Source organism: Marmota monax, unplaced genomic scaffold (assembly GCF_021218885.2).
Source record: "Marmota monax isolate L192 unplaced genomic scaffold, Marmota_monax_Labrador192_F-V1.1 WCK01_AAM20220418_F8-fsc00266, whole genome shotgun sequence".
Taxonomy (NCBI): Eukaryota; Metazoa; Chordata; class Mammalia; order Rodentia; family Sciuridae; genus Marmota; species Marmota monax.
In genome coordinates, this window is record NW_026694572.1 from 421,142 (window position 1) to 705,954 (window position 284,813).

The 284,813-nt window shown below is 50.2% G+C and overlaps 3 protein-coding genes and 4 long non-coding RNA genes across 11 annotated transcripts; 3 read left to right on the plus strand and 4 right to left on the minus strand.

Annotated features, from left to right (window-relative positions):
* Positions 1–18,806: 18,806 nt before the first annotated feature.
* On the minus strand, positions 18,807–71,046 carry Dnaaf5 (dynein axonemal assembly factor 5). The gene is made up of 13 exons (XM_046420994.2): positions 70,400–71,046; positions 69,128–69,312; positions 61,636–61,760; positions 61,069–61,187; positions 47,518–47,750; positions 45,454–45,666; positions 41,351–41,494; positions 39,895–40,063; positions 33,024–33,171; positions 29,886–30,036; positions 28,841–28,997; positions 26,127–26,318; positions 18,807–19,696 (listed from the first exon to the last, which is right to left on the minus strand). Exons 1-13 carry the CDS (start codon positions 70,959–70,961, stop codon positions 19,560–19,562), a joined length of 2,535 nt encoding a protein of 844 aa, XP_046276950.1. The 5' UTR covers positions 70,962–71,046; the 3' UTR covers positions 18,807–19,559.
* A 105-nt stretch (positions 71,047–71,151) lies between these two features.
* Prkar1b (protein kinase cAMP-dependent type I regulatory subunit beta) lies at positions 71,152–205,567 on the plus strand. 5 transcript variants are annotated; one of them, XM_046421001.2, is made up of 13 exons: positions 71,152–71,346; positions 84,002–84,141; positions 85,385–85,514; positions 87,719–87,919; positions 110,749–110,919; positions 113,555–113,646; positions 166,407–166,468; positions 167,229–167,275; positions 177,064–177,222; positions 184,225–184,285; positions 188,251–188,372; positions 203,174–203,255; positions 204,093–205,567. In XM_046421001.2, exons 3-13 carry the CDS (start codon positions 85,497–85,499, stop codon positions 204,263–204,265), a joined length of 1,188 nt encoding a protein of 395 aa, XP_046276957.1. In that variant the 5' UTR covers positions 71,152–71,346; positions 84,002–84,141; positions 85,385–85,496; the 3' UTR covers positions 204,266–205,567. The 5 variants fall into 5 exon arrangements, with proteins under 5 accessions (XP_046276957.1, XP_046276961.1, XP_046276955.1 ...); XM_046420999.2 differs by lacking the exon at positions 71,152–71,346 and adding an exon at positions 75,480–75,701; XM_046421005.2 differs by lacking the exons at positions 84,002–84,141; positions 85,385–85,514.
* LOC131423272 (uncharacterized) lies at positions 113,653–115,420 on the plus strand. Its single transcript, XR_009224614.1, has 2 exons — positions 113,653–114,772; positions 114,940–115,420. It is a non-coding gene; the product is annotated as an uncharacterized LOC131423272 (long non-coding RNA).
* Positions 157,704–166,225, minus strand: LOC124076921 (uncharacterized). The gene is made up of 5 exons (XR_006846490.2): positions 165,466–166,225; positions 163,658–163,732; positions 163,010–163,198; positions 160,121–160,219; positions 157,704–159,793 (listed from the first exon to the last, which is right to left on the minus strand). It is a non-coding gene; the product is annotated as an uncharacterized LOC124076921 (long non-coding RNA).
* Positions 205,568–206,895: 1,328 nt separating the features above from the next.
* Positions 206,896–209,987, minus strand: LOC124076932 (uncharacterized). The gene is made up of 2 exons (XR_009224613.1): positions 209,400–209,987; positions 206,896–208,457 (listed from the first exon to the last, which is right to left on the minus strand). It is a non-coding gene; the product is annotated as an uncharacterized LOC124076932 (long non-coding RNA).
* Positions 209,988–215,633: 5,646 nt separating this feature from the next.
* LOC124076931 (uncharacterized) lies at positions 215,634–220,141 on the minus strand. The gene is made up of 2 exons (XR_006846492.2): positions 219,157–220,141; positions 215,634–218,816 (listed from the first exon to the last, which is right to left on the minus strand). It is a non-coding gene; the product is annotated as an uncharacterized LOC124076931 (long non-coding RNA).
* On the plus strand, positions 219,577–239,282 carry Pdgfa (platelet derived growth factor subunit A). The gene is given in 8 exon segments (XM_046421027.1): positions 219,577–219,598; positions 219,601–220,108; positions 221,028–221,157; positions 222,502–222,598; positions 227,451–227,555; positions 229,338–229,525; positions 236,273–236,399; positions 238,511–239,282. Coding segments are annotated over 8 exon segments (1,188 nt in total). The 3' UTR covers positions 238,522–239,282.
* The last annotated feature ends 45,531 nt before the right edge of the window (positions 239,283–284,813 follow it).

Consider the following 284,813-nt stretch of genomic DNA (forward strand, 5'->3'; position numbering starts at 1 on the left):
CCCCCCCACACACACACACAAGGCAATCATAAATTCAGTAAGTAATAAAAAGTTAAAGATGAAAACTTTGGTCCAAATACAAAACAAGCCACACTCTGGCATTATCTTGAACGATTTGTGGAGTATAATCTTTGTCTTTAAGGTTACCAGGCTTAGGGCTGGAGTTGTGGCTTAGTGGTAGAATGCTTGCCTAGCATGTGGAAGGCACTGGGTTCGATTCTCAGCACCACATATAAAATCAATGAATAAAATAAAGATCCATCAACATCTAACAAAAAATATTTAAAAAAAAAGTTTACCAGGCTTAGTGGGAGAGAGATATTGGTCACCGGGTTGTTTAATAAATAAAAGTCACAGGAAGGCATAATCAGAAAACACTGCTGGTCCCTCTTGTGGCTTTTGGAATCAACAGACATGCACACCATGAAATGGTATACTCTCGGTCTGTTCAGTTACAGTGACCCTGAAAATGCAAATCAGGCACCAGCCACCATGAACTGCGAGAGGCTGAGGAAAGGATGCGGGGGTCAGAGGACATGGGTGGGATTTAAGTGCAGTACATTAGTTAATGCTGCACAGGTTCTCAAGGGAAACCTAAAAAATAATAATAATAATAATAAGATGGTAATGAGAGCATCTGGGAGGTGAGTGCGTCTCCTGCAACCTGACCTGATGAGGCCTCATCGTCTTACTCTGCCACCTGCCCAAACCTGCCATCTTCCTCTTGCCCAGGGAGAGGTTCCCTGACTCAGGCCTCCTTACTGACCCTCCGGCTTGCCAAATGTGTTCCTGCTCAGGGCATTTGTTCTTGCACAGTTGGTGGAGTCGGGCTCAGAGCTGGGACTCTACCAAAGGAACTCCATCCTGCCTGGCACCAGCTGACCTTCCTGAGACATGAGGTCAGCCCAGTGCTGGATGTCCTTGCTCACCCTGCCCAGGAGAGTGACAAGTTTTCTGTTTAATCAAACCCACCTGTATGTACATGTATGTACGTATGTATGTGTGTGTCTATCTGTGTGTATATATGTGTGTGTACGCACACATTTATACATATATATTCTATATTGAAACAATTTTTAGACTTTTTTAAACATAAACATTGTAAAAGTGCTGGGCATGGTGACACAAGCCTGTAATCCCAGCAGCTTGGGACCAGAAGCAGGAGGATTACAAATTGAAAGGATCAGCAAATTAGTGAGGCTCTAAGCAATTTAGCAAGACCCTGTTTCAAAATAAAAAATAAGGACTGGGGTTGTGGCTCAGTGGTAGAGCACTTGCCTAGCACACGTGAGGCACTGGGTTTGATCCTCAGCACCACATTTTTTTTTAAGTTATTAAACAAATAAATAAACAATAAAAAGGGTGTGGAGGTGGCTCAGTGACTAAGTATCCCTGGGTTCAATCCCTGGTACAAAAACAAAGCAGAAGTAACAGCATGTTCTCATCCACTCTTTGCTCACCTTCTCCTAATACTAACATCTTATGTAACCAAGGCACAACATCAAGACCAGGAATTCAATTCTGGCACAGTCCTGTCAACTAAACCATAGACTGCCAGTTCTCCTCCCCGTCCTTTTCCTGTTCTGGGCTACTCCGGGGTCCCATGCTGCCTCTACTTGCTGGGTCTCCTAAGCAGCTCCGTGTGGACAATTTCTCACAATTCCCTTGTCTTCTGGGAGTGGGACACGTTAGGGGCACTGCTCAGCCATCTTGCAGTGCTCTGCAACAGGGCACGTCTGATGTTTCCCATGCTTAGAATGAGGTTACACATTCTGGGCAAGAATAGCACAGATGTCACCTGTGTCCTTGGTGTGTGGTCTTTGGGAACACAAAATTGATGTTTTAAACTTGGATCAAATTTGACACTGAAAGTTACTATTTTTCCTTTTTATTCACAAAAAAACCCACAAACAAACAAACAAACAAACAAAAAAAACAAGTATCAGGAGAGATATTTGAAACTGAAAATAATGCATCTCAGGAACGTTTCCCACTATTTTTGGCATCCCTTAGGGGACCTTGCTTGCTGCAATTACTACTGCTGTGTCTGCCTAATGTTGACTTTCTGTTCCCCTCATATCTGTCTCATCTAAAGGAACATTTTTGTAAGGAAGAACCATCTCTCCTAGGCTCTTAGGGCACCGCAGGCCTTCTGTTGTGAAGGTACCCTGGCTTTATTGCTCATGTGGTTCCAGGCTTGGCCACTAGGGGCGCCTCCGGCTGGCTCGACTCTCCCACAGCCTCTCTTGCTGTAACTCTCCTGGCTTCTACCCTGTGCAGTGCCAGGCTCATGTTTGCTCCGTCCTGGTCTCGGAAGCAGACAGGTTTTGTTGTTTGTTTTGTGCTACTGCGGAATGAACCCACGGGACTCATCCTCATCCCTTTTTGAGATAGGGTCTCACAAATTTGCTGACTGGTCTTGAATTTGCGATCCTCCTGCCTCAGCCTCCCAAATTGCTGGGATTTCAGGAGTGGGCCACCATGCCCAGCCTGGAACCAGTTTTTTAAGATGGACTTTCATATGCGGTTAACTCTGAGCACTCTTTATAACTGTCCCAGAAAAAGGAAAGGAGGGAGTCACATGGAGAAGGAACGCCGGGGCTGCTGCCCTTGGCTTCCCCCTGCCCCAGGGAAAGGTTCTCTCCAGGGTTGGATTTCTCCTCTGCAGGAAGGACACAGCTGATAAGGGAGGGAGGCTCTTCATGGACTACACCAACCATGTTGGACCCCTGTCAGGACCCTGGGGTGGCATTTGGGGTGCAGAGCTGTATTCAAAAGTATGGTGGGTAGGTTTCTAGCAGGGAGGGTAGACTGTCAGTAGAACTCCCCACCCTGCTTATGCTTAGTTGTCCCTCCAGGTCTTAGAGAGCTGTAGATGGTGACAAGTGAGCCGCTGTCAGATAAATGAGAGTCCAATTCCTAGTGACCCAGCCACTCACTCATCTAAACATGAACTTAGGATGTGCAAAGTTGATTTTATCCAAGTCATTCTAGTAAATATTTACCTCTGGTTCTGTTTCAATTCTAATGTTTTGTAAGTAATAATACAACTGGCTTAACAAATACAGGTTTTAAGGACACAAGGAAGTAGAAGACATCAGACAAGCACTCTACCACTGAGCACATCCCAAGCCTACTTTTTTTTTGGGGGGGGGGGCGTACTAGGGATTGAACCCAGGGGCAAGCTACCATTGAGTTATATCCCCAACTGTTTTTATTTTACTTTTTTTTTTTGCAGGGGTTGGGGGGTACCAGATATTGAACTCAGGAGCACTCGAACATTGAGCCACATTCTCAGCCCATTTTTAAAATTTGATTTAGAGACAGCCTCTCACCGAATTGGTTAGTTCCTTGCCATTGCTGAGGCTGGCTTTGAACTCACGATCCTCCTGACTCAGCCTCCCGAGCCACTGGGATTACAGGCGTGTGTCACTGCTGTTTTTCTTTTCTTTTTTTTCACTTATTGAGACAGGATCTTGCAACATTGTCCATGCTGGCCTTGAACTTGTTATCCTCCTGCCTCAGCCACTTGAGTAGCTGGGATTATAGGTATGTGACACTGAATTGCAGATAGAATTTGATCAGAAGAGATAAGTTTCTTGGAGAGACAAAATAAAAAGAGAATAACCTTTCTTTTATGCTCTCATCCAAAACCCCAACAACAGGAGCTGTAGTTGTAGCTCAGTGGTAGAGAACTTGCCTAGCATGTGTGAGGCACAGGGGTTAATCCTCAGCACTACCTAAAAATAAATAAATAGAATAAAGGTACTGTGTCCATCTACAACTAAAAAAATTTTTTTAAAGAAAAAAGAAACTAAGCAAAGATTAAAAAAAAAAAAGCCAATAACACATGAACAAATAAACAGTGTTCTCCTCTGACTGGGCCACCCTGGACAACTGGTCTGCAGGGCAGGGCAAGGCTCTGTATAGATTGGCTTAACCCAGGGATCTCACAGTGTGGTTCCTCAGATCACCATCACACAATTTGCCAGAAATTTCCACCCCGTTCCTACTAGATCAGAAGCCCTGGATCAATGCTCTGGGTCTGTGAACCACTGCCCCACACTATCAGGGAGATAAGAGGTTGAATTTAAGAATCCACCGCTGGCCTTGAGTTGGAGGGGAATCCCATCTAAAATACATCATGGAGCCCCTGAACCTCATCCATCAGTCATTAAAATGTCCCATCCTACCCTATTGTCCTCTGCTTGCTGGGGAAAGAAAACCATGACAATGCTCCTCCAGAAACCCTTCAACGCCAAGAGTTGGTTTGAAGGACAGGCCACCAACTCGGCTGCCAGAGTGACTGGCGTCTTCTAAACCCCCTTTGGCTCCACCTCCTTCCTGGTGCCCAATCCCCTGCGGGTCTGGGCTATGCAGAGCTGCTTTCCTGTCCTGGCTCTGGCTTTATCTGTTTCAGAGTCTGTCTTCTGGTTGGAAACATCTTGCTCTCCATGCAATGAAATGAGCTATTAATTATGATTTAATAAATGTCCAGGCTGAGAGCCTGGAGTACTGTCTCCATGAGGGGCAGTTCTCCCTCTGGATAAGCACAAGGTGGACAGTGTGGGTACCTCCCCTAAGGGAAGGGACCAAGATGGTGCACACTCCAGAGGGAGGGAGCCTGGAACTCTTCTGGGCCAGGCCCCTGATGGAGGTCCTGCCCACCATGTGCAGCTCATGTTCACCTGTCTTTAGTTGGGGCTCCTGGGGGAGGGGCAGGGGGGACACTGTAAAAGTCCCAGGTTATTAGTTGCAAACCTCGTTTCTTTTCACTTATGCCTAGAGTAGTTGTTGAAAATACTTCCTTCCTCTATATAACAAATATATTTTACAGATAATCATGGAATAATAAATATTTTATCATTTTCTCAGTTCATTATTTAGTTTTTAAGTCACTCCATCCACTGGGGGGGAACTGAAGTACCCTGCCACTGATCTGTACCCCCCACTCTAATTGTCATTTTTTAAAAAATCATTTTATCATTATTTCACCTCAAACAAAAGACAAAGCTTGAGTGTCCTCAAGTAGAGGTCAGCTGACCACTTCTGTAAAGAGTCAGGTAATAAATATTTTCAGTGGCTGTCACAGCTATTCAACTCTGTCACTGCAGCACAAATATCTCTGTCACCAGCAATATATAAACAAGTAGGCATGACCATATGCCAGTAAAACTTTTTTAAAAAGTATCATTATTTTTATTGTCAGACATTATTCAAATCTAGCAAAATAGCTCATGATGGAACTAAAATTTTCACTTAGCAAACAAAAATATCACAGCCTGTGGCTCTAGTCACTGTTTCAAAGTTTTACTGCAAATGAGCACCGTAAGTGGTCACATTAAGAGTGGAATTAGAATCTCTTCATGCCTGAATGTCAGTAATTTATAAGGGATCTCTGTGTTTAAAATGTATATAAATGACTTCAATATACTTTAGTTTTACTTTTCTGTTCTTCCCAAAGAAGTACCAATGGGTCTCAAGTCTTCTTGTGGATTTTTTGCTTAATATTTATTTTTTAGTTGGACACAATATCTTTATTTATTTATTTTTATGTGGTGTTGAGGATCGAACCCAGAGCCTCGCATGTGCTAGGGGAGCGCTCTACTGCTAAGCCACAACCCCAGTCCCTTCCTGTGGATTTTGGAAGTCCGAAATCTATGAAATAAAACTCAGGGGCTGGAAGAGATGTAAAGGGAATATTGGGTAGTTTGATTAGAGTGTAATAATTAGAATAGATAATTAGATTTTTCTGGTTTTCAAAAATCCGAATTGCAATAAAAGGAATTTTGATGTGCTATTTTAATTTTCAGTAGCAAATAAAAATGTACATAGAGGAACTTAAAAAAAAAGAATGGAATTGAAGCATGTCACTGGGTGTTAACGTGGGTTTTTTTTTGGGGGGGAGGGGGGGTGGAGTACCAGGGATTGAGCTCAGGGACACTCAACCACTGAGCCACATCCCCAGCCCTATTTTGCATTTTAGTTGTTTAGCACCTCGTTTTTGCTGAGCCTGGCTTTGAACTCCCAATCCTCCTGCCTCAGCCTCCAGAGCCTCTGGGGTTACAGGCATGTGCTACCATGACTTATTTCAGATTTAATGTTAAACAGTTAATTTGTGTCCCTGGAGAGGCTGGAGAGGTGGACTGTACCCAAATTGGAAAAAGTGGAAGTTGAAAACCAGGAGGAAGCAGCGCTGGGGCATTTGGGGAGAAGAGTCTGTGAAATCCTGAGTCACTGGGCTCTAGGACACCCTCTGTGCCACCCCAGTTCTGTACTCAGACTCAGCTTCTGATCTTGGTTTTGTCATTACATGTCACCCAAAGTTTTAAGTTGTTTGTGAGTCTTTCATAGTAGTTTCCAGAACAATTTCATTAATTATAGAAAGAGGGCCGGGCTGAAGCACTCGGGGTGTGGGGTGTGCGTGGGGGGTGCGCCCTCCCTCTGTGACTCCCGCTGCCCTGAACTGACAGCTGTCCTCCACTTCTCCGCCCACCCGGATGCTCGGCCTCCCCTCAGGCCCAGAGCCAAAGGAGCCACCCACCACCAACTGAACCTCTGAAACCAAGAGCCAAAATAAACCTTTCTTCCTCTCCATTGTTCTCCTTGGGTATTTTGGTCACAGCAATGACAAAGATAACAGACACGCCTGCCATTGTCATTACCTCTTCCCTGTCCACCTCTGCCAAAACCAACTTGCTTTTTTTTTTTTTTTTTTGGCTGAGGCTGGCTTTGAACTCGTGATCCTCCTGTCGCAGCCTCCCGAGCTGCTGGGATTACAGGCAAACCAACTTGCTTTCTAAAGAAACATAAGTAAACGAACAAGGTTGTAGGGAATAAATGTGCCAGCTGTTAGGCCAGGGAAAGGATGCCTGGACTTCTGAGCAGATGCTGTATACTGTTGCCTTTTGCCGGGTTTATTGGCAGCGGCAAGAGAGCTGCCTCGTCCCTTCAAATTATACTTTCCCCCTCATCAAGGAACTCTGGAGTGGATGCACGAGCACTGGAGAGCTAGGGCTTCTGCCCCAGCAGGCTCCAGGCTTCAGTGTGTGCCCAGAGACACCTGCTCGTAGGGTGAGTCCCAGGCAGAGGTTCTGACGCTGGGGAGAGGCCCAGACCATGCCCAGACCAGGGGAGGGAGGGTGCCAGCACTAAATGCCATCACCGAAGTTGCTTTCCAAGTCAAAAGTGACTCAAAATCCTGGAAGGAAAAAAAAAGGTACGCATGGCCCCCATCCTTGGGGGTTGGTCTGGCTTCACACGGGCAAGGTCTCTGTGTCTGTTTGGCGCTGGCCACTCAGAGAGCCCTGGGAAATAGGAGAAGGACCTGTCTTCAGAGAAAACCAAGTCTCCAGGCTGCTCAGGAGGCAACTGTAGGAAAAGGCCAGCCAGAGCCTGCCCTAAAGGGGGCCATGGTTCCCTGCCTCGAGGAGGCAGCCCTCACCCTTGAGGCCAGCCAGGTGGTTGTTTTCAATGTTCTAAGACTTTCATTGTGAAAAGCCTTACACAATATTCACACACACAGAAGCATGGACCCACGTATACTCACCAATTCAGGGATTTTAAAGGTACTGAGGAATAGCTTCGACAGTTCTAGAATCTCACCTTGAAAGAAAGCTCTTATGCCTGGCTTCAGCCTGGAGCCCGTGACAGCCATGCTTGTCACACGGTGCCAGTCGTTGGCTCCTTCTTGTGGCAGAGTAGCATTCCGTTACTCTGTGTGCTTCAGATTGTTTACAGATTCACTCCTGTCGGTGGGCATTTTGCTTATTTTCAGTTTGCGGCTGTAATAAGGCCACTGTGAACACTTGGGTACAAGTCTCAAGTCCCCCACCCTGGTACTGGGGATTGAACCCAGGGGTGCTCTGTCACTGAGCTACACCCTCAGCCCTTTTTATTTTTTATTTGGAAACAGGGTCTTGATAACTTGCCCAGGCTGGCCTTGAACTTGGGATCCTGCCTCAACTTCCTGAGTTGCTGAGATGATGGGTCTGCCCCACCATGCTTGGCTATCGGATGGATAACTTTCTTTTTTTTTTTTTTTTTTTTGTAGTTGTAGATGGACAGATGCCTTTATTTTATTTGTTTATTTTTATGTGGTGCTGAGGATGGAACCCAGTGCCTCACACATGCTAGGCAAGTGCTCCACCACTGAGCCCCAGCCCCCAGATAACTTTCTGATAAAGCTTTCGCTTTGATGACCTGACATCCTTCTGGAACTGGAAGAAACAGGAGGGCTGGCTGGAGAGGGGCAGAGTCACCACTGTCAGGCTTCTAATCATAAATTACAGTCTCAGTGAAGCTATTTTGACTGAGTGATACAGGCACCAATAATCAAATCAAAGGCACCAAAAGACGTAGACAGCTCCCACTCATTAGCTCTATGACGGCAACTTTTTGAGCTTCTTAAAATTCAGGAACTGAAATCTCTCTGACCCATCAAACAACAAATCCATAAGTTAGACTTCATTCAATATTAAAAACTTTTTCAAAGATACTGTAGAAAGAATGAAAGACAAGTGGCAGGGACAAGCTATTTGCAAGTCATCTATATGACAAAACACTTGTACCAGAATAGACAAAAATTCTCAACGTTCTACAAGAAAACAATCCTTGGGCTGCGGTTGCGGCTCAGTGGTAGAGCGCTTGCCTAGCATGTGTGAGGCACTGGGTTCGATTCTCAGCACCACATAAAAATAAATAAATAAAAACAAAAGGTCTAGCAACAACTAAAAAAATTTAAAAAAAACCCTTGTTTTTAAAATATTGGGCAAAATAGGGCTGGGGATGTGGCTCAAGCGGTAGCGCGCTCACCTGGCATGCGTGTGGCCCGGGTTCGATCCTCAGCACCACATACAGACAAAGATGTTGTGTTTACCAAATACTGAAAAATAAATATTAAAATTCTCAAAAAAAAAAAAATAAAATATTGGGCAAAATGTTTTTAAAAACAACAGAAAAGATATACTGATAGCAAATAAGCACATGAAAAGATTCTCATTGCATTAGACACTAGGGAAATACAAATTAAAGCTATCCTGAGATATGACTTCACATCTATGAGAATGGCTAAAATTCAACACTGACCTATCAAGTATGGCAAAGATGGGGGTGGGGTTGGGGAGGGGACCAATTCTCAGAGGCTGCTGGTGGAAATATAAAATGGTACAATACTTTTGAAAAGCAGTTTGTTAGTTTCTTAAATAAAACATAAGTGTACAGCTACAATGACTGCCATTTTACTCCTAGTTGTGTATACAATAAAAATGAAAGCACCTATCATACAAAAAAATCATACATGGACTGGGGTTATGGCTCAGTGGTAGAGCGTTCACCTGGCATGTGTGAGGCACTGGGTTTGATCCTCAGCAACACATAAAAATAAATAAATGAAAATAAAGCTATTGTGTCCACCTACAACTAAAAATTATTTTTAAAAAAATTAAAAAATTTTTTTTTAAATTTTAAAATTTTAAAAATTTTAAAAATTCATATGTAATATTCTAAGCAGCTTTTTTTGCTAAGAACCAAAAGCTAGAAGCAGTTCAAGCCCAAACCCATTAGCAGGTGATGGGCTGTGGTCCAGCCACAGTGACACTACTCAGGAATACAAAGGGATAGAGCAATGATGCATGCCCCAGCATGGGTGAGTCTCAAAATAATTACATTGTTCCCAGTGTTGTGGCACATGCCTTGTAATTCCAATGACTCAGGAGGCTGAGTCAGGAGGATCACAAGTTCAAAGCCAGCCTCAGCAACTTAGTAAGGCCCTAAGTAATTTGGTGAGATCCTATCTCAAAATAAATACATAAATAAAAAGGGCTAAGGATGTGACCCAGTAATTAAGCATCCCTGGGTTCAATTCCAGGTACGAAAGAAAAAAATAATAATTACATTGTGGGGCTGGGGTTACAGCTCAGCGGTAGAGCACTTGCCTAGCATGTGCGAGGCTCTGGGTTCGATCCTCAGCACCACATAATAAATAAAATAAAGGCATTGTGTCCAACTACAACTAAAAAAAATAAAAAAAGTAATAATTACATTGCATGAAATTAGCAGGACAAATAAAACATTTATAAATTCAGTTACACATAACTCTAAAAATGCAAATAAATGACTGTGTAGTGACTAAAAGCAGGTGGCCTCGAGTAGAGGGAGGGTGGGGCTGTAAAGGCCTACTGTCCAGGAAAGGCCCCCTGTGCCAGCCACCGTGGTGATGTCATGGTGCATACACACGTCTAATTCACCAAATCGCCTGCTTTAAATATGAGCGGTTAATTGCAGATCGATATGGTTAAAAATAGCAATCAATCCACTTGGGGTCCACACTTACCAGATGTGAACCCATGATTCTGTTCCACAGAGACAGACATGAGCTCAGGGCAGTTTCATTCACAAAAGCCACACACACTCAGCCCAAAGTTCATGACAAGAGAATGGTAATGTCACAGGAATATGGGAAACTGAAGCTATAACCCTTGTTTTTAGTGTTATGATGAAAGAAAATTTAAAGTTAGTCACTCAAAGCCCTGCAAAAGAACTTGGTAATTGAAATCAAAGTAAGGCTCAAGCAGAGAGTATGAGAGAGCGAGAGAGAGAGAGAGAAGGTGGGGAGGAAGAATAGGTTGTCTCTGAGCAGAGAACGGCAAAAGTAACAGTGCCTTTCTAAATTTCATTGCGATTTTATAGTTGCTATGAAAACTGGGGTCCACCTTTTGCACTCTGCCAATCAGGTGTCAAACTCCTCCTTTATGTTGGGGGTGGTGGAATTTTTGACCATAACTCGTCCTCTTTGGAACAGTCATGGTGGCCACCCTATTCAGGGGGCTTCATCTACAAGTCAACCCTATGTTAATGTGGGTATGGGGGTCAGTGGGCAGTCAGAAGTTGCCTTACACAGTGATACAGACCTGTAGTCCCAGGGCAGGCAGGAGGCTGAGGCAGGAGGATTGCAAGTTCCAAGCCAGCCTCAGCAGCTTAGTGAGGCCCTAAGCAACTTAGTGAGACCCTGTCTCACAATAAAAAAAAAAAAAAAAAAGTGATGGAGATGTGGCTCAGTGGTTAAGTGCCCCTGGGCTCAATCCTTGGTGAGAGAGAGAGAGAGAAAGAGAGAGAGAGAGAGAGAGAGAGAGAGAGAGAGAGAGAGAGAGAGAGAGAGAGAGAGAGAGTGTTGCCTTAGTATACCTGGGCTACGAAAGAAACCTCCCTTCCAAGATATACGGAGGTACCGATGGCCGTAACTCTTAGCTTCACACTGACCTCAGTGGACCCTGTCTAGAGTTAGTCCCATTAATCCTTCTTGATGTATTTTTCCAACTAATTCCTTTTGCTTTCATCTGTTTCTTCTTAAGATCTGGGCACTTTTCTACAAGTTATCTGTTGCCAGTTGTTTTCTCATCTGCCTTGAAAGTGGTTTAAAGACCCTAAAAGTAATTTATAGAATAACTGTGACCTTGCCCTGCGTTTCACTGCTCATTACTAGCTACTACCTAACATCCCCCCCTGAAGGACTGGAGACCCTAAATCATATAGGGAACAAGGGCGATAAAATAAAATCATTGGCTGATGAGGGGCAAGGCCTTTTGGGTAGGTATGCCTAGTCTTTGCAGTCAGTGAAATGTTCTAGATTACAAATAAGGTCATCCTGGGGACCATGGCAAATCTCTGATTTAGTAGAAACAGATAATAAAGCCATCTGGGAGGCAGATGCCCTATGAGAAAAACAAAAAGACTCACATATGGGAATAAGATGGATACAATAGGTACAGCGACATCCGAATATATCAACGAGCATGATAATGACTACAGACACCAGCAATTTCCTCTATTAGCCAGTGCCAGAAAACCATGAACTAAAAAGTTGTCCCCATGATAAGGCTGGTGAGGGCACAGCATCTATCTGGAAGTGCAAGTCTTTGAGGAATTTAGTCACGTGGTCAGAGTTGTCAGGGATGTATATAAACACAACATCCAGTCTGAATTTGGTTTTGTAAAACAGCTTTTCTCTGAGTTAAGGAGACAAACACCTCTCTCAGGGGCATGGAGAGTTTCTGGGGTATAATTGGTCCAGAGCTTCCACAGGCCAGATTATATCCTTTAGAGCAATTTTTGGAATAAACAGGGAAGCTAAATGGTCATACCAATGAAAAATGGCTTATCCTCATCCATGCTTGACACTGGGGAGGTTTTCAGGTGCCCTGTTTTGTGTCCATCTCTCAATAGTAGATCTTCTCATCTAGCCTGGAGACAGCCGGGGCCATAAGTTGTTCCTAGATATCCACTGGGTCCCATTGGGTGCTGTGCACCCAATTCCAGGTCTTGATGAACCAATTAGTCCCAAATCAGTCATCAGTCTATTAAATCAAAATATGTTGATATTGAGATTCTGGGGTCCATTTTAACTCCTGAATGGAATTAGGCTACCTACCATAAGTGTAATTACATTATTCCCAACAGATCGGGGCCTTCTGATTTAGATGTCCTGTGCTAAGTGTAAGCCATATATATGCATCCCCCCAATTTGTTTTTAAATTGGGAATTGAACCCCAGGGGCACTTGATCACTGAGCCACATCCCCAGCTCTTTTTATTTGCTTAGGGCCTCATTAAGTTGCTGAGGTTGGCTTGAACTTTTGATCCTCCTGCCTTAACCTCCTGAGTTGCTGAGATTATAGGCATGTGCCACCAGGCCTGGCTATATTCATCCCAAATTTGATAGTAACTATCCTTACATATTTGACATTCTGGTATTAATAGTGGAAGATGAGGAGTAGATGGGCTCAAAAGCTGCAAAAGCTTGGAAATTGGCTTGCTCTAAAATGAAGTTTTTTCCCCATGACCTGGGTGTGACAAAGTCTTTTTTATAGGCCACAATTTAACATCTGCACAAGTAGTAGTTCGTGATGGTACATCTCTTCCTTTTGTTGTAGCATTAGAGATTGCAATTTTATATAGTCATCCCTTTTTAGGGAGATACCCAACAAGGTAATGTCAATTAATTGTTCTGATTGTTCAACTATTGACAACATTAAAAAAAGGAAGGAAGGAAGGAAGGAGGAACTTGCTGGGCACAGTGGCACATGCCTATAATTCCAGACACTTGCCAGGCTAAGGTAGGAGGATCATAAGTTCAAGGCCAGCCTCAGCAACTTAGCAAGACTTTGCCTCAAAATAAAACATAAAAAGGGATGAGAATGGAGTCTGGGGTTGTGGCTCAGTGGTAGAGCGCTTGCTTAGCATGTATGTGGCACTGGGTTTGATCCCCGTACCACATTAAAATAAAAACAAATAAAATAAAGATATAAAAAAAGGGATGAGGATGTGACTCAGTGGTTAATTGTCCCTGGGTTCAATTCCCATACCAAAAACAAACAAACAAACAAAACTAAAAGCCCAAACAAACAAAATACCCCTTGGAGTTCCTTGAATGGAAAACTTAAAACTTAGACAAGCTCCTAACTTTATTAAGATATCATGACCCAATAATGGAGTTGGACATTTAGCCATTACCAAAAAAAAAAAGAAGAGTGAACATTACATCTTCCCCACTGCGACACACAGGAGGAGTAAAATGTCTTACCCTGGGTTCTTCATTGGCCTCCACTAACTACTGAGCTGGAATCAGTAGAAAGGTGTCCAGGGAATGAAGTCAAAACACTCTAGGTGGAGCCAGAATCCAAAAGGAATTGAATGGCCTAGTTCTTACCTCCAGAATTACCCTTGGTGTAGCCCCATTGATGGCGACTGGGCTGCCGACCAAGTCTGAAGGCCTCCTCATTCTTGGGCCATCACTTGGAGAGTGTCTGATCTGAGGCCCCTTCGGCCCTGAGGGCAGTCAGCTTGCCAGCGGCCTCTCCTGCCTCATTGAGGGCAAGGAGTCTTTGGAAGCTTTGCCCTTAATTGGGCAATCTTTCTTCCAGTGTCCTGGTTTTCTGCAATGACGACAGATGTCTTCAGGGCTAGAGGTCCTGTGGAGAAAGGAAGAGGTGGACTCAAGAGCTGCAGCCTTTCTCTCATCCCTCTTTTTCTCTTTTCACCCGTCCCTTAAAGTTTCCTCTCAGTCTTCATTACAAAAGACCTGGGAGGCTACCTGGGGGAGGTCATCAAGGGAAGTCCCAGGACCCGCTGCCATTTTTTGTAATTTCTTTCTAATATCTGAAGTGGACTGAGTGATGAATTTATCTTTTAAAATAAGTTGCCCTTTAAGAGATGTAGGAGGGAAGAGTGTATATTTTACTAAAGCTTCCTTCAATCTTTCTAGAAAAGCTGTGAGATTTTTCTCTAACCTCTGATCAATAGTTGCCAATTTCATGTAATTAATAGGTTCTATCCTACTGTTTTAAAGTCCTGCCATGAGACAAGTGATCATGAAATCCCTATGCCACCTGCCAATTGATTCATCATAATTCCATTGAGGGTCCTCAGTTGGGACAGCTGAAGGTCCCACAGGGTATAAAGTGTAAGTAATCATTTCCCAGAGCCCTAGCCACTTCTGTTACCCAATGTCTCTGTGTCTGTTAGAGTTTGACTCAAAATTACTGTTTTTGTCTCCCTAGGTTAGATCAAAAGTTTGGGTTAAATGTTGGAATCCCTCTATATATTTATCAGGGTCATTAGAAAACTTCCCCAAATCCCACTTAATTTGTTTTAGATCTCACATAGAAAAAGGCACCTGTATTCTGACTGTCCCAAATTCTCCACTTGTTTCTTGTAATGGGCGTCATCTGGTCTCGGGCTCAATGGGGACAGGCTTGCGATGAAACAAACAGGAGCAGTAGGTAATGGTGGACAGAGAAGAGTGGGGGAATTAGACTTTGATGGATCTGAGTGTGAAGCACACAGTTGAGAGGGAGGAAGGTGGAGTTTTGGGGGATCCCATAGGCCAGCAGTGTCATGACTCATCATTGCTACAAGAGCATCATCAAAGAAAGCCTGTATGAAGAGGACTTCTGACCATTTCCCTTCTTTTCTGCAAAAAAGAACCTAATTGGGAAAGAGTATTATAGTTTGGACTTTCATTGATGAGCCATTTCTCTTTATCCCCTAATTCATATTAAGGCCATGCAACATTATAAAAGAAAATTAATCTCTTCTTCTTGAAGGTCTGTGGGTCAAAACAGTCCCAGTTTTTCAGGATATACTGCAAGAGGATGGTAGATGATATCGATGATTGATTTCCATCTGTGAAACAAATAAGGCCAGAGTCTGTCATACCCCAGATGTCCCTCAGCAGTACTGACATCCGAGAGAGATTACCATATGAAAGCCTCCCTCCCATACAGTCCACTTTAAACCCAGAAACAGGATGCATCCCTGTGTGGTTCCCAAGAGCTTGGTGTAGCATGCCTGTCCAAGCTCCGCAACTTGTGGCTTTTTTGCTGAACCCTCTGTCACTCAAGCTTGTAATTTAAGAAACATTTTTAGTAAGTTTATGCCAGCCAGTGATATAACTTGGGGATGTGACCCTTAATCCTTTTGCATCAAATTTTAAGAGTAGCATAGACCTGATATTGGAGAGTAGAAGGGAGTGGAGTTTTTGTGTCACTGTGTTGGAAACATCGCAAGTCCCAAAACAACAATAACAACAATAAATAAGTGACATAGAAAAGAGCAAGGATCACAGTGTTGTTCCACTTTCTCTTTGAATATAAATATGAGGGGCATAGTGTCCAGGAAGAGTCACTATACATTCCCACTTCATTATATTTTTTTACATTTTAAAATTTTTATTTTGTGGAGCTGGGAATTGAACCCAGGGCCTCGTGCATGCTAAGCAAATGCTTGATCACTGAGCCATACCCCCAACCCACAGAGTCACTATATGGTAAGGACAAAAACTACCGTTTTGGTAAAGAAAAGAAAACCAGTTGAGAAAAGGTTTAATTGCTTGCAAAGTATCTTAAACTAACTAGTACCCAGTGAGGTGATTTGTAAGTAGGTAAAGATGGTGAGCTCATTACCCTCCAGATTCTGGATATGGCCTCTAATAGAAGGTGATGGTGTCCTTCCTGAAGAGAGTCAGGTATACACCATCAGATGACAGCCTCAACAGTGGAGGAGTCCCAGTGCCGCCGTAGTGGCCCTGCTCAAAAAGGCACAAAAAGCAAGAGAGCGTGCAAGTCTGCATGCCAGCCAGAGAAAACAAGGTGTCACTGAGGTTACTGATTGCAGAAAAGATGAACAAAAACAACCCGATGACATAAGACAAACAGCACAGGCGTGACACATGGAAGGGCTTTTGGCAAAAGGAAGTGTACTCAGTGAAATCCAAGGCAAAAGGCAAGATATCAGAGGCTAGGTTAGACGTCATCTCAACCAAGGCTGGGAGACAAGCAAGGTGAAATTTAAATACCTGTTCCATCGATGGCTGTCGATCCAAGTCGAGGCACCAGGTTAGATGTCACAGGAGAGTGGGGAGCTGAAGCTGCAAACCTCGGTTTTGGTGTTCCGATGAAAGAAAATTGGAAGTCCGTCACCCAATGTCATGCAAGAGATTATAAGAGAAAGTAAAGTAAAAGCAGAGTAAGGTTCAAGCAGAGAGCACTCTCAAGAGAGTGGGTCATCTCTGAGCAGAGAAAGAGTAACAGCGCCTCCCTAAATTTATTGCTATTTTATGGCTGCTCTGAGAAGTGGGGTCCACCTTCTTCACTGTGCCAATCAGGTGTAAAAATCCTCCTTCGTGTGGGTCAGAGGAGTTTTTGACCCTAATTGGTCCTCTCTGGAGCTGTCATGGTGGCCACCCTATTCAGAAGGCTTCATCTACAAGTCAATCCTATGTTAATGTGGGTGTTGGAGTCAGTGGCCGGTCACAAGTTGTCTTAGTGTGCCTGCGCTACTAAAGAAACCTCCCTTCCAAGATATATGGAGGCGCTGATGGCCCTAACTCCTGGCTCCACGCTGACCTCAGTGGACCCTGTCAAGAGTTAGTTCCTTTCCTGACGTATTTCCCCAATGAGCTCTGTTCCCTTCTGTTTGTTTATTCTCAAGGTCTGGGTACTCGGTGTTTTTCTATAGGTTATCCATTACCTGTTGTTTTCTCATCTGCTTTGAAAGTTGTTTAAAGACTCTAAAAGTAACTTAAAGAATACCTGTGATCTCGCTGTGCGTGTCATTACCAGTTACTACCTAAGAGTCGCAGTGGGGCTGAGCATTTGTGACAGAGACTGTGGAGTCCATAAAACCTTCCCAGAAGGAGCTAGCTGACCCGGGTCTAGTCGAGCATAATCAACCTCAAGCCAACTTGACTTTTTTACCACGCCAAGGAAAAAGTCAGATGCAGAAAGCCATATAGTACATGGTTCCATTTATACAGAAATACTTAAAATTTAAGATACAACTCTGAAGATGGAAAGCAGAGTAGTGGTGCTGGGGCGAGGGGACAGAGGGCGGCAGACTGAAGAGTCACAGGGGGCAGGAGACCTCTGAGGCTGGGCTATGGTGATGACCGCACAGCTCTGTAAATTAACTAAAACTCACCAAGCAGCACATTTAGAACGGGCAGACTTTATGATCTGTAAGTGATACCTCAGTAATGCTGTTCCAACTGACTGCGGCGGCTGCATTGCTCGGTCCTTCTCCACCACCTGGTGCCTGGCACAGAGGACTTCATAAACATTTGCTGACTAAATCGAGAAAATTTATGAGAATTTCAAAGAATTAATACTGCTTCCTAGGGGTTCAGACATTGACCCTTTGCAGAGTGACATGGGTCTTTCTCCACACACACCCCTGCTGATGAGGAGCAGGTCCTGTGGATTCCCTTGATGGCCTCCCTCGAAGCACCTCTGTGACCAATAGGCCTGGAAGGCACAGCTGGCTTCGGCTGCTTTCCACCAGGCCACACCTGTACCTCAGTGTCGCTGTCTTCTCAATCAAGACCTCTGTTTATTTTTGGATGGAAGCTGATTGCTGGGGGAGGGGGGGCAGGGCCACCCCAACAGCCTCAGATTTTTTTTTTTTTTTAAGAGAGAGAGAGAGAGAGAGAATTTTTTTAATATTTATTTTTTAGTTTTCGGGGAACACAACATCTTTGTTTGTATGTGGTGCTGAGGATCGAACCCGGGCCGCACGCATGCCAGGCGAGCGCGCTACCACTTGAGCCACATCCCTAGCCCCCAGCCTCAGATTTGAACCCCTGGATCTCATCAGGCTGCCTTGGTTATGCCATGGGGGAGGGGCTCAGGGCCTCTTGAAGGAAATGGCAGAAGACCCAGAGAACAAGGGGCCCTTGGGTGCTGGGAAAGGTCCCACCAGAGGGCACGATAGCTCCCTGCTTTATCAGTGACAGGAGCTGGGCTGCAGGGCAGTTAGGATGCAGACTTGGACAGGGTGAGTGTGGTGTCCACACCTAGAGCAGGGTCCACACACACCTCTCCAGGGCTGCAGTAACCTGACTGTGGTGCAGGGACAGACCCCTTCAAGTCCCCCCTCTCCACTCTCTCCCCAGTCTCTCCAAGGCCATCCCCCTCTCCGAGCAACCTCCAAGGCCACTTCCTTCCCAGCCTCCTCCAAGGCTCCCCTCCCCGACAGCCCCTCCAAGGCCATCCCTCCCCCCTTTCCCTACCTTCCAAGACTCCTGCCTCCCCTGCCCCTCCAAGTTCCCCCCTCCATCCCTCCTCCAGGGATATGCCTTCTCCACCCGGAGGCTCCAGCTGCCTGATACCAGAGGGGACACCACAGCCTGTGGTGGCCAGCACTCTCAGGAGCCCAGGCTGGATCACCATGAGGCTGGAATTAAAGGAACCCCAGCTGTCTGCAAAAAATGTCAATTCATTACCCAAATTCATAAAGACAGGCAGAGAAAACAACTACAATAAATAATTTAATTAAAATTCCAAACACAAAAGCATTAATGTTAATATTTGATTGTTGGAAAATACACACAGCCTTTCCCCGTGTTAACATAAACACTGGCTCATGGTAACAACACCCACTGAAACAAAATCATTTAGGCACTTGGGTGTAGAAAGTGCTGAAGAATAAAATACAATCTTTAATGCTGCTCCCCATGAGGTCTGAGGAGCTGTTCTTAACCCGGCCAGCGTTACTGATGAAAACCGGTGGCCATGCACCTCCCAGGGGCAAGGTCCAGTACATTTAAAATGGGAAAACTTCCACCGATAACAGATAAGATTTCCAATTCCTTTCAGTCCGAGATAGACCCAAAGAATGATGAAATTTCCTTTTAACTACTTTGGCTTATTTTTCTTCATTCTTGAATACTTAAGAACGTGACTGGTGGGCACTTAACAGGACAGGACTCAGGGATGCACGTGAGGTTCAGGAAAGTTAAGCGTCTGACAACTCCCTTTCCTGTGAGGTCACTGGCCTTCAATTTTAACCTTAACTCAGATGGGATTTTTGGGGCCTCTGAATAAAATGAAAATACAGAACCACCAGCATGTCACTCAGAGTGGGCCCAGAGCACCTTCTGGGAGGATGAACAGCAGGGTTGTCCTGGTGCGCTCTTCTTGCTATGGTCCTCTTGGGCTGCAGACAAGGTGTCAAGGCTGTGGATGTGGTTGGAGAGGCCAAGCTGGGTGCTGGCCCCGAAACCGGTGGTCACTGAGCGGTCGCAGCAGCCTGCATGTGCTGTAGGAGCTGCTCACAGTAGGTGGCTGAGCGGTGCTTGTGGATGACGGCCTCGGTCTCCCGTACTAGGAGGTCTGGAAACAGCACGCTGCCTTCTTTGAGGACCTCTGCAAAACAGCGAAGCCCCTTGAAGATGCCAGAAGCCAACGGCAAGCAGCCTTGTGCTCCGCACCCAAGCCCACAGGTCAGAATGTGTGAGCATTTTGCAGGCTGATGAGGTCACAGTGTGGGCAGAAGGAACTTACAACAGTCCCCTTGGAGCTGCTGGGGAACACAGAGCGGGCATCGTTTGTGTGTCTGCAGGGCCTTGGTAGCATCTGAAGAACCATTTTTTTTTTTTTGGCATTGGGCATTGAATCCAGGGGCTCTACCACTGATCTACACCCAGCCCTCCTTTTCTTATTTGAAAAATAATATTTTTATTTAAGAATCAAAATGTAATTAGTCATTTGTGATATGCTTCTTGCTCAACAGCGGGTCTAATTGGTAGAGGTATTTAGACGGTTGCTAGGATGTGAGGACAGGGAGTAGAAGGTAAAGATATCACAACAATGTTTTCAACTTTGATATTTTCTTAAGGCCTTTCCTTACCTTCTGAGTCATGAAATTATTCACTTAGAAGTCTTTCTTCCATTTACTTCCTACCAAAATTTCTCCTTCTTTTATCTTTTCTAGTTCATATTTTTTAAAAATTTTTGTTCTTTTTAGTTATATACGACAATAAAACATATTTTGACATATTACACATACATGGAGTGTAACTTCCCATTTCTGTGGTTGTACATGATGTGGAGTTACACTGGTCGTGCATTCAGATATGAACACAGGAAAATGATGTCCGACTCATTCTACTGTCTTTCCTATTCTGATCCCCCTCCCTTCCCTTCATCCCCCTTTGTCTAATCCAGTGAACTTCTATTTTTCCCTCCCTCCCCTTATTGTGTGTTAGCATCTGCATATCAGAGAGAACCTCTGATCCCAGCTCTTTTTATTTTGAGACAGGGTCAGTAAGTTGGTGAGGTTGGTCTTAAACTCAAGGTCTTTCTGCCTCAGTCTTCCAAGTCACTAGGATTGCTTAACAAATTGTAGGACAATGCCTACGTAAATTTAAATGTCACATGAACAATGAATTCTTGCTAGTTCATATAAATATATCCCATTGGCTGCAGTGGCCATGCCCGTAATCCCAATGATTCAGGAGGCTGAGGTAGGAGGATTGTAAGTTGGAGGCCAGCCTCAGCAATTTAGAAAGGGCGTAAGCAATTTAGTTAGAACCTATAGCAAAGTAAAAAATTTAAAAAGCTGGGGATGTAGCTTCGTGGTAGAGCACTCCTAAGTCAATCCCAAGTACCAATTAACAAACAAAAGCCACATGCTTCCCCAGCAGGTGTTTGAGCCAAATCAGTGAATGAGGTGATAAAATTTGACAGGTGATTCCTGCTCCTGCCACTCCCATTTACTCCCAGTGGTTCTTTCTCTCCAGTGGTGGCCTCTGGGCATCGCCTCACCCTACAGACCCCCTCCAGATAAGCTACCCTCGCCACACTGACCCACCTGGAAGTATTCTTAGAAAGGTGAAGCCTTTCCACAGACAAGAGAACACTTTTAAAAGCAGTGTTACTGAAAACATATTTATTCAAATACCATTGACATTTTCTAAGCCTTGTTCTGTGCTGCAGAGGAACTAGCTTGGAAATGGACACTCTCCATAAACTATCACTGATGCCAACCTTCAACACATTCTTGTTGCAGACCTACTGTGTGCCAGTGCCATGGGCACTGCAGGCAGCTGGAGTCAAGAGGGAAGCCCGTGGGCACTGGCAGTCGTGTCATGGAGAGAGGGGCCTAACTGGGCACGCAGGGCTGTGAGGGTGCGGCAGGGCTGGTGGGACTGGGTCTGTCTTGACAGGGACAGGAGGATGGGAGCCAGTGAACCCTGCTGAGCCCATGCTGCTGAGGGTGTGAGAGGATCCAAAAGGACCCTTGGGCTCTGCTCCATGGCAGCTGGACACTTACCTGGGTTCAAGAGCAGAGGCCTGCCAGAGATGTGGACCTGGGTGTGCTTGAGGTCAGGAGTGAGATCTCCAAGGGGGGGGCGGTGCTCTTGGGACAGAGATGAGAAGGACAGAGAAGGCCCAGCAACAGGGGATGGTGGGTGGACACCAGCTAAGCCTAGTGCTGCCCAAGGTAAGAAAGGTCACAGAGACCACTCCTCTGGGCACCCTGCTGAAAAGGGGGGAAATGGCAGCAGGGATTCACAGAGAGAGGCAGGCAAAGGGTCTGTGCTTTGTTTTCCTACTGAGGGAGAAATAATGGAGTGTGCAGGGCAGACTTGCTCCAGTGGGCCTGGAGAGGTCAGAGGGCCTGGGGCCGTGGGGGATAGTGGCTGTGAAGAGGGCTGAGCAGGTGGCAGGCAGGGTGGGTATAAGGAGAGCAGCTCCCTGGTCAGCATGCAGCCGACTCAAGGGTGGTGGTAGATGCAGAGGCAGGCAAGCTGGGGTGGGACATGGAGAGGCTACGTCAGGATTTAGTGCCTGGGAAGGACACTGTTAAGAAGTAAAAGCCAGAGCTTCTGCCTGGGCATTGGTTACTGCTGTCGGTTAAGCAACTTCCAATTAGCCTCTACTCCCAGCTTCCTTCTGTTATCCAGAGCACTTCCATCCGGTGCCTAGATCTCTTTGGTGCTGGTATGACCCTTGTTCTTAAGACAACTCGATGCCATGACCCAGCAGCAGTTTTTGAAACATGCTCTGAGAGTCCAGGGCCCTTCAGGGATCTGTAAGTCAAAACTACATCCACAACACTCTCAGGGCGAGGGGCAGTGGCTGTGCTGAGCTGGGGGACCTGGCAGCTTCTTCCTGGTTCATTCATTATTTTTGCTAGAAACCACAGATGATGTTGACAACTAACAAATCTGGGTTCTGTGATGTGGGTATGTGGCAGAAGAGGGATGGAGGGAGTCGACCACTCCAAGGGGAACAACTGGCGGTATTTGTGGCCAAGGATAAAATTTAAGCTTTCAAGCAAGGAAACAGGATTAGAGAAACTCTGCCTTTCCCCCAGGAGCCTGGCCTCTCCTGAGATGGACACTGCTCAGCGAGAAGTGTCCACAGGGGAAGATGAGTGTCACATTGCTGGCATCACAAAAGCAATGTTGCTATCGTTAAGTGCCAGATGGACTGATGGACTGTAATGGGGGGGAAGTACGAGGTTCCTGAGGTGTCTTCCATTTGCTGGGTAAGGAATCTCAGGAACCAGTGTCTCTCCATTGGAACCACTGGTACTATATGGTACCAGAGGGGAGGACCCACAATTATCTGAAAAGGCTTTAAAAATGCCTTTTGTGGGCTGGGGTTGTGGCTCAGTGGTAGAGCGGTTGCCTCGCATGTGTGAGGCCCTGGGTTTGATCCTCAGCACCACATATAAATAAATAAATAAAAGAAAAAAAATGCCCTTTGCTACTCCAATTGAATGATAGGTGGAGGTGGGAATACATCTTTTTCCCATTTCAACCAAAGAACTACAGGCCCCACAGGACTGGATGCAGTGGCAGATGTGAGAATCTAGTCACCTCTGGTCAAGCTGGATATTAGAGAGAGTTGCAAAATGTAAGAGCGCTGCCACTCTTCTGCTGTTTTGTTTTAGAAAATATGTTTCCCCAAACACAAGTTATTTGTGTTGTTACATAATGGGTTTATTGTTATGTTAGTTTTTATTTTATTTTTTTTTTTAGTATCAGGGATTGACCCTGGGAGTGTCCTACCAATGAGCTAATCCCCAGCCCTTTTTAAAAAAAAATTTTTTTTTTAAATTTTGAGATAGGGTCTGGCTAAGTTGCCCAGAGGGCCTTGAACTTATGATCCTTCTGCCTTAGCCTTACTGGGATCATAGGCATGCGCCACCACTCCCAGTTACTGTTATTACTGTTATTTTAAACGAATTAACAATTACTAAAAAATTTCTCAACTTTTATTTCCTCATTATTGAAGGCCTTTGATATAATTCAGTACCCATTCATGATTAAAAAAACTGAAGAAACTGGGGTCAGACAGAACCTACCTCAATATCATAAAGCAATCTAGGAAAAACCCAAAGCAAATGTCACAGAAAAACAGGAAGCATTTCTTTTAAAATCTGGTACAAGACAAGAATGTCCACTGTCACCACTCCTGTTTAACACTGTGCCAGAAACTCTAGCCAGAACAATTAGGCAACCGAAGGAAATAAAAGCAATAGGAATAGGAAAGGAAAAAGTCACGTCATCGCTGTTTGAAGATGGTATGATTCTGTACCTAGAAGATCTAAAGAACTTCACCAAAAGACGCCGGAGCTAACAAACAAATTTACAAAGTAACAGGTTACAAAATCAACATACGAAAATCAACCGCTTTCCTATATACCAACAACAAATCTTCTGAGAAAGAAATCAGGAAAACATTTCCATTCACAATAGCCTCAAAAAAATAAAACACCTAGGAATAAATCTAACCAAGGAGGTGAAAGACTTCTCTATTACTACAGACTTCTCTATAACTGAAAACTAAAGAACACCGAAAAGAGAAATTGAAGAAGACCTCAGAAGATGGAAAGGCCTCTTATGTTCACGGACAGGCAGAATTCATATTATTAAAATGACCATACTACTAAAAGCAATACACAGATTCAATGTAGTCCCCATCAAAATATCAATGACATGCTTCACAGAACTAGACGAAACAGTCCTAAAATTCATTTGGAAGAATAAAACCCAGATAGCCAAAGCAATTAAGCCAAAAAAAGCAGTGCTGGAGGCATCACGATGCCCGACTTCAAGTTACACTGCAGAGTTAGAGTGACAAAAATGGCACTGTACCAACAGAGAAACAGACATGTTCTACCCTGTACAGTGGGACAGAATCGAAGACACAGAGACACTCCCACACAACCACAGTCATCCAATCCTTGACAAAGGTGCCAAAAACGTACACTGGAGAAAAGACAGCCTTTTAAAAACAAATGGTGCTGGGACAGCTGGTTATCCAAATGTAGAAGAAAGAAACTAGACCCTTACCTCTCACTCTGCACAAAAATCAATTCAAAACAAATCAGAGATCTTAGAATTAGATTAGAAACTAGAAGAAAACATAGGGTCGACATTCCAGCATATAGGCACAGGCAACAACTTTCTCCATATGACCCACAAAGCTCAGGATATAGTGCCAAGAGTTAATAAATGGGATGACATTAAAGGACAAAGCTTTTGCACAGCAAAGGAAACGATTAGGAATGTAAAAGGAGAACTCACAGAATGGGAGAAAATCTTTGCCAGCTATTCTTCTCACAGAGAATTCGTATCTAAAATATATAAAGAACTCCAAAAAACCCCAACCCTCTCCCCCAAAAAAACCCCTTTACACCAAAAATCAAATAACCAAATTAATAAAATAGGCAAACAAATTAAAGACACTTTTTAAAAGAAGAAATACAAGGGCCATCAAATATATGAAAAAATGTTCAACATCATTAGCAATTAGTGAAATGCAAATCAAAACTACACTGAAATTTCATCTCACACGCCAGAATGGCAGTTATCAAGAATATTAACAATAATAAATGTTGGAAAGAATGTGGAGAAAAAGGAACACTTTTTAAATTTCTTAATTTTTATTTTTTAACTGTAGATGGACACAATAGCTTTATTTATTCATTTTTATGTGGTGCTGAGGATTGAACCTAGTGCTTCACATGTGCTAGGCAACTGAGCCACAACCCCAGCCCAAAAGAACACTTTTATATTGTTGGTGGGATTGTAAATTAGTACAACCACTATGGAAATCAGTATGGAGGCTCCTCAAAAGGACAGACATGGAACCACCATATGACCCAGCTATACTCACTTCTTGGTATTTATCCTAAAGAATTAAAGATCATCACACTACAGTGACACATGCATACTCATGTTTATAGCAGCAATAATTCATAGTAGCCAAACTAAGGAACCAGCCTAGAAGTCCATCAACAGATGAATGGATGAAGAAAATGTGGTATCTATACACAACAGAGTTTTATTCAGGCATAAAGAAAAATGAAATTATATAATTTGCAAGAAAATAAACGTAACTAGAGACCATTATGTTATGTGAAGTAAGTCAAACTCAGGTCAAGGGTCATATGTTTTTTCTCATATGTTAAAAATATACAAGGAAAAGGAAAAGAAAGGTGGGGACAGAGTTCATGAAAATCAAAGGGAGATCAGCAGAGGAGAGGGACCAAGGAGTAAGAGGTGGGGAGGGCAGAAGGAATGCTGGAGACGATGTTGGTCGGATTACGTGGTCATCTTGTGTACTGTGCTAGTGTACAAATTTATAACAACAAATCCCATCCGTATGCACTTATTACAGTGCACCAACAAAAAAAGGGGGAAACAATTTTCTCAACTTTAATTCCTACGATGATATCAGCACTAAAATCACAGAGACAAAGCTGGGAGGGACAGTCACAGTCTCCTGAGTGCAGCTGCTGCCCCTGGTGTGTGCAGACATCGGGCCATTAGCTTACCTAAGACTGCGTCCTGGATGGTGTGCTCGGGGTCATCCAGGTGCACGAGGAGCTCCCGGTATAGGTACTGAATGCTGCTCTGATAGTAGGCTTTCCCCTCGGAGCTCTGTACGCACTGCAGCCAGGTGAGCAAGGTGGAGGCCGCTGTCAGCCTCACTTCAGTGGACACGTCATCCAGGCGCTTCAAGAGCTCTAGGAGGAGCGGCCCAGACAGGAGTGAGAGGGTGCAAGCCGACACTTTGGGTGCAAAGATCCAGTAACAATATTTAACCCACAAACTGGAGGCACTTGCCCTTAGGTCCCACGAACCCATACCTTGAGGGAGACACCAGGCATTCAAGCTCTGAAGCCGAGGCACTCTGTGCTGGCCTGGGCCTAGGTTGTACTGTCTTCTAAGAGCCTGCCTGCAGGCTAGGCAGCTCCACCCTGCCCAGCCGCTGTGCCCAGAGGGTACAAGATGTCGATCACATACAGGCCTCCCAGGCTGGCTGCCCATCTTTCCCAGCCAGCAGCTGGCAGGGGGTTGGGTTGCTGACACTTCCTCTCACCACTGTCGCCTCTGGATAGGGTTGAGGCAGTGACAGTGATGGCTCCGAGTTTGTTTCTACTGGCCATTGTGACCAGGCCACTCTGCCCCCCAAGACAGAACAATCTTTCCTGATGAGTGAAACGTTCAAAGTAAGAGATTAAGATTTTTAACCACATCTATACTTTTCCCCATGATCTTAAGAAAACCTTCGGCATCTGGATGATTGGTATGGGTAGGAGGAGAAGGTGCTGGTGGGAGAGGCACACAGGTTGAATGTGTCCTCTATCCTGCATGGAAGGCATGGAAAATATCCAAAGTTCAGGGTGTCCCATAAAGAGGGGCCTCTGGATTCCTCATGAGAGACACCTATGTGCTCCCACAGGTGCTGGGCATCTGCTGTAAACTGTGCAGAAGACGCACATCTGCACATCTTAAGGACTAGCACAGGGGAGAAAACTGCCCCAGGCACACAGCATGATGTCCACACATTCTGCGAGGCAAGCACATCACCCTGGCTTCTCAGGATGAGGAATCAAGTGAGAGTCAGGATGTGTGCATGGCAGCCAGGGCACAGAGTCAAGTGCAAAGGCACACTCCTCCAGGTCTATGAGTGCCCGGGCCAAGTCCAGATCCCATGGGGCTGGTGCTTCCTCATGTAAACTCTGTAGCTGCGGAGAGAAGAGGCTGCCTGCAAGTTCCCTTCTGTCACAGCTGCAACATAACTGATGGAATTGACACCTCCTGTCAGGGCTGGTCCTGCTATTCCCATTCATCACAGTGGGTCAAGGTGTCCCTCCGTCTCTGGGCAAGTAGGCAACAGTTCTTTCAACATATCACCTTAAGAGCACAGAAGGGCACTGAGAGGTATAGGAACCTTCTGAATTCTTTTGTCATGAAAATAACCACACCTCTGCTGTAAACTGCAGGACAAACCTCAACACGTGCAGTCTCCTCCTGGCTTTTCTTTTTAAAAGCAAACAAGCGACCAGACTGACCCGGGCAGTCAGCAAGTCACACTGGCCAAGCCTGCCCCAAAATAGAATCCTAAAGACTGTTGGTGGGAACAAAACATCTGTTCCAACAAAAATAAAACAAAAACTTAAAAAAAGCAAAGCTGAGAGAAGAGGTGAGAGGGCTCTGGACTTCAATTTTCTTCAGGAGGCACAAGTGTCTGTCCTGCAGCGGGACTGAGAGTCTGCAGAGGGCTGCGCACTCCTGTCTCTCCCAGGTGCCTCCCAACTCCTCTCAGGCCACACCTCACCTTCTCTTCCACGCCTTCAACGTACTAAGCTTTAAATTCCAGGACTTATTTTCATTTACAGACATCTTTGAAGATCATCTCTTGGAAATTAAGTGTGTGGGTGCTCCCATTTTAAGAAATAAGCAACAACAGACATGCATTTTTCCAGAGCTTCCTGGGTTTTTTTTTTTTTTTTTTTTGGTGCTGGGGATGAACTCAGGGCCTTGTGCAGGCTAAGCAGGTGCTCTCCCACTGAGCCCCACCCCAGCCCCTACTGGTTCTTTTCACATCACCTGGCTGCTCTTTATTCCTGCTTGCCTTCTGTTTTCTCTGGTGTTTTTAATGGATGGCACTCTCTTAGCTTTTGATGACAGAATGTGAGGCAGGCCCATAACCTACCTGCCCATCGCTCTGGGGCTGGCCTTCTCTGTTCTTCTGCCACTGTATTTACAAGCTCCCCCAGAGCCACTGAATTTCCTTCTGAGTTCCTGGTTTGGTTCAGCACATCCTTTTCTTGGTGGCTCCTAACTGACCACCTGGCTCCCACCCCTCCTGCATGTCTCAGTCTGGGATGTCTGTTCTGTCCCTGTCTGCTATACAGGTCTGGCTTCAGCATAGGGGCACGCTCTCCAGTGTACTGTGAAGGAAGTTGTCCTGGATTTTATTTTCACAGTGAGGGTGTGGCCACAGCACCCGCCAGAGCAGGGGTCCCTGCTACCCTTGTGGTCATGTGCCCTGGCTGCGGTGGACATGGAGTTTTGTCCTCCCTGCCCTCACTCTGGTCCAGAATGTCCACCTTCCTCCCATGTTCTACTCACTGGGTGTTTTATATCTGTCAATGCTGGATCTGACTTGTAGAACCAACTCAGCCAGAAGTCAAAGAGTGCTTGACAGTATTTTGCTGGCAAATGGGAAAACAACGTGCTTTGATGGACAGTATCCTACCTGGATAAATCTTGATGAGCTTATCTGGATCCATTGTATCACCAGCTGTCTTTAAAAATGTGTTCAGGACACGGCAGGAAATAAGCCGGGTGGTCTGGGCGTCCTCCTCCAGGGTGGCCAGCACCTGTGGCATCAGTGCTTCCTGCACTTCCTGCATCTGCAACCGGCCAGGGTGTGAGGGGATGCCTGGAAGGTGTCCTGCCCATCAGAACACTACTTGGTGCCCCTGCCCATAGAGCAGTTCCCAAATCACAGACATCGTGCAGTCTGAAGAGCTGTTTTGAAAGTTCTACTTGGAAGTAGACTTGATTTTAAAACTTGCATAACTTGAATATTTTTTATTTTACTTTTTAAAATATTTATTTTTTAGTTTTATGTGGACACAATATCTTTATTTTTTTATTTTTATATTTTATGTGGTGCTGAGGTTGAACCCAGTGCCTCATGCATGTTAGGCGAGCACTCTACCACTGAGCCACAACCCATGGGCCAACATTTTTTATTTTAATGTGGCCAGCTGACTCTTAGCAAGGCCCAAATCCTACTACCCAGTGCTGTGCAGGTCCAGCAGCATCTAGAGCATTAGCTTGAGTGGCAGTCCTCCCATGTGCCAGGAGGGGGCGCTCGCATACTATGGGTGCCCAGCACAAAGGCCTTGAGGAGGATAAGACATTCACAAGGCCTGGCAGGAAGCCATGGTTTTCTGGCTTGCTGATCCCTGCACAAGTTGGACATGCTAACAAGCAGAGCAGAAAGCCTGAGGCCTGTCTCCATTCAGGAACCCTGCTGTTTAATTCTTAGTCTTGTAAAGGATATTCAATAAATAAACCAAGAGGAGGAGACCAAATCCTTGCCAGGCCCCCAGGTTACTCGAGGGCACAAAGCCTGTGGCCCCAACCCGCCAGCCCCCAGGTACAGCCCTCTGTGCATTCTCTCACTCCTTGTAAGAAAAGCACTGTGCTGGCCCCATGCATCCCCAAGTGAGGCCCCAGGTTTCCCACTGCAGGTTTCCTTCTCATACCCAGACACGTCAGGCTGTCCCTACCTGTGTGGCTGACAGGATGTCACTGCTGGTGAGCGCCCACAGACAGGACACGGCAGCTGTGCGAATGGCTGCAGCTGTTCTCCCTGCTCTCCACTGCAGATTGGGAGCCAGGATGTCCTTCAGCACCATCTCCAGGTAGCCGTGGAACTGCCTGGAGCCAAAGCACGAAGGTGGGTGAGGGAGGCAGATGGATCCACGCCAAAGAAAGCACTTTAATTTGGGAAATGCATTGGGCTCAAAGAGCCAACAGGAAGCATTGGAAGTGACACCCACAGGAGAACTTCCATTCCTGGGGAGGAGGTGGCCGAGGGCTAGGCTGCTTCTCCAGTGGAAGAGGGAGCTGCTGCCCAGCCACCAGGGAGAATCACAGTGAGCATGGCAGGGCTGCTCTTCCAAGGACTCTGGTGGCCTCTTCTTGGACCAGTGGTAGATCCTGGTTTTCAGGGGAGCTCTACAGCCTAAGGATGTGTTTCAGTCTCTTTAAAACCAGGGGCTGCAGCTCCAGTGGCTTCATGGAAAAGGCCTGAGCTACCTTGACCCCTGCCACAGCAGCTCCCCGGCCCAGCAGACTCACATCCATCTGTGTTCACTTTTTGGAAATTGGCCAATGGGTTCCTTCGACCACGCAACACTCCACCTCAGCAAGGGCAGCAGCTGTGGGGCCGCCAGGCTTCAGGGAGGGAAGAAGCTCCTGCCAAGAGCCAGGGTGGCTTCATTCTACTGGTGGCCAACTAGTTCCCTGAGCTGTCAGGACAAACAGAACCCAGCCTGTGCACTTTCACCTCAGCTCTGTAGCTCTGCATTTGCACGCCTGAGTGCCCTGATAAAATGGCAGAAGCCTCACATATCCTGCTGGTTCCTGCACCTGCAGGCCCCTCCTGACAGGTCCTGTCTCCAGTACCAGCTGTGCCAGTGAGAGACCACCCCACATGCGTGGCCCTCTCTTTTGAAGGCTCCAGGTGCTTGCCCCCAGCAGGGCTTTAAGGCCAGGAGGGAGGTGGACAAGCAAACCTGGAGGGGGATGCAGCTGCATGTCTGCATCCATGTGTTTTAATTTTTAAGCACAGAGCCGTCATGTCCTGCAGTGATTCATAAGAGGACTTCTTGGAATGACCAAGCGCCCTGCACCTGTTTCCGAGATGGTTCAGGTAAAAGTGCCCTCAAAAAGTTGTGGGCTTGGGGCTGAGGATGTGGCTCAACCGGTAGCGCGCTCGCCTGGCATGCGTGTGGCCCAGGTTTGATTCTCAGCACCACATACAAACAAAGATGTTGTGTCTGCCGAAAACTGAAAAATAAATATTAAAAAATTCTCTCTCTCTCTTTAAAAAAAAAAAAAAAAAAAAAAAGAAAAGTTGTGGGCTTAAAGGTGAGGGTGAGTACTGAGTGCTGGCTGGACCCTGGCCCTCAGGATGGCTGTAGTCACATGGTTCCAGGAGACCTGCCATAGGCACCATTAAAACAAAGGGAGTAAGAAAACGACAAATTCCTTTGAAATAGGAGTACTGTAAAGATGCACACCAGGTCCTGCTATCATTAAGACACGTCCGAGGGGGCTGGAGATGTGGCTCAAGCGGTAGCGTGCTCGCCTGGCATGCGTGTAGCCCGGGTTCGATCCTCAGCACCACATACAAACAAAGATGTAACTAAAAAAATAAATTAAAAAAAAAAAAAAAAAAGACACGTCCGAGTGACACATCCAAGAGGTCCCTTCAAAACAGAGGACCCTGCTCTGCCAAGAGGCCTAATGGAATGGGATAAGGCCCAAAAGATCACACACATTACCTTCCCTGGCAGCAATTTTTAAAAAAATATTTATTTTTTAGTTTTCGGTGGACACAACATCTTTATTTTATTTGTATGTGGTGCTGAGGATCGAACCCAGCGCCCCGCGCATGCCAGGCGAGCACACTACTGCTTGAGCCACATCCCCAGCCCCCTGGCAGCAATTTTTAAGTAAATCTTTTTTTACAGAACAACTGTACTTTGAATAATCTGTTCTCCTGATGCCAATCTCCTTCCATGAGGAGCCCTTAGTGCATCTCTGGAATGCTGGGCTCATGGGCTTAGCTGTGCTCATGGAAGAGTGTTTGCTGTTCTTCTAGATAAACGGTGGAGTGCGGAGAGGCCACGGCCTGGCCAGTCCTCATGGCTGTGCTGCCTCCCTGTCAACCACGTGTGTGTCTGCCTGCTTGTGGCTGGCTGCCAAGGAGCTCATTAATGCCATTTTATGGACCCTTCTAGCCCTGAGGTTTTTGCAGACAAGCAGGAAACAAAATTTCCTGACGGCTGGCTAGAGGCCCAATAGCAGAGAGGAGATTAGGGTTGCAATCAAAGAGAAGTGTGAATGACTAAACTATTTCCATAGGAAACTTTACAGTTGTGGCTACACTCTGCATAGACTGGCTTGTTCCCTGGCAGGGGAGAAGTCAGGTGTCAACAGCCAAAACACTCAGGTCTCCATCTGTGAGACCCAGGCGCACAGGCCCCACCGCCTCTCCTACCTGCTCCTGGTCAACTGGGGTGGTGCCCAGTGTGACTGTGGACACTCTCTGACTTACAAAGGAGGACAAGCAGACTGGCAGTGGCTGGCCTTATCCCCAGGTCTCCCCCCCTTCAGAGTGACCTTGGGATCTGAAGCTGCTCCTCCTCCAGATACTGGTTCTCCTTCTCCATGGTCTTTGTCTGCCCTTTTCTTACTTCAAAGCTGTAGAGTGGAGGCCCTTTCTGTTTTAATGCTTACCTAAAAGTTCTTTAGATAACGGGGGACTATGTCTAACTCTAACCATCGACAGTGATTCAATCAGTTCTTTGTTAGGTTTGAAAGGTACCAAAAAGCTTTTAAAATGGAGAACAGCTAATATATAAACCATTAATAGTTAATGTTCCCTAAAACTTTTTCATTCAATGGAATTTTAATGACCACACTAAAACCACTTTGATTTAGTGTCTCAGTGTTTCTCTGCTATGCACTACTGTCCCGATCTTGTTGTTTACCCAGTGAGGAAAAACCCAGGGCCTCAGGTCACCAAGAAGCTCAGGGGTGGCCTCAAGCTCCCACCTTAGACCTCAGGGGGAGCGTGCCTTGTAGTGTGGAGATGGGCCCTAGCTGGGCTCTGCACCGACTTGGAACCAACCTACCCCTGTGAGTCAATGGTGTCCTTGGGTCTTAGCAGCACTGAGGAGAGGACAGAGAAGAGCTTCAGGCGCATGTGTGGGTCTTTGGCAGGTTGCAGACAGGCCCGTAGGGTGGGGACCACGTGTTGCAGCGCTTCTCCAACAGCAGGGCCTGTAAGACAGACAGACGGGGCTATGGCAAGCTGTAGCCATCCCTGTGACGGGGGGCCCAGCTGAGAAGGAAAGAGACCCAGGAGCACGTGAGCTTAGGAAAGGCCTGCTGTGGCTCATATCACAAGAAAAAGAAAGATTGACCAGAATCATTAAATACATGTACACCCATATATGCATACTTCCCATACCATGAGGAGACTTCACATATAGGTTGGCATTTGATCTGAAAGCTCACTGAATTATGGCCCGAAAGAAACAATCTCTGCTGTCACACTGACTGATGTAAACACGGGCCACCTAGAAAATTCTTCACTGTCCCATGCCAACAAACAGGACTTCATAGTTCAGAACGAATACAAGTTTCTCGAGCCTGTATTCTCTTCAACATTTTTTTTGCTAATTCTGTGATAAATTAGAGAACAAGCCAAGTGATTTAAACTTTTGCTCTTTTAAGATTTAGCATCTCAAATCCCAGAGCTGTCTAAGCCTGCGAGATGGAAACAGGGAAACCCGGTGCGGAGGGCTCATTCATCCCCGGAAGCCCCAAGATGTTGGAAAAAGGAACTGATGTACTAAGGAGTGGGATCCCCAAAGTATAGGTAGGCACCAGGGGTTTGCTCAGCACAGCATGGGTGAGGGCCAGAGGTTTGCTCAGACTCTGTCAACTCTGAACAAGTGACAAATGTCTCAAAATGTTCGGATGAGAGAAGGAGAGAGAACATTCAGGATAAATACCAATCTCCCAAGACCGAAGTTCTATTCACAAAAACTAGAGGGACAAGACGCACAAAGGAAAGTGTAAGCCTCAATGGATGCCTTTGGCCTCCCTCTTGCAAACAGTTTTAACTTGAGCATTTTATCAGCTATTCTTTACAAATTGAAACCCAACAAATTCTTATTTATATCTAAAGTCTAGGTCAAACACATACTAACAAAAATAAAGAGGGAAAAAAAAATCCTAAAAAATGCAGGTATCTGTCCTTACTTAGGTATAAAGATGGGTGACTTTAAGCACCTAGTGAAGAGCTCTTGATACTCACACAACACTATGCTAGACTTGACTTTGGGAAGAGAATGTCAACTTTTGCAATGGCAGGTATGGACCTGCAGAGCCAGCATCCACAGGGGCTGGGCATCTACGTAGCAGTGGAGCTTCTGGGGTGCCACTCCAGAACATGGCTGGCATTGTGTGGATCAGAAAGTGTTTGGATAAAGGTTATTAAACGTACAACTTACACAAAAACGCTTCGGTAAGTTAAAAAGTCGCTACATGCAAAACCAGGAGGCAGCACTTTCCTGAGAAGCTTCTGCCATCTGTGGGTCTGCCTTCCGGGTCATTCAGTGGGCAGGGGAGCAGAGGCTAGGCTGTTTCCAGCACAGCCTCACTCTCTCCTTAGGACACGGAAACAGCACGACAGCCACTGATAGACAGTTGCCACACCCAGGGAAGCAGCCCTGGCCATGGCCTTTTAAATCAGGGGAGCCGACACTGCTGTTTGGGAACTGCCTTTTCCAATGGAAGGCCCAGCGACAGGCGTTCAACAGACAGTAAGTCCAGGATTCCTGGCGACCGGGGTGAGGGGTGTGGAGCTGCAGCCTGACCCTGTACCTCTGGCTGTTGATCCTTAGACACATCCCCGGACTCCTGGGTCTGTTCTGCTCTCTGTATGATGTATGAAAACGTTTGTGCAGTGCTATCTGATATCATCACAGCCCCTGATGGTGTGACAGAGAGGACAGGGCCTTAGCATGGACCCTAAGAGTCCCCCTTGATCGTTCATGTCTAAGTCTCAAAAAAATCACAATGGGACAGATCCCAGTGGCTGCACTGTGTCTCAAGCACACACACCTCTTGCCAGCACAGGGCAGTCCAAAAGCTTGAAGCTCAGAGGGTGGTGGGGGTGTGGTGGGAAGGCTCTGGACCTGAGGCCACTCTGAAAGAACAGTCCACCCACTGACCCTCTACGTGCGACTAGACCTGGCAGAGCTGGAGGCCACTAGGGGATCATGAAGTTTACTTGGGTCCTCATCTTCCCACCCTGGGAGGCTGATGCGGGGTTGGGGCAGGTGTCGTCTCCTGTTTGAGCATTTACTCAGGCAGACTCTCTAGGGACCTAGGTGAAGGGCCTTCCTGCCATAGATGACACTATTTCTGCCTTTCTGACTCTTAATTGGAAACAAACTACCTTTGCTGGCCTAAATACAAAGTGAGCATAATGTCCCTGGGTCCTGGCATGGTTGCTGGAGTATGGGGAGAAGGGCCACGTGGCCCCCCAGGATGATACCCCAGGGCTGCGGCTCAGGTGGTACTTGTGAGGCAGTTCCTTGGGTTTTAAGAATGTTAAAAGGGACAAAACCCAAAGGCAGAAAGGGCCTTAGGACCCTTGCCTTGCTGGTGCTTGCTCCCCTTGCCAGGGGCACACTGCTGCCCTTGTCCTTCCCTCTCCTCCTGTCACACTGCCCTGCTCCATGGGGCTCTGATGGTGGCCAGGCTCTTCTCCTGGGGGAATGACCTTATACTCTCAACTTCATGCTAGGTATTTGGATCATTTCCAATTCCTACTAGCACTTCATGCCTTGTTGAATATTTTGGGTACAAAGCTGTTTCCACAGTTCGGATCAATTCTCCCAATGTGCCTGCTGAGCCAGCGTGGATACCCTCATTGCCCCAGCTGCCCTTCATAAGGACTGCCTGCTCCACTGCCTGCCACATCTCAGGCACTGAGCTGATGACACGGGGACAGCCTTGTTATTTTTGGTCAAATTCGATAGATGGATTTGCAACTTGTATTTCTTTATTACCAGGAACGCTGACAACTCTCTGCTCTGGCCACACACCAATGCTCTCCCATGGCCGGAACGTCCTGCCTGCAGTGTGGGTCTGTGCTGTCCTCAGCTCCTGTGAGTCCCACACCACATAGGCCTGATGCTGGAGTTTACTGTGACACCTCCCCTTTTATTTGGCTTCATATAAAGGCACAGTTGTACCTATTTCTTTTCTTTATAGCCTCACTTTCTGGAAGTTTTAAATGTTTTATAACTAAAAAGCTGTCCTCTCATAGGACTTTTTTAAAAAAATGATTCTTTTTCTTTAAAAAAAATTGTAGTTGTGGGCTGGGGATGTGGCTCAAGCGGTAACGCGCTCACCTGGCATACGCGGGGCGCTGGGTTCGATCCTCAGCACCACATAAAGATAAAATAAAGATGTTGTGTCCACAAAAAACTAAAAAATAAATATTAAAAAATTACCTCTCTCTTAAAAAAAAATTGTAGTTGTAGGACAGCATGCCTTTATTTTTATTTATTTTTTTTATGCAGTGGTAAGAATCGAAGCCAGTGCCTCACACGTGTTAGGCAAGTGCTCTACCACCAAGCTACAGCCCCAGCCCCTCTCACAGGACTTTTATAACTAAGAAAAAATTTTACATCTCTCTTATTAATTGATTGATAGATATATACTAGGGATTGAATCTAGTGGTGCTTTACCATTTACCAGCCCCCACCCCTTTTCTTTTTAGAGAGGGTTTCACTAAGTTACTTAGGGCTTCTCTAATTTTCTGAGGCTGGCCTTGAACTTGTAATCCTCCTGCCTCAGCCTACTGAGTAACTGGAATTATACGCATGTACCACCACACCCAGATTACAAAAATCTCTCATATTTAAAAAACTATTCTAATCCTTTTGCTTTCTCCATTCATTACAGTAGTATATGCTCATCATAGAAAACTTGGGAAAAAACAGAGAAGAATGCAAAAATAATCCATACTGCCTAGATATTGTGTTGGAAATATATCCTATTTTGAGATTTTTTTTTGTTCTTTTTGTTATTGATTTTTTTATTTTTAAAAATCAATTAATTTGGGCTGGGGATGTGGCTCAAGCGGTAGCGCGCTCGCCTGGCATGTGTGGGATGCTGGGTTTGATCCTCAACACCACATAAAAATAAAATAAAGATAGTGTGTCCACCTAAAAAAAAAAAAAAAAAAAAAAACCTAAAAAATAAATACTTAAAAAAAATCAAATTAATTTATTTTACAGTAGAATGCATTTTGACATATAGTACACAAATGAAACACAACTTTTCATTCCTCTGGCTGTACATGGTTCAGAGTCACTCTACCAGTATAATAATATACTGGTATATAATATAATAATATATTATACAAATATAATATAATAATGTGCTCTACCAGCACATAACTGACACAGAATAACTCTGGACAAATGCACACACAAATGCACAGCAGAGGCTCAGAAAAATACAGCTGGAATCACCGAATCAGTTTCAATGATGATTTGGGGCTTAACATATTGCTAATTGTCCTGTCTTTTGGTGTTATGATAAGAGATGTACACTCAAATTTATTTTGCAAGTTGTTAATTAGTTATGCCAACACCATAAGAAATATTTTCAAATGGAAATAGAACCAAGGGAAATAGCCTCAGGTCCTGGCTTTCCTGCTAACTGCTGGTAAGGCTGTCTCTGAGGGTGTGCTCACCTAGCATTCCGATCTCTGCATCCTGGAGTAATCTGATATGTGAGATTCTTTTGGGTGATAGTCGGCAAAACGTGAAATTACACAGACAAGGCCTCTGGGGTCCCAGCCTGTGGGGAGGGGCTGGATGCTGCCTAGGCTTACACCTCAGTCTGTCAGCTAGGACTCTGGGTCAGTCACCGGAGTTCCCTGTGCCTCTCCAGAGACAAGAACACAACAGGCTGATGTTTGAAGCAACTGGAGCAGTGTCTGGCATGAGTGTCAATGCTGTCACGACCTTACTCTTTCTACTTTCTTTTCTACTTAGAGATAATTTTGCACATAACTGACAAAGAATAATTCTGGACTTCTTTCTAGGCCTTGGAGCACTGACCACCAAGACCAACCATGGTGACTGACTGCTATGCTGCACAGAAGTCATAGGCTGACTTAGGCACCCTGGACTCAGGGTGTGATTGCAACATGCACACCTCAAAGTGGCACCACTTGGGGGAGCCACAGGATTGGCAAGGAAAGGGACAGTGGGGGCCTATAGACCAGAAAAGGCTGATTTGCTGGACAAGTCTGTCCACTTGGGAAATTGCAGGATATATGCAATGAACCACTGCAGCTTCTGTTAATGGAGGCCTCATGAACACTCAGAGGTGCGTGTTCCACACTTGTAAGGAAGGGTCTGGCAGCATTGCTGTTCCTCTCAGAAAAAGCCCACTTTTGGGGGCCCTGGAAGAATAAAGAAAAGCTGAGGCCTCCAACTGCCAAAGCCACTTTACTACATTCTTAGCACCAACATGGCTGGAGGTGCTGAGCACCACAAAAAACCCATACGTATCTGAAATATACAGGCTATATAAAAGGCCATCAAATATTCCATTTCCAAAGTATATTATGAAAAATGTGTGCCTGAAAAGAACTAAACAGAAACTTCTCAAAAGAAGAAACAAATGGCCAACAAGTGACAAAATGTGCAACATCTCTAACAATCAGGGAAATTCAAACCAGAACTACACGAAGACTTCATCTCACTCCAGTCAGATGGCAGTGATCAAGAATACGAACAATAGTAAGTGCTGGTAAGGTGGCTGGCAGAAAGGAACACTTGTGCATTGTTGGTGGGACTGCAGATTAGTACAACCACTCTGGAAAGCAGTATGGAGGTTCCTCAAAAAACTAGGGATGGAGGCACCATATGACGTAGCCATCGCACTCCTTGGTATTTTCCCAAAGATCTAAAATTGGCATACTACGTGATACAGCCATCTCAGTGTTTATAGCAGCTCAATTCACAATAGCTAAATTATGGACTCAACCCAGATGTCTGTCAATAGATAAATGGATTAAGAAATTGTCATGTATATACATAAAATGGAGTTCTACTGAGTCATAAAAAAATAACAAAAATATGGCAATTTATGGTAAAAGGATGGAAATGGGGGATAATACCATGCTAAGTGAAATAAGCCAAACTCAGAAACTCATAGGTTGATGTTTTCTCTTGTATGTGGAAGCTAGATTAAAATAAAGGAAAGGGGAGCTAAAGATGATATAAAGTACCAATCAAAAAGAGATGATATAAAGTACTGATCAAAAAGACTTGAGACAGGGTCTTTCTAAGTTGCTTAGGGCCTTGCTAAATTGCTGAGGCTGGCTTTGAAATTGTGATCCTCTGTCTAAGCCTCCTGAGCTGCTGGGATTACAGGCATGTGCCCCTGTGCTCCACTCTAATATAAATTATGAGACAAGCAAAAGGAAGTCAAGTAGAGGAAGGGAATGGGAGAGGGGAGCGAGGACAGAAGGGAAAAGGGTTGGGGGGATCCTGAACTGAAATCGATTTCCATGCATGTATGAGTTTGTCTGGGTGAACACAACCACTATGCATAACTATAAATAAAGAGAGAGAGAAAAAAAAAAAAAAAACTATGTGCTGGGACAGACTCTGAAGAGTTACCACACTTCAAAACAGGCCTTTTGGGTTGGGTCTGAGGCTCAGTGAGAGCATTTGTAGCAAGTACAAGGCCTGAGTTCAACCTCCAGCACCACAAATAAAACCCCAAACAGGTCCTTGGCATCTCTGAGAGGTCTTGTCACAAGGCTCCTCTCCACAGGTAAGGTGACTGTCACTCTGATGCCCCAGTCAAATCAGATCAGTGACCTGCATCCTTGTTTGTGGAGAAGAGAGGTGGCTGTGGACTGAGCTGGGAGTTGGGCCAGCACCGTGCGAGGCTCACCTGACTGGGTGACGATCACACTGAACTGCAGCAACTCTACAGAATGCACCGTCCAGTCGCTGTGTGAAGCAGTCAGCCGCTCCAGGAGGGGACCCATGTGTTTGCGATAGAGGTCCTGGCTGCTGGGGACATTCTCCACCGAGGCCAATGCATTCATAGTCTCCTGGGCCTAGAGGATACAAGTCACAGGTTAGTACGATTCTCATTTTTAAGACACATGCATTTATGACAGTTCAATGCCAGTGGCATTCAGGTTACAGAGCTCCAGGACACAACTGCTCAAGAACCTTCTGATGTCGGGTGTGAGCAGGGACTGGCCATGCACGGACTGGCTATGCACGGACATGGGGCCAAATAGTTTTACAGTACTAGGGATTGAACCCAGGGTGCTCCACCACTGAGCTACACTCCCAGTCTATTTCATATTTTTAGTTTGAGACAGGGTCTTGCATGTACCACTATGCCCGGTTCAAGTGGTTTAGAGACTATTTTCACCAGACTGTCCTTCCACCCTCCTTCACTTAGCTCTCCCATGCCCTCAGACCTCAAAGCAAATCAGGTATGCAAATGGCTCTGGAGGGGACAAGGGCAAGAGTGGTTAAATGTCAGGCTGGCCAGCCACCCATTCATTCACCTGAGCCTTCCTCCCCAGGTTCAAACACATGAGGAAGTCCTCCAGATCTTGGTGGCAGCTGCCCAGCAGCCTCTCCTGCCAGCACATGGTGCTCAGCTTCCTTCCTGTGGCTCCCAGGCACTGCCTTGTTAGTGTTTATGGCCTCATTAGTGAGAAGCTGACTGCAAAGACACGTGCCCTTTGCAAAGGCTATTTTCAAAGGTATAAAAAAAGTTTAAAGAGGCCTCAAGAAAGGAGAAAGAGGGCAGCAATCCCCTTCAATGTGAGGCTCCCTCTGGAAGGAGTCCATAGGCCACCTAAGTCTCCCAGAGAGAACCAGCCCCAGGGTTGCTGAGAAATGGTGCTGCAGAGGAACCACGTTCAACTCTAGCCGGGGAGCAACACCCTGGGTCCCAAATGGTCCATGAGCCCAGGGGCATTGGTGGATGAGAGACTTTTAGGTATAAATACAGTGCCAGTGGGACAGAAATAATCTTGCAGAGTGGATTGCCATTAGCGCTGTGCCGTCGCTCTTCTCTCTCGACTTGCAGCCACACAGGCAAGTGTGCACTCCTGAGACCCCACTGATACCTGCAGGCCTGCGGTTGCTTCTTTGCCATAGCTCTGCGATTAAACAGTCTTCCCTTCTAGATGCTAAAATACTTCTGCAGGTACAGGGGACACCCCCATGACCACCTCATGCATGACTCATCCCAACTGTCCCACATTCCTTCATCTTGCTCACAGGGCACACCCCAAACCTGACATCCAGGTGTAGAGGAGGCCTGGAGAAGATGATCACATTTCCTTTACAGAGTATGGAAGGGTCTCTATCAGTCTCACCTTCTCTCCAAGGCCAGTGGCACCTGAGACAGCTATTATGGTCAGCAGCACCTCCATGAGCTGTAGGCTGGCTGCACTGCAGTCCTCCTGACATGTGGACACCAGTGCCTGCACACACAGCAGCAGGTGCTCCAGGTAGAGGCTCTGGAAGAGACCAGAAGACAGCACTCAGTGCCCCGCATGTGCCACCCTTGGAGCACACGGCCCATGTGCACAGCAAAACCAGAGGACTTACCTGCCACATCAGCCACCAAAGGGCACAGTTTAGACAGCACAGACAGAGAACAGAGGCTGCAAGCTAAGGGCACAGCTCACTCTGTGAAATGCTTTAAGTTACATTTTAGAAGTTCATGAACCTCAGTGACGTGTACTCTATGTTTACAAGAGAAATGACATGTATCTTGCATTCACTTTAAAATAACTCAAGAGTTCTCCCTGCTCTCCAGAAGGGCTTTTTTTTTTTCTTTCTTTCTTTCTAAAGAGATGTAGAGGGAGGTTAAAGAACACAAAAGAGCTGCTGACAAAGTGAGGGGTGGCTCACGGAGTGGCATTTCTCTACTTTTCCTGCTTTTATGTATTTATGAATCTTTCCATAAGGCTAAGTTTTAACAGAAACAAAATTCTGTATTTCAAAAAGTGCTTCCTGATGCAGAAGGGCACTAAAGGCTGGGTGGGTCATACCATTTCCTTCTCAGCTTCAGGCACATCCACTACATAGTGTGGGTGGAGTGACAGGAGGGGCCGCAGCATGTGAAGACACCAGGTGCCGCAGGGTCCAAGAATCCTAGGCTTCTGTTCATATGTACTTTCTATGACATCCCTGTAGCATGACTATCTTATGCATGCTTCACAGAGTACAGAATGAACTGGGTTAGTGGTCACATACGTTAATTTATACATATGCTTTAGAAAAAATTGTACGTGTATTTGAGGCAAATGCTTCATTTTTTATTTTATTTTATATATTTTTTTACTAATGGGGTATGAGTTCAAAAAAGTATGAAAATTATTTGGCTAGAAAACAGAAGGGGTTCTAAAATTTCATGACCCACTAACTAGTGCCACAGTGCGCGCAGAAATTCCCCTGCACCCAGCTCTGCTTTGACCCACGGACATCCTGATCTACTGGGTGCCTGTCTGCCTACTCCCAGGAGCAGCTGCAGATTTCTGCTTTTATTCCACTCCTGATTTTCCCCATAGCCCTATTTCTTTTGGCCTGGATTTACTGATTGATTTCTAAGACTGCAATGTGATATGGGCCAATGTCTAGATGACCCGACACATAAATCTAAGGAGCCACCATTTTTCAACTAAATCAAAGGGAATGCGCTTTTAAAAGGTGTGCAATCCTCTTAGCTTTGGTGGAGAGGTCTCACCACAAAAAATGAGAGGTGGGTAGAGGGCTGCGGGCATCATCTGAGGAAACAGCAAGACCTTAGCATCCCTTGCTTTCCCAACTAATCAAAGGATGCTCCATGTCAGTCACCCAGAGGAGAAAAGACACAGCAGGGGACAGTGCTGTCTCTTGCTTCTGGAATGCTATCTGCAAAAAGTAATTCACTAGCTAAAGCACCAGAGGTTTCCCACTGAGGTAAAGTTATATCGCTGTTCATTAAAGAGGATGAATGAGCTGTGCTCACATTATAGCCTCATTTTGGTGACCTGTTGCTGATACATCCCAAGGACAAGAATCCAGTTTCCTTCAGTTGGGCCTAGGTACAGTGTCTGGCTCAGACATCAGAGAAGTACTTTTCACTACAGAGCCAGTCTCCCAGTGACCATGTCCAATCTAACTCACCGTGCACAAAATGGCTGCACAAATTCCTGTTTTAACATGGAATTTAGAAAATCTGGTGGTTTTTTGGGAGGAGTGGGGGGCGAGTAGAGTATACTAGGGACTGAATCCAGGGTGCTTAACCACTGAGCCACATACTCAGCTCTTCTTCTTTTCTTTTTTTTAATAATTTTTTTTTTAAAGAGAGAGAGAGAGAGAGAGAATTTTAATATTTATTTTTCAGTTTTCGGCGGACACAACATCTTTGTATGTGGTGCTGAGGATCGAACCCGGCTGCACACATGCCAGGCGAGCACGCTACCGCTTGAGCCACATCCCCAGCCCAGCCCTTCTTCTTTTTAAAAATATTTTTAGTTATAGATGAGCAGACATAATACCTTTATTTTATTTATTTATTTTTATGTGGTGCTGAGGATCGAACCCAATGCCTCACACATGCTAGGCAAGTGCCACTGAGGCACAACCCCAGTCCTGCTCAGCCCTTATTAGTTTTTGAGACAGGGTCTAAGTTGCTGAGGTTGCCTTTGAACTTGCAATCCTCCTGCTCAGCCTCCCAAATTACTGGGATTACAGAAGTACACCTCTGTGCCCAGCTGTTTGCTCTTGAAAGACATTCTTAACCTGTTCCTATGGTCACTGAATAGTTCCAGGAAACACAAACTACTTCCCAAAGGATAGGACTCAGACACAGTGGGTGAGCTGCCCATGAATAGGAACTTAGCTGTGTCAATTCAGAAGCAACAATGACATTTGACCTGGATGTTTGTCCTTTCTTGCAAAAAACTTAAATCTGTTGGGAAAGGAGTAAAGTGACCTGAGTTCTTATTATGACCAAGTTTTGGCCTCAGGGTTGGAACATTTGGCCTATGCACTATCAACCTGGGTCAGAAAGGGGCCTCTCTGCATGAAAGGTCATTGAGTAAGTTTGTCCTGGATTGAACCAGAGATGAGGAGCCAAAAATACATCATGGCCCATGAGGTTCAAGTTCTCTGCTACTAGCACTGAGAAATGAAAAGATTATTTTCTTTGCTATTAAGTTTGTACATATTTAAACACCTGTATACATTTATTTATGCGCGTGCACACACACACACACACACACACACACACACCCCTATATGTATTTTCTTCTAGAAAAAGAATGCTCCTGGCCTATAAATCTATATAAGGAACCAAAATCTTCTCAGAACTACTCAGAAGTAAAACTGCAGAACTTACATAGATTATGTGTTGTGTGAAGAATGGTTTTGGGGGAGAGCTGAAATGCAGCCAAAACCCCACCAATAGCAGCCGGTCCCCATTCCCTCCCGACCTCTGCTCTGCTTTCCTCTCTTGCTCATCTCAGATATGGCTTACAGGTTTCTTAAAGTGGATTATAAAGTGACTTAACTGTACGCCTCTCACTTGAGAACAGAGAAAGGGCCTGGACAGAGGACCAGGGGCTAACTGATCCCAGCTCCCTCTGGCCCAGCTGCTAAAAAACTTCAAGCCAGAGCATATGCTGCCTCTGGGGCATGCCCAGGCCTGTGGAGGACAGTAGGGCCCAGTCTCTTGATAGGAGTGTCTAGGGTGCATGAAGGATGCATCAATGGACAGGGTCAAGTCTAACATATCCAAATAAAATAGCCATTATTTTGTTTTCAGCAGAAACAATGACAAATTAATGTAAGTGATTGAGCCAACCCACCTAGTTTGTCTCAGCCTCAGATGAGAGGAATCACTGCTCAATTTAAGACAAGCTGTCTGCCTGCATGTCCTTGGCCAGCTACACCAAGGCTTTATCCAAATGCCAAGTGGCATGGGTAAGGAACAAGTGCTTGTCAATCACTAAGGATGCACTGCACGTTCCAAGTACAATGTGACAGATGTGACTCCTTCTCTTGGAGGTAGTCCAGGGTTCTCAGAGCTGTGCCACCAACCTTTGACCCTCTTTGGCCTGTGACCACCCACAGCAGCATGTTCTGGCAGACTGTCATGTCATGTCAATGGACATGTCTATCCTGTGCTGTCCAACAAGGTGGCTACTGGACACTTGACACATGGCCAGAGCAACCAATAAAAGGAAATTTTAGTTTAATTTTAACTAATTTAAATGGCTGTCTGTGGCTGGTGTCAATGGTACTGGACAAAGCAGTGAGGTCCCTAAACCAGAGGACCCTGGACATGTCTGCCAGGCCTGGTACAGACATGCTGCTGCCTGCTAACAAGCACCATCAGTAGTTACACTAGGACAGCCAGGTGGGACACCTCCGGACCCCAGTGCCAGGACGTGCTCTCCTTGCCTGCCCCTCCACTGCACCACCTTACGTTTTCAGATGCCTGGCAAATGTGGGCCTGGGCTAGCTCCATGGCGATGACCTTGAGGTGTGGCTGGAGGGCATCCTGTGGGCAGCCTCGAATGACTGAAGCAAGGACCAAAAGGCTAGAGGAAGAGGGTGCCTTCTTCAGCATCGACAGGATCAGCTTCAGAAACACTTCCGGGCTGACAAATGTCCCAATCAGTTCTGCGGACTTCATGCACTGTGTGGGGACATGGAAGACAACAGGGTTTGGAACACTGGCCACACTGGGATTTAAAACACTGGGCTACACCTGGAGTTTGCAACACCTAGCCACTTCTGGGGTTTGGAACACCTGGCTACACCTACAGTTTGGAACATGGGGCCTCACCTAGAGGTATGGAACACCTGGACACAACTGGGATTTGGAACACCGGGCCAGACTGGGGTTTGGAACACCTGGCCACACCTAGGGGTATGGAATTCCTGCCTACACCTCAAGCCCCTCATGATATCGGTGACCTGAACTTCTTATTGATAATTGGCACAACACACACAGCACCTCCACAGCCCAGATTCTACTTCGTAAGAGAAAGAACAACTGCTGAGATCCATAGCAACTGGGCTGATCTCAAGGCATCACACGTAAAGAAAGTTAATCCCAAAGGCCACATGCTGATTCCATTTGTAAGACACTCCCAGGGTGATATAATACAGAGAGAGGGAGCAGGTGAGGGCTGCCAGGAGGTGGTGGCAGCAGTTGGAAGAGGCCTGTGGTACTGAATGGCCCTGTACCTGCTCCCATAGTGGTGCCCAGAACCTATACAGGGATGAAGGGCGTGCAGCACACGTGGTTTAGCGATGCTCAAGAGGTGCCCATCACCCTCACTTCTCATCCTTCGTAAGATTAGACAGAGATACAAAATAGTCGTGTTCTTTGTGGGGAAAGTAAAAGCTTACAAGCTGTATAGAGACACAAACTGCATACAGCTTGGCTCTGTGAAGTGATAAACCTTTAAGTGACGCAAAAAAAACTGAAGCTATATTTTGTAAAAGAATTCTAAAAACAATTTAAAACTGATGGTAGTTTTTTTAATTTTTGCTTATATTCTTTTTTGAATATTTATTTTTTAGTTATAGGTGGACACAATATCTTTATTTTTATGTGGTGCTGAGGATCGAACCCGGTGCTTCACGTATGGGAGGCAAGCGTTCTACCTCTGAGCCACAACCCCAGCCCCCTGATGGTAGGTTTTGGAAAGTAAAAATACGTGACATGAGCTGGTCACAGTGGCACACACCACACCTGCAATCCCAGTGGCTCAGGAGGCTAAGGCAGGAGGATCACAAGTACAAGTCAGCCTCAGCAACTTAATGAGGCCTTAAAAGGCAACTTAATTAGACCCTGTCTAAAAAAACAAAAAAGGGCTGGGGATATGGTTCAGTGACATATACATATATGTGCATGTGTATAAATATATACAGAGGGAGAGTATGTGAAGGGTATGTATGTGAGAGAGAGAGGGGAAGAGAGAGAGAAAGGGAGAGGGAGAGAGAGACAGACAGATGACATGAAAGTAGGCTTCAAATGGCTCATTTTTTTTTTGGTATTGAGGATTGAACCCAGGGGCACTTAACCACTGAGTCATATCCCTGCTCTTTTATTTATTTATTTATTTATTTATTTTAGTTGTAGATGGACACAATACCTTTATTTTATTTGTTTATTTTTATGTGGTTCAGGGGATCGAACCCAGTGCCTCACACATGCCAGGCAAACGCTCCACCACTGAGCCACAACCCCAGCCCTCCCTGCTCTTTTAAAAAAATAAAAAATTTACTTAGAGACAGGGTCTTGCTAAGTTGCTCAGGTTCTCGCTAAGTTGCTGAGGCTGGCTTTGAACTTGTGATCCTCCTGCCTCAGCTTCCAGAGCCACTGGGATTACAGGTGTGTGCCACCATGCCCAGCAGGAATGTTCTGTATCCTAACTGTGCCAGCCATAACACAATTACCTGCTTGTAACCCAGCCCTGCACACCCCAACAGGCTGAGACTCACCACCCATACACACAAATGGAAACAGGCCACTCACACTGCTGACCACGGCCTTCTCCTCGTCAGCACAGGCCTGCTGCAGGGTTCTGAGGATGATTTCCAAGTGCTGAGTGGTGTGGTCCTCTGCATGCAGCAGCAGTACTGGCAGGAGCTGTGCAGACTTCACCCTGGTCCCTACTACCCAGTCGGTGATGTCCCGACAGATGGCAGGAAGGACCTTGGAGAGGTTCCTGAAGACCAGCTCCCGACAACCTAGCCCAGGGCGGCTCTCTAGGGATCAAAAAGATGAGACCCATGAGTAGAACCCAGCAACTTGTGTGGAGAGCAACTTATGACACCTTATTCTAGGCACCTGAAGTCCTAAGATCTTACAAATTCAGAATGCCTCGAGATAGAATGAGGCCAGAGTCAGAATTCATCTTGAAGTACTGTTTATGGCTCTGCTGGAGCCTAAGTGATGCACGACAAGCTTCACACACTTAAAGTGTGCGTGTGATGAGCTCAGACAAAAGGACACGCCTGCAGAACCACCACCAACCCCTAGTCTCCAGCACTGCTCTGCAGTGGCCGACCCTCCCCAGCAGCACTGACCGGCTCCCTAACACTACAGACCAGACTGCATTTTCTAACATTTTTATATAACTGGAATTGGACAGTGTATATCTTTTTTTGGTCTGGCTTCTTTCACGCTGCATAATCAAGGGACAGTGTGTCTGTTTCCTTTAACTGCTGAGAAGTACTCATGATTCGGATGTGCCAGTTTATCCACCAGCCATCTGCTCAAGAGCACAGTCGTTTCCGGTTTGAATGCTATGAACTTGAGTGTGCAGGTCCTTGTGTGGACACATGCTGTTACTTTTTTTTTTTTTAAAGTTGTAGTTAGACACAATACCTTTATTTTATTTATTTTTATGTGGTGCTGAGGATCAAATCCAGTGCCTCCCACATCCCAGGCAAGCGCTCTGTCACTGACCCACAACCCCAGCCCACATGCTGTTCCTTTTCCCTGGTAAATATCCAGCTGTGAAATGGCTGGCTCATGTGGCAGGTATGGTCAATGTCTTAAGAAACCACCTGACTGTTCTCTTTTTTTTTTTTTTTTTTTTTTGTGGCACCAGGAATTGAACCCATGGTGCTTAACCACTGAGTCATATCCCCAGCCCTTTTTTATTTAGAATTAGAGTCAGGGTCTTTCTAAATTCCTTAGGGCCTTGCTAAGTTGCAGAAGCTGGCTTTGAACTCGTGATCCTCCTGCCACAGCCTCCCAAGCTGCTGAAATCACGGGCGTGTGCCACTGTGCCTGGTTCTACCTGTTTTCTAAGGTGGCTGCTCCACTTTACATTCTGTCATCAGTGGGTGAGAGCTCGGCTGCTCCCCAGCCTCTGACTTTAGTAGGCTCAGAACGCTGGGTGGTCCTTCCTGCAGTCTGACCTGCAGCTCTCTGATGACAAATAGCTGTGAGCAGCACTTTGCAGCTTGTTTCCTGTTATCTTTCTTGGTGATGCGTCTTTTCAAATCTTTTTTGCCCATTTAAACAAGTTAGATCGTTTTCTTTGAGTTTTGAGATTCAAAATTTGGCATACGAGTCCTTATGCATATAATTTGCAACAGTTTTTTTGTTGTTGTTTAGTATTTTTTTTAGTTTTAGGTGGACACAATATATTAATTCACATTTATGTGGTGTGGAGGATCGAACCCAGTGCCTCATGCATGTGAGGCCAGCACTCTACCACTGAGCCACAATCCCAGCCCCTTGCAACTGTTTTCTCAGTCTTTGGCTTGTCTTCATTCTCTTAACAAAGTCTTTAAAAAAAGCAAAGGTTTATATTTTGATGAGGTTCAATTTATTACCCATTCTTTTATGGACTGTGCTTTTGATGATGTGTCTAAGAAAGCTTGCCTGACCCAAAGTCACACTAAGGCTTTATCCTAGAAGTTCTTAGGTTTGAGTTTTACATCTAGGCACATAATGTATGTAATGGCCAATCTGAATTGTCAACTTGATTGGCTTAAGAGATGCCAATGATTAAGAGGCTTACAGTGTGTCAATGAGGGCGTGTTTGAGAATGATTGGCATGTGGGATAGCCAATTGAAATAGAGCCCCTCCCTAAGCGTGGGCAGCACTGTTCAGTAGGATGATGGCTTGGATGGAATAAAAATTGGAAGAACAAGGAAACAGCAGCAGTTGCAAGCTCAATTCTTCTTGAACGGGTTCTTGACTGCTGCTGCAATCATCTTAGGATATCAGACTTCTGCTTCTTCACTCTTCCAAAGCAGACTCTGCCAGTGATTCTCCAGAAGCTTTCAGTCTTGGACTAGGGTAGCACCATTGATTCCTCTTGTTCTGGGGCTTTAGGCTCTTGGACTGTGCTGATTCTTCCCAGCTGTCCAGCCTGCAGGTAGCCATTATGGACCATCCAGCTTGAGCCAACCTAATAAGTCTCCCTTTTATAACTATACTTCCTGTTGATTTTGTTCCTCTAGAGAACCCTAATGCAATGTATCTTGGATTGCTTATTTATTTATTTACTTATTTTAGTGCTGGGAATTGAACCCAGGGTACTTTTCCACTGAGTCACATCCCTCACCCTTTATTTTGAGACAGGGTCTTGCTAAGTTGCTTAGGGCCTAAGTTGCTGAGGCTGGTTTTGAACTTTCAATCCTCCTGCCTCAGCCTCCAGAGCCACTGGGATTACAGGTGAGTGTCACTGCACCTGGCTTGGGTTGCTTTTTGTGTATCACACAATGTGTAGACTCAAGTTTACTCTTTGGCCTGTGGACAATCCAATCACAACAGCATCATTGTTGAGAGACCTTTTTTTTTTTTTTTTTCCCCTCTGCAAAATTGCTTTGACTTTTGTCAAAATCTAGTTGTCTACATATGTCTGTTTCTGGATGCTCTACTCTGTTCCACTGACCTACCTTTTGCCAAAAACCACACTGTCTGGTTTTCCGTAGTTTCATAACAAGTCTTAGAGCCAGGTAGTGTTAATCTTCCAGCTTTGTTATTCACTTACAAAGTTTTCCTGGTTTTGGTCCTTTATATCTCCATGTGAATTTTAGAAAAAAAAAAAAAAATTTTTGTTGATTTCTACCAAAACAGCCTTTGAGGACTATGATTAACAGACTTTGACCTTAAAAATTCAAAACAACACTAAAGATAGCAACGAAACCATGACATGTCAGAATTTAAAGTGTATTTAAAAAAAGAACAGCTTGTACTATAAAAACCCACTTTTAACTTTTATTCTCATTATTTTTCTCTTTTTATACCATATATTAGAGAATTAGTTCCAAATGATTCAAATTCTGTTGGCTATTTAAGTGAGCTTGTCATGTATATATTTTTTAAACAAAGGGCCAAAGCACAAATAACCATTCTCCTACTGACAACGAAGAAGTCTGGAAACAAGGGAAATGCCCAACTGGGGCAGTTGGGAAGGGTCTGTTGGCCACTGAAGTTTGGGCCTGCCGAGTATTTTTAAATTGTTTGTGCTATGTAGGTTCTGAAGCCTCATTTTCTGTATTTATTACAGCAGACATAATATTCTTTTGGACTAGTGTCAGCGGACTGTGGCTCATGAGCCATTCCTGGCTGCTGTCTGTTTATAAAGTTTTATTGGGACACAGTCTTGTCCACTCAATCACTACCATCTGAGCTGCCCCGACATCACAATGGTAGCTGCTCCAGGCCTGGGAAACAGGCTGCCTTTCATAGAAAAGTGCAGACCACTCACTCTGGTCTCTAGCACAGAAACTTCCAACACAGCAGCTGCTGCCACATGTGGCTGTTAAAACTTCAGCTCATAACATGTATATGCATAAACAACTTTGGTCTTCAGTCGCATGTTCCTATCCCAAGTGCTTGTCAGCCACGTGCCCAGTGACTGCTGCATAGGACAGCACAGAAGCAGAACACTCTGGCAATGCAGAGGGCTCTGCTGGTCAGCACCACTCCAGGTGACGGCAGTTTGCAGACTGATTTTAACAGCGACAGAGAGAAGGGTATTAGGAAAAGGCCCCAGTAGTTCCTTTCTTCTCATTAAGACTATGATGAACATCTGTATGTAAATATTTTTATATATCTGATTGCTTAAAATGCTAAAAATGGAATAGTTGGGTCAATGAGGATGTATATTAGGATCCCCAAATAGAGCCTGTACCAATCTATTTTTCCATAAGGAGCACCACTCTTTAAAAATGGGACTTTTGGGCTCTGGTTGTGGCTCAGTGGTAGAGCACTTGCTTAAGCATGTGTGTGGAACTGGGTTTGATCCTCAGCACCACATAAAATATGCATACATATAAAATACAGTTATTTTAAAAATGGAGGGGGCTTTTGCTTTTCTTCTCTAAAGAAGTAATACAAAACCAGATATATTCAAGCAGCTCCAAGATAATGAAGAAGTTATATCTTACCCCTGCCCTGCCCAATTCCTTGTCCCCTCCCTGGAGACTACACCCCACCCCTTCCTGTGCAGCCCTGAGAATGGTCTGAGTGCAGAACCACAAACGAACACCCTGCCCTCTCTACAGAAGTGACAGCACAGGGCTGTTCTCATTACCCAGGGTACTGAAATTTCCGCACCAGCATAAGGTATCTGAAGCTCCATCTACCAGCCCGCAAGCCCTGCTACCATAAGCTGTTTGCACACACTTTTGCACATGTGGGTGGGCACAGTTACAGGACTGATTCCTAATCCCAGCAGAACTTCTGGGTCAAGATATATGTGTGTTTTCTTTATTTATCTAGCATGTTCATCTGCTATCTGCCCAACATGTCCAAGACTGTGCTCAGAATCAAAAAGGGGCAGATGACTCTGGGCTAAATTCAACTGCTCATTTGATATGGTGAATTCAAACAACTGGTACCTAAGTTTCCAAAGTAGTAATTTCCAAAATTATCAGGCTGGCAGAATGAAACTTTCTTTCTCCATATCTCAAAGTGGTTTCCATGGGAATATATAAACAAAATGAACAGGATTTAAGGTATAAACAATCTTAGTTTGTTCTGTGAAATCACCGAGAATCAAACAATAAAAACAAATGTCAAGTGATCAAGCACAGACACATGCAGAGCTGCAGCTGCGGAGACAGGCAGGCAGAGCCAGGCAGTGGCTCTGGTCTCCCTTCAAGAGCTCCATCATGTCCACACTCCATTCAGATTCCTGTCCTCTGGCACCCTGCTGTCAAGCTGGTCACCCCCAGGGGTGGCCTCACCTGCACCTCTACCTGCACCCTCAGGCAGCAGTGGCTCCCGTGAGGTTCGGTGAGCTGGCCACAATGCCAGCCCGAAGGCTCCACCCACACTGCCCACAGCCCTCACAGCCCACGTGGTGCTGCTCTGGTTCAGGATGCAACTGGGAGTTCAACTCTGCCTCCTGCAGAGTGGTGGACAGATGGGACTCAGCTCCCTCCAGTGGGGGGTCCTCAACAAGCACTTGCTGAATGCATAAGCAGATGGTTAAACTGATGCTTTAGGGGAGCTTCCTAAAGCAGCTTCCCTGGACATAACTTTCGTCCTAGAATTCTCCCCTTTAGTGTGACGGCTGAGCCGAGGTAAATATCCACAGCTGTGCAGTCACTACCCCAGTCCTGTTTAGTGCCACCTGCCATCCTAAGAAGTCCCATCTTTAGTTAATACCAGTCCCTGTGCCAGCCCTGGGGCCAGGGATCTGCATCCTGTGTCTGTTGGTTTTGTCTTTTCTACGAAATTTTCATAAATGGCTTCTTTCGCTTAGCATGATGTGGGGGATTCACCCATGCTGCTGTGTGTGTCATGCACCTTTCCTGTTTTGCTGACATCCACTGTCTGGACACAGCTCCTGTTTATCCAGTCACATGCTGGCTGGCACATGGGTACTTCCACTTTGTCAGTCTCCTGAGGAATGCTGCATGAACGCTCACCAACAAGGCTCAGATGGACATAAGTGTTCATTCCTGTTGAGTGTTACCTAGGGTGGAAGAGTGGATTGTGTGTGTGCATGCATGCGTGTGTGTGTGTGTGTGTGGTGTGTATATCTGACAGGCTAAGAAGTGGCAGTTGGGCTCCAAAGTGGCTCCACCCCTTGCCCTCTACCAGTGATGCATGAAGTCTCCAATTTTTCTTTTCTTTTTTGGGGGGAGGTACCAGGATTGAACTCAGGGACCCTTGACCACTGAGTCGCATCCCCAGCCCTATTTTTTGTATTTTACTTAGAGAGAGGATCTACATGAGTTGTTTAGCGCCTCGCTTTTTGCTGAGGCTGGCTATAAACTCATGATTCTCCTGTCTCAGCCTCCCAAGCCGCTGGATTACAGGCGTGTGCCACTGCACCACGCAAGGCTCCAATTTTTCTACATCCAAATTCCTTTCCAGATTTGGCTATTTATTTGTTGATTTACAAAACGTAATTTGAGGTCAGTTTCTGTCTATCATGCAGCCCTGGTAGCAAAGGCAAACACAGAGAAAGTGCCCTGAGGCCTGAACAATCATTAACTTAAGTCCAGAGTCCAGAACAGCCAGGTCAGATGCCCAGAAAGCTCAGCAATTATCTATTAATCTTTTCTTGAAAACATAATTGCGGCACTTTAGTGAGCAAAAAAGTGTGAAAAGACAATGTAAGTGGACAGCACCTACACCAGAGAAGACACAGGCGCCTTGGCTGCGCTCTTGCAGAGCATAACTGACAACTCAATTAACAAGCTTATTCAACCTTTAGCAAATCAGACGTGATGCAAATATTTGCAAAGCTGACTCATTTTCATAATTGAAACAATGGGACCTGATGGCAATGGGCAACTGGCAAACTTTGCCAAAATACAGTGGAAAAGGTGAGAAAGTGCCAAGGAGCCCAGAGTTGCGGAGAGAAGGAAATGCCACCTGGGGGAGGGGGCTCAGGACTCAGTTAGGGTTAGAGTTCATAGTTGGGGGAAGGCAAGAGGTGTCGAGGGTCTGGGAATCAGTTCTTCTGCATGGGTATGGGCTGGCAGGACAGTGTGGCAAGACCAGAGCGTACTTAGTGATAGCATAAGTTTCAAACATCATAACCAGCTCCAAATGAGCATTTCCAGCTGGTTCTGGGGCCATGTGGTGCTGCCCGCTGCTCTGGATCCGATGACAGCAACCTTCCTTTATCCCTACCACTGCTCCTCTTTCCAAGAAGAATGACTAGAATGCTTTAAAAAAAATAATTAAAAATGGCATACCAGGCATGTGGTACCCACCTGTAATCCCAACAGCTTAGGAGGCCAAGGCAGGAGGATTACAAGTTTAAAGTCAGACTCAGAAACTTAGCAAGGCCTTATGCAACTTAGCAAGACCCAGTCTCAAAAGTAAAAAAATCAAAAAGGATGGGATGGAATCAAACTAAAAAGTTTTTTTTTCTCAGCAAAAGAAACAATCTGTGAGGTGAACAGAGAGCCTACATCCTGGGAGTAAATCTTTACCCCTCACACATCAAATAGAGCACTAATCTCTAGGTATATAAAGAACTCAAAAAGCTAAGCACCAAAAAAACAAATAACCCAATCAACCAATGGGCCAAGGACCTGAACAGACACCTCTCAGAAGAGGATATACAATCAATCAACAAATATATGAAAAAATGCTCATCATCTCTAGCAAATCAAAACTACTCTAAGATATCATCTCACTCCAGTCAGAATGGCAGCTATTATGAAGACAAACACCAATAAGTGTTGGAGAGGATGTGGGAAAAAAGATACACTCACATATTGCTGATGGGACTGCAAATAGGTGCACTCATTATGGAAAACAGTATGGATATTCCTTGGAAATCTGGGAATGGAGACACCATTTGACCCGACCCAGCTATCCCTCTCCTCGGACTATACCCAAAGGATTTAAAAACAGCATACTACAGGGACACAGCCACATCAATGTTTATAGCAGCACAATTCACAGTGGCTAAATCTAGGAGCCAACCTAGATGCCTTTCAGTGGATGAATGGGTAAAAAAAATATGGCATATATACACAATGGAATTTTACTCAGCAATGAAAGAGAATAAAATCATGGCATTTGCAGGCAAATGGATGGTGTTGGATAAACTAATGCTAATTAGACAATCCCCCAAAAAACAAATGCCGAATGTTTTCTCTGATATAAGGAGGCTGACTCATAGTGGGGTAAGGGAGGGTGAACATGGGAAGAATAGATGAATTCTAGATAGGGAAGAGGGGAGGGAGGGGAAGGGAGGAGGCAGGGGATTAGCAAGGATGGTAGAATGTGATGGACATCATTATCCAAAGTACACGTATGAAAACATGAATTGGGTGTCAACCTACTTTATATACAGAGATGAAAAATTATGGTATATATGTGTAGTAAGAATTGTAATGCAAAAAAATAAAATACAAAGTACATGTATAAAGACATGAACTGGCGTGAACATGCTTTATATACAAAGATATGAAAATTATGCTCTATTTGTGTAATAAGGATTGTAATGCATTCCGCTGTCATGTATTTAAAAAAATAAAATCAATAAAGAAAGATTTAAAAACAAACAAATAAATAAATAAAAAGGGATGTTGCTCAGTGGTTAAGCACCCCTGGGTTAAATCCCCGGCACCAACCAACCAAACAAACAAAAACACCATTCAGTCACTGAGAAGCAACAGCTGATTCTGATGAATGTTTTTCTGGTGTGTTCTACAGGGCAACGGTAGAACATGTCACTGAACTGTAGAACTGTCCCATAGGTGAAATACCTCACATATATTTACCACAGAGAGCACAATGACCTCAGGGTGACGACAAAGAGGGCTCTGAGGGCAAGGGGTCTTAAGGGTTGTCCAAGGCCTTCTCAGAGCTGGCTTCCTCTGCTGGGGGGAGGTGCAGTAATGCACCCTACACTGACCTGTAACTCTTCTCCCTTATGCCAGTGACATGGCCACCTGTACTTTCACTGCTACCACTAACTAGGTCATTGTTCTGACAAGCTGGGTTGCAGTTTTGCTATGGAGCTGGTGGGTGCCCCATGAGCTGGTACAGAGCACCCCAATACCCTTTGCACAGACCCAGCTGTACCCAGGAGTTGGGAACTTGCCTGGAACTGCATGGGGCAGGGTAAAGGGAGCCTTGGGAAAACCCTGAGCAAACCTGGTCTTGGGACAAGGCTTAGGCCCTTCTAGCTGCTTGTGTTTTAAACACAACCCTGTCCACCTCTCAAATCAGGGGACGGTTTGTGCAAAGTCCTAATGGAGCTGTGTTGGGAATACTGGAACATCAACTCCTTCAACTTATTTTCTACATAACTGAATTAAGTGAATTAAACTACAGGCAGGAAAACAGTTTACCAATTTTATAACTTCTTTATTCATGTCTGATAGTGGGCCACCCCTCCATCATTATGTAAAACTATCACAAACACACAGGAAGTTCATTGGGGCTCTGGGACAAAGTGCTGGATGTTCGTAAAAGCAGAGCTGGGCATAGTAATGCACACCTATAATCCCAGCCGCGTGGAAGGCTGAGGCACACAACACAAACCAGTCTTCCAGCCCCTCTACTGTTCTCCACACAGTGTGATGCTTCGGACAATTTCCGTTCAAGTCCCTCATCTTTCCAAACACTCAGATGAAATACACTTGGAGGCACAGCATGTAAGAGCGCACAGGCAGAACACTAGAGCACGGGAGGGCACTGCACAGAGCACTCTGTGTCACCACTGCATTTATTCAAAGACAGCTTCACTAATTTCTACAACAAGTTCAAAAAAAAGCAACTCCATTCTTCTGTGTTAAAAGGCCTAGCTGCCATCCACCTCTCTGAAGATGCTCCCTTAGCACTCAAGCCTGGGAAGGAAGACAATCCCAACAGGAAGATAATTCCAGAAAACAAAAGCCTCCAGAACCTGCCATCACCAGGCCCCCACTGCAGGTTGAGTGTGATGGGCAGACAAGTTCAAGCATGGGCTACACTTCTGTGGGGGTGCTCACTCAGGTGGACAGTAGACCTGAAGACAGGGAAGATGCCCTTCCTGTGCCCAGGTGTTGGGAAAGCTGGCAGCAAACTCTGGTGGAGGCTATGTTTCTTCCTTCTTAGGAAAGGGGGAAGACAAGCTGATCAAACCCCTCCAGGTCCCAGGCTCCCTGACCTGCCAGTTATCATATCTTTCAGGAGGAACTCATCCGAGCCACTCTACAAGGCTCACCTGTCCCAGGTGCTGGGCTGCAGCAGGGGTCAAGAGCGCTGCTCAGGTGGGAGGTGATGCAAACACATCAGCTAAGCAGCAGTGTGAGGTCAGCTCGAGGTGCAGGGCACAGGGAGGAAGTGAGGTTGTGAAGGAGGGGGACGTGGAGCTGAGATAGGGCCCTGGGTGGGGGCAGGGAGTTCAAAGGTAGTCTACCCAGAAGGCATTGCCACACACAGACCCAGCAAAGAACCTGTATCCAGAATACAAGAATTTTCAAAGCCCGTAGGAAAACAAACCCCAATTCAATACCTGAGCAAAAGATCTGAACAAACAAACAACAGAAGACACATGGAGGAGCTTATAAAATAAGCACAGAAAGATCTGACACCACTTGTCAGGGAAAGGTAAGTCACAGCTGCTATGTACCAACAGGCACGGCAATGACAAAACCACCGTGCTTCAAGCACACGAAGCACTAGCAGGGCCCAGAGCCACTGAAGATTGCGGAGCTGCTGGGAAGGTAAAACTGGCACAGACGATGTGATAAAGTGGTGTGGCCAGTTTCCTATGCAGTTAAACACAGTTATCAGATGGCCACCAACCCACTCCTCAGTGCTTATCCAGGGGGAAGAAAACACCCACATGGAACTCCATTGCAAATGTCTATGTCTTTATTTGTAATCATCCAGCACCAGAAATGACTCAAATGTCCCTCAGCTAGCAACACAGTGGCCCACTCACAGACAGAACACTGCTCCCATGGAGAAGCACCCTGTGGAGTGGAGTGAGCTGGCTATGGGCTACAGACCGGCAACCGATTTCATGCCCACACCACTGGGAAACTTCTGGGACAGAGACTGTTGGCTGTTGCTTGGGCACCAGGGACATGTGAATGATGACATCATTCCCCTTGGTGGCAGATATAGTGTTTGTCAAAGCTCACGGTGTGTTTTAGGGATGCAAACTAAGTTGCAATTGAAAGGCACCTAGAACACGGCACCTGGGGAAGGGATGTCACAGAACCTGGAGTGGCAGGTGGTAGGCTGGGCACGGGGTTCTGACAGACAGCAGGGAAGGAGTGTGGGCACAAGATAAAGGCTGGTGTGTGTGACAGTTCAAGCAAGAGGCTGACATGACCTGACATTTGATATACTAAAAAAAAAATTCTAAAAAATTATATTTAGAATTCAAATCTATATACTGAAGAAAAATAATTGTAGGGGAAAAAAAATGGTAAAATCTAATGAAATCTAGTACTTATGTGGAAGTACCAGAAAGCCCCAGGATGCGGCAGGAGAGAAATTTCCCCAAGGACTTGCACGCAGGATGCAGCGAGGGCAGAGCCTGTGTGCGCACAGGTACGGTGTGTCGTACTCGTGTGTTTGCACACACATCTCCCTGTCTCCTTGTTCATTACATTCCAAGGATGGTATCTTTTAAAAACAGCCGCTGTCTCCTATGCCTTCTTCCCCTCTCTGCAATGTGATCTTTAAGGATGTCCAGATGCCAACTACACAGACAGAAGCCTCCACATCCCATGAGGCCAGACCCATGGCCTGATGACACCTGCTGGGCTTTACGTGAACTGTGTGGGTGGACCCTGGGTGCCAGTAGAGGACGACCTGACACGTCTCAGCCTCTATATGAAATCAATGGGCATGACGAACCCACATCCACAGAGACCCACTGCCCAATCACTAATCAGAGCTCAGCTGAGATCTGTCCAGAACACCCAGAAGTGTTGGGCTTCCAAGCCCAACAGTGCACAAGAAACAGGTAGCTGAAGGCAAACAGTACCAAAAAAAGAGTGAAACAAACCTTTCAGAATCCTACTGCCACCCTGGGGCAGAGGCTCATTTGAAAGTAAACTCATAAGCTTTTTTTTTTTTTTTGTACTTAGGGATTGAACCCAGGGGTGCTTTACCACAGAGCATATCCCCAGCCCATTTTATTTTTTGAAACAGGGTCTAAGTTGCCTAGGACCTTGCTAAGTTGCTGAGGCTGGCTTTGAACTTGTGATTCTCCTGTCTCAGCCTCCTACGCTGCTGGAATTATAGGTATGCCCCACCTTGCCTGGCTTCATAAGCAATCCTTACATCAAGGCTCTATATTTTAAGAAAGATGGTGTGTTCTCAAACTGACTTCACTAATCTCAATAAACCCCTGCCAACTAATACTTGTAATTTAGTCCAAAATATGAGTGCCTCCTCTTCATCAGCTTCACAGTGTGGGTGAAGTGCCAGAGTAGAGAGGTGCTCATCAGAGGGAAAGATACGGCTGGACTCTCAGGCTGGGGGGGAGCAGGACCTCTCTAGTCCCAAACTCAGCAGCACACCCAGCAGGAGTGCACAAAGCTGCCTCACCATTGTGCTCACACCTGTGGTGCTCCTTCTGTACCCTGATCAGGCAAGAGGGTGGCCTGGGAGAGACAGACCTCTTGCTGAGATCTGCTTAGTTTCAGTTGAATTCTTACCTGCTGTTTGTGCTTGTCAGTGTGAATTTTACTCCATTTTAAGACACCCTGCATGAGAGTAAAGGGGATACGAAGCAGGAAAAGCCTGAGGTGGACAGGCCAAGAGGCAGGAAGAGCAGTGGAGCCTGATGACAGTAAATAGCACAGGCACCGACATGTGCTCGGGGGAGAGGGGTCATCATGGGACGAGATGGAGAGGCTCCAGTGGAGGCCGGCACCAGGTGTGGAAGTTGCATGGGAAGATAAAGACCTCATCCGAATGTTTCTGTTTTTGCTCTTGTTTTTAATGGTATTGGCGACTGAACCCAGGGGTACTTTACCACTGAGCTACAACCCTAGCCCTTTAAATTTTGAGACAAGGTCTCACCAAGCTGTCTGGGCTGGTTGTCCAACTTGTGGTCCTCTTGCTCAAGGTCTTAATCCTGAGTAGCTAGAATTGTAGGCATGCACCACAGAGACTGGCTCCTCTTACTGTCTGTGACTGATGTATTCAGTTCTTTTCTTAGTAAAAGGACAAAGCTCCCCCCATCCTACCTAGTTCCAAAACTTCCACTGGGACTAGTAGAGCTGTTGAGAACCCAGCTTAATGCGACCCTCATGTGCACATCCTCTGGGCTCTGTCTGGCCTGGCCCAAGAGGTGTGAAGTGAATACACTAGTGGCACATCTGGACACTTACGGAAGTTAGGAGCCTCTTTAAAATAAACTGATTCAGAAGAGGGAGAAGCCAACATAGAGGCATGTGAGGGACTGCAGGACACAGAGGCCTGCTGCCTACCCAGGATATGTGAGTGACACTGGATTAAGTTTCAGTGGCAGCTGATGCCCAATAAGAGGAAGCACCCCACCGGGAGCCTGGCGTGGGGGACCTGCTGCCTCAGCTGAGCTCCAGGAACTCAGGGCTCCTTCCTCTCGGCTGAAGATTCTCCCACAGCCTTCTCTGCACCCTGCCCATCTCTGCGGCTGTGCTCACCTTGCTGGGGGTAGTGGGGTGGGGGGGCCAAGGCGAAGTCTAGCTTGTCCTTCAGATCCGCCTCATTCTCCTCCTGCCATTGCAGACCAATTTTCTCCCAGAGGCTGGCGGCCAACTGCCTGTGGCACGGGAAAAGAGCACAAGTCAGTGTGCAGTCCTGGGGAGTTGCTTGCTGAATGGGGTCAGATCAGTGTTCACGTGTGGACAAGAGCAGGAAGGTTCCCCCGCTCCGCAAGGTCCTGACGGGCTTCTGACTGTGTATTAATGGTTCCAAGAGGTGACAGATTTCTATCCATGGCCCAATCAAAACATTAAAAAGATGCAATAATGTCTGTGCAAAAACCACAGAGCCTATCTGTACACCTCAGGAGCTCATGACACCAAACAAAGGGACAGAGCAGGTCTCTAGAAACAGGGGATTCTGAAGTGAAGAGAAACAGCCATCGCTGTACATGACAATTCTGGAAAAGCAAGTCCAGATGAACCAGAAAACAAAGGAGACTCCCACTGCCTCAAGAAGATACCCCACCCAAGCGGCAGGTTCTTCTTGTCAGCACACACACTCACCTGATCTCAGGTATCTCGTCATTGAAGCTACTCAGCAACAAAGGGATGAGCTTGTGGAAAAAGGAGTAACGATCCCGCAGACTCAGGAGCCAGCCCCCCACCACAGAGGTCACCGCCTGCCGCACCTACAAACAAAGACAAGAGAGTCTTCACTCTGGGTGAAGAAAATGCCCACAGTGGCTGCTGTGACTGCCAAGTCCTGCCTCCCAGATGTCCCCGCTACCCCTGAAACAAAGGCATCCTCCATGGCTGGGCCCTGCTGCTGTGCGCACCCTCTGGGCTGTCTGGCCTGGTCCTCAGCAGCACCCTCGCCTCAGCCATGGCTGTGGAGCCTCCTGCATGGGGCTCCTGGGGCTGGCTGGGTGCCGTCTTGCCCTGGGCGTTTACACAGGCTGTGGCCAACTATCACACACAGAAACCTCTGGTCCCCAAGTGCTAGGGACTGCTGGAGAAGACACTAGTGTCCTTCAGTGCTGATGCTGGCTCTCTGAGGTCACATGCAGGCCTCCCCTGATTCACCTACCACAGAGGAAGAAGACAGGCCACAGTTACCAGATGCCCCAGCCCAGCTCCCTAAGAGCAGACTCCAGGACATGGCACCATAATTTACTGGGAGAGGGAGGTAGGCTGAGACTGGGAAGGGCCAGGCACAGAGGTGGCTCATCTCAGGCACCTGGGCAGCTCTGGATCTGGATGGTTTCACAGCCATCCCACCCCAAGCAAGAGGCCAACTGTGGTGTTGGTCAATCACTGGCTGGGGCTGTGCGGGCAGCATGAGGGGATGCTCTCCCAGACATTCAGGCTGGTGTGGCTCCACCTGGATATGAGCCATCAGCAGCGGCACTCAGGAGTGCGCAGGGAAAGTGGACGTGGGCCTCAACCGTGTCCACTGGATGCTTGTGCATTTGTACTAGGGGTGCTGCTCAGCCCCTGGCTCCAGCAAGGCACACAGATGGGTCATTCCCAGGCCCTGAGGCTGCTACCTGGGACTGGGGCAGTGCCCTGAGCTCTCTGAACCTCATTTTAACCTGGGGAGAAATGAGAAAGAACAGGTTGTCACTTGGTCCCAGCAAGAACTAAACACATTAGGAGAGGAGAGCACCAGGCACAGTGTGTGACACCCAAGAGGGGCTTAGCAGTCCTCACTCCCTCTCTCACTGTGAGGCACAGAGTAGATGGCCAGGTGGGCACAGCCCTGGGAAATCAGGAAGGGCCCAAGTTGTCCAGAGTTCCCATGGACAACTTCTGCAGCTTTTTTATGAGTCTTAACCATTTAAAAACTAATTTTATTATTAATGTTTCACTGTTAACTAATATGACACCATTATTAACCAAAAACAACACATAAAGACCTGAGAAAAAAATAATCTCCTAACCATGATAGCAACTAGCAAGAAGCAACAGTGCTCCACCATGGAGTCCTCCTCCCTCACCACCTCACACTCCACGCCATGTGGGTTGCTGCTGATGAATAAGGTGCCTCGGGGCTTACCAGAGCTGAAAGGTGCTAATTTATGGTCATAGAGATAAGGGACAAAATCAAGGTTCAGCCAATTCCACATGCTGCCAACATGAAACAAAACCTGCCAGTCACAGAGTTTTCACTGAGAAACCAAGCTGCAGCCCACCCTGTGCCCACACAAAAGAGCAGGAGGTGCCATAGAGGGAAAGGCACTCATGCCCTCAGCCGACACACCAGCCGGGTCTGAGCACTCTCAGGAGCCCCGTAGCAGTCACCTGCCAGGATGCACAGGCAGCAGTGTGAGCCTGGGGCAGGTGAGCTGCCCCTCTCCTAGCCGTGACAGGGTCTGGTGTCTGGGTCACCACAGATTTGGCCTCTTCTGTAGAAATGAGAATTCACACATCATCCCTCATGAACCAGGACTGTGGGAAGAGTGGGATTGGGGCCTCTCTTTCCCATCAGCCTCCAGTTAGCCTAAAAAGTCTACACAGTCCAGCCAGCACAAGACACGCTGCCTCTGTCAGTCCCCAGCACAGCAGGAGTTGCCACCTGACTATGCCAGTTTTCTTATATAAGCAAAATGAACTATTGAGAGTTACTTGGTCACAGGTCAGGTTTGTGGGTCACAGGGTCACTGGGATGGAGAATGTCACACTTGGTACCATCATTATAATCAAAGGGTGCAGAGTACAACCAACCCCCACAGCCTAAGGGCAGGAAGGGCCGGCCACGCCGTCAGTGTGGTTCCCTTGTGGACACTGAACACAACCGCTACCACCCAACCCTGCTTCTTTCTGCTACCCTGTCATCTGTGCTGCCCCTGCTGGCGGCAGGAGGGATAGACATATGGCCATGTTTCCTGGCTACAACCACGAGCGCTTTCACAGCCCCTTACATCGGAAATACCCGACAAAGGCTACACAAGATAACCCAACACTCACTGGTCTTCGAAAAGTGACCACAAGGCCCCAGCCTGTAACAGTCACAGTTCCCTGAAGGCCATCTTGCCAGCTAAGACACCTGAGGCAGGACAAGAGCAATGCCTGATAACCCTTGGTGACAAAAAGAACCTCCCTACAGGGAGCAGCCCTGCACAGTCACCAGTCCAAGGACAACTCAAAACCACAGGTCCCAGGCACCTCATAGGGTTCCGATGCTACCCAGTGACCTAAGCCAAGAGCTACAGTTACGTGAATACCCTATTCTCACTTTTTCACTGTCCTTGGGATCCCCAGGGAACAGAACTCCAGAGGAAAGACAGAGCCAGACACTCACATTCTGGCCCTGCTCTGTCACTCCACAAGCATGTTACCTGAGCTGCTTCCTCAGGGGTGAGACAGAGACTCTTCAGTGAAGCTACAGACTAAAGTGATTTCCAGACCACAATGTGGTCCAGTGACCTCAAGTTCATCGAGCAGGCTGCAGGACAGCAGTTGCTGGAAAGTTTTCTGGAAGGCAGAGGGAGTCAGGACCTTCTGCACAGAGGATATGGGGTCCCAATGCAGCCCTGGTTGTTGGGGTTTTGAGGAGTCAGCAAGTTGCTCAAAGTGGACTCAAGGACAAGAGCCACAGAGCTGACGGAAGAGTGAGAAGGCAGCACTGGAAAGGACTCCGCAGGCATCCCCACCAACAGACCCACACTGGTGTGCAAGCTGTCAAGTGATCAGAAAACGACATTCAGAATCCCACAGCAACCAGCCTGGACTCCTATAAGGAGCAAATCAAATCCTACCAAGTCAAATACTACTCCTGGGTATTATGCAGCCCCTGCTTGCCCTCCACTCTGGGCTTCATTCTAGGCTGCCCCCTCCAGATGCTGCATGGCCACCAGTGGGAGTGGTGCTCAGAGACGGACTCCTCCTCCTCCAGGAACCTTAGCCTGTCCCTTTAGTCTTGTTGGGCCAGCTGAGGCTGGAGAAATAAGAAAATAAAATAGCCTAATATCAGGGAACACATTTTAGGGGATATTAAATCCAAAAAAGAATCATAGACTGAAGTTTTGGAAGAGCCCATCACCAAAGAAAACAGAATGCTGCCTTGAAGACCCCAGCAGGACAGTAATCAACTGGTGACATCTGCATTATCTGGCCCAGATGTCACCCAGAAGCCTGCAGTTATGCAGGGTGGGCCACATTAACTGTGTCACAGGGGGATGCTCTTTCCCACCTGCATTAAAGGCAAGTCCTCTAGGATGCCAAGGTTAGGGAGTGTATTACTCCCATGTTGTAGATGAAAAGACAGCGATGGCAGCCATTTTAAAAACAGTGTTTACAAAGTAGGTTACATACATAGCTACTGATACATGGTTACTGACTTGTAGACAGCTGTCAATGGCCTTTTCTATTTATAGAAAGCTAATGATACAGTTGTACTATTTACAGAGAGCTCCTGACATATCTAAAATTTGCAGATAGCCATGGATACATAGTAACACTGTTTACAAATAGCTATAGAGGCAGAGTGTTAACAGCTGGCTGTTGACACTGATGTCTTATTTACAGAGAGCTCCCAATACATAATTAGTCCACTATTCTGAGGAATGACTTGGCCTGTGATACACAGAAACCAGATTCCCTGCTGGTCATGCTCTACTCCAGTCTTCAGGAGGTGAGGGCCCATCCTGTGTGGCCATGCTGTTTTCTCTGGGATTGGTTCTGTCTTCTGCAGCCAGGTCCTGAATTAGTGGTGGTGCTGACCCAGCACCCTACCCTGTCTTCTTCCTCCAATCTGCCATGTGTAGACCCCACCCAGTTGGTGTGCATCATTAGATTCAGCCTCAGCTGGCCCAACAAGACTAAAGGGACAGGCTGAGGTCCCAGGAGGAGGAGGAGTCTGTCTCTGTGCATGGCTCCCACTGGTGGCCATGCTACACCTGGAGGGGGCAGCCTAGAATGAAGCCCAGAGTGGAGGCCAAGCAGGTGCTGCATAATACCCAGAGTCTGCCCCACATGCAGACCCCAGTGACACCCTCACCTTGCCACCTCCACGCCATTTCCTTCCAGAAAACCTGCATCCTGCTAAAACTTGCCTTCCAGCAGTAGCCCTGAAGTGGAGCCAACACAATCGCTTCCTCTAGTTCTCCTGCTCCTCAAGATGGAAGAGGAAAGGAAATAGCACTCCTGGCTTCCACAGCCTCTTTCCTTTCCATCTTTCCACAAAATTGGACCAGGCCCTTGGCTTGTTCAGTCTACTTATGCACACAGGTTAACAGAGCAAAAACTGCACCTTAAATCATGTGAGGTGAAGGTTATAATGTGCAAATTCTTAGGAATATTTGGGGGGAAAAGGTGAATTCATATACAGTAAGGAACCCGGAGATAAGCACATAAAAAGATGCTTATGTCACTAATCATTAGGGAATGTAAATCACAAACCCCCTAGGATGGCAATAATAATAATAAAATGAAAATAAGCATCCGTGAGAATGTGGAGAAAGCAGAACACCTGTGCACTGTGGAAATGTACAACAGCACAGCTGCTATGGGAAACACTTTGGAGAGCCTGAGGAACCTAACCATGGGGTGATCATGTGACCCAGCAATTCCACTCACAGGTATTATCCAGAAGAAATGAAAAATAGGGACTCAAATACTTGTACACATTTCATAGCAGCATTGCTCAAAATAGCCCGAAGGTGGAAACAACCCAATTGTTATTAACAAACATAAACACAATGTGGTCCATCCTCACAATGCAATGCCACTCAGCCTTGAAAAAGAATGGAGTCCCAACACACGCTCCAAATATCAAAGGAATAGAGACTTGACCCATTCTACCATGTGGATGAACAGAGCAAACAGGAGACACATGGAAGATCACATATTGTAGGATTCCACTTGTAAAAAAATTCATAAAGTAGGCAGATTCATAAAAGTCAGAAAGATTAGATGGTTGGCCAAATTATATTGTTATATTATATGCATATGTATGGATATGTAATAAATCCCATCATTAGGTAAAACTATAATGCATCGTTAAAAAATATGAGGGAAAAAGAAAAGAAAGAATAGAGGTTGACATGGTCTCAGTGGAGGTGGGCATGGGGAGTTACTGCTTAGTTGTTAGAGAGTTTCTGTTTGGGAAGATGAAAAACTTGGATAGTGGTGACTGACCCATACATTGTGAATACAATTTAAAGTAACAAACTTACTACTACATCTTTTATAAAATTATAACGTAACATACCAAAATTCACTGACCACTTCAAGTAGGTAAATTTTTTGGTATGTGAATTATAACTCAATAAAGCTGTTTAAAAATCAAAACTGGACATGGTGGAACACGCCTGTAATCCTAGTAGCTTGGGAGGCTGAGGCAGGAGGATCACAAATTCAAGGCCAGCTTGAGCAACTTAGCGAGACCCTGTCTCAAAAAATAACAAATAAAATAAACAGAATCACTTGGTGCTGTGATGGGGACAAGATGGCACCTGGGGGGGGACCCCCTATTGCATATGACAATATCTGACATGCAGGATTCCTGTGAGGATTAGCTGGGGTGGTGTGTGGACAACACACTGGCAACACTTTTGTCTCAAGAGTAGGGGCTTGCACCTGGATACAGCGTCTCGTTGAGTAGCTCAAGGTGACCAATGTGAATGGACTCAGGTGGCCAAGGATGTTTTCTAGCTGCTCTGGACAACCATGATTACTGCTCCTTCCATCCCACTGACCACAGCATGTGCCCCTTTGCCATTTTTTCTTTGTGGGACAGAGACACCCTTAGCCAGCCTTTGCAGCTTGTGAAATTTTCACAAACCACAGTGGCCTCAGGTTAAAGACACTGTGAGCTAGATTCGCCTGCAGTAAATCCAGTGCTCTGATCACCACCTATCAGGCTCCTGCCTGCCTGTCTCCAAGTGGGTCCCAATCCCCAATAATATGAATTGTCCCTACACTTCTGACTACACCCTCTCCTCCCAAAACAGGTCCTCCAACCACAGTGGATTTTCAGTAAAGTTTGCCTTGGTGAACCAGCACATAAAAGATGTTTCTGCTAACTGAGCACACATGGTTTAGATTTTTTTTTTTTTTCAAAGAGACAATAATTTAAAAAGAATTCTTTCCCATGTCTTCTAGAATGAAGAATAGCACTAACATGTTAAAACAACTTGGCTCCCTCCAGTTCCTCAGGATATGAAACAGCAGCATCCTATGAACAAATGACGAACATATGAAATCTTAAAATGTAAAAATCAAGTGAGTTAGTCAAAACTAGCAAGTCAGAGCCAGGAACAGTGGCACACACCTGTAATCCCAGCAGCTCGGGAGGTTGAGACAGGAGGATTGAAGCCAGATTTACAGATAGGTAGTTAGTGTAGTTAGGTAAATCGGGTCTAATATAGAATAAGATAAAGAAAATGGAGACCATTATTGAGAATGGAGTCTGGGAAACCAGAGCAGCACTTGGGGAAACTGAAATGTTAATGTCCCCAAGGCCCCAATGCATCCTAAGGAACTGTTAATGAAACAGCTCCCAGCAAGCAGGGAAGTGTTAATCAAACCACTCCAGGCCCTTCCTGCCCAGATTACTCCTTCAGTCCACCTATCTCCCACCTTTTGGGCCTTCCCACCTGCATTCTATCACTGCAGGAGAAAGGGAAACAAAGGACAGGAGTGTGGGAAAGCTGAAAGAAACCTTAGCTATAAAAGAGGGAAGACCGAGTCCCCTTCTTCCTCAGGGGAGAAACCTTTTCTGCTGTCCTTTAATAAAACCTTCTACTTTCCACTCTACACTTGCCTTGGCATGTGGGGAAGCAAGGATTCATTACCAGTAAACAGCGGGAACAGGATCATGAGTTCAAAGCCAGCCTTAGCAAAAGTGAGGTGCTAAGCAACTCAGTGAGACCCTGTCTCTAAACAAAATACAAAATAGGGCTGGGGATATGGCTCAGTGGTTGAGTGCCCCTGAGTTCAATCCCTAGTACCATAAAACAAACAAACAACAACCCAAACCAAAAACAAACAAAAATAATAAGCAGGTCAGCATGCTTCTAGAGGACACAGACTGTCCAGCAGAGAAATCCCTTACCTGAGGGACATCATCAAAGAGCCGCTGAGCAAAGTGGGAAAGCACGTCATCCACAGACTTCCCGTTGCCAAACTGGATCACTGTGCCTGTAGCTTCGATGACAGCCACCCGGACCTTCCAGTGCTGATGGGAGATGGTCTGCATCAGGGGGCCAATCAGAGACTCCGACTGCATGTGAAAGTGTTCTGTAGGGTGGGAGGCATCTGTCACCACAGCTTGCCCAGCATGCCCCACTTAGCCACTGTGGGCCACCAAAATATTAGACACCAAACATCTTCCTCTTTCCACTCCTGGCCTCACCCCTCACTTCATCCTTCCAGTTCCTGGAAGCCTTCTCTGTTTCTTAATCTGGCTGATCCCTCCTGTTCACATATTTCCAGCTTAAAAGGTCTTCTTTCTCTTTCCAAACCCAACCTGCTACAAGGGAATGCCCTGATTTGATCAGAGTTGGTGGAAAGGTGGAGAATGGACTAAACGTAATCAGGAGAGAAGCAACCACCTACATTCAGGACTGCAGGCCAAACCAGAGACAAGCGGACTGGCAGTAGAGAAACAGGGGCAAAGTGGGTGGGCTGAGCAGTGTTTCTCCAGGTATGACTGGTAATCTCTGCCATGAAGATAATGTGAGAGAGGCTGCCATCAATACCAACCAACTCAAGCCAGGCTTGGAATATGGGCACCAGTGGCAGATGTGGGGGTCTGAGATGAGAACCATGCTATTAGGCCTGGACAGGAGGCCACAAGGAACACATCAGGTGTTGAAGGGCTTACCCAGAATGAGTATGGGGCTGGTGTGGTGATGAGGTCACCAGTTCATCTGGCTTGAGTTAGGAGTCTGGGTAATAGGGAGGGGGCAGGGATCATGATGGGGGCTCATGTAGTCTGGAGCCAAGAGGGACTGGAGTCACGGCCTGGGTCTGAGTCAAAAGGATTCATCACCCCACGTGGGTCAGTGGGTGTGAGACTTCAGCAGTAAGGGACAGGGCTTATGGAGCGCATTGGGAGGAGGGGGGTCTCTGGGATCTTAAGACGCAGGGGATAAGGGTCATAGAGCGTGGGTCTGGGTCAGAGGTCCGAAGGGCAGAGGTGGCGGGGGGGTGGTGGCGGGGGGGGGGGGGCGGGGGGGCTCATCCGGCATCCGTCCGGGGTCGCGAAGAGGGATCAGGAGTCACGGAAGATCGCCCAATGGGAAGGGCTGCGTCTGCAGAGGTAGGGGGAACAAGTCAATGAACATGGGTTCGGGTCGAAGGGGCGGAGGATGTGGCAACTCACCCGGCGTGGCGCGCGCCAGGGCGGAGGCGCATTCGCAGCTCTCTCGGCGCACCGCGGCGAAAGGGTCCAGCAGTGCGCCCCGCAGCGCGCGCACAGCGTCGTCTAGGTGCGGAGCGAGCGCGGCGCCGCCTAGGCCCACAGCCAAGTTGAGTAGCTGCACAAGAGCCAGGCGCAGTTCCTCGCAGGGCTCTGGAGGTGGCCGCGCGGGCTCGGGCCGGGCCAGTCGCGCGGCCAGCGCAGGCAGCAGGCGTGGCAAGGCGTCGCAGGGCCGCGCGGCGCGGCGCAGGCCCAAGTCCAGCAGGTGCGCGGCCAGCGCGCGGCAGCCCTCGGCGGGGTCGGCCAGGAGGCGCAACAGGCGCGGAAGCAGCAGTCGCGCCCAGGGGCCCTGGAAAGCGGTAGGGTCGGCGCCGGGCGGCACCACCTCCTCCAGAGTGCGCTGCAGGGCTTCCAGCGCACGCCGCCGCCCCATCTTGCTGTCCGCCTCCAGGCCCGGGAGCAGGCGTCCCAACACGCGGCTCAGCTCGGCCGCCTCGGCCGCCTCCGTCTCCGCCGGCGCCGCCATCTTTCGCGCGTTGCCTGTCACCAAGGGAACCGGCCCTCTTACGACGGTCGCGGTGCGGATTACGGCACGACTTCCGGCCGGCACGGACTGAGCGGCGGCAGGGGAGGGGCTGGGCGAAAGCTTCAAGGAGGCCGAGTCGCGGGGCGGGGCTGGAGCCGGGTGGCGGAGCGAGCGGCGCCGGGGCAGATTCTGCACCACCCGCGTGGACCGTGGGGGACCCTGCGCTTCACCGGGCACGGTCCGGGCCCCTGTTCATGCGATGAGCCGCCGAGGGTCCCCAGTTAGTTGCGTACCGGCAGCCAGGCAGATCCTGAGATGAAAGTGCTCTAAGGAGGACTGAACTTTGTTTCCACGTTGACTCTCTGGTTGTTGACGGTGTTAACAGGTAGTCCTTGTGTTTTGTAAATGTCTCTGGGAAGTCTTCCGAAATCTTCTTTCTTTATTTTGTTTATTTTTATGTGGTGCCGAGGATCGAACCCAGTGCCTTACGCGTGCGGGGCAAGCGCTCGCTCTACCGCTGAGCCACAGCCCTGCCCCGAGTCGTCTTTCTCCCCTCCAACAGGCATCTGTTGGCCAGGCACCTTCGGAGGCGCCTGTGAACTCTGACAGTGCTGACATGGAATTCCCGCCGTTCCATCCTAGGGTACAGCAGAAGGAGAGGGACCGAAGTGGAAAAATCGCATGCATAAATGTGACTGTAGAGGTCCTAGGAGACCGAGTCTAAACATGATTGGTCCAGATACGTCAGAGTGCGGGAGGAAGTGGTATCAGAAGTGAAGTATGAAGAATAGTATTGGTAACCGGGGGAAATGGACTTGAGGTGGCCAAAGAGGGAGGGAATTGCGTGGGCAAAGGCCTTGGTAGGTGTCATAGACTGCCTGTGTCCCCCAGATTCATATGTCAAAGTCCTCACCCCAGTGCCTCAGAACATGATCTTGTTTGGAGACAAGGTCTTGGTAGATGTCATCAAGTTAAGATGAGGTCATTAGAGTGAGCCCTGGACCAGTAAGATTGCTCTCCTCATGAGAAAAGGAAATTGGGGATCAACTGGCACATAAGGAACGGCCTTTTTAACATGTGGACAGTAGCTAACAAGCCAAGGAAAGAGGCCAGGAGGAACCAGTCCTGCTACCACCCTGATCTGGGACTTTAGCCTCCAGAACCGTCAGGTATCAGTTGTGACTTGGGAACTGTGCAAAGGAGACTTGACTCCTCCCAGGAGAGGAAGACAAGCTTCCTGTGGGGAGAAGGGAGGGGGTGTCAGCAAGGCCTTGGTCAGGGCTGAGGGAGGGTCCTGGGTAGGGCTTTGGGGATCAGTCATTTTAAGAACAACCGTGGCCCTGCCCAGGAACAAGCTGGGACAGGCCAGAGGGTGGCAGTGAGGCCCTTGGAAGGCTGTGGTCAAGGTAAGCAATAAGGAACATCACCTTCTCCTGGCCTCCCATTTGACTACAACTGTGTGCCCTGTTAGTGACTTGATAGCCAGTAAGGAAAGGACTTCAGTATTGGGAATAGGAAGATACACTGTTCAAGGGCCCAGGACTGGAGAGACAATTGTCCCACGGAGCTCTGGGTTTCCTTTTTCTCCTGTATATGTTCCTTCACTGGGTGCCATGCAGAAGGGCTAGTAGCCATAGACAGGAAATCTTCAAGTAAAAGCCCCTGTATCTGGCCAATAGACTGGGGAAGGAGATGCCAAGCTGAGACCTAGAGGGGAGCAGCAGACTCACTCTACAATCTGCCCCCAGTACAGTTTCAAAGCCCCTTGTTCACACCAGGGTGCAGACCACACAGACAGCATCCATGAGGCTGAGACCTCCAGACCTTCTTGGCAGCACAAAGAGGCACACTACAAGCATGTTTTGCCCCTTCCCACAGCAGAAGGAGGCTCAGCAACACTGGGAGGCCTGATGAACTGCTCTCTCACCCTGTAGACAGCACCAGCAGGGCCAGAGGATAAACATAACAGGAAATCAATGCAAGGGCTCCGAAGGCACATCTACAGTGGACAACAGGACACAAGCAGGCCTGAACCTACATGCTGCACCCAAACTGGCTGCCTGTGAAGGTAGAGTATTTTAAATAGAATCAGCAGTCTCTAGCCCTAATGTCTGCCATACATTTGAAAGTCACTTATACCAAGAACCTGCAAAACCAAGGGGAAAACATAGCCAGTGTGAATGCCCAGATGAGTCAGATGTTGCAATTATCTGCCAAGGACCTTAAAGTTGTCATAAAAAGTGCCTTAACCAGGCACAGTGGTGTACCTGGTACCAAAAAACAAAGAAACCAAACAACAACAACAACAAAAAAACCATACCTTAACAAGCAGTTACAGGGCTGGGAGTGTAGCTCAGTGATAGAGTTCTTTTATTTACAAGTCTTTTGTTGCAAGTGAAAAAACAGGATATTTCAGCAAAGAAAAGTTATGGAAAGATCCAAATGGAATTTGAATAATATTGTCTATCACTGGAAGGATGCAGTGGTAGAGATGATAGAGCAATAGAATTTACTCAATTTGAATGACAGAAAATAGAGGAAAAAAGTGAGCAGAGTCTTAGGTCTGTAGGACAATAATTTGTATCACCAGCATCGTGGGATGAGAGAGAGCTCATGACTGAAACTCCCCAAATTTATTGAGATACAAATTCACAGACTCAAGAAGCTGAGTGAGCTTCAGGATAAGCCCTTCAGAAATCCACACTGAGTTTGGCATGGTGGTGCACACCTGTAATCCCATCAGCTTGGGAGGCTGAGGCAGGAAGATCACAAGTTCAAAGCCAGCCTCAGCATCTTAGTGAAACCCTGTCTCAAAAAGGGCTGAGAATGTTGGTCAGTGGTTAAGCACCCTGGGTTTAATCCCTGGTACCAAAAAACAAGACAAAACAAATAAACCCACACTGAGACACATCATGATGAACTTCTGAAAACTAAAGACAAAAAATAATACCAGCCAGAGAGAGATTATCCATTGCCTGAACAGCAGTTTGATTAGCAGCTAGAAGGAACGGGTATTACGAAAACTGCACTGTGAACTTTATCCAGCAAACATCCTTCAGGAATAAAGATGTTCTCAGAAAAGGGCAAATTAATGGAATGTTGCTAGCAGACCTACCTAGGAAATGCCTAAAGGAAGCACCCTAAATAGAAAATTATACTAAAAGGAGGTTGGGACCTTTAGACTGTCAAGAAGCACAATGGAATGTGTGAAAATAGAAGTCAATGTATTTGATCCTTTGTTTCAATCAGTGATAGGGTTTGAGTGGCCCCAAGCCTTCATGTGTTGAAATTTAAACTCTACCATGTGGTATTAAAAAGGTGGAAATTTGCCAGGCGCAGTGGCCCACACCTGTAACCCAGCTACTCAGGAGGCTGAGGGGGATCACTGGTTTCAGGCCAGTCTGTATAGCTTAGTGAGACTCTGTCTCAAAATAAGACAGGTTGGGGATGCAACTCAGTACTTGCCTCACATGTGAGACCCTGGGTTTGATTCCCTGTCTTGGGGAAGGGAGGGGTGGAAACATTCTATGGTGTTTAGTTGGAAATCTTTGGGAGGCGATTAGGGTTAGATAAGGTCATTAGGTAGAGCCCCATGATTGAATTCTGGTGGCTTTATGGGAAGAGGGAGAGGGATTAGAAGATACACACACATGTATGCAAACCTTTGTGCTTCCTTTCTCACCATATGTTGCCCTGTATCACCTCAGCACTCTGCCCTCAGAAGGTGGTCACTGAAGGCTGCCCCTCTACCTTAAACCTCCAGAACTGGGACCAAAATAAACCTCTTCTTTATAACTCATTCAGTCTGTGGTGTTGGGCTACTGGAAAGAGAAACAGACTTAACCTCATGATTTTTAATCATATTCCGTAGTTCAAGCAAAATTCACACTGATAGAGTGCTTGGTGTACATGGAGGAAATATTTATAATTACATTTAAAAGCAAGGAGGGTACAGTAAGTTTTTCACACTGTCCTTGGAGTAGTAAAACACTGGTACTGGTAGACTGATCCATTACTATGTACACATTAATATCAGAACAATACTGAAAACACTGAGCATGGTGATCTACTCAAAATCATCATAAAATAGAATTCTGAATATGTTCAAACATTCCACAGTAAAGCATGAGAGAGGGAACAAACACAAAGAGTAACAAAATAGCAGACCTCAGCCTTCCTATGCTAGTAATTGAAATGTGAATATCTTAAGCACACCAACTGGGAGACTGGCACAGTGGATAAAATCCATAACCAGAATATTTTGTCTACTCTGCTGAAACTCCCTGCAGACATGAAGACATGGTGGATTGAAGGATGGGAAAGTGGCCATGTAAACACTGAAACAGAAGATGCTGGCTATGCTAATACCAACCAGGGTGACTTCAGAGCAAAGGACATTTGTAAGGGAAGAAGGACACTGTCTTGGTGATTAGGTGATTAGGAAGCCACAACTATCCTAAATGTGTGTATCAAACAACAGGTTTTCCAAATAAAGCAGGTGCAGCAAGGCGCGCCTGGTGACAGGAAAATGAGAGAAGTCTGCTGGAATGGTTGAAGATGTAAACTCTCCAGTCTCAGCAATTGCTAGGACTACTGGACAGACAGCACCAGCAATTGGGGGATCCATTGACCTTGGCAGAGCATTACCTCCGCTGTGAATTGGATCTGGAGTGTCCCCCAGGGGCCCTGTGTTGGGCATAGACCCCAAGGTGGCACTGTTGAAGGTGGTAGAGATAAGAGGTAAGGCCTGCTGGGAGATCTTCCAGTCCTGGGGGCCTGCCCTCCTGGGGGATTGTGGGGCCCAAGTTCCTTCCTCTTCCTCTCTTTTTCACTTCCACATCCTGGACCTCAAAACAAGCCTTAGCAAATTTAAAAGAGTTAAGTCATACAGTACATGCTTTCTGACAATAATGGAACCAAGTTGAGATGATTAACGAGATGCCAGCCCTGCCCCTTTGCAGGCCTCTGGGAGGGAGAGGAGCCTGTGAGTGGCCTCTGAGGGAGTCCCCAGGTCTATAATTGAAAACAAAACAAAACAAAACAAACCAGAAATACAAAAGGAAACCTTCACACTGAGGAAATTAGAGAAGACAGTTCTACTCGTAGATTAAAAAGTGAAGTCGTGAAAATGGAGAAAAATAAATACACAGCAAAGAATAATAAAAATAACAAGAACAATAAAATTAACAAACCTCTGTCCAGATTATCAAGAGAAAAAAAAAAGTGAGCACAAATTAAACCTAAGGAGTTTAAAGGGTGGTCGCTGTAGCCCCTAAATATTTTTAAAAGATGATAAAAAAATAATATAAACCAATCTATGCCCCCAAAAGTATATGAAATAGGGAAATAATAGGAAAACACAATTTACTAAAACACAAAAAGAAATAGAAAATGGAGGTGTTCAGCACTGTTGAAGAGATCAAGTTTAGAGTTGAAAACCTTCTCACAGTGAAGGCCACAGGCCTAGATGATTGCTGACAAATCCTTCAAGCATAATTTTAATAAGGAAATAACTCTTATCTTAACATCTTTCCAAAAATAGAAACAAGAATATTTCCCAACTCATTTCATGAGGCCAGTTTCACAACCTTGATCCCAAAGGGTGACAAGGACATTATATAAAAGGAATATTATAGGGCTGGAGTTGTGGCTCAGTGGCAGAGCATTTGCCTTGCACATGTGAGGCACTGGGTTCAATCCTCAACACCACATAAAAATAAAGATATTGTATAGATAAAAAAAAATTTTAAAAGATGAAACTTTCTATCTTAAAGGAATACTATATAAGTCAAATTTTATTGAACACAGATGCAAAGATTCTAAACAAAACATTAAATATAGAAAGAAGGATTTTTAAAAGATAATAAAGTCAAATTGAATTTATTCTAGGAATGCAAATTAACTTACCTTAAATTAATGTAATTTACTGCCTTTAAAAATGGAAAGAATAGGCCAAGTGAGGCACTGTGGCTGGCACATGCATGTATTTCAAGCTACTGGGGGCTGAGGGTGGAGGATTGCAAGTTTGAGGTCAGCCTCACAGCAACTTAACAAGACTGTCTGAAATAAAAAGGACTAGGGATATAGCTCAGTGGTAGAGCACTCCTGGTTTCAATCTGCAGTACCAAAAAAGAAAAAAGCATTTGGTAAAACGTGACCTTCATTTGGTTAAGTAGTTATAGCATTGTAGTTATATATAACAGGTTCATTTTGACCTAATCACACATGCATGGAATATAATTTGCTTCACTTTGATCCCTGGTGCTTTCTCTTTCCTTCTCCTCTTCCTTCCACCTGCTCCTGCTTCTCTTCCTCTACACTACTGATCTTTCTCCTCTTAATTATTTTTTATTTATTGTTTTTTAAAATAGCTCTTTATAGAGATAGGTGGAATTCCGTATGCTATAGTCATATATGTACATAGTATAATTTGGTCAAGTTCATTTCACATTTCCTCCCTTTTCCTGTCTCTCCTCCCTCCCTGTCAGTCCCCTTCCTCTACTCCACTGATCCCCCCTCTGTTTTCATGGGATCTGCCCCGGATTATTCCTCTTATTTTGCTGTAGCTTCCACAGAGAAAACATTTGCTCCTTGACTTTCTGAATCTGTCTTGTTTCACTTAGCGGGGTGTTCTCCACTTTTATCCATTTACTGGCAAATGCCATAATTTCATTCTTCTTTATGGCTGATTATATATTCTCCATTGTGTGTGTACGACGTTTTCTTTATCCATTCTTCAGTTGATGGGCACCTGGTCTGGTTCCATAACTGAGATATTGTGAATTGCATTCCTATAAACATTGATATGATTGTGGCTGAATCACCATAGCATGCTGGTTTTAGGGTTTTTTTGAATAAATACCAAGAAATGGGCTAGCTGGGTCACATGTTGATTCCATTCCTAGTCTTGAGGAACCTCTGTATTGCTCTTCAAAGCATTTGTATCCATTGACAACCTATGTGTGTACCTTTTCTCACACATCCTCACCAGCATTTATTATTGTTTGTATTCTTTTCTAAAATATATTTTTTAGTTGTAGATGGACAAAATACGTTTATTTATTTTTATGTGGTGCTGAGCAGCAAACCCAGTACCTCACATGTGCAGGTTGTGTGCTCTACCATTGAGCCACAACCCCAGCCCCTTGTTGGTATTCTTGATGGCTGCCATTCTAACTGGAGTGAGATGAAATCTCAAAGTAGTTCTGATTTGCATTTCCCTGATTGCTAGGGATGTCTAACTTTTTTTTTTTCTTGTATTTGTTGACCATTTCTATTTCTTCTTTTGAGAAATGTCTGTTTAATTCTTTTGCTCATTTATCAATTGGGTTACTTGGTTGTTTGTTTGTTTGGTGTTGTTTTTTGAGTATATTCTGGATATCAATACCCTGTAAGAGAAGTATCTGGCAAAGGTTTTCTCCCATTCCATAGGCTCTCTCTTCACGCTCTGTTTCCTTTGCTGTGCAGAAAGAAACTTTTCTTTAATACTTTTTTTTAAAATTGTAGATGGATACAGTATTTATTTTTATGTGGCACTGAGGATCGAACTCAGTGCCTCACATGTGCAAAGCATGCACTCTACCACTGAGCTATAACCCCAGCCCAGAAAGAAACTTTTTACTATTTGATGCTGTTCCTCTTATTGACTCTTGGTTTTATTTCTTGAGTTTTATGGGTCTTCTTATGGACGTCAGCACCTGCACCAATATGTTGGAGTGTTGACCCTGTTTTCTTCTATCAGTTGAGAAGTTTCTGTTTTAATTCCTAGTTTTTGATCCACTTGGATTGGACTTTTGTGCAGGATGGAAGATAGGTATCCAGTTTCATTCTTCTACATATACATATCCAGTTTTGCCTGCACCGTTTGTTAAAAAGGCTATCTTTTCTCCAACATCTGTTTTCGGCATCTTTGTTGAGTATCAGATGACTGTATCTGCGTTGAGTGTGTCTCTGTGTGACCCTTATTTATATAAAACTCTTAGCATATTAGGAATATAAAGGAACTTCTTTCAGTCAATTTTATAAAATCCCACAATAAATATATTAAATCAAAAGATCTTCTTTTCACTGTGTACACCTTCATGGGCTGGGCTGGGCTCATGGTGCCCAGCTGCTTCCAGCCCTCACTTTTAAGAGACTGGCAACCACTTCAGACCCATCAGAATGGCTCATACAAAAAAACAAGGGCAGCTGGCGCAGTGGTGCATATCTCTAATCCCAGTGACCTGGGAGACTGGGGCATGAGCATCAAAAGTTCAAGACCAGCCTTGGCAACTTAGCGAGGCCCTGTCTCAAAAAATAAAGAGGGCTGGTAATGCAACTCGGTGGTAGACACTGCTGGATGCAATCCCCAGTACCAGGAAGGAGAGCACTCATACACAACTAGGGGATAAGGGTGCAGAGAGGTCTCCCATGCTGCTGGTGGGAAGGTTAAATGCTGCAAGCACTGTGGGAGACAGAGTAGTGTGGTGCTCAGATAATGAAACAAAAGACCAGTCACCTCTCACCCAGAACTCCACTCCTGGGACTATGCAACTGGGAGTCAAGCCAAGAGCTGCAGGCCCATGTTCTCCACAGCATCTTCACAGCAGTTAAGATGAAAGTCCCAACATCCATGTGCAGTGAAGGAAATATGGTCAATCCACAGGGATATCATGCAGCCCTAGTGGGGGGGACATGATACAGCCCTAGCAGGAGGATATTCTGATGCAGGCACCATCTGGTTAACTTTGAGGTCAAGTGAAATAAGCCAGGTGGAGGACCACCTCAGTGCACCCACTTACAACAGGTGGCTGGTGACGATGCAGAGTCCTGGGCTCAGATTTCTCCTGGGAATCCTTGTTGTCAAGTCTGTTCCAGCATGGCAGAAGTCAACCCACCAAGGAGGGACATTGAGGGCAAGGAAGGAAAAAAGAAACAGCTTCCTCTCCTTTCCCAGGTGGCTCCTAGCAGTGGCCTTGCTGGAAAAGAGGAAATGTGTTTTAACTCTGAATCAAATTTGGAGTTTTGATTATTTCATGGTAGTGGACACTTAAAATGACTGAGTTGACACAGGGTTTATATCTTTTTTTGGGGGGGGTGGGTACTGGGGATTGAACTCAGGGCACTTGACCATTGAGCCACATCCCCAGCCCTATTTTATTTAGAGACAGGGTCTCAATGACTTGTTTAGTGCCTCAATTTTGCTGAGGCTGGCTTTGAACTTGCGATCCTCCTGCCTCAGCCTCCTGAGCTGCTGGGATTACAGGCATGTGCTACCGTGCCTGGCTGGATTTATATCTTGACATAACTATGGAATTTTAAATCATCTCCATTTGTACCAAAATGTTTAAATTCATATTTGTCTAACTCCCTTCAGAGAGTATATTCTAAAGAGCCACAAAAGGCAAGAAAAATGGGATTCCTAAGTCTCTTCCAAGAGTCTCATCTGCCCAAAGGTTTGGTTACACGTATTTTACAGTGAGTCACTTAAACCATATAATAAACCAAAGTTAGTAAATAACTCTTGGTTCATTCATTCATTATTTCACTCAACAAATATTTATCTGGCACCTGACATCTCCAGGCATTCTGTTAGGCACTGAAGAGAATGATGAGTCAAAGCAGATGTAGTTCCTCATCTTCATGGAGCCAAAGGTCCAGCTGGAAGATGGCCAATGGGCTGATCGGATGATAACGCTCAGAGATGCAGCGGTTAGCCACAGGGCAGGTGCAGGATGCCCAAGGATGGAGTTCTGAGTAGAAACACTGGAAGTGGTACCTTGGAGTGGTAGGTCCTTAGCCAAGCAAAGAAGGCGAGGCCCCTTGTCCTAGTAGAGGTTGTGCCCTGCTGGGGAGCAAAGAAGCCAGCAGGAGGCAGACAAGTCATTTTGAGAAGACTGTGAGGAAAGGCATGAGGAGGCCTAGGACAGAGGAGCAAGGGAGACAAACCCAGAGGCTGGCTCCCCCCTAGGACGGGAGGTGATGCTGGTCCAGACCCCCACATGATGTGGGAGTTGGATGCGTTCAAGAGTTGTTTCATGGATAACACTGGCAGAAGCTGGCTGCAGATTTGGAGTGGAGAGGCAGGGAGAGGTTCCTGGCTCAGATTCCTGGGCAGATGGAGGTATCCTCCACAGAGGCAGAGAACACTGGCAGTCAACCAGGTTTGCAGGGGAGAGCACATGTCTCGTTTGGGGCATAATAATCTTGAAATAGGTTCCAGTTATGCAACACTACTTAACAAATCACCCCAAAACAATGGGCTTCAAACACTGACTCCTGTTAGTTTACAGATTCTGTGGATCAGGATGTTGACAGGGTGCAGCAGAGGAAGCTTGTCTTCTCCTCGTGGTGGAGGGGCCAGAGATGCCTGCACAATGCACAATCAGATGGAGGTTGTGGACTGTCACTGGGAGCCTCAGCCCCTTGACATGTGGCTGCTCTGGGCTTTCTCACAGCATATGCTGGGTCTAAAGGCAAATGTCCCAAGGGGAGAAAAAAGCTGGCAAAAGCAGGGCCACCCTTTGGCTCCAGTGTCATAAGGCACGCAGTGTATCCTCACAGCCTATGTGTAAGGGGGTCTCCAGCTGCCTGTTTGCTTTGGGCACATGGAAGACAGTTCCACCCTCAGTTTAGCTGGGGGGTGGCAATGCAGCTGGGCCATTGTGCAGATGCACCCTTGGGTTAGTGTCTGTCACTCCCCTCTCCAAGGGAGTCTGCCTGACACATACAGTTCCTCGCCCCAGAGGCCACCTCTGTTATTGGTTGCTGCAGTATTTTCCCAGGGATGTTCTACACCTGAATAAACATATACGATGTGTGATTTCACCTCTGTAATAGTAGCAAAGTGTGCACAGTTTTATGCCATGCTTTATTTTCACTTAAGAATACACCTTGGAAGTTTGGGGTGGTGCCTCAGTGGTAGAGTGCTTGCCTAGCACATGCCAGGCCCTAGGTTCAATCCTTGGCACCACATAAAAATAAATAAATAAAATAACAAAATAAAGATATTGTATCCAGGGGGCTGGGGATGTGGCTCAAGTGGTAGCGCGCTCGCATGGTATGCATGCAGCCCGGGTTCGATCCTCAGCACCACGTACAAAGAAAGATGTTGTGTCCGTTGATAACTAAAAATAAAATATTAAAATTAAAAAAAAAAAAAAAAGATATTGTATCCAACTACAACTTTAAAAAAAAAAAAAAAAAAAAAGAATACACTTCAGAAGCTGGGTGCTGTGGTTTACTCAATCCAGGCCTGTAATCCTGTTGGCTCTGGAGGCTGAGGCAGGAGGATCACAAGTTCATGCCCAGCCTCAGCAACTTAGCAAGTCACTGTCTCAAAATAAAAAAGAACTGGGGAGGGGCTGAGGCTGTAGCTCAGTGGCAGAGCACTTGTCCAGCATGTGTGAGGCACTGGGTTCGATTCTCAGCACCACTTTGTGTCCACCTATAACTAAAAAATATTTTAAAAATAAAAATGAAACAAAATAAAGGCATGCTGTCCATCTAAGACTACAAAAAAAAAAAAAAAATTAAGAGGAGGAGCCAGGCCTGGTGGCACATGCCTGTAATCCCAGCAACTCAGGAGGCTGAGGTAGGAGGATCTCAAGTTCAAAGCCAGCCTCAGCAACTGAGCAAGGCCTTAAGTAACTCAGTGAGACCCTGTCTCTAAATAAAAATACAACAAAGGGCTAGGGATGTGGCTCAGTGGTCAAGAGCCCCTGGGTTCAATCCCCAGTACCAAAAACAAAACAACAACAAAAAACAGCAGGCTGGGGATTTGACTCAGTGTTTAAGCACTCATTGGTTCAACCCCTGATACAAATGATAAAAATAATACATCTTGGAGATGATTTAAAATTAATTGATGCAGGGCTGGGTTTGTGGCTCAGTGGTAAAGTGCCTGCCTAGCATGTGTGAGGCCCTGGATTCGATCCTTAGCACCACATATAAATAATAAAATACAGGTATTGTATCCAGCTACAACGAAAAAATAAATATTAAAAAATATTTTAATATTTTTATTAAAATATTAAAATATTTTTAAATATTTATTGGGGGGGGGTGACTATGATTGTCTAGTCTCAGCCTCTCCTCCCCTCAGTCCCTCATATTATCTACTTTGATTTGAGCATTCAGTGGCCTCTTCCCAGTAAAATTCTCAGCCCAATAAGTGTCAGCCATTGTAGTTTGCAGCATCTCTGTCCTTTTGCTCAGTGAGCTTACGTGCATTGAGCTCAGGGGTGGAACAGGGATCTGCACCGTGGACATCTGCCTACAGAGCCTGTCTCAAAGCACCAACTCTGCAATGTCTCCAGAACCCAAAAGAATCCATTTTCTTTTGCACCCAGGAAAATATTTTTTTCTTCTTACCATGCAGAGTGAATAAAAAGACAAACATCTTCCATGTCTACTTTCAGCATAGCGAGGGAGACAGGAATTAGCCCAGCAGCCTTTCATGTAATGTAGTAGCTCCTGTGAGAGAGCTTGGTGTGTCCCTTGGGGTTCCCTGCCTCACCTGGTGGTGCCAGGTGCCTTGGGGGAATTTCCTTGCAGAAGGAACAGCTGAACCTTGGGGAATAAGCAGGAGCTGGCACAGAGTTTGGGGATGGTTGTGAAGCCAGATTTACAGATAGGTAGTTAGTGTAGTTAGGTAAATCGGGTCTAATATGGAGTAAGATAAAGAAAATGGAGACCATTATCAAGAATGGAGTCCAGGAAACCAGAGCAGCACTTGGGGAAATTGAAATGTTAATGTCCCCCAAGGCCCCTGTTAATGTCCCCAAGGCCCCTGTTAATGTCCCCAAGGCCCCAATGCATCCTAAGGAACTGTTAATGAAACAGCTCCCAGTAAGCAGGGAGGTGCTAATCAAACCACCTCAGGTCCTTCCTGCCCAGATTACTCCTCCAGCCCACCTATCTGCCACCTTTTGGCCTTCCCACCTGTATTCTATCACTGAAAGATAGAGGGAAACAAGACACAAATGTGGGAAAACTAACAGAAGACCTTAGCTATAAAAAAGGGAAGATCTCACCCTTCCACGGATTCTGCCTTTCAGGTCCCCTTCTTCCCGGGAGAAGTCTTTTCTGCTGTCCTTTAATAAAGCCTTCCACTTTCCACTCTACACTTGCCTCCGCTTGAAGGACTCCTTAGCGGTAAACATCAGTAACAGTTGGGCTTTGAGAACGTGGCTTTGAGGTAAGACTTTGCAGGGCTTGGTCACTATGAAGACATCTCATCACTTGATGAATCCTGTAGTCAGGTCTAGGATTGAAGTAAGAGCCTACAGAGCTGGGAAATGTGATGATAATACTATGAAGCATACAGTGTAAGTACTCCCCTGTGTGTGTGTGTGTGGGGGGGCGTCCTTGTATAAGCATAATTAAATTACTGGGACTTTTGAAGGGTCATGAAATCACCAGTTGCATGTTTTTAGTAAAAGGATGTAGCTATTTGGAGTCCTTAAAAAAGTCAGAATTTGTCACTGTTCAGCAGGGTGGCAACCTACTGTGAATGATCCACATGGTTTGATGAGCCATGAAGATGTCCCGTGAGGGACATTCTTATTATCCTCAATTAAAGGCACTGGCCACCAGTCACCCAGTTAGCTCCCCTACTTCATCTGGGCTCGCCGAGTCCCCTCCCTTTGTATTGTCATGGGTTGTGTATGTGTGTGGATTGTGCACATCCGGTCTGGGGAAAGATCCACTTGGATGTTTTCACTTGCAACCAACAAAGTAAAAAGCCAACCAAATTTAGCAATAAAGGTTATCAATTCACGGGGAGCCCAGAGAAGACTTTTGGGGATGGTTTTTAGGGTGGTTCTGGTTTAAACTTCTGTCTCTGCTTCTGTGTACTGATTTCCTCCTTGGGGATCCACCAGTGAGTGGGACATTTTGAAACCATCTGGCCTTACTTCAGGCACAGCAGAGGGCAGCAAGAGCCTCAGGTTATGGGTTATGTAGAGGTCTGTAGGCTGGGGCACTGCTACAACAGAAGTCTGGCAAGGGAGTCTAGGTAGGGCTTGGGGGGGGGGGCAGCACTGAAATAGGTAGTTGAGTTGCCTGGAAATGTCCCAAGTGAGAGACTGGAGGGAGCTGCCCTCATGGTGGTATGAGGAGATGGGCTCAGGAGAAGCCACAACCTAATGAGGTCAAGGGGCCAGGTTGTTAAAGGGCCAGGGGCAACATGATCCAAGAGGGCTCTGCTGGGACAAAGCAGCCCCGCAGGACTAAGACTCATGTGGGGGTACCCCAAGATTGGAGGGCTGTCCTTTGAGGTCAGCCAGAGAGAGTCTTCCACACTCCCCTCCCAGGGAACAAAGCATGAGGAGGTGCCTGTAGCGGGCAGTCCTATGAGAGAAAAAACTAGTCCTAGAGCACCAAAGCCAGTCCACCATCATTGCCAGGCGAAACCTACTCTTTCTCATTCTTTTTGCCAGGCTACTCTGGAGGAGCCAGAAGGAACTGGAGCAAGGGGGTGGGGACTCCACTGCTAGTCCGCAGCAATTCCAAGTCCAGCTGAGCTGGACAAGGATTTGAGTTGGTTGTGGGATGCAAGTTTTGATTCAGGTGAGATGGGGACTTAAATTCTGAGAAAGACCCATTCTTACAGCCTTTGTCCATAGCAAGAGTGTCAGCCTGTGATGTGAACAGGGTGTGAGGGACACACTGGAGGGCAAGGGCTGGGGATGTGGAGCTTCCTGTTTGACCCCCTGCCTGTGGCCTGTTCAGTTTAACTTCACACTAGCAGAAAGAGGCTGGGCCAAGGCCAGTCCTGCTGGGGAGTATGAGCAAGGCTGGAGACTCTGCAGAGGGCCTGTGGCCAGGTGAATGGGGCAACAGGTGATATGAGACAACTCAGAGTTGACAAGTGAGTGTGGTGGACAGGTGAGTGAAAAACAGATGGGGTAAGACAGGTGAATGTGGACAGGAGGGTGAAGATGGAGAGTAGCTGTCCTCAAGACCTGAGCGCCACACCCTTCCTCCTGGTGTTTAGACCACTCAGGAAAGACACAAGTTTCTTCCCCAATCTGGTAGATGGGGCAAAACATGATGTTGGGCAATAGAAAATTAAGGTCAATTCTTTTTCCTGCTTGCTGGGATTGTGGATTAGGAAGTCGCTGAGGCTGACCCCTCCCCCGCGGGGTGATAGCTGCTCACACAACAGGTGGGGGTGTCCGGGCCACCACCAGGGTCCCCTGTGCTGCAGCCGATGCCAGGGTCTGAGTACTGGGGAACAGGGGACGAGGGCGGCAGTGGGGGCGGGCCTGGCCGTGCTGCCCGGGGTCCTGTGGGTCTGTGTGTCCAGGCTTGTGGTGCATCCCTTGCCAGCCCAGGGAAGGGGTCCCGGGATGGGGAGGGGGCGGGGCGGGGGCGGGGATGCCCAGCCCGCCAAGGGTAAGGGGGGATCGCGGGTCTGTGGGGAGACAGGCACTCGCTATGTGCCAGGGTGCAGCCGGCCGCGCGCGGCAGGGGCGGGCGGAGGGCGGTGCCGCTGCAGTGCGGGGACCCGCTCGCCGCGTCCCCGCGCCCCGCGTCCCCGCGCAGCCGCCTCCAGCCTCAGGCGTCGCGCATCCAGGTACGCAGGCTGGGGTGGGGTCTGCGTCTGGACCTGGACTGTCCCGACCTGGGCCTTCGCCGGGGCTGGGAGGCCCACCGGGAAACGCGGGCATTTGGGGACCCACCGGCCGCGGTGCCCCCGAGGAGTGAGTGAGGCGCCAGAGGTGGAACTAGGCCCGCGCCCCGGCTCCGGCCTGGATGCCACATCACACTCGGGGGGAGGGGTATCCCTGCTTTCTTCCTCTTTGGGGGTTCAGCGCACCGTATTACGGTCTGGGGATCCCCGCCTTCTCTTGGGCTCCGGGGCACCCCATCATGGTGTGGGGGTGTCTCTCCTTGCGTCCTCTCTTGGGGCCCGAAGCATCCCATCATGGTCTGGGGGTCCTCCACTGCGTCCTGTCTTGGGGTGTGGGGTGCCCCATCACCGTCTGCGGGGGTGTTGCTGCCAGCGCAGGTGGAATCTGGGGGGCCTTCCTGGTGGCTGGAAAACCCTGGGGGTTTGGCTGGTGGCCTCAGTCCGGAGGCTGGTGGGTGGACCTGGCTATTGTGACTTAACCCTGCGCTGGGCGCACACAAGCCTGGGCGCACACAAGCCGTTCTGGCGCCTTTGGCTAGAGGCTGCTATTGTTCTCTAGTCCCCTCAGCCTGGCCCCCAGCGGGGGGCTTCCGCTGCTTCTTTTCCCTTTCTTTTCCAGGCTTCCCCACCTTTTGATTCTCACTGACCTCCCCTCCCCCACCTCCTTTATCTCTCGGAGGACCCCTCCAACTGAGACCCCATGTAGTGACAACATTTACATTTCACACAGGTGTCCTTACAAGCGGGAGGGTGAATGAAAGTGAGACCATATTAACCCCAGGCTTGGACACTGGGAGCACCAGGCACCCCACTTCTCCCACCTCAGATTTCTCAGAGAGGCAAAAGGGGGCTTTGGGTCACCCATAAGTTCTATTTGAATCTTTTCCATCCCCACAAAATCTGTTCAGAGGTAAGGTCTTTGTGGCTGTTAATAAATTAAGCAATTCATCCAACCCCCCAAAATGAAAGATCTTTGACAAATGCAAAATAAATGACATTTTCTGTGTTACACCGTTCATTGGATTTGCCCGCCAACAATAAAATCTTATATACTGTGTGCATGTTTGTGAAGCACAGCAGTGCAGCCCGGGTCTCCTCCAGCTCCTCTGAGGTTCATGTGGTTTTTTATTTTCCTCAGCGGGAAGAACAAGACGCTCTGACCATGGCCTCTCCATCCTCTTTCCACTTGGAGGAGGAGGACAGTCTGAAGGGGTGTGAGCTATATGTTCAGAAACACAGCATCCAGCAGGTGCTCAAAGATTGCATCGTGCACCTCTGCATCTCCAAGCCTGACCGCCCCATGAAGTTCCTCCGGGAGCACTTCGAGAAGCTAGAGAAGGTCAGTGACTTCCAACCTGGGGGTGTCCCTTTGCAGGTGTCCTGAGGTGGAGTAGTCATAAGCCCCTCCTTCCTCCTGAATGCCAGAAGGTCGTCCTGAGGATCTTTCTGCAAGATGGAAAGAGAAGCCCATTTGGTCTGATCCTAGCTTGTTTGGTCTCAGGTTCATCCTTGGGCGTTGTCTTCCTGGCCACAGAATTCCTCCCTTCTACTTTCAGGGGATTCAGGACTCCCTTGGAAGATGATCCATGTTTTTAGGTAGTTCATGGAGTTCCCTGGCTGTTTTCAGCTTGGGGGGATGGAGGTTGGGACCAGGTCTAGTTGTAGATGCCACTGGCATTTTGGATAAAAGAAAGTAGCTCCAATTACCCCCATGAAGTGGGTCAAGTGGGGTGAGGTTCCACATCAGCCTGTACCACTGAGACTTGACAGTCATGGATAGAAACATACTTCAGACAAGGGAGAAGCACATACCTGCTCAGCTCTTTTTAAAAATTTTTTTTCTATTTTTTTTTGCCTCAAGGGAGTGAACTCAGAGCCTCATGCATGTTAGGCAAGTGCTCTACCACTGAGGCACATCCCCATCCTTTTTATTTTAAGATTGGGTCTCTTGCTAAGTTCCCCAGTCTAGCCTTCAACTTGGGGTCCTCCTGCCTCCTCCTTCAAAGTATCTAGGATTACAGATATCTGCCGCCATACCTGGCTTCAGCTCTTTGGAGAGACCCCTGTCTTCCATGAATGACACCCCTACCACTTACTGGCCTGCTTCTGAACTCTTCCCGGGCAGGGGAGATTGTATATGAGACCCTATGGCTTTGTCCTGTGGTTTCTTCTTCCAGTCCTCATCCCCCATTTCTTACCCCAGACTGGCTCTAGGTGTCATGTGAGATTTCCTCTCCTTGATATTTGGTTGCAATTTAACTGTCCCTTGTCCCATGGGGATCAAGTGGAAATGTGGGCAGCCCTGTTCATGCAAAGATCTGCTTTTAAACAGCAATGAACTCTCAGGTCCTCATCCATGATGTGATCACATTGCCCTGATTCAAAGGAATTAATTTGTTTATTCCCTTGAAGATAATCCATCCAAAATTTATGTATTTGGTGCTAGGGATCAAACCCAGGGCCTCCTACATGCTAGGCAAGTGCTGTACCACTGAGCTACCCCATCAAAAAATATTTATAAGCAATGCAGCCTATTAAAGAAAATTTGAGAAGTTCAGAAGTAGAAATAAAATCTTCTGCAGTTCCCCCGCTCCTTCCCCCTCAAGTTCTGTGCTTTTTAAAATCACAGTGTTTTCACTCCTGCATAGTCATGTTGCAAATGTGCTTTTATATTTTGCATTTCTCCATTTGTCATCTGCTCTTCACAGACCTCATTTTCAATGTCTGCGTAATGTTCTTTTGAGGAGATAAAAGTTTTCGACCTTGCCTTCATGATTGGTAATTGAATTGTTTCCAGGTTTTTTTTTTTTAAGTACTAAAAGTTATGCCATATTGACATTTTCACCCATAGATTTTTTTTCCCCTGTACATAGTGTTTGTTTAGGATGGCCTTCTAGGACAGGAATTCCTGGGTGACGACAATCTTGCTGATTCTGTGAAAAGCTTTCCAACAGGGGCATCAGTTCACATTCCCACCATCAGAATAGGACTGAATTTATCCACACTCACCAACTTTGACTGTTTTAATTTAAAAAGATATTTCTTGCTTGCTTGCTTGATTTCTTTCTTTCTTGATTTCATTCTTTCTTGTTTTCATTTTTTTTTCTTTCTTCAGTTGATAGGTGAACACGGTCATGTGGCCTTAGCTCATCTTTCTTTGGTTAGTCATGAAGTCATTGTTTTGTTGGGTTCCCAGGTACAAAACCAGAGAACTGGGGAGTGGGGAGGAGGTACTACCATTCCTTGCACTTTGGAAGAAGGAGAGCTGAGCAGGCGGGCCTCTTCCTTTCTCATCTCAAACCACACTTTGTCATGCTGGTGTCACTTGCTTGGTTTGCTCACACGTGATCCCCAGCCAGGTTGCCAGCCTCACAGGACATTAGTTTGAGGCATGATTGGATTCAGGGTCCACCAGGAGACCCAAGGCTGGGCCAGACTCCTGGCTCTGGCCTGCAGACATTTTTGGATGCTACACTGGGGGTGGGCTTGGCCAGCCAGTTGTTATCCAGTAGGTAGAGGTCAGGAATGGGAGCAAGACAACCCTTATGACAAGGAATTATATGACCCCCAAATTCCAGTGGTGCCGAGATTGAGAAACTCTAGAATTGAGTGGGTGAGGAACTCAAGATCACCGGCATTTAGAGGGGCAGGACCCAGTGGTGGCAAGATTTGGAGAGTTGAAGGTCAGGGGCAAAGCCAAGTTTTTGGCCTGATAAGGAGGACACAGAAGGGAACTAGGTGAGTATGAGTTTGGAGCTCAGTGGGTCACCTATCAGGGAATCCCAAGGGCAGCTGGAGCTCCTAGTGGGAAAGTGTCTGAGACAGAGGGCAGTAGAAGCCAGGGAGGGGGTGGGGCGCAGTAGGTGTGAGGCTGAGGTGATGGGGTCCAGGTAGGATGGAGGTGGATGTCCGCTGGCAGATTGAACCTGGCAGTGAGAAAAGTAGCTTGGAGCTTCAGTCTTGGTTGGGCAGAGCCACTGGGTGGAGGGTACACTGCTGAGTAGGAAGGGGCAGGACCGAGTGTGGAAGATCAAGGCTTCTTGTTCTGGATGTGATGTTTGAGCTATTAAGGGGCAGCTGACTGTGAGATGGGCGCTTATGGGCAGGGCTGGGGACAGGGTGGAAGACTAATTGCGACACTTGCCCTGGATTTCCTGCCTGACAGGTGAGGGCTGAGGTGCGAATGGGGTTGGGTGCCTTTCCAGAGTGAGGTGGCCATGGGACCTTGTTTTAGCCCTGGTTCCATGTTGATGATGTGCCCATCACAAATTGGATGTGCCTTATTTCAAATGCCTGGGCCAGAAATGTTTGAGATTTTGGATGTTTGGACTCAAATTGCTTTTATTTATTTATTTTTAAATTTATTTCTTACATACATAACAAGAGTGGAATGCATTACAATCATAATTCAAATTGCTCATATTTAACAATAAGGGAATTACATGAATCCTTTTCTGACCATGGTTGCTGGTGGCTGCTGCAAAGTACAATAGTAATAAAAAATTACATTCGCTAAAATTACCCACACACATATGCATCTGTACATTTATACTGAAAAACACAAAAAGGTCCCCAGAGAACTTACATTACTTAGTAATGTAATTTTTTGTTACTGTTTAGTTTGTACTGGTTGACTTAGGAACGACCACGGAGGGGGCAGCTTAAAGAAATTTCCCCTTTCACGGTACAGAAGGGCAGAAGTGTAAGATCAAGAGCAAGGCATTTGCAGAGCTGGCTCCTTTGGGGGGCTATGCAGAGGTCTCTTCCAAACTTTTCTCCAGCTTTTTTTTTTTTTTTTCCGTGGTTGCTGGCAGTCTTTGGTGATCCTTGGATTGAAGAGAATCTTCCATGCTGCTGACTTTATCTTCACACAGCATTTTCCTGTATCTGTGTCCAAAGTGTCCCTTTTTATGAGGATACTGGATTAGAGCCATCCTAATGACTCATTTTAACTCAGTGACCTCTGGAATACAGTCTCCAGGGAAGGTCGCATGCTAAGGCCTTGGGGTGAGGACTCCGACATGTCTGTTCTGGGGAACACAGTTCACCCGTCATGGCTGCCTCTCCAGGCATCTTTCCAGAGCTTACCACCAATTCATTGGAAATATGTTGCAGGTTGTCACCTGTGGTACAATTTCCCTTTTGTCAAAGGTAATGCCAACAATAGCGTATTTATGTGCAAAAGAGAAATCCAAGGGCATACATCCAAACTCCCACAAGGCAGGGCTTATTTTGGCTTTCTTTTTCTGCAATAGCTGGTAAGTTCAGGCTTTTGAGGTGTTTTGTGAATGTCTGAAATCGTATGCCCATTTTTGTATGGGGGTGCATTTTATGTAGGAGAATGTCCTTTTGCTGTCAGATCAAGCGGATCTGAGATGCCAAAGTGAACAGCACCCAAGAGAGCCGTAAAATCCCACAGGAATCCCACTTCACAAGGAATGTCTCCAGCCAGTGAGAAGCAGTGGGACAGAACCAGGAAACTCATCTACTCCTGGCTAGGGCTGCAGCCCCACAGGGTCAGTCATCGCCCAAGCTACCCACCCCTGCTCTTCCCCTTAAGGTCAACCGGGCAGAGCTGTAGGCAGGAGCAGGAGGGATGGAGGGTTTTCTCAGCTTTTATCACAAGCAAGGTGCATATCTATGAGATTGATGAAGCTGCCTCTCATAGCCCAGCAGGATGGCCAGGCCTCTGTGTCCTGCCCAAGTCAGTCCAGCCAGATACCTGACACTCAGGCTATGGCCAGTGAACTCTTCACCTCTGGCCATTTAAGAAGGTCCAGTTATTTTATGGTGGAGACTTAAGGAGTAAAATTTTTTTTTTTTATTCAATGGCAAAACACAGCCCTGAAACTTTCCCACCATGATGGGGGCTTTCTGAAGATTGCATAAGATGATAAAGTCATCAATCTTTTTAATATTGAATTTTAAACACTATAGAAAAAAAGATCCCTCCATAAAAACTCACCTCTTGTACACTGGCCTTAAGTTCTCTGAGGACCTGTTTTTGCTTTTCAGTATAAATGTACAGATGCATATGTCTGTGGGTAATTTTAGCAAATGCAATTTTTTGTTACTATCGTTCTTTGCAGTAGTATTTATTTTAGTTGTTGATGGACCTTTATTTTATTTGTATGAGGTGCTAAGAATCGAACCCAGTGCCTCACACATGCTAGGCAAGTACGCTACCACTGAGCCACAACCCCAGCCCCTGCAGAAGTATATTTTATTGTTGTAAAATATACAGTGCCGTTGACCATTTTGGCTTCACAGATTGAGTACATTGAGTTACATTCATATTGTTATGCCTCCTTTTTTGTAGCCTGAACCACCATGTCAGATTGCTATGAAATATTCCATGTGGGATGCATCATGATTTTCGTCTTCTTTTTGTTGGTGTCTGATTGATGGCTTCCAAAGGTTCTTTCCTTCACCATCATGCTAACGAACTGATTTAAAGGAAGCGTGTAGGTGCAGGTGGCTCAAGAACAGGCTCTACAGCAGCGCTCCGCTCCATCCAGCCTGGAGTCCCTGCTTCCCCATGGAACATCTCCCAATGCTGGTTCAGCTGTGACTAAAAGATCTGACCAGAACAATTTTAGGGGAGGAAAAGTTTGAGGGCTCACAATTTCAGAGGTCTCAGTCCTTAGAAGTCCAACACCATTTCTGGGGCTGAACATCATGGCAGAAGAGTGTGGCAGAGGGAAGCAGCTCATATGGTGATCAGAAAGCAGAGAGAGAGAGAGAGAGCTCTCCACTTGCTAGATACAAATATATACCCCAAAGCAACACCCCCAATTTCCACCTCCTCCAGCCACATCCTACCACTTTAGTTACCACTCAGTTAATCCCTGTCAAAGGATTGATTCACTGATTGGGTTAAGTCTCTCACAGCCCAATCATTTCTCCTCTGAACCTTCTTGCATTGTCTCACACATGAGCTTTTGGGGGATACTTCACATCCAAACCATAACATGCCTCAGGGATGGGGCTTACCTGGGAAGTCCCCTGAATTTGGAAACCATATGAAGTTCACTGAGATTCCTGGTGACCAGTGCTACAGACACCATTCTGGTGGCATAAGCTGAATACCTTGGCTTCCTGGAGTCCCATGGTCTTGGAAGACATACTTGCATGGAATCAAACAGTTGTCCACTAGCACTCAGAAGACCCATACTCTGGGTTCTGAGGAGGCCAGGGGTATGCCAAGATGGGAGAGCTGTAGTTCCAGCCTTGAGGGTAGCATTTGATACATGGGCAGATACAGGTGGTTGTCCAGGGGTGGTGAAGATGATCTGGAAGCATGTGTGCCATACATGGAAGCTAGGGGGTTGGCTTTGCCTTGGGGAGGGTGGGCAGAGACACTTCACAGAGGAGAGCTTGAGTGGACACGGTGACTATGTAACATTGGCCAGGAAGGGGTAGAATGGAAGGGCTCTTTGTGCAGCAGAACAGCCTGTGCAGATCCCAGAGCCTGTGGGGTGGGGATGGGTGAGCCTTTTGGGGCAGGGCATGGAAGGCCTAGCCTGTGGGGCAGGGCTCTGTCCTAGTGGTGCTGGAGCCACAGAAGGATTTGACATGACCAGATGTCCTTTCTGCTTCTGTTGACAATAGTATGAATGACATTGGTTGCTTTTTTGTTTTTTAATATGTTGATTAAAAATAAAAATGTTAAATAAAGCAAACACAAAATTTTAGCACTGGGTTTCAAGTTTACATAATCTCTCAGGTCTTTCGTAGACCATAATATGGTCTCAAAGCCTGTAGCTACAATCTCGACATTTTCTCTCATGCCTCAGTTTTACTTTATTTTATATTTTACATAATTATATAACATCTACATAGATGGAAAGGAGTTTGGCATGCATTTCAAGTTTTTCACCCAAAGGAAAGTGCACTCTTAAAAATAAAACTACTACAAAGGAGTTTCACTTTCTACAAGAATTCTGCCCATTTATTTATTTATTTTGATTTTTAAAATATTTTTATTTTTTAGTTGCAGTTGGACACAATACCTTTATTTTATTTATTTTTATGTAGTGCTAAGGATCGAACCCAGGTCCTTGAATGTGCTAGGCAAGCACTCTACCGCTGAGCCACAACCTCAGCCCCTTATTTTGGTTTTTATTAGTTCTTTTTACATGATAGTAAAATTCATTTTGATATATTTATACAAACACAGACTATATTTTATTCTAATTAGGACCCCAATCTTTCAGATGTGTAAGATGGTGGAATTCACTGTGGTGTACTCATATATGTGCATAAGAAAATTATTTTAGATTCTCCACTGTTTTTTCTTTTCCTACCCCCCATCTTCCCTTCATTTTCTTCTCTTCTATATCTCTTCTTCCAACCCCTCACCCCCATTGTGGGTTAGCTTCCACATATCAGTTGAAAACATTTGACCTTTGGCTTTTGGGACAGCTTATTTCACTTAGCGTGATAGTCTCCAGATCCTTCCATTTACTGGCAAGTGTCATAAAGTCGTACCTCTTTATGGCTGAGTAATATTTCATTGTATACATACCACATTTTCTTTATTCCTTCATCTGTTGAAGCTCACTTAGGGTGGTTCTATAGCTTAGCTACTGTGAATTGAGTTGCTTATTGATGTACTACAATGCGACACTATAGTATGCTGATTTTAAATCTTTTGGATATATATTAAGGAGTTGGATAGCTGGATCAGCTGGTGATTCCATTCCTAGTTTTTTGAGGAATCTCCATATTGCTTTCCAGATTGGTTTCACCAATTTTCAGTACCACCAGCAATGTGTAAGTGTACCTTTCCTCCCACATCCTCACCAACATTTACTGTTACTGTAAAAATACAATTTGTTGTTGTAAAAATACAATTTTTTATAATTGCCATTCTGATTAGAGTGAGGTGAAGTCTCAGTGTAGTTTTAATTTGCATTTCTCTAATTGTTAGAGATGTTGAATATGTTTTCACATATTTGCTATTTGTATTTTTTTCTTCTGAGAAGGGTCTGTTCAGTTCCTTTGCCCATTTATTGATTGGGTTATTATCATTATTTTGATGTTAAGTTTTTAAAGTTCTCTATATATCCTGGAAATTAATGCTCTATCTGAGTTGCAGGTGGCAAAGATTTTCTCCCATTCTATGGGGTCTCTATGTTCTTGATTTTTTTCTTTGCTGTGAAGAAGCTTTTTAGTTTGATACCATTCCATTTATTGATTATTGATTTTATTTCTTGTGCTTTAGGAGTCTTGTTAAGGAAGTCAGTTCCTGAGCTGATACTTTTTGAATTTTGAGCTAGCTTTGCCTTTCTGGGCCATTAGCTTATGTTAGAAAATCCTCTGTGTTAGATACTATAAGAACATGTACTGGGTTTTAGTTGCTAATGCATTCTTGAGGACTTTTGCACTATGTTCATGGAGGATGTGGTCTGTAGTTTTTTAAAATATTTATTTTTTAGTTATAGGTGGACACAGTATCTTTATTTTATTTTTATATGGTGCTGAGGATTAAACCCAGTGCCTCACACACTCTAGGTGAGCGCTCTGCCTCTGAGCCAAAACCCCAGCCCGGTCTGTAGTTTTATTTATTTAATGATCTAATACCACATGGTGTCAGGATAATGCTGGTCTTACAAAGTGAGTTGGGGAGTCTTCTTCTGGCTGGAAGAACCAGGAGAACCCTGGGTAGAATGGCATAACCTCTTCTGAGCCCTGAGTTTTCTTTGAAGGTTTTATAAATTCAATTTCTTTAATAGAAGAAAAATAGGATAATAGTATAACCTATTTAGGTTATCCATTTCTTCCTGAGTTTTGGTAGTTTGTGTCTTTCATGGAATTGGTCCAAGTAATTTAAGTTATTAAATTTATGGGGATAGATTTTTTTGATAACTTTAATTATCCTTTTAATGTCTATATTTGTATTCTTTCATTCTTGATGTTGGTAATTTGTGTCTTTTCTTGCTGATCAGCCTGGCTAGAAGCTTGTCAACTTTATGAACTTTTCCAAAGAAGTAGATTTTAGTTTCATTGTTTTTCCTCTATTTTTGATCTTATTATTATTTTTTGCTTTGGGCTAAAGTTTCTTAAGGTGAAAATTTTGATTATTGGTCTAAGACTTTAAAAAAATTTATTAGTTATTGATGGACCTTTATTTATTTGTTTGTTTATATGTGGTACTAAGAATCGAACCCAATGCCCCACACATGCCAGGCAAGCACTCCATCACTGAGCCACAATCCCAGCCCCTAAGACTTTTTTTTTCCCCCCCAGGAATTGAACCCAGTGGCACTTAACCACTGAGCTAAATTCCCATTCCCCATCCCTGTTTATTTTTTTATTTGGAGAAACAGTGTCTTGCTAAGTTGCTTAGGGCTTTCCTAAGTTGTCGAGACTGGCTTTGAACTTGCAATCCTGCCTCTGCCTCCTGAGTCACTGGGATCACAAGTTATGTGCAACTGTGCCCGGCTCCTACTATTCTTTTCTAATGTAATGATGTAGACACCCCACAGCTGTGGAACATTAGCTGCATCCCACAAATTTTGATATGCTGCATTTTTTTCATTTTTTATGTAGTACAAACATTTTCCTGTTTCCACCAAGATTTTTGTTTCATTGATTATTTAGAAGATTTTTTGTTTAATTTCTGAAAATGGGGGGGGGGCTTTTCAGATGCTTTTGTCACCCAGTTCTGGCTCAGTTCCATCCTGGTGAGTTGTGCACTCCTCCCTTCTGAATTTGTTAAGGTGTGTTTAATGCTTATCTTGGCGAGTGCTCCAGGTAATCCTGCTGCTGTTGGGTGGGGCAGTGTCAATGTTGATGCTCCAGTGGCAGGCATCTTCTGTCCCTGATGGCTTTCTGTCCCCTTGTTCTGTTACTGCACAGGAGCACTGAGATGAGTAGCTATAATTGTGCACTTCTCTAGTTCTCCCTTTAACTCGACCAGCTTTGCTCCATGAATTTTGAAGCTCCGTGATCAGTTCCTCTCTGTTTCCTTTGTGTATTTTGTCTGACATGAGGACAGCTGCACATGCTTTCTTTTAATTAGGATTTTCATGGCTCATGTTTTCCCATCCTTTTACTGTAGCTTTACCAGTAAAGGGTCTCTTATTGACAGCAAATGGTTGGTTTAAATTTTTTTTTTAACCAATGACAATTCCTGTCTTGTAATTGATGTGTTTAGACAATGTATGGTTTTTTTTTTTTAAAAAAGAAATAATATTTCTTACTCTACATACACATACATATACATATATATTACCTCACTTATACACCATATGTATTTAACGTAATTACTGTTATGGTTGGATTTTTTAAAAAAATGAATTATTTTTCTATTTGTCTTGTGTATTTTTCCCTCTTGTTCCTCTTTTTTTTCTGCCTTTATTCTTTGATTATTTTTAGTATTGAATTTTTATTTACTGTCTTTTAAAGTGATTGCTCTAGAACTTACAATAATTATAAGTAACTCCTTGACTGTTTTAATTATTGTTTTACCATTACCAGTAAAGCATGCGAGCATTGTACCCTAGAGCCCCACTCTCCCTTGTTATAATTGTCATATGTATTACATCTACATACATTGAACCCTCATTATAATTTTTACTTTTAATGCATATTTTAAATCATTTGAAAGGGGAGAACCATCTAGTATATGTGCCCAGGAGCTACCATTTCCATCTCTCCTCCTTCATTCCCAAAGTTCTGTCTGAACTTGATCATATCTGCAAACCCTGTTTCCAAACAAGGTCCCCTGGAGTTTCCAGATGGACTTGGATTTGGGGGAATTCTGTGTATAGGTCAGCTTACTGTCACTGTGACAAAATACCTGAAACAATTTAAAAGGAGGAAAGGTTTATTTTGGCTGACGGGGGTCAGAGGTTTTACCTATGGTCTCCTGGCTGTGTTGTTTGCAGGCCTGTGGTAAGGGAGCATAGCATATGGTGGAGCTGAGCTGCTCACCTCAAGATGGTTGGGAAGGAGAGAGACAGAGAGAAGGGGCCAGGGAGACAAGATGTCCCTTTCAAGTGACCCAATTCCTCAAGCTAGGCCCCACCTCCTACAGTTTTCGCCACCTTCCTAGCCTGTTAATTTATGAATCCATTGATGGCCTCATGCACTGATGAGGCCATGATCCAGTCACCTCCGGCAGGCCCCACCTCTGAATACTGCAGTCTTGGGGACCAAGCCCTCAGCATATGAACTTCCAGATCCAGAGCTTCCAGATCCAAACTGCAACACTATTCCAGCCCTGACAGCATCCAACCTGAGAAGTCGGATGTAGAGCAATGGAGAAAGATGAAGGATGAAGAGATAATTTATAAAAATAAAAGCAGAAAAGCTAAGGAATCAAAGAAATAGTAGCAGTGAAATCAAACCCTGATTCCTCAAGGAGATTAATGAAGCAGACAAAGGTCTGATGTGCCTTCCAGGTTAGGGAGAGGCGGCATACAACTTGTCTTGAGCTCAGATGAGGAAGGAGCAAGCACATTTTTGAGCAGGGCTGGCAGGGAGCATCATCTGGGAGATCCTCCCTGCTTCCTCCTTTCCAAGGCTGGTCCAGGGTCCTCTTCTTTGCCTTTTCCTCTATTCTCTGTGTTAGCCTGGTATACATTTGGTGTTCAATAAATGACTAGTGACTGTTTTTCTCTTATACATTTACCACTGAATGGCTGAGTACTCCCTGGGCCAGTCCTTTACCCTCTCTGGTCCTCAGTTGCCCACTTATTCTGGTTTCTTTAGAGGATGCTACACCCCTGAGCTCAGCTCATAATTCTTGCCTGGGGCTGGTGACCCTGGGACCCTCTCTTGGAGGCCTAGGTCTTCAGATGCCACAACCACTCTCTTAGGACTTGGGGCTTCAGGGTGCAGATGGGCAGTATTGGGATGGTACATAGAGCTTCTCCCTGGCTAGAAGCTTGAAATGGGCCAGAAATGCTGCTCATGCTTGCCTCGCAGGGGTGGGTGCCTGAGGAAGCCATGCTGCTGAAATCACTTTTCCTCCTTTGGGTGTGGGAGTCCAGTGCTGAGGAGGTGGTTGGCTTGATAAACTGCCTCTTTGAATCCCTATTGGTGGGAGAGGGCAGACTGCAGCCTTAGGGCCAGGGAAGTGGACAGTCAGGCAGGACTTTGGAAAGCCACCAACCCCAGCCATGGGGGCTTCTCATGAGGACAAACTAGGTTCCAGAAAATCTCTGAGATTCTAGTCCCCACCTGAATGGCTTCCTTTCCGCTGAAGTCTGCATTCTATCCCTTGTGTAGGAAAAATGTTGTCAGAAGAAAAGGAGGGACATCTTTACAGCCCATGGCATTGACTGGCCTTAGGGCAGGAAGGGGACAATCCCTGGGCTGTTGTTCCTCGATTCAGGGGCAAATTCTGGCCACCGAGCTTTCTGGAAACCCCTCTGGAAACTGGTTCCCACACTTTCAGTATAAAGATTCCTTTGGCTGGAAAAGCCTGTCCTGACCTGATGACCTTGACTGTCCCTCACTCCAGACAATTCATCAGCATGAAAACAGAGACAGGAAGGGGGAATCTGAGAAATGAGAGGTTTTCCTGGAATTCCACGGAGGGAAAGGAAAGGGATACCAGCAGAGATAATGGACAGGCATTTGTGGGAGGCAGAACAGGGAGAGGAGCCCTGTGGTGGCCGGGGAGGCTCCCTGGCTCCAACCCTGCCCATTTCTTCCTGTGGCCTCCTGAAGTGGCCTCCGTGTTTCAGACCACCTGTATCCTGCCCAGTTTGACCCTGTGCCTGCTGAAGATGGAAAATCATTTCCATGCCAGGTCAGGCGATGCCCATCCTTCTCAGAAAACAGGCCCTGACTGCTGCTGTCTGGAAGAAAACAGACTTGGTTCCCCCAGGGAGGGACCTGGGATCCCCACCCAATGAAAGAGCATGGGCCACATGCTCCTTTGTGACATGGGCCACTTGGGACACCAACAGCTGGAGCTCTTTTGTATCCAGTGGGTGTGGGTCTGACAGCCTGGTAGATAATTGTGAGCTCAGACCCAGTTGCCTAATCTAGACTCTAGAAGGAAATTCCTTGAGATCCTGGCCTTCCCACTGGGATCCTTCCTGGCCTTATCACCAAGAAGGTCTTTGTGATTTATAAAGGCCCACATCACCCATGGCTGGCCTTTCAAGGCTTCCTCTGTCCTTGGGTGTTGTTAGGGGCCATCCTGCTTCCTTGCTGCCACCTCTGCCCCTGCCCCTTCAATTCTGAGCCCACTCTACCTGCCTATTGCAGAGACTCTGGGGAAAACTGAGTGGTACCTTTGGTCATGACACCAGGCTCAAACCCCTGTATTGACCTGTTATTCATTTGTTCATTTTTTTTTTTCCAAGTGGTGCCTACAGTAAGTACATCTGGCATCGAGGCTCTGGGATGGAGTTGGGATCACAGTCCAGAGGGTAAAGCACTCAAGCCACAAATCATTTTGTCTCTGCCCCAGGGCCACAGCTTCATTTCCCTGTGGGATATTCGCATGTCTGGGCCTCATTGTTACCTCTGAGTCAGTGTGTCCAAAAACCCAACTCATGTTGACCATATTAAAAACAAAAACCAAGCAGAAAATATCCAAACTCCACAGAGTGGAAGACAGGTATTCAAAGCAGGAGGGTCCTCAGCACACAAAGATGGAAACAGCCTAGATGTGCATCAGTGGACAAATGATCCCTCCCAACAATAAGAGCATTATTTGGCCACAAAAGGGAATGAAGCTCTGACACATGCTCTGATGTAGATGGGCCTTTGGAACATGGTGCTGAGTGAAAGAAGCCAGATGGAGGACTGAGGTTGTGGCTCAGGGGTAGAGCACTTGCCTAGCATGTGTGAGGCCCTGGGTTCGATTCTCAGCACCGCATAGAAATAAAATAAAGGTCCATTGACAACTTAAAAAAAAAAAAAGAAAGCCAGATGCAGAGACCACAGGCACCATTCATATGAAATTCCAGAACGGCAAATCCACAGCGACAGGAAGCAGATCAACAGCTGCTTGGGGCCGGAGGTGGTGGTGGCTGATGGACTCCTTTGAGGGATGAGAGGGTCTTGGAGCTGGATAAAAATGATGGTCACAGTCTTGTGAATGTACTTTATTTTTGGTACCAGGGGTGCTGGGCCACATAACCAGCCCCTTTAATTTTTTTCTTTAGACAGAGTCTTGCTTAGTTGCTTAGAGTCTCATCAGATTGCTGAGGCTGGCCTTGAACTTGATCCTCCTGCCTCAGGCTCTTGAGTCGCTGGAATTACAGGTGTGCATCATGATGCCAGGCTTGTGAATGCACCTAATGCCACTATGTTGTATTCTTTAAAATGGTTGTTGATTTTGTATCATGTGAATTTTGCCATAATAATAATAATAATACTCACTCACCTGCTCAGTGGAGGCATCTGCCAGGCTCCTGTTTCCTCCCCTGGGACATCTGAGCCAAGTGTGAGGCTGCTCTGGCAGATCAAGCTCTTCCCCCTCTGCCCTTGTCCTGGCCATGCCCTTGTCACCTCCTGCATCTGCCTTGGCTGCTGTCCCTTCCAGGATGAGTGTGAGCTGCCTAAAACTACTGTGGGCACAGGAGCAGACTTGTCTGTGCATTTTTTCCTCCCAGGCACTGCGGAGCCTTGTGAGAATGGAACAGTGTTCTGCATCAGACCTTTCTCAACTCTCCAGCCCAGGTTTCATGCTTCTGTGATGACTGTTGCCACCATTAGTATTTTTAATCACTTCCAAAAGTGAAGGCCCAGCGTCTCTTACTTGCAGTGTAACTTGTGTTTCTGGTTAGTATCCGGTTTGTGTAGGAATGGAGATGGTAGATGTGACAGTTTCTGTGAAAGATCGCTAATGAATGAAAGAACACAGACTTGCAATAACAGCTCGCAAGTCGTCATTGACCTCTGCCTCCTGGTGACTGGAAATGGGGAGATCTATGAAAAAGTGATGTATGGTTCAAGGTGGGGCAGTGTTTATGCAAAGCCCAGAGATTATGATGTGGCTGGTTGTCGTGGCAACAGAAGATGTAGTATGTGCTTGACTAGCTCTGGAGCCCCGCCTTCCTGAGGCAAGCTGGAGGTGGCCCCAACATGGCACCCTTGGTGCTCCTCCCCAGGCCGTGTCCATGAGTGCCACCCTGAGAGTGAAGTGCAGAGACATCAGGCATGTGGTAGCTCCCACCTGGGAGAACTATGTGCATTTCAGCACATGAGGAAGCTTGAAGCTTCTGTCAGTAAAGATGGTGTAGGTCAAAGGCTTTATAGAAATGAATCACCTGATAATGCTTAGTGGTCATCTTCATGACTTCATGACTTTCCTGGGTATGATCTGGAAGCCCAGGTGGAATCTTCACCCAAGGGGAAGGAATGTGGATGCTTTTCATCGCAGCCACCATCCTCACCCCACTGGCAAAGAAGTGACTTGGAACCCCATTCTTTTCTTTCTTTTAAAAAAAAATTTTAAATTGATTTTTTAAAAAATAAATGACAGCAGAATGCATTATAAATTTTATTACACATATACAGCACATTTTTCATATCTATGGTTGTATATAAAGTATGTTCACACCAATTCATGTCTTCATACATGTGCTTTGGATAATGATGCCCATCACATTCTACCATCATTGCTAATCCCCTGCCCACCTCTCTTCCCCTCCCACCCCTCTGCCCTATCTAGAGTTGTCTATTCCTCCCATCCTCCCCCTCCCTACTCCACTATGTATGAGTCAGCCTCCTTATATCAGAGAAAACATTTGGCATTTGTATTTTTGGGATTGGCTAACTTCACTTAGCATTATCTTCTTCAATGCCATCCATTTACCTGCAAATGCCATGATTTTATTCTCTTTTATTGCTGAGTAATATTCCATTGTTTATATATGCCACATTTTTTTAAATCCATTCATCCACTGAAGGGCATCTAGGTTGGTTCCACAGTTTAGCTATTGTGAATTGTGCTGCTATAAACATTGATGTGGCTGTGTCCCTGTAGAATGCTGTCTTTAAGTCCTTTGAGTGTAGACTGAGGAGAGGGATAGCTGGGTCAAAGGGTGTGGAACCCCATTATTTTCTAGAGGATGATCAGCCATTGTTAGTCTTGGCAGTGCCTGGCTTGGTTTTGCCCTGATTTGCATATCTGTTTCACTGGGTTGAATCCATTGTCATCTTTAATTTTAGGATGGGCACCATGACCACTGGGTTGGATATGTGACAGACATGCAGAGAGGGGGTTGCAATAAACACAGTTCATCCAAAGTTGTGCTGTCAACATGGCCTGGACATGTGTCTTCTGGACATCCTGTAACACTCTTTGCAGAGTTTGATAGATGACAGTCTTGCCCAAGGAGACTGCCTTTCAGGGGTACAGCAAGTGGAGGACGTCATTTCTGGGATTTGTTATTTATTTTGGTGGTTTTAGTGGTATTTATGTCTGCCCAATGGCAAAAAATAATGTTTTATTTTCATTTAGGCATGATTGTTCCTTTCCGTTTATTTGTGTTGTATTAGCATTATAACAGCAACGGAGTCGAAGGGACTTCACAACTTGGCTTTTGGTACTCAGCACTCTGCATTCTTTCATATATACAGGCTCCCTTCTCCCCCTGTGTGTGTGTGTGTGTGTGTGTGTGTGTGTCTGTGTGTTAAAGTCTAGATATATCAGCTGGGTGCAGTGGTCCATGCCTGTAATCCCAGCATCCTGGGAGGCTGAGGTAGGACGATCAAGAGTTCAGAGCCAGCCTCAGCAATTTAATGAGGCCCTAAGCAACTCAGTGAGACTCTGTCTTTAAATAAAACACACACACACACACACACACACAAAAAAAAAACACCTGGGGATGTGGCTCAGTGGTTAAGCACCCCTGGGTTCAATCCCCCCCAAAAGTCTAGATGTCAGGCAAGAGAAGGAAAGCATTTGCAATTTTCTGGGCTGAGTTATTCTGACTTTCAAAATGATACTCTAAAAAATTTTTAAATGCATTCATTCATTTTTTTAAAATTTTAGTTGTAGATGGACACAACATCTTTATTTTATTTATTTATTTTTATGTGATGCTAAGGATCAAACCCAGTGCCTTACACATACTAGGTAAGTGCTCTACCATTGAGTCACAACCCCAGCCCCCATTCATTCATTTTAAAAGCATCTTTCCAATGTAGGCACTGAATTAAGGGCTGGAGATTTTGCAGTGAGTGAAGCTTGTATCTAGGGAGGGAGAGAGTGGTCAAAAATATGTTCTATGGAGCAGGCCACAATTAGCTTGCTGCAGGTGCCATGAGAACAGGAACATAGGAGGTGAGGGGAAGCCATGTGGGGCAGGTGCTCTCCTGCACAAAGAAGGTGACATTTGGATAGAGATAGGAGATGGTGGCACTTGGGAATAGCAATCCTGGCAGGGGGACAGCAAGCACCAGGACAAGTATGGGGCTGTGGTGGACTTGTCTGTCCATGGGATGCTTTCCATTCTAACTCAGGTTGGAGGCCCTGGGAGGAGTTAGTAGAGGTGAGACAAGATGTGTTGGTGTTGGGGCCCGTGTGCATTTAGATCTGGCCGCAGACCCGCAGGCATTTTACGTGGCTGGAATGTGTTTGGGTCAACCACACACCTGCTCTTCTGTCTGACCTCTCCTTGCATCTCTGGGCTTCCCTGAGGGTTGTTTTTTTTCCTGCCAACAAATCAGCTCTTAGTGTTTTCTGGAGCATGGGCCTGTCCGTCACAGATTATCTGTTTGTCTGAACATGTCCTTCTTTGCTTTCATTTGAAGGCATTTCCCCTGGGTGTGGAATCCCAGATTGTCCACTATAAGTAGCAACAGCAGCAGCACTTTGTTGAGGTCCTTGTCCTCCCTCATGTCTGTGAGCTGCCCTTGATGGATGTGCGGGACTCTTGAGGGTGTCACTTTAATCTCTAATGCCACTTTACGTTTTTCTCTTTTTGTTCCCTTTAGTTGGCCTGAAGTGTGGGAGTTTGTGCATGGGCTTGACCCTGTGGCCTGATGTTTATATATATGTTTCCAGAAGCACTAAGATGTCTTTGCTTTGTCTACATTTTTTCCCCCTAAAAGTTGAAAAATCAATAATCAGGGATATTGCAAAAATGCCTTTATCACTCACAAAAGGCAGGTTTTCTGGGCACAGAGGCCAGGTGGAACTGTGGTCCCTGGGGTACTTACAGCCCTGACCTGTCCCTGGAACATCTGTGGCCTCACTCACATCCCCGTCTGGGCCCCCTGTCAAGCAGTCTGAGCTGATCTGATACTCAGTTCCCAGTAGGCAGCCTGACACTTCTCCTGGGAGGACTTTTGGAAATTCTTATACCTGGAAATTCTCAGGATAGAATATTATAGAATATCCTTATTGACCAGTCTGAACATTTTGTGGTCCTCTCAGCCATGACCCTCAAATTCAGGTTTGAGGATTTTCTCTCATTCAGGATGGAACTTTAAGTGATCAGATGTTGAAACTCTTGGACTGTTTTTGTTAGATATTTTATTTTTTTTCTTACATGGTTTCTATTTGTCTTTTTGGCTCTTTCCTTGGATAAAATATTCCCTGATTCATTATATATATATATATATATATTTTTTTTTTTTTTACACATATATTTTATATGCAATATAAATTATATTAATTAAGAATGTAGCTGAGCTATAGCTCAGTGGCAGAGCACTTGCCTAGCATGTGTGAGGGACTAGGTTCAATCCTTAGCACCAAATAAATATAAGCAAATAAAGGCATTCTGTCCATCTACAACTACAAAATATATTTTAAAAGAAAGAATAAATGAGATGTGTATGTGCTTATATTATTTCTTTTTAAAGGAAGTTTCCATTTTTTAAAAAAGATTTTTTTAAGAGAGAGAGACAGAGAGAGAGAGATTTTTTAAAAATATTTATTTATTTATTTTTTAGTTTTCGGCAGACACAACATCTTTGTATATGGTGCTGAGGATCGAACCCGGGGCCGCATACATGCCAGGCGAGCGCACTACCACTTGAGCTACATCCCCAGCCCAAGTTTCCATTTTTGTACTATTCTGTTAATATCCAGTGGATAAAGTTATCTCTTCAAATCTCTCTGGGCAGTATATAAACAAGACTTTATTTTTTTTGAAATTGTCTTCTCTGTCCTAAATTTATTTTCTCCCAGGGCCATTTTTTTTCTTTTCATTTATCCTGGTCTTTATTCATATTGAATATTTTCCTCAATGTCAAGAAATCTTTGTTTACATTTAAGAATGAGTCAATACTCTTAGATTCTGATTAGATTAAAAACCCACCTTAAAAGTGGAGACAGTTGGGGAAGTTTCAACACTGACTGGGTATTTGATGATATTAAGGAATAAATATTAATTTTGGAGGGTGGTAATGGGTATTGTGGTTTTGTGTGTGTATGTATGTGTGTGTGTGTGTGTGGTGCTGGGGATTGCACCCAAGTCCTCACATGTGTTAGGCAATTAATCTCTTGCTGAGCCTCCTTCAGCCCCTGTGGTTAGGTTTTTTTCTCCCACATGTTTTATTGGTGTATTATAGTTATATGTAATGATGGGATTTGCTGTTACATATTTGTATGTGTGCACAATATAACAATATATTTTGCCTGTATAACCCCCTAGCTCCCCTCCAACCTCCTACCCTTTTGCATCTTTCCTCTACTGATCTCCCTTTGATTTTCATGAGACCATTTCTCTTCCTTTTTCCTCTCTAGCTTCCACATATACAAGACAACATACGACCCTAGACCTTCTGAGTTTGACTGATTTCGATTAATATCATGGTCTCTCGTCCCATCCATTTTCCTGCAAATTATATTATTTCATTTTTCTTTATGGCTCAATAAAACTCCATTGTGTATATAGACCACATGTTCTTTATCCATTCATCTGTTGATGGATAGGCTGGTTCCTTAATTTGGCTCAAATTGTGCTGCTCTCTATATGGGTTTGCATGTACCAGTGTGGTAGGACGACTTCAGTTCTTTAGGATAAATACTGAGGAGTGGGATAGCTACGTCATGTGGTGGTTCTGTGTCTAGCCTTTTGAGGAACCTCCATATTGGTTTCCACAGTGGTTTTACTAATTACAATCCCACTAACAGTGTAAAATTGTTTGTGGTTATGGGTTAGTGATACATATTGAAGTATTTAGTGAAATCACATAGTTTGTGAGATTTTCTCCAACTGTGTGAATGTGAATGTGTTTGTGTATGTGTGTGTGTGTGAGAGAGAGCGAGCGAGAGAGAGGGCGAGGGGAGGGAAGGAGGATGAGGTGGGAAGAGATGGGCTCCATTTTGATCATCATTGAGATTGGGTGATGAGCACTTGGTGATTCATTGTATTTTTCCTTTCATTTTTACATCTTCTTGAAATTTTCCACAATAAAAGGTAAGAAAGGGAACGGCAGGATGTCATGGGGGCCCGGCTGCTGGGCTTGGTGCTTCCGGCTGACCTTCATGGCTTGTGCTCTACTTGTGGGTTTCAAGGGGCAAATCCTTCCCCTTCCAGAGCCAGGGGACTTTTCATCTGCATGTCACACCCACCCCTGGACCTGCTGGCTGTTTCCAGGAACCCTTTGAAGCCTCTTGACATCTCTCCCATCTTCTTACTTGTGGCAGGTTTACGTATGTGCATATTTTAAGGTTACTATCATTCCAGTGAGTGTCTGGAAGAAGAAGATGTGTTTGTCACCCACTTGCCATCTTCTTTTTGAGAGTTCCATAAAATATTTTTAAATGACTGCATTTAAAATTATGCAGGTGGTGGTACCCTTAGGATTTCCTGGTTGGGCATTTAGATCCACAGGTATATAAGGTGACAGTGAAATTGCTGATGGGGGTGTGTGCTAGCCAAGATCTGTCCCTGTGAGTGGGACAAGCTGTCTTTCCCTCTGCCAAGTTGAGGGGGGCTGACATGGATGGGTCCGAGCCTGACATGTGACAGAGAAATGAGGAGAGGTACTTGAAAACAATGATGGTTCAGAGACCAATAATCACTGCCCGATTTGGTGCTGGCCAGGTTTGCTCTGGCCTATTTGGGCGTCATCATACGTATCCACCACCCACAGGTCTGCAGTTGATTGGCATTTAGCAGGATCTCATACCACATGTCCTCCGTGAGACAGCCATGTTTTTGCCAGGAGGCTCTGGGGGAAATGGCTGTGGCTGAAGAAGGGCTGGGCCCTGCATGAGGTCAGGTGAGCAGGGAGGTCTCAGATACTGGGTAACTTTCTCTGCTACCCAGCATCTGAGACCTCCCTGCTGGGTCTTCATCCTGGCTGGGTGATTTGAAGTAGGTTAAATGTTTGGAAAAAATAAATAGTTTGCTCAAAGGGAGGGTGTTTGAAGTCAAGATAGGAGATTACGCACTCACTGGCTGGTGCTTGTCCCTCCTACGAGCCCCAGGATGTCTGGGCTCCTGGCACTGGATACCTCAGCATCTTCAGTCCTGCACCGGCAGGCTCTTGAGCCATCAGAAGGCATTAGTGGGTGGCTGCCAGGCTGACCTTGAGTCCTTCCACCACTTGACCTGTGAGACTGGGTCACCAAGCCCTGTGTCTGGTGCAAGACTTCATTGTGCTCCTAGAATAGCATGCGATTTAAAACTTACAAGTTTCTTATTTCTGGAATTTTCCTTTTAATATTTTCAGAATGCAGTCCACTGAGTGTAACTGTGGGTAAGACGGGTAAGACTGTAGTAGATCTCTTTATGGAGATCTTGCCACTACTCTCACCTGGGCAAAGCTCAGGGCAGAGTGGAACACGAGGGCTTGGGGCACAGGAAGGTGCTGCAGCCACCTGGTGCAGGGAGAGCTGAAGTGCAGGGGAGGGTCCTGGAGGTGGTATCTGGAGAACCCAGAGCAACAGTAGGATGTCAGAGGGGGTGAGAAGGGATCTCAGAGTCCACTGGGTGGCTCACGGACCTGGTGGCTCAGGGCTGTGGGACTCCTGTGGCCTCTCCTGGCCTCCATGTTCATGCATAAGGCTGGGGCAAGTGGCTTCCTCAACTGAGGCCCTTTGTGGAGGTCCAGGGGAGGATGCTCACTCACCACGGGCAGAATGACTTTGCATGACCTTGAGCAGGGCTGGCCTCTGCGGGGGTGTAGCCTCCAGCTGTGTAGATCAGTAAGTTTTCCTCTCACAGTCATGGAGGCGTGGAACCTGAGAATGAGGTGTCAGTAGGGCTGTGCTCCCTCCTGAGGCTCCAGGGGAGGACCTTTTCTTGCTGCTTTCTGACTTCTGGTGGCCTCAGGTGTTCCTTGTCTCAAGAATTGTCACTCTGATCTCTGCCTGTGTGTTCATGTGGCTGCTTTTCTGTGTCTTTTTGACTTATTTCCTGTGTCTTATAAGGACATTACCATTGGGTTGAGGGCCCTTTCAAATTCTGGATGACCTCTTCTCAATTCTTGCCTTAGTCACAGCTACAGAAACCTATTTCCTAATGAGGTCCTATTCTGAGGTTCTAGGTGAACATGAACACTCTTTAGACTGTGATGGTGGGGCACTGCAGTTTTTTATTTTTGGGTGCTGGGGATTGAACCCAAGGGTGCTTTACCATTGTGCCACATCCCCAGTCCTTTTCTTTTTAATTTTGAGACAGAATCTTGCTGAGTTGCTGAGGGCCTTGGTGAGGCACCCACAGATACTTCCCAATGTTTATTGTGAGTCAGGTACCAGGGTATGGGATGAGCAGAGCCCCTTGTGGGGTCTCAGAAACTGAATTGGTAGCCTCAGACTTGAGAGGTTGATACCAGGCATTTAGACTCACCCAACAGGCCCAGAGATAAATAGTGCTTACTGTGTGAATGAACAAGAAGTGGCCTGGGGTGAGGGCACTGTGGCTGGCGCAGTCATCCAGCTTGGAAGAGGTGGACTTGGAGATGCCCTTGAAGTCCATGCAGGAGCCAGAACCCAGGAGGGAGTGGGGTCGCGTAGGTGTCTGAATTGGTCAGGGGATATATATGGCCAGTCTGGAGGAGACATTCTTCAAGACTAGGAGTCGTCAGATGGAAGTCATCAAAGGTGCTTGAGGCAGGGGTTTCTGGCAGTGGTGATGGTGACCAGGAGCTTGTGAGATAAATGGTGGGTCCCTGTCCTTGTCCTTGGGACCCCTAGAGACCTTTCCTCCCATTTCAACAAATTCCTAGGGTTTGGCTATGTCCTGACCATGTTCTCACCTCCTTTCCCCATTTCTTCTCCCTGTACAGGAAGAAAACAGGCAGATTCTGGCCCGGCAGAAGTCAAACTCGCAGCCAGAGTCCCACGATGAGGAGGTGTCGCCGACCCCCCCAAACCCCGTGGTGAAGGCCCGCCGCCGGCGAGGGGGTGTGAGCGCGGAGGTCTACACAGAGGAGGATGCAGTGTCCTATGTCAGGAAGGTGAGGGCTCAGCCTGGGGCTCTCACACACCAGATCCCCAAGGAACCCATGGTGCCTGGGGGCCCTGGTTTCCTATCTGATCACAGATGGGAGGGGAGACGTGGTCACCATCAGGATTGGAGTCACATCATCTCTACCAGCATGAACTGAGAGCGTGTTTATAGGTTGAACTTTTTGGGGAGGTGTCTCTGTTTTAGGATTCTGACCGGCTTAGGGAAGGACAAGACTCACCAGGGTGGCTGGAGGGACTATATGGTTCTGTCCTGCTGCAGGCCTCTGGTGTCTCCTTAGGACACTGATCCCGACATACGCAGGATCACCCTCATGACTTCATCAAAACGCCCCCATCTCCAGAACCCTGGTGGTTAGGGCTGGAGCACAGGAATCTGGGGCCCCAGTTCAGCCTGAGGTACCCTCCTGAGACAGTTCAGGGACACAGAGGGTAAAGGCAGCACCACTACCCACCACCAGCACCTTCTTCATCTTGCAGAATGGAAGCTGTGCTCCCTGTGTGGTCTCCTTCCTAGTGCTTAATTCTTTATGATCAGATCACAAAAACTAGTGAAAGTATGATTTTAAAAATCCATCAGACACCTTCCATCCATGGTCCCCCCTCCAAAAAACAAACAAAAAAACCCAGAAAACAAAACCTCCTCAGATCTGTAATCTAAGCACAAGAAAAAGCACAGACAATCCCAAGGTGGGGATGTGACCTGTATTCATCAAGCAGGGGACTTCTGAGGGATGCCACAGGCAAGAGGGGACGGAGGAGGCGGGACCACTGAATATTGCTGGCCAGGGTCCCAAGGCAGGGGAAGGCCGTCTGAAAACTCAGGAAGTCAGAATCAGGGGTGGAGTTCAGCTACACATTGTGGACCAGGGCTGGTTCCAAAGTTGTTGCGAATGCACCCAGGTGAAGTCAGATGCCGACAGAAGGGGAACCCGGGGGTGGTGTCCAGTGCTGTCCTCACAACTTTTATGTGAGTAGAATCTGTTCCAAAATAAAAAAGATGCTTTTTAACACGTCTGCTAGAACTGTAGGGGCTCATGGGAACCTCGGTCCAGTCTCTCAGAGGCATCTCTCAAAGGGCTACGTGGTGTTGGATATCCTATGCACCTGTCCCCTCCAAGCCTTCTGGGGTGGCTGGAGCTCAAGGTGCGGTTCGCCATGGCCCAGGCAGCCTTCTAGGTCTGCACCACAAACAGGGCCTGCGTGGTAGCTGCTCATTGTTGGGGGGAGAGGGGGACGGCAGTGCTTTCCATTCGCTCAGGAACCCCTTGGTCAGCACATGGATCCAGAGCTCCTGCAGGTGGCTCTTGAATCCCCATGGGAGCAGAGGGCACTGCTGATGCCTTCTTGCATTCCTGGCCATGGCAGCCCAGATGTCTGCCTGCCCCATTTATCCCCTCTCTCTTCTCACTGTGTCCTTTCCTCCTCCCTGGGTCAGCATCACAGTGGGTACACTTCCAAGCACGACTGAGTTGTCTATTTAAGAAATATTTTTTGAGCCGTGTGCAGTGGCACACGCCTGTAATCCCAGTGGCTTGGGAGGCTGAGGCAGGAGGATTTCGAGTTCAAAGCCAGCCTCAGCAAAAGTGAGGCACTTAGCAACTCAGGGAGACCCTGTCTCTAAATAAAATACAAAATAGGGCTGGAGAGGGGGTTCAGTGGTCGAATGCCCCAGAGTTCAATTCCCCATCCCTCTCCCAAATTTTTTTTGGTACTGGGGATTGAACCAGGGGCACTTTACCACTGAGCTGCATTCCTCAGCTCTTTTTTGACACAGGGTCTCACTAATTTGCTGAGCCTGGCCTCAAACTTACAATCCTTCTGCCTCAGCTTCCTGAATTACAGGTGTGTGCCATTGCATCCAGCAAGTTTTCTAATTCTTTTAGCTTTTAAAATTCTAAACAACTGTTTATTCTTTCGTTTGTTTGTTTTTGCTACTGGGGATTGAACCCAGGGGTGCTTAACCACTGAGCCACATCCCCAGCCCTTTTTCTATTTTGAGATAGCATCTCATTAAATTACTTAGGGCTGAGGCTGGGGATGTAGCTCAGTTGGTAGATTGCTTGCCTCGCATGCACGAGGCCCTGGGTTCAACCTTCAGCACCACAAAAATAAATAAATAAATAAAAATTAATTAATTAATTTAAAAAGTTGCTGAGGCTGGCTTTGAATTCTCGGTCCTTGTGTCTAACCTCCTGAGCTTCTGGGATTACAGGAGTGTGCCACTGTGCCAAGCTGTGTTTGTTATCTTTTTAAAAATCCAGTGAAATGAATCAAGAAAAGACCGTAACCTCACAACTGGATATCATAGCACCTTCCAGGTGGCTTGAAAGTCCAGCAGAGCCAGTCAGCAATGATCCCAGATTCTAGATGGTGCCTGAGCCTCCTCTGGGGCCATTTCAGGTTCTTTATCTTTTATTTATTTTAAACAATTAAAAAATTGTGACATACTCATCAAATTACACACCGTGTCTTTTTGGCATCTTCTGAGAGCAGCCCCACATGAGAAGCTGAAGAGTTTGATTTCAAGCCATGTCACAGCCCCAGGGCCAAGCAGGAGTCTGAAGTCAACTCTGGCACCAGACCCTGTGCCCTGTCTCCTTACTCTCCTTGGCTTCCTTGCAGGTCATTCCCAAGGACTACAAGACCATGACTGCGCTGGCCAAAGCCATCTCTAAGAACGTGCTCTTTGCTCACCTGGACGACAATGAGAGAAGGTAGGTGTGGTGAAGGGCTCGGTCCCTCTCTTCTGCGGCAGCTGCTCTGGTCCCACACCTCACTTCGGGAATCACACCAGTGCTGGAACCATGGGCTCCCAAGGCAGGAATGACTTCTGGAAATACTGTGCTGTGTGCCCCTGGTCCTGCTCAGGAGAGCTGTCTTGTTCCTGGCAGCGCCCCACTGCCACCCTCAAATCCTAGGCCTGGATGCATGACTCCCACATGGTAAGCCGGTCCTGGAAACATACCATGGTGCCTCTTTTTGCCCTCATCATACAGGGCTGGGGCTTTCTGGGAAACTGAGGCGGTACAAAGACGCCTCCCCACTAAACCCCAATTCTTGCAATTAAGTCAGAAAGATTTCAGACGTGTCGCTCAGAGCGACAGGCAGGAGTTTATTGAAAAGATAAGAAAAAGAAAAGGAGATACTTCCAAGGAGAGAGTGGGTCCTCTCAGAGAAGAAAGGGACAGCATGCCTCTCCTGCCCCCCCAGTTTTATTGGGGATCCTGGAGAAGTTTCTAGAGAGTCCTGCCCAGGTCCACCCCTTGACATTTGACTGATAGTAGAATGACATCAAACTTTCAAGTCCCCACCGCCATGACAACTCTAGGTCACTTTGGCCCATGCTGACCAGTTTTAATTGGATTCTTAATCATAAATTGTTACAGATTTTATGGCTAGGAGAAATTATCCTTATCTCCCTGAGTTCCAGGATCTGGTTTGTGTAAAGGGTCACAAAAGTGTCCCCCTTCAGGGTAACTTGTGTTCCTCTTATCAATATTATTTTGGGCCTGCATTTCTCCGGCAGATAACAGGTAGTTTGCTGAGGAATGTGACATATCCTGTCTACTTAAGCCAGGCAGGGCTGCAGGTAAATTGCTTTTTGGAAAAGAAAGCATGTGGGGGTCAGTACTGTGGGCCAAGATTATAGAATTATTCCCTTAACCTCATGTTCCCACCACTCACACCTGTTTTTCCCCTGTTAGGCTGACTGTTCCAGTACCTTCCATATGCTAGGACCTGCCTGGCCCTTGCAAAGATGGACAAAAATACATACCCCACTCTTCCACTTGTCCTTGGAGTCCCAGTTCATAGTACTCAGGCCAGGGTGGCTGAGTCTTGGTGAGTAGGCAGGAGGCCAGGATGTTCCAAGAAGAGGGACTTGTGAGCTTCAGGGGTTCAAATGCTGTGGTTGGGAAGTTGATCATAGAAATACTTGGAAAACCCAGATTTTTTTTTTTTTTTAAAGAGAGTGAGAGAGAGAATTTTTTTTGATATTTATTTTTTAGTTCTCGGCGGACACAACATCTTTGTTTGTATGTGGTGCTGAGGATCGAACCCGGGCCGCACGCATGCCAGGCGAGCGTGCTACCGCTTGAGCCACATCCCCAGCCCCAGAAATTTTTGATAAAGCAAAAAAGTAAATATGTCCCCTGACTCCTGACTCCCAAAGATAATCCCTGGAGCATTTTGGGACCGTCTTTAGGGTTACTTTCCTGCACAAACCCTCTCTCCACGGACCTTCACAGAATAGAATCTCATTCCGTATACTGTCATACCTTGGATGTCCTGAATCTCTTTCTCTGTCAATAAAGATATTTTAGTGTTTTTTAAAAAAGTCAATTTCTACAAAATTGCTACACTTTAGCTGCCTTCCTACGATGGCTATTTGCATTTTTAATATTATAAACAACCATTTGATGACTGGGTGGTCATCATTGAGTTCTTGTCCATTTATTTCTTCAAAATAAATTCCTTGACAAAGATCAAAGCGTGAGTAATATTTTAAAATTTACTTTTTTAATAAAAAATATTTTTGGTAAGTTGTAATTCTTCATTAGATCAACTGATCACATTTTATTAAAAGTTCCAGACAAAATCCAAATAACATACAATATTTGAGAAAAGACTCTTTGTTCTACTCCCCAAGGAACCACTAGCAGTGGGCTGGGATGGTCCTTGTAGGCTATTCTCTGGGTTTGCATGCATCTCTCCACCTAAGCTTACATGGGGACCGACAGTATGGTACACACCAGTAATCGCAGAAACTCAGGAGGCTGAGGCAAGAGGCTTACAAATTTGAGGCCAGTCTGGACAATGTAGGGAGGCCCTGTCTCAAAATTTAAAAAGGGGGGGTGGCTGCAGATGTTGCTCAGTGGTACAGCATTTATTTAGCATGTGTGATGCTTAGGTTAATTCCCAATACTACAAAAGAAAACAAAACAAAAAATGAAGTATGCATGTGGGAATCCTTCACCCAACATCAGGACATGCCTGATGTACCGAGCTATGAACGCTGTGCTTGGTATACTGATGATGCTCTAGGAGGCCTTCTAAAAGTGTAGATCTCATTTTCTTTTTTAGCATTTGCAGTGTTGCTTTGTAAAAATGAATCAATTTTTTTCACCTCCCCCTTTGCCAAGTTCTCCTAGGTTTCTGATTTCTGATGTTACAGTGTTTCCTCAAAGAGCAAAGCAGAGGGTTTTTACACAGCAGACATTCCCAGAGCAGCTCTGGGTCCAGGAGATTGGACTCTCAAATCCTGCAGGGTGCGCAAAGGCTTTTATAAAGTACATTTTGCCGGGTTTTCACCCAGAATGGCCAGTGGGCGGCCTGCAGGAGCTCTGTGTAGGGCTGTGATTCCCGACCTCTCACATTGCTGTGGAGAACCCCCCTCTGCCCACTGCTCCTGCCAGCTTGGTCCAGTGTCCTGTGACCCCTGAGCTTGGACCCCTGAGCTTGTTCCATAAGAGCTGGTGTAGCATGGTGTAGAGCTATGGTTTAATCGATCCTTGCTGTACCTGTGACTGCCAGGATCCCAGGAAACATCACAGGGTGGGGACTGTGGCACTGAGGGGCACGTTGGGCAAGGAGCATGCAGTCAGTCCCCTTGTCCTCTCGTGTTTTCTGTGTGCTAGAAGGGTCCACATGTGGCCAGTACTCATGTGGAGCCCATGATATCCCCACCCTAGAAGTTATTTATGTTCAAGGAAACATGGAGTCATTTTCTCTGATTCCTGGGTTATGCAGCCTCCTTGGAAGTTTCTGAACAAGGTGGTGTCCTGAGCTATTTTGCTCAGGGAGAAGGGTTTAGGCTCAGAGTTTTTTTTTTTCCTTTTTTTGATGGTACTGGGGATTGAACCCAGAGCCTTGTGCATGCAAGCACTCTACCAACTGAGCTACATCCTCAGCCCTAGGCTCAGATTTAAAGAAGACTGTTCAGCAAGATCCCCCATCACTGGAGGCCAGGGGTGACCTCCCACCCTGAAGGACTTCAGGCTCTAGTGAGGGGCAGTAGGGAGGTAGGCCCCCCAAATATACTCATGACCCAACTCCCCTGGGCCCTGGGGATGTCTCCTACATAAGCATGAAAGGACTTTGCAAATGTGACTAAATCAAGGGTCCGGGTGGGAGATGATCCTGGATTCTTCAGGCATGTTTTGAAAACTGTCCCATGTGTCCTTGCTGGGGGTGGGGGGATGGGGAGGGGCTGGGCAACACACAGAGGAGGAGGATGTGGGCCCACGCAGGCAGGGTGGGGCACTGTGGCCTCGAATCACAGAGGAAGCCACAGGAAACTGGGGGAGGCAGGAGGGTTTCCCCTGGAGCCGCTGGAGAAGCATCGCCCTGCCCACACCTGGGTTCCTACCCACTGATTCTGATTTTTGACATCTGGACAGTTGAGAGGAAAAAAATTCGGTTATTTTAAGCCCCAGTTCATAATACTCAGCCAGGGCAGCCCTGGTCACCGGGGCTAGGTGACTGAAATGTTGTATCTATTTTAAGTTGAATTTAAACATCCATTTACAGTGTAATTTAAGTTTAGATTTTGAATGGGTGATACATTCACATGTTAAAATTTCAGAAAGTGTAGAGTGAGAGCCCTCATCTGGAGACTGCCTGAGGACCCTTGCTTGACCCTGCTGGGCCTCCCAGGACCCTCTGTGGCCCCTCTGCACACAGACCCAAGGGCCAGGAATCACCTGTTTCATGGCTCACTGTCACACAGACCATTGGTAATGAAACTTCAAGTCCTCAGGGGAGGGGAGCTGAGTGTCTGGGCCTAGGGTCTTATTGGCCCTGCTAACTCACTTTTATTTGGGGAGGTGGATGCTGGGGAACCCAAGGGAACTTAACCACTGAGCCACATCCCACACCCTATTTTTTATTTTATTTAGAGACAGGGTCTCACTGAGTTGCTTAGAGCCTTGCTTTTGCTAAGGCTGGCTTTGAACTCGTGATCCACCTGCCTCAGCCTCCCATGCTGCCACCGTGCCTGGCCTAACTCATTTTTGTGCCGAATGGAAGGAGTCACCTCTGGATGGCCAAAGCATGGTGGGCACTTCAGCTTTCTGGGCCACCCCAGTGCCAGGCCCTCTCGCATAACCAGGCAGTAAATTCAGCCCAGTCTTGTCCTTTGTAGCTGAGAGGCAGGTGGCAATGACACCCTAGAATTGTGGGAGGGGCTTGCTGGATGCAGAGGAAGCAGAGGGCTTGATGAGAGACTGTGCTTTCAAGGCTGGCCCGAGGAGGAAGCGCTCTCTCAGGGCGTGTCTGTCTGTCTCAGGTCTTCTATTTTGCACAGAGGAAAGCTCACTTTCCATATCGAAATGCTGGGCTCCTTTTTCTGGCGACAGTCTCTAAAGAAGCAGGCGGATGGCTCAGGACCTGTTCCAGAGGGAGCGGTCAGGGAGGCACTGTCTCTTGACCTTTCACATGATGTCTCCCCGTGCAGCATCCAGAGCCTTTGCTTTTTTTCCAGTGTTCTAGAAGCTGGGCTTCAGGGCTCTGTCTCGCCTCAGCTGTGGTTTGGCAGGTCCAGCAAAGTTCCTTCCAGGTTTACGGGGTGTCTGGCACGCCCTGATCTCGGGCTGCCTGCGGCTCCTCTGCTTCCCTGCGTGGGCAGAATAAAGCAGAATATTCCTTACAAAGGAATCCGCTTGCGGGCGAGCACACCTTCTTGCCTAACGACTTTGCCCTCCAAATTTAGATTCAAGACAAACCCATTTTCATGGGCTGGGTGATTTTACTCTTGTCAATTTATAACGGTGTCTTTTTACATTGCACCAGAGATACTTAAGCTTGGAAAAGGGTGAAGATTATCTTTAATTAAACCCTCTATTTAAAATAAGATAATGCAGAGTGGTTGTGGGGGAAGGCTGATTCTCCCAAGCTTCCTGCTATCTCTTGCAGGATGTCAGTATTTCCAGTCTTGCCTTACTGAAGGCTCTCTGCAGCCCTTTGCATGGTGCCCCGAGGAGCATAGGGTGAGCTTTGCAGCCTCTGTACCCTCTTGCCCTTTCCCAAGGACACACGGTCCACTGGAAACAGAACCAGGGTTCCATCCTGTTGTCCAAGAATTATCAGTGTGGGGTCTTCATGTCCCAGGGTGAATGGTAGCTCCAGGGCACGGGGTCTGGACTGGTGGGTGTTGGGGCAATAAAGAGAATCAGGAGAGCCCTGAATACAGAGTATGGGGCTGGAGTGGAGCCCTTAACACACACATGCACACACTTACACACATAATTGTGCATGCACACGCAATCTCACTCGGACACCACAATTTAAGGTGTGTCAAGACATCTTTTAAAAGGTGAGAGCTGCGCACTGCTGTTTATGAGTTGTAACTGTGAAGTCGTTCTTTGTGCCTCGGTTTCCTCAGGTGTCAAATGAGGGTGATAAAACCCTGGAGGGTCGGGGTGAGGATGTAATGCAATTAAAATCCATATGTGTGTTATCATCACCATCATAGTCGTTATCATCATCGTCGATGTCACCCGTCACCATCGCCATCACCACCATCTGATCATCACCATCGCCATCACCACCATCTGATCATCACCATCGCCATCACCCTACTCACCACCATTATCGTCATCATCGCTGTTGTCATCATCACCATTGTTATCACCACTATCATCTTCATCGTCATTACCTCTACCACCATCATCATCACCACTGTCGCCATCATCACTATCACCTGCCTCGTTAGGTCCCTGGGAGGTCATCTTATCTCCTATCTCAGTGTAAAGAAGAGAGCTCCAAGGCTCCGTGAGGGGAAGGCCCTTGTCCCTGTGCTAGGCCACATAGCAAGTGTCCAAGCTGAGACTGGAACACATTACCCTGGACCTGCCCCTAACAGTCACATGGTTCCTAGGGAGGGCCTGAGGATGGCTGACAGCCTCTCACTGGGTGTTGACTGTTAGCAGCAAGAGTAGATTCTCACTCCTCCCATTGAGGCCCTGGGCAGTTAGTTCTTGGCTGGGGACAGGAGCAGCCCCAGGAGTTGGCCCCTGGGATGTTTGGGAGTCCTGGGATGTGTCTGAAGCATCTGTTTCTGGCCTGGAAGGTTGTACTTCAGGCCCAGGGGAAGGAGACAGGGGCCCCTGGGCTCCATCCTGGCCCCTTCACAGCTGCCCTGATCGGGGTGTCTCTAGAGGGAATACCGTTGAACCCCTGGGAGCCAGGAAGTGTGCTAATTAGGCAGCATTGCCTGGGTTTGCACTGTGCATTGGACCCTCGGCTGGGACCTCTGTAGGAGCTGCCAGATGGGCAGGCAGGTGAGGGTGTCTCGCTCTGGGGCGGCCTCCCTGGCAGCAGCTCCTGCTCTCTGTTGCTCTAATTAAAACACAGACCTCTGGCCTGAGTGCAGCACCGCTGGCCACGCAGCTGTCTCTCCTGCTATCTGTTGCTGTCTCTCTTCCTCCCACCCGCGTATCTTTGTAGTCTGTTTTTTTCCACAAATTGGCTCCAGGCCTTAGGTGATGGGAAAAACATACTGTCTGCCCAGTCACATGCAGCCTGAAGAAGCTGTCTCTTTACTTCTCTGAGCCTTTTTGGTCCCTTTTCTCTAGCCTGTCTTGGGCTTTGGGACTTTGTGCTTCCCTTTCAGGCAACATTCAAAAAAACAAAATTTGCATTTTGGAAAACGCAGGGCCTCATCCGAGGAGAAGATTATTGGCTTGAACATGCAAAAGATTTGATTTTCCTCTGGCACAAAGCCAGGCTTGCTGTAGACAAGAGGTTAACAAATCTTCAGTTTTAGAGGCCAGAATCCAGTGGGAGGCCAAAATTGGAGCTCTGGAGCTGGCATGGGATGATGGGTCTGTCGCCAGTTCCTGGACCACCTTCCTCACCTGCATCGTCTGAGGCTGGCTTTGTGGGACAGATGAGGCACAGAGAGCCTAAGCAAGCAGCCCAGGGCCACAAAGCTGGGAGGAGAGGAGGCTGTGACTTGAGCCCAGACTCTGGGCTGACCTGTCTTTCCCCCCATGAGTGTGCACAGATCATTTCCCTCTCAGAGGATAGCAACAACCTTTTGAAGAGAACAAGAGTTTTCCAAGTGCTCAGAATTTTCCAGGTGATGGAGCTGTCGTGTGGATTGGGAATTGTGGCACATGTTCAATCTCTGTGAGGTTCTTCGTTTGAAAGGGCTACCAGGGTGCCTTATATTGAAGCGCAGGAGACGGTAACAGTGTGGTCTTGTGCTGCATTCAGTTCCTGGGTTTGGGGTGAGAGGAGCTGTGGAGTGCCCTCATCCTGAGGGCCACCTGGCCTCCGCTGTGAGTCTTGCCCATGGCCTTGCTTCTTTGATACTTAAGGTTTTAAAACTTCTAGAATTAAATGGTGTGTACATCTCCAGCATGCCAGAGACCCCTTTCCCAGCCATTCACCTTTTTAGGTCACATGGATTGGATGACAGAGGCCCCACTCCCACCATAGGGACCTCTGAATCTAGAGAAGGTGTGGGTGCTCACCACCGGCTGCTGAGAAAAGACCTCTGCAAGTCCATCTAGGCCTCAGGACCTGGACCTGGACCCAGGGCCAGGCAGACACTCTGCAGGGTGCCCCCTAGTGGTGGCCTGGGCCACTGCGCTTTTCTGGGGCAGGGGGTGATTGGCTTTCAGACTCTGGATCCTTGAGTCCCAGTACCTAGAAATAGCCTAGTTGCTACCAGTAGGGTGAGCTGGCTGTAAGGAGAGGTCTGGAGAGAAGATGGCAGCATGGGGAGATAGGACACGTCCCTTGTCCACTGGGCTGTGTGCTAAAGACAGCACCTCCTCATTCATGTGGACCTTCCTGTTCCCAAGTGACAGGCTCAGTGAAAGCAGGTGGCCTGTCCAAGGCCACACAATTCCCTTGGTGCCTAGATCAAGCCTCCTGATGGGTATGTACGCCCTCCTCCCAGCTCCCTGCAGAATGCGAAAAACACTTGAATTTGTAACTCAGTCTTGGATAGTGCTTCCCAAGACCCAGGCAGGGGCCATGAACGTGGCTGAGAGCTATAGGGACACAGCCCCATGTGCCTCATGGTGACCCTGGGGGATGTGTCATGGGAATGTCATCCCCACTCCAGGTGGGGAGTCTGACTCCCAGAAAGCTAGAGGGGGCCCCCAGCTTTGTGGCCAGCCAGAGGGTGAACCCTGGCTCGATGGCTATTGTGCTCCTCTACATGTCCCCACCTGGGACGTGGCCATCTCTCCTGACAGGGAGGCCCCTCAAGTAGGGACCAGTATTTAAAAAGTGAATTGTTCCCCCTGTACTGGGGGTCGTCACATGGGACATGTCCATTGGATGCTGCAGGACCACTGAGGGAGAAGTGACTGATTCTCCCCTGGGGAGAGGGAGCTTTCAGCTGTGCCTTCAAGGATGGCTAGTTTTCCAGGCAAGGCAGAGCAGGGAGACCTTCCCAGGGAGAGTGCTCATGCTAAGGTTGGAGGTTCTGGACAGGTGCCAGGTGAGCTGGGAGCTGGGTTGGTCACCCAAGGAGTGGAGCTGAATGACACGGCTGCAGCCCGTGGCCAGGGCTGCTCAGCAGGAAGCTGCTGTTTCTGGAAACAGAGGTGCAAGGGGCAGACCAGAGCAGTGTGATATGTCTGCCAGTCAGAAATTTCTGGTGCGTTCCTCTTGGATATCATCTCGTGTCAGCCCACCTCCTCCCCTTATTCCTTTTGCAGACATCTGTGCGCTGGGCTCGCTGGGTCCAAGGGACGGATTTCACTTCTGAAGGATGTGTCTGGAAAGCTTGCCCTGACTCCTGCTGGCCCAGCTGTGTGTTAGGAGTCTGTTGGATCAGCCTTGTGGCTCTTGGGCCTGTCTATTAGGGAAATCACATCTCACCATCAGGCCGGTTTCTGGGCTGTGGCCTGCTCAGGAACCCTTTTTAGAAGGACCCCTTGCTGAGACCTGGGCTCTATCATTGCAAATTTCTCATCTTTGGAGAGGGGGCTGCACTGTTGACTGCACCAAGCCCTAAAATGATAACCTGATTCTTTGAGAGCTATCCTGATGGCTGAGTTATTTCTTTGCTTTTTTCTGTCCTCCTCCTCCTCCTCCTCCTCCTCCTCCTCCTCCTCCTCCTCCTCCTCCTCCTCTTCCTCCTCTACTTTTTGTTATACTAGGGATTAACCCTGAAGTGTTTTACCATTGTCCCACACCCCCCAGCCCTTTTTAGTTTGAGTCAGGCTCTCACTAAGTTGCTTAAGTTCCTGAGGCTGGCCTTGAATTTGCAGTCCTCCTGCCTCAGCCTCCTGAGCTGCTGGGATTACAGGCATGAGCCACCACACCTGGCTTGCCTGAGTTATTTCTAAACTAACAAATTCAGGCTGTGATTAAACACATTGCACTTATTTTCCCAAGTAGCTGCTGGTCTTCTGACCTGGTCTATGACACTTTTTCTCATGCAGAAGTTTTAAATTTGTTCTGTGTCTTTTCCCTAAATTTTAAAAATGTGGTTAAATGTATGTGACATAAAAATCCATCACTTTAACCACTCCTAAGTGGAGAGTCCAGCAGCATCTCCACTGTCTACCCCCAGTCCTTCTCATCTTCCTCAATGGAGACAGCATCCCTTAGACATTCATTCTCCAGATCCTCCGCAGCCCTCGGCTCCCACCATCCTACTCTGTACCCATGGAGCCAACTGCTCTAGGGACCTCTTTGAGTAGAATCAGACAGTACTTATCCTTGACTGGGTGTCGCCCTCTCTAGGTACATCCATCTCTAGTCTGTGTCAGAATCTTACTCCTTGTTATGCTGAGGATACTCCTGAAGCCTCGCTTAGATTTTCATCCTGGGGTCTGGTGGCAGTGGAGGGGTTGGGGTTCAGGTTTGGTCCTGTGGAGCTGAGGGGCCTGTAGCACCTGGGGTGGAGGCCCAGTAAGCTGTGAAGAGTCACCAACCAGGAATCCCTGGCCTCGTATATCCCAGCTTAACTTTTTCAGTCAATGGTGTCTTCAGTTTCTAGACTTTTGAGTTCTGTAGCCTATTGTTTTAAAATCTGGAGAACTCACATAGCATAGCTAACTCTGTGTTTGGGCAAGTAAGAGCTGCCCTCTGCATTCACATCGTTTCCTCAGAGGGGGTAAAGAAACACCAAGGAGGCATTCAGGACAGAGCCTGCTACCTGTGCACCTGGCTTTCTCACACTCGCCCCCTGCCCTCTCTTTCCCACTTGGCCTTACCTGTGACAGCAGCTCTGGGCAGGAGCCATGCATGTGTCCCGGTGCAAGCTGTGCTGCCGGTGAGGAATGTGGCTGTGTCCAGCCTGGAGGAGGCCCAGATCCACCTCACAGGACTGCCTGGAGCTGCCTTCCCTGCAGTGGGCAGCCTCAGTCCCCAGCACACTGTGCAGGAGGTCAGGAGCTTGGCCAGAGAGGAGAGGCCTCCAGGCAGCCCAGGAAGGGCAGGGTGGCCCCGGGGCCAGGAATCAGGGTCTGAGGAATCAAAACCCTGCATCTTCCTTGAGCTTCCACTGTGAGCAGCCCTCCCCATCCCTGCTCACCAGCACCTTTAGCAGGCAGGTTAGGGAAGGTGGTTAGGGAAGAGACACAGGCTCCCACCCTGGGGCCAGCACTTACACCCTATTCTCCTAGCCAGATTTTCCCTAGGGGTTTAGCCTGGGGCTGTACTGGGTAGAAGGGCAAGGCCTTGTGTCTCCAGGTTGGGGTGACACATTCCATCTGCTTACAGGTTTTTGAGGCTTGGACTTTCTGACCAGAGCTGATATCTGCTATCCTTCCCCTGTCTGAGTATCCCAGGGGGGACAGTAGGGCACAGACCAGGGAAGCCAAATATCCCTGTAGGCCTAGGTCTCGGCTGACCCTCAGCAAGGAGTGGGGAGGGTGGTGCCCAGGCTTGGCAGACAAAAGCCAACCTGAGCAAGACCCAATTTTACATCAGTCTTACTTCACAGGTCTGCCCTCCTGGTCATGGGTAGCCACACCCAGCCGAGGCTCTGGAAGGACTTCTGTCAACCTCATAGGGGCCTGCAGTACAGAGGGCTTGGGATGGCAGGGGAACATTATTGGATACCCTGGTGTCCCTCCCCTGCACCATTGACAGCCTTACCACTGGAGCCTAGGAAGGGTGAGCCTTCCTTTCTTGTCACCAAGGGGGAAGCAGTTTGCTCAGGCCCCTCTTGGTCTCAAGGGGGCAGAAATATCTCCAAGTGCCTCCTCAGGAAGGTCACAGGGCAGCTCCTCCTTTTCCTCCTGAATGTTGCATTTTTCGTTCTAATAAAAATTCATAATCTGGAAATGGAGAAATAGAGAGGAAAACAGACCACCCAAAGTGTCCCTTGTCAGCATCTCAGCATTTCCTCTACAGCTTTTTTTTCCCCTGTGTTAAGTTTTTTAGGAGGAGGCAAAGGGGGTACCAAGTATTGAACTCAAGGGCACTCAACCACTGAGCCACATCCCCCGCCCTATTTTTTTTTTAATATTTATTTTTTAGTTGTAGGTGGACACAATACCTTTATTTTATTATTATGTGGTGCTGATGATGGAACCCAGTGCCTCAAGCATGCTAGCACGGAGCCACACCCCAGCGCCCCCAGCCCTATTTTGTATTTTGTTTAGAAACAGGGTCTCGCTGAGTTGCTTAGCACCTTGCCATTGCTGAGGCTGGCTTTGCACTCGTGATCCTCCTGCCTCAGCTTCCTGAGCCGCTGGGATTACAGGCATGCGCCACCGCACCTGAACTTTTGAAGCTCAACTGCGCCGATATCCTCCGTTCCCTCCCATCCATGTCAGGCCATGGCTCGCCCATGGTGCCTGCCTGCGTTCCCATGGCAATGTGAGCAGCTGCCACTGATGTGCCTTCCTGTTCCCCCCTGGCGATTGTCACGGAGTGTGTAGCCTTCCCCATGGGGACCAGAGTCTTTGGATTGTATCGGTCTAATGAGTTTTCAGTTAATCCTGCGAAGATGCCCGGGAGTCATTGTGAGGAAGGGGTGTCATTCTTTATTAGGTTAAAAGGCCTCCAAGATACTGTTTTTTAAAAACGTTTATCATGGAAAATTTCACAAGTATTCAAAGGAAGAGAAACTGGGGCACACACCACGTGGTCCCCACAGACGGTTCCCAGTCGGTCTGTTGGTTTTTGTCTTCTTCCCACCCACCGACCCCAGAAGCTACTCTCAGCCATCAGACAGTTGTCTGTGAATATTTCAGTCCAAGTCTGCTAAATTTCAATCTGGCTTCTTGTTCTTGTGGCCTCCCCACATCCGATACGCATGGCGGGGTAGCATGGCTGTTCCTTGTAGGGGCGCGGAGCTGCTGCCCAGGGTGCTGTCTCTGGAGTGGGCTGCCTGAGGGATTCACTTCCCCTTCAGGGGCTCAGCTGGAGCTGTCAAGGAGTGTCCCTGTGCAGTCCTCTGGGCTCTCTCTGCTGCTCTGGGGATTACAGGAAGGTGGCCTTTGGAGCAGGTAGCACTGTCAGAAAAGAGGCAGGACCTCCGGACAAGACACTGATTTTCATGTTTGACAAGCTGCTCACTGAAGATCTGACCCTCCCTGCTTCTCATCTTGTGGGGTGACAGCTGGCTCATGCTTGTCCTTCAGAAAAAGCAACAGTTGCTAAGAGTCGGGCAAACAAAGATGTGCTTTGACTCCCAGGAACAGCTGCAGGAGGGGGACAGCCGTGTCCTGTCAGCTGCTGAATCAGAATATTCAGGCTGCCTGAAATGGAGCTCTTTAACCCTTTGGCGCCACTGAGAGCTTCCTCTCCTCCCTGTCCCCCAAGAAACGTCTTATTTTCTAACGGGCAAGCTTTCTTGCTTCTCAACGCTAGACATTAAAGTTCTCGGACTGAATTGAGGCTAATCTGGGTTATTGAGGAAGAGGAGGTCAGTATGATTCAGTCCTTTGTCCATCCATCCAACCTCCCACCATCCATCCATCCAATGATTCATGCACACATGCGTTCATTCATTTATAGATCCATCCATTCATCCATCCAGCTAACTTAGGCTTGTTACCCACCTACCATTCATCCATCCCTCCATCCATCCATCATCTACCCATCCATTCAAATATTCATTTATACATTAATTCATTTATACATCCTTCTATTCATTTGTCCACCTACCCACTCACCACCATCCATCCATCCAATTATCATCCACATATGCATTCATTCATTCATCCACCCGTCAGTTCATTCACTTATACATCTCTTTATCATCCATCCATCCATCCATCCACCCATCTACTCACCATCCATTCACCCATTTATTCACTCACCTATCCAATAAATACTGATGGTGAGTCTTCTATGTGCCAGGTACAGACAAATAAGGCCCATAAATGTGACAGGATTGAGAGGGGAACATGCAGATTGTTGCTCTTTCTTCCAAGAAGAAAGTGCCTCTTGGTTCCTACCCTCAAGGTGGGGGAGGGGAAGGTGGATCCAGAAAGCATTGTGCCCCCATAATTGAATCCTTGTCTTCCCAAGACTCATAAGCTGATTTTCTGACAGTGAGAAACCTGATTCCTCACACTCGTAGGGCTGTATCCCCACAAACAACCTTTTGTTCTCTCTTGTATGACTCCCAAATGCACCTACAAGGTAAGGCTGTGATTACCTTCATACACAGAGGAAGGAAAGTGAGGGGAGGGAGACTCCCCTGAAACATGCTCTCATCCACCAGAGATCTGTGTCTTGATTGTGAATCTTGCATGGCCAGTTGGAGAAGCGCCACAGTAATGGGAGCTACCTTCACTCCTTCATTCAGCAAGTGTTTATTGAGCATCTGCTTTAGTCCAGACCTGCTCTAGGGGATGGAGATACACAGACAACCCAGATGAAAACCCTTGGCTTTATGGAGCTTTGTTCTAATAGAAGAGACAAAGAGTGAACAAGATACATTGCTGACGTATATAGTGTATGAAGGAATTAGGGAGTGCTAGAGAGAAATCTGAGGCCATGGGGCTGAGACTGTAGTGTTGGAGGCCTGGGAAGGCCTTGCTGAGAAGGGAGGTTTGAAGAAAAGCCCAGGGACAGTGGAAGTGAACCAGGCAGGTGTCAGGATTCACAGCAACGGGAGTGCAGGTGTAAAGCCACTGAGGTCAGGGACATACCTGGAATGATTAAAAATCCCCAAGGAGGCCAGTGAGGCTGAAATAGAGCCAGGGAAGAGGCCAGTGATAGACAATGAGGATAGAGGAATGGGGGCCACATCATGTAGGGTCTTCAGACACTCAGGACCTAGGAAAGCTATAGGCAGAGGACTTGCATGTTCTAGCAGGGTCGGTCTACTCTCTATTAAGATTAGTCTGGAGGGTAGAGGGGATAAGGGCAGAAGTGGAAAGCCCACTTAAGCTGTTTTGCTAACCCAGGCGGAGGTGGTGATATCTTGGACCATGGCCATACCTTTGGAGGTGATATGTGGTTGGTTGGTTTTCCAATATCAGGGAAGAGGCTATGTTTAGCCTGAGATGGTTCAGCTGTGAGATTGTTTCCAGTCTGGGTTCCTCTCTTGGTTGTGGGATTCCTTGGAGGCAAAGGAAACAAACATCAATGATGGTGTTGAAGGTGATGATGATGGAGATAGTGATGATGGTAATGGCGATGATGTTGGCAATGATGGTAGTAGTGATGATATTAATGGTAGTGGCAGTGATTATGGTGATGACAAAGGTGTGATGATAAAGAAGGTGATGATGGTGATGTTGATGATGCTGATAAAGATGGTAATAATGGTGAGAGTAATATAATTATGATGGTGCTGCTGATGGTTATGGTAGTGATGATGGTGATGGTGATGATGGTGCTAATGATGGTGATGGTGATGATGGTGGTAGTGATGGTGATGGTAGTGAAAAGGTTCACACAAAGATGGTGATGATGGTGGTGATGAGATGGTGATGATTGTGACTGTGGTATGACAGTTATAATGATATTCATGGTGATGGTGATGATGCTGGTGCTGATGATGCTGATGATGAAAGTGACAGTAAAAATGATGGTGATGGTGGTGGAGTTAATAAAGATGGCGATGATGGTGACAGTGATGTGATAGTTATACTGATGGTAGTCATGGTGGTGATGGTGGTGGTGATGCTGATGAATTTGGTGATGATGATGACAGTGTCATGATAATGGTGATATTGATGGTGGTGATGGTGGTGTTGGTGAGCTGAGGGAGATGATTATGGAGATGGTGACAGTGATATGGTTGGTGATGCTGATGGTGAAGGTGATGATGTTGAGCACTAATTACCACATCACATCAGGTTTAGGTAACCCATATAATCTTTCCCCACCGGGCTTTTCTCGAAGTCACTGAGATGAATGTTGGCTTGACTCTTCACTTCTTCTCCCCTCTCCTGCCGTGTAACTCCATGGGGTTTGGAATGGGGTTGATCCACTGAGCTTTAGTAGTGGAACTTGTTTTAAGTCAGTCCAGATGAGCTCATTCATCAATCACTGCCTGGATCAGGTAACCCAAATCCAAGCCAGGGAAATTCCTGAGTCCTGGTTAACAATACTTCCAGGAGAACCAGGGAAGCTTACTGAAGGCTTTGGGGGAAAGGGTCCTGTCTGAGGAGAAATATACTACTGGAAGCCAGCCCTTGTTCTCCTTCTGGAGAGTAGGGAGGGTAGATGAAGCTGATGCTGCTGAGGACAGAAATGGATAAGAATGAGACTTCTGAGTTAAACCTACCCTGAAGTCCCTGTGGTAACCCGCAAAGAGCTAGACATCCTGTGTGGCTCCTTCCATATGGTCCCCTTGCAAGTGACTCTGGGCTTGGCCATTGGTATGTTAGAAAGTGAGAGGCTTGGCCACTGAGATGCAAGCAGGGCTTCCTTCCTTCTTAGGCCCAGCCGCCATGCTATGAGGAAGCCAGAGCAGTCTCGCCATGATATCATGTTCAGCAGGGCAGAGGCTCCTGGACAGGCCCCTGAGCTCCAGGCTGATGGACACCACCAAATACCAGGCGTGCAAATGAGCCATCAGCCACCAACTGATCCCGTGGGAGGGAGGAGGCTGCCCATTCAGCCCACAGAACACACGGAAGAATGAATGGTTTGGGGGTGGCTTGTTAAACAACAAGAGGTGACCAGGACACCCTTGTAGCACTTGGAGTCAAGAAGTCCTTGTCAAATGTAGTTTCCTCTGGCTCATAGCTTTCTAATGATCTGGGGAAGCAAACTGGGTCAAGAGATCTCTCTACTTCAGGGGAGCGGGGGCTGCTCACCCCCAGGGCAGAACCTCCCATTGTATAGCTTTCTTCAATTCAACTTGGGTGTGAACATCTACAAGGGAGTTTCCTCTTCTCTTAACCCGTTAGCGTTTTGTTGGACACAGGAAATTGTGAGATCCACCATGCAGGCTTGGGAACCATCATCAGAGTTTCTAAATAGTTGACCAAGGGCTCCTGAAAAGGCATCATGTGTCTCAAGGTCCTTTCCTTGGAAGACACAGCTTGGAGGATTTTGTGCTAGCTCCTCTGAGTCCGTGTGGACCAGGGCTTCCCCCCTGCGCGACCCCCGTAAGAACACGACTTGAATAGTCTGATTCATCTCTTGTAAGAAAGAACCTCCTATGGTGAGTCCTTCTGGGACCTTTTAACAGGTGATACAGTGGAGATTCAGGGGTAAAGTCACTTGCCTGCTGTAGTCACAACTAGGCCAGGCCAAGCCAAGGTCCAGCTTGGCTTGTGATTCTTCCCCACTAAGGGAGGCGGGGGGAACTCCCTCTGTGAACCTGGGGGCCACAAGCCCCTTTGTATTGGCTGCCTGCTTGGTTCTGGGGAGATGATTGGGACAGAGGAGATTTGGGTCCTGTCCTTGAGCAGTCTCCTAGATTCCCAACTCAGGAGCGTTTCAGTGCCACACAGGAGGAGCCCAAGGAAGCTTCCAGAAGGCAACAGTTTAGGTCCTATGCCTCTGAGGCTCCTTATCCAGCCTGACAGTGCCAGAGATCATGTTGTGAGAAAGAAGAGGCTGAATAGGGCCCCATAGGGCTGGGAGCAGGGCTGCTGTGGGGGTGAACCTCAGGGATCTGCCAACACGTGGGCTGGGCCAGCAGCTTCTGTGTCAGACGACCTTGGATTTGGCTCTATCCTGCTGCTTGCTCACTGTGTGACCTTGGTGTGTGACGCAACGTCTCTGAGCTTCAGGCAGATTCCCTCTGTCCTTAGGGTCAGGGAGGTCAGAGGCAGGTAGGTGGCCAGTCTCAGGCTGGTGCACCTGCCACTGCTTCTGCATTACCAGGTGTTCCTACCGCATGATCAGCACTGTGCAGGGTGGGAGTTTATGCAGGAGACATAACCAGGTACAGTACGGCAGGTGAGGCTCTGCTAGTCAGAGCCAGAGCCACAGAGACAGCCTCCCCTGGAAGAGGGGGTGGTCAACCCAGAGCTGGAGAGTCTGAGCAGTTAGGTGGCACATCTGGGCAGAGACTGGCACGTGCAAATGTCCAAGGACTATAAAGAGCCTGGTGTGTTTGCAACTGACCGGGCAGGTGGGTAGAGAGCAAGGGACAAAGCCACCTTGGGGGCAGCAGTGACTCTTGAGTGCTGTGGTCCTCTGGCCGGGCCATGGACTTCATACACACCCTCTTCAAGGGCCACTCAACCAAGGGTCAGGGCCCCCACTGGTGTTGCAGGTGAGCCAACCTGGCCCCTCCTCCCTCAGAGGGGAAGGAGGCACCTTCTCACTTCAACTCTCACACCATGGGTGGTACCCCAGGGAGAAGCCTCCAAGACACTAGGCAGTGGGACAGCCACACCCTTCTTTTAAATAAGACACTAGAATCAATATACACACAAAACTTGCTGTGTGATATATTTCCAAAGTTAAAATTAACCCTTTTTAAATTTAATAATTATTTATCAAAAAAATGTGAATGTGTTTACATTTAGTCAACCCTGTGCTAATCTGAAAACCATATTGAAAAAAAATTGAACTCTTATTAGAGTCATGTTCTCAGGGAAAAAAATTCCAACTATCTTTTACAGAGACGCATGGTAGAGTAATCAATAAAAAACTTTAAAGTGTGTTTTTATATCAGGATAAAAAAAATTCTGTGGGAGGATGGGATAGAAATGTCTATTTGATAAAAAAAATAAATAAATAAAACGGAATGATGTGCAAATTCCAACTCTTAAGAGGTTTTTCCTCCATGGTGTCTTGATTTGAGTGGCTACTGAGGGCCCAGTCCGTGGGATTTATATCTCATTGGCTGTATTTAAACGACACAGCAGTTAAAATGTCAACTTTTGTAACAGACTAGTCATGACTCCCTTTTACAACTATGTAACTTTGTAATAGAACATTCTGGATGTGAAAGGATATATAGTTTAATTCTGCTGGTGCTCACCTCTATTCTCAGCAACTCCAGAGGCTGAGGCGGGAGGACCCCAAGTTCGAGGCCAGCTTCAGTAAATTAGTGAGACCCTATCCAAAGTAAAATAAAAAGGGCAGGAGATGTAGCTTGGTAGTAGTAGAGGACCCCTTGATTCAGTTGTCAGTACCACAAAAAATAAATAAAAAAGAAAGAAAAATTTTTAGGTCGCACATGAGCAACATCAAAGGCAGGGATTAAGGAACAACGCAGTGGGTACTGTCTGGGGTTTTGAATCATGATGGATATGAGAGAAGGAGGATGGGAGAAGGAATGAGCAGCCATAGACCTGGAAGAGGCCAGGCCAGTCATACTGGCCAAAGGTGGGGGATTGGGTGGGCTGGAAATGGACAGTGTATAGACTGGGAGACAGGCCCAGACTTGGACAATGGATTTTGCTGGAAGACTGGCATTGGAGATGAAGGAAGAGAGTGACAAGCTGGTCACCTCCAGGCCTGAGGTCTGTGGTGCCTTCCAGCATGGAGGTGGTGGGTACACACAAGTCTGAGTGGCTGCTGGATGAGAAAGAGAGGCATCAGGTGGCCAGGCATGTGGTCCTCGTGGACTGCTTAACCTCCAACTCTGATTTCTTCCCTGTGTCCTGGATGCCCCTTGGCTCTATATCTCTGCATCAGGCACTGGGCAGAGGGGCCTCTGCTAGCCCCCCACCCCCACCCCCACCCCTGCCCAGGTGCTCCTGCTACTTCCTTTCCTTGCTTGGCCCTGGAGACACTACCTCTCCACTCCTGAGTGAGGTGAGCTAGGCTAATGGGCTTTTTGGAGTTGGACCCTCTTCCTGCTGTGATTGGGCTGATGGCCAATGGAAGCATTTAAATCTTGATTTTTAATTTAGTTTGTTTAACATGGCTTACTCTTAATTACCAGTGCTATAATGACCCTATAGTATAAAGTTAAGCGTCTCTCTGAGCAATTTCCTTGCAATGCAATTTTATATGGCCCATTGTGAGTTCAGAGGGTTTGGTTGGAAAGATGGAAGACTTTTCCAAACGATGCTTTCATGGAAAACAAGGTTTAGTTGTTTGGAAATAATAATGATTCGGCAAGCCGTTCTATCAGGAAATGTGGTTTTGCTTCTCTTCTCAGTAATTTTATAGCTGTCATTAGCCAGAGCTCAAGGAGGAAGACAGAATTTCTTGTGTCTTGTGCCCCAACATGGATTCACTTGGTGCTTGGGATTGCAGGACAGAAAATGTTCATGCATTTGGGTTTCCCTGGTTTTGGAATTTACGCACCATCTGCCAAGAGGCACTGTAATCGTTCTCTTCAGGTTGGGGTCGCCAGGTCAGGGGACGCTGAGCACTTGGGAGACAGGTTCTTGGGCTTCTCTGTCTTGCTGAGTCAGGTGTGGACCTGGGTTTTGCCAATGACTTTGCCTTCCCCAGGTCCTAGGTTGTGAGCTCATGACTTATCAGAGTCTCGGTTTCCTCATCTGTCACATGGGGACTACAATGGCACCACGGCTGGGTTCTGTAGAAGGGTATATATGAGATGACAGGTGTGGAAGTTCATGGATTGCTTGTCGTTGGCCTGTAGAAGCTATGAAGGTCCATTTCAGCCTTTTGTCCATTGAAGTGGTTTCTGTCCTGCTTCCCATTAGACATGTGTTTAGTTTGCAACATGTCACTCTGTGCGGGTGGCCTGGATACCACTGGGAAGGCAACATGTCTCCTCCCCTGTTCCTTCAGTTGAATGGAAGTCATAGTTTTGCATTTATTAAGTAATTAGAGAATTATCAGAGTAGGGTAGGTTGTGTTGATCTTTCTTCCAAGAAATCTGCATGAATGAGATCTTCATATATATATAAATTTTTACTTATTATTTTTAGTTATACGTGACAGTAGAGTGTATTTTGACATATTACATCTACATGGAGTACACCTTATTCTAATTAGGATCCCATCCTTGTGGGTGTACGTGATGTGGAGTTTCACTGGTTTGTATTCATATATGAACATAGGAAAGTTAGGTCCTATTCATTCTACTGTCTTTCCCATATGAATGAGATCTTAAAAGCATCCATGGAGTTTGGCTGGCTTAAAAACACCTGGAGCTCATCTTTGCCTTTCTGCCGATTACTCTTGTGCCTGAGATTCTGCTAACAGGCAGGAAGAGCCTGGGTTGGGGGCTGCAGGACTGACTTTTCCCAGTGACCTTGGGCAGCACTGCCTTCTCTGTCCTCTGAGGGGTATGGGGGAGGATGTGGGTGGAGGAGGAGCTGCCTGATTGAGGTCTCTGCCAGATTTCTCATTTGCGTTTCCAAATTTGGGATATGCAGTGAATCTCGGGGCCTTTAGCCCACCCCTTGTCCTTACTGCTCCTTATTTAGAGGCTGAAAGGAAGGTTTATCACAGACAAGAGGCCTGTCCTCTTTCACCTCCATGGGATCACATATCCTCCATGTTGCCCAGGTCTTTCTGAGCAGTCTTGGAGCTCAGCTCTACAGTGTATTGGTGCCCTTTGGTCAAGGGTGTCTGTCCATTCTGGCCTCCTTGGAGTTGGCTTCCCTGGAGAGCTGTGGAAACATTTGGGAGAGAGGCTTGGCCCTGAGGGAGCCCTGGAGTGGGGCCTTTGGCTGGGCTCCAGAGGCACCTAGGCTCTGCCAGGTTGAAAAATCTCTCCATCAGAGGGTCTGGGAGCAGACCCTCTCCTCTGAGGGTGAAAACAAGCTCTGCATTCTCCTTCCCAGGTGAACACACTGATGACTGCCTGGGGTGGGGAGACCACCTGGCAGCAGGTTGGTGGGGGCCCTGGAGGAGGGATGCTGGGCCCCAGAGGTTCTAGTTGGAGCCTCCCTGAAGAGTGGGGCAGCCAACAGAGCTTCCCAAAGACACTCTCTTGCTTGAGGGAGGGGAGGTCTGGGTGTTGGAGAACATGTACCCCTCAATTCTCACATGCCGGTGTCCAAATACACCCCACAGTGCCAGGCAGGGTGGGGGGCAGGAGCCAGAAAACAGCCACTGTCAGAATAAGAGCATAATTGGCATCTTTTTAAAAAAAGATATATTTTTAGTTGTAGTTGGACACAATGTCTTTATTTTGTTTATTTTTATGTGGTGCTGAGGATTAAACCTAGGACCTTGCATGTGCTAGACTAGCACTCTACTGCTGAGCCACAACCCCAGCCCCCATAATTGGCATCTTAAGGATGCTTTAGACGTGGGGGGGTGGTGATGGAGGGGCTGGCTGGTTGCCTGAGGGTTCACTCAATTCAGGACAGAAACTGCGTATTGGTCTTTTGTCCTGCCTGGAGAGCACAGCTCTTAGGAGAGTTGGCATCTCTGCAAGATGAGGCCAGGGCCATCTTGTGGCTCAGCAGGCTGTGGTGACCTCTTCTCTCTAGTGTCTGCAGAAGCAATTGCTTCTCATGCTGTGGGTCTCTGGGAGGGGATGTGGAGGGCTGGGGAGGATGGCCTATCTCTGTTCCACTATCTGGGACCTCAGCTGAAAACCATGTGTGAATTGGAGCAATGGAGTGGCTGCGGTTGGGTGACCTGGGGGTGTCTGGATCCTGGCTGGGAGGACTTACATCCTGGGCTCAGCTGAATTCTGAGAATGGACAGGCCCCAGTCCTCCCTAATGCTTGGACTTCCTCACAGCATGGCGGCTATGGCATAGTCAAATGTCCTGTGCGGCAGCCCTGGGCCATCAAAGGCCAGAGTCCCAGCAAAATGTGGAAGGGGAAACTGTGAGAGACTCCACATGACCAAGCTCCAGAAATCCAGAGCATCATTTCCAGCTTCCTCTCTGAGGGAGGCAGGGACCAGGCCTGTTTCTTTCAGGACCCCAGGGCCCAGCACTGCATTGGCATGCAGTAAGCTTGTCCTGGGAGAGGGAGATGTGAATAAACCCGGCCATGTTTTGGGTACAAAGTTATCAGTATAAATAAGCAATTTGAGGGTGACATAAAACAGTGACTGAATATAGTAACAGGAAGTTTAAAATAAGGCTTCTGTTCTTTCTCCTTTATAACAGGATTGTTCAGCTATTTTCAATCTAATTGTTGTGACATTCACACTAATAGCCCAAGGACTTTACTGAGGACGAGCTGCATACTGGGTACTATGTTTCATGTGCACTCTCTCAAGTCACCCGCTCAACAGTAAGACTCTTGTTATCCACCTCATACAGAGGGGATACTGAGGCTTATCGTGGCCCAGTGACCATTTAGGACAGGATTGGCGTGTGTGTGACTTTTGAGGCAAAACCCTTGCTGTCCACTCTGCTGGTGCTATTGTAGTTGACAAGTCTTTGCTGCCTAACCAAGCAGCTACTGTTCAGCAGGAGTACATGGGCAGAATCCTAAACAATTTTATTGAAGCATAATTCATTTCTCATAAAATATACCCACGTGAGTATCCATGCCCTAGTTTTTAGTGAAGTCACAGAATTAAGATCCAATCTTTGGGCCCATCTATCTCCCTAAAACCTTTTCCCTCCTCCGTGCCTGCCCACCCCAGTCTGCTGCTCATCTGCTCATCTTTTCTGGACATTTCAAGTAAGTGGAAATGTACTCTATGGTCTTTGGTGTCCAACTTCCTTTATGGGGCATGATAGTTTTGAAGGTCATTGTACTTACCGCAGTGTCTGCACTTTATCTTCTTTTTATTGGCAAATAATGTTCCATCATATGGATCTACCATATTTTATCTACTTACCCTCTCACTTTGAACATTTGGTTGTTTTCAGTTTGGGGCTGTTATAAATAATATTGCTGCCCGGTGCAGTGGGGCACACCTGTAATCCCAGTGGCTTGGGAGGTTGAGCCAGGAGGCTCATGAGTTCAAAGCTGAGCAACTTAAGGAGGCACTAAGCCACTCAGTGAGACCCTGTCTCTAAATAAAATATGAAATAGGGCTGGGGATATGGCTCATATCCATATATGGATATGGTTGTGTGCCCCTGAGTTCAAACTCTGGTACCAAAAAATAAAAATATAAAAAAAATAATGTTGCTGTGAACTTTTGTGTGTGTGTGTTTGGGTGAACGTAGGTTGGGTAGATCCCTGGGGGTGAAACTGCTGGGTCATGTGCCAACTCTATTTTTAACTTTTTAAGAAACTGCCTATTTTCCACAGCTTTATATTCCCACCTGCAGCATTTGAGGGCTGTCAGCTTTGTGTCCTTACTGACGTTTGGTATCGTCTGTCTTTTGATTATAGTCATTCTGGTGGGTGTGAGGTGGCATCTCATTGTGGTTTTGATTTGCATTTCCCAAATGACTAATGACGTTGAGCGTCTTTCCATATGTTTCTTCACCATTTGTATCACTCTTTGATAAAAATGTCTATTCAAATCTGCCCATTTTAAAATTGGGTTCCTGTTCCTATTAAGTTGTAAGGGTTCTTTACCTATTCTGTGTGGACACAGAATAGGTAATTTCTTTTTTTCTTGATTTATCAGATACACAAAGTTGCCCATATTTTCTCCCAATCTGTGATTGGATCTTTTTCATTTTCTTATAGAGTCTTTTGAAATGCAAATGTTTTTAATGTTGATGAAATACACTTGGTTATTCCTTTTTGAGTCACTTTGAGCCTACAGTGTGAAGGGTCTAAATTCATTTCGCATGTGGACATCCAGCTGCACCTGCATTAATTCTTAAAGACACCGTTCTTTCCCCATTAACCTGTCTTGGTATTCTTGCCCACAATCAATGGACCATGATGCAAGGGTTCCATTTTTATTCTTTATAGCCTCTCAGTGCAGCAGTACCATCTCTGTGGCTTTCATAATCAGTTTCAAAACCGGATGGAGAAAGTCCTCCTGCTTTGTTCTTTGGCAAAACCATCTTGGCTACTTCCAGTTGCCTTTCCTTCACTTTTAGGATCCACAACACATGTCAATTTCTATTTTAGAGGCTGTATTGGATTTATAGGTGAGCTGTATAGAGAAATGTCAATTTCTCTCCGTGTTGAGCTCTCTGGCTTCCCTCAGCAGTGTTGTAGCTCTCATAGAAGACTTGCGCTTCTGCTGAGCACATCCCCTGTGTTTCATCCTTTCAATACTCTCATGAGAAGACATGTTCTCGTGGGTGGGCTGCCTTTGGTCTTCAGTGGGCTGCTGGCCCTCACTGGAAGGAGCTGTGTCATGTCCAAGAGACCCTCCTGGTGAGCCAGATAGCCGTGTGTGGAAGATTGGCCATTTGCTGTGTTTCTTCCGTCAGAGGCCCTCCAGGGGAGGACCTGTCAGACACAGCGGAGCATATCCTCTCCAAACAGGGAGCTCAGAGGTCTCCAAAGTGGATTTTAATTGTGTGAGGTGTGTTCACGACTTGGCAGGTACCTCTGGGACCTGTTTGGAGAGAAGTGATCCTACAGTAAACATGAGCCACACTGTTTTTCTGGGCATGGGGCTGGAATTTAAATTAAGATGTGCCAAGCTGAGGAACTGCAGGGGTTTCTGAGGATATTTTAGGCTCTCTTTCGCAGGTTCATGCTGAGACATTTATCCAGGGCCTGCGGGTGCTTGCTGCACATGCTGCCAGAGTCGTCCAGTATGTGGGCACGGAGTCCCTACCCTGGGCCTTCTCCAGGGGTCAGTAAGAGAAAAGGAACAGGGGAGCCCAGTAGGAACAAGACTCAGGAGTCCTGCAGAAAGTGGACCTTGGGTATCCACCTGAACTCCCCTGTTGGGTTTAAACCATTGAGCATGGGGTATGTTAATTAATCGGATATAATAACCTTCTTTACCTAAATTTATTTCTGCATTTAAAGGTGCATAGAATACTTACAAACAACGGGAAGAATGAACATTTTCCCATTTTCCTTTTTCTTTCGAGTTGTGCTAAGTTGGGATTGTTTTCTGACCTAGTCTGTGACTTCTGGCTCATGTGTGTCCTTGAGCACCATGTCAGAGTGACCTATGTGATGCTGTGAGACACTATTTTTTCCTGACTCACCAAGAGGTCCAAGGAATAGCAGGAGAGGTAGTGAACATTGTGAAAGTGAAATCCTAGTTTCTGTGACCCACCTGGGGGCAGGAGTTCTGAGCTAGGACCTGGGGCAAAAACCAAGATATATATCACAAGGGCGCTTTTTTTCTTTTTTGAGTAATGAGGATTGAACCCAGGGATGCTTAACAACTGAGCCACATTCCTAGCCCTTTTTAATATTTTATTTAGAGACAGAATCTCATTGAGTTGCTGAGTGCCTCGCTAAGTTGTTGAGGCTGGCTTTGAACTCACCATTCTTCTGTCTTAGCTTCCTGAGCCGCTGGGATTACAGGTATGTGCCACTGTGCCCAACTCAGAAAGGCAGATTTTGATTTCTTTTTTCTTGCTTTATTACTCTGGCTAGCTCTCTAGTAAAACATTGAAAACTAGTGGTGATGGGAGGTTTTCTTGCCTTGTACCAGTTTCAGAGAATACATCCAGGTTTTCACCAGGAAGTGTGTTTTGGTAAGTTTTTGATGGTTATTGTTCATAGTGTTTCCTATCAAGTTATGGAGTCCCTTCTAGCTTATTGCTGCTGGACTCCAATTGAGAATGGATGTTGGATTTTCATTGGTGCATTTTCTGCCTCTAGCTTATTGCTGCTGGACTCCAATTGAGAACGGATGTTGGATTTTCATTGGTGCATTTTCTGCCTCTCTTTGCTATGGTATATGTCTTCATTTGATGAGGCTTTCATATATTTGTACATTTGTCCCACATGGAATAATCCTTGCCTCTGTTCTAGATTTGACTTTATGTACCAACAGGGAGGGTTAGATTTGTGTGTGTGTCGGGTACCAACATTTACAAACACGCCTCCAACAGGACCTTTGAGGGTTGACCTTTTAATTTTACAACAACCACAGAAGGCCTTTATTAGTTATCCCATATTGCAGATGAGGAAACTGAGACCAGAGCTGGGGGTGGCTCACCCAGGTGCATGACGGTAAAAAGGCAGAGCTGAGACATCCTGTCACTCTGAGGAGGTCCTGACACGTTGCCGGTGGCAATGAAGATCTACGGCTCTAGGCCTGTTGCACTGACTGTGTCCTGGAGGCTGTGTTGGGTGCAGAGTCGCCTGCACTGCCCACCAAGGTCCAACTCTGGCTGAAGCTTGTTTTAAGGGTGGCTTTTGCTTGCCTGCGGGGGTCTGGGGGATGGGGGAGGAGCTGGCCAGGAAGCTGGAGGCTTCCAGCTGGGTGAGAACGGAAGATAGTGTGGGTGTCAAGGTGCAGGCCTGACCAGGTGGCCGGGCTTTGGGTAGCAGGTGTCCCTTCTGACTGGCAGGAAATGGGGGCCTTGGGGAATTAGGGGGGGGTGCAGAAGTACAGGGCAAGAATCTGACCAGGCTGCACCCTGCAATCACAGACTTGCTGGGTGGTGGGGCACCCTTGCTTCTTAGGCCCTGAACTAGAGGGCTGTGCTCATGGGTCCTTCAGAGCCTTGCTCCCCTGTAGCTATGTGCCCTTGGGCTAGAGAGCGCTAAGTCTCCTCTGCATTGATGGCCTGCTGACCTGGCTGGAAGATGGGAGGTTTGTGGGGAAACTTGAGCCTGGTGGATTCAGATATGTTTTTTTTTTTTTTTGACAGAGGAGAGTGTGTTTACCAAGTTCTCAGAGGGTCAGAGTCCCTGTGTATAAAATCACCCAGGAAAATGGCCTGTCTATTAGTCACCAGCATAGAGATGCAGGGATACTTACCAGCTTCCACAAAAAAGACCGGACTCCCTCCCACAGGAAGGTAGACAAGATACACCGTCCAGGGCCAGCTGCAGCGAGAAATCCAGATAATAATACAGATCCATGTGGCTGGAGCTGAAGCAGAGGGCCAGTGAGGGTTGGCCAGAGGGCGACCCAGGCCCCTGCAGGGTTGAGTAGGTCTCAACATGCCCAAGGCTACAGAGCTCATGAGGGGCAGTGCTGGGTTTGGTCCACACACTTTGCCCCTGGACCTGGCCCGCTCTGGCCTCCTGCCACCTCCAGCAGCTGGGGGCCTTGATTCCCCAACACCCCTTTACTTTCCATGCCCACTTGTTCCTGGGTCACAGCTGGGGGTACAGACACTGGGGAGCTGCTCTGTATATCAAGCAGTGTGGCCCAGTGACAGCACCTACCCCAATACAGAGGGAGAGAGACAAATGTTAGGGTCTCCCTGCCTCTCTGCCCCCAGTAGCCATCTGTTGTCCTTACCGGCTGCCAGCTGGGGAGAGGTGCTGGCCACCTGGGGTCACTATGCTCCAGCTGTTGAGCAAAGAGGGAGTGGCTGGGTAAGGAACCATGCTGGGTGGGCAAGAGGTCCCCCAGGTTGGCCCTCTCCTGCCAGAGCTGGCAACGTTGAGAGTGATGTCTGTGTTACGGTAGCTGGGGCCACCGCTAGGGCCATGGCTGATGGGGGACACTGGGCTGTACATGGGGTTTCTCTACAACACCTGTGAACTTGCTGTCAGAGGCTCCATTTCACAGATGAGGAAACCGAAGCTCAGTGACTGAGTGACTTGCTGGTCACTCAGCTAGTAAGTGCCACCACTGTGATTTGGATTTAGCTTCCTGGTTCCAGAAGCCATTAGGGCTCCTTGCCCCTTCACACTGAGTCCAGAAAACCCAAGAGTCCCATGTGTCCCCTACCTCTTTTCTCTACCTGCTGAGGACCTGTCCTGAGGACCGGTCCTGCTACCTGACCTGGGGGCAGGCTGCTCCCGTGAAGCTGTGCAGGGGGTGCAATCTGAGGGAGTGGGAGGCAGTGGACATCCCGAGCCTTCTCATCTAGGCCCATGTTCCACACCCTGGGGAGAGGCCTGGAGCTCTGCCTTGTCTGCTGGGGCAGGCCAGACAATGACCTGGGGACCGTCCCTGAGCTCCACACAGGCCAGGCACCTGTCCAATCCTGAGCCCTGCTGTCTGGGCATAAATGTAACATCTGGTCTGGAATCCAGAGCTCTGCAGGGACCAGCAGGGCTGGTTTTGGAGGAAGCACTGGCCAGGTGAAGGGACCAGATCAGTGACCCTTAGCCCAGGGAATCGGCCCAGATGGCCAATCTCTAGATTTTTCCAGATAAGCTGGACATGTGGATTTTCTGTGGAACTCTCTTGTTTTTCTTTTGACTTTATTTTTTAACCTTTAAAAAAATTTTTTTTTGTAGTGCTGGGGATTAAATCCAGGGCCTTGTACATGCAAGTCAAGCACTCTACCAACTAAGCTATATCCCCAGACCCTAACTTTTTTTTTTTTTTAATATTTAAAACAGAAAAGTTTCAAGCAGAAAATCAAAGGAAGACCTGTAAACCCTTCACCTGGTTGCCTGCTGGTGTTTGGTGGTATGCATTTGCCACATAGGCTCCATTGCTGTCTTCTGTATCCCCTTGTTATTATGCATTGTATTTTGGTGGGGAGGGTACTGGGGATTGAACTCAGGGGCACTCGAACACTGACACATCCCCATCCCTATTGTGTACTTTATTTAGAGACAGGGTCTCACTGAGTTGCTTAGCACCTTGCTTTGGCTGAGGCTGGCTTTGAACTCGTGATCCTCCTGCCTCAGCCTCCCAAGCCACTGGGATTATAGGTGTGCGCCACCGCACCTGGCTATTATTCCTTATTGTTGAGACCACTTGAGAGTTAGTTGCAGGCAGCAGGTACACACTCCTGGAATATTTCAGTGGGTGTTTCCCAAGCCCAGGTTTGTTTAGAGGAAACTTGTCACACACAGGGCTTGAACCTGGACACAGCACTCTGGGCTGTTCTGCCTGTTGCCCAGGCTCAAGTTCCACCCTGTTCCTTGTAGGGTACAGAGCAATAGTTCGGTCATCCAGAGCTGTCATTGTTGCTCTCAGGAGGGTGGGGGGCAACGGATGGCACAGGCTTTGAGGCATCTCAGCCTGGCACTGGGAGGTCAGCACCTGCAGAAAGGGCCATCCATGCTGCTGACTGAGAGGTCCTGGGGGCTCATCCTGCATCAGGAGGGGTCAGTGCTTTGTATCTGCCAGAACCAGGCATCTAGAGAACTTGGGAGGCCAGAAGTGCTTGAGCATACTATCCTGGCCGAAAGATGCCTGCTTATGGCTCTTGTCACCCGACTACCATTGGAGGGCCACAGCCAACCTCTGGACAGGACCCAGAGGGTAGCATGGCCCACCAAATAGGCACTGGTCACTTGGGAAATGTGGCTCACACCTGACTTCAGTGCATTTTAGGAAGTGCTGTCCAGATGCTACAGATAATAGGAGCTCTGACAGAAAGGACAGAAGGTACTAGAAGGCAGGAGAGGAGAGGACAGGTGGCCCCTGAGTGGCTGCTGAGGTTCATGTCTGGAGGGTGGGTGGTGTGTGCCAGGTCAGGCCGAGATGAGTGTCAAGATGCTCAGCCACTCTTGTGAGCAGACTTTCTCTAGCTGTAGTCTGTCTTTCCTGAGTTCATTCTCTGCCCTGGTGATCCTTCCTTCCCCAGCACCCCTCCTCCAACACACACACACACACACACACACACACCTCTGTCTCTGTTTCTCCCTGCTCAGACCCTGGTAGAAACAGGTCCTGCTTCAGAGTGCAGCAACCCCATCATCCCAACCTGCTGCTCCTGGGATGCATGGGACTAAAAGTATGCTTCGGTGGACCAGAGAGTTAGGGAAGGAATGGGGGCACCGCCCCTGACTCCTGGGACTTGGAGCCCTGTGTAAGCTTGGGCATAAAGGGAAGGAGAAGGGAGGACAAATGTCAAGAGGGTTCTTAAAGACAAAAAACAGACCGACATGTGGTGGGGAGGCCTGAGATTATCTCGCCGTGTGGCTTAGAAAAACCTTCTAAGTAGTGTTGGGAAAACTGGGTGTCCACAGAGAGAAGAGTGAAATCGGACCCTTGTCTTACACCACACACAACAATTACCTCAAATGCACTAAAGACCGAGTAAGGGCTGAGACTGGAGCTCTTGGAAGAAAGCCTGGTGGATACTTCTGGGCACTGGTCCTGGCCCCGGCCTTGGCCGTGACCCCAAAGCAGAGGCTGGGAGCAGCTGTTAACCGGTTGGTGCTCAGATGGATGCCCACAGTGCCACCTCCCACAGTAGATTTTCTGCCCAGATTTGGAATCAGTTTTCCTGCGAGAGTTCTGCATCCTTTTAGTGGGAGATTGGTCAGGGACCCTAGTCGGGGCTGGAGGTGACTGTCGGTCTCAGATTTACCACTGTTGCTGGGTATTTTCTATAGGCAGAACTGGATTTCTCTTTTAAAGGTCAATATGTTATGAATCCACATTGGTACTTCCAGTTCAAATTCGGGGCTGCAGGTTTCTTATCTTGTGTTAACAAAATCTGGTTAATTTTCTGTCTTTGTCTTTTCTCCTGGGCTCAGTGATACCCATCAAAGAATCCGTCACTTTATTCCACAACATATATCCCTTATCTTAGAGGAACAATGGCAGATCGCCACCTTCCACCAAATGGTTACTGAGGATGTGCACAATTTTTTTTTGCCACTCTGTCCTTGGGCCTCACTGTGTTTCCAAGCCTCTTGGCCTAGCTCCTGTCTGTGCTTATGCTGCCAGTTGGAGACACTTTCAAATTCATTTGCTACTTTAAACCTTTGATTTGGAAGTATTGTGTGTGTACATGTGTGTGTGTACTGGGAATTGAACTCAGAGATACCCAACCACTGAGCCACATCTCCAGCCCTATTTTATATATTTTTTTAATTTAGAGTCAGGGTTTCACTGAGTTGCTTAGCACCTTCTTCTGCTGAGGCTGACTTTGAACTCAGGATCCTCCTGCCTCAGCCTCTCGAACCGCTGGAATTACAGGTTTGTGCCACTGCGCCCTACCCTAAGTATTGCTTTTTAAGTCTAACTGTTGTTTTTTTAAATAATTGCTTAACTACTAGCCTGATTCCAAAGCCGTTCCACAAGCCAGGTACATTCAAAGAGGCTTGTGTGCCAGGATCCTGGTCTCCCATGCACACGGCTCCCCACCGTCCTCCTCAGGTTTGAATGAGGAAATATGCAAGTGGGTTTGTATCCTCTCCCACCTTTCTCAGGCCCCCGCATGCAGTACTTTCCTCCACCTCCCCTTTTCCTTTAACAGTGTCCTGGAGATCACGTGTTAGCAGTTTCAGAGCTGTCTGGAGGACACTCCTGGTGCTACACCATGACACGCGAAGCGGGATTTCCTCTGTCCATTTCTTAGAAGAAGAACCTGAGCCTTGCCAGGGTGGGTAGCAGAGCAGGCCTGGAACAGGGTCTCTCCTTCCAAGTTGGCAGATGCTGTGTTTCTGGGACATAGGTGGTGGAACGTGCCAGCTGTCAGGGGATCTTCTTCTTGATCCACCTGTGGCAGAGTCCTGCCAAGTCCCAGAGGTTGCAGGTGTGGCTCACACTAGCTCACACTAGCTTGTGTTGAGGTGGGGCTGGCTGTGCCAGGGTCCCAGGAGAGTCAGGCAAAGGACACATCTCCATGGTTCTGTGCGCAAAGGAACTGGTGTGAATTTAGCCATGGCATTGCCCAAGTGGGGAGTGGGGGCTTGCCATGAAATTCTCACCAGAGAGAAAGTTCTGTCAGGTGCCTTTCTCCAGTGTGCTCTGTAAACCCTGATGAGTCACTCCTCAGAGTCAGGGTTATGGGCTTTGCTGGCTAGGGTGGTCACTGTGGACTCGAGCCGTGGGCTCTGGAGGGTGGGGCTGGTGGTCAGGGGAGCTGGGGTTGGGGCAGCTGCTGGGCAGATGGCAGTGGAATCTTGTCTCAAAGCTGGCCTCTGGGATCTGATAGTCACTGTGGTCGAGTGGGTGGTCCCCAAGCAGACCCCTGTGGTTAGAGGAGAGATGTCTTTCTACAAAAATGTGCTACGTGGTGTCTGCCAAGATGTGAGGTTGTTTAAAGTAATGATTTCTATATACGACGTGATAGGGAAAGATAAACAGAGCCCAGCTGGCACCTGCTCCCTCCTGGGACTCTGTCGCCATGCATGCGCAGGGTCATTCCGAGATGCTGTCTTCGTGTACAGGCTCGGGGAGTCCTGGGAACGGGCTGCCCACTGGTTGCTTTTTTATTTTATATCTTTCTTGGAGGTTGCTCCACATCAGGATGTAAGGACTCCCCCACCCCCGGCCTCTCCTTGGCTGTGTGGGGTTCCTGATGTCCTCAGAGGCTGTGAGCTTGGGTGGTCCCTGCATGGGTCTGCAGGTGGTGGAGTGGCTTCTGCACTGCTGTGACAGGCGTTCCTCAGGGCTCATGTGCAGGGCCAGGAGGCACACCAACTGCAATGTGTTGGCTTCCCTCCAAGTGCCTTCTGGTCCTGGCGCTGCCTGGCCAGGGGGCTTTGGGCCAGTGGCCAGCTAGAGTGGGTCTCAGGCTCCATACTTGTGTGGTGAGCCACGTGGTGAGAGGTGGGCTGTTGTCACCTCTGGCCACAATCATATTCTGTCCTGTTGGATCAGCAGGTGCTCCTAAAACTCAATTAAAATCAGCTGTCACACTGTGAAGTTAGGAGAGGTCGGGAGACTCCAGGATTCCTGTCTTCTTTAGATCCGAATGTTCAGGTGCCCTGCCCTCATTCCCCGGTTCAGAACAGTACTCCCTGAAGTTAGGGTTGTCCCCTGACTGGGTCTGCAGGCATGGACCTGGCAATTTCTCTACCCCTGTCTATCTCCCTGGGCCTCAGGACACCTCCAGCCCTAGAGCCTGGGGCCTTCTGTGGTCATGTCAGTGGCTTAAATATGGTCCCCAGACCCTTTAACACAAAGCTTTCTTATTTTTTAATATTTATTTTTTTAGTTTTTTTAGGTGGACACAATAACATCTTTATTTTATTTTTATGTGGTGCTGAGAATCGAACCCAGCGCCTCACGCATGCTAGGCGTGCACACGCTACCACTTGAGCCACATCCCCAGCCCCTAACACACAAAGCTTTGTTAGCAAGACTAGGGCAGGACATCTGGTCCCCTGGGGGGAACCAGCCTTCATGTATCCAGTCGTGAGATTTCAGGAAAAAGGAAAAAGGTACGGACCAAATTAAAGTCACAGAATCAAATGGACCCAAGTTTGTGATGTTTTCCCCATTCAGGGAGCCATGGAACCCCACTGCAATAGGCTAGGTCCTTTGATTGACAGGAACTGGGCCTTCTCTACCAGGACCTGGGCAGGTCACAAAGCCCTGCTGCCTCCCACCAGGGTCCTTAGTGGCCCTGTTCTCCAGCCCCAAGCTGGAGCACTTTCTGTAGGAGGACCATGGGACTGGGTCTCCCCTGCAGATGGGTTGCCAGCCCACCCACCTTCTTAGCTGCTCTCCTGTTGGGAGCCATGGTTACCCTCACCTGGCCTGGCTGGTCCCCTTTGTCCCCCTTGGCACCTCTGAAGTGATCTGGTAGTAGGTGCGTCTGGCTCCTGCTCTTGTCCAAGGTTGGGGCTGCACTTTGAAGCAGTGCTGGGAGCCAGTGATTGGTTTTGCAACTGTGGAAAGAAAGCGTACCCCTCCTGGCCCACAGAGCCGGGCCGGCTATTCCCAGGGCTGCTGCTGCGGCTCTCAGCCCACACGCTTGGAGCCAGGTCTGATGACTGCGGCAACGCTGGTGCTGGAATCTTGTGATGGCTGTGGGCTTGAAGTCTGCAGGGCACCTTCACCCCAGAGAACATCCCCTGCCTTGGGGAGGGGGGGGTGATGACAGGGAGGAAGGTGGCGGGTAGGTGGGGGACTGTGAACATCTTGGGATCTCTGACTTCCACCCATGCTGGATGTGGCCTGTGTAATGGGAGTTCTGGGGAGGGGACTTCTCTTGCCAGCTCTGACTCTTGGGGCCACACCTGAGTTGCTGTGATAGATCCTGCAGTGACTGTGGCTTCCGAGACATTGCATCCTCTTGGATTGGCAACATGGGCACCTGTCCTGAGCTTCAGAGAGAAGCAAGTCTCCACCCCTGCAGGAGGGGCTCAGAACCAGGTCCCCGGTGTGTTGCATGATGGGGACCATTGTATAACTACTCTGAGGACCATGGGGCAGGGGCAGGTTGTGAGGAGGCCTGGTGGGCTGAGATGGACAAGGATCTCGAGCACTGCAAACCTCTGCCCAGTCTGCTGAGGACAGAGAAACCCAAACTCACTCTCTGGTGGGCACTTTGCCCTGAGTTGCCAGCCAGCCTGCCCATAGAGAAGCTGCACAGGCCCAGGCTTAGATGGAGGTGCGGTGGAGTCTGTTTCTGGCGGCAGCATCCAGCACCTGTCTTTGTTCTTCCTTTAGTTGGAAAGGCCCCAGGCAACTGTCTGCAGAACAGCTGGCCTATTTCCTCTTCCAGGAATGACATTCTGGAAGAAAATCCCGGGAGGCAACCCTGCCTGACCTCTGCTGAACCCTGGGGCCTGGCAATCATGGCCTCCTACCCTGCCGGCCACGTGGGGACCTGTTCCCGTGGCTTCAAGTCCCATTTGTCAGTCCTTCAGTGAGAGGAGATGATGTTTCCAGCCCCGTGCTCGGCTCCATGTGGGATGCACCTTGGAGGCCATCGCTGTCTCTGGTCGACCATGTGCTAGAACCAGATGCTGCTTCTCCTGCCTGCCTTGCCCAGTGCCAAGGAAGCCGCATCATGCCGACTGATGTTCGCAAAGCAGCATGGGTCTCTTTGCTAGTCCTTGCTGGGAGGTGAAGTTGGCAGATGGTTTCTACTCTCCCTCCAGCCACAGCTGTCACCCTGGGGTGAGGCCCCATCATATTTGTTGAATGAATGAATGACAGAAACCATCCTCTTTGGCGGCCACTCCCATTTTGCAGGTGGGGACTGCATCATTCCCAGGGCTCAGCACAGTGACAGGCCTATGGTAGGCTCTCTGAAAACACTGTGAGGGCTACGTCAGAGGGGAGCACAGTGGGTGGCTCTTGAATCCCCTGTGGCTGCTACAACAGCACCGTGTGGCTCACCCAGGGGTAGGCACTGGTGCCCCCAGGATGGAGTGATTGGAAATGTCTGTCCTCTGCTGCAGAGCCAGGTTTGGTCCTGGGGGCTCCCGCGGGCAGTATTGGTCCTTATCCCTCCATGAGGGTGGAGCAGTCATGGGCAAGTAGGGTGGCATGGATCTTTGCAGCTCTCTACTTATTACATGCCACTGAGCTGAGGCAGCCACGACCATCCTTTCTCATCCCGCTCCTGTCAATCACACCAGAAAGACATCAGACATGTAGCTCAGAGTCGTAGGCATGAGATTATGGAAGGGACAGGAGAAGCGAAAAGGGGACACTCTCAGGGGAGAAAGTGGGTCCTCTCAGAGTCCTCTATAGGACAACGTGCCTCTCCTGCCTTCCACTTTTGTTGGGGGATCCCAGCGAAGTTTCCAGAGAGTCCCACCCAGGTTTACATCCTCACTTTGGACAAATGGCAGGGTGATATCAGACTTTCCAGTCCCCTCCGCCATGACATTTCTAATTTCTAAACCTGTTCTTACAGATTTTATGGTTCGAGGGAATTATCCTTATCTCCCTGAGCTCTGGGATCTGTCTGTGTAAGGGTCACAAAGGCCACCCTCCTCCTGTCCCGCTTCAGGGTAACTTGTGTTCTTTTTATCAGCATTTCGGGTCCATATTTCTCCTGCAGATAACAGGTTGTTTGCTGAGGAATGTAACGTATCCGGTTGACTTAAGCCAGGCAGGGCTGCAGGTAAATTGCTTTTTTATTTAAAAAAAAAAAAGTATGTGGGGTAGCCCAGTGGGCCTAGTTTATAGAATTATTCCCTTAACCTCATGTTCCCACTGCTCAGATCTGTTTCCTATCAAACTGGGCCTAAGCCTGTTGTTGACACACTGTGTGGTCCAGGGGGAGTCAACACCTGTCTCAGCCTCAGTTGCCTTACTTACCAATTTCGAGGTAGAAGGAGAGCCCCCGGAAGCCCCTGTGAGTGTTCAGCAAATACCAGCTCCCTGTGGATCCACCGCTCCACTCTGCCAGTGTCCATTAAAAAATCCATTTTTTTTTAAGATCGGATTTTTTTAGATTACTCAAACAGTATATTCTATTTACAAGAAAAACCAAGGAATACATTGTTCATCTACCCCATGATCAAGAAAAAACTATAAAACATGCCCATGATTCCCTGCTGCCTGCAGTTCCTGTGGACCATGCTGTACATTTAGAAAGATTTGATCATACCACATATGCTGTTTGAACCCACTTTTTTTTTTTACTAATACACTTTATTTTCTCGAGCAGTTTTAGGTTTCCAGAAAAATTGTGCAGAAAGCAAAGCTGCCATGTTATCCCTCTGCCCTTCATTTCCTCCATTATCTTCATCCTGCATTTGCATGCTCCATTACAATCCATGAGGCAGCATCTATTCATTGTCCATCTTTGGGGGTGGGGCGCTGGGGGTTGTGGCTCAGTGGTAGAGTGCTCAACTAGCATGTGTGAGACATTGGGTTCGATTCTCAGCACCACATAAAAAAATTAAATAAACAAAATAAAGATATTGTGTCCATCTACAACTAAAAATAATAAAAAAAAGTCTGTCTTTTATATTGGTCCATTACTGGCGTGGTGCATTCTATGAGTTTTGCCAAACATCTGATTACAGTGTCACAGGAAATGTTGGCTGAAGTCCTCTGTGCTCCACCTTCATCCCTCCTCCCTCAGCCCCTGGCAACCTCTGATGTCATGATGGTATCTTTTCTAGAATGTGCTAGGGTTGGAACCCTGCAGGAAGTAGCCTTTTTAAACTTGGTTTCTTTCACTTATGTCTGTAAGATTCCTCTGTGTCTTTTGTGACTTGACAGCTCACTTCTTTTTGCCTCATGAAATCGCTCCTTGTTTGGCTGTATCACAGTTCACCTAAGGATGGACGTGTTGGCTGCTTCTCATTTGTGGCAGTTTGAACAGGCTAGGAACACTCGCGTACACAGGTTTTTGCTTGCCCATAAGTTTCCAACTCATTTGGGTAAATGCCGAGGGGCACCATTGCTGGATGACACAGTAGGCATGTGCTTAGTTCTGTAAGAAACTACCAAAACATCTTCCAGAGTGGCTGCACATTCTGCACCTCCCCCAGGAGTGGGTGAGGGTCCCTGTGTGCTGAACCTGGCCCTTCTGACTAACGCGCAGTGGCATCTCATTGCTGTTTTAGTTTGTAATTCCCTGATGGCGGATGGTATTGAGCATCTTCTCATATGCTTACTTGCCCCCTGGAAATCTTTGGTGAGGTATCTCTTCAGATATTTTGCCTGTTTTTAGTTGGGTTGTTTTCTTATTGCTGAGTGTTAAGAGTTCTTTAGATATTTTGGATCCATACTCTTTATTATCTATGTGTATTGCAAATATTGATTCCTTTTCTGGGGCTTATCTTCTCAGTCTCTTAACAGTGTGTTTTGTGAAGGACAAGTTTTTAATTTTAAGGAAGTCTCACTTACCTTTTTTCTTTTTCTTTCATGGAACTTGTCATAGGTGTTGTATCTAAAACATCATTGCCAAACTCAAGGTCACCTGGATCATCGTCTCTGTTATCTGCTAGGAGTCTTGTTGTGTTTTAGTTAGACCTGTGGTCCATTTTGAATTAAGTTTTGTGAAAGATGTAAGGTCTGGGTCTAGATCTCCCCCATGGATGTCAAGTTGTTTCAGCACCATTTGTTGGAGAGATCTCCTCTCCCTGGGACTCCATTTGTGTGGATGCACTTCTGGTTTTCTCTTCTGTCCTGTTGATCTGTCTGCTCTCACCATTTCCATGCTGTTTTGATGGCTGTAGCTCTGTTCTGTCTTGGGGGAGGGGGTGTCTTGTTTTTCCAACTATTCTTTTGCCTCTGTATTGTATTGGTCATTCTGGGTCTTTTGCATTTCCATCTGAACACCAGAACTCACTTATTGGTAGCTAAAACAAAATAACTTTCTGAGATTTTGGTTGGAATTGCATTGATCAAGTTGGGATGAACTGACATCTTGACCTTATTGAGTTTTTCTGTCTCTTCCTCTGTTTAGATTTTTGGTTCCTCTCATCAGAATTTTATAGTTTTGGCATATTGATCAGGTACACATTTATTAGATTTACAACTAAACATTGCTCTTTTCTGGTGCAAATATAAGTGGGGTTGTGTTTTTAAGTTTCAATTGCTCATTGCTGGTGTGTGGGAAAGCATTAATTCTTGTATATTAACCTTGTATCCTGCAACCTTGCTGTTGGGGTTGCTTTTTAGTTCCAGAGTTCATTGTTCTCATCATGGTTGATTTTGGGGGGATTTCTACATAAACACTCATATCATCTGAGCAGAAAGACAGTTTTATTTCTTCCTTTCCAATCTGCATATAATTTTCACTTCCTTTCTTGTCTTATCACACTAGCTAGATCTTCCAGCACAATATTGGAAAGCAGTGGTAAGAGGAACGTGCTGGCCTTGTTCCTGATCCTAGCAGGAACGCTCTGAGTTTTTTCATCATTGAGCACAGAGTCCCCTATGATTCTAATTTACTGAGAGGGTTTTTTTTTTTTTCTGTAAGTAGGTGCTAGGTTTTGTCAAATGCTTTTTCTGTATCTACTGATATGATCATGCAATTTTTCTTCTTAAGCCTGTTGATGTGATTGATTATTTTACCTGATTATCGTGCTTGGAATAAATCCCACTTATCCATGTTGTATGATTATTTTTTATACATTGTAAGATTCGATTTACCAATATTTTGTTGAGAACTTACATCTATATTAATGAGCGGTATTGGGTTGTAATTTTCCTTTCCTGTAATGTCTTTGTCTGGTTTTCACGTTAATTCTGTTCTTGTAGAATGAGGTAGAAAGTTTCCTCTGCTTCTATTTGCTGGGAGACATTGTGGAGAATTGGTATTATTTCTTCCTCAATATCTGGTAGAATCTACCAGTGAACCTGTCTGGGCATGACACTTTCTGTTTTAGAAGGCTAATAATTATTGATTCGATTATTTACAAAGATACAGGCCTATTTGGATTGTCAATCTCATTTTGTTGAATTTTGTCCCATTTTGTCTCACTTTTCAATGTGTGTGGACATAGAATTGTTCCTAAAATTGCTGTACCCTCCTTTTAATGCTCTCAGGTATGTAGTAATGTCCCCCCTTTTATTTCTGATGTTAGAAATTTGTCTTTCTCTCCTTTCCCCCTCCTTGGTTAGTCTGTCTAGGAGATTATAGATTTTTATTGATTTTTTTTTCAAAGAACAAACTTTGTTTTCATTGACTTTATTACTTTCCTGCTTCAATTCCACTGATTTCTGTTCCTTTCTTATGTCTTCTCTTTGATTTGCTTTGGATTTGATTGATTCTTTATTTGGTAGCTACCCAAGGTGAAGAGTGTAGATTTTAGATCTTTTTTCCAAATGCACACTGCAGATTTTCCTCTAAGCATTGCTTTTACTGTTATCCCACAGATTTGGATGTTATATTTTAATTTTGTTCCATTTATTTTTCAGTTTCTCTGGAACCTTCTTTTTTGGCCCATGTGTTATTTAGAAGTGTGCTGTAATCGCCACACACTTTGAGATTTCGCCAGCTATCTTTCTGCTCTTGGTATTAGCTTTGTTCCGTTGTGATCTGGCAGCACACGATGTATGATTTGTATCTTTTATATTTGCTCAGGTGTGTTTTATGACCCAGGATGTGGTCTGTCTTATGGACTGTTTCATGTGAGCTTGAGAAGAATGAGTGTTGGGCTGTTATTTGGTGAAGTGTTCTATAAATGTCAGCTAAATCCAGTTAATCGATGGTACTGCTCAGCTCACCTGTGTCTACTGACTCTGCCAGCTCAATCTGTCAGTGACTGGTAGAGGGGTGTTGAAGTCTTCAACTATAAAAAAGTGTATTTGTGCTGGGCGTGGTGACACACGTCTGTAATCCCAGAGACTCCGGAGGCCAAGGCAGGAGGATCGCAAGTTCAAGGCCAGCCTCAGCAACTTAGCGAGGCCCTAAGCAACTTAGTGAGATCCTGTCTCAAAATAAAAAATAAAATAGGCTGGGGATGTGGCTCAGTGGTAAAGCACTACTGGGTTCAACCCCCAGTACCACTCATCCCCCTGTCCCCAATATGTATTTTTCTGTTTTTTATTGTGGCTCCATTAGATTTTATCTTATAGCACTTTTTATAATTCAGTAGACCTGTAAAGAACATCATCAGCTTCCTTAAATGTTTCTCTGCAGACTCTTTTATTCCATCTTTAATTAACCAATCCCCAGCTATTGGGTGTTTCTGGTTTCCATGATGATAAACAGCCTGTGGCTCCTTTCCTCTGTGGAGGAGGTGCTACAGAGACACCCAGCTGACCCAATGAGCAGGCACGTTTTCAGAGAAAAGTTCATGTTCTTCAAACTCAACCTGCATGTTCTGCTTCAGAAGGCCAGGTGGACCTGGCCATCTATGGCTGCTGTGAACGTCCAGGGCTGGACACCATGGCCAGAGCTGTGGATGGCTGATACTGTTTGAAAGTTTGAGAGTGATGGGAGATATTTCCAATCCTCTACTGTGTTCCCTAGGTCGACAGGGTAGAGTGGACATGTGACTTGTACCTGCGTTCTGGAACTCCATGGATATATCCCCACCCTGCATTCTGGGCATCTTGGGCTTCTTTCTCCAGTGCCAGATATTTGCAGTCAAGGACTCAAAGATGGCAAGATGGCCCCAGGCCCTGTGTGCAGAGGGATTTGTAAACACTGCTCTGAGCTGATGGCTCTGCTTCCTACAGCAGCCCAGGCTGGGACTGAGTTACTGCTGTTTAGAGAGGATTATTTGGAAACTTGCAGTCAACAGAGAAACAGAGTGAGCTTCACCCAAACAGTTGAAGAGACCAAATGCAAACTGGGGACACTGTGTCTGGGGCCTAGTGGCCCTCACTCAGGCGGGGACAGCCAGCAGGGGACAGCCAGAAGGAAACAGGCGACACCGTGGTGCCAGAGCTCCAGGGCTTGCCCAGGGCCTAGGGGCTTCCTTTCTCTAAATAACATTGACCAAAAGTCCAAACCAGTACTGATGGGAGATTCTTCCCAGGTGAGGGCGGCACAGAATCATAGCCGAGGAGATGGGTGGATGTTAGCTGTAGTGGCTTCCCTTTGTCTTCTTTGCAGTGTCATTTCCAAGTCAGAAAACACACCATTCTGCACAGTGGACAGGTCTTCTGTGCTCAGTGGAGTCCTTTTTTTTTTTTTAATGTTTTGTTCTCATCACTCACAATTTCCTTCTGTTTCATGTCAAATTTTTGCACCTTTTTTTGCTGTGTGTGTTTATGTTCTCTTTCTAAGTTAGCCAGGGTGTAAACACTTTCCTGGCTCTGACTTGTCTCCCCATTCCTAGAAAGATTTCAAAATTTTCAAAATAAAAAGCTTTCTTAAAAATAAAAACTCAGAGCCTGATATAGTGGTGCACACCTGTAATCCCAGTGGCTTAGGAGGCTGAGGCAGGAGGATCACGAGTTCAAAGCCAGCCTCAGCAACTTAGAGAGGCACTAAGCAACTCAGTAAGACCCTGTCTCTAAATAAAATACAAAATAGGGCTGGGGATGTAGCTCATTAGTCAAGTGCCCCTAATCCTCAGTGCCCCCACCCTGAATTAGTGAGGTCCCAAGCAACTCAGTGAGACCCTGTCTCAGAATAATTTTTTTTTAAAGGGCTGTGGATGTAGCTGAGTAGTAAAGTGCCCTGGGTTCAATCCCTAATCCAAAAAAAAAAAAAAAATATATATACACTCAGAAATGGAGATGCTGGGTTTATTTATTTATTAATTATTAACCAATCAATCAATCAATCAATTTATTAATAAAGCAATTCAGTTTGCTTTATTATTGGAGATGGTCCTGGCACATTCATTTTTTCTGCATTCACTGTCATGATGCTTTGATTTAAAAGTTTCAGAAATTTGTATTATTATTATATTATTGTTATTATTTTTTAACTTCTAGGGGGCATTTCTAAAATGCAGAAATATGGATTGTTGTGGTGGGAGGTATGTGGACTGTGCAATGGCCATCTCCCGATTCCATCTCTGTCCAGTGCATTTCCCACTGTGCCCCAGCCCTGTTGAGGTCAGGTGCTCAAGTCCAGATGTTGCTTTGATTGGCTGCCAGGTCCCCCTCCTCCGTCTCTTTGGGGCACCCAGCTCTCAGAACTGGCCAAACCTGTTTGCTTGAGCAGGCTTATTTGCAGGGTGGTAGTGTTTTCCTGTCAGCCTCCACCAGCTGCAGTTCCTGATGTATTAAGAATACAAACTGATAAAAGAATAAAGGAGCTATACCTGTGTGGGATTCTTGCCCTGGTGGCCACAGAGCATGCCTTTTGGAGTTGGAAGGGGTGGTCCTGAGACACATCTGGACACGGGAGGAGGGTTCAATCCCTGAGGGTGGTTTGCAAAGTGCTTCCCAAGCACCGTTACTCTTCTGGATGGGCCCAGGGGAGGCCTGTAACCAGCTGTCTTGCAGCAGGAGGCTCCTTAGGCAGCTCCCTGGGTCCCTCCAGGCAACTTCAGGAGTTGCACCAGATACGAGGGGGATGCCAAAAGGAAGCAGTGAGGTGACTCCTGCTCCTTGACATGATGCCACAAGCCACCCAGAGTGGAGGCTCACAGGCAAGCCCCAGAGAGAACCTGGGGGGAGGGATCAGGAACAGAGCGGGTGTCAGAGCCTGGGAGGGGCCTAAGTTCTTGGTTGGTGAGACCCTATTTTGTCAGACCTTCTATTTGGCTTAAATTAAAAAAAAAAAAATTATACAAAACCCTCCATTTTTAAATGCTGGGAGGTAACTTTGAAAGTAACACTAATGTTGGCCTGTTTAAAAAAAAACAAAAAAAAACACCAGCAAACCTGGAGAGGTACTGAGAACCTCATGTGTCACAGGCCTGAACCCCTTCCTCAGGAATCCTGGATCCCTCTCCCCAGGAGGCTCAATCCTGAGGACTTCACCAAGAGGGTTGTCAGACTTCAACAAATGGTCCAGTCTCGCTTCTGCAAGTTGTTGTAGAAAATAGAAAAGGAGAGAAAGCTTCCATCTCAGTGTCTCAAGCTAGTGTGATCTTGACCCCAGAGCTCCATAAAGATACAGAAGCAAAGAAAACCACAGGCCCATTTCACTATGAATATAGGTGGAAAAAAATCCTAAATAGCCAAGCAAATGCAACAGTGTGTTTAAAAGAAAACCACACTGTGATTAGGTAGGTTTATCCAGAACTTAGGGTGGTTGGACTTCAGATCGCTCCATCCCGTAGAGCACCTTATGGGGCTGGAAGAAACCATACGGTGTGCTGTGGTGTGGAAGAGAATCCCCCAAAGCTCAGCAAGTGTTTATCATAGAGATTTTTAGCAACTGAGAATGGAGGGAGCTCTCCTTTAGTGCAGGTCTCACACACAAGTCAGCAAACATCCCAGCAGAGGAGCTGTGCTCCATGCCCTTTAGAAGGCCATCTGTGGTTGCTCGCAGGGCTGACTTTCAGGAGGAAGAAAAAAAAAAAGGAATAAGAATTAGAAGAAATAGAGAAGACAAATAGCATCATCTTTGTGTAAGTCCACATGAAATGATAGAAGAACTCTCAAGTTTATTATGAGTGTTGAGCAGGATTCGTGCAATCCCAATTTATAGAAATCAGGGTTAGGAAGCTCAAGAGATCCATAGCTACAGGCAGTTTTTAATCTGTCAATAAGAAAATCAATTGCTCCTCCCCATCACAACGCAGGTATCAGACCCCTGTTAGAAAGAACAGCGGCATGGCAGCCCAGGGTCTAGGAGAGTGAGGGGAGGTAGAGGCAGGAGTGGGGAGCACTCAGGGGGCACCAAGCTGCCATCACTGGAAGTAGGTTTGTTTAGGAAAGGTTATGGGGTGGGGAGCTGAGGAGACAGTTTCAGACCTGCCTGAGGACATGAGATACCTGAATGAAAGGAGGTCTTGCTGGAGTGAGACCATGCCACTGTATTGTTTTTCCCCCAATTAATTTGTAGGTTCAGAGCAGTCCTGGTTGGAATGGCAGCTGGATTATGGGAGGCAGTAAACACAATCTAGAATATAAAGGAGGTAGCTCAGTCATCTTTGAAACAGAAGAGGACTCATTCTACCAGAAAGCACACGAGGAGGCCATGTCCTCCATGGAGCAGGGGGTGGGTGCAGAAAGAGACAATGGGACCATGACATGGGACGGGGTTTTAGCTTCTTTTGCTGCTGTGACTAAAAGGACCCAACCAGAACAACTGTAGGGGAGGAAAAGTTTATTTAAGGGCTCACAGTTTCAGAGGTCTCAACCCATAGCCACAGAATCCACTCCTCAGGGCTCAAGGTGAGGCTGAACATCGTGGCAGAGGGAAGCAGCTCACATGGTGATCAGAAAACAGATTCCACTTGCCAGATACAAAATATATATCCCATAGCCACGCCCCCAATGAACCACCTCCTCCAGCCACACCCTACCTGCTCCCATTTATCATTCAATTAATCCCATCAGGGATTATTTCACTGATTAGGTTAAGCTTCTAATGCAATCTCCTCCAAACCTTCTTGCATTTTCTCATATGTGAGTTTCTGGGAGACAGCACATCTAAACCATAACAGAGACCTGAAAGAACATGTGGTAGCTTAATGCTTTACAAATGTGAGAAGCCATTCAAGGCAGTAGCTGGAGCAAGGACTTTGGAGCCAGATTGCTTGGTTTTGAATCCACCTACTACCACTTAGTAGCTGTGGACTCTCACACAAGTTCCTTAGCCTCTCTGTGCCTCAGTTGCCTTCTTACCCACAAAAGAGGAAAATGGGAGCAATGATAATAAATGTTACAGGTTGTTGTGAGAATTAAATGAGCAACTATACAGGAAACCATGTATCAGTTTTCTAGTGCTGCTGTAACAGAATACCACAAACTTGGTGGTATAGTTCTGGAGGCTGGAAGACTGAGATCAAAGTATGGGCCGGTTTGACCCTCCTGAGGGTTGTAAGGGAGGCTTTGTTCCTGGCCTCTGCCCTCAACTCAGTGATGGCCATCTTCTCCTGTGCTTATTCACAAGACCGTCTCCCTATGTGTGTATCCCCATTGTAACAACATGGGACATATTGAATTAGGTTCCTTCTCCTCCAGTATGACCTTGTTTAATTAATGACACCCGTAGGGATTGTGTTTCTAAGTTAGGTCCCATTCTGAGGTCCTGGGGGGTTAGAACTCCAGAATGGGCCCCTGGATACTGTGTTGTGTGTGCAGTAGTGATGGATTGATGAGTAACCTGCCAGGGAAATTGACTGTCTAGGAACAGACAGGACTGGACCCCTATGGGATTGACTAAAGACCAAAAATGGATGTGGAAATGGTGTATTTAGCAGAAGGTAATTGCTATGGGCTGAATTGTGCCCTTCCCCCAATTCCATATGTTGAAGCCCTGACCCCCAATGTGACATTTGGAGATGAAACCTTTTGGAGGTCATGAGGATGGGGCCCTTTGACAGGGTTAGTGGCCATATAAGGGGATATAGGGACCAGAGCTGCTTCTGCCATGCAAAGACACAGTGACAAGGTGGCATTGCAGGTCCTCATGGAACGAACCTGCTGGCAATTCTACTTCCTTCTGGCTCCCAGGATGGTGAGAAACAAATGTCCTGTTTAAGCTGCCTGATCCATGGTGCTTTGTCATAGCGGCCCAAGCTGAATAACACAGAAATAAAGGCTTGCATTTGGTGACGTGGTTGTTGGAAGCAGTTTCTTAAGCCTACAGTGGACAAACGGATGAAAGAAATCTGCTTGACCAAGGGGCACATGCAAACATTGACAGGAAGCTAATTGCAAAAAAAAAATATTTGCAAAATCTAAAATGGACAAGTATTCCTATAAATTGTCAGGAAAAAAAAAGACACCAACCTGCTGTCAAGATGGGCAGACAGTGAGAACAGGAGAGGAAGCGTGCCAAAGAAACAGACCCTCAGAGAGAAGCCCAGACATAGAGCTAAGAAGCACACAGTAAATGGAACTCACATTGCAGCTCATGTGTGTTGCCTTGACCCAGGCAGACCCAAGATGCATCGTGCTTCCTGAGGCCTGCAGCACAAAACTCTTTATGGGATCAAGATCTGTCTTAAGAGAAAACAAACAGACAAAAGCAGATACTACAAACGTCTTAGCTCAGGTGGACTGGGAGTGGAGGGGAATAACTATATAAATAAAACAAGAACAGTCAGTGAGCATTGGGAGCGGAGGGCTACATGTTTGCACCCAAGGTTTAAGAAAGGATGCTGGAGGTGGGGTGTGGTCAGATGGACAGTCTGTGCTGTTGGAACAGTGGAGACCTACCCCTAGGGCTCCACTGTGTGCTGAGCAAATGGGTATGTATGCAGGAGGATGGGTCTGTGGATATGGTTCCTGCCTTCTGCCTCTCTTGCTCTTGTGTACCTTTGCTCCCATCTACAGAGATCTGTGGTCAATGGAGTGTTCTGTCCAGGCAGCCTCTGACCTTTGGGGGGGCCCTCAGAACATCTCTAGAGAGGCCTCATCTTGCTATGAGAGTGGGGGGCTGTTTCCAGTGCAGGGGGGCAGGGAGGCAGGATCCTCATGGTGGACCCACTGCACCATAGGGCCTAGAGTCCTACCCGGCATGGTCCCTGGTACATTCTGGGGCCCTCAATGATGGCCGTAGCATAGGTTTCAGAGCCTGCTACCCTGGCCCAGGCTTGCTGCACCGTCACTGCCTTCTGAGCCTCCATCTCCCCATCTGTAGGGTGGGAAAAATAAGGGGCCCTAGTTGTGAAGGTGAGTGCAGGAATGTTGGTGAGGTTTGCTCCTGGGTGGAGGGTGCTGGGTGCAGCCCAGGACTGGGGTCAGTTGCTGGTGCTCTAATACAGAGTTGCTTCACGAAGTAGGGGCTTTTTCCAAAACCAGGAGTCCTAGCTTGTGTCACCCCATCCTGGAGTTGTCCAGGGAGGCAGATCAGTTCTGTTTTGGATATACTGTTGTGTGTTTTATTCATGGAAAGTGACACTAAAGGTTGACAGCATGTAGCCTGACAGTGGCCTAGGATTTGCTTTCTGTGGATCTCTGGAGGTACTGAACCTGTGTCTGTCTGTCCTGGCTGGGTGTGGAGGGCACAGTTGGCAGGAATGGCTCTCTCCCTGTGTGCTCAGGACCCTCTGTCCTGCCCCAATGACAGGAGGATCACAGTCACGTTACCTGGGCCATGCATGTGTCCACTGACTTGGTCACTAGCCTCATACTATACCACTGCCATACCTGCCCAAGGGTTTGGGGGAGGATTGTTGGGAGGGGGTTTCTGGAAACATATCCTTAGCTGAGGATTCCTGTGTGAGTACTTGCTGAGACCCAGGATCCCTTTCTGTTCAGGAAGAAGTATGTGACCATTGCCAAGAGAAGGGGACTTGGTTGCCACATCTTAGCATGTGATCCTCCTGCAGGGCCCTTACTAGGGAACCCCGAGCCTCCTCGGCACGTATTGGAAGCATGTTAAGCTTTTAAAGGTCAAAAAGCTTTGCCAAATTGCTCACTTGCAGCAACTTAGAGGAGAGGCCGTGAAGTTTAGCATATGTAGTTTCTAGAGGTGTGTTTGGCACATTGGACAGTTTGAAAGTATGTCTGGCTGTGAATAAGCTGCTGGTTTCTATCCCATATGCATCCAAGTGCATTATGGGGTTGGAGTCTGCACCACACTCCGATAAGCATGTTTTAACATTTTAAAGTCTGGATTTTGCCTTTTCTGGATGCTTTCAAAATGTTAAGGGCCCCCCAAGTCTACCCTCAGTAGTAGTTGTAGAATTTCCCAATGAGGAATTGCATCATTTAAAAAACATAGATACATAAATTAACTACAGATCATAGAAAATACACATGAAGTACACACAATCAAACAAGGAGAAAGAAAGGACACATTAGGATAACAGTTCCATCCCCCCCACTCCCACACCTGAAAATTGCTGTCACTGAGACTGTACCAAATTTGGTTTTGTTTTTTTTTTTTCAAATTGCACTGATTTTCTGACCATTCCCCCACCACCACACACACACACAGTATCTTTTCACTGGTAAACATCTTTCTTCTTTATCATGTGTATCCATATCCCTATTTTAAATGACCACACACTATCATATTATTTAGAAGTACTATGATTAATTTGACAAATCCTTAATTATACATTTTTGGGGGAGTTTTGTTTAATGTAAACAGTGCTTTGGTGAATATCATTGTACATTTGTCTTTTCATATTCCTTCAATTATTTTTTAAAAATAAGTTTCTGCTGGTCATGGTGGTGCATGCCTGTAATCCCAGTGCTCCGGAGGCTGGGGTTGGAGGAACCCAAGTTCAAAGCCAGCCTCAGGTATTTAACTAGGCCCTAAGCAACGTAGGCCCTGTCTCAAAAATAGAAAGGGTTGGGATGTGGCTCAAGGGTTAAACACCCTGGGTTCAATCCTCAGTACCCAAAACAAACAAATAAATAAACCAAAATGAGTTCCTAAATGTGGAGCTGATAATTGAAAGGTCGGTAGCACGGAAACCTTTGTTGTTTGCTACAAATATTCATAGAAATGGTATTTGTAGACATTTAGCCTTCAATTAATTTCCCATTCCTCACTCTTCCCTTCCCACCCACTCACCCAACCACTCATCCACTCATTTATCTACCCATCCACCTACCTACCCATCCATCCATCCTCCCACTCATCCATTTACTCACCCATCTGTCCACCCATTTATTCATCCAATCATCCATTCATCTATCCATGCATCCACACTTCCTTTCCCTCCCTCCCTCCCTCCCTCCCTCCCTCCCTCCCTCCCTTCCTTCCTTCCTTCCTCCCTCCCTTCCTTCCTTCCTTCCTTCCTTCCTTCCTTCCTTCCATCATACTGCACTGCATACCTGCAGTGAGTTGGTCCTAGGGCTGAAGATGGCAGACTGCAGTGACATGTGGTCTTCATTCTGCAAACTCAGAATTAGGAGGCAGAAGTCCTGAGGGTGAGAAGCACCAGAACTGAGGTGCTACAGGCAGGGGAGGCACAGATGGAGAGTGGCTTGGGCGAAGACTTCCAGCAGCTTGTGGTCTCTGGGCTGTGGGTCAGGTGAGAGTTGGAATCTGGTCACAGTGGATTCATTTGTGTCCAGGCCAGGGTATGGACAGGACCCAAGATAGTCAGATCTCTGGACAACATCCTGATCCAGCACCATGGGCCAGCCCTGGCCTTGCTAGCTTGGGCTCCTTTCTGGTCACTTGCCTGAAAAGAACTGGGGTGTCCACCCAAACACTCATGTCCTTAGCCTCCCAGCTCCCAGAAAACAGTCCAGGGTACTGAGGGAGAGTGTGAGAGAAAATTGGAGAGAGACAGAGAAATGGAAGAAGAAGGAAGAGGAGCCTGCTCTGTTTGCAGAACATGCAGAACACTACACTCAGGTATTCGGTGGTTTTAAAGAAATGCAGCTTAAAACACCCAGGGGAGGCCAGGCATTAGGGAGGGTGGCAGAGTAGGAACACAGGCTTAATGCTGACGGGAGGGTTGAAGACAGCCTTACCTCTTTCCAGATGCTCAACTTGAACAAAGTGTCCCGTTTCCTTGTCTAAAGGACAGAGCTTATTGTACTTCTGACCTATTGAGATGGGTAGAGAGAATAGGGATGAATGAAGGGTTCTTGGGACAGTGCCCAGCCTGACCCTAGGTGCCCACTAGAGGTGATAGCTGCTATTTTTCTCTCCCATGGAGTCTGGGCACAGGGCTTTCTGCATCCCCGGAACCCAGCATACCTCTAAGGCTTAAGTGAGAAGCCAGTTCCTCTTGGCAGGGGTGAGGGCCCAAATGTGAGGGGGTTTAAAATCTGTGCCAGTGGCTTTGGTAAGACCTTCCAGAGGTATCTTCTGGATCAGGATAGAAAATTGTTTTTTCTTTTTATGGACAGAGGAGTCCAATGCCTTTTAATGCCATTAGCGCTGAGAGAGGGGAAGGGATTGGGTTTTGTCTGAAAGGATACAGACACTGGAAAAGGAGGCCCAGCCTTTGGGCGGAGAGAGTGGGCAGAGTTGACCTGAGCTCAAGTCCACAGCCTCAGGCCTTCATCCATTGTGAGCCAGAGAATAACAAAGTCTCTTCTGAAGGGAAACCAGGCTCCCAGGGCCGGGCTCTCCCTGCCTCCCTGTTCAAAGTCAAAATTCGTGGCTTCTTCATCTACCCAGGATGCAGTTCAGGGGCACCTGTGTCGTCATTCAGAGGTGACTGAATGCCACCTGGCAGACCCACCTGGGTGTGCAGAAAAGTCTGCTGGGATTGATACCAAGGACCAAGTCTCCCAGTCTGGAGATCTAAATCCCCCAGAAAAAGGTTTTAGCCCACACCAGCCTTGGCCCAGGCCCAGATGGCGGCACAGCAGAGTGCAAACCCTGTATCCTGGGGGGATGCTGTTGGACTTTTTTGATCCCCCCACCCCCAATCCTGGGGAGCTCTGGGATATGTATTGTGGCCCAGTTTGTGACTGCAGACATGTGGATGTGGGCAGGGATGGATGCACAGGCGATACTGGGTGGTTCAAGGACAGTGCCAGAATTGTACATTTTCACCTGGATGACCTTCAGAAAACCGGTCAAGAGGGAGAACAAAATTGCCAAAGTTACTTTGATAAAGATCAAATAATAATGGCCTTTTTCATGGATGCACATGTGTGATGTGACAATTCAGAGCAGGCTTGGGGTGGTAGCAACTCCCACCATGCCCTGGGGTCTTTGAGGCCTGATAGCTTTGCAGAGGAGAGAGGTCTACAGGAGGTGTGGGACAAAGAGGACACTAGCCCAAGCCAATTGGAGGGTATGCAGTGTCTGTTTGATTATTTATGGCATTTAAAAAATATTCTACCACTGTGAGTTGAGATTTTTGTTTTAAATGAGGGAGGAATTGGAAAATCATTTCTCAAAGATCTGTTCCTTCCGAGAGTCCTTATTCTGTGGTTTTAAAGAAATGCAGCTTTAAAAAACCAGGGCTGAGATGACTGCGGCAGATGCACCAGGGATGCAGTGGCCAGGATACACCCGCCAGGGAACGGATGCCTGGGGCAGCTGTGACCTCCCTACAGCCCCTGTGGGGCGCTGCCCTGCTTCTCCCAGAGAAGGCAGGAAACAAAACTGGGTTGTTACCCAAGTTAGGAACAAAAACTCAAAAGAAGCATTTCTTAAATAGACAGAAAACAGCCACTATTTTAAGAATTACTTATTTATATTCTCTGGACCCTGGAAATGGGAGGCTACAGTACTGTTTGGGTCTTTAATCTTGCATTTGCTTCCCAGGCAGCTCTGTACATTCTGGAGCCAGTGAGCACCCAGGTCCTCTGCCACTTACCAGTCCTGCAGAGGCCTCCAAGAATCTCCTTTAAGAACAGTCAAGGAAGCCACTCTTGAAGTTTCAGAGTGATGTGCGTCCTTTCTGGGGTCTCTGACACGCTGTCCCTTGCCGTGTTGTTTCCATAGATTCTATTTTGGGGAGCCAAGCATTCCAGGGGTGGTTATTGCATTTCAAGGGAGCAGTGCTGATGTCTCTGACCATGTTCTGGTGACAGTCTTGGTTAGATGGAGGGGCCAGGAATAGGTACAGCTCTCTGTCCCAGCCAACCACTTCGTCCCCACTTCCCCAGCATCTCTGCCAGCTCGGGGATGTGCCAGCTCCTCTGCACTTCCCTTGGCATCCTGTTCAAATGGCCCATGTCACCTCTAAATTTAGAATTAGATGGCCAGGCTGCCGGGTTGGCATAGCCCATGCCCTAGCGCCACTGGCTCGTGGGGTCAGTGTGTGGAAGATGATCTGTGTTCCCAGCACAGAGGCACTGAACTCACATCTCATTTCCATATTCAGAGTCCAGAATTCCTCTTGGATTAGAAGTGTCTTCCCAGAAAGAAAGGAAAAAAAAAAGGAGATTGATGGCTGTGTTCCAGTGGAATTATGTTCACAATCTATAGTGACTTTTGTTCTTTAAGCAGATCCAAAGGACAGGGTATAATGAAATCCCATTTTTGTAAGGAGCCAGAGAGTGAGCTGCATCTGTGCTGAATGGACCCGGAGGGTGGGATACCAGGGCCCATGGTGGAGATCTCTGGACCATGGAACTGTGGTGGGCTTTAAGCCTTGCTCCTCTACTTATGAGGATTTTCTCATTTTCCCTGATGACTTTGATTTCAAGAAGGCTGTGTTCTGGCAAGTGGAAGCAGGAGTTTATGCATCAAGAGAGGCAGGTATAACTCATGGTGCCACCTGCAGCCCCCAATCAGTGTTGCTTTGTTTTTCAGTGACATCTTTGATGCCATGTTCCCTGTCACTCACATCGCCGGGGAGACAGTCATACAGCAAGGTATGTTCTGCCACCTCAGAGCCTTGGCCCCCAGGAGATGTGAACTTGAAACATATTAGCATGAACCACTCATTGTTTGTCTTTGAGAAAATTTACTGGTGAAACCTGAGAAACTAGCAAAACTCTAGTTGACCTGATAAATTTCCATAATCTACTTGTCATTAAATACATTGGATGAGGCTGGGTGTGGTGGCACACACCTGTAGTCCCAGCAGCTCAGGAGGCTGAGGCAGGAGGATTGCAAGTCTAAAGTCAGCCTCAGAAGCTTAGTGAAGCCCTAAGCAACTTAGCAAGACCCTGTCTCAAAATAAAAAATAAAAAGTTTGGGGATGCGGTTCAGTGGTAAAACACCCTTGGGTTCAATCCCCAGTGTATACCCCCCCACACACACGTGTATGTATATTAGAGATCTTCAGATGTTTCCATATGTAATATGTATATTTTGTCTTGTATGAATCTTTTAGAGAGCCCACACATTCCAATAACTGAATGTATCCATATATATATACACATACATACATACAGAGAGAGAGAGAGAGAGAGAGAGAGAATGTGTGTATGTGTGTGGGTGGGTAGGCTGTGACTCATTGGCAGAGGGTTTACCTAGAATGTAAGAGGCCCTGGTTTCATCTGACCCGGATGAGACTCAGGATATTGCTGGCCCCTCCGAACAATGTAGGCACAGTTTCAAGAGAAACAGAAACACTCTAACTCATGTGTCCCAACTTGGCCTCACGCACCTCTCCTCTCTTTGTTGCAGGGAATGAAGGAGATAATTTCTACGTAATTGACCAAGGGGAAGTAGATGTGAGTATTGATTACTATTTTTGGAAAACAGGCTTCTTCCCATGTCTGGTTTGAAGACTTCACATTGTTCATCATTGGGTTGCAAGCATAGGTCTGAAGCATTTCTCTAAGTGATGTCATCCTAATGTTTTGTTTATTTATTTGTTCCTAGTGCTAGGAATCAAACCAGGCCCTGCAAATGTGAGGCAAGTGCTCTACCACTGAGCTGTGCACCAGCTCTGTTTCTAATGTTTCAATCAATAAAAACAACACATTTCATTTAAAAGGTAGTGTAGGAATACCCCATCGCAGCACAGTGGATGATGGAGCTGTGGGCAATACCAGTGGCAGCCATGGCCCTGGGCTGTCCACTTGGCAGAGGGCCAGAGCATGGAGGGCAGGTACATGCTGTTCTGCTTGACTTAGAGCTACCTCTAAATCAGTAGCTTGTGAACAGGCCAGTCTTACATCCACTGCCATTTGCCACAGTGGGTGGGGAGTCACAGGCTCGCAGTACCAACCCCCGTGGGGTGACAGTGACTTCGTGACAGCATATCGCCATTCAGAAGCGGAGCTGCACCATGCTTATGGAGAGTTTTCCCCACCTTCAATATTCCAAGAACCAAGAGCCACACTTAAAAGGAGCGGCCATCACTGCTATGCAAGAAGTGTCCCCTGCTCTGGAGATCCCACCTTGGCCCTTGGTCCAGCCTCCCCCACCTTCCTGCCTCCTTCCTCCTTGGCCACCCCATCTGAGCCCAGGTGCCCTGGCTTAGAAGACCGTGGAGTCCCTTTGCTGGGCTCCTTGCTCTGCAGGCTGCTCTGCCCTCCTCTGAGCTAAAGGCCTGTCTTTTCCCAAACCCGCCATAAGTCTGTTTCTCTTTGGATCAGGCTGGGGCCCTGATGCGATTCACAGGGTGGGGCCTGAGTGAGTCCCCCTGGAGCCCGCCTGGCACTGTGCTGTCCCTCTGCCAAGACCTCTGACTCCCCTAGGCAGGGTCACTGTGAGTGCCCACTTCTCCTTTTGGTGTCCTTTTAAATGTTACTTCCTCAGCTTGGGCGTCAGCAGACACATCCAATTTCTCACCCTGTAGGCGCCCTTCCTTCATAATTCAGTTTGTGTTTTGTAGTTTTTTTAAAAAGTAGTTTTTTTAAACAAGTTGTTTCCACTACAGCCAGGAAGCAGTCTGAAGGTAGAGACTGAGTCTGTCCCACATTTTGGAGATCCTGAGTCCTTAGACACCTCTGCTTCCCAGGCCAGCTACCAAGTCCCTTCTGGACTGGGGTGCAGCTCAGCTGTGCCTGCCCCCACCAGATTGTGCCACCATCCGCAGAGGACCCACCTTGCCCCTAGGTAGCCCCTGTAGCTGTGCAGTCATGCCATGCCCCGCTGCCCCAGGCAGAATAAGCTATTTCAGGGCCTGGCCCCTGGCCCCCCAGCCTCTGTCCAGTCTAGGCTATTTTGGGGAAGGGCACTTAGTCACTTATTTCCCCAGCGCCCATCTGTGTCCACTCGCTGCCGTGTTTCTGGGAACCAAGCGGGCGTACCCGCTTCCGGAGTTGGCAGCACAGGAAGTGACTCACCTCCAAAGCCCTGCCGGGGGCTCAGGCTGAGTCCCCTCGAAGATTTCTTTGTCATGAGCCCTGGAGCTTTGTCTTGAGCTGAGTCTGGCAGCTCTGTCCTAACCAGGTCTCTGTGGGAGCCTTTGTGTCTTGGGGATCCTGTCTCCCCCAGAGAAGGAAACTGAGACAGGAGCTAAAGGTCTCTGGTTGCTAAGCTGTGGAGGATGTGCAGGGAGGAGGAGGAGGAGGAGAAGAAGGTGACCGACCTGTGGCCACAGGCACCTCCTGCTGCCTCCTTCAGGGTTAGCAGAGGAGATGGGAGCATGGGGCTGCTCTGCCTACCTCACCTTGCCTTGGCCTATCCCAGGGGTGGCGTGTGTTCCTGGCATGGGGTATGGGTCCTGTCCAAACCCAGGCCTTGTGGTGGGGTGGCACAGGCCAGGAGTGAGCTCAGACTCCAGTTCTGGGTGGGGCAGGTCTGAAGGTGCCTGTGGCTCTGCTGCCTGGTCCATGATGCTGAGGAGCAGAGGGCAGAGTGTGTGTGTTGGGGGGGGGGGGCTTGCTCCTAGTTTCTCCCAGCTGCCCTCCCAGTTCCTAATCTCACACTGTTCTCATCTCCTGGCCCCCCAAACATCCCCACTCTTCCCCTCCATTCTGCCTAAATGTGTGCTGGCACTGGCCTGTGAATGCTCCTGGGGAAGGAGGACAGCCCTGCCCAAGGGGTGGGGGTGGTTGACAACCAATAGGAAGTTAGTAAACAGTGTCTCACCTCAGGACCGCAGCCTTCTGGTGCCCTCTTCTTCCTTTGTGTCTTCCACACTCCTGTGTCTCCCCCAAGACCCCCCCCCCAGGCCTGCTCCTCTGCCTGCTGTGGGGGTAGATGCCACCCTGAGCAGGTGACCGAGGACAGATCCTCCTTGCCTCCAGGAGCCCCTCAAGAGTCCCAGCCTCGACTCATAGTCTTCTTCCCTCCCGTGGAATGCTCTTCCCTGTCCGTATTCCCTGAGGTCCTGTGAATCTCCCAGCTCCACCCAAGAACGCCTTCAATTTGGGAAGAACAGAGGGATTGAGATGACCCCAGGGAATCCTGAACTGTGTATTTTTGTTTCTCCTAAGAGAATGGGTGTGGGAGACAGAGTTCCTTCATGGAGCCTGAAGGGCCTCACTGGGGAGTCCCAGGAGATGCTTCTTCCAATACGCATCTAAAGGAAGTTGGTGGGCGGGTCCGAGCAGTGAGTGGGTTTTGCAGGAGGGTTTGGGCTCCATCCTTCCCTGTTCAGGCTGCCTCATCTCTGTACTACTCACAGGGACATTAACAGAGACCAAAGTCCCTGCGTAGAGCCCTCCATCTCCTCCATTCCGTCACCTCCCACCCTTCTGGGCAGCCCCACCCACACCTGCCTCCCACACGGGTGCCACCATCAGCCCCATACCTGTGGTGGCCCAAGCTTGTCCTGGTCCTGAATGCAGTGATCACCCTCCTTCCACATGTCAGGCCCATTGAAGGTGCCCAGGGAGGCAGGAGGTGGGAGGATGCTAGCCTGTCTTGTCACCTGTGGCCCACAGGCTGTGACTGCCCATTAGCAACTGCTGGTGCACAGTTTCCCAGTTGGCTTAGCTGGTTGGCTATGGGAGAGCACCCAGGAGGCTCAGGGTTCCCCGTGTGCTTAGCCCCAGCCACACGGCCATGTGCAGAAACCCTTATCTGCCCCACATCCGTTGGACTCACACTCCTTCCTCTTCTCATTGCAAACAATGATGTGCTATGCCATCGACCAGACCTGACCCTCTGCCCTGATTCCCTTGAGCATCAAGTGTGGGGTGGCAGGGGACTGACATGGCCCCACCTTTGTCTGAGCCCTCCCTTTGAAGCAGAGTCTGAGTCTTCTTGAACCTGAGGCTCATCCCAGCAGGACCCCTCCCAACCACAGAGGGGCTGCCACAGGGTCCAGGCCCCTGGCATCATGCCACGGGGTTGGGAGATTTCCACCCTTTCAGCCAGGTCTCATCCTGGCTGCCCTGTGATCCTGGTGGGCAGTGCTGCACCTGGCTCCCCACCAGCCCAGGACATGTGGAAACAATTTCGTGAAGGAAGAGGTGAGGTCATTCCATATAACTGGAATTCCCCAAGTACAATATCTGGCAGATCCAGGCTCTCTGTCCCCCATCTACACCCGCTCCCTGCTCCAGGCTCAGGTACAAAGGTAGCAAGCACTAAGGCCCTTGCTGGACCCCTGCTTACCAGGGCCAGATGTCTGGGTGCCCCTGGTGGTTGTCTGGTTCTTGGGCAGCCTCAAATTTGGGACATCCAGGGTGCTGATAGCTCAAGGCTGTGACCTGGTGGCTGTAGTGGAAGGGAGCACCAGCCTTCCTGCCCCACCAGGGCTGTATGTGAGTGCCCGGCACCTTCATCAACCTTAGAGTTTCCATCCACAATAGGGTGGGTGGCAGGGAGTGCCCTGTGGGGCCAGGGCAGAACTGCACGGAGGGAGCTGTTTGGTAGGGAGCACTGGCACTCTGGGAAACACCCAGGGCACGGGCAAAAGCCACATTTAAAGGAATCAAAAGATGCTCAGTAAAGCATCTGGAATGAATGGATGGTGTGTGGGGCAGCTGGGCTGAGTTATGGAGCATATGTTATGATGATTAGTGTTATTACCACTCTGAAGGAGCCCAGCCCGGTCACCAGCCCACTTCTGAGACCTGTGCTGCCTTCTGTTTGCTGGTTTCTGTAAACTGCCTCCAGGGCACTGGAACTGACCTCTGCAGGGCACAGCCTGCAGGTTCAGGGTGCCCAGGGGTTGTGTATGCCTCTAACATCCTAAAGGATGGATACTGGGACACTGCAGGTGTCCTGATACTGACACTGGTCTTATAGGGATGGGGACATCACCAGCATCAATCCCCAGGCTGGAAGCAGCCTCCCCCAGGACTCCAAAGAGGCTGGGCAGGGGGTCCTGGGCACTCTCACATAGTGGATGCTTCCCTCTGACCAGTGGCACTCCAGGGTGACCAGGCGACTGAACGTAAGAGGCACGAGCTTTAAATGATGGTTTTCCAGAGACTCTGAGAAAGTCTGCCACGGTGGGTGTGTTGCCAAGAGCCTGTAATCCATTTCTCTAAGTATAAAAATATCTTCCAATTTATTTTATTCATGGAACATAGCATTTCTACTTAAAAGGACGCTCAGCTGCCAGTTGTACGGGCTCAGGAGTGTGATTCCATTTCCAGCCCCGTGAGACGGGGTTTCCATCCGCATTGTTTGGGGACTCCCTGCTCTGCACACCCATCCAGGTGCACCTTGGACCTGCTGCCTGCAGGGTCCTGGGGAAGAGCTGATTCCAGCTTGGAGGCAGGACTGAGCACTCCCTGGCAGCCCAGCATCCCCCCGACGGCTTGCTCCATCTGGCCCCACAACTGGTGCGAGTTATTATCCAGTGTTTGCCCATGTGGTTACATTGGTAAAATATACTCAACCTTCACTGCTGGAATCACGAAGTGAACTGTGTAGCCATCTCCATCCTGGTCTGCAGAGTTTCCCTCCTCCCATGGAGGAGCTCTGTCCCTATTGCACACCAACGCCCCTCCCCTCCAGGCCCACGGCACCCACCATTCTGCTTTCTGTCTCTGGGAATCCAACTCCTCTTGGGTCTCAAACCAATGGAATCCCACAGCGTTGGTGTGTCCTGTTTATTTCACTGAGCATCACGTGTTCATGCTGTAGCATGTGTCTGAGTGTCCTTCCCACTCAAGGCAGAGTCGCATCCATTGTATGCACACACCTGTCACCATGGAGAGCACTGGGCCGCTTCCATCTTTGGCTGCTGTGAACTGGCCGCTTTGGACCTGGATGTGCAGACATCTCTGGGACACCCTGGTTTCAGCACGTTCTGTTTTGATTAGTGATTTATCAAGGGCTACGCAGCCCATCACCCAAAGTTGTGGAGATTTCTTATGGAGTTTGGAGCTTTCCAAGTGTATGTCACCCATGAAGCATATCCAGGGATCCAGAATTTCTTTTTGGTGCCCTTTTGGCCCTGCCTGAAGTCACAGGCTGTTGGATACAGCCTGGCAATGACTGTGCCTGGAGTTGGGGGTGGTAGACCCTGAGATTTCCCAAGTGCAGCAGTGTTCACATGGGACAGGTGACTTGGGCATGCTGGGCTCTGGCAAACCTTACACAGCTCTGTTCCAAGGAGCAACAGCGTGAATTGGGGCTCAAGGTTGGCCAGGGAGTCAGTGGAAAACTCTAGATTCAGGGTCTTGACAAAATCCTGCCTTCTGGGGCCCTTAGTCTGTGTGTGGTCACAAGGGAGGGGAGGTGGGGGCCATGGCTTGGATTTGGGATTTGGGATCCATGGGGGATCGTCGACAGATGTCCAGCCACCCAGAGGAGTAAAAACAACCCGTGAAGCTGTCCTACATGGTCCAGCTGTACAGACAGAAACCCTAGGATGGATGAGCCCCCAGTGAAGGCCAATCAAGTTCAGCACCTGGCATCTTGGACTGAAGAGGATCAAGGTGGTGGGCCAGGTTTGCTGTGGTGAGAAATGTGGCTGAGGAAGCAGGAGGGCAGTGGGCTGTGTGGGCCTTAGGGTAGGGAGGGAGCTGGCTCACCTGGACACAGGTGCCCTGTCCCTACTCTCTGCGGGCCTGAGGGAGGTCAGGAACAGAGTTTTGTCCTCACCACTCCATGAAGTAGGACAATAGCTTGACAGCACCCTTAAGTCATGTTGCAAGGCCAGGAGACCTGAGGCCACAGGTTGCCTTCACCTTTTAGGTGACAGCTCAGGCCAGTGTTCTGGCCTCTGTTCTCTCTCAGTGCTTCTCTGTGGAGTGCTTTTCTGTGGAGTCAAGTCTGACCTGAAATACCTGGGGAACCCGAGCAGCCCCTACCCTGGGCCGGGCACCTAGAGCTCCTATAGCCCAGTGTGCCTGGGGATGGGGAGGTGCGCCCGGCCAGGCAGGCCACACTTGCTCCACCCGGACTAGGCTTGGAGTTGGAAATGGACAGAAATCCAGTGCTGCCTCATGACCCTGATGCTCGGGCACCGCGGCTGGTCAGCTGATGGATGTCCTCTCTCTACTTCTGGCCCCACTGCAGTCTGTACGGGCTGTGTGTGGGGTTCTCCCTGTCTGCAGGAAAGTTGCTAGCCCACTAGAGCCTCACTCAGGGATCTAGTAGGGATCGTGGCTCTGTATTCTGACTGTCCACGGATGCAGGTGCTGCTGGCCCACAGGCTGCAGGCTGTGTAGCCTTCTGGATGCCCCCTGGCCACTCTCTGCTTGGCTCCCAGGGAGCTCTGTGGACAGGATAGAGTCTCCTGGGGGAGCTCATAGTCTCTGTTGTTTCCTGTTAGGATTCCCACCCAAGCCCTTCCTTTCTCTGGTGCTAAGGGGTGGCTACTCACATGCCCTGCCCCATCAACATCTCCCCCTGTGTTGCTGCATCCAGGGTCTTCCATGTCCAGTCCTGCCTCTGGGCCTTGGCACACCTGTCCCTCTGCTTTGAATTCTCTGTACAAATCTTTGCAGGTCTGAGCCCTTGCTATTCAGAACTTGGCTCAAATCTGCCTCCGTGGGGACTGCAAGCAGTCCCTGGCACAGCCCCTTCTCCAAGACATTGTTTCCCAGTTTCTTTGTGGCTCTTCCATGTTCTACAATGCATACGTGTTTGTATGGTGATTTGCCTATGTCCTGTGTCCCCTTGGGCTGGAAAGTCCCCGTGGACAAGAACCTGTCATCTACCGCAGGATCCCCAGTGATGAAATCAACTTGGGGATGGAGGGACGCTTTATGGACTGAGGGGAGGGAGGGAGGGAGGGAGGGAAGGAAGGAGGAGAGAGGGGCCAGGGGAGCGCCATGCTCAGCAGAGAAGCCACAGTCACTGTGGAGCATAAATGCAGCCCAGTGGGGCCTCCCACCATTTTTCTTTTAAAAGAAGAAAAAACAAAAACAAAAAAAATGAAACAAAACAAGAGTAGCCCCTTTGCGTACCAGCTGGGTGGGGCTCGCGCTGCTCCGGGAGCCGTGACAGAGGCCAGTGTCCCGAGAAGGATGGCCCCTTTGTCCTCTGGGGGGTGGCCCTGGGCCCATCCACAGGATCTGCACAATGGTTTTCTCTGATGCCGAGGATGGAGCTCTGGGAGGCTTGGGCTCCTTAGTGAGGAAGGGTCTTCGTGGGTAGAGGGTCCTGGCTCCCTGGGCATGCTCTGGGGCAGCTGCCACTCCATCCCTCTTTATGTATAGGCCCCAGGAAAGTTGAGGGTACACCTGGGCCAGGACATGGCAGCCCTGTGCTCTGTGGCAGGTGGCCGGGTGTCTTACCATTTGAGGGGCTCCTTTTTCCTCATGGTTTTAGGAGGGAGACTTGCCCACCTCCTCGGCTGCAGATGTTGCCTGCCTGCTTGGACTCCTGTGTTGAGCAAACCTTTGCAAGCCTCAGATTCATGTCCCCAGCCCACATTGCATTCACATGTCAGCCAGAGGCCACACATGGGAGCATCAGTGGGGAATGCTGAAGGGAGGGCTGGTTGGTGCAAGTGCTGGAAATCGAGGTTAAGCAACACCTGCTAAAACCGAAGCAGGAGGTACACTCTTGATGCAGAGGAGACCCCAGGCTCACTGCCCAGGGAAATGAGGCATCTCCGGCAGGTTCAAGAGTGTCCCTGAGAGATCGATGTATGGCAGCCCAAGCTCTAGCCCCTAGATGGATACGAACTGTGCAGCACAGAGGATGAGCCAGTGGCCAGATTGGCACTGGGGAGTGTCCTTACAGGGTGGTGTCATCGAGCTGCACACTTATGCTGATTTCCAAGTTGTACCCCCATAAACAGGTTCTTACAGGAACAGAAGCAGAGCAGGAGTGGCAACTTCAGTGGGCGGCCAGCTGTGCCCATGACATCTCTGCCAACCTCTCCGGGCTTGGGTTCTCTTTGTGAAAACCAGAATCTGATACTCTGGGAAGTGTTCTCTGAGGTCCTCTAAGTTCACCCCTAAAATTCTGGGATTCCCAACCCATGACCCTCCTGTCCAGCATGGTGTGCCGGGGGGTTGATTGTCTTTTGATTCCTTTTTGGATTCCTCCAGGGCTTGTGGAGGGGAAGCCAGGCTCTCCTGCCACTGTGACTGGCCGGGCAGGAGGAGCATGCGCCGCCAGGTGGAGTCTCTTCCTCGCACAGCCATAGCAGACTGCTCCCTCAAGACTTGGTGGTGGACCAGTTCTCCCGCCCTTGGGCACACTTGAATGTGCACTTATCCATCACCTGTGTGGCGTCTTCCTTGAGATAGAAAGTTCTGTGCAGGGTTTATGATTGGATAATGAGTCATTGATTTCATAAGAATCGCCTCCATGATTCATCATAATCCATTCTTTCCCCACACGCACCCATTTTGCCAATGGGAACTATTCTGTAAGCTCATTGACACGCTGCGGGAATAAAGAGTGCATTGTGTCAATTTATAGTAACCGAATCTGCATAATCGCTGCATAATGAACAATCTGCACCATTCTCGCATGGGTGTGGGCTGCGTGCGCACGGTCAATGCATAGTAGGCACGCTGTGCAGGGCGCGACGGCAGCACAGGCTGAAAGGGAATCTTGTCTGGGTCCCTTCTCAGCACGGTTCAGCAGCGGCGCCCAGCCAATGGGCTCCTGTTCAGGCTCCAGGCCAAGGGTCTTGGGTGCTGCCCTGAGAGAGGAAAGGCCCCGGGAGGAAAAATCTTTGCAACCAAAGACAGTTGACATGGCTCTTTGGGGGGCCAGGGCAGTATGTGCTGATGGAAGTGGAGGCTGAAGGGGCAGTGACCCTTGGGGCGTTGCTGAGTGGCAGGAGGCAAGGGGCAGTTTATGAATGGGAAAGGTAAGAGGTTGGGTGTCCACGTGGAATCTCAGCACATGCGTGGTGAGGCCCAGCTCATTGGTGTGCAGTTGGGGAAACTGATAGCCAGAGAGGCTGAGGGTTGATATTAGGCAGCTGAACTGCAGACGGGCCTGGGAGAGGGCTTGGGTGTGCTCCATGACTTGGTGCTGGCCCATCCTTTGGGGCTAGGTGCTGTCTGGCTATTCCTCTGTGCTGGTACGAGTGGGTGGCTGGCCCACAAGCCATGACAGCCTGAGGCCACCTGCTGGGGGGGGGAATGTGGGGCTCCACTTCAAGCAAGAGAGCTTGGAGGCTTCTGTGGGAAGCAGCCAATGTGGTCCCCGTGTGTCCCCCATGATGTCACTCTTCTCATGTTCCCTGCAGGTGTATGTGAATGGAGAGTGGGTGACCAACATCAGCGAGGGGGGCAGCTTTGGGGAGCTGGCACTCATCTACGGCACCCCCAGGGCTGCCACAGTGAAGGCCAAGACAGACCTCAAGCTCTGGGGCATCGACCGCGACAGCTACCGGCGCATCCTCATGGTGAGTGAAGGCGGCTCCCAGGGCAGAGGGCAGAGGCTGAGGCTGACCCCAAGCTGTGGCCCAACACCCTACAGAGGCTCTGGCTTTACTCAAGGAGGATGTGTGCCTGCAAGACACTTCCCAGCCTCCCCTACAGATACAGCCTGTGAGGCGAGTATGAGGTCTTGGGTAGGATTCTGGAAAGCCTCTTAGAAGACAGGCTGACAGCTAGGGAAGTCCCTTTTTCTTTCTCCTCTTTCTCCTTCCAACTGTCTGGGACATGGTTGTGATGGCTGGACCTCCAGCTGCCATGTTGGACCATGAACTATACAATGAAACCTATTCACCAAGGGAATAGAGCAAAGAGGCATGAGGAAGGGCTTCCTGCCAACTTGGTGGGACCACCATACCAGGGCTGGACCACTCACTCCCATACTTCTTTCATGTGGGGATTGACCCTTGGGTTTTAAGCCACTGTCGTTTTAGGTTTGTTCTTACATGCCGCCATGTCTATGCTTTGTGGGTGCACTATGAGGGTATGTGTGTACAGCCCCCTAGGGGGCAGCTGGAACTTCAGGCTGATGTGGTCACCTGGGCAGCTTCTGGACTAAAAAGACCCTTCGCAGTGGGAGGAGGCTGCTCTGTGCTCACCTACACACTACCTGCCAAGCTCCATTCTCTAGCAGGGGACATTAGAAGCAGCAGGCTGAGCCGGCCTGTGGTGGAGACAGACCGTGACCTCCACATACCTGTGTATGGAGGGTTCCTGAGGGGAAATCATGGAGAAGAGGGTGGAGGTGCCCAGGAGCAGGGGACGGTTGCTATCTTCTAGAAAGGCCTCAGAAATCTGCCCTCGGGGAACACTAGGGCAGAGGCCTCAGGCAGGAATGAAGGAGGCCAAGGCTCAGGCTGTGTGGTAGAGCGCTCGGGCCATGCGAGCAGTGAGGACAAAACCCTGAACGGCGTGGTGTGGAGGGCTGTGGCCAGCGAGGACACTGTCCTGGATAAGAACAAGGGCTCTGTCCAGAGTGGTGGCATGCTCCCTGGTGAGGGAGGCCCCACCGCCTCCACTGGGCCCATCAGCTGGACTCTGACCTGGATCACCCAGAACCATGGCCGCAGTTTGAGCCAGCTTGGACCCAGCTATCTCTGAGCCAGATTCACCATCCTGGTGAGGGCAGAGTGGCCCATGGTGAGAAGCATCCTGAGAGTCTGAGGCTGGCTGCTGGGGTCTGAGGGTCTACGTGTGGCCAGCTCTTCATCTACAGCCCCTTCTTTTCTGTTGCTGGGCAGAGGCCACTGGAAGTGGGTGCCTCTTCTGGGGCAGCCACACCTTTTGGCTCTCCCTGCTTACCCAGTGGTGGCCAGTGCTGGGCTAGGAGCTTTTCCTGTCTGATTAGAGGTCAGGGGAACCATAGTGGGCTTGCTGTGAGGGCCATCCTCGAGACAGCATTTGCTCAGGGGCCTCTCCAGCAAGCCTGGAGTTTGAAGAAGGAGGTGGCCATGATAATCACTTAGTAGGGAGAACTGAACCTTACTCAACTCACCCCTGCCAGGGCAACTCACGCCATGGGATGGCCTCTACTCTGTGCCTGAAACCAATACCGTGTCTGAGACACAGCTTCCTCGGGGTCTTGGCTGTCCTCCCAAAGGCCAGACTGGACGGAGCAGGGAGGATACCATTTCTAAGGGGAGCTGTGGCTGAGACACATGAGAGGAATCTGAGGATCCCTATAGTATGGCTCAGGACAGGGCCCCCAGTCTTAGTCACGGAGGCTTGGAGTCCTGCCCCAATGCCCTCTCCTGGTCCCATTGTGGGGACCGGCTTTCCTTCTGCACGTAGGGGTCAGCAGTCCTAGGGGCAACCATTTCATCAGACATCATGCTCCATGAGCTCCTTACCCACATACTGACTGGGCACTGGTTGAGTGCCCAGCATGCACCAGGGCTGTGGCACTGACGTGGATACTCGAGCACAGAGTAGATGAACATGGGACCCCAGGAAGGACTTCTGCAGATCCTCCCTTCTCCTGTCTTAATGTGCATGCTCCTGTCTGCCAAGACCTCTGTGTGGGAGGGATGCTCTGGGGCCTCCTCCCTCTGAGGGCCACACAGTTCCTGTCCCTTCTGGGTGCACCTGGCTGGCTGGGTGTTGCATAAGCCATCGCTTCTCCGCCGCTGTCTACCCTGTGTCATTCCTGACTGGGATTTTTGCGGCTAGAACCTTATATTCAGGGAAACTCTCAAACCACCGAGGGAGCTGGCACTTTCTCTGTTTTAATTTTGGATCCTTGTGTGCTAAGGATAGCCGCCATGGGGCTTGGAAGTCGCAGAGCTCATGTATCGGGAAAGAAAATGACAGTGCTGGGCAAGTTCGGGCAGGAGTGCCCGGCAGGACAGTGTTCTCATTCGTCCTCTGACTGAGCAGATTTGGATGTGTCTGTCAGGCAGTGTCCTCACCCTGTGCCCATTTAGAGCTAAGCTGGGATGTGCTGAGGAGGATGCAGGAAATGGGGGACACTGGTGTCTCCACGGAGTGGACCACTTCCCCAAACATCAACTTGGACGCCACATTCAGGCAGTTGGAATCCCAGAATGTCTGATCTGAAGGTTCTCAATGTCCATTTCTTTCCTCTGAGGTTCTGTGTTATTGAGGGAAGAATGGAGCCCATATTGGCCTGGAGTAGAGATTGACCACTATCCCCAGGCTTCCAGACAGGGGCCCAAGGAAGGCTCAGGGCTCTCTTAGCTCTCTTTTTTTTTCTTTAAACTTTGGGTCCTCTGTGCACCCAAACAATATCTGGGGCCTGGTGTTGAGAGCTAGTGAAGTAGAATTCTGTGATAGAGGCTGTGCTAGGGTCTCCAGAGCTCCCTGCCTAGGGTAGCCTGAGACCTTGGGAACCTGGGACCTGAACAGAGAGGGCCCTCCCTGCCTCAGCACTCCTGACCAGGAAGCCTCAGTGGGACCCAGCACTGAGGGATGGTAGCCTTTGGGGTGTGGGTCCTCCCTCCTTAGCACAGACAGTTGGACATTTGCAACCTTGAGGCCACCAGGGTTAGGGAGGGTCCCTAGACACTAAGACTGGGCTTTGTATCTCCCAGTGTCTCCTGGGGGATCACACAACCTTGGAGGTGGACTATGTATACCCGGTGGTGGAGAAGTCTCTGCAGGTTGAGTAGTGGGGGGCCTCGGGTGATGGGAAGCTTACACCTTGGACAGACTCCTTTGCAGCCACCTTGGTGCATCACAGTCCCAGGCTGGGGTGGGCTTTGTGGGGTGTTGGACCTCAGACACCCCAGGCGGTAGCCTCAGTACAAATGTTCTCCTGAGCTGGCAGGGCAAAGTGGAAAGTGCCCAAGCACCGGGTTCTGGTCCTTGTCCATAGGCCACATGCCAGCAGGTTAGGGCTGGGCCTGGGCCTTTGGGTCACTCTAGCAAGGGCCCCAGTCTGCTGGCAGCTTAGGAATGGGTGGTTCCTTTCCCTCTCCCTGCCTATGGTGGTATCCTCTGACCTAGTATCACACCAGTGCCTCCCTGTACTCCCCAAGGTCTGAGACCCCCTAAAGGGCACCGTCTACCCCTGCTGCCACCTCAGGCCATGGGTTGGCTGTCCCAGGCTTACAAAGCGGGGATGAGACCCTCGAGCACCTCTGGTGCCTGCTCTGACTTTTAGACAAGACTGTTTCCCCTCTGGAAACCTGACCATCTGGGTTTCAAGCACTGGCCTTTGGGGACACCCCAGCCTTACCCTCCTGGTCTCTGATCTCCTGGACTAGACACCAGGTCCTCACGTCCGAGCAGCAAGTTTGGCCCATGTGCCTAGATTCCATGTAGCCTCTTTTAATCCTGCTTCCAATGATATTCCCCAGTGATGATGATGATGGTGAAGGTGATGATGGTGAAGGTGATGGTGGTGATGATGGTGGTGGTGGTGATGGTGCTGAGGATGGTGGTTGTGTCCTAACTTAGTGCAATGAAGGAGAACCCTTGGGGGAGGGTCAGCACCCTCTATTTGTAATCTGATCCTGCTCATAACTCCCCATGTTCATAAACCAGTCTTGTCCTCCCTGGGCCTCAGATTCTCCATCAGAATAGTGATCAAGCTGGCACCTTGATCTATGTGTCTCTGACCTGGGCTCCTTTCCCTTCTCTGAGCTGTCTCACCACTGCCACCACCGTGCTATCTCTACCTCAGTCCAGACGGTTCCTTGTCTGCTTCCCATGGAGACGTAGTGAGACACCAGCCTCAGATGACTTCCCCCTCATCAGCATGGGATGAGGGACCTCCTTCACTGATCCTAAGAGCCCCGCGTCTTCCCAGAACATGATGAGAAGCAGCACGGTGAACCTTGACTCCTATGGTTACAGCCTTGAATCTGACCCACAAGTGGCCCTGTTACATCTCCACTCTGTGGGGAAATAGAGGCTCAGGGAAGTGTCATGGCCTTCTCTTGCCCATTGGGCTACCAAAGGGTGGGACCAAGACTTGAAAAGGGACAGTCTCCTCCCAGCATTCATCTGTCCCCATAGGCTCCAGGCCATCCTGAGGCCGTTGAGTAGCTTCACTCCCACACTCAGTGTCTTACCCCTCTGGGGGGCAGAGACAGTATCTGTCACCTGCCTGCCATGTGTTGTTGTCATCTATCCTGACGTCACAGGAGGGGGGAGGGTGGCTTGCAGAGCCACCAATGTGCTCAGGCTGCCATCATTGTCACCATCACCACTACCTTGATTTTTATCATCACTCTGACTGTCAGCGTTATCACCGCCATCTTCATCATCATCAACATCGCCACTCTTATCACCGTCACTATCACCACCAACATCACCACTGTCACCATCAACAACATCATCACTATCATTACCCACATCACAGTGACTGTCAGCATTATCACCACCATCAATGTCGTCACCACTGTCACCATCACCACCACTATCACCATCAGCAGCAACTGAGGGAACATGGCTGGGGACTTAGTCCTTACAGCTACCCAGGGAGGCAGGAGTATTATTATCCCCTTTTACCAAGACTTAATGGCTTGGTGGCACATCCAAATCTGTCTTTGACCAACTCAAATGTAGTATGCTTTGCTGGCTCTCAGGGACTTGGCCTGGATGTCCTGTAAGCTGAGGCCCTGGGAGGCACAGGAGGCAGGGTGGCTTAGGCCCTAGTCCCTGTCATGGGCGAGGTGGCCACTGTGAGAGGGGGACTGGCTCTGCTCCACAGGTCCGTGTTTCTGGACGTCGAAGGGGACATGGCAGGCCAGCAGGGAGTGCCTGAGCAGCTGGGGCTGGGTGGGAAAGGTCGGCTCACAGAAACGGTGGAAAAACCCTTGGTCTGGCCCCGTGGAAACTGCTGCTGTGCCCTGGGGACTCGAGAGCCATTCCTTCCCCACTTCACTGCTGCTTGCATTTTTGTCATAGCTTTCTGGGGACAGGCCTCCAGTGCCCTTTCTCCAGCCCTTCCCCTGAGAGCCCTTTTCCCTGCTGGGGCAGATCCCGCTCCCTTCCCTGACCTTCTCCCACGCCTGTCGCCAGGTCTGACCCAGCAAGGAGGGTGTGGACGGAAGTCTGCGGGACGCCTCCCCACTGCCCCACTGGGGAGGGGGCTCCCGTGGCAGCCCCTCATTTTCCCATTCGACAAAGTCACCTAGGGTCCCTTGGAGGAGGCAGGAGCCTTCAGCTGAAACTACTCTCAGTTCTGAACCATAAAGCCAAGCTGCGTCTTTTGCAGGTGGCCTGAAGAGATGGGAGAGGGCCTGGAGTAGGGGGACCCTGCCCCACACTCAGTGGGGTGGCTGTGGGCCTGTGCTTCAAGTGTGCTCCCCTCTCCCCTTTCTCCTGCTCCTTGGGGCCACTGTGACAATGTGAGTTGTGACAATGTGCACAGAGCTGAGCACCTGCCTTTCACAGCGCACTTGTAAATGCCACCCAATGTGACTGTGTTTCCACTCTCTCTGGCGAGGCTGTTGACTAGATGGGGGCAGATGCTCTGAACAGACCTCTCCAGAGACAAGAGGTTCTGACAGATCCACAGGCACGTGGGGGCCCTCTGTGTGTCAGGGGTCCTGCCTCTCGTGTCTGGTCCACCTCCACTTGCCCGACATCTTCCAACATAGATTCTTCTTTAGAAAGTTGATGGTGGGTGTGCTTCAGTGTCCGAGGCTGCCTGTGGCTTCAGGGACCAGGAGGGTCTGGCTACTGCAAGTAGGTGTGGGGAGGAGCCCATGGGGATATCAACACCATCTCACCGATGGCCAAGCAGGATGAATGAGCCTCCTCTGCCATTATTGGATGTCTGAGGCAGCTGGGAGGGCTACCCGCCAACTGCCCTCAGGCCTTAGAAGCTCTTGTCCCACCTGGGTTAGGATCAGGGTTAGCTGGACACCACCCTAGTTAGCTGTTGCTGAGTAACAAACTTCCCCTGGACTTAGCGGCCTCTGACAGAAGCGTAGCATTTGGCACAGTTTCTGTGGGTCCTGAGGAAGCAGCTTAGCTGGGTGCCTCTGGCCTGGAACTCTCTAGGGTTGCAATCACTGGAAGGTATGAAGGATGAAAGATTGTTTCTGAGATGTCTTGTTCCCATGGTGCTGGTGGCTGACAAGAGGCAGTATCCCTCCTTTGAATCATGGGGGGCAGTATGGTTGGTGCCATAGTGTCTTCCACAACTCAGCTTGGGAAATCTCCTTAGCATCCCCTTGGTTACCTAGGTCAGCCCTGTTTGGTAGGGGACAATGCATATATAGGTTGTGGACCCTGGGGGTGTACTGTCAGGTCCCCATAAAGGCTGGCACACCTTGGGCCATGGAAGCCCCTTCAGAAGACTCCAGGGATTTGAGGGCTGGGTACAAGAAATGGTCTGGCTGTCACAGGTTCATGGCCATCTGCAACTTTCAGGATTTGGGATGCTTTAAAAGGGTCTACTTTGAAGAGTTCGAAGTTAATAGTCCTCTGGGAAAGTCTGGAATTGTTGAAATGATTCAGGTCTGAAGACCCACATTCTCCCTTTTTCTTCCAAACAGGGCAGCACACTGAGAAAACGCAAGATGTATGAAGAGTTCCTCAGCAAGGTCTCCATCCTAGGTCAGTGGCTCTGCCTGTCCCCAGGTGACCTCTGTGGGCTCCTGTGAGCACCTGCCCTCCAGTCCCAGATGCCTTCCCTTCCTTGCATGGCTGGCAGGTTACACACTCTTGGTATTAAGCAGGTTAGGGATATGTTCACACACACTTTCACATATGTACACAAGCACACACATCCATCAGTGGTGGGCACACACTATGGTCTGTGGCATGACAGTTCTTAAATCAGGGTTGTGCCGGCTCAGCTCTCCCACTGTCTTTGATGCCGTCGCCCTAGATCCCTCATTTGGTTATTTGTTTGTTTCAACTGTGGATTGGACCCTTGGCACTCAATCACTGAGCTACATCCCCAGCCCTTTTTATTATTTTTATTGTTTTATTTTGAGAAAGGGTCTTGCTAAGTTGATTAGGGCCTCAGCCTCCCGAGTCGCTGGGATGACAGGCGTGCACCACCGTGCCCCGTGGTCAGTTACTTTGAGCTGGAGGCCAGTTCTGCTTCCTAGTAGCTGGGTGGTTTGGCCTTCTTCCCCTGCCAGGTTGCTTTACTCTAAGCATGGCTGTCCTGGGGACATCCCTGTGCTTTTTATGCACTTAGTGCTCTGTCCCTGGCGGATACGGATGGGGCTGCAAGTGCACCCCAGGCTGGCACACTCAGATGAGCACCCTCAGCCATCGTGTGGGGAGGACACTGCCAAATCTATTTTGCACATGGTGAAGCTACTAGGGAGGCAAAGACCTGGGCCCACACCTGCCCCTCCTTGCATCTCCCACCTGTAGTGACCCACCCAGCCCCAGAGCAGCCAAAGACCCCTGTGCGTGTATATATGTATGTGTGTGTATGTGTGTCTGTCTGTCTGTCTGTGTGCGTGAATACATACTTTGCCCTGAACCACATCCTATCTGATTTCTTTCGTGAACTGTTGAGATACTCATAACATAGAAGGGACCAACATGACCATTTTAAGAAGTGTGGTTCAGGGGAAAGAAGCACACGCATGGTGTTGCTCTGTGTCAGCGCTGTGGTTTCACCACTGAGTCATCACGCTGAGCAGAAATCTGTCCCCGTTAGTGCCCTCCCTGGCCCCTCCTGCCCTTGCTACATGGGTCCCCTGCCTGTCTCTGTGGACTTTCCTATTCTGGCCTTTCATTTGAGTGGGATCTCCCATGTGGCCTTCCTCGTCTGGCTTCTTTCCTGTGGCTTTTTAAACATGTCATACCTGGAAAAAGAAAAAGCACTCTCCTGAGTTGACCCCTAAGATTTTTTTCAGGGGCCGAGAAAGGGACTTTTTATTCCCACGCAAAAGAGAAACCAGGGACTTTCTTGTCCTTTGCCTTTGGGTTTCCTTGCCTTTGAACAGAGGGTGGCGTGGCCACCTGGACCATTGTCACTTATCAATTCACTCATTTACTGATAACCATTCAAGCCCATGGCTGCAGGGTGGCATCCAGCCAAACACAGGCCCCTTTCTGCCCTCCTGGAGACTCTGCTGACCACCCCAGGACTTCAGCCTAGTATAGGCATCCCAACTGGAACTGATTTCTTCCCTTGAATGTCTTGGGCATTTAGACGCCTATGGACTCTGGGCACCTGTCTGGCCGTGCCCACTCATCTTGTTTCCTTTAATGAATGCAAAGCATACAAGTGTGACTGGCTCCTTCGGGGCCCTGGGTGAACAACTACAAGACTCTGGTCCCCTCTTCTGCTTGGTCACCACAAGCCACACATGGCCTCCAAACGTGGCCTGTGGACATTGTGTGGCGACTGGCTTTAGGAGGCAGCTGGCCATTGCAGCCCGCAATGGATGGTGCTGTTTTGACCACTCTGAATTATTCTCAGCTGCTTAGTAGCTACAGGGTTCAGCCGTGACTCCATTGTTTGCAAAAAATATAGGCAGCCTTGATCTTTGGGAGAAAAGTAAAAGCATTTTCATACTTAAGTGAACTTAGGCTCAGTTTGCTCTGCATGTTATTTACAAGATGTGCCCATCTGCCCTCAGCTTGGGTGGAGACTGTTGCTATGGACAGGGCAGCCCCTACCCCACCACTGAGATATGCAGGAAAGGTAAGTACACCGGGGGCCTCCATTTCCAGCCTCTCCTCATGAAAACATGAGGCCGACCCAGTGTGGGAGACTTCCCAGCCCTGCCCAGCTGGCAGGGGTGGTGAAGGCCACTGAGTCGCTTTTGGGGAATTCTGTGCTGCAGGCCCCTTCAGGTGGGGCCTGAGCACCCACCTCATACGTGCAGCTGGGCGGCAGGCTGACTTGGCTGGAGCACCTCCTGGGACACTCGCTTGCATTTTTCTGCACACATGATCAGAAGGGACCATCAAATGTGGACTGGGGTTGAGGCTCAGTGGTAGAGCACTTGCCTAGCATGTGCGAGGCACTGGGTTCGATTCTCAGAACCGCATATAAATAAATGAATAAAATAAAGGTCCATCAACATCTAAAAAAAAAAAAAGCGACCATCAGACTCCTGTAGCCCGAGCACCATGTTTTCCTATGCAGGGTTGACTATTAGCACCCTGTGTCTCAAGGGACAAGGATCCTAAATTGTAGTTTAAAACAGCAACGACAACGAACAAGTGTCTTGTGTTTCATGAGTCACCTCAGAGCTTTAAGACGTTAAAAAAGACAAACAAAAAACAAAAAGAAAAAAACCTTGGGGCCAAGAAATTGCCATGTCGCTTACAGTTTCCTCTGACAGTTTTTAACCAAGATTTAAATTGTTGGGAGACAGAGCTTGCTCCAGATCACAATTCCCAGACCTCAGATTATTGTAGGTTTCAAATGTCATGGAAAAAAAAAATCTGCTAATCAAACAGGTGGAGGTGAACTCTCAAGCAACTGATTTCAGAACTGAAAGCGACTTATCACGGCCTTCGTGAGGACACCAGTAAACCAAACCTGCCATGCTCCCACACAGTCCCTTTCTGCATCCGCTTCCTCCTGAACACAAGCTATAATCTCACTCCAAAGTCTGTAGTCACAGGCATGTGGTGTGTGGCCTGTAGGGCACACCCCTGTCCCAACAGCTTCTGGTCTCACCAACTTAGGGCTACACGCCCTGGCTGGAGCACTTTTGGCAGCCTGAGCCCCGCATGGCTTCCTGTGGTCTTGGGGTTAGTGGACAGCCATAAGTTTTGCAATGTGTGGCACGGGCAGATCCCAGGGAGAGAAACCCCCTGCCAACCTAGATCTAAAATAAATGCTTTTATTTTTCATTTTTAGCAGCTGACCTACATAGATAGTATCTAAGTATAGGCCAATTTCTTTCGCCAAAAAAGAAATAGTTAATCAGGCGGTTGTGATTTTCTTATAAAAGTCTCACGTTATTATTCTTTTCTTCCTTCTGAGTGTTAGGGATGGATAATGTCAGGAAGGGATGGTGTGAGAAGGGTGGAAAGCGCTGTTGAGTTTGCAAATGTTTAAAGATAAACTTGGCATTGGAGTTAGGAGTTTTGGCCTAAAATAGTGGAAGGCTGCTCTTCTTGGACGTTGAAGCATTTGTGCCAGGGTCTTTGATCAGCCCGCAATGGATAGTGCTGTTTTGACCACTCTGAAATATTCTCAGCTGCTTAGTAGCTGCAGGGTTCAGCCATGACTCCATTGTTTGCAAAAATATAGGGAGCCTTGATCTTTGAGCGAAAAGTAAAAGCATTTTCATACTAAGTTAACTTAGGCTCAGTTTGCCCTGCATGTTATTTACAAGATGTGGTTGGCTGTGAGTATTTTCAAATTGCATCTCGTGGCCGAAGGTGGGGTGTGAGCTGTGTGCACATGAATCCCCTGTAATAGCAAGATGTCCAGGTCCCACATGCAGAAGCACCTGGGAGCTGGCTTTCTGCTCTCCCCTTCGTCTGTGACTCAGCTCACTAAGTAGACCAGGGGAGTTTCCTGAGCCACATCCTGAGGAGAGCAGCTGCTGTGGCAAGGGGCAGCCTTGACACCTTATTGTCCTCTACAGAGTCCCTGGAGAAGTGGGAGCGCCTGACTGTGGCCGATGCCTTGGAGCCTGTGCAGTTTGAAGATGGGGAGAAAATCGTGGTCCAAGGGGAACCCGGGGACGGCTTCTACATCATCACAGAGGTGAGTCCTGCTTGGTACCTCAAGGGCACTGTGTCAAGTAACAGAGCTGCCTGAGTACCCTGGAATTCATCCTGCTCTGACCCCCAAGTCCTCCCCACACCAAAGTCTACTTGGAGTTGGTGGGATGATGGCCTCGTGTGCCTGCCACAGACATAGGTGTGTCTCTCAAGAATGGTGGTGGAGACCAAGACCCACACGTGTGATCACATTGCACGAAGCATGCACACAGCGCAGGTTGAGTTGGGGAGCCAGAGCGAGATGGGTGGAGCATGTCCCTGTCAAGCCCTGGTGTGGCCTGTGGTCTACATACAGCTTCACAGCACATTACTGCTGGGGGACCTGCGTATGTTTGGGGTACACCAGATCTCTGAATAATTTCTCACAATTGCACATGAATCTACAATGATCCCCAGATTTAAAGTTTAGTTTAAGAAGGACATGATGAGTTTTTCTGCCTGAAGTGTATGAGACACTTTGACCGTGGCCCGCACAGTACCCTCAGCGGGACAAGCAGCCCGCTGGTTCCTCGGAGCCCCTGGGACATATGGGCGCTGGAATCTGTGGCCACCATCTTGGAAGCTGCTTGGGATTGGGTGTACCACTGTTATGAGGAGAGGATCTGTGAGATGAGCGGCTTGTACATGAACGTCTGCTGGGGGATGACCGAGGAAATTCTAGCTCCTGATCTGGGGTGCCTGTCCCCACAAGGGGACGCCTTAATGTAGGTGTACTAATGTGGGTGAGCTGTCCAGAGCTGGCCAGTGCATTGACCCTGGGGCTGCAGTCTACCCTGGAGGAAGCCCCAACCCTGGTAGGGGTGAATGCACCTTCTCGCCCATGGAGAACTTTCCCAACTGTGCAGAGCCTGGTACTTGTGTCTTGATTCCTACTTCCTGGTCCTCGAGGCCAGAGGAAGCCCCTGCTCACATTCTCTCTTGCCCATTCTCCAGCTCTCCAGAGAAGAGCAGGGCTCATGCATGAAGGAGTTTGCATGGCCAGTATTGTTACCGTGGGGCTGTTGAGAGGAAACGGATGTGAGCAGAGAGCCCAACCCCCTGGATGTTCGGCCAATATGACCAAACTCAGGAGTCAGGTTCTTGGTTTGAAATAAGCAGAAGCAAAATTCATTTGCAGTGTTAAAGATATGGGACCTTGTGTGGGGACACTCACTTTCTCTGTGGAACAGGCCATGAGGCACAGACCTGGAAGCTTTTTCTCCTTTGGAGTGAGGCTCCTGGATGGGTCTAATAGGGCCAATGACCCCTGCAGAGCTCAGTGGTATGGACGTGGGCCAGGGTGCTGGTGGAACATGAGCGAATGAGGCTGGCCTTCATCTCATTTCCTAGAGAGCTGCAGAAGGGCTCCTGGAGGATTCCCAGGGGACAATCCTCAGGAGGTCCTCAGTCCTTAGGGTAGGGGACTCATTTGACAACAAAGTTTCTTTAAAAAGAAAAGGGGAGGAAAGAATAAAACCACAGGCAGAGCAAATTATGGCTCTGGTTGGCATTGAGGGCGGCCTCCGGTCAACAGTCCGGAGAGGGAAGTGGGCCCTGTTTTCACTCCAGCACCCACGGGATCCCACAGGCTCACACCCGCCTTCCCCAAGTGTGTCCCTGCCCTGCGTAGGCAGAGGCCGGCGCTTTGTCACCTCTACTGGGGTGAATGGCCGTTCCATGCGGGACTTCTCTGAGGCCACTGTTTCACTGTGGCAGGGACCTGGGGCAAGCATAGCCATTTCAAAAACAGCCCAGCAGAAAATCACTTGTAACCCTCAGTCATTGAGTAACACCGAGGACAATGAGTGGCGTCCTCACTGAGGGCTTGAGGAGGCTCTACCTATCACCTGCATGAGTTTTCCACTGACCCTCTGCCACCAGACGGTCATCTCTTTTCCCACTGGCCATCTGCCTGAAGCCATGTCCTGCCCCCCATAATGTTCCATGAGTGCTATGTCTCTGCATTTGTGGCCTTGGTTTGACCTTATTCAGGGTGTCTATAGGGACCCAACCTCTTCCAGTTAATAAATGAAGATTTGTGCTTAGCCATTAGCTTTCCACCCTCACCCCCAAATTTTGAAATATTAAAGATGGCTTCTGTTCTTGGCTGTTATTTCCCATAGAAAAGTGCACTTGGTTCCCTCCCCGTGTATCGGGAATTTTCCCAATGGATGCGACAGGAATGGCCTGGCAAGGCATTCAGGCTAGGTCACAAGAAGCTTGCCCATCCACAGCCTCTCAGGCTAATTCTTGGGACCCTCTTCTTGGGATCCAGCAGCCATGCTCTGGGGTCTTCCATAACAGGGCTCTGCCCACAGCAGCCCTGAGTGCCCAGTGCCAACAGCCACAAGGCATGCTCTATGGTGGTCGCCCAGCCCAGCTACTGCCTGGTTTAGCCTCCTGAGAGACAGCCACTCAGCCCAGCTCCAGGGTGGTGAGACAGAACAGCTCTCTGGGGTCACACTGTCCTTGCCTAGGCACTAGGATGCTCTGCTGGCCCCTCTGCCATGGGAAGAGGACAGTGTGAGGGAAGCCACAAATGTCTCTATTTGCATCCTCTGATAAGAAACTGGTGTTTATAGGCTGAACCTGGCCCAGGGGCAGATTTGCACTTGACCAGCGTGGTGCTTGGTTAGACATTTGAATTTGTTGTTGATATCTTAAAATCAAATTTCTTATAAAAGTCTAGGTCTGTCATCTCTTTAGAAGTCTGTATCTGGCCATGCTGGACTCATCCTTGTCTGAGAGACAGACACCCCTTAGAAAGGGCTTCCCAGCCCATCTCCATCCCCTTGGGCCCTCTCTTCTGGTCAGTGGTCTCCACAGTACCTGGGTCTTCAGAGTTTGCAGCCTCAGTTTGAATGGCCTTGAGACAGGGAGCGAGTGACTCTGACTACGGCAGACAATCATCCCTTATACCCTGTGGCTGAAGACTCTCCAGCTGAGCCCAAAACCCCATGCAGAAAAATCATACAAGTGTGTGTCACAGGTTGGGGTCACCGAGTGCATGAGTGCATCTTCACAGGACACAAAGGAAATCGGCTCTGGAAACAAGAAGAGGCTGTCACTGAAACTGTATATGTCCTTAATCATGGTGCGGGGAGGTTTAGGCTGTGCCAGGGTTTGGACAGGGTCCTTGTATAATCAACTATGTCTTTCCAGAGGTCCCTCCAAGTCTCCTCTGAGAGAGGGAGCAGGGGGGTTCCCCATCTGCCCAGCACACAGGGTGGACTTGAGCTGGCACATGGACACCTGGTACCTCAGACTCCACATCCAAGAGCAGCAGCATCTCACAAGCACAGCTCCCTACATTTCCTGCCCACTGCCCTCGCCCTCTGCCTCTGGTTGACCTGTGAGATTCTGCCCGTGGTGTTCTGCAATGCTCCGGCAGCCTCTGAGGGACCTACAAAGAGTCTCCAAGAAGGCAGCTAAGTAGTGGGGACCATCGCTGCTTCTGGGAGTGACTTCTGGGTTGTCAAGAATGCCCCACTGACTGGGCTTCTTCACCACAATAAAATTGTGGCCTTTGGAGTGTAACCAAGGCCACTTCTTGCAACCCTGCAAGAGTACGTGAAGTGGTTGCCTTGGCAACAAGGATATTTTCGGGGGTGGGTGGGTGTCCCCCTCCCTGTCTTCCTGGAGCAGCACGTGGAGAAGCCTCCTCGTCTCCTCCCTCCACTGGGTGGGGTGTCCCTGTCTGGCAGCCGCTCCTCACCTTGCTTAGTTGTCACATTTCTGCGGGTATGCACTTCCAAGTGGAGTTCTTTGGTAAACCTGCCCTTGGCGGGTCACAGGTACCTTCTGGTGAGGCCTCATCCTGCGGAGCTGGAATGTGGAGCCTCTCACCCATCTTTCCCCCTGCCAGGCTTGCTCTGTCCCCTGGGCTTCCTAATGGGTGGACCTTAGAGGCCCTCGGGATACTACAGTGACTGCCTGTGCGTGCCTCGATCTGCTCTGCTAGAAGATGTGGTTGTTTGGGGGGCTGATTTCCACCATGTGTGGGCAAATCTACAGGAAACTGGCCCCTGGGAACGAAGCTTTGCCACAGTGCCAGTTTTTTGGAAGTGATTGGAAAGGGGAGCAGGAAGACAGGATTCCTAGCCTACATGATCCCGAGGGTCTCTGCAGGGGTGCTCCCCACCACACAGAGGCATCGCTCTTGTCTTCTAGCTCTGCGCACACACATGGGCTGTCTGAGCAAATGGATCTGCCAACCCCTCAGACAACTGACCTCAGTACTCTTGGAGAACGTGCTCAACAGATAGTGGCAGAACTGACCCTCTTCGAGTTTGCCTGTGTGAACCTGGAGGTGCAGACTCAAAGACACAGCACCAGTGGATAGGGCCAGCCCTGCAGCTCCCAGGCCATGCTTCTCTCTCTGCATACTGAAGCTGGGGCCACCTGGGCCAGGGAGCCTCAAGGTGGGACACAGTGTTGGAGGGACAGCATTGGAACTGCAGGAACTGTCCCTATTTGTCTGCCAAGATGCATGCTCAATTTGCCTTCCCAGAAGAGCTGCATGGGGGCCTGGCAAGGAGGGCAGTATACTTCCAGGACATGCCAGGTAGGGGGAGGCTGAGGCTGTCCCGCTGGTCCGTGACTTCATCAGAATTCGCATCTCCAACTGTGCTCTCCAGGAAAACGGAGGAGGATTTGGGAAGGGGCTCACGTTCCCGCTGTGCATTCCTCAATTTGGGCCCGAGACCTTGGAGCGCCTGGAGGCAGCTGGGCCCAGAGCTGGTTCCCCATAAAATCCTGAGGCTGAAATTCCCCAGCTCGCTCCCAGCCAGAGGCCTGGGAGGCGTTGCCATAGAAACACTAGATTGGATTTATCTCCTCACTTAGCAAATTAATTTTATGAATGTCCACAATGTTGAAGCAACTGCAAAACAACACATTTCACAGCCGCCCTCAGGCCTGGGAACGCTCCACTCGCCAGAGCCCAGCCCCCTCCACGCTCCCCGAAAGGCAGATTGTTCAAAATCCAGAGGTCACTCTGCAAACTCAGAAGGAGGCTCCTACGTGGGAGCATCCAGGAGCCCCAGGCACATGTCCAGCTCTGCCCTGGGCCATTGTGCCATGGCCTGTGCCTGCTGGCCATGCTCCAGACACTGCGGCCCTGTGGCTTCAGGAACATGTTTATGCCTGGAGCATCTTGTCACCCACTGTTCCTGTGTCATTTTCCCCTGCTCCTTTCATGGTTATTAGTGCCATTCTTTTGGTTCCTATGTGTCCCTCTGGGGGCTACTGCCTGGAGGAGGGATTGAGGCCTCTGGGAGCTATGTGGGTCCATGCCACACACATGGTCCTGGAGAGGTGTGAGCCCCAGACAGGAGACAAACTGCACGGGGCCTCTGTTCTGTCTGGAAGTGAGGTGGCATGGGAGGACACGAGGGCTTGACGGGAATTGAGGCAGGGCCTGGGACAGTATGAGCTTGATGGGTATCTGGGGGCTCAGGCCCTTGGGCAGGGATTGGGAGGGGGCCATGGGGTTGCATCTGAGGTGGGAGATATCAGGGTGTGTGGCTACAGGGTGAGTCCGGGGCTTGGCTATGTGATGGAGGACCCTCTGGGTGTGATGCAGCCATGTGGGGGGTTGAATGCTTACTTGCTGAGGAATCATGCTGGGTCTTGCACAGAGAGTAAACTGTAGAAGGGCTCAGGGAAGAGGTGGATCAGAGGTGAGCAGTCAGACCGAGATGATGTGGGGGCTCAGGGAGCAGCAGGGCTCAGGGTCTGCAGATGAACCAGCACAGAGTTGAGAGGAGGCGATCAACAGATGGGAGGACACAGGTGGGCAGGGAGACTGTGGTCCTGAAGTGCAAGTAGAAGTTTTGCAGGTGGAGGCTGGAAGGGATCATACACGCAGTAGCACATGCAGAAACGCAAGGCACCAGGTGTGGTGGAGGAAAGGGGCCGCGATGCAGATGCTGATGTTGGATGTGTGCCAACAGATAGATGCCCTCTGCAGAACAGTCACATCTTGTCCCGAGGCCACAATCTACTGGTGGTGGGGGAGCGGAAGGGAGGCTTCAGGTCTGCAGTATCCTCACTGCCCTTGGCCTCTGGCTCCCCAGGGAGCCTCCCTGTTTGACCTCCTGAGCTCCATATTTGCTCCTGCACTGGGATGAGCTCTGTGTGAGGCCATCTGAGCAGCTTGCTGTGGCCTCCCAGGACCCACTCACTGGAAGAACCTTGTATCCCTAGCAGGGCTCTCAGCACATGGCGGGAGCACCCCCCAAGTGTTGTGAACATGAGCAGTGCCTGCTCCTCTTGATCCGCTGAGGGGGATCCCAGCATCTTCCAGAAGTGGGAGAGCCTGGCTGCTGCCCCGAGACCAGCCATCTCCAGCAGCGAAGCTACGGCTTCCTCTGGGCTGGCTGAGGAGCTTTCCCATACCTGGCTCCGGGTCCTGTGTCTGGTGCTGGGGACTGTCATAAGTGTTTGCTGGCAGATGGGTATGGGTAGCTATGAGAATATCAGGATTCTTGGGAGTTTCGGGCTCACCACACCAGGTGTCTGTCTTGTGCCTCAGACTCACTGGGGGGCCCTGAGCAGCTCAGAGGGACATAGTTGCCAAGAGGATCCACGGGCCTACCCCATTTCCCTTCCCATTGCAGGACAATTTCATCACACAGAGGCTGGAAGGGCTGCATGTCCCAAATCCCAGCGTGAGCAAACCCCTCTGGCCTGTGTGCCTGGATTGTCCTGAGTACAATCCCAACTTCCCTTTCCCAGTGGGCTGGATGTTATTCCCTCAGCCCATGGGGAGCTGGGAGAACCTCTAGCCGCAGTGAGCTTGGCGCCCCAGGCTGAGATGGCCACACCACGCTGCTTTGGAGTGACAGGCTGGTTTCCCAAATGTGCACTGTATCTTTGCTCTGGGCTGGAGACTCAGTTTTTGTGTGAATCGAGGCACCTGTGGCCGGCTGGTCTCTGAGAGCTCCATGCAGCCGAGGAGCTGGCGAGAAGCTGCAGAAGGTGGCCAGCCTTGAGCTCAGGGCTCTGCATCCAGAGATGAGAACCTTAAAAAATCTACGGGAGGAAAATATACCATGGATAAAGATGGTGACAGAGTGCTGCTCAGAGAAGAGAGATGCCCCCTGCCCCACGTAGGCAGCTCTCTTGACAAAGCCTTCCCTGTGTCGTCTTTCTGATGTTGTTAATGTGAGAAGCACTACAGAAAGTGTATCCCCCTAACAAGCACAGAGTGTGGTTTCCCTCATCCCTGGCTCCGAGACACCCGGCAGACCCCCTCACGCCCAGGCTTCCCATTTCAGACATTTGGGATCTTGATTCCCACCCGTCCTCCCACCGACACGCAGGCGTCCAGACTAGACAGATGTGGAATGTGTGTGCTGGATTCCAAGGTCCTGGATTACCTCGGACGCGGCTCCTGGCACCGCAGTGAGGGGGGGGTGACGCACCCGCAGACCGTTGCCATGGCAATGGATGTTTTGGCTGGGAAAATCCTAACAGATGCGGAGTCCTGGACAAGTCCAGCTGTGGGGCCTCCATCCATTGCAGCCGCAGCGTCTGACCCAGAGCAGGGCTGCTGAGGTAGCTGTGGCCACTGGCGGCAGGTTGTGGGTTCCATGCCTTGGGTGCAGCTCCTCTGCTCCCCTCCTTACAGTTCTAGGGACTTTGTGAGCAGGCCTGAGCTCCTTGTCCTGGGAAGTCACCCACCAGGGCCAACAACCTGTAGAGGACGTCCTGGTATATTCTGAACTTGGCCTTCTGAGTGTCCACTTGGATTTACGGGGTGGTGCTGGTGCACCCTCCTGCCCTTCCCTGCAGTTGGACGCAGTGCAAGCACTCCTAATGAGGGGCGCTACCCTGGAGTGGAGTGTGAATTCTTCCCACCTCATACACACACTGACACACACACACCATGTGCTCACTGACATGCACACATGCACATACCAGCATGCCAGGGCCACAGGCTGCAGTGTCTGGCAGAACCCTGGTGCTGTGGTGATGTGGTGTTCAGACACCACACCCGGCTGCTGGAACCCTGTGTGAACCGCCATGCGGGGTTCTCCTCTGGGGTGCAATGCTTGCTTTTCTCTTCCATCTTGTGGGAGGCCCAGCAACTGCAGAGGCAGCCTGTGGAGGACTTTCAGGCCCACTCAGCCCTAGAAAAAGGAAATTGGCAGAGGCAGGGAGCAAGGCTCCTGTGCCCTGACCTTGAGGTCCAGGAGTGGACCAGGACTCAGGGGTCAGCCCCAGGTGGGTTGTGGGCCTGGCCACCCACACCTGCCCTGGGCTAGCTACCCCTGGGGAGAGAAAGGGTGTGTCCCTCAAATCCAGGTTCTGGGGGGCTGACAGCAGGGGTGTGGCAGGCTGTGTTAAGCCAGGTGGAAGGCACTGCCCCTCCTAGTGAGGTCTTCCGTCAACCTGTGGAAGGAGTCTGCATCTACTGTCCAGTGATGGGGTGGGGCACCCTGGCCATGTGGGGAGATGCCCAGGCCTCACAAAGCAAGGTTGAATACAGCCAGGCCATGGCTGGGGAGAGCTGAGGTCAAGATGGTGTCGAGTCCCATTTGGGAGGAGCCTTGAGTCTCCTCCTGGTAAAAGAGATCAGGTGTTGTTCATGGATGACAAAGACCCAGAGCTCTTTCTGGAACCTCTGTGACCATCCAGATGGTGAGGCAGAGATGAGGCCTGGCTCACAGATGGCAGTTGTGGTCTGTAATGGTGGAAGGGTGGCTTGGGGGCAGGCTCCAGGCTCCTGGGAGGCCGAATGGGCAGTTCTCAGCAGCTGCTGACTGGCACGTGCTTCAGCGAGGGCAGAGGATGCCAAGAGGAAGCAGGTGTGGACTTGGAGCCACAGGGACCCCAGGTGGGTGAGGGCAGCCAGCTACCTCCCTGCCCTAGGGCTGGTCCAGGTTGCCCTCCCTGGCCCCACCTTGGCGCCCAGCAGGACTGTTCACGGCCCCATCCGCCTGGGGCCTGTGCGTGGCCTGGCTCCTGAGCAGATGGCAGGGGAGGAACTGGGCCACAGAAGGGCATTGGGAACAGAGGCCTAATACGGTCAGCAGTGACCACAGCCCCTTTGACTCTGCTGTCCAATTCACCAAACATCTCCGGGATGCCTGAGCACTGTGCCTGGCCTCAGAGAGCACCAAGCAAACATTTCTGCAGAAATAAGGGCCTTCCCACATGGGATTTTCATTGTCTTGCATGCTGGTCCCCAGGCAGGGGGCTGACAGTGCCGAGTTGGCACCTGTTCCCTTCCTCAGAGTCCTGGCGCCAGAATCTATGTTAATGTCCTGTTTTCCCACAGAAGCTGCTGGGCCGTGCCTTTGCCAGGGCCCCAGACCTCACGGAGGACCCATTAAATGTTGGCACAAAATCTGACCTCGGCTGCTTACCAGCCAGGTGTGTTTTCTCAGTCATTCCCAGGACATGCACACACCCCCGTCTCAGGCGGCTGAGCCTAGGGTCCTTTGCAGGCACGAGGCTCAGCTCCTTATGCGAACCACTGAGAAACTGCTCTGCTGGCCCCAAGACAATCACAATGTGCTTTTAGGGGCCCCTACCTTAGAGAGCAGAAAATGGATTTGTTTGCAAGAGAGCTGCAGTTGAGTGTGGCAAGTTGTAGTTGCGACAATTGCTTCTCCACAGACATCAGAAGGTGTGTGCTTGGGCTCATTACTCAGGAAATCACAGAGCACCTAGGAAGGGTTCCGTAGTTGTGGCCAATTCAGTGTTCCGTGCGTGCACACGGGTGTGTGCGTGTGTTCACATATAGGATTCTGCTTGGGCTTAAATACAGAGACACACAGGCAAATGAAAGGTGTATGCAAAGATTGCAGGCTTCACTTAAGTCTGAATTTCCCAGGTCTTGGGGGATTTCTGTTAGAGGTGGAAATTTGTCACCAGTGTGGTGACCCAGAGAACCAGCATTTGGTGTCCACCTACCTTCCCTGTTACTCTCGCGTTTGCACCGTGGTTATGATCTGTCCTGTTGGACATGTGTGGATTGTTCTGTGTCTGGCGGGTCAGCTGCATGCACAGCCTGATGCCCAGTTGGGGACTGCTCGAATTGAGGAGCCCTGGGTGTGTGTGCACGGGTTCTGCGGGTGCCAGAAGAAAGCCTTTGGGAGCCCCAGTCCCCTGGTACCTCTATGTGGCACCATACTGTGTCCCCTGCTGTTCTTTTCGCTTTTCATTTACAAAGTAGTGAGGCCCAAGTCTATGTATGGTATTGACACTGAGTTCTTTTAAAATATATTTCTTTAGGGCTGGCGTTGTGGCTCAGGGGTAGAGCACTTGCCTAGCATGTATGAGGCCCTGGGTTCGATCCTCAGAACCACATGAAAATAAATAAATAAAATAAAAGTACTGTGTCCAACTACAACTAAAAAATAAATATTTTATACATACATATATATTTTTTTTTCTTTAAATGAAGCCAATAGTTGTGGTGGCTCATGTTGTAATCCCAGAGACTCAAGAAGCTGAGACAGAAGGATTGCAAGTTCAAGGCCAGCCTCAGCAACTCAGCAAGTCCCTAAGCCATTAAGTAAGACCCTGTCTAAAAAAATAAATAAATAAAGAGGGCTGGGGATGTGGCTCAGTGGATAAGCACCCTGGTTCAATCCACAGTGTAAATAAAACAAAACAACAACAACAAAAGAACAACCATAAAGCAAATAGTTTGCTTCTTCCGTAACATTCCATTGGAGGACTGGGCCAGTGTGGTCTGGGCTGCCTTGGTGGACCTGTGAGACTCAGCTGTTTTTCATGTGTGCAAGTCCCCCTTGTAGGAATATCGCCACGGTTGCACATGTTTCTCTGACTGGTGTTGGCTGTGTCCGGGCTGCGATGGACTTGGGCTCTTGTTCCTAGCCTGGCGTGAGTCCAGGTCACCACCCCACAGTAGCGAGCAGACCCCACCACCGTTCCTCCTCAGCGTCCTTACCATCCCCTGCTCCCCTGCCCGCCCCCAAGGTGCCTCCTTACTGCAGGGAGGCCCCCAGCTCCTCTGCCGGGCTCCTGTTCTCCAGATCTCAGCTGCGTGATTGCTGGTGGTGAGACCTTGCCATTGTCCCCCACACTGACTCCCCCTGCCCTCTCAGCATCTGAGCCCATGATGACTGTCCTCCCCAGGGAGGCTGACCCCAAGCGGGTAGGGACGTATCTACCATGTTCCCCGTTGTGCTCCCACCCCCAGGACAGGGCTCAGTAGAGAGTCGTTGTTCAACAGACACTCAGCTGACCAGTGAGGCGGGCCGAGAAGAACACACCGAAGGGCTCTGGTGCATAATTGGCCAAAGTCCATCCATGCACTGAGGGGGTCGGTCCATGCTCGCAGCGGGTGTCCTCCTGGACTCCCTACTACCCTGGCTCACAGATCTGAGCAGCTATCTTGGGCCTCAGAGCCTGAGCATTTGGGGCTCATGGCCAGGCCAGTGGTGAGATGGAAATGGAAAGCAGGAGCCTGTCCTTCCACTGTACATCCCACCAAAACCTTGCTGCTTCTTTCTTATGGTTTTTAATTTTGTAGATTTTTTTTTTGTACTGGGGATTGAACCCCGGGGTGCTTAACCACTGAGCCACATCCCCAGTCCTCTTATTTTTTCTTTTGAGACAAAGTCTCACTAAGTTGCTGAACCTGGCTTTGAACTTGTAATCCTCCTGCCTCAGCCTCCCGAGCTGCTGGGATTACAGGCCTGTGCCACTGCACCTGGAAAATTTTGTAGAAAATTTTAAAAGTCAAAATAGTTGAAGGGAAATTGAGTATCAGTAATCCACACCTCACATTTGAATGGGAGTGACAACTTGCTGGGTGTTCAGGGTAGGTGGTCTTCTGTGGGTTTGTGACCTGGTTTCATAGTGAGAGATTTGGAGAAATGTGACCCAGAGTTTTGGCAAATGTGCTTTTCCAGACGCAAACTCCATGTTCATGTCCCCCGACGTGTCTACCTGCTTCCATGGCAGCTGGGGATGCAGAACTTGGATGGGAGGAAACACTTCTTCCAGAATCTTTCCATGGTGGGAGATGCTGGCCTGTCCTTAGCTAAAGCTGCCTGAAGAGATGGGAATAGGTGGCAAATTTCCTGCCCTGGGAGGGCCTGGCTCCCCTGGCTTTGTGACAGGTGGTCCCAGGACAGGGACTATTACCGCCTGCTATTATGGTCCATGCTCAGGATGCTGGATCAGTTAGGGCAAGAGACCAGCCACTGTAATGGGCCCTGCAGCAATTGGCTGGAAGCCCAAGGAGTGACTCTCTTCCTACAGGGTCTGGGTCAGTTGGGGGGGGGGGTGCCAGGAATGCCTGCTCCTCTTCATGAGGCCCCTCAGGCCACGCCACCCATGATACCGCCTGGGAGGATGGGACAGAGTTAGGCAGCCAGCCAGCCCTGCTCCTTATTCTGGTCATTGCATCCTGACCTCATGAAGGCTTTATGTGGACATCTTGTTCAGGAGGTTCTGTGACCATCCTAGGCTCACAGGAGGAAACTGAGGCTGCAGAGGTAAGATGGATCACCAGGATGTGTGGCAGAGTCCCGGGACTCAAGCACAGGTCTTCTGGTTCCAAGGTCCCACTCAGCTCACTCCTGGGACTCCGAGCCCTGGTGGAGACAGACAGGTAGCCCAGGGTGGGGATCCCCAGGCCCACGGACACCCTCCCATTCCTTGTCTACTCTAGCAGGACACACAGGGCTGCTACAGTCATAGGGCTGAGAATGGGCCAAGGCTGGAGAGCTGTCTGCTGCTGGGATGTGTGGAGGGCGTGGGTGGGCAGGGGGTCACTGCTGGGAGGTGAGGGGCCCCCAGAGTGGTGACTTGTAACTCTCTTTAATCCTGTGGTTTTGTGTGGAGAGACCCTTCAGTGTCCTGGGAATTTGGGGCAGCTCAGAGTCTGCAATGACCTGGCCTTTGACTGCCCCAGGACCCATACAGTGTCCCCCGCTAGGCCCTACCTGGGCAGCCAAGCTCAAGCCACAGCCATATTTGGGTGAACTTGGCCGCAAAGGTGAGTGTGTGTGTGTGTGGGGGGGGGGGCGGGTGGCGGTGGTTTGAACTCCCCTGCAGCCTCACGTCCTCTGTGCAGCAGGAGGGAACCAAGCCCTGAGGCAAGTCCTTTTACCTCATCTCATGGCTGATACAGAACATTTTGACAAGGACTCGCCAAGATACAAATTCAAAAATGAATGACCACTGGATATAGTGCTACATCCCTGTAATCCCAGTGGCTCAGGAGGCTCAGACAGGAGGATGGCAAGTTCAAAGCCAGCCTCAGCAAGTTAGTGAGGCCCTAAGCAACTTAGTAAGACCCTGTCTCAAAACAAAGCGCTCGGGGAGTGGGTTGGGAATGCTCAGTGGTTAAGCACCCCTGGGTTCAATCCCTGTAACAAAACTAAAAAAAAAAAAAAAAACATGGTTGGGTCAGGCCAGCACCCAGGTGAGGAGGGCAAGAGCCATCCTAGAGCATGGGGCTGGCTCTCTTCCTGCCTGCCGGCGGGCACCAAGTCTGATGTTTACCCGTCCCTCTGTGAACACCATCAGCTGGATTCATAAACAGGCAGAGCTCAGGAGCTGAGTGGCCAGTGCCTGGAGGGAACTGGGTGGTGGATCCGGCTCACAGGGTCTGCTGATGGGTGTCTGGGGATTCTGGGCATGGCGGGCACTGGCAGGGCCCTGACCCATTTCGCCCAGACTGTGGAGAGGTGGGAGTTACTCATTAAGCCAGGCATGGAGAAGCTGGGTCAGGTGAACCAGGGTGAGCTGAGCTATCCTGAAATCAAGTGAGGTGCCCGTGAAGGGCCCCCAGCCACTGGATACCCGGGGCTGTGGATGGGTGAACCTGGGGACCTGGGTGACATCAACCCCAGGTCCTAAGGGCCAGGCAGCAGAAGCCTCAATCTCCCTGGCTGTAAAATGGAATTTGTAGCCTCATGCAGGTGTAGCTCTGTGGGTGGCAAAGGGGCTGGAGCTGGTCAGAGTGAAACTCAGGGAGCCCCCGAGGCTGACCGCACATACTACCCTGGTCAGTGTTGCCTCTGTTGACCCTCCCTAGAGCCCTGAAGGCTACAGGAGAGGAAACTGTCTCCGACAAGAAGGACTTGCCCAAAGTCCAGGGTCAGAGCCCACACCTTGGCTCAAACAGGACTGGAGTGTCAGCTCTGAGGGATGCATGGAGTCGAGTGTGTGGCCTCCTGGACGCCCTGGATGCCCTCTCCGCATCTCTAATGTGCACTGCATTCCACGGCGCCCAGTGATATTCTGCCCACAGCCTCGGCGTTAATCATTGAGCGAGCAATGTCTGCAGACCCCGCTCCCCTGTCGAGGGTCAGGAGGGGACCACACTGCTTGGCAGGTGTGTGACCCTGAGACCACGCTGCCCCAGGAACCCCAGCACGGATGGACGGCTCCCCGTCCTTGAGTCTGAATCCAAGGTCAACTTCAAGCGCTGGTGCCTGTGACAAAGTACTGACCCCTCAGGAACATCCCCAGAATTCCTGCCTGTCACCTTGGCAGATGTAGTGCTGGGTCTTGGTGAGTCCGGGTGAAAACAGGGACTTGGCCAGGACAGGAAGGGACCTTTGGGCAGGCCCATCACCTGGTCCTGAGGCCCTAGGTGTCCAGGGAGAAGAGGGGAAGAAGAGAGTCTGATGACCAATGGCCGAGGCCGCACAGGGAAGGGAAGGCCAGGCAGGAGACAGGAACTGGGGCAGCAACCCCCACTGCATGACCTGAGGTATGACCCTAGCAAGCGATCCCCACCATGTGATCACCAATTGGGTGACACCCCTGCCACCTGCCTGATGATTCTTACATGCCCCCTTCTTGCAGGGCACAGCCTCTGTCCTTCAGCGCCGGTCCCCCAGTGAGGAGTACGTGGAGGTGGGGCGCCTTGGGCCCTCTGACTACTTCGGTGAGTTGGGGTCCTTCCCTCATAGGCCACCACACCTCATCAGGGGTCCTGGGTTGGGAACTGCATGGGCACAGGCAAATCAGGCTGAGCCTCCGTACTGCTGTGACAGGCCTCAGACTGAGGTCCCTGGCCATGATTAACCAGTCCTGGGTAAGGACTGCCCCAGAGAGCCATGACCTTGTCAAGGGCAGGGCATGGGTAAGAGCTGCAGGGAACACCAGCTTCCAGCTTCCTGCAGCTCTGTGTTGGGGAGGTCCCAAGGGAGGCCCTACCTTACCTGGGCACTCCTAGGCACTCCCTCAGTTGGGGGCTGGATCATGGGGGAGACCCGGGACATATACCACAGTGCCTGCTGCATGTGGCATTGCTCAACAAATTGCAGGACAATGCCTAGCTAAATTTGGATTTCAGATGAACAATGAATATTTTGCTAGTTTATATAAATATATCCCACTGGGTGCAGTTGCCACACCTGTAATCCCAGAAACTAGGGAGGCTGAGACAGGAGGATCACAAGTTTGAGGCCAGCCTTAGCCACTTGGCAAGACCCTGTCTCAAAAAGTAAAAAAGTGCTGGGGATGTGGCTTAGTGATAGAGCACCCTATCCTCAACAGCCCAAAACAAAACAAAACAAAACAAAAGCCCCCCAAATGATACGTGTATGTCTCCCAAATATTTCATGAGACATATTTATAACTAACAAATTTTTTTGTACATATTGGAAATTCAAATCCCATGGCACCTGGCAGTGGTGCTTCTCTGGCTCTGGTCCTGAAGGAGAGGGTGTCGAGGCCCTGGCGTGGGGCTCTCAGCCTGACCACTCTCTCCTTCCTCTAGGGGAGATCGCGCTGCTGCTGAACCGGCCTCGTGCGGCCACCGTGGTGGCCCGGGGGCCCCTCAAGTGTGTCAAGCTGGACCGGCCCCGCTTTGAGCGCGTGTTGGGCCCTTGCTCCGAGATTCTCAAGAGAAACATCCAGCGTTACAACAGCTTCATCTCCCTCACCGTCTGAGCCGCGCCAGGCCGCAGCGCTCCCCGTGTGCCTGCAATCCCTGCTCCCTGTGTCTGGGGCCTGGGAGTCATGGGGAGGTAGCAGGATGAGGCTGGCATCCCTGCAGGGGACCTCCCCTTCCTCTGGACTCGTTTTTTTGGAATAAATGACCATCTTGTGCATATCAGATACAAAGGGCAAGCAAACATCCCAAGACCCAGGAGTGACAGGCCAGCTTCCCTCCCCCACACTTCCTCCTGTCCACCCCTTGTCTTAGGGGACCCACCTGACCCTCTTCACATCATCTGGGCTGTGCTTGTCTGATCCCCAGACCCAGGGGCAGACAGGCTGTGGAGACCAAGTCAGCCCTGAGTCCTGCCCCCAGAACCACAGGGTGCCACCCTGGGGCCCTGCAGACCCCGTGAGGCCAGGCTTGTCAGGCCTAGGCCCAAGTGTGAGACAGATCATATAGATGGGGTGTTCCCTGAGGACACTTATGATGGGGCAGAAGTTGAGGCCCATTCCCACAGGGGCCCAGAGGAAGCCAGGGACCCCTTCTCCTATCTTGGGGGCCAGTCCATGGGCCTCAGACAGACCCGTAGGTAACTCTGTGCTGAGAGCATTGGGAGGAGCCAGCTTGAGCCTGGTGGCTTGTCCTTGCCTCTTGGAAAGTCCATCTCCAGGTGGGCCAACCATACCCACCAGCCCTTGGGCAGCCGGTAGTCCGTGGCCCCTCACCAGCTGGTGCCCAGAATGGGCAGACTACACAGCTGAGTCTGGGAATGTCCCAGATCTGGTGAGCACTGTGCTGGGTCCTTTGCTCTTTGGAGTTAGGGGAGCCAAACAATGTGGGGCCACTTCTCTGGGAGATGTGGAGGGAGGGTGAGCTTTCAGAGGCATCTGGGTAGAGTTAGAGGAATCAGAGGCCCTCTGAGCTATTCCCCACAGATTTGCCTGTATCCAGCCTGAGTCCCAGCCCCGTGTCCCCTGTCCATTCCCCTGATGAGAGGGAATGTGTTCAGTCAACCCAGCGCGGGTCCCACACCCCTAAACCATCCACCAGCTTGTCTCTTAAACGTATCCCTGGTGCCGTGATGATACGGAGCTGAGGGAGCTCTCAGTCCGTTGAAATGATGTGACCCACTCGATGTTGCCCTGCAGTGTCCTGGGGAGGTGCCCTCCCCGCTGGCCACCAGCGCCCCCTGCGCCCTGGCCATGCCCATCCTGCCTGTGCTGTGGGCTCTGTGGACTTGTGTGCCCTCCTGCTCACCTTGCTGAGTGCTGCATGAACTATTAAACGTGCAATGAGGTACCTCTTCCTGACTCCGGGGGTCTCCATCTGGACTCTTTTGTAGACGAGTGTCTTTTTCTTTCTTTCTTTTATTGTGGTAACATATACATGACCCAATGTATTTGCCAAACCATAGCCTGGTGGCGTTGATTCCATTCACAGTGTTGGGCAGCCTCATCCTCGTGGCTGCCCAGAGGACCAGGTACAGATTCGTGAGTCACAAATTCCTTGGTTCTGTCTGGGCACGGTGGCGCATGCCTGTAATCCCAGCGGCTCGGGAGGCTGAGGCAGGAGGATCGCAGGTTCAAAGCCAGCCTTAGCAATGGTGAGATGCTAAGCAACTCAGTGAGACCCTGTCTCTAAATAAAATACAGAATAGCTCTGGGGAGGTGGCTCAGTGGTCGAGTGCCCTTGAGTTCAATCCCTAGTACCTGCCCCCGAAAAACCCCCTAAAACACAAATTCCTTGGTTCCTGTCCTCCTTGACCCTTTTCTCAGGTCTGAGCCCCTCACACGCTGCCAAAAGTTGGGAGGTGGCCCAGCTCCCCAGAAAGCAGGGACTCAGTGATGTATTCTGAGGGTTCAGATACACTTACTGCTGGCCACTTGAAGCTCAGTACCTTGTTAAGGTCGTCCAGCCTGTGTTGGCTTTGCCCTTTGTGGGTCTTTCACATGGTGCTCTGTAGCCTCACATTTCCCATCTGTAAATGGGTATAAGGATCCATCAAAGCCCTATGGTGAAATGAGCTCATTTCTGGCAAGAAGAGGCTGGGTAGGACCCACCTGCATCTTTTGTGGGGGATAATGACCTGGAATGGGGCCCCTCCAGACTGTGGAGAGCCCCAGCCTCACCTTCCCCAGCTCAGGGGAACCCAATGGAGCCTGGTGACTCACTATGACGTCGGGCCCTGGCTGCCACACTGGGGAGACAGGCAGCACCTCCGTGTGGGGCCTGGGGTGGGGAGTGAGTTTGTGTCTGGGGACCTGAGTCCTGCCTTCCCACGGCCACTGCATCCGGCCTCCAGGGCTCTGCTCTCTGATCCAGACAGGGTCTCTAGGGCCTGCTCTCTCCTAGTGCTGCCAGGAAGCCTGGGCTGACGCCCCTGACTGTGCTGACCTCTCTCATCCCCCTCTTGCCCCCTGGGATATGACCAAATTAGGAAGCTGCCCAGCCCCACCTCCAATTCACCAAAGGATTTCCCTCCTTCCAGATTAGTCTAGTCTGCTTCTAACTTGCATCCCAAGGGCAGGGATACTTAGACTCTCCATCTGGGCCCTGAGACCTGAGGCCCGTGGCATTCTTTGGGGCCACCAAAGTCCTCAGAAACTTTCCTTAACAAAGTCAGATCTTGCATATAGAGTGGGTTTCCAAAGCCACATTGAAGACTTTTATTTGGTCGGGCAGAAGGTCACTGGATTGGTCTCCTCCTAGGACCCCCCCAACATTGGCCGCAGTAGGAGGTCTGCTCTAGGGCAGGCCTCTGAGTGTCAGACTTCCCTCCAGGACAGAGCCCAGCATCATCCCACTAGAGACTTCCCTGTGGTTTGGACAATCAGTCCCCTCACCAACCTCCTTGGCCAAACATTTGTTGGAGAAATGAGGCTGGGGTATTTCAGGAACATGCTTGGCCAGGAGCCTAATGATTGCTGACCTCCCTGCAGCTGACGTGTGATGTGTGCGCTGGAGGGCAGTTGTGCCTCGAATTTTGATCAAGTTCTTGTTAGTTGTGTGGCATCAGACAGTATCCTTATCTTTTCTGAGCTTCAACTGTCTCATCTCTGAAGTGGGACTATTTGCCTCCTGGGTTAGACTTTAGCTTGAAATGAGACGGTACAGGAAGTTGCAGATGAACCCCAAAGGCTCAGAACTATTGCTACATGCAATATCCAACTACATCACACAGAAGGACAACAGCCATGTCCTGGTGTCACCTGGACAGGTAAGCTATGGAGCTCGTGCATCCTGGTGCTGCGGCTCCAAGAGGGCCACCCTCACCTGCCTGTCACTGCCACGCCACAGGCCTGGTTGCTGCCCTCTGGCTCCACCTCCAAACCAGCTGTTGCCCTGTTATCCACGGCCAGCCTCCTCCTCTGCATTCAGCCACAGGCCCCCCGATTCTGGTCCCAGTGAGGGACACCTGTTGCTGCTCAGGGACCTGTTTGCAGAGGTGGTAATCTCCCAGCAGGAGCCACCTGTCCTCAGTGTGGCTGCAATCGCCAAGTGTGTCACCTGGTAACTTCATGATCTTAAAAACACCACTGAATTATTTAATGGATTCTGCAGCTTCAAGACAGGGCGTGTCTGTTCCACAAAGCCGGGGGACACCTGGAGTTGGGGTGCCACAACCTCACTGGTCAGGCTCCCATGTGCTAAGTTTCCCTGGAGAGGTTGGTCCCAGCCAAGCCAGTGGAGGCTGGGAGCCCTCTCAGCCCAGTCTCAGTTGCGCAGTGTTGACCGGGCAGCCTCCCAGGCTGCAGATATCTTTATAGCGAGCAAGCATGGGAGGCAGGATACTGGGGTCCTGGTCCTGAGGCCTCCTTCCCCTTGCTCAGGGGAGCACCAGGAAAGGGCTGCCCAGTTCCTGCCGCTTCCCCCAGCAGGGGCCACGAGGCCCTTCAAGAGATATCAGAAGTCTGTGTCTGTGTCCCAGCAATGATGTCACCGGAGCCCATGTGATGCCAGTGTCAGCCAGGCGTTGAGTGTCCTAGGAAGGTACCCTGATATCACCCAGGAAGTGAGACTGCCACTGACTGCCCAGTCCACTCACCCACTCATTCACTCAATCACCCAGCCCAGGGGGAGGGGTTCCAGGGTGGCCCCCTGTCCTTTCCCCACATCTTCTCCAGATCAGCAGTGGCTTCACCTGCAGAATCCATGCCGGCTTGTGTCAAGGCCCTGTGGCACCAAATCCACCCAGCAGCCCTGTGGGGACCAATTACAAATAAGAATTCTGAGGTCAGAGTAGGGAAGTTACCTGCCAGGCCACCCAGCAGAGAAGCCTCGGGAAGTCGGGCCTGGGCCTTCCCCGCCAGCCTGGGCCTGCCCTCGCCAGCTCTGCCAGTCCTCGTGCTGTAAATTCTGTTTATGGTCCTGGTCACCACCCCACTGAACTGGCCAGGTTCCTCCTCAGAGGGAAGCCACGCCTCTCTGGGAGTCCCCTGGGAATACCCAAGGGAGGAGGAAACCCTGTGTGGGAGGCACTGCCACGGGACTGTGCCACGTCCTGGCTGTGTGGGCTGGGCAGGGGCTCGGCTTCCCTCCACCCTGCCTGTGAAGTCCTGTCCTCTTGGCCGCTGGCTGCACCTCTTCCTCTGGGTTGTGGGGAGTGTTAGAAATGGACAAGGGACTTCCTTGGGGCACCTCCATGGAGAGCTGGTGCAGTCCTCGGAGCTCACCAGGCCCTTCCTTGTGGGGAGGGGCGGGCAGGTCTGAGAAGCAGATGGGCAGCAGCCTCTGCCCATTACGGCAGGCAGCAAGATCATAGTGCTGAAGTGCCTGGGGCTGGGGAAGCCTGACCAGGGCCGTCCAGGGGGTAAAAAGGAGGCCAAGATTGTGCTTGAGGGTCCCAAGGTCAGGTGTGTGGGGGTCCTCTCCACCCCAGCTGGGAGCTCTTCCACCTGCGGAGGCCTCTGCCCTGAGCCAGGTGATGGTGAGCAGGGGCTGACCTCACCTGAAGTCCTGGGACCTCTCCTGAGACTGGGAAGGGCCGGCTGCAGAGGGAGGGGGCGGTCCTCCCTCGGACTCTGGCCTGCTGAGCTGCCAAGGGCCACTCCCAGCCGTCCAACTCTCAGAGGAGGCCACAGCCAAGGAAAGAGAGACTTGGGTGCCTGGCCCAGCAGGAGGGGCTGGGGAGCCCCGACTCACCTGTGAAGGAACCCACCCAGAGGCAGGGATAGCAGTGGGGGTGGGGGGAGCTTCCAGTGCCAGAGATGGAGCGGCAGTGCAAGTTGCCCCCTCCTCCAGGGAGGTCACCAGAAAGCAGGAGGCTGTCGACAAGAGAGTCCTGGATGGTGTTGGTGCTCGCCTATAACCCCAGCTACTCGGGAAGCTGAGGCAGGAGGATTGCAAGTTCAAGACCAGCTTAGACAACTTAGAGAGACCCTGTTCCAATAGAACAAGGGCTGGAGGGGCAGCTCAGTGGTAGAGAGCTTTCCTCACCTGCACAGGCCCTGGGTTCTAGCCCCAGCACTGGGGGCCGGGGCTGGGGAGAGAACTTGAAGCTAGAGTGGGTCTTGGTCAGCCACTGATGGCCTTCAGACCCTGCCCCTGAGCCAGCCGGGCCTCTCCCCGGATGTCTGCTGTAATGGCTGCCTTCCCTGGACCCGGTGGTGGTGAGAGGGAATCTGAGGGTTTGGGGGTGAGAGTTTCCAGGAAACCCTCCTCCCCCGTCCCCAAAGCCCTCCTTCTCCTACCCGTGGGATGACAGGAGGTCCCAGGGCTCAGATTCTTGGGTCTGGCCAGGCTGGGTCAGGAAATGATGGGCATAGAGGGGGGGGGGAGGGGAGGAGGGGGAGGGCAGAGGAATTGAAAGTGCATTCCAGACTGGTGACGTGTGCCCCGTGGCCTGCAGGGCAGGGGAGGGGACGTAGCTGAGCTGCCCTGTCGGGAAGGTCCCTGGGATGAGGTGGGTGGGGCTGCATCAGAAGGGAAGAAAAGATCCTTGCCCTGGGGACATCCCTGCCACTGGCTGCTGTCCTTCAGGGCTGAGTGCTGCCTACCCCTGGAAGCCTTCTCAGGTTTCTTGGCCCTGGGTCCAGGGCTCCCTCCAGGCCACCTGGTGTAGGCCTGGGACAGGCCCTCTCTGGAAGATTCATCCTGCTCAGAGCCCACTTGCTGTGTCCCCAAGTGCCCACGGCTGGCCTGGCTGGGTCGTCCACACTGGTGGCCTGGTCTGGAGGCTCCCGGGTGCATGGTGGGTTTCAGGGCTTCCTCTGGCTGGGGTAGGAGCCCCGAGAGGGGAGGGAGGGCTGGGGTCTGCTGTGTTCAACTCCACAAGCTGGTTGGGGCCGACACCTGCTAGGCGCTGTTCTAAGTGATTTCTGCCAATCGATCAATGGCTCACTCCTGGGCCCTGAGGCCCAAGGGTGCCCTTAGACCAGGCTCTTAGAGGCAAGAGCTTTGCTGAAGGCCACGAGACTGGTCAAGGAGGCTGGCACTCTGGCCCTGCAGGTGGACACGGCTGGAGGCATGGAGCTGTGCTTCCTTTTCAGACCTGAGGTTATGGCAAGGCTGGGTGGGGGGGATCCCCAGAGGCTGCGTAGGTGGCCTTGAGGGGAACCCTTTGGAAAAGCGGCCAGCGAGGATTACCCTCCTGGGGCTTCATCACCCACAGGGGTTGTCCTCTCTGCCCCTTGATTCCCCTGCTTCAGGAAGGCACAGTGGGGCCCTTCCTGGAGGCCCTGATGTTTTATAGGAGAGATGAGGTGCCCAGCGGCCAGCCCTGGGCAGGCAGAAGCTCCCAGGACCCAGGGCAACCCAAAGTCAGCATGAGCCTTCGATGCTCCTTCCAGGTGTTTGGAACCTGGTGTGGCCACAGCAGGGCTGGCCCCAGTGACTGTGGGCCGGGTGAGTGCCGAGGAAGGTTCTGGCACCTGGGTCTTGTTCTCTGGAGCCAGCGCAGGTAGCCAGAGCACAGGCCTCCTGTCTACAGTCCCTAAGGTGCTGTTCTGGAAGCTGCTACTCTGGCTTCAGGCAAGTACAGCCTCTGGGTCAGCTAAGGCCCTCCAAATCCCCAGCTCAGGAACTGTGAGCGAAGATGCTTTCCTTGTTGCTTGGAGGCTCCGCATCTTGGGGTAATTTGTTACGCAGCACAGTGACCTCCAAAAGCGAGTGTCATCATTTCTGAGCAACTGAGGGTTGGCGAGGTCCTGTGACAAACCCAAGACCCAGGCTAGAAAGGGACAGCCTGGGTGGGTGAGGGCCAGGCTGCCCTGCTGTGGCACTGCCCTTGTCCATGGGATCCTGGGGTCTTTGCCGGATGCCCGAGGTTCTCAGCTGGCCTGGTTTCATGGAGGCCTTGGTGCCTTGAGTAGTCCACACAGTCAGATGACTATGTATGGCATTAAAAGTGACAGGTCGGTGGCAGGCCTGACTCCAGGGGTTCTCAGAGGCAGAGCAGGTGCTTGTAGGCCAGGCCAGACTTACCTGAGGCTCGCTAAGGGGACAGTTCTTTCCTGCGCTGTCTTGACCACATCAACCTGGCTAGGCAGAGCCCCGATGGGGAAGGGCAGAATGACCAGTGGCCTGTACCTGCCAGGAAGGGGCTGAAGTAGGGCAGGGCCCTGGACTTGGCAGGGAGGGCACCCTCAGGTGGGGAAATGGACAGTCCAGCAGGCAGATCCACCCAGACTTGGCCAAGCTCCCGGTAGGTCCTGCTGGAGATGTGACCTGGTAGAGTCACAACTCAAAATCAAGGCTCACTCTATGACCATGGGACGGACATCCATCACCTTGAGCAAGGGTGGCGGTGCCAGGGTGCTGGGGTGCCATCTCACCAGGTGGGGCATCTCCAAGGTTGGGTCAGCAAGTCTCCCCGAGCTTGATGACATGGGAGAGGGACATGCATGGTGGTGGCACTGCTGTCTCCAGTCTGAGCAGCTGGGAACGATGGTGTCCCTCTCACCTGAGAGAGAGGACTGTGGAGCAGGAGGGGCCCAGCTGGGCCCCGTCCAGGCCAACATGTCTGCTGGACACCTGGAGGAGGTGTTGGGACATGGACTGGGGATGAGGACCAGAATTCTTGGGCTGTAGGTGGCTCAGCCCAGGAGTCCAGGGAGCAACCAGAGGGACTCAGGAAAGAGGGAAGGGGGGATACGGGATGCTGAGAGCGTGTCGGGTGGTGGTCTGACGCTACTACAGGACGGGATGGAGGGGCCCGAGAGCTGGGGTAGGTTGGCTGGTCAGCAAGCCTGAGGACCTGTCACGATGGCAGTGTGGTAGATGGCACGGAGCTTCAGGAGTGGCACCCAGCCTTCCCAGGGAAGGGGAGTGTTCTGAGAAAGAGCTACTTCCGCCCCACAAGGAGGCAGACGCAGGACCTTTTGGCTCATCCTTTCAAGCTCCTGGTGGCAGCCATTTTGTCACTACGAGGAAATCAGAAGAACTCGGAGAAAGAGAAGCGCCCTCCTGAAGCGGGTCTCTGAGCTCCCAGGGATGGACCTTTGTAGTTTGAGTGTTTTCTATTCCCTGAAGCTGATGGCATCCTGTTGAGACAGGTGGACTATTAAACATGGATAAGGGCTGGGGATAGAGCTCAGTGGGCGGGGTGCTTGTCTCACACGCACAAGGTCCTGGGTTTAATCCCCAGCACCGCAAAAATAAATAAATAAAAATAAACAAGGATAAGCCTCTGGTCCTGTTTTTGACCTCCACCCACCTGCACTGCCCCGGGGCAACTGTAGGGGGCAGGGACTGTGCTGTTTACTGCTATGTCCCTGACACCAAGGTGGCCCACACGTAGGACACTAGAGGTGCAAATAAACCCTTGGTGAGTGGATGCATCTCAGGTCATTGTAAAGGCTGGGATGTAGAGAGAGGAGACGCAGGTTTGTGCACCTCCAATCACATGCAGCCCTCTCTGCACTCCGGGCCACACGCCAGGCTTAGCTGTGAGCACGTGATCGGCATCACCTCAAGCAACACTAATTAGCAGTTACTTCTGCTTTCTCATCCCCTTATCAGATCTGAGGCCATGGAGGCTCAGAGAGGGAAACAACTGGTAGAAGATGCACAGCCTGTGAACTTCCCACCCCCCCTTATCCGAGCCCATCCTTGCCCTCAAGGCCAATGCCCTGTGGTACCAGCCGACAGCATGTAGTAGGTGCTCAGGGGAGCCTGCTGCTGGTGTTTCCACACCGGAGGCTCTGCATGGCTCTGCGGCACTGCCCCATCAGACAGAGGCAGCCTCTGCAGGGAGGCTGTGCACCTCCCTGCACCCCGAGCAAGCGGCAGGGAGGCTGAGGTGACCTGAAGGACTCTGCCTCTGCCCTCAGGGACTACGTGTAGGTAAAGTGGCTTCCTGCACTGGGACCGGGCAGGGTGCAGAGCCCCTGTTCACAGGGCAGGGGACAAGTCTCCAAGAAGGAAGGACCTCCCAGGGTCATGTGGAGCAGAGGTCTGAGCTCCCCCTCCCCCAGCCTCACAGAGGGCTCCCCTGGTAGAACAGAAAAGGACCGGAAGGGGCAAAGAAACCCCTCAGCAGGAATGAAGCCCGGAAGGGACATGGTGCTTTGTTACCTGGAGGGTTTTGTTTTTCCTGGAACCAAGCAGGCCTGGGCATTGGGTCCAAGTCTGGCCAAGGGAGTGTGTAACTCCCTTCCCAGACATAGTGGGGCTCAGGGTGTCACATGCCTAGTGAGGTGTGTGCTGCCCTAAGCTTGGCCACTTTGAAGAAGGAGGCAGAGGAGGCAGGAGACTGGTTCTTCAGCCATGGGCTGAGCACCCTGATCCATCCATACCTGATACTGCCACTCCTGAGCCCAACGTTACACAAACCACTATACTCTCCTGCTCGCTTGGTCCAGGCCTAGTCAAGTTCTAGAGTCCTGAGGTCTAAAGTGTACACCAAGTGGGCTGGGCTGGCCTGTGGCTTTCTCTCTTCCTGTCATAGTGGTGAAGGGACAGACAGGGAGCAAGTTCTCTCTGTTCTCCTCTCTTGTTCATTATCTCCCCTCCCCATTTCTTTGATGGAAATGAGGCTTTGATGGAAAGACTCTGGCAGGCTTCTCCTGCACCTGCATGGCTTCATGGCTGTCCCTCAGCCCCAGCCTCTCCAGGGCACTCCAGGTTACTCTGCCCACCATGGGCAGAGACTCCATCCAATTTGTGCTTCTGTTGAAATGAGCTGTTGGGCTCCAGACTCCTCCGGAGACCTTCCAATTGCTGGGGCTGTGTCTCTGGAGGTTGGATGGACGAGCTTGGCTTCTCTGCCGAGGTTGTGGTGGCCATCCCGGAAATGCCCCAGCCGGTCTTCAAGCTCAGGCCTAGCTTGACTCCCTTACCCTTCCTGGGCACCTGTGTCTTTTGCCTGTGGACAAATCCCATCGAAACCTAATGGAATCCAGTCGTGGTGATGCACACCTGCAATCCCAGTGACTCTGGAGACTGAGGCAGGAGGATTGCAAGTTGAAGGCCAGCCTCAGCAACTTAATGAGACCCTGTCTCAAAATACAAGTTTAAACAGGCTGGGAATGTGGCTTGGTGGTAGAACATCCCTGGCTTCAGATCCTCAGTACAAAAAAGAAACTAAACTAACCCCCCCCCCCAAACCTGAAGGTACAGGGTGACCACAAGCTCCTCCCACCATGTCCATGGTCAAGGACAGAGGCCCAAGGGAAGGAGGCCCTAAGTTAGTTGGCTCTGGATTCAAACCAAGTGACTCACTGCCAACTGGATGGTGGAGGATCATACCTCCCACATTCCTGGACTCATCCCAATGGCTTTGTCCTCTCTAGAATAAAATCCAAACTCCTGATTCTGGTCTCTAGCCCCTGCCTACCTTCCTCAGCCTCACTCTGCCTACATACCCTATCTTACCCTTGCTAGTTCTGGAACATGCCAAAGAGGTCCCTGCCCCAGGACCTTTGCACTTGCTGTGATTGGTGTCTGCCTAGAATGCCTGGCTTAGATCTTCTTAGCTCTTTTCATGACTGGCTCCACCTCACATGGTCCTTTGCCGGCTACCTGAAATAGCACGCACCTACTTGCCTGCGTATTCCTTTGGAGAGACTGAGCTCTGGGAAGGCCCTGTAGTTTTGGTCTTCCACCTCCCACCCAACCCAGTACCATCACCTGTTAAAGGAGCAGGTGAATATTTCCCAAAGCAAATTTCTGAGCTGGCTATTACCCAGAGGAAGCTGAGCCTCTGAGAGGCTAAACCACTTGCTCAGGGTCACACAGTAGTGAGTTTGGGGAGGGGTGGCTCTGGGGAGAGTTGACTGGATGCTGGTCCCTACACCTGAGGTTGGGGCATTCTGTATCTCCCCCCCCCCCCCCGCCCCCCGCCCCCTGCACGTGCCTGCTCCACCATGCAGCTATGATTTCTGGGTGTTATTTTAAAGGTGTTAGTGGCTGCATTAAAGTGAAAGCAAACAGGCAAAATGAACTGGAATCATGTTGTTTATTTAACTTCGTATATCCAAAATATTATTTTCAAACTGTAATTAAAATAAAATTTCACATCTCGACCTTTGCATGGAGTCTCCTAAAGCCGGTGTGTGTTTTGCACTTTCAACAGAATTCTGGCCAGCTGCATTTAAATGCTCTGGGGCCACACCTGGCGGATGCTCCTGTCCTGGATGTGACCTAGACTCTGGACTCGCCCCCCCCCCCCCACTCAACCTACGAAATGTCTCCTAATAGAGGTCTTCATTCCCCAAATGATTGTGTGCTACAGTAAATTTCATTTCTGTTGGTGTATTTAAAAGAGAAAATAAAAATACTTACTAGGGAGTTAAGAAGGGCGCGGAGACACTGAGGTGCCTTCCCACTCTGGAGAGGCTTATCTCTGTCTCTCTGGGGAGCCTGAACTGGAAAGGCCTGATCCTTAGCCTCAGGGCTTAAGGTAATGACTTAATTAGCGCCTGCACCCGGCATGTTTGATCTTCAAGGAGTGAGCCCACGGTGGTTGAAGCTGCTTCTGGCTTAATTGCCAGAACCGAGAAACTTTGCCCAGAGATAAATGGGGACTTGGTGTCACACCACTGCCAGTTTTTCTGAGACCTTTGCTGACACAGGAGCATAGGCCTGGATTCTGCACTCCAATTCCCCCCCCCTCCACACACACACACAGTCAGGGCCCTGTGGCTTGTAGGTATGTGCTGGGGCCTCTATGGGACTGCAGGGAGCTGACCTACTGGGGACATCATGGTGTAGGGGGACAACTGTCCACCTCCCTTTTTTCCAGATGAGGAACCGAGCTGAGGACAGGCTAGGGACAATTCACACCAAGGAGGCAAGGTCAAGGGCAGAGCAGGATCTTGCCCCTTGGGACTGGGGCCCTAGTAGGTGTGAACTCCAGTCCTGCATTGCTGGTTGGCCACATCAACCTTCACTTCCTGCCTGTGAACCCTAAGTGATACCAGGTAATTCAGGTTGTGTATTCACGGAGGAGCCTAGGAACCGGGGGAGCCTCACTGCTTGCAAATGCCTCACTTTCTCACCTGCAAAATGGGAAGGGATGAAAGCCTGGGGGTTGCCACTTGGGTGTGCAATGAAATTATATGGCGAAAGGGCTTGGCACCAGCCTGGCACAGTCCAAGCCCTCAGTAATTGTTAGTCATCACTACTAATAAATGACAATAATGACGGCAATAATTGAATGTCTATTGGTGCCAAGCCTGGAAGGACAGTGGCCAAGCAGTGAGGATGGTGTGAGGCGGGCTTTAAGGTAAAATGAGACTACACCTGCACACAGCACTGGCCTCTGCCTGTTTCTTAATAAAGGTTGGTTTTCGTGCCCCCACCCCGTCAGGGAGCACAGGGAAGAGCCCGTCCAAGAACGATTCCTACCCGAGGAATGGCCAAGGCTCTGCCAGCCCTTCCTTGAGTGCCTTTGGTCTTGGATTGTGTTGGGAGGGAACACAGCAAGGGGCAGACGCCGGCCGGTCACCCTGGTTGCGCCCCCACTCGGCCTACTTGGAGCACCTGACACCTTAATTATGGGCCCACGGGCACGTCGGGGCGCGCCAGGGACGCCCGAGATAGGCCGGAAGCACCAACTCGGGGGCGACCGGACATCCCGGGCCACCAGGTGCACCTTCTCTTCTCACTCACACCTCCTCCCCGTCCTCCGGAGCTCCCCGCTGCGTCCGCTTCTACTTCTGCCCTAGACAGTAGCGCGAAGAGCCTCCTGCAAGCGTGCCTGCAGCCGGGGTCAAGTTGTCTTGGGGGCGGTGTGGAGACGCGTCTTGCTCAGGAGTCCCGCACTGCACCTCGGTTTGGCGCCTGTGTCTCCCGAGCCTGGGCGGGGATGCCCCGCAGAGCCTGCAGCGCCGCACCCACGCGCTTGGGCAGCGGCCGCCCACGCCTCCTCCAACTCTAAAGTATATTTAGCCTCATTATCAAATGTTTGCAGTGAACCGTGTGAACCGCCTAATAGCGGCTGGAAGTGAAACTCGATTCCCAGCCAGGAGAAAGCATGTGACCACTCCCACCAACAGTGCTGGCGGGACAGGTGCTGCGGCCCCCGCGCGCAAAACCCCGCCGGCCTGGCTGCGGTTGCACCGTCTCCTCTGGCGGCGGAGATCCGGAACCCACCTACCCACTCAGCTCCCTTCTCCAGGGCCTGAAAAGGGCACATTGGAGTTCCAATGAGCGGGAGTCAGGGGAGGAAGACTGGGCGGGGGGGAAGGAGCCCCCCCCACCCCCGGCCTGGTTCACGCCCAAGGCCACCATCTCTCGGTTACGTCCTGCGGTGCCTTCATCTCCAGGTTTCAGAAACCTGGGCGTCTAGGGTTCGGCTTTTTCCTATCTTCCGAGGATCTGGAGGAGGGGAATGGGGCGGGGAAGGGGGTCCTAGTCTCGCACCACGGTACCTTGGGAGTTCAGGGCGCTGTGCCTGCGTCCCCCAGGCCGCTGTAGCCTGGCCATACGAGTTCTAGCCACCGCGCGGCGGCCACTGTTGTTGTGGTCGCTATGACGACGGGTCGCAGTTTTATTTTTAATAGCGGCCAGCGATTAGAGAGAAGCCTGCGCCATGCGCCCCGCGGCTCCTGCGTCGGAGTGGTGCACCCTGGCCCCTATACACTCAGACTGCCGCCCAGGGCGCCCCCTTCCGCGTCCCCAGATAGCCCCCTGCTCCGCCCTTGTCTCCAGCTGGGTGTCCGTGAAGCGCAGGGCGGATAAGGGAGCACAGGGAAGCGCCCGTCCAAGAACGATTCCTGGGAACCAGCGGCCTCCGTGAGGGGGTTGGGGTCCGGAGGGTGCGGCACCCCATCCGAAATGCAACGCGACCTTCCTCCTGGATTCCCACACCCACTGTCACATCGGGTCCTCGAACCCCCACGAGGTGTCCTGGGGTCCCCTCTGCTCTCGAGGAGCCCGGGGCTCAGCGAGACATGATGAGCACAGCTCTCAGGATAAGAAGGTGAGGGCTCCACCTGGGTCCAGGCAGTGCGCTTTCGGTCGCCTTCCAGAAACCATCCAGTGGGTTGCCTCTCCAAAGTCGCAGAAGGTTCCATCTGGATGGATCAGGCCTGGTTTTCAGGTGCTTCTCAACGTGTCCAAGTTTTCTCTTGTTCTGCCTTTCTGACCACCCGGCGGGGTCGCGGCGAGGGTGGAGGGCTGCGGGATGGTGGAGACCCGAGAGAGCGCTATTTAGACGCCGCAGAAGTGCCGGGAGAGCCCCCGCCCTTCAGGTATTTGGGGGAAAGCGAGCGTCACCAAAGCCCCTCTCGACTCAGACTCCGAAATGCGGGAGCCGCACTCGGGGCTGCGCGCCTTTCCTGCGGGTCCAGAGGGAGGACTACGCGCAGGAGGTACGGTTTATCTACAGGAAGGGGGTGATGGCTGGGGCCGGCAGAATTCTCCTCGGCTGCCCCTCACCCACCGGGCGTCTCCTACTCTCCAGCTTAAGTCGTCTACTTTTGGGGTCCCCAAGAGTAGCCACCCCCAAACCCGGTACCTGGGAAGTACGCCCCCTCGAGGGAGGGACACTGGCAGGCATCTGGTGCTACCGTTCGGGTCCAACCCCACTTGGTCTAGACTGGCGATATCCACCGCGCCTGGGCACACCCGCTTTTTGGCCCCGGGGGAGCGGCTCAGCCCTGCTCAGACCTAGTCTGCGCGCGTCGCTCCCCCGCGTTGCGCCCTGTGCTGAGCCGTGGCCGGAGGTGGCGCTCTGTGAGCCCCGCGGCTCCCGACGCAGAACCCAGGAGCTCCTCAGGAGCGTCTCCTTTCTCTTCTTTCCACCTCTCCGTTCCCAGCTCAGGGTGCAGCCCAGCCTTCCGCGAGGGAGTGGGGACTCGGGGGGTGCAGGGTTCACAAGAGAGAGATGAGGCAGGCTGCAGTCCCCTCCCTGACCAGGGTTCGTTCCCACCTCGAAATGTGGGTGGAGGTTCCTTTTTCAGGTGCCCAGGCTTCGGATCCTGGGCGGGGGCGCGTGGCAGCCGCCAGGTGAGTGCCCCAGACGCGCCCTTAAGCCAGCCCCACCTCTCCCTAGAGACTCACTCCCCCTCCTTTTATGGAGAGGGGGAAGGCAGGGGCCCTGGATCCAGACGGTGGAAAGCGGCCGAGCGCCCGGGCGGGGGCCGGGCCGGCTCTCGTGCCCTTTTTGGCGCAGCAGCTCTGGGCGCTGCCCTCTGCTGCTGCTGGGGCCCGGGAGAGGCGAGCCGGCGGCGGCAGCGCTTCTGCGGCGGCCTCCTCCCCTCCCCGCCCGGTGCCGCAGGATTGCAGCTGGCACTGGAGGGTGGGCAAGCTCGAGGGAGGGGCGCGCGGGGAACCCTGCCGCCTGTGCTCGGAGCCGGGCGCCGGGCTTTGATGGATTTGGCTGCCTGCGTGAACGCGAGTGTGCTCACTGCAGTGGCGGTGGCGGCCTGGCCCTGCCGGGTCCGCAAGACCCCCCGCACGCTTCCGAGGTGCGGGTCTGGGGCCCGGAATCCGCGGGAGGCGGGGGGCGGGGGCGGGGGAGGGGCGCGGCGGCGGCGCTATAACCCCCTCCCCGCCGGCGGCCGGCTCCACACGCGCGCCCTGCAGAGCCCGCAGAACTCCGGCGAGCCGGACCTGCCTGCGCCGCCCTCCTCCTCCTCCTCTCCCTGCGGCTGCTGCTGCTGCGGCGGCGGCGGCGGCGGCGCCGGCTCGGCCCTGCGCCCGCCCTCAGGCCCGCGCGGGCGGCGCAGCGAGGCCCCGGGCGGTCGGCGGCTGCCAGGCGGCGCGGCCGCGGGCGCTGCCCGTTCTCGGCCGGCGGAGGGCGGAGCGCAGCGCCGTAGCCGAGGGCGCGCCGCGGCGGGGCGCACGCAGGCCTCCGGGCCGCGCCGTACTGGGCCGCGCTGTGCCCGGCCGGGCGGCGGCGGCAAGAGGAGGCCAGAGGCGAGCGCGGGCCGGCGGTAGGCACGCAGAGCTTCCTGCAGCCCGCAGGGAGAGCGCTAGCCGGCAGCTGGGGCCCGGCCGGGCGTCCAGACAGGTGATCGGTGGTGCGGCAGCGGCCCCAGCTTCGCTCCGGGGTCCCTCTCGGGGTCGATGCCCGCAAATATGCGGAATTACCGGCCGGGTTGCTCCTAAAGCCAGCGCCGGGGAGCGAGCGCGGCGGCGGCCAGCACCGGGAACGCACCAAGGAAGAAGCCCAGCCCCCGCCCTCCGCCCCTTCCGTCCCCACCCCCTACTCGGCGGCCCAGGAGGTTCCCGGCGCTGCAAGCGCGCTCTCCCTGTTCCTCCTCCTCCTTGCTGGCGCCGCACTCACTGCTCGCGCCGAGCGCGCTCCGCCTGCTCCTTGCTCTCCGCGCCACCCTCCTCCGGGCCGCGTTCCCTGAGGGATGGTACTGAATTTCGCCGCCACAGGAGCCCGGCTGGAGCGCCCGCCCTGCGGCCTCGCCTCCCCGCCGAGCCGCCAGCGCCTCGGGACGCGATGAGGACCTGGGCTTGCCTGCTGCTCCTCGGCTGCGGATACCTCGCCCATGCCCTGGCCGAGGTGGGTGCCACCCCCGCGCCCTGTCCCCTCTTTCGTTCCCCCGGCGCACGCCCCCCGCGGGCCCGGGCGCCCCAGACTCTGCAGAAAGCATTTTGATTTCTACTAGACTGGTCAATTTTAAAATTTTCTCAGCTGGGTTCTATTTTCTGCCATGCCCAAGTGTGTCTAGTGAGTCTACAGCGTGTTGCGTCGCTCTGCCTCGAAGGGACGGCGGAGCTACGAGGTGCAGAGTGGGGAGAAAGTTCCGGGGGCGCGGGCGCGTCTTCGGGGAGGGGTAGCTGGGTCGTGGCGGGCAATGCAATAACGGGGTGCGGGCAGCAAAGAAGGGGGTGTGTGTGAGCTGGTGGAGCCCAGGGAGAGAAGCTGGGCGGCTAGTAAACAGGTAGAGGCAGCTGCGGCGGAAGCCCCAAGCTGGGCAGGGTGGGCATCGCCGAGTCGCAGCCCCGGGTTTGATTCCCAAGCCCGGCGGGGCGCAGGGCCCGTGCAGTCCGGCCCGCCTGGGGCCCTGCTTACAGGTGGCTGAGCGAAGCAGCTGGGGCCGGGCCAGGCGCCCGCGCCCTCCCACCGCTGGCGTCCCCCCACCCCCCGCCCCTGAGTCCCCAGGAGCTTTGCCGTGATGAATGACTTTCCACAGCCTCTGTCGTGGGAACTTAGTGCTTGAGCCCCCCAGCGACCCCCGACTCCCTTTAAACACCGGGAGGGAGAGTGGGGGAGGCTCAGTGGTGGGGGTGGGCTGGGAAGGGACCCGAGAGCCAGAGGTGGATATTTAACCCTCGCTTTCCCTGCAGCCTCTCCCGCCGCCGCTGGATTTGGGCGTCCTAGTCGGCGCTAGGGCCGCGGCTGGGCCGGAGTCGGGTGGGGCGAGCGCGCGCGCGCGTGCGTGTGTGGTGAGGGGAGACCCTCTTCTCCAAGAGCTCGGCCCGGGATTCCAGGGCGTGAAATTTAAGCCCCTGGCTAGATTAAAGTGTTAGAGCTGCCGCGACTTTCGTCGTCGATCCGTGACGCATTTCGACTCTCTTTATCTAGATGTGGATTTCACTATTAAACCAGAAACTCCGCGGCCCCCTCACCTCCCCCAGACCTGTAACTGACACCCCAGGCGAGGGCTGGAGTGTGGGGGCTTTTGTTCCAGCAGTAAAGGCGGTAGTGGGGTCTCTTTTTGAAAAGGGCAGACAGGGATGGGGGCGGAGAACTTGGGGACTCAGCCACTCCACCCTCGTCTCGGACTCCACCGCCCTGCCGGGGTCCGTGTGGGCTGCGGTGGTGCAGCCCCCTCGGGCCTGGCAGGAGGCCCTGGGCTGCTGGACGCGCGCCGCAGGCGCTGACCGTGTGGTCTGCTTGCAGGAAGCTGAGATCCCCCGCGAGCTGATCGAGCGGCTGGCCCGTAGTGAGATCCACAGCATCCGCGACCTCCAGCGACTCCTGGAGATAGACTCCGTAGGTAAATCGCGCCCCTGCCCTTGGCGCGGGGAGGGCGCGGGTGGCGGGCGGGGAGTCTGCGCGGAGCCGCCCCCCGCGCGGCCCGGGCCGGGCGCAGCTCAGGAGCGCACCGAAAGGTCAGAATCCATTCCCCTGCCATAAACGCCCAGGCGCATGAGTCAGGCGTTTCTCCTCCAGTCGCCACTTTCTCTCCCAGCGGCGGCCGAGGGCTGCTGGCTCACGGGGGGATTGTTTTCGCAGTTAAGGAAAACGCCGCGTGTCATGAGAAGTTCAGCCGCAGCAGCGGAGAGGGCGCCCGGCTCGGCCGCCAGGTGTGCGGGCTGCGGAGCGCGGGATTATTCGGGGTGGGCAAAGCCCTGGTCGGTCCGCCTGGCCCGCCGCCCACCTGGCTAAACCCTGAGGGGCGCGCAGCCGGTGGGGCCAGGGCCCTTTAGTAAGCACTGCGTGCGGGTGCTGCGCTTGCTTCGGGGCTGGGCCTCTGTGTGGCTGCCGGAGGCCCGTGTCTTTCTCTATTCACGACCCAATAAAAAGGCACGCCTAGGACACATGTGCTTGGGGCTATTTTGGGGACTCACTCTAGGAGTCTGGAGCTCAGCCACTTCAGAAAACAGTTTACTTGAAGAGTTTTGAAGCTCTGGTTGCGCTGTGGGCTAGATCCAAGGTTGCAGGAGTTAAAGGGGTCTCTGCAGTGGGGGCAGTGGTGGTGCTGGGGGCTGTGCTCTCGAGAACTACAGAGCCGGTGCTGGAGGACCAGGTTTCCTCTAGATCGTTTGTGGCGCCATTTTCAAAATTAACACTTTGGAACTCCATCCTGAGTTAACTAGGGAGGTACTCAAGTGGGAAAATGTACTGACTGGCTTTTTTAAAAGGCCTGAGATGAACTTGTCAAGAAGAGGAATGAAAGGCAGCCAAAGTGAAGAATTTTAAGTGAAATGAAGATTTTTCTCTCACTGCAACTACTCTGGAAAGGGGGGTGGTGGGGGAATTAAGTAGAATCACATGGTCTAGTCATTTGGAAATTTGTACCTAATTATGATGGTGGAGAGGCCCAAACTGTTTTCATTCCATGCCAAAACCATTTTCTAACAAGGCGGCTGGTTTCTGTAGTTTCTTGACCCAGGAAATCCTTCTCCTGATCCTTATCAGGAGTGGGGTAGGATTTCACTTGGAGATCAGAGTTGGGCCAGGGGATTTTGACCCAGTCCCTTGATGTGCAAGCCTGGGGGCGAAGGGTTTGGTTTGGGAAACTGGGGAAACACTCGCTTGGCATTTCACTGGTCCCTGGTGGATTTGGAGACTGCCTTTCTTTGAGGGTTCCAGGGCTTTGCTTTCCTGGCTTGTGGGGGTGAGACCTTGTTGGGCTGGACCTCCTGTAGGTTAGTCTTTTGGGATGCGGCATGGAAATGGGCCATTCACTTTCTGCTGGGACCATTCTTATTCTGGTCTCTGGAGCCCCGCCTTCCCCACCCCACCCCCACCCATTAACGCTTTTAGCATTGCAGCTCTGTGGGGTTTGCCCATGGAATTCCTGACCTGGGGGCTTCTGGGCTGGAGCCTTTTTTGGAGAATCCAAAGGGAAAAGCCAGAGTGCACTGATAGTCCTCAGGCTGTTTTCAAATTGCCCCTATAAAAATGTCCTGTGAGGGGAACTGCCTGTCCCTTCTGTCCTGGGGAATGCAGGGATGGGTCCTAGTGCTCCTGTCCACCTGTCAGACATTTGGGTCTGCATAGGATTCTCTGAGTGCCTGGGGAACTCTCTGGAGCCCATCTTGCTCCTTATTCTTGGCCTGGGGTGAGGACCCTTTGTGACAAAAATCCCAAAGTATCTCTCTCCTCTCCCTGGTTCACCTCCCCTCCCCCAGGTGTGGAAGCAGAAGAGTCCCTGAGCAGAGGACAGGAATGGCCTGTTGGCTCCTGAACTTGTGTTGGGTTCTCCCTGCCCCCACCCCTCCACCTTCCTGACTGAGGGGATTTGTAGACCGCCCTGGTGGCCACGTTTCTGGGCCCTGGCCTCCCCCTTAAGTCTACTCAGAGGTACATCTGGCCTGTTGGGGGTACCCTGGTCTGGCAAGAGCCATTTAGAAGCCTGGGGTGAATGAGGAAAGGTCAACGGCTGGGAGAAGCTCAGTTTGACTAACCCACTGTGGGGCTCCCCGGAGGGTAGTCCTTAGGAGGACTCTTGCTGATAGGTTTCTCCAGGGCAAGTCTATAGTATAGGGAGAGAGTAAGAGGCTTTGGGTGTCTCAGGTTCCACCTTGAGTTTTTTGGGTGGAGCTTTGTGATAGACAGTCCTTTTTGTATTCTCCAAAAGAGGCTCCAGCCCAGAGGCCCCCAGATCAGGAATTCTAAGGGCAAACCCCACAGAGCTGCAATGCTAATCATATATCCAGTAAGCCAGCTGTTCCCCATTTTATAGATGAGAAAACTGTGTTCAACCTGATAGCTCCTCCCTGGTGTGTTCAGACCTCCAGAGGCTGTGGGGTTCCTGGCCCAGAATGTCACCGAGCTGGGAGTGTTCCATAGTGTACAGGATGGGGGGGGATTTGCATAGTGTACAGTATGGGGGGATTTGCCTGTGTCTTTCAGTGACCAGCAGTCATGGAGTTTGGGGACTGTGTGGCAAGATAGATGTTCTCCAGAGTGGTCTAGCTGGATGTCCAGTGGGTCATTGAGTAACTGATACACAAATATCCCTATCCTGGCCATTAAGACCTGACTGGGGCAGAGCATGAGGAGTCTTCTGTCTTGTGAATTGCCATGTGTCATCTTGTGGACACTTGCATCGAAGACCAAAGGGAAACTGCTTGGTGAACTGTCCTGAGAGTGGTTTCAGGGGATGATTCACGCAGCGCTATCAGGGGTCTCATTTAAATTACTGCCAGAGCATAAATCAGCCATCATACATCAGACTGGCTGTGTCCCCCAGAACAAGGGTCTGCTTTTGGCTTGTGACCACCCATCTTGATCCGGGAACAGAGGGCAGGCTTGTCTGAGTAAGAGCTGCTCGCAGTGTCTTGTCTCTAAGGAGATAAAGTGTCAGCGTTGCTGAGCTTTGAGGACCAAAATTCTCTCAGTGCATTAAATTGGGCCAAGGGGCCTGGGGTGGGAGTCTGAACCACTGGATACTGGTCCTGAGGGTCCTTTCATGAGCCATCTGTCCTTGTCTTGTTCCGTTTCTTTGGGCCTAGGTTTCCTTGGGCGTGAAAGGCTGATGGAGCCTTTACTTCATACCTGTAAAGGTTAAGACTCAGGGAAGCAATTGAGCCAGCCTGATGGTAGAAGGGGTCAGAAGGTGCCCTTGCTGAGTCTCCAGAAGCTGAGAGTGGACCTTGTTGGTTTGGCCATGGCAAGATGGGTACCACCAGGACATGACTCACAATGTCACTTTTCCATGAAAAAATGCTCCTTGTGACAATTGGTTGATGGGAAATTCTTATTGCATGAGTAGTTGTGTTCTGATCTTATTTTGGGTCTCCCCCCCCAAAAAAAAAAAATTCAGTGACATTGGAACATTCAGTCATTTTTGAAGTCAAAAGTTGGGCTCGGCCCGACCTTCATCTTGGACTTTCATACCTTATGCAAGGGTTTTAGTTCTCATTTTAATCATGCAGGTTCCGTATATCTCAGAGAAGTGGAGGAGGCCAGGGTTTCTGCAGATGGCTGTGGATGCTTGGGTGGGTTGGCAACCTTGGGCTGCACATCAGACACTGGGGTGGGCTCCTACCTGGGCTAGGAGATGGGAGGTCCTTTGAGCTGGAGAGGAGAGGAGGCTGCAGGATAGGATCCAGCAAATCTTGGAGAGTTCTGGCTATTGGGCACATGTCCTGGGACTTCCTGCTACATCTGGAGGGCCCAGGCTGGGGGGCCAGGTAGGACTGACGATAGCTAGGTATGGGTGGTGTTGGACTCGTCCGTCCATATAACAGGTAGTAGGGCTGTATCCTTCTTCAGTCCCAGAAATCGGAGAGCCTGAGACTCAGGGCTATATCTCTGTGGCCCTCCTCCCTCTGCACTGTGTGGGGCTGGGGTTCTTGGTGTGGTCTTAGTGCTGGGCTGTTGCTCTGTAACTGGAGCCATCTGGGTCCCCACTGCCTAGACATGGCTGCAGGCATGTGGGTGAGATCTACTTCCCTTTCTGCAGACCACCTCCCTTCTCTGCCTGGCACCCTGACTCCTGCCTCAGGCCTTCGGCCACTCCTTAGTTACACTCCACGAGCCTACGTGCTGCCCTCCTGCCGTTTTCTCATGGCCTCTGGCCCTCAGCGCAGACTTATTTCAGGAACAAGTAGGGGCTGGCTCACAGCCCAGTCTGGCCTTGCTTCTGATGCCCCTCCAAGGTTAGGACACTTCATCCAGCAGGAGCCTCAGTAGCCCCGACTTTCAGTGCATTACTGTGGCTGTGGTAGAGCCCAGGAGATGGACCCCGCTGGGTGGTACAGCCTCTTAGCTCTGGGATAGATGGCCTCAAGGACTTTCTGACCTGGTTGAACCCTCAGCTTGGCTTCACTGGAGAAGGTGCCATAGAGGAGACCCCCCTGGAACCCCTTCCTGAAAGGGTCTCAGCTTTGCCACGGGCCTAGCAGGGACCCTTGTGTTTCGGGGACCTCGGTGTTGATGGGACATTGTTGGTCTGGTTGTGTTTCATTCACTGCCCATCTGAAAAGCCCTGAGTGGAGGTAGAGGGCTCAGGGGACTCCACCTGTCTTGCTAGGAGAGGGTTGGGCTGAGCTTTCTGGCCCTTTGTCCCCAGGAGGCTCTGAGAGCTGACTGGGGATCCTGTATTTCAGGCCCCCCGGGCAGACAGACCACACAGGCGTGGACAGTTGGTCTCCATGTTCTCTTTCTACCCATAGGAGCCGAGGATGCCTTGGGAACCAGCCTGAGAGCCCACCGGGCCCACGCCACCAAGCATGCGCCCGAGAAGCGGCCTGTGCCCATTCGGAGGAAAAGGAGCATCGGTGGGTTCAGGAGCTGCGCGGGTGGGAGGAGCTGGCCATGAGACAAAGGCTGGGCTTGCTCCTCCAGCTCTGGCCTCCTGCCCTCTCTGAGGCCGCCCTCCTCCACCTCCATGCGGTGTCTCCTGCCCGCCTTGTGCTGCAGTCATAGTCCCGGCCAAGAGTTTCCAGGAGAGGAGAGCCATCATAAATTCTTTAAGTGCCCTGTCTTGTTGGGGCCTGTCTATGTGGAGGCCTTGCTGGAAAACGTGGCTGAGCTTAATTTCCAGTTCCTAGTGTGAAGCACCAGGGCCCTGGGCCTCTAGCCACAAGACGGGTGCAGCCGGGTATGCCAGGCCTGGGGCCTCTGGAGACACCTTCCCTAGGGCCCTGCCCCACTCATCTCTGTCTCTGGGGCTCCAGGCAGGCCTCCTTTGGGGAATAGCTGGCCTGTGCTCTCGGGGTTGGGGGTGACCCACTCAGTCCCATTCTATCTGAGGGTGCCGCCGCTTATTGTAGGGCTGCTCATTGCTGTGTGACTCTGGGGCAAGTGGATCCCCTCTGTCTTTCACCTTTGGGTGTGTTATGTAGGTGATTTCTAGGTACCCTGAGCAGGGGACATTGCTGGTGCCAGCATGCATTTTATACCCTTCAGATCAGACTCTAGCCAGGTCCCTCCATCCAGTGCTCAGGATTCCTAGTCCAGGTTGGGGGTGGGTGGAAGGCCTCCCTGGAGGGTCCTGGGCTGGGGGGCTTACTGTGGGCAGTGTGGGGTGACTCCTCCTAAATGCCCAGATCAGCATGTGCAGCCCAGGGCCTGGGGGCTTCCCTGGAGGACTCTCATGCCTACTCCTCCTACCTGCTATGTCAAGAGGCCCTCAGGGTCTCCTCCCCCTGTGGACAGGAAGCAGGTGGAGGAACTGACTGCCTCCCCTGGCCCTGTGTTAGAGCCTTCAGTTAGTTCAGTTCAGGCATATCTGTTTCCTGAGGGAGCCTGCAGAAGATGGGGCTGCTTGCCCTGGAGTGTGGGGACTGTAGGGTGTGCACACAGGTCACGCACCCTACGAGTGCCAGCCTCCCCCTGGCTGGCTTGCTGGGCTGGGCCTCTTGCCCCTGGCTGCTTCCAGCTTCCTTAACTTTTAACCTGGGGTCCAGATGGGCCCACCATGTTGCTGGGGGCAGAGGGAGCAGGCTGTGGGTGGCTCCGGAGCCTGTCCAGGCCCCTTGGCTCCTGGCTGGGTTCCCTAGGCATGTTGAGGGGACAGAGCCTCCCACTGGCAGGCCTGGGGCTGGCTCATGACCTAGTGACTAGGCCTGGTGGCTGATGTGGCCTAGTAAGGGTTATCTGGGGAGGAAGATATGTCCCCAGAGTCCTGTGAGGAACTCACACCTGGTAGACAGATGAGGTCCTTAGGGCTGTGGTGGCTGTACTGAGGATAGCAGGGCAACAAGTGGCTACAGCCTTCTCCTTGGGGGCATCGGGGTGGCCTCTTGGTGACCTTTGTGAGTTAGGCCCTAGGTGGTATGGGGCTTGCTGCTGGGCCTGATCCCCTGCCCTCCTCCTCCTTGGCTGCTGTGTGTGAGGTAGGCCCAGTGTGGCCAGGGGCTGCCCAGGGCTTCCTTTGGGGGTGTTTGCCAGTAGCCCTGTCTTCTTCGTTGGCTCCCGAGTGGCTGCTGGGGACCCAGTGTGCCAGCTCCCATGAGAGGCATCAGGGATGTGGGGTCAGGAAGGGCATGCACACTTAGCTGTGCTGTGCTAACAGAAATGGAAGCGACCCCTGTGTCACCATGCGTTTGCCTCTGCAGAGGAAGCCATTCCTGCAGTCTGCAAGACCAGGACGGTCATTTACGAGATACCTCGGAGCCAGGTGGACCCCACCTCTGCCAACTTCCTGATCTGGCCGCCGTGCGTGGAGGTGAAGCGCTGCACCGGCTGCTGCAACACGAGCAGTGTCAAGTGCCAGCCCTCGCGGGTCCACCACCGGAGCGTCAAGGTGAGCCACCGCAGCACAGGGTCTGCTGGATGCTCTTTTTCCTTTACTGGGGATTGTTGAACCCAGAGGGGCTTTACCTCTGAGCCACATCCCCGGCCCTTTTTATTTCTGAGACAGAGGTCTCACTAAGTTGCTTAGGGCCTTGCTAAGTTGCTGAGGCTGGCTTTGAACTTGTGATCTTCCTGCCTCAGCCTCCCCAGCCTCTGGATTTACAGGTGTGCACCAACATCCTCGGCTGCTAGGTGCTCTTATGTGGTGGAGGATAAGGAGCAGCATAGGTAAGGCCAGGTGGAAGGGGATTAAGGCCTAGTTACCTGGTTGGCATTGTTGCCACCAGCCTGTGGTCACTAAGGACCAGCACACAGCTGGCTACAAAGCTGTCTCCTAGGCAGGGCCCAAGATATGGTGGCCCCTGAGTCAGCCCTGGGGAAATCAGCATGGTCATGGTTTCTCTTTCACCCTCGAAGTCCTGGGGCAGATTTTGCTGCTTTAGGTCCCTCTGGGCAGCTGGATTGGCGCTGGTAGCTTTCAGCCTGAATTATGGATGTGGGCACTGGGTCTGGTCGCACATGTCCATCTGAATGGCCTCCCTGTTGAGTGGAGATTTCCTGTGCCATGGTCTGGGCATGGCCTTCAGAAGGACTTTGGAAAGCAGGTGTTTTGGGTGTCTCTGGGCTCCTAGGAGGCTGGCTGAGGCTGGAGTCCTTGGGATTCCCATCTGGGGGCTGGATACTCCTAGGGCTCTGCAACCTAGAGTTTGGCTCCACTTGGTTGAGATACCATTATGTCCTGTATGACTGACTCTCAGGACAAGCAAATCCAAGCCGGGGGTGTGGCAGGCCTGCCAGCAGAGCAGGCCACTTTGGCTTAGCCAGGAAGTATGGTTGAAGTTTCATTTCTGGGGCAAGGTTGGAATCCACTCCTGACTCTAGGAAAAAACCATTTTAGATTCCACCATGTGCATGTCCTTGGAGGGAATGCTGGGAAATGGTTAATGGTTTGCTTAAAGGACCCCTTGCCAGGTCTTAGACGCAGGGTGGGATACCTTAGACTTTTGGCTGAGACTTGACTTTTTTTAAGAGAGAAAGAGAGAGAGAATTTTTTTTTAATATTTATTTTTTTTTAGTTTTCGGCGAACACACATCTTTGTTTGTATGTGGTGCTGAGGATCGAACCCGGGTCACACGCATGCCAGGCGAGCGCGCTACCGCTTGAGCCACATCCCCAGGCCTTAGAGACAGGGTTTTGCTGAGTTGCTTAGGGCCTTGTTAAGTTGCTGAGGCTGCTTTGAACTTGCAATCCTCCTGCCTCAGCCTCCCGAGCTGCTGGGATTCCAGGTGTGCATCACTGGGCCGGCTAGCTAAGACTTATCTTGATCTCCAGGACTTGGTCCTCACAGAGCCCTGGAAGTTGAGTGAGCAAATTCCAGACTGGCACTCCCCTTCAAGGGCCCAAGGGTTTCCCTGGGCTCAGGGCTTGTCTGGGGAACTCTCCTGTCTGTAGGTCAGACACTGGAGGCTGACTCACTTCTCCAGGCTTCAGTGGCCAGGGATCTCTCCCTTAGCGTGAGCCCAGGCCATCTCTCCTTGTGTGACCCTGGCCCTTTCCTTGGGCCTCAGGGTTCTTATCAGTGGTATGTTGGTGGTGGCAGGATGGCAGCGGGGGTGGGGGGTGGGGTCACATAGTCTTGAGAGGCTGGGATACCTGTTGTCTCCTGGGCACAGGCATAGGTCAGATCCAGGTGAGATGTCTTATGTGGGCACTGGGCACTGAGGGGCTGGGCTGTTCCTATGGCCTCCAGCTTCTGGGACTTCCCACATTCCCACCTTTGTTTCTTTGGGGGTGAGGACAAAGAGTGTCCCTTCCCAGCACGGTAGTGGTGCCTCCCTCCCTGGTCTCTAGTGAGCCAGGTAGGTTCGAGGTCTTTTGGCCTGGCGCCCTCAGAGATGCCCTCCCTGGGAAAGGCCCCTTCTGTGCACTATGTAGGGGTCATGCTTTTTGGCCCTGTGGGTCTTGTCTGCCCAGTAAGGTGGCCAGCCTGAGGGGATAGAGTCTTGCCGCCGGAGCCTGGTCCTCCCTCCTGGGAAAGTTCTCCCCCTGCTCACCCATAAGTCTTCAGGGGAACATCTGGCCCCGGACACTGGGGGCTGTTGTAGAGGCAGGGAGGTCAGCAGGAACTGGAGGCCCATTGTGGAAGCCAAGCAGGAGGCCTGTCCTGACCTGGACAGAGGCACATGGGCCTGGAACATGGACTTATTTGGAGCCAAGCACTTGTATGTGGGCAAGGGGCCAACTGGGTTCAGGGGGAGCTGGGGAGGCCTATGGCAACCCTGTCCACCTGGAACTCCAGTCTTTATGGTCTTTGGAAGAACATTTTCAAGTCCCTTGTCATGTAGATGGCAGAAAGTCTGGGAAGGGCACCCGGGCTGGTGAATCAGGCTCTGGGAGTCTGGTGGTGTGGCTGGGGTGGATGGCCAGTCTCCTGTGACTTCTAGGAGGAAGCTCAAGGACCTAGGTGTGTTGGCCACTGCCCCAGTTCAGCGTGGCACCTGGGATGGGATTTCCTATCTCTTGTGGGGACGTGTAGAGAGGAGGCCTCTCTGTGGGCCTAGCACCTGCAAGGATTGCTAGGCCATCATTGGCCATCAGCCCTGGGGAGAGGCCACCAGGGGTCCTAGCCATGCTTCTCTGACCTGCTTCACGTTGTCAGCATCTCCTCCAGACCTCTATCATAGGGGTTGGGCGAAGGGAGCAAAAGTGGGTGTCGGTGCTACTGGACATGCCTGGCCTAAGAGCTATCCCAGTGGTTTAGCCTGGACAGAGCTGAGGCCCAAAGTCCCAATCCAGAATGAGTAGCTTGTGATGGTTTTTACCTAGCAGTGGGGACCAGCTCTGAGCTGCCATCTACTCTGGCCCTGCCAGAAATGGAGGCTGCTCTTGCTGCCCAGGAAAGCTTTGGGTTGGTGCCTTTTAAGGCAGCCTCAAGAGCAGGGGCTGGGGCATCGGTTCATTGATTCAGTTGGCTCATCTCCACAGCAGCACTGGGCTGGGCTGTGGCTCTGCTGGGCAGGACCTCAGGCTTCTGGAAGAGTCTTCTCACCAGGCACCAAGGATGGGCCTCCCTCCCTGGTGGAGGCCAGAATGGTGTTCTGGGGGAGTTGCCAGTGGGTCCCTCAGTCATTGTTGGGGTCCTCTGCAGGGTCTGGGGGAGGGGGGTGGTAGTAGTAGCCTTGGTCTCTGGTGAAGGGGTCTCAGCATCTTTCCCTGTGTGGGAGAGGCAGGGGCACTAGAAGGCTGGGTGTCAGCATGGTGGATAGTGGTGCCTGTCAGGCTGTGAGCCCCAAAGTCTGGAGTCACTGCATTTGAGATGCTGGGTTGGGCCTTAGGAGCAGGCCCAGCAGGGCTCCTGTTCATACCGGTTTGAAGTCTGGTGTTGGCCTCCCTCCTGGGTTGGGGGAGGACACCTGCGGGTCCTGTAGACCCATGGCTCACTCCTGCAGGGCTTCAGTGGGGGTTTGGCTAAGCAGGGGTCTCCTGGATTCGGAGAGATCTCCATCTCTAGAAAACAGAAGGGCCTGGGATTTGAAGCCTGGGGACCCTGAGTGGGGCTGCCTGCTTGTCTATACCATTTCCTCCTGTAAAATGGGCCACACGGTGCTCATGCCTGCTGTAAGGGTCACATGGCTGGGCTCAATAAATGGGAGTTTGTATCTGCTCTGTCCCGAAGCTCTAGAATGGTCAGGACCATCCCTCAGGGGAGGTCTCTGAAGGGTGACAGTGACCGGAGGATTTTGGTGGCTTTACTAGAGTGGATATAAGTGGATGTCTTTGAAAGAATGGGAATTAGGATGTTGGGTGTGAGAAAGTGCAGCCCATTTGTCTCAGAAAGAGGAGGAAGGGAGGGAGGGAGGGACCGAGTGCTGAGGGCACAATGACCCAAACTGGGAACTGGGTGGGGCCTTGGAGCCTGAATAGGGATCCCCAGAACGTTGTAGTCTCTATTTTCAGAATTGGCTTTCGTGAAGAAGGCTTTTGAGAATTTAATATTCGTAACGTGTTCTTGGGAGAAAAATGTAGCCATTTCCTGGCCAGACAGAGGTGGTGGAGCAGCCAGAACTCTTGCAGACCCAGGAGCAGGTGCAATCATAAATCGCTGTCTGTTTTTCTCTGATAAACATGGGGCTGTCTGGAGAGAAAGCGTACCCCCAGACTGGAGCGGCCCCATCTGTGTCCCTCTGGGACCACAAGGGTGGCATTGCTGAGACCCCACCCTGCTCACGGCACCCACCTGTCTCTGGAGAAGAGCAAGCCTGCTACCAGCTTGGGGGTTGGGGGTTGGCCTGGTGGGTGGTCTTGGCCTAGCCCAGGCCCTAGTGTCTGCCCTGCTGGGGCATCTACTGTTGATCAAAAAGGTTGTGCCACCCGGAGGGCTGAGGCCAAGAGCAAGACAAGTGCCTTGCCTGAGCCTGACCCCAGGGCTCTAATAGCCCTGCCCTGTTCCTCTCGTCTACTGCAGAGGCCAGGGGTGTCTGGGAGCAGAGCATCCACCCAGACAGATCCTCCTAGGAGGGTGAAGGCTACTGGGCTCAGTTTTGTGCATATATTACGCAAAAGCCAATTCACGAAAGCCGATTGTGAAAATAGAGACTACAACATTTTGGGGAGCCCCACTCAGGCCCTGAGCCCCCACCCAGTCCCCAGGCAATTAGCATGGAGACAGACTTGGAATCTGATTCCTGGACAGTGGGGGTATGGCTGGGTGCAGGGTGAATGAACCTCTGCTGTTCTAGAGTCTTGCTGAGGAGGGGAAGTGTCCCATCCTCAAAGGGAAGGTCTCTGAGACACTGCTCTGCTGGCTGGGGGCCACAGCTGCTGTGTGGAGCTTGAGGACTGGAGAGGGGGCCTTGCTGGAGCCCCTGGGGGTCTCCAGGCCTGGCCTCTCTGAGCAGAGCCTGGGCTGGTTTTGGAGGGGGGGCCTCACGTTGAGACATTGTACGTGTGGCACTGGCTCTGTCCCAGTCCTGGGCACCTTATCCCTCCCCAGCTCCCTGGTGGGTGTGCTTGATGTCCCCATTTCACAGGAGAGGCCAACGTGTCTGAGGGCACAGCACAGCTAATAGGCTCCTCCTCCTGGGCCATGAACCTGGGGAAAGAGGGCAGGAGTAGGTTGGCCGAGGCTGCTGCACGCAGGTACCTGGTGGAACACCCTGGCAGGGAAGCCCGGGCACGGCCTACGCGCCTTCCTCCCGGCCAGCATCTCTCCCACCTCCTGACGTAGCGAAACCTTCAGGGCTGACCCCTGGCTCCCAGCCACGCCCTGCAGTCTGAGCTCATACCTGGCAGCCTGTGTTCACACCTGAGAGCCCACGCCAGTCCATACGCCCGCCAGGCACCCGGCACCCTTTGCACTCCAGGTTAATCATTAGCTCAGCCGAGGTGGCAGCCACGGCAGGGTTCAGCAGAGCCTGGTCCCCAGCACCTCAGGGTTGGCTTTACCTGCCTGTACTCCAGGTGGCAGGCAGGACAGCCCAGTGGTTAGGGTCAGATTGCCACTCTTGCTTTTAGGACCATCTTGGCTTCCACAAACCTCAGTTTCCTTTTCTGGCCATGGAGATGATACTCCTGTCTCCTTGGAGGGTCTGAGGGCTAAATGAGTGTTGGTCTTTGCACTTGACCAAGGAGAGATCGGCTTCTCTGGGCAGACAGCTCCTCATCTGTCCTGGGGTGAAAGGAGCTGCTGGGGGGACTTGCTTCCCATAATGGGGGTGTGCATTATGGACGTGTGTGCATGGCCGTGAACTTGCTTCTCATGTTGGGCACGTGTGTGTGTTATACAGGTGCACATGAAAGTAGAGCTGTATTCCTGTGATCCGGTGTGTGTGGTCTAGGGTGCAGCGCCTGTCCCGCAGGGCTAGGGATTGGCTTCTGGTCCCCCATTTTTGAAAACTCAGAGGTTGGGCCTGGGGCCCTCTGCTTTTTCCTGCAGCTACTCGGGGGGGGGGGTGGAGTGGGCTGTGGGGCAGGTCCACCTTCTTGTTCTGTGCCCAGGGAGCTGGGGGCTGGATGTGGAGGTGCTCCTGCTGAGGTCAGAATGGCCTCTAAGCAATCTGCATTTGAAATCGTGGCCTTGTACCCACTCCTCCTGGATCCACCTCGAGTGGCCACTGTGGCAGCCCGGGGTCTCTGCCCCATGTTTTTGAGACGGGCAGGACAGGCCTTTTCTGAGCCCAAGGAGAGCCTCAGGCCTGGTATGGAGTTGGTCAGTGGCTGTGGGTCTCCATAGTGGCTGGGACCACGTAGGGTCGGTCATCTTCTGGCCCCTGGAGTCCAGTTAAAACTTCTTAGAGGGCTATAGGCAGGTGGGGCCAGAAACTCCCCTACAGCAGGTCCAGCACCAGTCCAGCTCAGCGGCAGGGCTCTGTCTCCAGCCAGGGCTTCTTTCTCCGCACTAGTCATAAAACACACATTTGGAAACATTCCTGGGGCAGGTAAACATGGAAGCAGATGCCTTCCCTGCCTACCTGAGCCATGTGCAGCCCTCAGACCTCCCAGGCATACGGGAACCTTTGGGTTAATTTAAACAAATGGGACCAAGTTTGTTTGCACCTGGCACCCCTGCCCTCCCAACTCAAGGGAGGATCCCCGGGAGGGGAGGTTGGAGGTTGGAGGTCAAGTTTGGGCTGTTCCCTGTCTTCAGCCTGAGGAGGGCCAAGCCCCCAGGTGTCAGTGGCTCTGCTGTCTTGGCAGGTGGCCAAGGTGGAATACGTCAGGAAGAAGCCGCGGTTGAAAGAGGTCCAGGTGAGGCTGGAGGAGCACTTGGAGTGTGCGTGCGCACCCTCCAGCCTGAGTCCAGACCACCGGGAAGAGGAGACCGGTAAGTGGCAGCTGCTCTCTGGGGAGCACAGGATGAGCCCCAGGGCTAGCTGGAGAGGAGGGTTCAGCCCGAGTGAGGCTGGTGGGGTCTTTCCCTGGGTTCTCGGGGTGCTGGGCATGGGCAGGTGAGGCATGGCTGCCAAGCCCTTGTTTGGGTGGGCAGGAGGAACTGATGAGAAGAGGGGGCACTGGATATGGTGGTGGCCTTGTGATGGGGTCCTGGCCTCCACCCTGCAGGGCAGTGTGCCCAGTAGCATTGAGGTGCTGTGACCTGCTCTTGGGCCAGCCCCAGGTGCAAAGGAGGGGACATGGAAGTGTCTCTATGCCAGGGCGGATCGAGCTTCTTTCAGAAAGATAAACACCTCAGGTATTTATTGCTGCAGCTTTGCTGGACAGCCTCCCGAGGCCGCTCACGGTCCCTGCCCTTTCATTAACAGGAAGGCGTAGGGAGTCAGGTAAAAAACGGAAAAGAAAAAGGTTAAAACCCACCTAGAGCGCCAGCCAGGTAGGCCCCGCCAGCGGGCGCTGGGATGCTGCAGGGATGGGAGGCCAATCCACAGATCACTGCAGCGAATCAGCTTCCCTGGGGCGGGTGCGAGGCCTTGGGCTGTGTGCTTGGGTGTCTGCTGGGTGCGGGCTCCTCGCAGCTCTCCCCCTCCTTGGCTTTGCTCTGCTCTTCCTGATTGGGCTGCAGAGCATCACACACGAGTGGAAAGGTTTGGGGTGCTGGAGCAGTGTGGTGGGACCACCTCCTGCCCCCTCCATTGGCAGCTGGGGAAACTGAGGCCTAACTGGTTCCAGCTCTGGGTTGTCGAAGGCTCAGTGGGTCTGGAAGTGCTTTATAAATGTACAGGGATGTTGGCTCTTGGGCATCAGCAACATCAGAGATGGAGCGAGGGTGGAAGTTTCTGATGCTCAGGTAGAGATGGGAAGAGCCAGGCGGGTGCGGCTGTCCCAGGTGTCAGAGCTGCCTCATGGGCCAAAGTGACTGCTCAAGCTCCAAAAGTCATACTAATACTCTAGGCTGGGAGAGAAAAGGCAGGTGGGGGAGAGAAAGAAGGGCCAAGGTAGCAGCCCCTCTGAAGAGTCTCCCAGAAACCCCACCGGGGCTGTTGCCTCCCAGAGGAAGAGGGCGGCTCTGGGCCTTCCCAACCTTGGTTGGCCTGTCTGGCTCAGGAGCCTGGAGCCCGGCTGGCTTGGCCCTTCCTCCTGGCACGTGGGCCTCTCTGGCATCCAAGACAAATAGTTGTTGTAGACTGAGAGGAGATTCCTCAGAGATAGTGTGTCTGGGAGCCCTGGCTCCTGTTGGGCCATGTGGCTGGGGAAGTCGGCCGGTCCAAGGGGCTTTGGAGGCCTGTGGGTTGGGCCATTTGTGAGGACCCTGTGGGAGGAAAGCACCCACTTGGCATCCCTGAAGCAGCCCAGCAATGCTCAGCCAGGGCCTCCACAGCCCAGGGTGTGGCAAAGGGGTGGTTCCCTGCCTGTCCCCGGGGTTTATTCCCCTTCAGTGAAAGGGAGCACTCAGGCTCCAGCCACAGGGGGACCACATGCTGGAATGTAGGATGCAGAAGTGAGGTTGGTTGGGGCTTGGGGTGTGGCTGAGATAGAGCGCCTGCTTAGCATACATAAGGCCCTGGTTCCATTGCCAGCATTGGAAGTAATAACAACAACAACAAAAGAGCCCAATGTAGATCAGTCTGGCTCAAGGGATCTCTCTGTCTGGGGCTGGTGACATCCACCCTCAGCTAGTTGCATGGCCCAAAATCGCTGCCAGAGCTCCAGAAGTCATGTCCAGGACCTATGCTGGAAAGAAAGGAAGGCAGGGGGGAGGTCCAAAGAACCCATCCGGGCCTCAGTTTCCCTACCTGTACAATGGGAGCGTGGAGTTTGCTCTCAAAAACACGTTCTTCTGTGAGATGCTATGAGCCTAGTCCAATTCTTTCAGGATATGGCCACCATGGTTAAGATGGCCAATTTGATTCTTCAGATTGCACTGGCAAGTTTAAATCCTCAGACTTAACACCGAGGGTGCCCTTGATTGGGTTCAACTGCTTCAGTGATATGTGCCTGGTGGCCCAACCTCTGAGCCTCTGTCTCCCCTCTTCCTTGCAGATGTGAGGTGAGGATCAACAGCAGCCCTCTCCTGGGACACGGATGTACATGGCGTGTTACATTCCTGAACCTACTATGTACGGTGCTTTATTGCCGGCGTGCGGTCTTTGTTCTCCTCCGTGAAAAACTGTGTCCAAGAGCACTCTGGAGAACAAAGAGACAGTGTACATTTGTTCAGTGTGACAGCAAAGCAAGTATTGTAGCACTCGGAGAAACTGTAAGCTTCCTTGTCAGAGAGAGAGAGAGAGAGAGACAGAGAGAGAGAGAAAAAAAACAAACCACAAAACACGACAAAAAACAAAAACAAAACAAAAACAAAAAACGGGACTCCAAAACATCTAAGCCTTCGGCGGAAGGGCCGCCCCGCGCGGGGTGAAGTGCAGTGGGCTCGCGGTGAAGCGCAGTGGGCTCGCGGGTGGATCTGTGTGGGCCGCGGTGCTTTTGCTGAGTCGGAGCCTGGTGTGGAGAAGCCAGGCTTGGATCACCACGTGGACACCCCCTCGCTGCAGCACTCCAGTCTGTGGGACCCTCCTGGGAGCCTTAATGGGTTTTTTTTTTACACCGTAAAGTTACGGAGCTTTCCTTTTTACTCTTTGCCTAGCTTTCCCACCCCTCCCCCCCAACCTTTTTTTAATTATCTCTTGGATGACATTTACGCCGATAACACACGAGGCTGCTGTAACTGTCAGGACAGAGCGACGGTATTTTTCCTAGCAAGATGCAAACTAATGAGATGTATTAAAATAAACGCGGTATACCCACCTATGCATCATTCCTACATGCTTCTGACTTTCCTGTGTCCCACCGCCCCACATACTCCCTATTTTTTTTTTCTGATTTAAGCCATTTCGAGAGGACTCCACGCAAGCCATCGAGCAGAGTGGCTTCCCGATGATGCAGGCTCCCCACCTGCAGGGGCATCGGGGCAGAACCTAGATTCTTTATTTTTGGTAAAATGTTGTGCTTTGCTTGTATTAACAGAAATGTGTGTGTGTGTGTGTGTGGTTTCTTTGTCCTTTTCATTTTGATTTGTAAAGGTGAAGTTTGTATTTTTAATATTATCGGTTTTGTCTACCTGCAAACCTGCTGTTCTTTTTTTTTTTTTTTTGAACCAAAAGAAAAAAAAAAAAGCCATCAAGACGGATGCCCGTGGGGGAAGCATTTTTGTGGTCATGTTTCTGGTGTCTTCTGGAGTCTTGTTCCTGTGACCTGTTGCATGGGCAGTTGTTGGGTGAAAATGGGGACTGGAACCATCTGGCTGGAGTCCCTGGACCTGGCTGTACATGGGCTTCTAGAAGGCTGCTGCCGTTGGACTCCAGAGCGGACAAGGATGGACCAGAGAGTGCTGTCCTGCTGTGGGGACGAGTGTCAGATGGCGAGCCCGGCTGTGACCGCCTGCCTTGATGCAGTCTGCCTGAAACCTGGACGGCCACTTCCTTCCCGGTGCCTCTAGCTCTCAGCCCCTGTTGCCTGTGGGATTGTCTCTAGGATGGAGGCCTGTGTCCGGCTCCACAGTGCTAGGGCTTATTAAGTGTCTCCTTAAAGTTACCAAAGCAAGGCTGGAGGGCATGTGCTGGAGGCCAGGCCAGGAGTGTCCCCACCTCCTCTCTGTGGATGGACAGATGCTGTACCAGGGGCTAAAGTCCTGCCCCGCCCCCTCTGCCATCTCAATACTGTACCTGAAGTGTACCTCTGATGCATCCGATGTGTAAGCCTGTCATTTGTGTTTTTGTGAGATGCTGATGTGCTGCTTAGTATGTGCAAGGCCATCCGGTGAGATACCGTGTCCATTAAAACTAGAGCAGTCCTGGGCCACTGCAGAGGAGTGGCACTTGTGGGAGCTGGCCTGTGGGTTTCTTTACCGCTCCCCAGGTGGAGGGTCCTGGTGGAGCCCAGCTGGCCCCTCCTGGTCTGCTGGGGAGTGCTGGCCTGGCAGGCGGGTGGAGGTGGGGCTCTAGGCCAGGGAGGCTGTGGTCTGTGGCTGGATTGTTCCGAGCCTCCGCCCTCTCCTGCAGCCTTTGTTGCAGGTCTGTCCTGAATTCCTGGCATTTCTCCTCCTGCCTGCAACCCCTCTGGCCTGGCCTCGGGCTGCACCTGGGTGTGAGCCCCAGAAGACAGCTTCTGCTCAGGGCCCTCTTCTGTCTTGGGAGCTTTAACCTTGAGCCAGGGCCTCCACCTGCACCTCTGCTCAGCGTAGTAAGGACACTGCCTGTCATGTGCCTGGGACTTCCTGGGGTAGGGTGTATGTGTGGTGGGGTGGACTTTGGCATCTCCCACCACCTGGTGCTGTGACCTTGGGAGCAGGCCGCACCAACCCCTGGTGTTTCTGGGCCTGAGCAGTGGTTGGAAACAGGTCCCTGTTCTGGCCTTGCTCACAGCTTGTTCTTGCCAAGGCCTGCCAATCTTGCAGCTTTTGCTGGGCTCCTTCTCTAGGTCTAGGTGCCCCTTCATCCGGGCATCCTGGTCTGTGAGCTGGTTGGACAAGGCTGGCTCCAACCAGCCAGCCCCACTGTCCCGGCTGCCTGGGACTGTCCCAGCTGCGGCCAGGCTCCAGAGTCAGGAGCAGCTGGACCTCTGCCTGAGTCTGCAGAGAAGTGCCCTTGGCATGGACACTGCAGGTGACCTGTGACCCCTCTGTACTCAGCTTTGGTTTTTTCCAGAGAGTCTAGGGATGGGAACTTGAGCCTACTAGAAAGTTGCTCCTTTTCAAGATGGAGCTGTGCCCTTTGAGATGCTGTGACTTCCTTGGAGGGACCCTGAATGGACTGTCCCAGGGATATGGTTGGGGGGTGGGGGGTGGGCAGGCAGTGGAGGAATTCTGTGGAGGCCAGGTGTGTCTAGGAACCTCACTCTCTCTGGGCCTCGGACTCCCTGCTGCTGTGGGTGCGGGCCTTGGCAGCCTCCCCCCCACCCCTGCCCCTGCCTGGTGCTGGCTGACTGTCCTGACGGCATCGTGGACAGCCATCATGGACAGCCAATGGCAGCCAAGCCCAGGAACAAGCGCTCTTTGCTTTTCACTTACAACCACTTGCTCCAGTTTCAAAGAGTGTCTGGATCCTCCCATGAGATGGAACAAGAATTGCTACAGCAGGGACACCCCCCAACCCCCACCCAGAGCATACTACTAAGGTCACAGGAAGAAGCTGGATTTGAGCTCAAGCCTCAGTCACTGCTCACATGTTCCCCTGATGGGGGCGTCCTGGACTGCTGCTAGCACCCTGTGTCACAGCTGAGAAACTGAGGCATGCAGAGGCTTTGGGACTGTCCCAATCTCTAACCTAGGAACCCTGATGTCCGATGCCTCTAGCCTGGACTGGTGGCCCTTCCTGCACCTCCCTGACCTGCTGGAAATTGGCTGAGGCCAGGGTGCAGCATCCTAGGCTCAGGGGTGCAGTCCGAGAGTGGAGGGCCTTCAGCATCCTCCCCAGTAAGGTAAGGTGAGGGGACGGAGAGGCTTAGGGCCCAGGCAGCCTCCCAAGAATGCTCAGGGGGGACTGTCACCTTAAGGCCTGTTCTGCTTCAAGCAGGGTGCAGTGGGTGTTGGGGTGTGGGGCATGGCCTCAGTCCTGGGAATGATGACAAAATAATAGGTCCCCAGTTCCCAGGCTGAGCCCCGAGAGCTGGGTGCTCCACTGTAGTCGTGTGGCCTGGCCTGTGTTCCAGACGGCTGTGACAGACGGGTCGGCGTTAAGCTGTGCTTTGGATTAAAAGTACTTTAGTGACAATGCTTGATATTTCATTTTTGGCTCTGATAGAAAGTTTAAAATAGTTTGATTTAATTTTTTTTAAAAGAATGTTGGTTTAAATTAAAAATTCACTTGCGCAGAGTGGAGGCAGCTTGCACGTTGTGGGTTTGACATGTGGCTTCCTGTGACTGAGGACCTGTTTTATGGGGGGTTGGCTGCTGGGAGGGGGGCCTCTTACCTGGGGCAGGCTCCTCCCATGCTGTCCAGCACTGAGGGCACCCTAGACGGCCTTCCCTGTACTGACTGCTGTGTGGGTGGTTGGTAGGCCTCTGTGTGGTGCCCAGGTGCGTATGCAGCGGGTGCCCATCAGCCTGCCTTGACTGCTCGAGCCTTAGTTTCCTCATCTGTAAACCAGAATGATGGTGACTGGGCGGGGTTGATGAGCCTGTGGGAAACTCCCAAGAGGCACCCCAGGGAAAGGTGTAGATGTACCCCATCAGACCCTCAGTCTACCTGGCAGCTCTGACCCATGCTGCCCCTGTGCCTGGTTCCTGGCCCAACCACTCAAGGCTCAGGTCTCCATAGGAAGGAGGCCATGAGAAGGGCCCTGTGGGATATCGGGGCCTCTGTGCAGGATTCTGCTCTGGGGCAGGTGGACCTCCACTGGCCCCAACCTTTGACTTTATCCCCTCTGGTGCTCCACGGTCCTATGATTCTCACCGAAGATGACCCCAGGCTGCGGTCTCCATCCCGTGTGCTCACGGTGCTAGCCTTTGGGTCCAGCCTGAGGACAATGAAGCTCCCCGCTGGCTGCCCCACCTCAGGGACTGGCCCAACACCTTCCATGTGCATATATCTGGGGACCAGCTTACCCTACCCTGCCTGCCCCACCTTCCTCGTTCTCCAGTTGACAGTGGCAGTGAATGGCAAGCTAGTCAGACTGGCAGAAGCAGAAGGGAGGGTCGGGCAGGACTTCCTCAGGCCCCCGGCTTCTTGCCACACATCACAGGCCAGGCTTATTGTCCTCCGTCTCCAGAGGCAGCTGGACGCGTGGCCCTGGAGCCCTGGAATTTGTTCCACCCACGCGAGTCCCTGGTTCTCACCATGCAGGTGGGCTCTCCTGCTGGCTCAGGTGGACCCTGAGTGGGGTCCTGTGTCCATTCTGCTACAGGGTGGGGTTGTACTGGGAGCTGTAGACAGGAGGTGCCCTGTTCAAAGATGGGGCTGCAAAGTGGGCATCTGGGGTGCTTTGGCCCCCAAACCCCCAAATGGTGCCTGAAAGACTGGCAGAGCTCCTGGGAGAGAGGTCCCAGGAACAGGGAGAATGAGTCAGGCTCCTCCCTGCGGGGTCCCTGAGGACCTTGGGAAATACCCCAGAACTGTCAGCTCAGTGGCAGAAAGATGCCTTTCTATAGAGCCTGTTCGCACAGGCCAGGGGCCAGCAGCTAGACCCAGCTGTGCATGTGCACACTCAGAGACTGTCTGGGTCCTGGGGCAGCAGAGACAGACAGCCATGGGGGACCCTGCAGGGTACCCCTGACCTCATGGGTACTGGGAAGGTGCAGTGGAGCCCAGAGCTATGTGGAGGGTGGCTAGCGTGCCACCTGGATGTCTGTGCCCACTGGCTGGTCAGGTCTTGCGTGAGCTCCACATCCCATCCCACAGGCAGAACCCTCCTGCACTCCTGCCCTCTCAGAACCTCTTACAATGAAGCTGAGCATGTAGAGTGGCCCTGGCCTCCCTGCTGGCTCCTGCCTGCTTAGGCCCCATCCATATGGGCCGTCCACAGTGGCTTGGGGATGGGTCTGAGGGAGCCCACAGCAGGCCCTAGTGGAAGGAGCAGGGCTCAGGGGCAGGCACACCACCATCCAGGCCCTTTGGACCAGTCTGTAGCCACAAATGACAATTCTTTGGGAGCTGTCCCCAGTCCCTGTGTACCCTGTGACATTGCTATGGAGTGAGCTGGACTTTCAGGGTCTCTAGTAGGCCTGGCCAGGAGTGCAGACCAGCAGTGCCCTTCTCAGAGGTCTGAGTTTGGGTCAAGGAGGCAGAATGCCTGGGGAACATGGGTGACTTCTGAGAGTGAGCATGAGAACACTGCTCTGTGGGCTCTGCCCACAGTGTGACCTTGGACTCCCCCACCATGGCCTTGGGTGAACTTACTGTGGTCTTGATTGAGCCTCTCACTGTGACCTTGGTGAGCCTATATGACCTTGGATGACCTCACCGTGACCTTGGGTGACCCCACTATGACCTTGTACTGGACACTGTCCTCCTGGTCAGCTATCATGAACAAAAGGGACTTGGCCCCATGTCTGGGGAAGGCCTGGGATCCCTGAGCGTGAGGGAGGAGCAGGGAGGGCTGGTCCAGATCCAGCCACAGGCCCCCCTTCTGTGCACCCTGCACTTCCTGTGAGAAGAGCGCTGGGTCCCCGTCCTGGAGCACAGAGCTGTGCACTGAGATGCAGGCAGGGTTGGCCCATCAGCTTCTAGATGGGAAGTTCCGGAAGCTTTCCTGCCACTTACCCCTAGGCAGAGCCTCGCCCTGGACATCTTGAGCTTCTGACTGTGGCCTCAGACCCTCAAGGCTGGAGTCTGAGTCTTTTCTGTGTCCACCAGAGTCACAGGAAGAGACCCTGGCCCAAGTAGTTTCTGAGGGGGCAGGTGCCGAGGGGCAGCAGGCCGAGTCCTTTTTTCCTGGGTTCCAGGGCCTGGCTCTCAGCATTCACCCCTGGGTGGGAGCCAGGGCCAGCCTGGCCTTGGAGATGACCGCAGTGTGCAGGAGGAGGCCCGCCCCCAGCATACCCCCATCTCTGGAGTCCACCCCCTCCCTGCGGGCACTCAGACGAAAAGCGTGTGGTTTTTGCAAAATGAAACAGCGACTGTTTCCAACCATGCCTTTGAGCCGCCAAAAAATGTGGAGTATTCATTATCTGGCCCCCAGCCTGCCGATTAGTGGGCAGCGTTCCTTGGAGGGCTGACCCGAGGGCTGCCCTGCCACGCACTGGGCATCCGTCCCCAGAGTGCCCGCAGCCCCAGGTCCCTGCCCCTGCGGGGGTAGCGGAAGCAACCCTCCTGCCCCTTTGTGGCCCTGGACACGGGGCTCCACTGCCCATAAAGCCCTTTATTATCCAGAAAGACACACAGACCCCTCCACTGCTGCCCAAGCGTCCTGGACAGGGCAGGGAACCCATCCTGTACTCCAGCTTCAAGCTGGGGAGCACAGTGGTGACCCCCTCATCTTGCCGGAGGGACTCTGTGTCCTAAGGACCTTCCTGGGCATCTGGGCTTCAGACCCTGGAGACAAAGGTAGAGTGCACAGCTGGTGGGGCCAGGCTTGCCTGCTGGGGAGAGGTCTGCGTGCCTGTGGGGAGAACGCTGGGAGCCCTGTTCCAGCTTTTATGAGGTGCGTGGGTGATTCACAGTTTTGGGGGGTCTGGATGGTTGTCCTGTGGCAGTGAGGGGGATGCACGGAAGATGGGGCAAGGCTGGGCCGGGAGGCTATGCTTTCTTGTGCTTTGAGAGGTGGGGACTAGCAAGGCTTGTCTGGGAACAGGCACTGAGACCCCTGTTCCCCTGCCTCCATCTCTGAGGCTTCTTTGTCCTGGCTCAGCCCTGCAGGTTTCCAGAGGCTGTGGAATCTCTAGGCGGAGCTCCCAGCATCCCCGAGAGGTTCCAAGGTCTTGCTGGATCCCCAGGAGCTGGGCCTTCCCCTACGGTGCATTTCTGAAGAGAAAGCGGCAGCGGCCGACTTGCCAGGACTTGATCCTGCAGAGACACAGCCACCTGGAAAGGAGGCTCCAGTATCTGTCAAGTTGGAGGTTCTTAACTAAGCCCCACAGGCACCAGTGAACCTTACGTGACCCCGTAACCATTTCCCCCATCCTTTGCTGGGCCAGGCCCTTTGCCCTGTCCTCCAGCTCCCTTGAGTCCCAGTAGCCAGGAGCCAGGACTCACCCTTAGAGCCACATTCACCCAAGACTTCCAGGACTAACAAATAGAAAAGCCAAACCTATATTCCCGACAGGACAGACCTGTTTCTTGTGACCAATGGATCTCAAGAAGTTTATTCACCCACTATCTATCCAACCATCCACTATCCACCATCCACCATCCACCATCTACCATCTCTTCATCCATCCACCATCCACTATCCATCCTTGGCTGAACAGAGACTGCACACCAAGATGGTCATTGAGTCAGCCTGGTGTCGAAGAAGTACCCTGAAAGTCAGCTCTGTTCCTGACGGGTCAGTGACCTTGCACAGGGACTTACCTCTTTTGGCCTTCATTTGTTCAGTTAGATCAGATTGCCCCAAATTTTGTACAGATGCATTGATGAAGTTTTATGACCATGTTTTCTTCTATTTTTTTCCTCTGACCATGTTTTTGTCTAAGAGTTTTTATAGTTTTAGTTCTTATATTTAGGTCTTTGGTCCATTTTTAGTTAATTTTTGAATATGGTGTGAGGTAGGGGTTCAAATCCATTCTTTTACATGTTGAAATCCATTTGTCTCAGTTTAGTTCCTTACTGAGCTGATTTTGACCTTTTTACATCTCTTTGGATTTTAGGGTCCACTTGTCAATTTCCACAACAAAGGTGCTGGTGTTTTGATAGAGATTGTTGATTAGTTTGTAGGTTTTGCCATCTTTTTAAAAAAAAAAAATATTTTTTGAGTTCTAGATGGACACAATACCTTTATTTTATTACAATTGTTTGTTTGTTTATTTATTTATTTTTATGTGGTGCTGAGGATCAAACCATTGCCTCACACATACCAGGTGAGCGCACTACCACTGAGTTCCACCCCAGCCCGAGGTTTTACCAACTTGAAATTACATTTTCCAGCCCATTAACAGTATATTCCTTGCAATGACATTTTGTTTTCAGGGTACAAGTCTTGTACTAATTCTGTTGAATTTATTCCGAAGTATTTTGTTCATTTAGATTCTATTGTAATTGGAATTGTTTTCTTAATTCTGTTTTGGGGTTGTTCATTGCTAGTCTATGTTGATTGATTTTTATATATTGATCTTGTATTCTGCAACCTTGTTGAAATTGTTTAATAGTTCAAGTGTGTGTGTGTGTGTGTGTGTGTGTGTCTGTGTGTATTCTTTAGGATTTTCTGAAAATAAGATTATGCACCTACGGTTAGTAGTAGTTTTCTTTCTTTCTTTTAAATGTATGTGCTTTTTGTATCTTTTTCTGTTTCTTTGCACTGGCTACAGTCTCCACCAGAACACTGAGCAGAGGTGGTGAGAACCGACATCCTTGTCCTGCTCCTCATCTCAGGCAGAGTTCTAAGTCCTTTGCCATTAGGTATGATACTATAGTATATATATTAAGTAAATGCCCTTTATCGGGTTGAGGAAGTTTTCTTCTACTTATTTTTTTCCCTGTGATGATGGGGTACTAGAGTTTTATCAAATGCCTTTTCTACATTGGAATGATCACGTGTTTTTCCCCCTTTATTCTATTACTATCATGTATTACATTGATTATTTTGTATGTTGAACAAAATTTACATCCTTGGGACTAATGCTACCTGATCACGGGGTACAGCCATTATTTTTATGTGTTGTTGGATTTGGTTTACTAATATTTTATTCAAAAATATTTACGTTGCATGAGGGATAGTGATGGTTTAGTAGTTTTCTTATGATGTATTTATCTGGTTTTGTTGTCAGGGTGTCCCTCTGCTTCTATTTTTTTTGGAAGAATTGTGAAGCATTGGTAACTCCTTTTTAAATGTTTTGTAGAACTCACCGGTGAAACTGTCTGGCCCTGTTTTTTTTTGTACCAGGGATTTAACCCAAGGGTGCTTAACCACTGAGCAACATCCCTTGCCCTTTTTATTTTTATTTCAAGACAGGCTCTCACTAGGTTGCTTACAGTCTCACTAAGTTTCTGAGGCTGGCCTCAAACTTGTAATCCTCCTAACTTAGCCTCCCAAGTTGCTGGGATTACAGGCATGTGCTACCATGCCCAGCAGGAATTTGTTGATTATGAATTCAATCTATTTTACTTGTTAGCAGTTTTTGTTTTCTTGGAGCTATTTATTCTTGAGTTAGTTTCTGTGTTTTTGCCCCAAATTTGTTCATGTTATTCTCTTGTAATTACTTTTATTTCTGAGGTTTTATAACAAAGTCTGCTGCTTTCAAACCTGATTTTAGTAATTTGATTGTACTTTTTCCTTGGTCAATGTAGTTATAAGGCTTTTCATTTTTGTTGAATCAACCAAGTTGAACTGATTCTTGGTTTTGTTAATATTTTCTACAGTTTTTCTATTTTTTATTTATTTTACTTACTTCCCCTCAATCTTTATTCTTTTATTCCTCTGCTTATTTTGGGATTTTTTAAAAAATATATTTTTCTGTTGTAGTTGGACACAATACTTTTATTTATTTATTTTTATGTGATGCTGAGGATTGAAACCGGGGCCTCGAATGTGCTAGGCGAGCGCTCTACTGCTGAGCCACAATCCCAGCCCTATTTTGGGATTTTTTGCTCTTCTTTTTCCAATGTCTTAAGGTGGAAGATTAAGTTGGTGATTTGAGATCTTTCTTTAATTCTTCTTTTTAAATGGAGGACATTATGGCTATGAATTTTCCTATTAAGTATTGCTTTAGCTGCATCCCTTAAGTTTTGGTGTGGGAGTGTGTATATTTTCACTTACCTAAAAGTATTTTCTGGCTTTGTTGGGTTTCTTCTTTGGCTCATTGATTATTTAGAAATATGTTGTTTAGCTTCCACATTTGCGGTTTTCCTAAATTTTCATCTATTAGTGATTTCTAATGCCATCTGTTACAGCTAGAGAACACATTTTGTATAATTTCAATTATTTTAAATTTATCAAGACTTGCTTTATGGCTTAACATATAGTCTATGTGCTCCTGAGAAGAATGGAGAGTTCTGTTAGGTCAAGGTGGTTTATGATATTATTCAAGCCTTCTATTTCCTTGTTACTCTTCTGTCAGGTTGTTCTACTTCAGTTCATTTGTGTATATTTTTCTTGTATCCTGCAACCTTGCAACATTCTCTTGTTAGTTCTAGTTGACTTTTTTGGCCTCTCAATTTTATTCTGTTAATATGTATTTATCTTTTATGCCAATTCCACACTCTTCAAGTTTTCTGTAAGCATCATCATGTTACCTGGAAATAAGAACAATTTAATTTCTTTCTCTCCATTCTGCATGCCTTTTAATTCTTGCCTATTGTACTGGCTAGGGTCTGCAGAACAGATTGAAGTGATCATAAAATAAAGAGCTTTTTTTTTTCTTTTCCTTTTCCACTCTTGAGGATTGAACCCAGAGTCTTGCACATGCTGAGCACATAAGCTGTACCACTGAGCAACACCCCTGGTCCCAACAATCTTTCTTTATTCTTAACAGTGAGTTCAAAGCCAGCCTCAGCAATGGAGAGGTGCTAAGCAACTCAGTGAGACCCTGTCTCTAAATAAAATTCAGAATAGCCCTGGGGAGGTGGCTAAGTGGTCGAGTGCCCCTGAGTTCAATCCCCAATACTCCCACCTCCAAAAATCTTTCTTTAGTCTTGTTCTTAGGTGGAAGTATTAAGCATTTCAACAGTAAGTATGATGTTGTAAAAGTTTTTTTGTAGATGTCTTTAATCAAATTGAGGAACTACACTGCTGCTAATAGTTTGTTGAATTTTTTAAAATCACGAGTATTGAATTTTATCAAATATGTTTTCTGTGTCTATTGAATTTCATTGTAGTTTTCTATATCTATTGAAATTACCACCTGATTTTTTTCCTGCAATGTTAATTTCTAGTAATATTATGATTGGGTTCTAAAATGTTAAATTAGCTTTGCATTCCTGATATAACTCCATTATGCGTTATATTCTCTCATATATATATAATTTTTTTAATGGTTCTGTCAATTGTTTGTTAAGGATTTTTGTATCTATGCTCAAGAGAAATATTAGTCTGTACTTCTTTCTTGCGGTGTCTTTGGTTTGGGATCAGAGTAATATTCAGACAGACACCCAGCCACAGCTACACAAAATGATGGACACCTGCAAGAATCACATGCAGACAAACACAAGAAGTGGCTTCAGTCAGACACCAGATCCAGAATCTCAAACCCACCCAAGGAAACCCATTACCATATTTCAGTGAGGATGACAATGGATGACCTTGGATATGTCTGTTTCCTTTGCAGTTTATGAAATATTCTCCAAAGTCAGGGTTTCTGCTGGCATCCAGGATGCCATTAGGCTGGGGGATGCTGGCACAGTACTGTGTCCTTGTCTTGTCTTGCCCCAGTCCCTTATGAAGTGACCTTCTGACTAGGGAGACCAGGGGAGCTCTAAGAAGGAGCTGGGCACCCCCTGGCTGTGTCCTGGGGCAGGGGCCTTGGCCCAGAGTGAGGGGGATGATGGTGGGGCCTGGTGCAGTCTCTCAGGCGGGGCTCGCGCAACGCCTCCTGAACTCCACATCTGCAAGGCCTGCACACATGGTTTTCCTATTATGAAGTGACCTTCTGACTAGGGAAGGCGGTGCCAGCCCAGGGAAAGTGGGGATGCACAAGGACCCCAGTTTGGGTCCAAATTCCAAAGAGGTTCCCACCTTCCTTCCCACCTCTGCAACCCCATTCTTGGGTTTGGAGTGATAGGTTTCTGGAGCTGGTCTGGGGACATGGAGGTAGTAAAGACTAGGGAAAGGGGACCCAGTTCTAGGGTTAGAGTGGGTCCTGGGCAGGGTCCTGGGCAGGGCCCAGGGTGGGCCCCACCCATATGGGCGGAAGGCGCTGTTTATTCAGTGTGGTGCTGGTGTGGTGGACGTTGGCAAAGAGCCCCAGGTGGCTGACCTGTGCGGTGGGCTTGGGTGGCATTCAGGACCCCTAGACTTGTGTAAGTCTCCCTGGCCCCCACCCTCCAGGGCTCTACCTCTGCCCTTCCTACACACTGACTTGTAGTGACCTGGAACAAAAGGAAATTTCTACTGCTGACTCCCATATGGGCTATGGGAAGGAGCCTCTGGGAGGGGCCAGGGCCTGGGACGTGCCTGTCATGTGGCTGGAGGGTTCTTTCCCAACTCCAAGTTCAGGGGAAGACACCTGAGTACTGCTGGCCTGGACATGTGCCTAAGCAATATGTGGAGAACCCCTGAGTGAGGAGGGCCTGTTCCTGGGCAGTGTCCAGGGCCAGAGATGGAAGAGATTTGCCTGAGGACACACAGCAACTCCACAGGTCCTTCTGGTAGCCAGTGGTCTCATCTCAGGTCCCCGAGACCTCAACCCGCAATGCAACTTGGATCTCAAATACCACACTGTGGCTGTCCGCAGCAAGAGGGGAAGGAGGCCACTCTGGAGGGGGCTGGGCTCCCGCGCCAGATCCACAGCAGCCTGAAAGCTCCCTCCGGGGAAAGTGCACATAGCATCCTCTCACGTGTCTTAGAATCCTGGCATTCCCCCTCAAAATCTGTCCTAGTTATGCTGGAGATCTCCTGACCCCGAACACTTTCATCTATGACAGAAATTTCATCTCCATGGCAACACCTTGGGAAGCTGCAGCCTGGGAGCAGAACTTTCGGAGCAGTGAAGACGATCCGTGGGTTTCCATAAAACAGCCGAGAGCAAGTCCTGTTTCCCATCTGGGCGGGAACGAGTGTGTGGGGTGTGGGGACACAGGGAGGGGTGTGGGGACAAGGGAGGAGGGCTTGCACCAACCTCAGTTCTGACCCAGCATGCCACAGCTGCACAGGGGCTCTGAGAAGCACCAGTTGGGCAGGGCACTGTACCCACACGACTGATCCCCAGCCCCTTCCTGAGCACACTTCTGTGCCTGAGCAATGGGTGCAGGGATGGGGGTGGTGGGCATAGAGGAGGTCTGCTTTCCCCAGGGAACTGCAGCACCCTCTCTCTGTAGCCCTTGGGAATGAAGGCTGGAGACATCTCCACACAGAACCGCGGGCAGCCCCCCAGGCTCAGCCCAAATTCCACAGTGAGGGAGCAAGCCCTGGTCCATCCAGCCACAGGTGTGTGAGAGGCTTGTCCTGGGGACAGTAGCACATGCCATTTTGGAGGACCTGTCTGGGTTCCTGTGTAAATTGTTCCCCCTGCCTGGGCTGCTTCTTGGACCCAGGAGAGAAGATAGTGCCTTGCTTGGGAGGTGGACATTCTTCTCAGGGTCTTGGAAATGCTGGCTGCCCCCTTCTGCAATTGTGACCTGGGGTCCTCCTTAGGCCCCGGGGGCCTTGTCTGACTCTGTTTTTCCTGCTGAAGACAGTGAACTGGGGTGGGGACATCTGGTACCTCTTTTGCTGTGTCTGGACCCCGACCTGTCTGAAAGCAGCCTCTCTGCTGTAACAGACCCCTACAGCCCCCTTCACCAGAGCAGCTGAAAATGTTCCTCAGCAGCGAGTGAAGGTGGGGGTGGGTGTCCTCAGTGAACCTCCAGTGGGACCGACAGGCATCCTGGACTGAGCCCCCCATGGGGTCCTGGCTCCCCCACTTCAAGTCTGTCCTAAGAAGGGGACGTGGCTTCCAGAAAGGGAGGTCCAGGGGCCGTCCCTGCCTGTGGCTGGCCATGCCATGCTTCCCACTGTTTGTCCCAGTCTCCAAAGAAGCTGTCCCTTGCTGCCGGTGTGCTGGGCCCAATCCGAGCACCCTTAGGAGACCGCCACACAGCCATCTGAGAGACAAATGAATAATGCTGAGCACGATTCATTCATCTTTTCCTTCCTCCTTCCCTCCCTACTCCTCCCCTTCCTTCCTTGTGAATTCCCGTGGGTGACCCTGATCCTTCTCACCACCCTGCCAGGAATGTCCCAAAGTAGAAGCCCCAATGTGATTGGGAAGGGTGGGGTCCTGGCCTTGAGTGACATCTCTGCTCTCCAGGTCCCCAGGTTTCCTGGACATGAGGAAGACCGCAGGGACATTCTGATTTAGAGCCACAGACTTGACCCTGAGCCCTCCGGAGCCTGTCAGTGGTGGATCAGGAGCTCATCTTACAGGAGAGACAGCAGGGTGAGGCCTTGCTGGGCCCCTGCCCTGGCCTCACTCCTCCGCTGTGCGGAGCCCACTTGCCCCGGGGGCTGCTCTCTCCCCTAGAGAGGAGAACGGGCCTCATTTCCTGTGTCCCTCCGCCTCCCCTGTGTTGGGGCGCCAGAGGAGCCTGTGGTGTCTGCACGGCACCCCTCAGACGGCAGCCCTCAGGTGAAACAGTCCTGTTTTAGAAGGAAAACCCAATTTATTTTTGCACATGTTGGGATAATGGATTCCAATGATATGAATAATTCATCTCTCCACTTACTGTCCTCCTCAGACAGTTTGGGGTCAGAAGAAATGGCTGAATTAATTTTGTGTTTCAATGTGACAAAAACAAGAGCGACTCAGGGGTCCTTGAGCCCCCATCCAGGTCCTGTGGAATGCTTGCTGGCAGATGTGGGGGGATCTCCCGCAGCCGCCCCTCGCCCTGCCCCCACCCATCTGTAGCAGGTGGGTGGAGGACTCCCCAGGGGAGGCAGGTGGTGGGAACCCGCCCCTCCTCCAGGCCCGCTGCTCCAGTGGCCCCAACTCCACAGAAGTAGCCCTGCTGGTTCCCTGTGCTCCTGCAAACCCACAGTGGCTCTTGTTCTCCTGGAGACCTGTGGAGGTGTTTCCGCCCCTTGAGGATGTCTGCAGTCTGAGCACCAGGACTCTGGATCGCTCAGATTTCACAGCCTTAGGGTTCCCATGGATGAGCTCTGCACACAAGGAGCAGGTCACCAGGGCCTAGGAGGGATGCCCAGGCCTCTGCAGGAAGGTTGAGGGCTGCAGGGCTGGGAGGGTAGAGAAGGGGATAGGCGTCCTGGACTGAGCCCCACATGGAGTCCTGTTTCAAGGTGCGGTTTCAAGGCACCCTGGGCCAGACAACTTAAACAACAGGACCTTCTCAGACATCCTGGAACCAAAGTCCAAGGTGGCGCGTGGGTAGGGCTGCTTGCCGCCATCTTTTCCTGCCTTGTTATTCCCCACTCCTGTGGTTTTCACATCTGTCTGTGACTGCATTTCCCTCCTAACGAGGCCACCATCTATGACCTTGTCTTACCTTGACTGCTTCCTTTTTTTTTTGATTGCTTCTTTAAAGACCCTGTCTCCAAAGAAGGTCACATTTTGAGATACTGGAGGTTAGGACTTTGACATGATTCTGGGAGGGAGGACATGATTCAGCCCTTAGCAAATGGGAAGTGGGGGGAGCCGAGTCAAATCCTTGAGAACATTCCAGAACTGCCCAATCTCTCTTGCCACCTCCGCCTTATGAGGGCCACCAGCAGAATGGTTCGAGGAGCAGACTGCTTTGGGTCTAGGACCCAGAAGGACCCAGGGGTGAGGTCCAGCAGGAAGTGGAGGAGCAGAGACTTGCTGTCTGGGCCCACACCAGCCTCCAAATACCAATATGGGGGCTCCTCCTCGGTGCTCTACTAATGAGAGGATTTCTTCTTTTTTGAACCCAGGGGTGCTTAACCACTGAGCCACATCCCCCACCCTTTTTATATTTTTATTTAGAGATAGGATCTTGCTCAGTTGCTTAGGGCCTCATTAAGTTGCTAAGGCTGGCTTTGAACTTGTGATCCTCCTGCCTTAACCTCCCAAGCTGCTAGAATTACAGGCGTGACCTACCACACCCATCCCTTAATGAGAAGATTTCTTTAGAAAAATTATTATTATCATTTTTGGTCCTGGAGACTGAACTCAGGGACCAGAGAGGACCGGAGAGGACTGTTCCTGTGCCTGTACTACTAAGCTACATGCCCAGCCCTTTTATTTTTTTGCGACAGGGTCTCACTAAGTTGCCAAGGCTGACCTTACACTTGCCGTCGCCTCAACCTCCTGAGTTGCTGGGATTACAGGCAAGTGCCACCATGCCTGAATTAATATTTTTTCGTAATACAAAAGGAATACATTTTCACCTTAGACTAAGTAGCGTGAAGACAAACAAACTTCCTATAGTCCTTCCAACCAGAAGTTGCTGGTTTGGGGTCCCCCCTCCAATCTGTTATCTATATCTCTGTGTCAGTCTTTGCTGGCTGCCCCCAGGTTTGACACCCTCCTCTGTGCTGGCAGTCAGACAGACTCCAGGACCGGAGAGAAGACTGCTGAAGACTTTAGAAACACCAGCCCTTCAAAAGGAGCACAAGGCCTCTTAGATACTGGTGGCTGATAATGTGATACCTGGAGCTGTGGCCATCATTTTGCAACCACAAGGGGACAATTCTGAGATCGGAGGCCCAGTGGGGATGGCAGGGCAGACAGGAGAGGATCCTGAGTCCTGGAATGTCACCTGACTGCTGAGTGCATCTGCCTGGGTTTCTTGTGACATGACATAGCGTACTGCCTCGGTTTACAGTCACTGGGAGTTGGTGTTTCTGTACTGAAAGCCCAGAATGACCTAGGTTTGTCTCTGTATGTGCACGAGCACATACGTGTGCATAGAAATTTCCCTTCTTAACATCATGTTGGGGCCAGAGGTTTCCCCTGCGCAGATGGGAGGCTCGGGAAGGCAGTTCAGAGAGGAGATTTCGGAATGAGGGTCCAGAGAGCCTGCGACCTGTTCCTGCTCTTGAAGCCTGCCCAGCTCTCTGGTGCAGATGCCATGATGGGAGCCTTTGGGGGAGGTCCCCTGTTGTCACCTTGAGGCTGTCCAGGGTGTGCCTCGTGCCTGCTCCCAGCCGCAGGTCACTGCCACGCAGAATCCCTTCTCACTTCCTCCTGAGCTGTGGCCTGAGTTGGCACAGGCTGTGGGGCCAGGGCTCCGGCGGATGGCGCTTTCCCACAGAGTGGAAAGGGACTGAGTCAGCAGGGCTATTCCTGGCGTTCCAGTTACTGGATGCACCGTCTGAATTTGTAAGGCAGTTTACGCTCCTTAGAAACCCAACCTGCCCTGAAGCCCCAGGGCGCTGCCAGGACTGATTTTGCTGCCAGCTCTCTGGCCTTCCCTTCTCTTGTGGGGAGGAATACGGGGTCTGGCCTGGACAGGCTGTGTGAGCAAGTTCCAGATCTCATTCCAGGGTGACTCCCTTCCCGAAGCTTCCTGGGTATGATGGTTTGGATGTGAAGTGTCCCCCCAAATCTCATGTGCGAGACAATGCGAGAAGGTTTAGAGGTGAAATAATTCAGTCATGAGAGCCTTAACCCAATCAGTACATTAATCATGTTGGGGATTAGCTGAGTGGTAACTGAAGGCGGGTAAGGGTGTGGCTGGAGGAGGTGGGCACTGGGTATCTGGCAAGTGGAGTCTCTCTCTGCTTCTTGATCATAATGTGAGCTGTTTCCCTCTACCACACTCTTCTGCCTTGATGTTCTGCTTCACCTTGAGCAGTATGGATGTGAGACCTCTGAAACCATGAGCCCCTAAATAAACTTTTCCTTCTCTAAAATTGTTCTGGTCAGTCTTTGAGTCACAGCAGAAAAAAATAAAATAAAAGCTGACTAAAACACTGGGCACTGACTAAACCAATGTCTATTGAGGGAATCACTTGGGTCTCCAAATTTGGCTTGGACAAGGATAGTATCAGAGATGGGCAGGCAGGAGCTCTGGGCCTGTCTTTGCCCACCAGCCCGTGGGCTAAGCTCGTGCAGCGTGGTGGTGAGGAGTTCTGGAGACCCTCGTTGCAGGATTTGTCCAACATGGTGGCTAGGCAAGCTCAGAGTTGGGTTCTGGGGATTGCGCCCTCCTGCCTGCTACCCTATCTTGGTTCTGGGAGCCACGGTGCTTCAGACATAGTCATGGAATTAGCATGAAATGAACACCTTGGGTTCATTAGGAGAAGGGAGGAGGTTGCTGATCCATGTGGCACATACAGAGATCTGAAAACAGGATTTAGGAATGAACTTCAGTTGGGCTTCCAGTGACCAGCACCGGACATAAGGCCTTCCTTCCATACAGGCCCTTCTCACGGATCTTCCCAGGACCAGGAGGGCTGCGGGACCAGGCAGGGGGAGTCCAGAGAGCTGGCTGTGGTTCCAGGTCTACCACTCGCCGCGGCTGGATGACTTGCCACACCTGATTAAAGGAAATGGGATCAAGGATTTGATGATGGTGATGGGACAGTGAATGTGTGATAGTGACGCAGAGGACAGACAGTGTTGTCAGAGGTTATGGTGCTGAGGAGGTGGTGGTAGGTGAGGGTGATGAGAAGATAATGATGGAGATGGCGGTAATGAAGAGAAGGTGGGGTGAGGTGCTGGCCAAGAGGAGGTAAAGGTGACGAGATGAGGAGGTGATGATGGTGAGGAGCAGTGATGGTAGTGAGGAGCAGGCCGTGGTGATGGTGATTGTGGTGGTGAGGATGTGGTGCTTACAAGGGCGTATGGTTATTTTCAGCAGGTGATGATGGTGGTGGTCATGAGGACATGGTGACAACGAGGAGGTGACAGTGGTATGGAGGGATCTGGTGTTTGTGAGGATGAAGACAATGGTCCCCTGCATGCAGTAGGTGCTCAGTGGTGGTCCGCTGGACTGACTTGTGACTTGTGTGTGTACGTGTGTGACAACGTAGGGTGCTCCAAGTCTCCCCAGCTCTCTTCTCTATGGCCCAGAGCATTCTTCTGTCAGAAAATGGCCAAGAATCCAGAATTCCGCAGGAACTGGAGCGGGCGAGCTGAGCGATGGGCGTAGAAACCCGTGTTCGCAGCCAGCAGTGCACAGCTGTTTCCTCTTGTGGCTTCCACAGCTTCAGATGATTTGTGTTATTAGAGGAGATCGTGTTTGCTACCGACCGACAGCCCTGGCGGCCCTGGGGAGGCAGACGCCCAGTAGACACACGAACACTGGGCCAGTTCATCCCTTCTACGTGTAGGGAAGGCTGGGGTGTTGGCTGCTGGGGCAATGTGGATGACTCCCAGCTCAGGCGGACCCCCCACCATCCCCCAGAAAGGGCTGACTCTCGGGTCTTGTCTCCTGGGAGCACATAGGAGCCCTTGCTGGCTGCAGCAGACCAGGCTGGCTCCTGCCATCTCCTCTTTGCCCCTGGCTGCAGGGCAGTCTGTGGGGATCGGCCCCTCCCGGCTCTGAGTCAGCCCGCAGTGAAGTGCATCTGAGGATGCCCAGAAGCCCATCCCCATTCCCTGGTTGTGGACTTCGCAAAACTGTTACTCCACAGCGATACATGGAGCTCCTTGTCATAGGAAAGGGTCCCTGCTGCCTCGTGGCGGGGGAAGTCTCACCACCCATGTGAATGGAAGCCTGCCACCTGTAGGTGTTCAGTGGTTAACCAACTATAGTCACAGCAGGTCAGGGGAAGTCCCCAAGATGGTACTCTACCTGCAGGGGCCTGAGTGGTCAAGCAGGGGATGAGCCCCTCTTGGAGGGCCAAGCAGATCTGCAAACAGATGTATTGTTCTTTTTTTTTTTTTTTTGGTACTGGGGATTGAACCCAGGGGTGCTTAACCACTGAACCACATCCACAGCCCTTTTTTATATTGTATTAGAGACAAGGTCTCACTGAGTTGCTAAGTGCCTTGCTAAGTTGCTGAGACTGGCTTTGAACTCATGATCCTCCTGCCTCAGCCACTGAGATTACAGGCGTGCACTATAGTGCCCGGCTGATGGATTATTCTTGAAGAGATAACCCTGTGCTTCCCAACACCCTTGGACTCTCTCCAGCCAAGTACCGGTGGCCTCTTGATCTATTTTCTAGAGCAGATGGGGGTCATATGGGTGTCCATGGGGGAAGAAATTAGCATGGTTTCCTTTGACCTTGGAAATGAAATTTGGCCCAAACCTCATTTGAATATTTAATTCATAAGTGGGTTTTAAAGTTTTACCAAGGACCCACTTATGTGGCTGCTGCTCATCTGGCTGGGTCCTGACAGTCTCCAGTTTGGATTTGATACCAGGCCAGGGCGGTCGACGCCCCTCCCCAGTGCTGGGGCAAGCAGGCTCCAGGGAACCTGAGACCCCAGCCCGAGCAGCAGTGGCCACCTGTCTGCCCAGCGCAGCCTCCATTTCACGCTCCCCGTGGCTGAGGACGCAGCGGAGGGTTGTGAGGAGCCGCTCCCGCCACGCCTGTCACAGCTGCCCTGCACCTGGTTCTATGGGAAATGGTGAAATGAGATTTTCTCAGGATTCTCCTTTTGGGGGTTGGGATGGGGTGGGGTTGGGAGAACCCTCCTGTAACATACTGAACCCCTCCATGGGAGGATTTATGGCATAAGTATCACACGAATGTTCTGGCTGTTAAATCATGAAGGGAGAAGTGTTTGGGGACGCTGTCCTCGTCTCTCCGGGCCAAGCTGTGAGCCTCACTGACTTCTTATTAAGGAGCTGCACGGTCGGGGTTGCTGAGCTGCAGAGTGGAAAACCTTCCGCTCGCTGACCGTCTGGGTTCACAGCTTCTGCTGGAGGGCACCCAGCTCGGCGCGGTCGCGATGAACACATCCTTTCTGTGTGCTGGGCCTCACATTGGCCTTCTGTGTTCTCCTGGCTGCCCTGCAGGGATGATTGGGGGACATTCTCTACTCTTCCTGGAGCCCCCACACACTGCGGGTGGGGAGTGCACAGGCCGGGCACAGTGCTTGGTGGGGCAGGAAGATGGGGTGCTGGGTGCATCTCTGGTGTTGCTTGAGCCTCCTGTCCCTTTCCAGCGTCAGCATGGTCAGGCATCTTCCCTGTATCTCAGCAAGTCTTCTTTAGGTTGGAAGAATCTTGATGACCCTGGGTTGGGACAAGATCACAGACAAGGCTGTTGGTTGGTGGTTAGGGGTTCGAACCTCACTGACACTGCATGGTTGGCAGTAGCGATCCTCTTTAAAGGATTGGTCTTGTCTCCTGGATCCTCTGGGCTGTCTGTGTGAACCCCACACAAGGCTGACCAAGCAGACCCTTTCCCCAGGAGCGGCTAGGACTCTTGTGTCAGGTGACACACCAGAGATATGACACCCAAGCAGGAGACACTCTCTGGAAGGCTCCTGGGACTCAGTCTGGGAAACATGCCTGCTACTTACTGGGAAAGGGGACTTCCAGCTCAGGTCTGGGGGACTGAGGAACACTTTGGGGTTTTTCCTGGGCCCGTGTCCTCCTTGAAGTTCTCCAGGCCCTCCTGTGCTCCTGGTGTTTGGGAGGCATGTGTCTCCTACCCTGTTTCCCAGGGGGCTCAGCTGGGATCCTGATTGTCACATTCAGATATCACAGAAGGTCTTTCCTGGCCTCTGCAGGTCACTGGGCACTGGACCTGCAGAACTGAGCAAGGGGCATCCAGGCCTGGTGGGACCATGCACACCTGCTGCCATCCACTGAGAGGCTGCTACTGCCACAGGACTACAGGCCTGGTCCCCAAGGAGACTGGCTTCCTCCTGAGCATCAGCCTAGAATCTCAGCTGGGAGCAGCAGCTCCTACACAAGCACTGTGGCTGTATGGCACACAGTAGGTGTCACATGTGTGCCCATGGGAGTTAGGTGCAAGGGGGTAAGCTGGGGGGCTGGACCCTGGCTCTTCCCACACTGTGGCTCCACACCCCTCCCCAGCATCCTGGGTCTGTCTCTCAGCAGGATGTTCAGCTGAGGGAAGGGCTGGTTCCAAACTTGGAACTGGCAGGGACAAGACCAGCCTCTGTCCCCCTAGGGTCAGTGCAGGGCCAGGCAGTGGGCAGAGGCCGGAGGTGGCCCAAGAAGGAAATGGTTGAAATTTGCAGCCAGGGCAGGAAATGGACAGAGTGTCGAGGAGGAGTTGGAATGCCAGCTGGAATGCCCCCCCCCCCAGACCCGAGCCAAGTCAGGAAGTGCCTGGTGTCTTGGCCGGAGGAGCTCTTGCCCCACTGGGTGGGTGCCTGCCTAGCGCTACCTCCGGTTCCCAGCTAGTGGCTTTAAGGGGGGAAGTTAAGAAATAGAAGGGGCTGCAGACCAGGGGGTCCTGCCTCTGGTGTATCTACCTGGAGCTCCCTCTCAGCTCCCTGCTAGGTGTACAAGGTCCCTGAGAAACTGCTCCGCCCTCAATGCACTTGGGATTCCGTATGCTCTTTCTGATGCCACACCGCACACAATCTTCTCTCCACTTGATTTTTCTCTCAGTGGAAAACTATTCAGTCTTTGCGACCCTGAAGATCCTGGATCAAACCGTCCCTGAAGCACTCTACCCACAGTTGGTGTGTCCCTTTTCTTCCCCAGTTTTACAGCCCAGATTTGCTGCCTCGGGGCCACCTTCGCACTCCTTTTTCTCTCCCACCAGCCTGTGGGGCACCTGATAACAAGGTACCCGATAACTCTGTGCCCAGTACATACAGCACTCAGTTGACACCCAGGGTTTTCTGAGCTTAGAAACGTGAGCTCTTGTTGTTTCAGTGAATTGTCCTCAACTGCCGAGAGGTGCTGAGGATGAGGGCATGCTCGGACCTTCGTGGCACCTGTGTGGCCAGTCCTTACCCAACTCTGCTGCTGCTTCCAACTCCAGTGCCCTCTGCTCTGCAAGACTGCTCAGCCTCATGTCAGGAGGGTGTCAGGCCCAGCTCTACCTTTCAGACCTTTGGTTTCCTTCTCTGAAACAGGGCAGGATGCTGCCCTCCTGGTGGCACCAGGAGACTGGCGCTTGGTGGAGACTTGGAGCTGAGTGCTTGGTGGAGAAGAGCCCAGAGGATTGCTTGAGTGCAGGTTTCTAGGCCCCCAAAGCCCCCGTGGGATTCCTTTGTGGGCTGATTAGCATTCCAGCCCCTCAGAGTCATCTGGATAAAAAGATGCCCAGGGCTGACCTGAGCTCTGACTGACCCGCCTGGCCTTGCCCACACCTACAGCTTTCCTCTGTGAAGACAGCCCATCTGGGCGCTGCAGGGTCTCCTGAGAGCAGCCTGGAGCAGGGCCAGCCAGGGGGGTTTGGGGGGAGCCTTATTCTCCCTTAGCTTCCAGAATCTTGTGAACCGTGACTTGTGGATTCCAGTTTCGCCTGGTCAGCATCCATTGAGTCCCCCCCAAGAAATTAAGGCTGTGTGTCCAGCTCCTCTCACACTGTTGTCGTGAGGTCCCCAGAGCAGTCTGCAGGGTGGTACTGTGGCTAGGACTCCCATTTGAAGGAAGAGGAGGCCGAGGCATCAAGCTGGGGGGGGGGGGGTTAGCATGGGGCTGTGGCCAGTGATGAGTGAGCCAGGAGCTGGTCACATGCTGAGAATCTCTCTAGGTGCCTTCCCAGGGGGTCCAGGGGAGCCACAGCCAGGCCCTGATCCTTCCAGACCCTGAGGTTGCCTGGCCAGGTGAGAAACCGAGGCATGGAAACCTCACGGGTAGCTGCAGAGACAGGGTGGGGTTGGGTGGCCTCTGCTGTGTGGCTGTTCCTGTCTGCCGTCTGGGGACAACTCAGGACGGCTCCTCCCTGAGTGCCAGCAGGACGGGCCGGCCCTGGTGTCTGGACGTGGGCACACCGGCTCCCGATTCCCCAGATTCCCTGCCAACCATCGGATGCGAGTTAAGGAAACATTTATTTTAAATGTAAACGGATCTCGTGAGTTCCTTAGAGCCTCTGTGGAGGCAGCCCCTGGACGGTGAGGCCGGATGATATAAATAGGGTGCAGTTGTTGCTGCCTGTAATGGGAGGGCCAGGAGGGCCGGAGGGAGGCACGGGGGTGGGGTCAGGCCCCCGGCCCCTCTTCTCAGTCTCACCCTCTCCCAGCTGGGAGTCAGCGGGAGGACAAGGCCACCCACCTTCATTTCAGCAGGGAGAGGAAGCCTCCTGCTGGTCCTTCCAGCAGCTGTGGCCAGCCGGCTGGAGGCCCGTGGACACCCCTTCTGGTTCCACTTCCCTGCCCCCACTGGACTCCTGAAGGCTGGTGCTGAGCCCATCCCGCCTAGAGCACTGGGTGCGCCTGGCCCCTTGCCTCCTGGGTGGGAAGCCGGATCCTCAACTACACACCACCAGCCTCCTGGTGCCGGGGTGGGAGGCCTAGGCTCCTACCATTGCAGTGGGGATTCCAAGCAACTCCGTGAGCTCCCTCCGGGCTCTGGACTCTCCCTTCCCAGAGGACCCCGCGTCATCGGAAACAAAAGCCAAGAATGCTGAGGGGCCCCTGGGGCGTGTGACAGCGTCTGGCTGGGCTCCAGGAATCACCCACAGGCATGTCGGGGAGCTGGCGGGCGGCCAGGACGTGTCCCTGCGGCTGCCCGTGGGTGTGCAGGCGGGCGGGGGGCCCATGGAGCAGACTCCTTCCTGAGAGCACAAGGGTAGTTTCAGTCTCTGGCCATGAGAAAGGTTGACACTTTGCCTAGTTCCATTCCTGCACCAGAAAGCCATTTGGGCCACACAGGCCTGGGGACAGGGGCAGGGCTGGAAAAGTCACAGGCATTGGGGGAAACAGAGGCTCAGCTGGGGGAGTAATGATGCCTCTGGTATTTGTAGTAGCTCATGTGCTCCCTGGGGACAGCGCCATCTGTATCTGTTCCCTGTGTCCCCAGAATCCAGCCTAGGCCTGGCACCTTGGCAAAGGGATTTGCCCAAACGCATGCTTGAAAGTTTCTGGTAAAACTTTGCACCAACAGCCCTTGGAGTTAACAGCCATTTGCCCCTATTTTATGGATGTGGAAACTGACAATAGGTTGATCCTAGGAAGTGTGACTCAGGGCTTGTACCCTCTGCTCCTGCTGCCCTGGGCAGGATCTAGAGAGGGCCTGTGAGGGCAGAGCTAGGTCTGCCCAGGGCTCCTGGTTGTCCAAGGGTCCCGGCTGTCACATGTGGGGACAGGATGGAGACTAGTTTGGTGTTGGAGGTCTCTTGCCAGTCTGGAGCCAAGAGGAAAGGCCCTACGGAGATGTCTGTCTCTACTGGACATCGGCAGGCCAATGGGGTGTCAGGGGGATGCTGTCCCTGTGGACACTGACTGAGCTCCAGCAAAGGGGCCTTGACCTCAGGGTCCGAGGGAGAGATAGATGGGCAACTTGCAGATCCAAACCTCATGGAGGGTCAGGACATGTAGAGATATGATGTGCAGTTCCTCCACTAGGAGAGGTCTCCTCTGTCTGGCCATGTCTGTCTGTGGCAAGGTTCTGCAGATGCCCAAGTGCTGTGTTTTGCAGGGCACGTGAGTGGGGATGGGATCAGCATTGGAAGGACTGTCAGAGCTCATCTGGCCTCCCTCTCCTCTTTGCTTCTACAGGTGGAGAAACCAAGGCCTGCCTGCACCCATGAAGAGAAGGCCTTTCGTGAAATTTTCTGGATGGAAGGGAGCATGTCCAGAACTAGGCACAGGCCTGTCCAACCTGTTGGCCTTTCAGGGCATGACCCTGGGGAAAGCAGCTTTCTGCATACCCATTATCGAGGACTCAAAGCTGAGTCTGTCCAAGTTTTATTTCCCTGTGACCAACAGAGCCTCCGAGTCTCCCCCTCCCTCGGGCCCCAGCTGGCATGAATGTCAGGCCCTCTGAGGCCATGAGTCTCCTTTCTGACATGGCTTCAAGAGTGGAAGTCCAGGGCCTGGAAGCTGGAGGGAGAGACAGGCAATGATTCCCAGCAGTCAGATGTGGCTAGAGTGCAGGAATTCTTTGTGACTGAGTGGCTAAGTGGTTAGAGCTCAGACTTGGGGTCTGCTGGACAGTAAAACCCAGCCTTTGTTCTGCTTTGGCACACCTTCACCTTCCTGGCCCGTGCACCCCAGTTGGTGGCAGGGCACAGATGGGTATGCAAACTCTGTCACGGGAGCTCAGGAAAGTCAGCCGTGAGGGGCTTGCGGGTGGCTCCTAAGCCGGGTGGGGCAGGCAGAGGCAGCTGTCCCTGTCTTTTTTCCTCGCCAGAGCCTGAGCAAGCAGCCACTTCACTCCAAAGACAGCAACACCTCTCAGGAATGCCATCTGTGGGAAGATGCCAGGGACTCCGTGTGGTTGGGCCACCCGATGGGCCATGAGCTCAGAAGCTTAGGCCTCCAGAGGAAATCTGCATCTGGCCCTCCACCCCAGGCTCTCACCTCCCGTACCTAGCTCAAAATGAGGGCAAACTAAAGCATAAAATATAGACAGGCAACTTCAACGACTAGGGATCCTGACATGTGGTCAGAGGCTGGCCTCTCCTTACCACCACCTATTCTTGGAACAGGGCCCACATTGTTGTGTGCCTTGGTTTCCTCATCTTTGAACTGGGGTCATAGAGAGCATCTCTCTCTGGAGGGTCTAATGTGAGCATTAGTTAGTGGATAAAAGCCCTTGGACAATGTCTAGCATTGCAGTGCGGGCCCAATGAATAGGCATTTCGAGCTTTGAACTTGACACAACCTACAAGCTTGTTGTAATTAAAGCTAATTCACAATAAGAGGGTGGGGCTAAGGAAAGAATAGGGTTACTTTGGATTAGGCAGAGGGGTGTGAAGGGAGGGGAGGGGACATGGGGGTAGGAGTGATAGTAGAATGAATTGGACATTATTACCCTTTGTGCATATATGACTATACAACCCGTGTAACCCTCTCCGTCATAGTCCAACCAGAAGAATGAGAAGTTATACTCCTTTTATGTATGATGAGTGTCTTGTATAGCTAATGAGAACAAAAAAGTCTAGATTTCTTTGGGGTTTGGGAGGTGGGCGGCTATGTGTGTCCATGTATATGAGTGCTTTGTGTCCACTGATTATGTGGCTAGTCAGCCTCCTCTGTGGCTTCTCCCAGGGCTCTGGTCCAGCTGGACAGATGGACATGGTACCTGGGCAAAGGGTGATGCTGGGCCTCCCACCCAGTGGCACCTACTGGGGCTGTGAGAGAGCCCTGGTGCCGGGCAGTGCCTGCCTTAATGGACATAGTGGGCAGGTGTCCTTCTCTCATAGCTGGGGCCATTCCAGGGGCAGGGCCACATCCCAGTCCTGAAGCACATCCAGGAGAGGCATCAGGTGTCTTGTGGGAGGCTGTGTGATGTCCTTAGAGGTGGCTCTGTTCTCCTGAGACCCCCTGCTTTCGTGAGCAGGACTGTGAAAGGACATGTAAGGACCAGCCTATCTCACGGATGCTTCCCCATGGGACAGGGCTCTGGGTCCCCAGCACCACCAGACTGTCCTCAAATATTCCCAGCCACAGTAGCAGGCCACCAGAGAAGGGAATGTCCAGGTCTCAGGAAAGGGATGGGTGCAGATGGATGGCCAGTCCTTGCCCTGATGGCCATGCTGAAGCTTCTGAGTCTTGAAGGGCTTGGAGGGGGTCCCTGCTGAGTGTCTGAGCCCTGGCGATAACAGTGGTCTTCATCTGAGCTTTGTGCAGCTCCCTGCTCCGGGCATGCACACTGTGGGTCCTCCCCTGGCTAATTTTATTCATTCTTTCTACAGTTTGAGAGGAGGCATGAGGACCAGCCCATCTCACAGATGCAAAGCCTGAGGTACAAAGACGAGGAGCCTCTTGATCAAGACCCCTCATTGAGATCCTCTGATCCTGTCTGCTGCTATTTGATCTCGGACAGGTCCCAAGGTCCTGCACCCTCAAATGGTGGGGACAAGAGTCCTTCTCTTTGCTGACGGTGAAGGCCTAGGAGCCAGGCCTTGCCCACCTATTGAAAGTGCTCCTCACGGGGACCCTGTGAGCTCCCCACCACTGTTGAAAGAAGGATCCCAAGGTCCTCTCACACTGGAGCTTGGAAGTTGGCATCACAGTGCCACAGGACTGTGTGCCCTCTGTGGCTCCAGGGGAGGGTCTGCTTCTGGCTTATGCATTTATCCATTTTCTCATTCGTTCATCTCATAAGCAGAACTTTCTCACAAGCCTCCTGTCGGTCAGGCCACAGAGGAGTCCTGACTTCACCGCTTTTCTGGAAGTTTCTTCAAATCTCTCGTGAACCTCAAAGGCCTTGGAGCTTGGTGACCTCTGTCCTCTGTGGTGTGGCTTCCGGGCATTCCTGGGGTGGCCGCAGCTCTTGAGGTTATTCTTGGATAACCACAAGTCACCCTCCTGTGAACAGAGACTTTTCATCAGACACTGATGGAAGTAACGTCATTCCCAAATTACCGGGGCTCTGCGGGTGGGGCTGGTGTGACCCATGTCCCTTGAGGGGTCCCAGCTCTACCACTTTCTGCCAAGACCCTGGACCATCGCTTCCTGCTGCCCTCTGGGTTAGGGGCTCCCTGCACCCGTGGGGCCATGGTTCCCATCTGGAAAAATCAGAAGCTCCGGGCAAAAGGTGTTTGTTTCTTTAGGATGAAGCAGGTGGATGTGGCTCTGAGTTCAGGGAAATGACCAGATCAGCATGTTGGAAAGAGGGAGGAGGCAGCAGCAGATGCAGTCCCTCACACCAGCTTGGGGACCCCAGCTCTTGCTTAGCCTGGCACAGCATGGAGGAGCCTCTGACACCCACTGAGAGACCTGGGAAGGGTGCCTGGGAAGGGCCCCAGCTGGAGTGCAAACATGAGGTGACTATTAGCTTTATTCCCAAGCCAGGGTGAGAGGAGGGAGAGAGGCAGACAAGAGGCAGAGACAGAGAGAGATGGAGGGAGACCGAGGCAGAGGCAGGCAGAGGAGGCACAGAGGTGCAGGCAGAGCTCCTCTCTCAGAGGGCCTTCAAGACCCTCCTGAAACACAGGGGTAGGATGTGGTAAGGCCTTCCAGAAAGAAAAGTGGATGACCGCCAGGAGGTACTATGTGCTCACTCAGGCTGCGCTCATTCATTCACTCAACAAACATTCCCTAGGTGGCCATCTGGGCCCGGTACTGGTCACAGCCACCAGCCTCTTCCCCAGTGGCTGTGGATGCCTGTTGCATCCATGTGGGACGCAGACACAGAAAACTCCTGTCCCTGTGCAGCTCACCCAGCCCAGTAAGTGACTAGCAGCGGCACTAGGGAGAGAATCCTGACGGCAGAGCTGGCACCATCTGGGCTTCAGTTCCCTGTGGGTCCTGCAGAGTGACCGGGTGACCTTTGGTGGCCAGCACAGGTAGAATGGATGCTTCCTGCCAGGCTCAATATCCCCAGGCTGTAGAGGCTGCTGATCCAGCTCAGACATGCCGGTGGGGGAGGGAGGACAGAAGTGACCCGGCCACTCTGGGGCGCTGGGGGCTTCAGCCGACTCCTTCCTTTCATGGTGAGTTGCTGACCCCACCCTCTTGGGGCCCCAGATTTCTCACATGCTAGAAAAGCTCAGTGTGTCCAGTAGAAAAAAATGTGGGCCACGTAAGTGATTTAAATTGTCTTGCAGTCACATTAAAAAGATAAAAAGAAGCAGGTGAAGTTAATCTTAGTAACATTTATTTAACCCAATGTAGCATTTCAACATGTAATCCATGAAAAAGTATTAATGAGATATTAAAATTCTTTTTCATCCAAAGTCTTTGAAATCCGGTGTGTGATGTTCCCGTTTAGCACATATCAATTTGGGAGATACTTCATGTGTTCATAGATTTCATAAAATTTACAGTTGAAAAGCAGATCACTTACCTGACGGCCTGAACCCACTTAAAGGTTTTTCTCACTGATTAAAATACTGCAAAATGCCTTTTAATCAATATTCACATTCCCTGGACAATACTGCTTCAGTTTTGTTTTTCCACTGGCTATTTTTTGAGCATATTTTCATATGATAAGGACATTGGCATTTCCCTTTTCTGTTATTTATTCGTTTCTTGGGCCCATTTTTTCCTATAATCTTTTTATTTGTAAAAGCTATTTATATGTCAGGGCTCTTAACCCTTTGCCTAGGATATAATTTGAAAATGTTTTCCCATTGTATCATTTCTCTATTTAATTTCTTACTTAAACAGATTTTTTTTTTAAAGAGAGAGAGAGAGAGAGAGAGAGAATTTTAATATTTTTTTTTAGTTTTCGGCGGACACAACATCTTTGTTTGTATGTGGTGCTGAGGATCGAACCCGGGCCGCACGCATGCCAGGCGAGCACACTACCGCTTGAGCCACATCCCCAGCCCTAAATTTTTTTAAATGTAAAAATTATGGGGAAAAAAAAAAAAAAAACCCATCCGTGTTTTCTAGGCCTTGATGGTTTGTGTGTTTGCTTAAAATTCATTTTATCTTGAAACAGTGGTAAGTTCCAGGACATTTCACACTGTGCCGGAGTCCCTTGTGTGGTTTTAAACCTGGAAGTTGTCCTAGCTGCATGGTAGCTCTAGGCCATTGATCCCTGAGCAGAGCAGGGCAGACCCCTGGGTACCTGGCTCAGCACGAGCTCCTCCCGACTAGGGTTGGACTTAAATGGACATCTCTGATCCATTTGCACCTTGTTGTTGTGTAGAGTGGGATGAGTGATCTTATCTCTTCTAGCCACCCTCTCTTTCCAGGATCATACTTCTTTCTTCTCTTTTTAAACACTTATTTTTTTTTATTTCTTATTAGTGCATTAGAATCATATGTATCAGTGGGATTTATTATTCCATATTTGTACATGCATACTTTGACCAATTCATGCCCCACTTACCTTCTCTTTCCCTCCCCTAATAATTATCGACAATTAACAATTATTATTAATAATAAACTCCCCTAATTATTACCGATAATTAACGATTGTCAATTATTAGTAAGTAGTATTTTAATTAGTACATGATAATTATATATACAAGTGAGATCCACTGTGGTATAATATACCTGAACACAGCATCATTTGGTAGATTTCATTCCCTAGAAGTTCCATAGGCTCCCCCTTCCTCTACTCTGTTGATTTCCCTTCTATTTTGTGAGATCCCCTTGCCCTTTTGAACACTTTCCCCCACCCCAGGTTTCACATATGAGAGAAAAACATTTGATTCTTGATATTCTGAAACTGGCTTATTTCACTTAGCATGATGTTCTCCAATTCTGTCCATCTACCAGCAAGTGCTATAATTTTATTCTTTATGGCCGAGTAGAACTCCCCTGTGTATATACCTATATACCACATTTTCTTTCTTCTTTTAAGATAGCTTAATTGAGGTGAAATTGATGTACAAGAGTCTGCACATATTTCAAGTGTGTAGTTTGATAAGTTTCAACTTAAGCCTACACCTTGAAACCACCACTAAAGTCAAGACCCCAAGCATGCCACATGCAGAGGTCCGCCTGGGCTCTGGATTCCTGTCCCCTCTGCTGGCCCACTCTGCCTCACTGTATGGTGGTGTTTTCTCTGCAGATGAAATTGTGTTTTTATCTGATTTCTTGCACTCAGCATTCCAGGGGTTTGACCTTTTTGTGGCTGAGTAATATTCTCTGTTAATGTACCATGACTTGCTGATTTGTCTACCTGCTGGTGGGCATTTGGATTGGCCCTGGCTCATGGCCACTGCACATATAGCTTCAAGGAACATCTGTATACAGGTCCTTCTTTGTGTGTCCACACAAAGGCTTGTTCATCCACAGCATTTAACTTTTATGTTTAAATTTAGTTTAATTGGAATTAACTAAAATAAAGAATGCAGGTCTTTGGGGCTCAACTGCACTATGTCCAGCCCCAGGTGGGTGCTGGTTGCCACCAAGAGATGGGCAGCTGCTCTGTCTGATAGGCCCTCATTGTCTTTCACCAGCACATAGTAGGTGCTCACTGCTGTCCTGCTCTATCCTGCAGAGTGGCTGGGCAGGAGGAAAATAAATGTCATGCTGCTCTGTGACACCTGCTCTGGCTCCAACTTCCTTAGTTCCTGGGGTTCCAGTACAGCAGGATGGGGAGGCCACTCCATCCTTCTTCGACCCCAAGATGTTCCCAAACAAGTGGCTGCTGCCTGGGAGGCAGGTGGAGCCTCAATTTCCTGTTTGAAGTCTGTAGGGGAAGGGGTCATCAGTACCCTGAGGACCCCAGGTAGGGCATCTTGAATTCCAGGGTGCCTCAGGAAGTGACAGTGAGATGCATCTCATTTCTGGGGGTCAAAACAAACAGGCTAAGCTTGCTGGGGAAAAGTACCCTATGATACAGAAAAGTCTGTTTGACTAGGAAGCCAGTGGGTGGTACTTTGAAAGAAAAAATGGTGGTGGTGGGTCTGGGAAGCCCCAGTGACCTCTCCAATATGGTGTGTTTCCTGGAAGCTGGCAGGGAGCTGAAGACACCTTCCACTGGGGCTTAGGCTGCTGTGCCACGGCCCTGCATAACTGGGATGTAGAGGTGTGAGTGGGGAGGCCTCCTGGGTCTGGAAGACTTGTTGGCTCTGGTTTTGACTAAGACCCAGGCCTGGGCTTGGACCTTGGACCCCTGCATCAGGGTTGGGCACTGGGACCTGATAGAGGTTGGAGACAGGGGTCCATGGCCAGCAATTCAGGCCTCATGGGATTCTCTGTCCCTATGTGTGTGTCTCTTTCCAAAAGGAAACACTGAATGTCCCCAGGATGTCACAAGGCTCTGGCAGGTACAGCCTCTGTGGGTGGGGAAGGTGGGTAGTGGGAGGTGGACCATGTTTCTTGGAGCCTAGCAGTGGGGCTGGGCACCCTGTTTCAAAGTTGGGGATACCCAGGGCTTCATCTTGGTCACCTGGTCCCCTAGCCCAGTGTCCAAAGGAGGTAGGTGGTAGCTGTGGGAGTGAACTCAGCCTCCACCCCCCAAAAATGCGGTAAGTATGGGGCGGGGAGTTGCCTCCTGCACCTGAGGGGAGGTGCAGCTGCTATGGGAAAGAGGGGTGGGGAATGCTGATCATCTGGGCCTTTCCTAAAGAGAAATCAGCCCAATTTATATAGTGGGGGGAGGAAGGCCTTGGAGAATTGACTTTCATGACTTCAAAGAGGGCTTCTGACTCAACAGACTCCTCCTCCAGCTATTCAGGTGAGAGACTACCCACCTGAGTGCCAAGAGCTCAGCCCATTCACACCATCCATCCATCATCTACCTATTCATCCACCTACCCACCCACCATCCATCCATCCACCACCTACCAACTCACCCATCTATCATTCCATCACCATCCACTCATCTACCCATCTATTCACCATTCACCCACCCATCCATCCACTCACCAGCATCCATTCAACATTAATCAATCATCCACCCATCTACCACCATTATCCAAGCACTCACACATCTATCTGTGCATCATCCATTCTTCTATCAGTCTACCTGTTCATACATCTGTTCACCATCCAACCATCCATCCATCCATCCATCCATCCACCCATCCATCTATCTGCCATCTATCCACCCATCCATGTAACCATCTATCCACAAAATTATTCCATCCAACCATCCAACAAATAGTTACCTTCTCTGTGTCTAGGAGAGGAAATTTGGCAGTGACAAGATACAGCTCTGCCTTATGAAACTTGACACTCCAGTGCTTTAAGGATCAAGGAAAATAAGGTACAAGGATTCAGGGGCTTTGCAAAACCTTTTGTCCTTCGGTGTCCCCTCTGGGGCATGGTTGAAGGGGTTGCCATAGAATGAAACCCCCAGGGAGGGAGTTTGGGGATCAATTAATGATCCTCCTTTGGTTTCATATTTAACTAAGAGTTTCTGGTTAAGTAAAGGGCTCAGCTTTGGGTCTCTATTTAGTTGAGGGCACTGACTGGGGTGGGTCCTCTAGGCAGGCTTTTTTTTTTTTTCTTCCTCAGTGTGGAGCATGGAACCAGGGCTCAGGCATGTTAGGCAAATACTTTACCACTGAGCAATGGTTCCAAGTGCCATGCAGGTTTTAGAGGCTCTGACAGCAGAAATTTCTAAGCACCACGCATTATTCCCCAGAGCGCCCAAGCCCCGAGCCTTTGGTAAGCACTGGGCTGGAAGCCACATTTGCTGAGCACCTGCTGTCTTTAAGCACCTCTGGCCTCCTTACTCAGTGATGAACTCATCCAAACCCTGTTAGAAGATCCCATTTTGCCGGCTCTGTTCCTCAGGACGAGGGCCTGAGGGGAGAGAAATTGCACAGCTGAACCCAGGTGGTCTGAGTTCTTTTCAATGAGGGTATGCTCTGAGGCGTGGGTAGTGGCTGAGTGCCCGACTTGGACACCTGAGAGTCTCTGAGTCTTGATTTCATTCAGAAGCTGGCTTGGGACAATGGGAGGTCTGGCAGGCACTCTTAGTATGACCTTTTATCTCCATGGCCCTCCTGGCCAGGCTGGAGGTGGGTTTCAGTTTCTTTTTGGCCTCCACCAGGATTACTTAATGGCTTAAAAATAACTAAGTAAATCTAGGGATCAAGTATCAGCCACAGGAAAACTGAAGGTGGGGGCCAAGGGCCTCTCACTGGCCAGCCACTCTGGGAAGAGCTTGGTTTTCCTCTTGGCAGCAGGGGTGGGGTTTGTAAAGGGGGGGTAGGGATATAAAGAACTCTGCACCTGGTGTCAGGAAGCACCAGGTGCAGATCACACCACCTGAGCAAGTCAGTGTGACTTGGGGGAAACCAATGGCTCTTTTGTTAAAAATGAGCCTGTGAGGTTTCACCATGGATCGTTGTCACCTGAATGGGAGAAGGGGCCTTGGAACACTGGTGAGCTTACTTTTTATGACTACTTCCATCCTCAGAAGTTCAAAGGCATAAACTTCTTCTCCTCTGATATGATGGTACCTGACCCCTTCTGGTTATAAGCACGCATGTCCCAGGCCAGGTTCTAGACTCTTAGGTGCCAGGTGCCCATGAATAGTCAGTAAGGTGGACCAGGCCAGCCAGATGTCTTGCTCACCCATCATCCATCAATCTGTCTCCATCCATCCATCCACCATCCACCTACCATCTGTCCATGCATCATTTATCCATCTATTCACCCATCCACTATCTATCTATCCGTCCCTCCATCCTTCGTACATACATACATACATTAACACTCATTAACCAACTCACTTCTCTTATTTTTGTGCTGCAGGATGGGTGGCTGCAGCTCCAGGTCGGAATTTGACAGACCCAGTTTTTCATACTAAACTCTGACAATATGCTTTTGACTCCAAGCAAGCAACCTTACAAAGAACAACCAGCTTACCTGCCATCTTCTAATTTGATTCTGCCCTGACACTATGGAACTGGAGGGGGTGTAAGATCCCACAGGTTGAGGGATTGATCCTCAAGACTGCCTGCCTTCTACATGCCAGTTGCAAGCCCCAGGCTGTCTCGCCTGTGCTTCTGACTCACTGGTTACAAAGAGCTTCCCACCATCTCCTTGAGTTCAATTAATCCCTGGAGTGGCTCACAGAACTCGGGAACATGCTGATAGATTACAAAGGATTCAGATGAAGAGATGTATGGGGTAGATATGGGGGGAAGGGACTCAGAGATTCCACAGTTTTAATCAGCTTTTTTTTTTTTTTTTTTACTGCTGTGACTAAAGGACCTGACCAGAACAACTGTAAAGAGAAAAAGTTTATTTGAAGGCTCACGGGTTCAGAGGTCTTAGACCATAGAAGGCCGGCTCTGTTCCTCGGGGCTCCAGGTGAGGCTGAACACCATGGTGGGAGAGTGTGGGGAAGAAGCTTACATTGAAAGCAGAGAGAAAGATTCACCTCTCCAGATACAGATAAATACCCAAAGCCATGCCCTAATTCCCACCCCTCCAGCCACACCCTACCATTTCAGTGAATCCCATTAGGAGGGTTTAACTCACAGATATGGTCTCTGCGTTCCTAGGATAATGACCCACGTTACTGGTATTTCTTAATTTTGGGGGTCTCCACTGCAGCTTTGGCTTCAAGTCTCCATACCTGGCCTTCTCAGGGAGTGCCCACAGGAACTGTGGCCTTGCACTTTGCCTGGCTTCCAAGGTCTTCCTTTGAAATCTTGGTGGAAGCCTCCAGGACCCTCTGACTCCAGTGTCCTGCATTCCAGGACCACCGGCACCACGTGGTCGACGCCAAGATCTGCTGCTATCTTGAGCAGTAGCCCAGGCTCCAGGGACCCTGGCCGCAGTGGGCTCTGTGTGTCTGGGTGGCTGAGCACTTTGAAAAAACTTCCTTGGCCCCTTTTCCCAAGAAGGGTGCCCCACGGGTCTCTTCCCCAGAGAATTTTTGCTTTTACTCCCAGGAGCCTGAGATGGGTGTGGTCTTGCCAGCTTCTGAGCTGCCCTTAGGCCATCTTTCTTATTGTCTCTAGGCAAAGTCTTTAGTATTTTTTTAGTAGCAGTAATGTCTTTAACAACTGCAAGTCCCTTAGTTCCAGTTTTGCTCCCATCTTTCAAGTCCAAATTTTTCAAATCTTTCTGCTCTGCTTTCTGCTCCTGAATATTGCAATAAACTTGGCTAAAAGCCGCCAGCAGCATCCATGTCACCGCCTGAATGCTATGCTGCTTAGACATTTCCTCTGCCAGTTTAAGAAGTCCATCACTTTTAAAATCAGCTTCATATAAAGTCTCAGGACATGGGCAAAATGCAGACAACTTCTCGGCCAGAACATAACACGGATGGCCTCTACTCCAAATTCCAATAGAGTCCTCCTTTTCTGAACCCTCTTGAGCCTTGTCTCCACTGCCTGCGGTCCTTTTGGCTGTCTGGTCTTTTGACCTCCCACCAGAAACAGCCATGAAACTCCGTCTACAACAATCCAAAGCATTTCCAGCTTGCACTGCTACACACCTCAAAATTCCTCCCACCAATTCCAAGAAACTCCAAAAGCTTCTGAACCACATGGTCAGGTCTTGTCACAGCAATGACACTCCTTCTTGGTACCAATTTCGGTTTTAGTCAGCTTTTTGGCTGCTGTGAGTAAAGGATCTGACCAGAACAACTATAAGGAGAAAAAGTTTATTTGAGGGCTCACGGTTTCAGAGGTCTTAGTCCATGGAAGGCCGGCTGCATTCCTCGGGGCTCCAGGTGAGGCTGAACATCATGGTGGCAGAGTGTGGCAGAGGGAAGAAGCTCATATCAGATTCACCTCTCCAGATGCAGATAAATACCCAAAGCCACGCCCCAATTCCCACCCTTTCCAGCCACACCCTACCACTTCAGTTAATCCCACCAGGGATTAACTCTCTGGTTAAACCGAGACTATAATCCAATCATTTCTCTAAACTTTTTTGCATTATCTCACATGTGAGCTATGGGGGAACACCCTCACATCCAAACCATAACACGTGCCCTCCCAAATGCTACCCTCTAGGGCACCTCCACATGTTCAGCTATCAGGAAGCTCTCTGAACCCTATCTTTTTGGGATTTCATTTTATTTATTTATTTGGTACTTGGGATTGAACCCAGGGGCACTCAACCACTGAGCCACATCCCCAGCCCCTACCCCCAGCCCTTTTTATTTTTGTATTTTGAGATAGGGCCTCACTAAGTTGCTGAGCCCAGCTTTGAACATGTAATCCTCCTGCCTTCAACCTCCTGAGCGGCTGTGCATGTATGCACCACTGTGCCTGGCTCCTTTTGGGATTTTACGAGAGCTTCATTGAATAGGCAAAATTGATTATGCCATTGGCATTGATAATCAACTCAGCCTTTAGCTCCTGTTACACTTCTGGATTCCAACCCTCTGCTCCCACCTTGATTCTGATTATTAGCCTCATTGAAGCCACTTTGAGTCTCTAAGCCACCAGTAGATTCTTTGGCATACAAAAGCCACTTTGGATTGCTAGTCTTAGGGTTTTAGGAATTGTATGCTAGGAAATGAGGTGAAGACAAAATATATGGTGGTAACGGTGGCTTTTCCCAGAATTGCCTCTCAAATAAACCAGTTGCTCAGGCCCTATTTCTGGGGGACCCTAAGCGAAGACAAAACAAAGGAGAGAATAGTTGTAGAAGGAGGAAATAAGAATAAGCCCCTTGGTAGGGACCAGCCCAACGAGAGGCAATGACCCCTCCCCTCCCCCCCTCCCCCCCTCCCCGCCTTGAAGTCATTTGTGGATGAGTGAGATGACATAGGAGTCTTCCACCAGGTGGGACATCTGCAGCCAGGCCCTTGGAGGAGGATTTCCTCCGTAACTAGAGATCAGACAGACTCAAATAGATGAACAAATAAACATGACCCCAGAGGAAGACAGGAGAGGCCTGGACTTGCCCTGACCATCTACTGTGTGCTAGGTCCCCTGAGGGTCACTTGCAGAGAAATGGGGTCTGGGAGTGACATGCACATGGAGCTGGAAGGGACACAGAGCTCTTGAGCTCCAGAGCGAGATAGTGATAGTGAGGCACCCAAGTGGGGTTGCAGGACCTGAGTGGTCAGCCCAAGGCACCTACTCCCACCAGTGGGCAGAAGCACCTACCACCCAGGTACCTTCTGAACTTGACCTCCCCAAGGACTCACTCATTCACTAGCGGAGCCAGTTGAATACAGTCAGCTCCGTATCCTCATTGACAAATAAGGAAGTTGTTCCAGGGCAGAGCTGCCCACCAGCCATTGCAGGTGAGCAAGTATATGATTTTACCTGCTGTGTCTACATTAGGTGTAGAAACAGGTAAAGTTTAATTCTGACTGTATTTAATCCAGTAAATCAAACGCTGTAACTTCAACATGCAATTGTTAAAAAAAAAAAAAAAACTGTTAGGGCAACCCTCCACGGTGTTGGCCTTGAGTCTGAAGTCCCGTGTGTGTTTTGTGTGTGTGACTCATCTCGACTGGGACTGGCCACTCCAGACAGACAGCACTCAGGCAGGGCTGGGCTGTTATTCTGGACAGCATGGCTCTTGACCTTCCGAGAGTATTCACCACCAGTCCAGGTGGACTGGGTCTCTGAGATGGAGCATGAAGGGGCTGGTCAGAGGGAACAGAACCCTGAGGCTGGAGCTGGACATGGGAGGGGGACCTGGATGGGGCAGGGTGGGGCGTGGGGGTTTTCCTGGAATGCACATGCTGGTGCTCCCACACAGGGTGAATCTAGCCTTATCTTCCTGTGTCTACTCGGTCACATGGTCTGGGCAAACTAGTGCCCCCAGAGCTCATGGGATTTCTCCCTTGTCCACTCTCAGGCTTGATTCAGTTGGAGCAGGCCACAGGCGGTACCCAGGAATGTCTGTGCCCTCAAATACAGAGAGGCCCCTGTGAGCAGCTACCCATTGTCGATGAGAATGCTGACCTTGGGAGGTGGCCTCCTGGCCCAAATACAGGAGGCTCAGTGGTGGGGGAGGGGCAAGCCCAGCTCACCATCTGTCCTATTTCCCTCCAGCCCACCTGTGGGTGGCAGTGGTCGCTACATGGACAGGCTGCACAGGATGGAACCAGCTGTGGCAGCCCCTGTGGCCTCAGCCCTCTGGAGGCTGTGCTGGGGCTTTGCCCTGGGCCCACATTCTGGGGGTGTGGGCATGACAATCCCCTCTAATGAGCAGGCCCCCCTCCTGGAGCCCTTTCATCTGATCTGAAAAGCATTTTACAAACACTGACTCATTAACCTCCCACGGGCGGGCAGGAGGTGGCTCCGTCCATTTTGTAGGAGGGAAACTGAGCCACCTCATCTTCCAGGTTTACTGCAGGCCACCCAGCGAGCCACCCTGAGATCCTAGACGCAGGAATGCAGCTCTGAAGAGCAAGACAGAGGCCCCTCCTGGGGGGGGGGGGCGGTGGCTGGTCCAGGGCTGGGTCTGGGGAGTGTGGGCCTCTGGCTGCTGGTGAGGGGCACAGTGTTCCACACAGGGCTGTCTGTGCCGGACACCTGCTCACATCTCCCCTCTGTCACGTGCCACCAAATTCTCTCATTGAATTTACACAAATCTGGCATGTAGTTTCAATTCTTCCCCTTTTCGTAGGCAAGGACACAGCCTCAGAGGAATTGGCCTTTCTGAGAGGCAGCACAGGCCTGTCCTGCCCCCCAAGACAAGCTTCCCATCTGCACATCTGTCATCAGGAAGGGACTTCTTGTTCAGGGATCACCAGGCTTGGGGTGAGGGTGTGTCATCAGGATCCGAGGCAAAAAAGAAAAAAAAAAAAAGCCAAGGATTGAAATAACTGGCACAAAGAGGAAGGAGATTTTAATTGCCGAATATCACAGTCCCTTCCTCTTGTCTTCTATCTCAACTAAACTGTAATCAAACTTTGATTGGCATTTAGAACCCGTTTAGAGAGAAATGCACTGGGCCAGTGATGGCTGTGCCTGCTAATCCATGCCTGGGACCCCTGAGAGACGGGTGTGGGAGACGCCCGAACCTGGGAACATGCCCGTTCCCGCCTGCCCACCTGGTCTGCTTTGATAACCCGGACATTATCCAGGCGCCCATTGTGCGCACGTCAGTCAGGGCCCCTCTGCGGATTACTTTCATTTAGGAGCCTCCTGCTTTTTCGGTTGCTCATCGGCTCCAACTTAAGGTGAAAACTTGTCCTCTGGTTGACAGGGAGGGAGGTGAAAATTACTATGTGAGCAGAAAACTGCAGGTTACACAAATAACATGTCACCGGAGATCAGGGCCCAGCTTTAAATCAATCCATTAGGCTGCAAGGGCCTTTGTGAGGAGGTGGCCCCGTCGCCTCACGGGGCGCGTTGCAAAATCCCCTCTCCCCTGCCCTGTGCTGGAGGCGAGGGGGATTTCTGTCTGAACCGTGTTGACTTACTGCTCAGTCCACATTCGGCCCCCCCTCCCTTGTTTCAGCGCATCCCTTGCCCCAGGCTTTCTTCCGGAAGGTGGAGGCCCCCTGGCCTAGCTCTCTCAGAGCTGGGAGAAGGGCAGCAACCTTCAATTTATTGTCACAGAGGTATCTCCCCTACTTTGGGACTGTGGTCCCCAGCTAGGATGGGGGGGACTGGAAGGGGGGCCCCAAGCCCAGAGAAGGCAGCAGCTTGAGGAGCTAACTATGCTAAACCATCAAGAAGGACAATAACAGGTGACAATAACAGTGAGGTCCCCTGGGCTAAGTGTTTTACCAGACTTACAGCTTCAGTTCTGAGTGTCCCAAGTAGACTCCACTGTCCCCAAAGAGATCTGGTGCTGGAAGCTGGGCCTCTGGCCAGAGGTGGAGGGAAGATCTGAGAGGGGTATCTTAACCCCCAAAGCCCATTTCTTTGTTTGGGGAGCAGGTGGGCTGCCAGCAGAGACCTGCAAACTATGATGACCAGATGAGGAGTGGGGGGAGAATGTTGGTGGTTGGACCCTCCGAGTGCTTCTGAGTCATGGTACCTGCTCTGGGGGGTCTCTGAGTGGACGACTGGTGTTGGAGAAGATGGAGTTGTTCATCCACACTCTCCCGTGATGCCCCCAGTGAGCGGGCCACCTAACCCTTAAAGCAGAATTTCCAGACGTCCATGTGCTGGAGTGTGGGAGAGCTGCTTCCGTGCCCCCTTCTCTCCAGCAAACAGCCACAGTGGCTCTCTGCAGGCTCAGGTTCCCTGTGCAGTGGGGAGAGGGTTTGCTGCGGGGCGGCAGCCACGTGCCAGGCTGGGCTGTGGGCGTCCACAGGGCGCGTGCCGAATGGGCCTCGCCCGGCCCTGCAGGTCGGCTCTGTGATCCCGTTTTACAGGTAACACAGAGAGCTACTTGTGTCTTTCCTGCTGCACACCATAGAGCATTGTGGTGTGGGGTGGGGGTGCTCCAGGAAGACTGACCCAATCCACTGGGACACCTGGGCACGCTCCGTCCTTTGCTACTGGGCTGCCGGGGCCAGGCCGAGTGGGCAGGTTGGGCGGTCTTGGGGCATCCGGGGGCCTCCCAGCCCCACATGGAGCCTGGCTGCCCCTACCTGTGCTGGCCTGCGCCAGCAGCAGTTGTCATTTGGAAAATATGTGACCCAGCAACCTGAGCCTCCGCTCCAGCTGGAGCGCCGCCCGCCCTACTTTCCCGGGGGCATTCGTCCAGCCAGATCAGACCCCTAGAAATGGGGGCCCATGGCCCCTTGTCTTTGTGAAGGACTGGGCCACCTCCGGTGGTTCCGCCACACAAGGCCTGACCTGCCCCTGGCCGTCTGCAGTCCTGTGTGTGAGGCTGATCTATCACCTGCAGGTGTCAGTCAGCCAAATCCCTGGGGAGCCAGGTGCAGCAGCCGCAGGAAAGGCGCTGGCCCTCAGCCAGTGCCTGGGCAGACTGCTGTGTGCCCAGGGTCTCATGATGGCGGCTCTAGCCCCATCCTTTACAATAGAGGTGGGGCCTCCAATTGTGCTGACCTGCCCAGGACCACCAAGGCCTGCTAAGTAGGGGAGATACCTCTGTGACAAGGCCTGCTAAGATGTGCCCTTGGCTTCCATAGAGGACTCAGTCCCTGCCCTGGCTCCTGCTGGTCCCCAAGGATGCCGAGGCCTGTGGCCTGCCCAAATGGCACCAAACCTACCATCCCTGCAGATTCGCTGCCTGCTGACCTGTAGCTGACCCGGGCAGAGGAGTGGGCAGGGCCCATCTATTACCTTTGTGGATGATTTATGCTCCAGGCCTGAGCAGCCCAGGGGAGGAAGAAGCACCTTGTATTTCACTTCAAGGGACAGCCATGTTCCTCCCAGGTGCCCACATTTGCTGCCCCTCACCTGAGCTAGGATGGCCCGTCCCTTCCTCCCTTCCTCTTGGTTTGGATGAGCACCATCACAAGAGCTATTCAGCAGCCGAGCAGGGGAATTCTGAATGGCTTTCCTTAGAGGGTTTTCTGGAGTCAGAGGATGGAGCTCTCAGGTGTGTGTCCCCATGACCCAAGAACACCAGGCTCAACCAAGGACAGAGCCCAGCCCAGTGCCTGGATCCACCCTGTTGAGCTCCCCTGCTTGACTTGTCTGTACCAGCTTGCTCTCCAGGCTTTCCTGTGCTTCCTCACAACCCTAGTAGGTGGGTGCCATTGAACCTATTTTCAACTCATGAGGCTCAGAGAGGTTAAGCAATTTGTCTGAGGGCAGACAGCCAGAAACTATGGTGGATTTGGCTGTGATTCTCTCTCTCTCTCTATAACCTTCCTCCTCTGCTTTGGCCAGACAGGGAAAAGGGGAGGGGAGGATACCATTGGGCATGGTAGCGTGGGCTCAGTCCTCAGAGACCCCTTCTTGTAGGCGAATTGTGTGTCCTCTTGGGTTGATTTCCACAGTAACTATGGGGGCATGCTGTGGCCTTGGGAGGGGCTGCCAGAGGGTGGGAAGAGAGGCAGGAGGCGCATGCCCAGGTACAGTGAGATGCAGAATTGAGAGCCAACTCTGTGTGCCACCCTGGGGGAGAGGGTGGCAACCAAGGCTACACAGAGGCAGGGCAGGACCCGAGGCAGAGGATCCACCAGGTCCAGGAGAGAGAATTTCCACTCAAATTGGGTCAACAGGAACATTTATGTCTCATACCAAAAACCAAGGGTTGCCTTCAGGCATGGTTGCTTCCAGCTCCCACATGCCCTTGGGCCTGGCCTCCTGGCTGTTCTGTCCCTATGTTGAGTCTGTTCTCAGGTTGTTCCCTCCCCACATGGTGACCTGGTTCCCTCCCAGCAGCTGGCCAAGCTCAGTCATGGAAAGCCTGTTTCTGAGTGGTTAGGCCTGGGTCTCCTGCCCCTTCAAGACTCTCCCTGGGATCCGGGGGCCCCCTGGGTCCTGGGCCTCCTGAGCGCCAAAGTGTGGCGGCGCCCCCAGGTGATGACACTGAGTGTTGTCAGAGGGAGTTGGCTGACGGAGGGTGTGGAGGTTGGTCACAAATGCCACCAGAGTTCAGCAGCCTCTTTGCTCAGCTCCCGGGAGCCAGTCCATCACCTCTGCGGAAGTCTGGTTTGTTGAGGGCAGTCTCCTTCCCTGACAGGTGCTCTATTTCAAGGACAGGGACACTGTGTAGCCACTGGGGTCAAACACTAGCTTTGTGTCTCTGAAAGGCGTGGAATCCCTGAGCCCGGATGCCTGCTGCTGATGGCCTAAGGGTCACTAGTACTTTAGTCCTCTGCCAACCAGCGGTCTGCCTTTGGCTACCCATTCAAGGATTTCCATGCCACCGGTCCTGGAGGAAATTTAGGCCTCTAGCCTGGCTCCCCGTCAGGAGGACCTCCAGTGACTGAGGTAGAAGACTTGTGCTTCGGGCCTGGCTGGGAGACCTCATCTCCTCTGGAAGTCATCTGGGTACCTGGACCATGCAGGGCCCAGCCTGGGGGTTTGTGCAGGGCCCAGTGGCCCCAGCTGATGGCATTTTGTACCCTCAGCCTGCATACACCTGCCTGAGAGAGGCCAGCTAGCCGGCTTCCTGGACCGGGCCCTGGCCACCATCCCTCAATCCTTGGACTCCTGCCCCAGCCTCTTGTGTTCTCTCCTGGGCACCCTGCTTGCCAGCCCCCAGGATGGCCAGCCCTTGGCTCTTGTGCTGTTGCTGACCCCACTGTCCAACTTCCCTCTCCAGCTCTCCAGCTCTCCAGCCCTCCCCCATCCCCCAGCCCTCCAGCTCCCGGCTATAGGCCTGAGCAATCCGCCCCTGACTGCTGGCCCCGAGTTCCCCGGCCTCCCCCCTCTACCCCCAGCTGCTCCCGAGTTTACGCCTCTTTTCAGTTCTGTGGCTCTCTGGATCCCGGGCCTGAGCCTTTCTTTCCTGAGGACCACGGGACCAGGCGAGGCTGCCCAGTCTGAGGGAGTGGGCGCCGGCCTCCCTTGAAGGCTGCACAGAACTCCAGTGTAGGCCAGAGATGTGTCTGGAGGCCCCCGGGGAGGGGGCCAAGGTTGCCCGGCCAGCTGCCGCTTTGTTCGGGCCTCCTCCTGACGCCCCCGCCTGTGTGGCTAGTCTTCCTGGCAAAACTCTGGAGCAGCTTGAGCTGAAGGGGAACATCCATTGTGGCCGCAGGCCTCTCCTGGCCAGCCTTGGCCCCTTCTCTGGCTGGGCATTTGCTGGCCACGGCCTCTCTGTGGAAGGTCACAGGGAGCAGAGTGTGGAGAGGGGTGACCTGGAGCCCCAGGCCACCGGAACACTCGGAGGCCATACCGGAGAGGCCCATCCTGCTGAAGGAGCTGTGCTTGCTGCCCCGTCGCTGGGCAGGGCTCCTGTTCCCGGGAAGCTTTTCAGTGAGGTTCAGCTTTAGTCACTGTGAATGGAAAGGCAGCCTGGGAGGTGACAGTGCTGGAGCCTCGCAGCAGAGCGTGCTGGGAACGCTTGGACGGCTGGCTTGGGGAGGAACAGCCCCAGTAGGTGGTGATGGACAATTTCCCACTGTGCTGACATGGTGCTGCCCAAGGGACTCCCTCATGCAGAGCTGGGAAGACGGGCTGCAGCACCCAGTGCACCGTGAGCCTCAGATGGATAAGACTCACGCAGAGGCGGTAGGACCCAGAAAAACAATTGGAAATGATGCTGGTGGAATATTTACTACTGTGCTTTGAATGTCTTATTCATCTGCCATTTCATATAATTTAATTTTTAATAATGGTGGTGTTTCACGGTCGGCTTTCTCAAGGCCAGGACGATTAACATTCAGGCTGGACAACTGTCCATCAGATGACCATGAGCCCTGGGCCACATGTGGAGACAGGTGAGGGTGGCCCACCCTTGCACCCAGCAGGAGGGACCCTTGCTCAGGGTTCCATTTTCTCCTTCCTGGGCCCATGGACTAGGGGGATGTGCCCCCAAAGTCCACACTGTTCTTCAGACCCTTGGGACGAGGGCCCTGGGATTCCTGCCCAGATGGCCCCCGGATCACCTATGCTTTCTTCTCAGCTGCCCCTCTCCTGAGGTGGGCTGTGTGTGGGTCAGGGTGGCCACGGGTGACTATTTGTGCAGGGTGTGGACCCAGGTTGGTCATTTGGAATGTGGCAGCCAGTATCAGCAGGTTATGTCCACCCATGGTCAGCCAGGCCGGGGCTGGGAAGAAAAGCATGTGGCTGATTTTGTCAGGGAGTTCCCAAGGAGGCTGAGAATTCTAACTTTGAATCTGGATGTCCAGGTCAGTGGGAGCTTTATTGAAATGGAGGACAGAACACCTGGATGCATTTAACAGTTTGTCTGATGACCAGCTTTTAAACATATCGACCTAGAACGTGGACCCGTGCTCTGCTCTGGGCCTGCCAGCATCATGGGCCA

Bases quoted from the DNA above. Each gene is read 5' to 3' on its own strand.
- Dnaaf5 (XM_046420994.2), bottom strand. From the start codon at position 70,961: ATGGCGGCGCCGGCGGAGACGGAGGCGGCCGAGGCGGCCGAGCTGAGC. The intron at 45,667-47,517 runs GTGAGTGGCCTG...GTCCCCACACAG, and splicing joins AGAAGGCCGTGGTCAGCAGT to TGCATGAAGTCCGCAGAACT. The intron at 40,064-41,350 runs GTGAGACTGATA...TGTATCCTCTAG, and splicing joins CCACTGGCCTTGGAGAGAAG to GCCCAGGAGACTATGAATGC.
- Prkar1b (XM_046421001.2), top strand. The intron at 167,276-177,063 runs GTGAGTATTGAT...TGTTCCCTGCAG, and splicing joins TTGACCAAGGGGAAGTAGAT to GTGTATGTGAATGGAGAGTG. The intron at 184,286-188,250 runs GTCAGTGGCTCT...TGTCCTCTACAG, and splicing joins CAGCAAGGTCTCCATCCTAG to AGTCCCTGGAGAAGTGGGAG.